This window comes from Mobula birostris, chromosome 4 (assembly GCF_030028105.1).
Source record: "Mobula birostris isolate sMobBir1 chromosome 4, sMobBir1.hap1, whole genome shotgun sequence".
NCBI lineage: Eukaryota > Metazoa > Chordata > Chondrichthyes > Myliobatiformes > Myliobatidae > Mobula > Mobula birostris.
The window spans coordinates 134,605,269-134,886,392 of NC_092373.1; the positions used below are offsets into that span (position 1 = coordinate 134,605,269).

At 42.2% G+C, this 281,124-nt stretch overlaps 2 protein-coding genes and 1 long non-coding RNA gene across 10 annotated transcripts in view; 1 reads left to right on the forward strand and 2 right to left on the reverse strand.

Moving 5' to 3' along the window:
• The window catches only part of tmem154 (transmembrane protein 154), a 40,099-nt gene extending 36,836 nt beyond the window's left edge, over positions 1-3,263 (reverse strand). Inside the window, exon 1 of one of the 3 annotated variants that reach the window (XR_011885762.1) lies at positions 1,908-2,059. Coding sequence is in view for 2 of the 3 variants with exons in the window: in XM_072256070.1 (XP_072112171.1) it covers positions 3,113-3,176 (64 nt within the window). In the remaining variant the exon portion in view is untranslated. Of the gene's footprint in view, positions 1-1,907; positions 2,060-3,112 lie in introns of those variants that run through there. The other 2 variants (XM_072256070.1, XM_072256069.1) reach the window with 2 other exon arrangements.
• Positions 3,264-62,086: 58,823 nt separating this feature from the next.
• LOC140196604 (uncharacterized) lies at positions 62,087-74,276 on the reverse strand. The gene is made up of 2 exons (XR_011885763.1): positions 73,679-74,276; positions 62,087-63,576 (listed from the first exon to the last, which is right to left on the reverse strand). It is a non-coding gene; the product is annotated as an uncharacterized lncRNA (long non-coding RNA).
• arfip1 (ADP-ribosylation factor interacting protein 1 (arfaptin 1)) lies at positions 73,861-205,583 on the forward strand. 6 transcript variants are annotated; one of them, XM_072256071.1, is made up of 10 exons: positions 73,861-73,996; positions 89,818-89,913; positions 111,310-111,378; positions 142,177-142,285; positions 157,166-157,261; positions 171,247-171,359; positions 177,465-177,686; positions 186,529-186,686; positions 197,013-197,187; positions 204,202-205,583. In XM_072256071.1, the coding sequence occupies exons 2-10, from the start codon at positions 89,827-89,829 to the stop codon at positions 204,355-204,357; spliced, it is 1,185 nt and encodes a 394-aa protein (XP_072112172.1). In that variant the 5' UTR covers positions 73,861-73,996; positions 89,818-89,826; the 3' UTR covers positions 204,358-205,583. The 6 variants fall into 6 exon arrangements, with proteins under 6 accessions (XP_072112172.1, XP_072112174.1, XP_072112175.1 ...); XM_072256073.1 differs by having other exon boundaries at positions 73,861-73,980; XM_072256074.1 differs by lacking the exon at positions 157,166-157,261 and having other exon boundaries at positions 73,862-73,996.
• The last annotated feature ends 75,541 nt before the right edge of the window (positions 205,584-281,124 follow it).

The window sequence follows — 281,124 nt, forward strand, 5'->3', positions numbered from 1 at the left end:
ATGTGTTTGGGTGGAAGGGACTTCTTTTGCAATTGTTGTTTTGTTGCGTGTCGCGGTATATATTGTTGCATTCTGTGTTGTCTGCCAGGCATTGTGGGAGTACAATATTGGTACTGGAATGTGTGGTGTCACTTGCGGGCTGCCCTTAGCACGCCCTTGGCTGTGTTTGTTGATAATGCTAATGGTGCATTTTGCTGTATTTATTTATTTAGAAACAGGGTGCGGAACAGGCACTTCTGGCCCAACAAAACAGGCCCTTCCGGCCCAATGAAACAGGCCCTTCCGGCCCAATGAAACAGGCCCTTCCAGCCCAATGAAATACGCCCTTCTGGTCCAACGAAATAGGCCCTTCCGGCCCAATGAGACAGGCCCTTCCGGCCCAATGAGACAGGCCCTTCCGGCCCAATGAAACAGGCCCTTCCGGCCCAACGAAACAGGCCCTTTTGGCCCAACAAAACAGGCCCTTCCGGCCCAATGAAATAGGCCCTTCCGGTCCAGCGAAATAGGCCCTTCCAGCCCAATGAAACAGGCCCTTCCGGCCCAATGAAACAGGCCCTTTCAGCTCAACGAGCTGCACCAGCCAGCAACACACCTGTTTAACACGAGCCTTATCTCGAGACAAATTACAACGACCAAGTAACCTACCCTCTATACATCTTTGAACTGTGAATAGAAACCGGAGCACCGCGATTCCACACCATCACAGGGAGAACGTACAAACTTCTGACCGGAACACCGGGTTTCCACACCATCACGGGGAGAACGTACAAACTCCTGACCGGAACACCAGTATTCCCACTCCATCACAGGGAGAACATACAAACTCCTGACCGGAACACCGGTATTCCCACTCCATCACGGGGAGAACGTACAAACTCCTGACCGGAACACCAGTATTCCCACTCCATCACAGGGAGAACATACAAACTCCTGACCGGAACACCAGTATTCCCACTCCGTCACAGGGAGATCGTATAAACGCCTTACCGGAACACTGGGATTCCCACTCCGTCACAGGGAGAACGTACAAACTCCTGACTGGAACACCAGTATTCCCACACCGTCACGGGGAGATCGTATAAACGCCTTACCGGAACACCGGGATTCCCACTCCGTCACAGGGAGAACGTACAAACTCCTGACCGGAATACCGGAATCCCACACCGTCACAGGGAGAACATACAAATTCCTTATCAGAACACTGGGATTCCCACACTGTCACAGGGAGAATGTACAAACTCCTTACTGGAACACCAGGATTCCCACATCATCACGGGGAAAATGTAGAAACTCCTTACTGGAACACCAGTAATCCCACTCCGTCACAGGGAGAACGTACAAATTCCTTATCGGAACACTGGGATCACACACCATCACAGGGAGAACGTACAAACTCCTGACCGGAACACTGGGATCACACACCATCACGGGGAGAACGTACAAACTCCTGACCGGAACACCGGGATTCCCACACCGTCACTGGGAGAACATACAAACTCCTGACCGGAACACCGGGATTCCCACACTGTCACGGGGAGAACATACAAACTCCTGACCGGAACACTGGGATTCCCACACTGTCACGGGGAGAATGTACAAACTCCTTACTGGAACACCGGGATTCCCACACCATCACGGGGAAAACATAGAAACTCCTTACACATGGGTCAATGCCAGATTTGAACTCTGAGCTTAATTGCATCAAGCTACCCGCTACCGTCCACCTCATGCGCTGTACGTGTGGTAAGTAAATCTGAATCCTGAACAGAGAGGTCAGCATGGATGTCATGGGCCAAGAGGCTTTTTTACTATGTTACATGCTTCGCGAAGAGAAGGGAACTTGTTTCTCTGAAGGCGACAGTTGGAATCAGTAATTCAAAGGAAGGAACAATAGAAATTCATCAAACCTAGTTTTGAGTTCTTGTTTTGTGAAGCTTTTCATTTCCACTTGCCGACATATCATTCGATATCAGTTCGAAGCACATTGTGTTCAGGTTGGAGGTGCCACTGCACCCTCCAGTGTGCAGCTTCCTTCCCGGGCAGGAGGGATGTCTGAGTGGCGATTCTGACATGCTGCCTGTTACTGCCCCGTGACCATGGGGCACCTGACAGGATTGGGACGTCTTTGCCATTCCATTGCCGGGAAACAGCAATTTGACGCCACACAGCAGCTGTTTTATCTCATTTTTTTTCTCTTTCACTCTTTACTGACCTTCTCTCTAAAATACTGGAATATAAAACAGACCTAACGAGTGTACGACTGAGGCGATGAGAAAGTTCCAACCTGAAACACAATGGGGCACTTTTTAAGCACTCTGAAATCCCTAACTGTCCTTTTAATCCCCAAGAGTTCAGTCTGCCTTTTTCGCAGACAAGTCAGAGCTAAGTTGAAAGAGGAGATTCTTCACGTGCTCATAGTTCATTGTGTGGGATCATTGCCAGCAGCAGCAGTTTTTGTATGACCTAATGAGACAGTCACCTAGTGCGCAGGATGTGTCTGACAAAGAACAGGAAAAACAGCGAACAGCACCTCAGGAATTCAGAAAAATTATGAGTGGGAGATACAGCAATAAACAAACAATTTTTAATTTTTTAAAAATGTAATTTTTGCATATGATTAACTAGATCTGGGGGAAGGACAAGACTTTCATGAAAGTGTTAAATTATACTGATAATCAGCTGGAATTGTAAACCAACATGATCAGTGCCACTGAACAAGAATGATTATGAGTGATAACAAAGTTTTAGTTTTTAAAAATTGATCTTACCCTTTACATATAACTGGTGAGGATGGATTTGAAAACTGGAAAAAATACATTAGTACCACAGTCTATGCAAACATATTTGGAAAAGAAAGGATTTTTTCAAATAATTGCAAGATAAATTCCAAACAATTAATTTGCTGAGAAAAAATAATAACAAACACTGTGACTAATACTTACCATTTAAAAACCTCAGAAGTAAACTTGTTTTAAGGTGCAGTTAAGCATGTTTCTATCAAATCACTCAGGCATCTGGGTGTGACGTTCAGCAAAGCAACACAGAGGCAAGGCAGGCGCTATAGTGATTTTTAACCAGGTTTAACACAACAGCATTTCACAGCGACACTTACCTTTGCCAGAAAATAACAGGACCACCATCACCACCAAACGCAACCTTGAGTTCTGCTGGTTCATGTTACTTTATAGTAAATGTGTGTTCAGTTTCATTGTGCTCTGATTTCCTCTCATACTCAAAAGAACGTTACCATTTCCTGTTTCCTGTGAGTGTTTCTGGCCTAAAGATTTCTTCAGGACCTGTTTTTGAATGATATTTTTAAGGAAGTGATGTAATATAACCTAAGTTATATTACATCACAACCAGGCTGATTAATTTTGAAAGTGATTACTTTCTCATTTTTTGGCATTAAAATATACTGTACAGCATTTTCTACTTGGAATAACCAGGATCCTCCAGCAACCATCCAAGGGTTACCTGCTCCAGTCTGTGAGTATAGGATGCAACCATTTAAAAAGTGCCTTATTTGATAAACAAATATAGATATATACAAAAATAAAGATGAATATCATATTCACTTAATAAATTCAGTCCATCTTGTCCTGTAAGAAGGCAAAACATATTGACGTTTTCCAGATTTGGATAAAATCTATATTTGACTTCCACCAGGAAGAGGAGATTATTAAAACCTAGCCTGGAGCAAAAAGATTTCCAATATCTATAGACTTCCTTGAGTTTAAAAAATCAGTCCGTTTTCAAGGTGTATGAGAAGCCAAAGTGAAATTTAGAGGTAAGAGATCAATAAAAATGAACTAAAGTGCCCATTTTATTTGACGTCCCTTTTAGGTCATAAACTCTTCCAGAATGAAATTATTGTTTGTGAAAATATATGCAATGTAGAAAGCAAAAATTTGTAGATGTAAGGAGCATCTACAGCTAAGAAACACAATTAAGGCTTCTCTGTCAATATGATTTGTATTGCAAAGAGTCTCATTCATAAATAATGAAATAAAAGAGGCAATTTTGAACTGGTCTGCTTCCTGTAGGTAGTCAGGTACAAGAACCTAGCTCTGAGAACCATCCTCTCAGCTTCGTGTGCCATCTTCACCTTTCAATGGGTGAAGAACCACTCCACAGCTATCATGCTGAGATGGGACGAAACATCTGGATGTGCATCACTAGGAGGGGTTGCCCTCTCTGGTGTGACCTCTTCATGAAGATATTGCTTACACGAACAACCTAGAAGGAAGAGAAGAGAAACAAGTTTAGGATGGAGCAATATTTTGCAGGTGTCTCTCTTCAATTTGCAAACTTCCTTGAACTAGATAACTTAGCCAATGTTGTCTGGTTTGATACAGGCCAATTAACATCACCCCATTCTCATACATTGCAACCAGTTCCTTTCTGTGGGCCAGCAGTCTGTGATCTAGAGACAGTGTTGTTTGTTTGAGAAGCTGATCTTTTAACTTCAGTCTGATTACTGCTTGCCATTTACAATAAGAACTGAAGACTGTTTATGGCAAGAAGCTGAACAAAGAATATTGGTTGGAGTATTGGTTACTCAAAACAACTCTTTGATCTCTAGGAGTTCCCTGCTGCTGTGTTAGAAAGCTGAGTATGCCAAAAAAACAGTGAATATCCATCATAATCTAAGATCTGCATCTTCACTTTAATTAGAGTTTGGAAAGGAAACCGACTATGAGACAGGTCATTTGGAATGGCAACCCAATCCCTGATGAGAATGTTTGGGCAACACATTTATCCTGTTGGAAAGGGTATCTGGGAGTTAAACTGCTCCCATGTTGTAATCACACCAGGATGCTTTCCGCCAGTAAGTGCACTAACTTAACTCAAGGCTCTCCTGTATGGTTGACGTACAGCATAAACAGTACACCTCTAAATTTTGATCCCGATCACAAGGCACTTGTCCCTATGTGGGCGATGCATTGCTGAGTAAATCTTCACAAGCTCTAAGCATTAGCAAATCATAAAGTTGTAGTTAATTGAAGTAGGTAAATCTACAATATTCATTTTCAGAAAAACGATATGATCCAGGTTGTGATTTCTAACTAGTAGGAAGTATGTTGGTTGTACAGTCTGTGCACTCACACTGGGTGCTGTGGGTGCAGAATTAGATCCAATGCAGTAAGCACTGCTGAACATTTGCACAGAAAGAGGAAGGGGAGCTGGGGGGGGGGGGCGGGTACTTTGGAGTTCTTACGTTTAACTGTCATTCATCCTTTGGGGCACTCCTCTGTTTTCATGGATGTTTGCAAAGAAAAAGCACTTCCGGATGTATATTGTATACATTTCTCTGACATTAAATTGAACCTTTGAATCTTTGAAATGCACAGTTGATATTACAAACTATGGCAAAACAGCAATCTGTCAAAAAATTTCTAAAGAACAAGAGGTCAAACTCAGTTATTCTCTTTCTCTGTCCCCTAGTTTGAATATTTATTTGTAGGCTTGGAGGAAGTTGAACATACACTTACCAAATTGTCACCTGCACTCAAGGGGTTAAATTGCAAAGAGAGCATGCAGGAGCAAGTTGTGCTCTCTGCAATTTAAAAAGTAAGATGAGTTGTGGGCATGCTATGTTGCCACTGGAAGTGAAGCCACACTTGCAGACAGTCAAGAACAATCCTCACTGAATTACTTTGTAATTTGACACAAACTATACTATGTTTTGATGTACATGTGTCACATAATGCTAATCTTTCTTTCTTTATGTTTCTTTAAGTAGACAATTGGGTCTGTTTTATTGGTTAACACCTGAACAAATGCAAGAAGAAAAAATATAGGGTCATAAAGCTCCTCTCTACGTGTATCTGTGCACTGGTATGGAAGTTGGGAACAGCCAATGGTTCTCTGCAGACTGTCATCTGAAGATCAGTAGAATCCAATGGCTCCCCTCTGCCCCACACCCCGCCTAGAGCATCATAACAGGGCTGGTGCAATTACGAGGGGTGATTGATAAGTTTGTGGTCTAAGGTAGAAGGAGTCAATTTTAGAAAACCTAGCACATTTATTTTTCAACATAGTCCCCTCCTACATTTACACACTTAGTCCAGCGGTCGTGGAGCATACGGATCTTGGACCTCCAGAAAGTGTCCACAGCAGGTGTGATTGATACGTTCGTGGCCAAAGGTAGAAGGAGATGAGTTATTAACTACAAACTTTCTGCATAATCACTCAGAGTTGAACTGCATGTGCGTGTAATGAGAGCTGTATAACTCATCAGGATGAGAGGGGATCTGATTGAAACATATAAGATTATTAAGGGATTGGACACGCTAGAGGCAGGAAGCATGTTCCCGATGTTGGGGAAGTCCAGAACCAGAGGCCACAGTTTAAGAATAAGGGGTAGACCATTTAGAACAGAGTTGAGGAAAAACTTTTTCACACAGAGGGTTGTGGATCTGTGGAATGCTCGGCCTCAGAAGGCAGTGGAGGCCAATTCTCTGGATTCTTTCAAGAAAGAGTTAGATAGAGATCTTAAAGATAGCGGAGTCAAGGGATATGAGGAGAAGGCAAGATCAGGGTACTGATTGCGGATGATCAGCCATGATCACAGTGAATGGCAGTGCTGGCTCGAAGGGCCGAATGGCCTACTCCTGCATCTATTGTCTATTGTCTATTGACTGCTGGACTAAGTGAATGAATGTTTTCTAAGTGAATGAATGAATGTTTTCTAAAATTGACTCCTTCTACCTTAGGCCACAAACTTATCAATCACCCTTTGTATACTTTCAAAAGTTCAGTGACAGCAAAGCTGATCTATGGTCTAGGTTCTTGAGCTAACCTGTGACTCATTTTTCTTTTCAATATCTTTGATCACAAAAATACTACCAATTTCAGATTCAAAATTAACAATTGAATGAACTCCAGAAAGGAAGCTTCAAACTTCTATGATGCTTTGCATGTAGTATTTTTGTCTAACTACACTTCCTAAAGACCTGACAATAATTTTAATCTCTCCCTATTAACCCTTGGCTCTCCAGTCAATGGAAGTAATTTCTCTCATCTATTTCAAGTCCCCTTAATATATTGCAAACTTCAAGCAAACTTTTACTTTCTAAACTGTAGAGAACCCAACTTGTTCCTGAGAGATCTCTTTGAAATTTAACCTCTTAGTGCAGGTAATAATTTAGTAAAAGTATGTTGAACTTTGGTAAAAATTGTAGCTCCGAGCTACAAATAAATATTCAAGCTAAGAGACAGAGGAGGAGAATAACCGGGTCTGACCTCTTGTTTTAGAGGGACATGAGTGACTTGGGTTCTGATTTAAGCTAAGAACTATCTTGGGTTTGGTGCTATTATTTAATCATGTGTATTGTTCAAGGGAGGTTTGCTGATGATGTGTGTGGCTAATTTATTCTGTAAAGCAAATGCTTGATATTTGCAACTGTGCTTCATTTGCTCCAGTGTAGTCAGCTCTGCCACAATGCCTACCAATAGTCTACTTGGAACCTCCTCGCTTTGAGGATCTCCTCAGCATCCACTAAATTCTTCCTTTTATCCTTTCCTCAGAGATGGCTCTGGGGAAGACTAGTAAATGCTACAAAAATTTATCTTGTTATTCAGCAAAGGGACTGGTTGAACAATATTTCCTGTGAAGGTCCACAAGATATATAGATTACACAGTTAACAGATGTGAATTTCCGTTTTTAATCTCGGTTTCAGGAGGAAGATAAACCAGTTTGTGGGTGCTAAGCACTGATGTAGAACAAAGAAGCTGAAGAAAATTCTTTTCTAAGTTATTATTTTGATAACGTACATTATTAATCGTTTGGGTTTAATGTAGCTCTTGAAACATGTGTGACACCTCCACGTTGTGTTTGAGAAGCGTCGGTCCTGAATATTTTACAAGGCTCTTCAAATGGTTACATTGGCTGCGTCTGAACAAACACCCACGCAAACTGTCGGCCAATCAGCACCACAGATCTGTGCATTCAAGTTTGCTGCTGCAGAGCCGAGAAAAGCTCAAAGGCAAGCAGCTATGAGCGTTGCCTTTCAGCTGTTTTTAATCTTAAAGAGACATGCTGCTTAATCAAAACAAAGTGATTTTTCACTTACTAACTTAAACGTGAGATTTCAACGTCAGATTGACTGTGAATGGTTGTAAATTTAACCTGAATCAGCTATGGCTGTTAGACTTTGACGAGTGGCGTCAGTGCTTTGTCCAGTCAGCTGGGCATTGCCGCACTATCCGTCCTTGTCGGCAGATACTTCCAAGTAAAGAGCCCTGATTGTAAGTCAAGAAGGCCTGGATCTGCACAGAACATCCTGCAGACATTGCGGACAGGGACTCCATGGGGTCAGATACGGTGGGCTGGCTCCCCAAGCAGACCATTCAAGCCACCTGGCAGAGCGCCTCATTGCCAGATCTCACCAGCCAGCACCAAGACCTTGCTTGGCTGTGGGTGAGAGGGGGCCTGCCTGTCAGAGCCTTCCTGAACTGTATCACCCCCAGTGGAAGCTGTCCTCGGGATAGCTGTGTTGGGGTGGAGCTGGGCACCCACCTCTCTGCAGGCTGTTGATTTGCAGATAGGTTGAGGAGTCAGATGCGATTTATGGTCAACCTCAGCAGCAGCATGACACAGGACCCACTGATCGACAGGCTGCTGCCAGAGTCTCCCACCAATACAGACATCAAATGCCACTGGCAGGTCATCAGCTCAGTGAAAGGTGCCCAAAACTTGTTGTTCTCCCCGCACTGTGGCGTGTCTATAAGGGAATGCTGCAGCCTAACATAGTCCAGGCCGTAGGAGTATCTGGCTGAGGGATGCGCTCAAACTCAGTGCTACCCATGTTAAGTCTCCGTGGGGAAGGACCACAGTCTGTGCTCTTTCCACTAGTGCACGTGCAGGGATAGAGTTGAGTGAGGAAGCCCCTTGAGCAATAAAAAGGGCCTGTCAGCCCAGGGGGCTACAGTAGTGGCATGGTGCTCTGTTTGTATTTCTTTACTGAATGTAACGACCATGAATATAAAGTTGTTTTGCATTGTTTATTCCTCTGTACATATTTTATAAACAATATTTAATTTTGAAATAAAATAATCAGGGGTTTGTAAGGTGTATCACCCCAGGGGGTCACATAGTGGCAAAGATGCTATGGTTTTTAAAATAAGCTAACACGACTGAATATAATAACCAAGAATGTGAAAGTTTTTCACTCTCTTCTTTTGTATATATTTTAGACAATAGATAATAGACAATAGGTGCAGGATTAGGCCATTCGGCCCTTTGAGCCAGCACCACCATTCACTGTGATCATGGCTGATCATCCACAATCAGTATCCAGTTCCTGCCTTATCCCCATAACCTTTGATTCCGGTATCTTTAAGAGCTCTATCCATCTCTTTCTTGAAAGCATCCAGAGATTTGGCCTCCACAGCCTTCTGAGGCAGAGCATTCCACATATCCACCACTCTCTGGGTGAAAAAGTTTTTCCTCAACTCCGTTCTAAATGGCCTACCCCTTATTCTTAAACTATGGCCTCTGGCTCTGGACTCACCCATCAGCGGGAACATGCTTCCTGCTTCTAGCGTGTCCAATCCCTTAATAATCTTATATATTTCAATAAGATCCCCTCTCAGCCTTCTAAATTCCAGAATATACAAGCCCAGTCGCTCCAATCTTTCGACAAATGACAGTCCCGCCATCCCAGGAATTAACCTTGTGAACCTACGCTGCACTCCCTCAATAGCAAGAATGTCCTTCCTCAAATTTGGAGACCAAAACTGTACACAATACTCCAGGTGTGGTCTCACCAGGGCCCTGTACAGCTGCAGAAGGACCTCTTTGCTCTTATACTCAATTCCCCTTGTTATGAAGGCCAGCATGCCATTAGCTTTCTTCACTGCCTGCTGTACTTGCATGCTTGCTTTCAGTGACTGATGTACAAGAACACCTAGATCTCGTTGTGCTTCCCCTTTTCCTAACTTGACTCCATTTAGATAACAATCTGCCTTCCTGTTCTTACCACCAAAGTGGATAACCTCACACTTATCCACATTAAACTGCATCTGCCATGCATCTGCCCACTCACCCAGCCTGTCCAAGTCACCCTGCATTCTCATAACATCCTCCTCACATTTCACACTGCCACCCAGCTTTGTTTCATTGGCAAATTTGCTAATGTTACTTTTAATTCCCTCATCTAAATCATTAATATATATTGTAAACAGCTGCGGTCCCAGCACTGAACCCTGCGGTACCCCACTGGTCACCGCCTGCCATTCCGAAAGGGATCCATTAATCGCTACTCTTTGTTTTCTGTCAGCCAGCCAATTTTCAATCCATATCAGTACTCTGCCCCCAATACCATGTGCCCTAAGTTTGCCCACTAATCTCCTATGTGGGACTTTATCAAAGGCTTTCTGAAAGTCCAGGTATGCTACATCCACTGGCTCTCCCTTGTCCATTTTCATAGTTACATCCTCAAAAAATTCCAGAAGATTAGTCAAGCACAATTTCCCGTTCGTAAATCCATGCTGACTCGGACTGATCCTGTTACTGCTATCCAGATGTGTCGTAATTCATTCTTTTATAATTGACTCCGGCATCTTTCCCGCCACCGACATCAGGCTAACCGGTCTATAATTCCCTGTTTTCTCTCTTCCTCCCTTCTTGAAGAGAGGGACAACATTAGCCACTCTCCAATCCACAGGAACTGATCCTGAATCTATAGAACATTGGAAAATGATTACCAATGTGTCCACGATTTCTAAAGCCAGCTCCTTAAGTACCCGGGGATGCAGACCATCAGGTCCCGGGGACTTATCAGCCTTCAGACCTAACAGCCTATCCAACACTATTTCCTGCCTAATGTAAATGTCCTTCAATTCATCCATTACCCTAGGTCCTTTGGCCACTGTTATATCTGGGAGATTGTTTGTGTCTTCCCTAGTGAAGACAGATCCAAAGTACCTTTTCAACTCCTCTGCCATTTCCTTGTTCCCCATAATAGATTCACCCATTTCTGTCTTCAAGGGCCCAATTTTGGTCTTAACTATTTTTTTCCTTTTCGCATACCTAAAGAAGCTTTTACTATCCTCCTTTATATTCTTGGCTAATTTACCTTCGCACCTCATTTTTTCTCTGCGTATTGCCTTTTTAGTTACCTTCTGTTGCTCTTTAAAAGTCTCCCAATCCTCCGGCTTCCCACTCGTCTTTGCTATGTTATACTTCTTCTCTTTTATTTTTACACTGTCCATTACTTCCCTTGTCAGCCACGGCCTCCCCTTACCCCCCTTAGGATCTTTCTTCCTCTTTAAAACGAACTGATCCTGCACCTTCCGCGTTATTCCCAGAAACACTTGCCATTGCTGTTCCACTGTCATCCCTGCTAGGGTATTGTTCCATTGCACTTTGGCCAGCCCCTCCCTCATAGCACCATAGTTCCCTTTGTTCAACTGTAATACTGACACTTCCGAGTTTCCCTTCTTCCTCTCAAATTGTAGATTAAAACTTATCATATTATGGTCACTACCTCCTAATGGCTCCTTTACCTCGAGGTCCCTGATCAAATCCGGTTCATTGCACAACACTAAATCTAGAATTGCATTCTCTCTGGTAGGCTCCAGTACAAGCTGTTCTAAGAATCCATCTCGGAGGAACTCCACAAACTCCCTTTCTTGGGGTCCAGCACCAACCTGATTCCTCCAGTCTACCTGCATGTTGAAGTCCCCCATAACAACTGTAGCATTACCTTTGCGACATGCCAATTTTAACTCTTGATTCAACTTACGCCCTACATCCAGACTACTGTTAGGGGGCCTGTAGATAACTCCCATTAGGGTCTTTCTACCCTTAGAGTTTCTCAGTTCTATCCATACTGACTCTACGTCTCCTGATTCTATGTTCCCCCCTCGCAAGGGACTGAATATCATTCCTCACCAACAGAGCCACCCCCACCCCCTCTGCCCATCAGTCTGTCCTTTCGATAGGACGCATACCCTTGAGTATTCATTTCCCAGGCCCCGTCCACTTGAAGCCATGTCTCTGTTATTCCCACAACATCACACTTCCCAATTTCCAACTGTGCCTCAAGCTCATCCACTTTATTTCTTATACTCCGTGCATTCATATATAATACTTTTAATTCATTACTCCCCTCACCTCCCATATCAATTCCTATTTCTCTTCGCCATACTGTACGACCCCTTCTTGAGCTTTCTGCTCTGTTGGTTCTGCTGTCATTCTTAATTTTTCTTATTCTCACTTTCCCTTTATCTCCATCCTTATGTTTCCAGTCCGTCCCTTCCCCCCCACTACTTAGTTTAAACACACCCGTGTTGCAGAGGCAAACTTGGCTGCCAGAATGCTGGTGCCCCGCTTATTAAGGTGCAACCCGTCCCTTTTGTACAATTCATCCTTAACTCGAAACATACCCCAGTGGTCCAAGAATGTAGATCCTTGCTTCCTGCACCAGTTCCTCAGCCACACATTCAGATCCATTATCTCCCTGTTCTTGACCACTCCAGCACGAGGAACTGGAAGAAAACCAGAGATAACCACGCTGGAAGTCCTGCTTTTCAGCCTTCTTCCGAGTCTCTGAAGTCACACTGTAGAATGTCTTTCCTCTTCTTCCCCACGTCATTGTGCCGACATGCACCACCACTTCCGAATGTTCACCTTCACTCTTGAGGATTCCCTGCAATCGGTCCGTGACATCCTTGATCCCGGCACCAGGGAGGCAACACACCATCTTTAAGTCTCGCCTGTTGCCACAGAAACCCCTTTCTGTACCTCTCACTATGGAGTCCCCTACTACCACGGCTCTGCCTGACGTCTGTCTCCTCGGCTTTGCCTCAGCGCCAATTGTTGACTCGCAGACCTGACCGCTTCTCAGACTGGCATCATCTTCTGTCCTGACAGCTTCCAAGAGGGAGAACCTGTTTACGAGAGGCACATCCCCTGGGGTCTCCAGTACTTCAAGCATCCTTTCCTTGCTCATCGTCGCCCCCCCCCCCCCCCGTATCCTGGGTGTAACGACCTCACTGTAGGTCCTGTCCAGAAAACTCTCGTTCTCCCGGATGAACCTAAATTCTTCCAGTTTCCTCTACAGTGCTGCAACACGGTCCTTCAGAAGCTGAAACTGGACACGTTTTCCACAGGTGTAGGAGCCAGAGGCACTATCAGTGTCCCTGACCTCCCACGTCATGCACGCAGCACACTGAATCAGCCCAGCGTTCATTTCCTCAACACTTCTCAACCTCTCCAACTGTGGCGTAGTCTCATCCCTTAGCCTCCTCGCCGAAGCCTCCTGAGGGGTCCTCACTTGGAGTGAAGCTCGTCCTCAGCCTCTGCTCGCCGAAGCCTCTCGAGCCAAAGCCTTCCTACTCTGTCTCCCTCCACTCCGTCGCCCGCTCCGTCAAACTGCTCTCTTTTAAATACTCCCGCTGACTCATGGACTGACTTGCACGCGTTTGTGCAGTCCTGTCCCAATCAACCACCAAGAAAAATGTATTTTGTATGATGAATAAAGTTTATTTTGAAATATATTTAAAAATCAGTGGTTTGTATGCAGAACATATTAACTTGATGGCACCTTAAATGTATAGACTAGATATCACAATGAATGTAAAGAAAGCCACGTACAGTTTTGCATATAGAGAATAGGGTTTAGTTTTGAAATAAAAGATAGAAGGGTGACAATGGGGCTGTTCAGACCGATGATATGTGGATGACGTCACCATCTTCTGCTGGAATCCACGGTTAGTCTGCAGATCGATTAGCAAGGCCTTGGGGGCCAGAAGCATCGCAGGCAGAATGAGACACATCTGTGGCAAGTGACCCTACCAATCATCTTTTCTCCTCCCCGTCAAGTCTGAGCATATTGGCAAGCTCGAACAAAACTGGGAACGTGAGAGTGGTGCTCCCTCTTCATGGCATCAGGTGTGTGATGCGCTTGGTATTGGTGTACGTGGCACGAGCGTGGCCCCAACTCCACTCCTGCACCGTGCCAGTCACCGCAGTGATCTTCCATTTCATCCGGGCATCCAAGATGGAGCGCGACGGGTGGGGTGTGATGCACAAGTCTCTGAAAAACAGGAAAGAAAGCTTTCCCGAAACCACCCTTATCCCGATGGCAACCTTTTGCTTGTGCCTGCATCAAGCTGTAGAACTGAAGTACTTGGTGAGATTCTACCTGTGCTCAGCATTCAGAAGGTTGGACCTAGCCTTGTTTGCACACAATCTCATATTCAGTTGGACTTTGATGTAATACCTGTCCTTTGTAGAAACGTTCAGCAGGTGAAGGATGGTCTAGTAGTTTAGCTGTTAGAATAATGTTATCACAGTACCAGAGACCTGGCATCAATTCCTCCACTATCCCCGTGACCGTGTGGGTTCATCCAGGTTCTCCGATTTCCTCCCACATCCAAAGGCGTCACGGCTAGCAGGTTAAGTTGTCACACAGGTGTGATTGGGCAGTATGGGCTCGTTGGACTGTTACTGTGTCGTGTCTGTATATAATAAAACTCCATGGACCATACAGGCATCAAAGTGTGACCAGAAAAGTCACAAAAGGTGGTCAGCGTGAGACATCCTGTAGGCCCAGCTGGAAGGGACCTGCTGGATATTGTAGGATGATTTCCTGAGCTAGGGGTTCCCAACCTTTTTAATGCCATGGTCTCCTACCATTACCCCAGAGGTGCACAGACCCTTGTCCTGAGCAGTTTGTTCAAACCATCTGCCAGGAAGTCTGATCGCCAGAGCTCAGCAACAAGCAGCAATACCTCAGCTGGGTGGCGATGAGAGGGGCCAACCTCGTCAGATGCCTCCTGTGTGGTCGGAGTCATAATTCCATTGCATGTGACCCTTGAGAAGGCTGTGATAAGAGTGAGACGGTCATCTGTTTGTTGGCTATGCTTTGGCCAAGAAAGTCTGGCAAAGGGTGTAAGGTTCCTGCAGGAACTCAATGCTGCTATGAATGTACACACTCAACAACATTATGGATGTATAGAGAGGATGAGACAATGAGTGCAAAGAGCAATGAGCTAATTAACTGTTTTGTATTCCTTGTATATACACTCAATGGTCACTTTACTAAGTACCTCTTAGACCTAACAAAGTGGCCACTGTATGCACGTTCATGGTCTTCTGCTGCTGTAGCCCATCCACCTCAGTGTTCGATGTGCCGTACATTCAGAGATGCTCTTCTGCACACCACTCTTGTAAGGCGTGGATATTTGAGTTACTGTCACCTTCCTGTCAGCTTGAACCAGTCTGGCCATTCTCCTCTGATCTCTCACAAGGTGTTTTTGCTTGCAGAACAGCTGCTCAATGAATGTGTTTTTTTGTTTTTAGCACTATTCTCTGTAAACTCTAGAGATCGGTACGTGTAAAAACCCCAAGAGATCAGCAGATTCTGAGATACTCAACCCACCCTGTCTGGCACCAACAGACATTCCACTGTCAAAGTCACTTAGATCACATTTCTTCCCCATTCTGATATTTTGTCTGAACAGCAAATGAATCTCTTGACCATGTCTGCCTGCTTTTATGCATTGAGTTGCTGCCACATGATTGGCTGTTGAGATATTGGGACTAACAAGCAGGTGTACAAGTGGATTTAATAAACTGCCTCCTCAGTGTATTTTTTATGAATAATGTTAGTTTTGGAATAAAATAATAATCTTACTTTGGGAGATAGAAGGAAACAAGGTTTAAAGATGCAATCTGTCTTCTCTGAGATGACCATTAATTAACAAAGGTCAGGAACCTAAATACATCGTTTCATCAATACAACAATGTACAAAAATCTCCCAACAAAGTTGGATCTTTCATCCTGTTCACAAATTACAAGAAGCTGGCAGTTACAAGAAGAACAGCCTGTTGCATTTTTGTGCTTAGAATGATCTGAAATCCCCCTCCTTCGCCAAACAGAAACCTTACACCTAACTATTTTCATTTCTTAACAGGTTTTCTTTGGAATTATTCCTCTCAGGAGCCGGTGGAGGTGTAGCGCCATCTGGTGGTAATACAATTGTAATGATCAATAAGAAAAAAGCTGCAGATATTGGAAATCCGCAATGTAAAGGCAAAATAATAGTGATACTCAGCAGGTGAGGCAGCATTCGTGGTCAGAGTAATTACGAGGATAAAGCATTTTGAGGTCAGTAGTCAAAGTGTGGAGGGTGCTTGCTTGGTAGCTTACAATTTTTTATGTCGTAAACTATTTATAATATGACTCACCAAGAAAGATATGCTTCATCAAAAAAGCTATTGTTGATGGCTTTACATAATACAGTCCCAGAAGGAGATTTGAGCATGTTGTATTGATTCTATGTGTGATTTTGCTTGAAACAATAAATTGCTTTTGAGAAAATGATGGATCCACCACTTGGCGTTGAGCCAGCAACCATTATTAAGGACCCCGTCACCCAGGGCATGTATGTCTCCATCAGGGAGGAGGTGCTGGAGCCTGAAGCACACACTCAATGATTCAGGAACAGCCTCTTCCCCTTGGCCATCCAACTTCTGAATGGACATTAAACCCATGAACACTACCTCACCACTTCTTTATTTTTATTTTTGCACTACTTATTTAAAATAACTATTGAACATAGAGACACGCTTACTGCAACTGCAGTTCTTCTCTATTATTATGTATTGCTTTGTACTATTGCAGGAAACACAACAAATTTTATGACACAAACACGAGGAATTCTGCAGATGCTGGAAATTCAAGCAACACACATCAAAGTTGCTGGTGAACGCAACAGGCCAGGCAGCATCTCTAGGAACAGCTACAGTCGACGTTTCGGAACAAGACCCTTCGTCTGAAGGGTCTCGGCCCGAAACGTCGACTGTACCTCTTCCTAGAAATTTTATGACATATGCCGATGATATTAAACCTGATTCTGATTCTGAAATTGCTGGAGGAAGAAAGGTGTATCTGGTGCTCCTGGTACGGCCTCTGGTATATCGATGAGACCCGACGTAGATTGGGAGACCGCCGCTGAACACCTACACTCCATCCACCAGCAGGATCTTCCAGTCGCCACCTATTTTAATTCCACATCCCTTTCCCATTCCAATATGTCCATCCATGGCCTCCTCTAAGGTCACGATGAGGCCATACACAGGGTGGAGGAACAACACCTTATATTCCATCAGGGTAGCCTCCAACCTAATGGCATAGAACATAGAAATTTACGGCACATTACTTGTGCCGACCATGTAACCTACTCGAGAGACTGCCTAGAATTTCCCTAGTGCATAGCCCCCTATTTCTCTAAGCTCTGTGTACCTATCTAAGAGGCTCTCAAAAGACCCTATTGTATCCGCTTCCACTGCCACTGCCAGCAGTGCATTCCACACACCCACCACTCTCTGTGTGAAAAACATACCCCTGACATCCCCTCAGTACCTACTCCCAAGCACCCTCATACTAGCCATTTCAGCTCTTGGGAAGAAGCCTCTGGCTATCCACACGATCAATGCCCCTCATCATCTTATATGCCTCTATCAGGTCACTTCTCGTCCTCCGTCGCTCCAAGGAGAAAAGGCCCAGTTCACTCAACCTATTCTCATAAGATACGCTCTCCAATCCAGGCAATAACCTTGTAAATCTCATCTGCACTCTCTCTGTAGTATCCACATCCTTCCTGTAGTGAGGTGACCAGAACTGGACACAGTACTCCAAGTGGGGTCTGACCAAGGTCTTATATAGCCATAACTACCTCACGGCTCTTGAACTCAATCCCATGGTTGATGAACGCCAACACACCATATGCTTCTTAACAACACTGTCAACCTGCGCAGCAGCTTTGAGTGTCCAATCTACACAGACCCCAAGATCCCTCTGATCCTCTACCCTGCCAAGAGTCTTAACATTTATATTATATTCTGTCTTCAAACTGGACCTACCAAAATGAACCACTTCACACTTATCTGGGTTGAACTCCATCTGCCACTTCTCAGTCCAGTTCTGCATCCTATCCATGTCCCGCTGTAACCTCTGACAACCCTCCAGACTATCCACAACACCCCCAACCTTTGTGTCATCAGCAAATTTACTAACCCACCCTTCTACTTCTTCACCCAGGTCATTTATAAAAGTCACAAAGAGGAGGGGTCCCAGAACAGATCCCTGCAGAACACCACTGGTCACCGGCCTCCATGCAGAATATGAACCATCTGCAACCACCCTTTGCCTTCTATGGGCAAGCTAGTTCTGGATCAACAAAGCAAGGTCCTATTGGATCCCATGCCTCCTTACTTTCTGAAGGAGCCTGGCATGGGGAACCTTATCAAATACCTTACTGAAATCCATATACACTACATCCACTGCTCTATCTTCATCAATGTGGTTTGTTACATCCTCAAGGGATTCAAACATGCTCGTAAGGCATGACTTTTGAAAAAGCCATGCTGACTATCCCAAATCAGATTACGTTTCTCCAAATGCTCATAATTCCTGCCTCTCAGGATGTTCTCCAACAACATGCCCACCACTGAAGTCAGACTCGCTGGTCTATAATTTCCTGGGTTATCTCTACTCCCTTTCTTGAACAAGGGAACAACATTTGCAACCTCCAATCCTCCGGTACTTCTCCCATCGCCAGTGATAATGCAAAGATCATTGCATGAGGCTAGCAATCTCCTCCCTCGCTTCCCTGGGGTATACCTCATCTAACTTAATGCTTTTCAAAATCTCCACTACATCCTCTTTCTTATTGTCTATATGCTCAAGTGTTTCAGTTCGCTGTAAGTCATCCCTACAATTGCCAAGGTCTTCTTCCCTTGTGAACACTGAAGCAAAGTATTTATTAAGTACCTCCGCTACCTCCTCCGACTCCATGTACGTGTTTTCACTATTGCACCTGATTGGTCCTATTCTCACATGGCTTTTGCTCTTCACATGCTTGTAGAGTGCCTTGGGGTTTTCCTTAATCCTGCTCGCTAAGGCCTTCTCATGGCCCCTTCTTGCTCTCCCCATTCTTAAGCGCCTTCCTAGCAACCTGGTAATTTTCTAGAATTCTAATAGTACCTAGTTTCTTGAACCTTTTGTAAGCTTTTCTTATTTTCTTAACTAGATTCTCTACATCCTTTGTACATCATGGTTCTTTTACCCTACCATCCTTTCCATGCCTTAATGGAACATAGCTATGCAGAACTCCATGCAAATGTTCCCTGAACATAGAACATAGAACATAGAAAGCCTACAGCACAATACAGGCCCCTTGGCCCACAAAGCTGTGAAAGGCAGCGTCCATTATTAAAGACCTCCAGCACCCAGGGCATGCAGCTTTCTCACTGTTACCATCAGGTAGAAGGTACAGAAGCCTGAAGGTACACACTCAGTGATTCAGGAACAGCTTCTTCCCCTCTGCCATCCGATTCCTAAATGGACATTGAAGCTTAGGATGCTACTTCACTTTCTTAATACACAGTATTTCTGTTGTTGCACATTTTTAAAATAATCTATTCAATATACGTAATTGATTTACTTGTTTATTTACTATGTTTTATTTTATTTATTATTATTATTTTTTTCTCTCTCTCTGCTAGATTATGTATTGCATTGAACTGCTGCTGCTAAGTTAACAAATTTCACGTCACATGCTGGTGATAATAAACCTGATTCTGATTCTGACCTTAGAAATTACCTAGGGTTACCCATAGCCCTCTATTTTTCTGAGCTCTATGTATCTGTCCAGGAGGCTCTTAAAAGACCCCATCGTATCCGCCTCCACCACCGTCGCTGGCAGCCCGTTCCACGCACTCACCACTCTCTGCGTAAAAAACTTACCCCTGACATCTCCTCTGTACCTACTTCCAAGCACCTTAAAACTGTGCCCTCTCGTGTTAGCCAATTCAGCCCTGGGAAAAAGCCTCTGACTATCCATACGATCAATGCCTCCCATCATCTTATACACCTTTATCAGGTCACCTCTCATCCTCCGTTGCTCCAAGGAGAAAAGGCCAAGTTCACTCAAACTATTCTCGTAAGGCATGCTCCCCAATCCAGGCAACATCCTTGTAAGTCTCTTCTTTGACTATCCACACAATCAATGCCTCTCATCTTTCTGCCATACATTTCCCTGAGAACACCTGTACCCAATTTATGCTCCTAAGTTCCTACCTAAGAGCATCATATTTCCCCCTACCCCAACTAAATGTTTTCCCAAATTGCCTGCTCCTATTCCCCTCCAGCGCTATGGTGAAGGAGATAGAGTTGTGGTCACTACCTCCAAAATTATCTCCCACCAAGAGATCTGACACCTGATCAGGTTCATTTCCCAGTACCAGATCAACTACAACCTCTCCTCTCGTTAGCTTATCTATATATTTTGTCAGGAAATCTTCCTGAACGAATGTAACAAACTCCACCTCGTCTAAACCCCTTACATGAAGGAGATGCCAATCAGTATGAGGAAAGTTAAAATCTCCCATCACAACAACCCTATTATTATTGCACTGTTCCAGAATCTGCCTTCTGATCTGCTCCTCGATATCCCTGTTACTATTGGCGGGGGGCGGGGGGATGTAAAAAACACCCAGTAGAGTTATTGCACCTTTCCTGTTTCTGACTTTCATCCACACTGACTCAGTAGACCATCCCTCCATGACCTCCTCCTTTCCTGCAGCCGTGACACTATCCCTAATTAGCAATGCCACGCCCCACCTCTTTTGCCTCCCTCTCTTCTTTCTGAAACACCTAAAGCCTGGCAAACTCAGCAGCCATTCCTCCCCTTAAGACATCCAAGTCTCTGTAATGGCCACAGCGTCACAGTTTCACATATTGATCCATGCTCTAAGTTCATCTGCCTTGTTTATGATCCTCCTTGCATTGAAATAGAAACATAGAAACATAGAAAATAGGTGCAGGAGTAGGCCATTCAGCCCTTCGAGCCTGCATCGCCATTTATTATGATCATGGCTGATCATGCAACTCAGAACACCGCCCCAGCCTTCCCTCCATACTCCCTGACCCCCGTAGCCACAAGGGCCATATCTAACTCCCTCTTAAATATAGCCAATGAACTGGCCTCAACTGTTTCCTGTGGCAGAGAATTCCACAGATTCACCACTCTCTGTGTGAAGAAGTTTTTCCTAATCTCGGTCCTAAAAGGCTTCCCCTCTATCCTCAAACTGTGACCCCTCGTTCTGGACTTCCCCAACATCGGGAACAATCTTCCCACATCTAGCCTGTCCAATCCCTTTAGGATCTTATACGTTTCAATCAGATCCCCCCTCAATCTTTTAAATTCCAATGAGTATAAGCCCAGTTCATCCAGTCTTTCTTCATATGAAAGTCCTGCCATCCCAGGAATCAATCTGGTGAACCTTCTCTGTACTCCCTCTATGGCAAGGATGTCTTTCCTCAGATTAGGGGACCAAAACTGCACACAATACTCCAGGTGTGGTCTCACCAAGGCCTTGTACAACTGCAGTAGTACCTCCCTGCTCCTGTACTCGAATCCTCTCGCTATAAATGCCAGCATACCATTCGCCTTTTTCACCGCCTGCTGTACCTGCATGCCCACTTTCAATGACTGGTGTATAATGACACCCAGGTCTCGTTGCACCTCCCCTTTTCCTAATCGGCCACCATTCAGATAATAATCTGTTTTCCTATTTTTGCCACCAAAGTGGATAACTTCACATTTATCCACATTAAATTGCATCTGCCATGAATTTGCCCACTCACCCAACCTATCCAAGTCACCCTGCATCCTCTTAGCATCCTCCTCACAGCTAACACTGCCACCCAGCTTCGTGTCATCCGCAAACTTGGAGATGCCGCATTTAATTCCCTCATCCAAGTCATTAATATATATTGTAAACAACTGGGGTCCCAGCACTGAGCCTTGCGGTACCCCACTAGTCACCGCCTGCCATTCTGAAAAGGTCCCGTTTATTCCCACTCTTTGCTTCCTGTCTGCTAACCAACTCTCCACCCACACCAATACCTTACCCCCAATACCGTGTGCTTTAAGTTTGCACACTAATCTCCTGTGTGGGAGCTTGTCAAAAGCCTTCTGAAAATCCAAATATACCACATCCACTGGTTCTCCCCTATCCACTCTACTAGTTACATCCTCAAAAAATTCTGTGAGATTCGTCAGACATGATTTTCCTTTCACAAATCCATGCTGACTTTGTCCGATCATTTCACCGCTTTCCAAATGTGCTGTTATCACATCCTTGATAACTGACTCCAGCAGTTTCCCCACCACCGACGTTAGGCTAACCGGTCTATAATTCCCCGGTTTCTCTCTCCCTCCTTTTTTAAAAAGTGGAGTTACATTAGCCACCCTCCAATCCTCAGCTACTAGTCCAGAATCTAATGAGTTTTGAAAAATTATCACTAATGCATCCACTATTTCTTGGGCTACTTCCTTAAGCACCCTGGGATGCAGACCATCTGGCCCTGGGGATTTATCTGCCTTCAATCCCTTCAATTTACCTAACACCACTTCCCTACTAACATGTATTTCGCTCAGTTCCTCCATCTCACTGGACCCTCTGTCCCCTACTATTTCTGGAAGATTATTTATGTCCTCCTTAGTGAAGACAGAACCAAAGTAATTATTCAATTGGTCTGCCATGTCCTTGCTCCCCATAATCAATTCACCTGTTTCTGTCTGCAGAGGACCTACATTTGTCTTTACCAGTCTTTTCCTTTTTACATATCTATAAAAGCTTTTACAGTCCGTTTTTATGTTGCCTGCCAGTTTTCTCTCATAATCTTTTTTCCCCTTCCTAATTAAGCCCTTTGTCCTCCTCTGCTGAACTCTGAATTTCTCCCAGTCCTCAGGTGAGCCACTTTCTCTGGCTAATTTGTATGCTTCTTCTTTGGAATTGATACTATCCCTAATTTCTCTTGTCAGCCACGGGTGCACTACCTTCCTTGATTTATTCTTTTGCCAAACTGGGATGAACATTTGTTGCAGTTCATCCATGCAACCTTTAAATGCTTGCCATTGCATATCCACCGTCAATCTTTTAAGTGTCATTTGCCAGTCTATCTTAGCTAATTCACGTCTCATACCTTCAAAGTTACCCTTCTTTAAGTTCAGAACCTTTGTTTCTGAATTAACTATGTCACTCTCCATCTTAATGAAGAATTCCACCATATTATGGTCACTCTTACCCAAGGGGCCTCTCACGACAAGATTGCTAATTAACCCTTCCTCATTGCTCAAAACCCAGTCCAGAATAGCCTGCTCTCTAGTCGGTTCCTCGACATGTTGGTTCAAAAAACCATCCCGCATACATTCCAAGAAATCCTCTTCCTCAGCACCTTTACCAATTTGGTTCATCCAATCTACATGTAGATTGAAGTCACCCATTATAACTGCTGTTCCTTTATTGCACACATTTCTAATTTCCTGTTTAATACCATCTCCGACCTCACTACTACTGTTAGGTGGCCTGTACACAACTCCCACCAGCGTCTTCTGCCCCTTAGTGTTACGCAGCTCTACCCATATCGATTCCACATCTTCCCGGCTTATGTCCTTCCTTTCTATTGTGTTAATCTCTTCTTTAACCAGCAACGCCACCCCACCTCCCCTTCCTTCATGTCTATCCCTCCTGAATATTGAATATCCCTGAACGTTGAGCTCCCATCCCTGGTCACCCTGGAGCCATGTCTCTGTGATCCCAACTATATCATAATCATTAATAACAATCTGCACTTTCAATTCATCCACCTTATTACGAATGCTCATTGCATTGACACACAAAGCCTTCAGGCGCTCTTTTACAACTCTCTTAGCCCTTATACAATTACGCTGAATAGACACATCTCAAACCATAGGCTGAGTGCATTTTGCTCTAACATCTGCCTATCCTTCCTCACAAGCTCCCTACAAGCTGTCTCTACTTGTCCTCCAACCTCACCATCCTCTACCTCTTCACTTCGGTTCCCACCCCCCTGCAAATCTAGTTTAAACCCTCACCAATAGCCTTAGCAAACCTCCCCGCCAGGATATTGGTCCCCCTTGGATTCAAGTGCAGCCGTCCTGTTTGTACAGGTCACTCCTGCCCCAGAAGAGGTCCCAATGATCCAAAATCTGAATCGCTGCGCCCCCGCTCCAGTCCTTCAGCCACACATTTATCCTCCACCTTATTCTATTCCTATACTCACTATCGCGTGGCAAAGGCAGCAATCCCGAGATTACTACCTTTGAGGGCCTGCTTCTCAACTTCCTTCCTAACTCCCCGTATTCTGTTTTCAGGACCTCCACCCTTTTTCTATCTATGTCGTTGGTACCAATATGTACCACGACTCCTGGCTGTCACCCTCCCATTTATACTTTATACTTTATACTTCATTCTTTATTGTCACCAAACAATTGATACTAGAACGTACAATCATCACAGTGATACTTGATTCTGCGCTTCCTGCTCCCTGGAGTACAAATCGATAGTAAATATTAAAAATTTAAATTATAAATCATAAATAGAAAATAGAAAAATGGAAGTAAGGTAGTGCAAAAAAACCAAGAGGCAGGTCCAGATATTTGAAGGGTACGGTCCAGATCCGGGTCAGGATCCGTTCAGCAGTCTTATCACAGTTGGAAAGAAGCTATTCCCAAATCTGGCCATACGAGTCTTCAAGCTCCTGAGTCTTCTCCTGGAGGAAAGAGGGACGAAAAGTGTGTTGGCTGGGTGGGACGTGTCCTTGATTATCCTGGCAGCACTGCTCCAACAGCGTGCGGTGTAAAGTGAGTCCAAGGACGGAAGATTGGTCTGTGTGATGTGCTGCGCCGTGTTCACGATCTTCTTCAGCTTCTTTCGGTCTTGGACAGGACAACATCCATACCAGGTTGTGATGCACCCTAGAAGAATGCTTTCTACGGTGCATCTATAAAAATTAGTGAGGGTTTTAGGGGACAGGCCAAAGCTCTTTAGCTTTCTCAGGAAGTAAAGGCGCTGGTGGGCCTTCTTGTCAGTGGACTCTGCTTGGTTGGACCAAGTCAGGTCATTTGTGATATTGACCCCGAGGAACTTAAAGCTTTTGACTTGTTCCACTTGCGCACCACCGATGTAAATTGGGTCATGCGGTCCACTACTCCTTCTGAAGTCAACAACCAATTCCTTTGTCTTGCTGACGTTGAGGGATAGGCTATTGTTTTCGCACCATGCCACCAGGTTCTTAATTTCCTCTCTGTACTCAAACTCATCATTACCCGAGATACGGCCTACAATTGTTGTGTCATCAGCAAACTTATGTATTGAGTTTGATGGAAACTTGGCTACACAATCATGGGTGTACAGTGAGTACAGCAGGGGGCTGAGTACACAGCCTTGTGGGGCACCGGTGCTCAGAGTGATTGTAGAGGAGAGCTTGTCCCCTATTTTTACAGCCTGGGTCCTATCTGTGAGAAAGTTGAAGATCCAGCTGCAGACTGAGTGCTAAGGCCCAGGTTCCGGAGCTTAGGAATCAGTTTATTTAGAATTATGGTATTAAAGGCAGAGCTGTAGTCAATGAAAAGGAGCCTTACATATGCATCTTTATTCTCCAGGTGTTCTAAGGAGGAATGTAGGGCCAGAGAGATGGCATCTGCTGTTACCATTGCCATTGCCATTGTGAATGCGCTCCCGGTTTCACCTATCGCCTCGGGTTTCTCCCTCCCCTCCCCTCACCTTTTAAATCTACCCCACATCTTTTTTTCCTCCAGCCTTGCTGGAGGGTCTCAGCCCAAAACATTGACTGTTTACTCTTTTCCATAGATGCTGCCTGGCCTGTTGGGTTCCTCCAGCATTTTGTGTGTGTTGCAAGAATTTGAAGGTATTGGCAATCATCTTGAATATTAAGATGAAAATGAAGATTTGGATGACACAATCATCAAAAACATTGTATGAAGGCAGACTATTATCTGCAGTAGGTGTCTGCACTGATTTTGTTCATTTACAGTCAATCATAGAATATGGCGGCATACACTGGATGAATTCCTCTGTCAATAACTATTAGGAACTAATACACAGTTTCATAGTACTCTAGTAGCAGTGGAAGTGTTCTAGTTCATTCTGTCTTTCATTTAAATGCAAAATGTGTTCCTCAGTTAAACGGTAGTTTGACATTTTTGTACTTTTTTAACTATTTCCATGAAACTTTGGCTAATTGAGGCAGCTGCTTAAATGGGCCAACATGTACTGGTTGGTCCCAAGGTGTCTCAATTAACCAAAATTGACTGTATCATCAAAATAACCAAGCAGTCTTCAGGTTTTGGAGCAAAATTCTTCTGACCATGCAACATAATTTGGAGATTTCCATATCTTCTCCCAAACCTAATTTGATTGCCTAGCCTTATAGAACAGAACTGAATGGTTTGCACCCACAAAACACTGGAAGAACTCAGCGGGCCAGGCAGCATCTATGGAAAAAAATACAGTCAACATCTCAACTGAGATGCTGCTTGGCCTGCTGAGTTCCTCCAGCATTTGTGTGTGTTGTTTCAATTTCCAGCATCTGTAGATTTTCTCCTGTTTGTGGCTTGCACCTAGTCCTTTTGATTTTCTTTTGTGCATTTGTGATTGATTTGAGAATTTTCAAGGGTTTTTTTTAGTTGTTTTCACTCTCAATATGTCCAAACTTTCTAACATATATTGTCATTAATGTTGCTCATGGAAAAAGTCCCAAATTTGTAAGAGTCAATTAACTATTCCTTCACTAAAACATTGTTAGAATCATCAACAACTCTAGCAGAACTTTATTTGTACAAAGTGACAGGAAGTATCTCTGAAAGAAGAGGACAGAAATCTTACACTGAGGAATAGTTTATATATAATCTCATTTAATTGGACTACAAAAGAGCCTGGTCATTTCAGGGTCCATTACTTGCAATCTTATCTTCTTGAGTCAAAAGGTTTTGTGGTCAAATCCAATTCCAAAAATCTAGACTAATGATTCAGTGCTGCACTGTTGAAGGTGTCATCTTCCTTAAAGTCTTCTTAATTAGAGTCATTAGCAAAGTTTACTGTACTCAAATATAAGTGTGTGCCTTTTTTAGGTAACAAGTGGACTAGGAAATTAAACTAATAGCAGAGACTTGATGAGAGCCCATGATCCTGCAAAAATGCATTCCACACTCAACAAAACGCAACTGTTAAATGAGTTCTGAAGAAATTTCTGAAAGTGAATCCTGAAGAAGGGTCTGCGGCCAAAATGTTGACTGTTTACTCTTTTCCATAAATGCTGCCTAACCTGTTGAGTTCCTCCAGCATTTTGTGCGTGTTGTTAAATGAGTTAAAGGAACTGGAAAACCTGCAGGAAACCCCATAATACACTGATATGAAAGTAGACAGTAGGTAGTACATCCGTCAGTTTTGCATCCCAGGAACTGTTAAGGAGAAATTGAAAGCTTAATTTGATAGACTGATAGAGGAGGAAATCGATGTCTATTATTCCACTCTGGAATTTTTCGCAACAAAGCCCACTCAAGCTCTCTCGGAAATCTTGGTGGTTGTGAGAAAAACTTAACTGCAGTTTAGAACTCCTCCTCACAAATTTCCCCATTCTCAACCAAACACTGCAAGAATATCATTGGGTCGGTTGAGAAAAATGTGCCTCCATATCTCTGCTGTTTTCTCAGTGGTATGGATTTGTAGTTAGACTTATCATCACCATCATCATCATCATCATCATCATAATAGTTATTGATCCCGAATGGGGAATTCTTTCATTACAGCAGCAACTTTTTAAAACACACTTAGACGTGTGCTTAACTAATAATAAATATAGAATAATAATAGTGTAAACATAGTAATAATATAAAAAGTGTACCAATGTACAATAACAATGAACAAAATAATAAAACAGAGACTATTGCACTATGATTTGTGTTCTCCTGTCAGACAGAGATGAACTGTTGTATTTGTTTATTGCGTATGTAACGCTCCTTGTGACAGCAGAACTGAATGAGTCTGTTTGAAAAGATCCTTCTCTGTTTATTCAGTAGGTCATGGAGAGGATGTGCCAGATTACCCATAATGGATAACAGTTTGTTTAGTGACCTCCTCTCCAGCACTAACTGAAAAGAGTCCAGGTTGTAGCCAAGGACAGATAAAGCCTTTCAGATGAGCTTATTTAGTCTTTTTGAATTACCAGCACCGATGCTGCCCCCCCCCCAACATAAAGCCGCAAAGAAGATTGCACTTGCTGCAACGGACTGGTAAAAGATCTATCAGCAGTGTTTAACTTTTTTCCCTATAGCTTCTAACAAGGTAACTATTTGTTTATCAGCAAATGCAATTCAGTGCAAGGGTGTCTGCAGATGACTTTCAATAGTTGACACTGTTTCTGTCATGGTCCGGTCCGTGAAATCCGTATTCTGGTTCATGGTCCGGTCCATCGACCCTTGCTCCAGGTTTTCCTGTCTACCCTGTTTCTGTTCTTGTTGAGTGAGACAGCTGATGCTCGTAGGGGCTGGCTGCACAAATACCTTCAGAGACCAGGGCATGGTGCTGGATTGTTCTTGTCCTTACTCTTTGTATCCCTTCCTCTGCATTCTGTTTCCTTGCCTGAAGCCCTGCCCTGCCCTGCCTTGTCTTGCCAGTAACTCTCGCCTCACCTGAAGTTCTATCTTGCCTTGCATTGCCTGAAGCCTAGCCTTGCCTTGTCTTGATGTCTTGTCCTGGAGCCACCCTGTACCTAGCTCCCTTCCTGTCTCTTGCCTCCGCCGGGTAAGTCAGGCCATCTTGCCAGTACCCTGCGGTCGGTTCTGTCCCTTCCTGTCCCTTGTCTCCATCAGGTAGGCCAGGCCATCTTGCCATCACCTGCAGTTGGTTCTATCCCTTCCTGTCTCTTGCCTCTGTTGGGTAGTGTACCGCGCCCTGCCCAGGAGGAGCCTCCAGCCTCCTGCCTCCTGCCAAGCCTCGCCTCTAACCTCTAGCCTCAAGCCTGAAGACTCCAGCCTCCTGCCTCCTGCCAAGCCTTGCCTCATCTCTAGCCTCTAGCCTCTAGCCTCAAGCCTCAAGTCTCCGGCCTCCTGCCTCCTGCCAAGCCTCACCTCAAGTCTCCAGCCTCCTGCCTCCTGCCAAGCCTCACCTCTAGTCTCTAGCCTCTAGCCTTAAGCCTGAAGACTCCAGCCTCGTCCTGCCTGCCAGCCAAGCCTCGTCCTTGCCTAGTTCTGGGCTCCGAGCCAGAGGCAAGACCCAGGTACTGGGTCCTTGTCCAGTCTCTGGCTTGGAGTCCAAGCCCAGGCTCCTAGGTCTCTTGTCCAGTCCTGTTCCAGGTTCCTGGTTTTCCTGTCCTTGTCCTTGCCATCGCCCTGTATACTAGTCCTGTCCTTAGTACTTCAGTGTCTGTGTCTTGCACTTGGGTCCGTTCCCAGCCACCTCCTTATGACAGTTTCATGTTGTAAAATTGACTACCAGATTTATGTTATCATTAGCAAAATACAATTTTAGCTTAACATAAACTTGAGGACTTCTATTTATCTAAGTATACCATGTTTTGTTTTAAGAATGTAATCATTTTATAAAATCATGTAATATTTTACTGTTGAATGCAAGAAACATATTTGTCATGGTCCAGTCCGTTGACTCCTCATTTCTTTTAATTCCCTTTTCCCCATGTTTTACTGGGCTCCTTGATTAAGGCACCTGATTCTCATCCAAACCAGCAACATAAAACCCCTGGCTTACATCTACTCGAGGCTGGACCGTCACCTGAGCCAGTGTGGCAATGTACATTCCAGGCCGCCAAGAATGGTGGATTCTAAGTTGCTCCGGTGCCTGGGGTTGCTTCGGGAATTCAGTCATTTTCGAGTTCAGCTGAGTTTTGCCGGCCATTTGCCGTACTCCGAGTCAAGATACGAATTCTGTCGTTTTTGTGGCCAGCTTAGAATTGCAGGCTGTTTGCCGCTACTCGGAGCCAGGATATGAATTGTCTGTCATTGTTTGGTTTTGTCGAATCAGAGTCCGAGTCCAGGCTCCATGACCAAGCTCCAGGTCCAGGCTCCTCCGGTTTGTTGTCCAATGACCATGTCCACGTAGGCATCTAATCCTCGCTCCCCGGCCTTCCTTGCTACTATTAATAAACACACTTCTGGTAATGCTACCTACGTCTCGGTGTCCTGCACTTGGGTTCGCTTCCAGTCGCTGATTGTAACAGAATGGTCCAGTCCAAACATGGACCCAGCGGATACATACACTGTCTTTCAAACTCTCGCTAACCAGAGTCCCCTACTGGAATCCCACCCAGAGAGCAACTTGTGGGTTTGAAGAGAGTGACTCAGAGCTCCCAGGTATCAAATGAGAAAATTGTGCAATTACAACGACAATTAGAAGAAGCTAATGTGTCGTTACGAACTGAATTATACTTCTGAGCTAGGATTATGGGGCTGTCGCCAATTGAGCAAGAAAAGCGTTCACTGACTTCCACAAAAGAGGGATCTGTGTCTGTCAGCCGTTGTGCCCTCCTGCCAAACCCCCCTCCACCCACCCGGGTCGTTGACAATCTGGGCAAGCCTGTTGAATTGCCTGGAGGCTCCCATTAAGGGAAGGGTACTGTCACGGTCCGGTCCGTTGACTCCTCATTTCTTTTAATTCCCTTTTCCCCATGTTTTACCGGGTTCCTTGATTAAGGCACCTGATTCTCATCTGAACCGGCAGCATAAAAACCCCAGCTTACATCTACTCGGGGCTGGACCGTCACCTGAGCCAGTGTGGCAATGTACGTTCCGGGCTGCTGAGAATGGTGGATTCTAAGTTGCTCCGGTGTCTGGAATTGCTTCGGGAATTCGGTCATTTTCGAGTCCAGCTGAGGATTGCAGGCCATTTGCCGCTACTCCAAGCCAAGATACGAATCATCTGTTGTTGTTTGGTTTTGTCGAGTCTGAGTCCAGGTTCTGTGTCCGTGACCAAGTCCAGGCTCCGTTACCAAGTCCAGGCTCCGTTACCAAGTCCAGGTTCCATGACCAAACTCCGGGTCCAGGCTCCTCCGGTTTGTTGTCCAACGATCACGTCCACGTAGGCATCTAATCCTCGCTCTCCAGCTTTCTTTGCAACTGTTAATAAACACACTTCTGTTAATGCTACCTACATGTCGGGGTCCTGCACTCGGGGCCGCTCCTTATGCCCGTATAACAATAATATCTTTATATTACTATTCCAGATTCTGCAGTTACTTTTGCGCTTTGACATTATCCCTGATATTAAAAGAAAGGGACCTGGGTGGTGGAGGGGTGTAGGTATAATTGCTGGAAAACTTGAAAATGCAAACTTCCTTGAAGGTGTGGCTGTAAGGGTGCTTCAGGTGTAAGCACGTTAATATACCCTGATATTGTGTGAGCTTAGTGGAGGGTAAAGGATGCAGAAATTAATTCTGAATCACATTGATTAAAACAGTAAAATTGACAATCGAGTACACTCGAGACTTTGACAATCGAGTACACTCGAGACTTTGTTGGTGTCAGATTTTCTGGAGTCTCACTCCATTTAAAAATTTACCCCTTCTTTCTTTCGTTCTTTCTTTCAAGGTGGATGACACGTATGTGGATTTTCACCAATTTGCCGATTCTTGCCCATACATCTATCTAAATCCTTCTACAAATTCATTGTGTTCTGTTCACAATTTACTAACCCATCTATATTTGTATCATCAGCAAATGTGGCTAAAGCATACTTAATCCAGGCTATTACCGTACTTTGTAAATAATTGAAGTCCCAGCACTGATCGCTATAGCACCAAACTCATTACTAATTACTGATCTGAAAATTACATTATATTCTACTAGTTAATCAATTCCCTATTGATACTTTTGTGTTAGCTTGAGGACAGTTCAGGATATTTCATCATCTTTCAACAGTTTTAAGGAAGAGCCTTCAACCTAAAACATTAACTCTTTCCACAGATGCTGACTGACATGCCGACTGTTTCCAATATTTTCAGTTTCTACTTTCAGTTTCCTGCACCTTTCCTTCAGTTTGTTGCGGAATTCTACTGGAGAATCGGCTTTTGGGTCCTGCACCCTTAAACTCATTGATTTCAGGAGGAAGAATCAAAGAGTCACAGATAAAACTTAAAAGAAGTAGTGAGTTTCTTTTTTAACAATTAAATTTCTATTTTTATAGAAGTTCTCAGTCAATTTTATCACTTATTTTTAAAAAGAATAATTTTACAAGTCACTGGACTCAAAGTGCTCCCCAGTTGTAATTGTGGTTACTTGGTTTTCCTGGTTCCCTAAGGTCGGACTATTATTGCTCCTTCCTGGATGAGGAAACTGTCTTGGATACACCGCATAAATTCTGCCCCATCCAGATCCTTTACACTCTGGGTGGCCCAGTCGACACCGGGAAAATTTAAATCTCCCACTCGCACTACTCTACTATTCTCAACATGCAATTTCTCAACAAATCCCTGTGGACTATCAGGGTGACCATCCCTTCTTATTCAAAATTCTGCCCATATGGTCTTGGTAGATAATATCTCAAGAATTTCTTCTCTGCACTGCTGTAATATTCTCCCTTATCAAAAAGTCCACACTCCCTTCCCTCTATCTCTTTCTCTGCCATGCCTAAAACATCAGTATAGTGGAGCATTGAGTTGCCAGTCCTGCCCTTTCTGCTGTGGCCATATTATCTCAGTCCCTACAGGCAATCCACACCCTCTATTTGTCCCCATTACCCGTTAAGCCATGTGCATTGATTTCAAGCAGTAGCTGTCGGCCCCTTTACTTTCCTGATCACTCAGCTTTCACTCCTTGCTTGCTGCATCTGCAGTACCTTTGTCTTCTAGCTGACTTTGCCCTCTTGACTCCCACCCCATCCCTTCTGCCAGTGTAGAAACCTGCCTGGTGGCAAAAGAAAATTTTCCCACTAGAATACTAACTCTCTGGTTCAATTGCAAACTCTTGCAGGTCACCTGTACCTCAGAAGAGATCCCATTGATCCAAGAATCCAACTTCAGCCACATGTTCATCTGGACTATCTTTCTATTCTTAGACTCGCTAGCATCTGGCATTGAAAATAACTTGGTCTGCACCCGGACCTCTGCCAATTATGCAAATAAACTTGTTCAAAAAATTTGAGTCCAGTTTGAATGGAATAAAATTTGTTGTTAATATTTTAGACCAATGGCATCTGCTGAAAGATAATTCCAGACAATTTAACTCATTGTGATATTTAGTCCTCTTCAACAAGGTATAAGTTTTCAAAACACAAAATAAAATCTACGGCATTGTCAGCTGGCTTCAGTTACTGGTAAAAAAATGTAATTTTGCAGAAAGAGCAAATGAGGAATACTAGAGATATATCCATAGTTCCAGAGAGGATATGATTCATTTCTCTGGAGGTATCGGTGGCAATTTAATTACTGATACAGGGCACAGTGTGCTAAAATTTGACATACAGAGAAAATATGGTGCTGGCTTCCACTGGCATCATTATCCCACTGTGAGGATTTGTAGCAGGACAGAAATGCTAATGCAAAATCTGATCAAAAAGGGACTCCTGTGGCCAGGGTGGGATATACTGAGTGAGCAGTAAGGCACTGGAGAGTGTGGTAAAATAGGCAGATCTGGGAATACAGACCCATAATTGCCTGAAAGTGATGTCACAGGTAGATAGGGTCATAAAGAGGACTTTTGGTACATTGGCCTCCATAAGTCAAAGTATTGAGTGCAGGACTTGGGATGTTACTTTGGACTTCTATAAGGCATTGGTGAGGCCTAATTTGGAGTACTGTGTGCAGTTCTGATCAACTACCTGCAGGAAAGATATCAATAAGAATGAAAGAGTGCAGAGAAAATTGACAAGGCTGGAACTTGAGGGCCTGAGTTATAGGGAAAGGTTGACTAGGTTAGGATTTTTTTCCTTGGAGCATTGGAGAGTGAGGTGAAATTTGATGGAAGTGTACAAAATTATGAGGGGTATAGATAGGGTAAACACAAGCAGGTTTTTTCCACTGAGTTTAGATGAGACTAGAACTAGAAGTCATGGGTTAAGGGTGAAAAGTGAAATATTTAGGAAGAAACCTGTGTCTGGAGCCTTGCCCTGACTGTGTATTGTTGAGTGGGAACCGTCTCTGTGTCCACACCTTCGCTAGGTAGGTCCGGCCATTTGCCGCTACCTAGTGTTGGGAACCGTCTCGTTGTGTTCAGCATTCTGTATATGATTCCTGGCTCTACGTCCTGTTCCCAAGGAGGGATCCCAGCTCTGTGTTCCACGTTCCTGTCTCCCAAGTCCAAGGCTCCATATTCCTGTGCTTGAGACCAAGGCTCTGTGTTCCTTTCCTCCCCAAGACCAAGGCTCTGTGTTCTGCATTCCTGTCATCCCAAGTCCAAGGCTCGGCTGTTCCTGAGTACCAAGTCAAGGCTTTATGTTCTCGTCCTGTCCATGTGTTCCCTTGTCTTGCCCAGGAGTCTCTCCTTTTGTCCTGTAGCCTAGCTTAGTCCTGTCTCCCAAGACCACGACATGTCTTTGCCTAGTTCCGGAGTCTGAGCCTGAATCAAGACCCAGTCCCTGCCTTGCAGTCCAAATCCAAGCCTCGAGGAACCCAAGCCATGCCCGGTCCTGTAGCCATGTCATGTCCTTGCCTAGTTCCAGGGTCCAAGCCCGAGTCAAGACCCAGGTTCTGGGTCCTTGTCCAGTCTCTGACTCAGAGTCCAAGCCCAGGCTGCTAGTTCCCAGTTCCTAGTCCTGGTCCCGCTTGCCTAGCCAATGTCCTAGCCCGAGTCTGTGTTCTTGTCCCAGCTCCTAGTCTGCATCCAGTCACATCCCTAACTCTAGTCTCTAGTCCTGTCCTGTTCCTAGTACCTCAGTGTCTGTGTCTTGCATCTGGGTCCACCATCAACGCCCACCTTATGACATAAGGTAGAAGGAAATGAGTTATTAACTTCAAACTTTCTGCATAATCACTCAGAGTTGACCTGCATGTGCATGTAATGAGAGCTGTATAACTCATCTCCTTCTACCTTAGACCACGAACTTATCAATCATCCCTGCTGTGGACACTTTTTGGAGGTCCAAGATCGGTATGCTCCAAGACCGCTGGACTAAGTGTGTAAATGTAGGAGGGGACTATGTTGAAAAATAAAAGTGGTAGGTTTTCTAAAATCGACTCCTTCTATCATAGGCCACGAACTTATCAATCGCCCCTCGTATAATGCTAACTACTGTGGCAGTTGATAAGAATTATTAGTTTCCCATTAAGTTTCATGTGAGATTATTGGTTTGTATTGGTCATGCCAAGAAGATGGTGATCAAGAGTATGTAAATCAATGTATTTGCAATTACAAAGATAATTATATTGAATTAACAATTGAGAAACTGGCTGGGAAACCAGATCTGAGGGAAGCTAATCCGATATGTGATTGACCGGAATTAATAGCCTCCAGAGGGATATTTCAGAGTCATTAAAGAAAGAAACAAAATGATCAGCTGAACAACAGGAATTCTGCAGATGCTGGAAATTCAAGCAACACACATCAAAGTTGCTGGTGAACGCAGCAGGCCAGGCAGCAGCTGTAGGAAGAGGTGCAGTCGACGTTTCAGGCCGAGACTGAAGTTAGTCCTGACGAAGGGTCTCGGCCTGAAACGTTGACTGCACCTCTTCCTACAGATGCTGCCTGGCCTGCTGCGTTCACCAGCAACTTTGATGATCAGCTGAATTTGCCTTTGTTTGAATTTACAAATATATGCAAATCTTTGTAGTTAACTGGGTGTATAATCGTACGAACATAAATGGTTTGTTTTTATTTAAAGGGCGAGAGAGCAGTGTAGTGTATAGGAACTGAGTGCACAATGTGGTAGGATTTGAAATGTTATGTCAGAGACAACTACCTAGTTGGGAGTCGTTGCGTTCAGTAGATGTTGTTAATAGCTCCAGCTCGGTTATTGGCCTTCGTTAGCAGCAGGGCTAAAGACACCACAATGAAAAGCAGATGTCCTCATATGTACTAAATAATTCAGAGCAGCCGATACCAGCTTCATTCTTCAGCAGCCATGACAACAGCAGTTGTAAATTAAGGAAAGGCAAAATATTTGGAATTTGTAATCTTGGATCAAACACTGAACAGAATATTCTCTTGATCTCCTGCATTTAAGGTCGTGGTCTCCTGCCAGCTCTGGAAACGAGCCATCACTTTCAGGAAGGAAAGCTGAAGGAATGAACAACATTTAGATGTATTTGTACACTTGAAGGTGCTGAGGTAACACAACTTTTATATGGTTGTTTACTTATTTTGTTTCTCAGTCTGGAGTTGCAAATGCACAACTTGCGCTGCCAATGCTTTTGGGCTTCTGAACTCACTGGGTCAACTCAGCACTTAACGTTGTAACCTCAGGGTTTTGTGTATGATCTGTGTGGGAATAGACCCCCAATGCACTCCGTTGTATTATATAGCTGCCTTGATGTGGATACTGTATTGCTATTTCATGAATGTCTTTAGTTTGGAGAAACCAATCATGGAAGTACATTTAAAATGAAAGATGAAGAATCATATTCTGACTGACTCAACATGACTTGACACCATAGAGAAAACTTTCCCCTGGTTAATTAGATGTAAAGCTGCAATTATGGATTCAGCTGGTCTGAATGGTCTGTTTCTTTTGAGAAAGTGACCATCTTGTTCACTTCTGTTGCTTTTTAATTCTGCAAGAAGCTGTCATTTATAGTCCCATGATGCAAGGCACTAACTTGAAATTTTCTTGCAGCAAGCTGATAATTGGGTATTTGTTCCAATTTTTAATTCTGGTCAAAAAGTATAAAGCATGATCAAATAGGAAGGAGATGACCTGATGGTTGACTGTGACTGCAGCAATACTGCAAAGATCTCTAACTTGCTGAAAGTAGATTCTCAGAAATGAACAGTGGGTATTCCCTGCAAGAAATGGACATTTGTCAACCTTGCTCACCCCAAATTGAATTGAAATGTCGTTATTATTTTTCAGCTTGGATTTGGTTCATTGTATCATGCAAAATCTGCAGAGATTCTGGTATATTGGCGATTAAAATGTTAGTGGAATAAAGAGCTGACATGACATTTAATGCAAAACTACATTAACTAAAGATAAGAAATCACAATCCCATTACACATTGATTGTGAACCTTGCCATCAAATTACAGCAAAAGCATGAGTTAAAGTGTAAATTAGTGGCAGCACAATGACTAACATTTTCTTCAAGTATATTGATGAAGTAACGATTTGTTAAGATGCAAGATTATTTGTGCTTCTGCTCATGAACCTCTTCAATTTTCAGAATCAGATTTACTGTCATTATCACTTACATGATGTGAAATTTGTTATTTTGTGGCAGCAGTACTGTGCAACTATTTCACACCATTGAACTGGAAGTCGTTCTGTTTCTGTCTGAATTTAAGTTGATTTGTGAATAGATGTTACCCTGATCATGAACAAGGATAAATATGGTGACATGGAAATTTTACTGTCGCAGCTGAACTGCAAGAACTCCATTAGAGAAACATGGTCAAAAATGAAACAAATAGTTGGTGCTTGTGCTTTACCGCCTGCTGTCATGACCACACGGAAAGTCATAACACAGACAATGATACCATGGCAGAAAGTCCTTCAAAATGAGCACACAATTTCTGAAAGAATAGTGTTCCAAAGGAATGCACATGGATGAAGGGAAAATAAGGCGCTATGTGGGGGAGGGGAAGGGTTAGATTGATCTTGCAGTAGGTTAAAGGGTCAGCACAACATTGCGATCTGAAGGGCCTGTACTGTGCTATAATGCTCCATGTTCCATGTTCTGTGGTCTGTGGTCTAATCTATACCGCGTAATCTACACTGGACCATTGCTACATCACCATCAAGAATGCCTACCGTGCTATTCCACCCCCTCACTTCAGAAAGTCTGATCACCTGGCTGTACTTCTACTCCCTGAGTATAGGCAGACTGAAGACTGCAGCACCACAGTGAGGACCAAGGAGGCTTGGACAAGGGAAGCACAGGAGCGCCTACAGGGCTGCTTTGAATTGGTAGACTGGACTGTAGTCAGGGATTCATCTTTGAACCTGGATGAGTATGCTGCCATTGTTACCAACTTCATTAACACCTGCATGGATGAGTGTGTGCCTATAAAGACTTACTGTACATTCCCAAACCAAAAGCCGTGGGTGAACCAGGAGGTACATCACCTGCTGAAGGCTAGATCTGTGGCATTCAAGTCTGGCAACCTAGGCCTGTACCAGAAAATCAGGTATGATTTGCGGAGGGCTATTTGAAGGTCAAAGAGACAATTTCGAACGAGGTTGGAGGCGGTATCGGATGCACGGCAACTCTGGCAGGGTCTGCGAGACATTAATTCCTACAAAGCGAAACCCAATAGTATGAATGGAAACGATGCTTCACTACCAGATGAACGCTTTGAAAATGAGAACACAACTACAGCTGTGAAGATCCCTGTTCACCTGATGACCCTGTGATCTCTGTCTCACCGGCCAATGTTAGACTGCCTTTAAAGAGAGTTAACCCTCACAAGGCGGGAGGTCCCGATGGAGTACCTGGTAAGGCTCTGAAAACCTGTGCCAACCAACTAGCGGGAGTATTCAAGGACATTTTCAACTTCACACTGCTAAGGGTGTAAGTTCCCACTTGCTTCAAAAGGCAACAATTATACCAGTGCCTAAGAGGAATAATGTGGGCTGCCTTTATGACTATTGCCCGGTAGCACTCACATCTACAGTGATGAAATGCTTTGAGATTTTGGTCAGGACTAGACTGAACTCCTGACTCAGCAAAAACCTGGACCCATTGCAATTTGCCTGTCGCCACAATAGGTCAATGGCAGACGCAATCTCAATGGCTCTTCACACGGCCTTAGACCATCTGGACAACACAAACACCTACGTCAGAATGCTGTTCATTAACTATAGCTCAGCATTTAATGCCATCATTCCCACAATCCTGACTGATGAACTACAGAACCTGGGCTTCTGTATCTCTCTCTGCAATTGGATCCCAGACTTCCTAACTGGAAGACCACAATCTGTGCAGACTGGTAATAACATCTCCTCCTCACTGGGGATCAATACTGGTGCACCTCAGGGGTGTGTGCTTAGCCCACTGCTCTACTCTCTATATACCCATAACTGTGTGGCTAGGCATAGCTCAAATACCATCTATAGATTTGCTGACGATACAACCATTATTGGTAGAATCTTAGGTGGTAACAAGAGGGCGTACAGGAGTGAGCTATGTCAACTAGTGGAGTGGTGCCGCAGCAACAACCTGGCACTCAACGTCAGTAAGACGAAGGAGCTGATTGTGGACTTCCAGAAGGGTAAGATGAAGGAACACGTACCTCACTTTTTTAAATATACAGTATTTCTGTTTTTGCATGTACTTTTAATCTATTCAATATACTTGTTTATTTATTGTTTTTTTTTCTCTCTCTGCTAGATTATGTATCGCATTGTACTGCTGCTGCTAAGTTAACAAATTTCACGTCACATGCTAGTGATAATAAACCTGATTCTGATTCCTCACAGAGGGATCAAAAGTGGAGAGAGTGAGTAGTTTCAAGCTCCTGGGTGTCAAGATCTCTGAGGACCTAACCTGATTCCAACTATCAATGTGGCTACAGAGGAGGCAAAACAAGGTCCATACTTTATCTGGAGTTTGAAGAGATTTGGTATGTCAACAAATACACTCAAAAACTTCTGAAGATGTACTGTGGACAGCATTCTGACAGGCTGCATCATTGTCTGGTATGGAGGGGCTACTGCACAGGACCGAAAGAAGCTGCAGAGAGTTATAAATTTAGTCAGCTCCATCTTGGGTACTAGTCTACAAAGTACCCAGGAAATCTTCAAGGAGCAATGTCTCAGAAAGGCAGCATCCATTAAGGGCCCCCAGCACCAGGGCATGCCCTTTTCTCACTGTTACCATCTGATAGGAGATACAGAAGCCTGAAGACACACACTTTACAATTCAGGAACAGCTTCTTCCCCTCTGCCATCCGATTCCTAAATGGACATTGATCCTGTGAACACTACCTCACTTTTTAAATATATATTATTTCTGTTATTGCATGATTTTTAATCTATCCGTTTATACATATACTGTTATTTATTTACTTTATTATTTTTGTTTTTTCTTCTAGATTATGTATTGAACTGCTGGTGCTAAGTTAACAAGTTTCATGACACATGCTGGTGACAATAAACCTCATTCTAATTTATGATAACCAGACAGAACTTTTTCCATAAGTGTCCACATCATTTTCTGTTTTTAATTTAGATTTCCATTATTGGAAACACCAATAAATTGTGGAGAAGCGACATTCTGGCAGGATCCTTACTGATCTGTCATCTATTTTACACCCACACAATCCCTACAGTCAGGAAGAGCAAACCAGTCGTTCTCATCAGATGCCAGCAGAGGGAATCTCTGCGTTTGGGACCACATCCAGGGAAATGAGGTGACAGAGTGAGATTTCATCCCACTGCTTTGACCTTTAGGTAATGTTTACTGATTTGTTAGCCATTTGTCAGCCTTGAAGTACAGGTTCCAGAAAAACACCCTGTATCACCAGTCACTACTGATAAGGAATATTAGCACTGCAGAACTTGGGGTTACCTAAGGAAGACTGTTCTGTTGTGGAGAGGAAACCACAGCTGGGCCCTCTCCTTTCATGCTAGTATGTAGACTGCCTACTGCTCAAATACAGCACTGCTACAATCTTTTTCCTGGGGTCAGAAGGCAGAGGCCCCACCTAATTTCCATGACATTCCTACATTGATACTCAGATCCCCTAGCAATAAATAATAACACTCAGTTAGCTTTCCTAATTTATTGTCCTATCTATAGAGATGTCTTTGCAAATCATGCTTTGGGACACTGAATTCCCTCTGCATCTTGCAGCTCTGCAATCTCTAGCCATTTAGAAAAGATACTTTAAATTTTCCTGTCAAAATGAACATTTTCACACTTGGCCACTCACTTAATCTATTCATATCCCTTTGTGGCATCTTTACTACTTTTTGTTGGTAACATTGAACCTGGGTGTCAACATATAACTCATTTGTAGAAACTGAGGCTATAGCACTGAAGCCTGTGGCATATTGCTTGTTATATTTTGGTTAGAAAAAGAACCATTTACTCTCAGTTTCCTGTTAGCTAGCTAATTTGTGTATTCATCCTGGTAGCTACCGCCTACCGCTTTTATTTTCCACATTAACCTTCAAGGCATCTTATCAAATACTTCATGGAAATCTAAGGAAAGTACATTTACCAATCCCCCTTCTCACAGCTGCTTTGAAGAACTCTAGTAAATTGGTCAGCCATGATTGCTCTTTCACTAAATAACATTGGTGTTCCATAAAAATTTTTAACTTACCTGCTATAACAACTTCAAATACTTTCTCAATGATATTTCCTCATTTTCTCCCCTTAAATATATAGCCCTCAGTCACAAACAAGAGAAAATCTGCCAATGCTGGAAATCAAAATAATACACACATGATGCTGGAAGAACTCAGAGGGCGTCTATGGAAAAGAGTAAACAGTTGACATTTCGGGCCGAGACGCTACATCAGGACCAGTGAAGGGTCTTGGCCCAAAACATCGATTATACTCTTTTCATTAGGTGCTGCCTGGCCGACCGAGTTCCTCCTGCATTTTGTGTGTGTACAACCCTCAGTGTTAACCTTGGGCTCTAGCAAAATTCATTACTAATTCATATAATCTGCCAAACTGACAAGCAAATTACTTGTGAGTTGATTTAAACAAATGCTTCATTGTTCAATAACCACAAAGAATGTTTGTCACTGCCGATATTAACTGCTGTGCTTACATTTTATACCACAAAGGTCTTTTACAGTTCACAAAAAGATGTGTAGGGTGAGCCAGGGCTTGGAGTACGAGCATACATGGCGTGTTTTAACTGCAGCTAGTTGCATGCTTTCATGCTTGTAAACATGTGGATCCAAAAAGGGCTGTTTTTCCCCCCAGATTAACAGGTTACTGGCAAATACAAAAACTCCAGTGGGAGAGTTGCGTAATCATAAAATAGATGTTGTAAGAACCAGTATATTGTATATTTCTTACTGCACTTTATTTTCTTGCCAAGGAGAAAAGTAACATTGGTGAGAAGTAAATAATTTTTTGCTTGAACATAGATCACAAAACAGAGGAAAAGGTCCTTGTGCCCATGACATTCTGCCGAACTAACTAAATTAATGAGGTTAAAAATTAATTAAACTAATCCCTTCTGCCTGCACGTGGTCCATATCCCCTTATTACAATATCTTTGTAAATAAATAATTGTGCACTCCTCTCTGATCTTTTGTCTCAGATGAGAGATGTGACAGAAGGCAAATTGTTAAGGATATGCATAAAACAGTTTTAGTAATTCTCACTTCAAGTGAACTTCATTCATAGAACTATCAGCTATAGAATTGTAAAGTGCAGAAAGAAGTAATTCAGTCCACCATCCTAATACCAGCCCTTTAAAAGAGCTGCCATTAAATTCCTTCCTGGTGGTAAATAAGATTAATGCAACAAATGGATCCACACTTTCACTGGACTAAGAGTATTCATTTTTGTTGGACTTTGTTTCTGAAACTAAATGGTAGGACAAGGGATCTTGGCTTTGATGGCTGCTGCAGTCAAAGAGCCTAGCAATAATTTTAGTCAAAGCTGGCATGACTAAAGTCTTGTGACTTGCGATCAAGGAGTTTTCTTTTGAGATGTAAGTGAGTGATTATGGTGAAGGAGAGATGAGTCAAGGTCAAACAGAAAAGCAAGTATAGGGAGTCCCAAGTGCTGAAGTGACGACCAGTTCTGACGAAGGGTTCCTGTCCGAAACGTTGACTGATCGTTTCCACGGATGCTGCCTGACCTGGACAAAAAGTGTGTTGGCTGGGTGGGTCATGTCCTTGATTATCCTGGCAGCACTGCTCCGACAAAATGCAGTGTAAAGTGAGTCCAAGGTTGGAAGATTGGTATGTGTGATGTGCTGGGCTGTGTTCACGATCTTCTGCAGCTTCTTCTGGTCTTGGACAGGACAACTTCCATATCGGGTTATGATGCACCCTAGAAGAATGCTTTCTACGGTGCATCTATAAAAATTAGTGAGGGTTTTAGGGGACAGGCCAAAGTTCTTTAGCTTTCTCAGGAAGTAAAGGCGCTGGTGGGCCTTCTTGGCAGTGGACTCTGCTTGGTTGGACCAAGTCAAGTCATTTGTGATATTGACCCTGAGGAACTTAAAGCTTTTGACCTGTTCCACTTGCACACCACCGACGTAAATGGGGTCGTGCGGTCCGCTACTCCTTCTGAAGTCGACAACCAATTCCTTCACCTTGCTGACGTTGAGGGATAGGTTATTGTCTTCGCACCATGCCCCCAGGTTCTTAATTTCCTCTCTGTACTCAAACTCATCATTACCCGGGTTACGGCCTACAATTGTTGTGTCATCAGCAAACTTACATATTGAGTTTGATGGAAACTTGGCCACACAATCATGGGTGTACAGTGCACAGCAGTGGTACAGTATAGTGAGTCCTGAGAGGCCTTGACAGGGTGAGTATGGAAATATACTTCCCTTAAGGGAGAAACTGGAACGAGAGGCCACAATATAAGTGGTTGCCCAGAGGGGAGGTGATTTTGTTTTTTACTGTTACAGGTTTCAGTCTTTGGAATTTCCTTAAGAAGTCTGAAAATTTTAAAGGCAAAGATAGAGAGATTCCTGATATGCAAGGGGGTGATAAATTATTCAGGAAAGACTGGGATACAGATTCCAAATATGAATCAGATTATCCATGATCTTTCTGAATGATGAAGCAAACAGAAGAGATGGAGTGCCTACGTGTATTCATAATCTGTAAATTTGTATTTTTGTGGGAAGGGTTAGTGTGAGCAGGTAAGAATGCACAGCTGATATTACCTTCAGATAAGCTGTGATCTTCCAGAGTGGCAAAATAGACTTGATGCGTCAAGTGGTTTAAATCAGCCACTAATTCCTCTGTTTGTATGTATGTTTGAGTGGTGATTTTGTATGCCATTCTGTGGCACAGGAGGCAAGAGTCAGAGTAGTCAGTTATGTTCAGGTGATAATGATGGTGTACCCGAACTTGGCTTGCAAAGCTGACGATGCAGCCTCTTCCTCTGATGGATAGTGATTTACAGGATATTCACTGTGAGAATCACACAAGATTCTGAAGGACTGAACATCAAGGTTTAAAGAAGGTGTGAAAGGATAGCCAGGTGGTCCTTCTCTTCATTTGATAAAGCTTCTTATTCCAAGCTAGGTTTTTTTTCCCTCATCATGAGACCACATCTTATGCTGCACTCTATGTTGGGATCATCATCTTTTAAAATGACTATATTTTCTCAATGTGGAAGAACATTGCCAGAAAACATTTTGTTGACAGCTGATTTAACAGTGGTGGTGTAATGCCGATAGCTTCTTGTTCCTCTTGCAATTTCTGTCGCTCAAGTTTTAACAAATCCTTATCTGTAAATTTTTCATCACGAGATTTCAATAACTGACCAACATAATTTTGAGCTGCTTTATCAAACACAGACACATTTTCAATTTAACAATGCCTTTTCAAAAATTTTGCAGTTTCATAAACACATAGGAGACATATCTACTCCGGTCTTAATATTCATTATATATCACCATTCTTAGGCAATGCCATTTCAAGAAGTTCTGATGTAGGCTATAGCTATCTTGATATTTCATCTCTTTTAAACTTCCCAAGTGGAAGTTTGTCATTGCCCTTTGATCATGCAACTGCATGGCTTATTACTGTGGTAGATACCAAACCATGAACACAGTGGTCCAATGAAATGGCATCAGAGGCAAAAATGCGACCCAGATGTTGTCAGTTTTATTCCTGATTTTAATTGGGACATTGCTATTGATAAGAAAGGCACTGTTATCCAGGTTATTCCGTGTACAATATCACACAGTGAAGAGCAAGAGAAATGACATGATATAATCTTGGAAGAGTAGGGCTGTTATTCAGGTTTCTTTGTTAGATTACCTCACCCATTAAAGTTTGGCTGCTGAATACCCCTGTTTTGTACTTGGATCCTCTGATTAATAAAGATCTCAACTTGGAGTTACCATTGGCATTGTCTGAAAAGAGAAGATGAGATCAATTTGGTTGCTTTGAAGCCTGGAACAGTTTTCTCATCCTTTAAGATGAATGTGTGAGGGCACCCCATTTAAACAGAGTCCCGCTCATCCATGATAAACGTGCTTAAGAGACTAGGTGCCTTCCTTGATGATTGGGAAAATATCAACATTTGAGGGGCCCCCCTTGTAAGACCACCAAATATTGAAAGACCCAGATACAGTGGATGTGGATAGGTTGTTTCCATTAGTGGGAGAGTCTAGCACCAGAGGGTTTAGCCTCAGAAATAGAGAACATCCCTTTAGAACAGATGAGGAGGAATTTCTTTAGCTACAGAGGGCAGTGGAGGCCAAGTCATTCAGCATATTAAAGAGTCACACTCAACCATGATAAATATTTGTTTAAGAGAGTAGGCACTTCCTTGATGATTGAGAAAATATCAACATTTGAGGGCTCATCTTGCAAGACCAACAGGTTCTTGATTAGTAACAGCATCAAAGATTATGGGGAGAAGGCTGGACATTCGGGTTGAGGGAAAATCATCAGCGACATTCGAATAGCAGAGCAGTCTTAATGGGCCAAATGGCCCAAATCTCTCCAATGTCTTATGTGAAAGTTTGCAAGTTTCTTCAGATGTTCAGCCAAGGCTGGGCTTGAATGTATTGTTATTTTTGGAAGATCCAACACCAGTCTTGTGCTATTTTAAAGTCTTGCCACAACATATCATATTTTCCTGGATCATCAAATTCACAGTACAGGTTGACCTTCACTAATCCGACTACCTGTAATCCGGTTCCTTCGATAATCCGGCACTGATTATGCTTAATGTGATCCTTCTGTAATTCAGCATTTTCACTGATCCGGCACTCCTCAGGTCCCAATGGTGCCGGATTAGTGAAGGTCGACCTGTATTGGGATTGAATCTGATCTTCTAACCACATTCTTAACGCTTTTCTTTTCAGTTTACTATATTGTAAGATCTGTTCCTTGTAACATGTAATGCACTTGCAGGAATAATACTTTGGGTGCCTACTTTTGTCTGTATTGGTAAAGAACTTGATGCTGCAAGCTTTAACATGCAGCTGTGGAACCAAACATCCACTCTTTTCACTGGAACACTACAGCACAGTACAAGCCCTTTGGCCCTCGATGTTCTGCCGACCCATATATTCCTTTATTAAAAAGAAGTACTAAACCCACACTACCCTGTACCCCTCTATTTTTCTTTCATCCATGTGCCTGTCCAAGAGGTTCTTAAATACCCCTAATGTTTTAGCCTCCACCACCATCCCTGGCAAGTCATTTCAGGCACCCACAACCCTCTGTGTAAAAAAACTTACCCCTGATGTCTCCCCCAAACTTCCCTCCCTTAACTTTGTACATATGCCCTCTGGTGTTTGCTATTTGTGCCCTGGGAAACAGGTACTGGCTATCCACCCTATCTATGCCTCTCATAATCTTGTAGACCTCTATCAAGTCCCCTCTCATCCTTCTACGCTCCAAAGAGAAAAGTCCCAGCTCTGCTAACCTTGCCTCATAAGACTTGTTTTCCAATCCAGGCAACAACCTGGTAAATCCCCTCTGCACCCTCTCCATAGCTTCCATATCCTTCCTATAATGTGGTGATCAGAACTGAACACAATACTCTAAGTGTGGTCTCACCAGAGATTTGTAGAGTTGCAACATGACCTCTCTACTCTTGAACTCAATGCCCCTATTAATGAAGCCTAGCATCCCATAGGCCTTCTTAACTATCCTATCAACCTGTGCAGTGACCTTGAGGGACGTATGGATTTGAACCCCAAGGTCCCTCTGTTCATCCACACTCTTAAGTAACCGACCATTAACCCTGTACTCAGCCTTCTGGTTTGTCCTTCCAAAATGCATCAGCTCACACTTACCCGGATTGAACTCCATCTGCCACTTTCCTGCCCAACTCTGCATCCTGTCTATATCCTCTTGTAACCATCGACAACCTACAGCTCCATCCACAACATCTCCAATCTTTGTGTCGTCCACAAACTTACTCACCCATCCTTCCGCCTCTTCATCCAGGTCATTTATAAAAATCACAAAGGGCAAGGGTACCAGGACAGATCCTTGTGGCACTCCACTAGTCACCGACCTCCAGGCAGAATACCTTCCTTCCACTACTACCCTCTGCTTTCTTCCTGTAAGCCATTTTTTTTATCCAAACAGTCAAGGTTCCACTGATCCCATGCCTCATGACTTTCTGGATGAGTTTCTCGTGGGGGACCTTGTCAAATGGCTTGCTAAAATCCATGTAGATCACATCTACCGCCCTACCCTCATCAATTTCTTTTGTCATCTCTTCAAAAAACTCAATTAGGCTCGTGAGGCACAACCTTCCCTTCACAAAGCCATGTTGACTATCCTTGAGTAGACTGTACTTCACCAAGTGCTCGTAGATCCTATCCTTAAGAATCCTTTCCAATAGTTTGCAGACCACCGATGTAAGACTCACCGGTCTATAGTTCCCAGGATTCTCCCTATTACCTTTTTTAATCAAGGGAACTACATTTGCCATTCTCCAAACCTCCGGCACCTCCCCTGCAGGCAAAGAGGATTCAAAGATCATAGCTACTGCTCCAACGATCTCTTCTCTCACTTCCCACAGCAACCTGGGGTATATCACATCCGGCCCTGCGGACTTATCAATCTTGATGTTTTTAAGAAGATCCAATACTTCTTCCTTAATCTCCACATTGTCCAGCACACAGGCCTGTTCTATTTCGACCTCACCCTGATCAAGGTTGTTTTCACTTGTGAATACTGAAGCAAAGTATTCATTTAGGAACTCCCCAACCTCCTCTGCCTCCAGGCACATGTTGCATTCTTTGTCCTTTAGCGGCCCCACCTTCATTCTTGTCATCCTTCTGTTCTTCACATATGCATAGAACGCCTTGGGGTTCTCCTTAATCCTACATGCCAAGACCTTCTCATACCTCCTTCAAACTCTCCTAAGTCCTTTCTTAAGCTCCTTCCTGGCTACCCTATATTTCTCATGAGCCCCTCCTGCTTCCTGCTTCTTATATCTAACATATGCTTCCTCCTTCCTCTTGAGGAGTTGCCTCACGTGTTTCGTCAGCCACAGTTCCCTTTTCCTACCATGTTTTCTTTGTCTCAGTGGGACAAACCTATCCTGAACCCAGCACAAGTGGTCCCTAAACTTCCTCCACATTACTTCTGTGCTTTCACCCTTGAACATCTGTTTCCAATTTACTCCCGCTAGTACCTGCCTCATCCCTTCATAGTTAGCCCTTCCCCAGTTAAGCACTTTCCCATTTTGTCTGTTTTTATCCTTTTCCATAGCTATGCTGAAGCTAAGGGAGTTGTGGTCACTCTCACCGAAATGCTCCCCCACCAAGCAGTCTGCCACCTGACCAGGTTCATTACCCAAAACTAGATCCAAGATGGCCTCTCCTCTCGGTGGCCGGTCCACATACTGTGTCAGGAATCCTTCTTGAACACACCTGACAAGTTCAGCCCCATCTATCCCCCTCACAGTCAGGAGGTGCCAGTCAATATGAGGGAAGTTGAAATCACCCATAACTACAACCCTGTATTTCCTGCACCATTCTAAAATCTGTCTGCTTATCTGCTCCTCAGTGTCTATTTGGGGGCCTATAGACTACTCCCAGCACAGTGATTGATCCCTTCCTATTTCTGACTTCCACCCACACTGACTCAGTGGACACTCCCTCTGCAGCGTCCTCCCTTTCTATAGCCGTGATACTATCCCTGACCAGTAATGCTACCTACCCCCTTTTCTACCTCCCATCCTATTCCTTTTAAAACACCTAACCCCGGTACCTGCATCAGCCAATCCTGCCCTTCCTCCAGCCAAGTTTCAGTAATGGCCACAACATCGTAGTTCCACGTACTGGTCCATGCTCTAAGTTCATCTCCTTTATTCCTAATACTCCTAGCATTGAAATAGACACATTTCAACTGCTCTAACTGGCTACATTTGTGTTTTATCCCCACTTGTCCTTCCTCACCAACTCAGAACACACAGCATCATGCCCTTGTCCATCTACCCTGATTTCTGCACTCACATTCTGATTCCCACCCCCCTGCCAAACTAGTTTAAACCCTCCCCAACAGCTCTAGTAAACCTGCCCGCCAGGATATTGGTCCCTTTCCAGTTCAGGTTCAGCCCGTCCTTTTTGTACAGGTCAGACCTTCCCCGGAAGAGATCCCAATGATCCAGAAATCTGAACCCCTGCCCCCTGCACCAACTCTTCAGCCACACATTCATCTGCCACTTCTGCTAAAAACACCCAGCTTCATATTAATCTTACATTTTGCAATGATTCATAGAGGAAGTGCAATCCTCTAAACCACCTTAAACTGTGATAAATTAAAAAACAAAAAACTTTCACAACCCAAAAAAAATGGCATAGGATGAAGTACAAAATGAATTGTTGGTGAAGGTTACCAACAACCAAGTAAAGCTTCATAAATAAGAGCCAATGGCATCATGGCAAATACTCACAGATTTATAATTGGAGGAGTACCTGTATTAAATTAAATGACCTTCAGATAAATCCATGGGTAAAGTACACACTTAGTGGCCACCTGGTTAGGTACACCTCTACACCTGCTCATTAATGCAGATATCTAATCAGCTAATCATACGCAACAACTCAATGCAAAAAAAAAAATTCAGGCATGGTCAAGAGGTTCAGACCAAAGATCAGAATGGAGAAGACATTTGACCTAAGTGGCTTTGACCATGGAATGATTGTTGGTGCTGAGCTGGCTGGTTTGAGTATTTTATTTTATTATTTAGTGATCTAGTGGAGAACAGGCCCTTCCAGATCTTTGAGCCATGCTGCTCCAACAACCCACTATTTCACCCGAGCCTAATCATGGGACTGCCATGGTCCGGATTGGGGTCCCTTTAAATTTACTTTGTTTATGTTACGATCCGGACCGTTGTCTCCCTGTTTCCCTTTGGTTCCCTGTTTTCCCATGTCCCTCGGCCTTGGTGATTGAAGGCAATTTACTCCCGGCTGAACCGGTAGTTTATAGTCTCCGGCTGTCAGCTGTTCGGTGCGGGAAGTCACCAAAGTCACTGCGTGCCAATGTCATCTGGCCAGAGCAAGCCTAGTCTCCGCCCTAAGCGAGTGTCGATAATTCGCCTTTTCTCACCAGAGCAACCCTGTCAAGTTACCTCACCAAAGCGAGCCTGCAAAGTTTCCTCACCGAGGAGGGTCCGTCAGTTAACCCGCCGGAGGGAATCAAGAACCGCTGTCTACTGTTCCCGGGCCGAGTTGAGAGCTCAGCACTACCTGGAGGATCCAAGTCAAGTCTGGCTCCAGCGGCATTCAGGTATTGAGTTGAGTCAAGTCAAGTCCCGTCCCTTGAAGCATCCACGTACCGAGTCAAGTCCCGCCCCTAGTGGCATCCACGTTCTGAGTCAAGTCCTGGCCCTGGCGGTCTGAATCCCTTCTCTGCCCCTCTCGCCTCTAGCCCTTGTCTGCAGCCCTGGCCTGCACTTTGGTCTAGTTCTATCGCCGGAGCTAGATGGGTACTGTCTGGTGTTCTTTTGTGTTGGTCTTGTCTTATCCTCACCTCTGTGGGGTAAGTCAGGCCGGATTGCCATTGCCCTGTGGGGGTTCATGTCTTGTCTTGTCTTGTCCTCGCCTCCATGGGGTAAGTCTGGCCATCTTGCCGTTGCCCCACGGGGGGTCATGTCTTGTCTTGTCTTGTCCTCGCCTCCATGGGGTAAGTCTGGCTGTCTTGCCGTTGCCCCACGGGGGGTCATGTCTTGTCTTGTCTTGTCCTCGCCTCCGTGGGGTAAGTCTGGCCGTCTTGCCGTTGCCCCACGGGGGGGTCATGAGTCCCAGCCCTATGTCCTGTACCCAAGGAGGGGTCCCGGCTCTCTGTTCTCTGTGTGAGTCCCGGCCCTATGTCCTGTACCCAAGGAGGGGTCCTGACTCTGTGTTCTATGTATGTGTTCACGGTTCCATGTACCTGCTCTCCCGAGACCGAGGCTTTGTTTTCCATGTTCCTCCTCTCCCTAGCCCATGTCATGTCCATGCCTGGTTCTGGGGTCCGAGCCCGAGGCAAGACCCAGGTACTGGGTCCTTGCCCAGTCTCTGGCTCGGAGTCCATACCCTAGCCTCTTCATGTCTCCTCTGGTTCTGGGATCCGATTCCAAGTCCTAGCCCAGACCCTTGTGCCAGCCTAGTCGTAGTCCTGAGTCCTTGTCCAGTTCGCTATTCCTGCTTCTGCTTTGCTCTCCTGGTATCAAACAATAAACTAAATTTAATTAACCTCACAAGACGTGTCTTGCATTTGGGTCCACCCTTGCTCCCAATGCCCCCACATTGTGACAGAGACAACTTACAATAACCAATTAACCTACTAACTGGTACGTCTTTGAACTGTGGGAGGAAACCGGAACATCCGGAGAAAACCCACACATTTCACGGGGAGAACGTACAGATTCCTTGGAGAAGAAAGGAATTGAACTACAAACTCTGACACCCTCTGCTGTAATAGTGTCACACTAACTACTAGGCAACCTTGGCATGCATCCCAGAATCTCAGAAACTGCTGATCTCCTGGGATTTTCACACACGACAGTCTCTAGTGTTTATAGAGAATGGTGTGAAAAACAAAAAACATCCAGTGAGCAGCAGTTCTAAAAGTGAAAACAACTTGTTAATGAGAAAGGTCAGAAGAAAATGGCCAGACTGGTTCGAGGTGAGAGTAACTCAAATAACCACATTATAACAGTGGTGTGTAGAAGAGCATCTCTAAATTCACAACACGTCGAATCTTGAAGTGGATGGGCTATAGCAGCCGAAGACCATGAACAAACATGGTACAGGAGGCACCTAACAAAGTGGCCACTGAGTGTACAGGACCTTTAAGTTTCTAGGAGAGACAAGAGATGCCAGATGTTGTAAACTAGAGCAACAAACAATCTGTTGAAGGAACTCAGCAGGTTGAGCCACATCTGCAGTGGGAAAGGAATTGTCCATGTTTCAGGTTGAAACTTGGCACCAGGCTATTGTTACTGTGATTATGCCACTGAAGAAACTGGAGAAGTTTTGGATATGGAAGTCTTTATTCACAACAAGCAAACATTCTCTCAAACACACTGTTGGTAAACTCCCACAAACTCAAATGTACATCACATTTTTATTTCCCTTTAGATCAAAGGGAACAGTAGATGATTCAATACAATTTCAGTTGTTACAATGACATTGTTTACTTCAATACTTTGGGTTGACAAATGCTTCCTTTGAGACATACTTACTGTGGAAGCATCTTGTAATTGTTAACACACCTCTGAAGGTTCAAACTGCTTTGTTGGGAGAAACTAATTTACACAGATATTACAAAAAATCTTCTGAGAACAGAGAGTCAGATGAAACCCATAGTTGCCTGGATTCATGCAGGCCAATTAACACAACCCCATTGTCTTAATGTTTGGCTGATGCAATGCAAACATCTTATGGTCACCATTTTTCAAACCACATTTCTTACAGAAAATAATGTTTATTTGCAAAGGTGTGCTTTTAAGTTCAATTTAATACTTGCAAATAACAATTTGCATTAAAAATGGAAGACTGATTCTTGTTTGAATTAACAACTGCTATATTCACTTTGCTCCAGCATACTTCCTAAGATATCCTCCTCTTGGCACCTGGACAGAAATCTGTTCCAGGAAAGCCAAACTTTAAGAAGGATCTAATTAAATAGGGTCGCAAAAATGCCCTTCACTTCGGATCCCTTCTCAAATTAATAACCTATCATGTCCTTATGAATTTATACCTACACCTGGGTTTCCCAACCTTGGGTTAATGATAGGGGGCCATGGCATTAAAAATAAAGGTTGGGAAGCACTGATCTATACAATCTGTTATCCCTAATTGGTTATCTGCAAGACTAGGTAGAGATGGCAATAAAATGTTCCAGAAATTTAATCGCATCATTTTCTTGGACATAGTTGTCTCCTCAATTTCAATGTCTCCTCCCCTGCTGGCCCGTTGCACTTCCATCACATCCTTACCTTTGCCCCCTCCATCTCTGATCTCTAACCTGGAACTAGGAGAGCTGGTTGTCAGTAGTTACTGTGTGGTCAGGGGGCTCCCGCAAGGTAACTTTTTTTCAGCTTCACAGGCAACGGTTCACATTCCACGCCATGACAGATTATCAGAATAATTTGACAAGTCTCTCAGACCCTTTGATTGATCTACAGGAGGGTTGGGTTGCCTTTATTTGAATCGCTGCAAGGACTTCGCCCCAGTGGCCTCCCCGCCCAGACTGTCCTTTTGATCGCTGGCCCAGACACTGAAAGGACTCAGCTCATTTGTGTTCACTCTTATTCAGGCTGGGACAGCACCTTCAACACTATGTGAAATTTTCTTCTCTTTCTCGGTCTACCTTGCCTTTCTTTCTTTATTAACTTTTTTATTGATTTAGAAAGGGCATATATACAAACAAGGGGAGAATTATCTCAAATATATATCAATAACAATACAAACAGAAAGTGAAATAGACATTATCAAAATCATACATAGTATTAAGCAAATATGTGATTTACAATAAAAAAGAAAGACAACTAATTCTCCTCTTATCAATTCATAGAGAGAGAAAAAACACAATTTTTAAAATGAGAAGAAAAAAAACCCCACTACACTATAAGAAAAAAGAAAAAAAGGGAAAAAGGGGAAACAACAGGAATTCTGCAGATGCTGGAAATTCAAGCAACACACATAAAAGTTGCTGGTGAACACAGCAGGCCAGGCAGCACCTCTTCCAAGAAAAAAAGGGGACTGGGCAGTCCATTCTGAGGATACGACTTTCTGATCAAATCTAAAACTTCAAAAAGAAATAATTGGGAGAGCAATAAATCAAATCAAATGAAAATATTGAATAAAAGGTTGCCAGATTTGCTCAAATTTAAAGGATGTATCAAATGTCCGACTTCTTATTTTCTCTAAACTTAAACAGGACATAATGGAGGAGAGCCAATAAAAGACCGTAGGTGGATTAGAATCCTTCTACTTCAGTAAAATGGCTCTCCTAGTCAATAAAGTTGAAAAGGCTATCATACGTTGAGCAGAAACAGGAATATTTCCTGCTTCCGATGGGATAATCCCAAAGATTGCCGTAAGTAAATTAGGTTGTAGGTCCAGATCCAAGACTTTTGATAGCATTTTTAAAATATCTCTCCAAAAATTATCTAGCTTTATACAAGACCAAAACATGTGGGTTAAAGAGTCCACCTCAATATTACATCTGTCACAAATCCGACTGATGTTGGAAAAAATACGTGCTAGTTTATCCTTTGACATATGGGCCTGATGCACTACCTTGAACTGTATCAAGGAATGACGGGCACAAATAGATGAGTTATTTACCAAATGAAAAAATTTATTCCATTGATTATCTGAAAATGGCACTTGAAATTCCAATTCCCAAGCATGTTTAATTTTATCGTTAGATGTCTTTCGTAAATTCAATAACTGTTTATAGATGATAGCTATCAACTCTTTTTGAAGTGGTTTAAACTGAAAGAGAGCATCTGTCATATTAGGTGGATAAGCAGAAGGGTAATTTGGCAGCAAATCACGTAAAAAATTCCTAATTTGTAAATATCTAAAAAAGTGTACATTAGATAAATCATTTTGATCCACTAACTGAGAAAAAGAGATTAAACAATCCCCTAAAAACAAATCTGAAGAAGTTGTTATTCCCTTGGTTTTCCAAATTAAAAAGGCCTTATCCAAAATTGATGGTTTAAAAAAATAATTGAGATAGATATTACAAGAAAGAACAAAATTGTTTAACTCAAAAAATCTATGAAACTGAAACCAAATTCCTAATGTATGTTTAATAATGGGATTAAAGTCTTGTCTACTAATCTTAGAAAACAACAAGGGAAGAGGAGCTCCCAGTAAAGAGGCCAAAGAGAACCCCTTCACTGAGTTTTCCTCCAATTCCAACCATGAAGGACATTCATATATGTCTAAATAATGAATCCAAAAAGTAATGTATTGAATATTAATTGTCCAATAATACATTCTAAAATTTGGCAAAGCCATACCACCATCTCTTTTTAATTTCTGCAATAAGGGTTTACTCAATCTAGGATTTTTATTATTCCAAATATAAAATAAGATTATAGAGTATATTCTGTCAAAAAACTTTTTAGGAACAAGGGAAAGAACTGCCTGAAATATATATCGTTATAAGAATTTCGATAGAGCTATCATTTTAATAGCATTAATTTGACCTATTCATGATAATATCATAGGTGGCCATTTAGAAAGCATTTGTTGGGTGTAATCAATTAATGGGAGAAAATTATATTTATAGAGGGTCCTTATAATTTTTAGTAATTTTAATACCAAGATAAGTAAAGTAATTTTTAGCAATACTAAAAGGTACTTGATGATTTTGATCCAAGTAATTATTAATGGGAAATAACATGTAAATTTAATTTATACCCAGAAAAACTACTGAAAATATAGATAACATAGAAGGAATAGATTTCCTAGGATCTGAAATATAAACTGACAGGTCATCTGCATACAACGAAACCTTGTGTACTTTCTCCCCTCCCTTAATACCCTGAACAGTATTAGAAGCTCTAAGAGCAATAGCAAGGGGGTTCTAAAGCCAAGTTAAATAATAAAGGCCTAAGAGGACACCCCTGCCTAGTACCCCTGTATAATCTCAAGTAAGGAGATTTTTGATTATTAGTTATAACCGCAGCCATAAGGGCGTGATAGATCAATTTGATCCAGGAAATAAATCCCGGACCGAAATTAAATCTTCCCAAAACCTCGAATAAGTAAGACCACTCCACTCTATCAAAGGTTTTCTCTGCATCAAGAGAAACAACACGTTCAGATTCTTTAGATGGAGAAGAGTGAATAATGTTTAATAATCTTCAAATGTTAAAATGCGAATATCTATTTTTAATAAATCCAGTTTGATCATTGGAAATAACACTAGGTAAAATACTCTCAAGTCTATTAGCCAAGATCTTAGAAAGAATTTTAAAATCCACATTCAGTAGAGAGATTGGTCTATAGGAAGTGCATTCAGATAAATCTTTTTCTTTTTTTAGGAATTAATGAGATTGATGCTTCATAAAAAGTTTTTGGGAGAATTCCAGAGGATTTGACATAAATGAGGTGTAAGTATTTTAGTGAAAGACTTATAAAATTCCACTGTATATCCATCCGGTCCCGGGGCCTTACCTGGTTGGGAAGAGGATAAAGCCCTTGCTATTTCCTCTTGTTTAATAGGTGCATCTAATGTATTCATATCTTGAATAGAAATTTTAGGTATATTCAGTTTTTGCAAAAATCTATTCATAAAGGTAATATCGTCTAAAAATTCAGATTTATAAAGATTAGAGTAGAAATCCATAAATACCTCATTAATTTCATAAGGATCTACCATTTCAGTTCTATCCAGGTCTTCGTATTTTCAGGATCTGTCTTCTAGCCATATTTGCTTTTAATTGACCAGTCACTAATTTGCCTGACCTGTTTCCATGTATATAAAATTGACTTTTAGATTTAAGAAGTTACTGCTCAATGGGAAAAGTCAAAAGCAAATCATGCTGTGTTTGGAGTTCTACCCTTTCCTTATAGAGATCTTCACTAGGCATTACTGAATAAACTTTATCTATTTCTTTAATCCTATTAGTAATCACTAAAAGTTCTGCCTCGGGTTTCCTTCTTAAACCTGCTGAGTATGAAATTACCTGTCCCCTAAGAAAAGATTTCATTGTATCCCAAATAACCAAATTTGACATTCCCTCAGTTGCATTTAATTTAAAAAATAGAAAAATTTGCTCTTTAATAAAATTTACAAAGGTTGAATCTTGTAGCAATGAAGCATTAAATCTCCACTGAGGTAACTTCAGAATATTATCAGAAAACTTCAAAGTTAGTTTCATAGGTGCATGATCCAACAACACAATCGCGTCATACACACATTCAGCATCAGAGGGCACCAATCGCGTGTCCAGCAAAAAATAATCAATTCTTGAATATTTATGGCATACATGTGGAACAAAAGGAAAAAAATCTTTTTCTTTAGGATGTCTAAATCTCCAAATATCCACCAAACCGTATTCTAATAAAAAAGAATTAATATAAGTCGCAGCTTTATTAGGCAGTGATGGATTGGTGGACGATCTGTCAATCGAGATTGAGCTACCTTGCCATCAAGGTTTGAAAATCTGATGTCTCTGCCATAACTCAAGATCCCTTTCCAACTACTTTCACAATATCTTTCTATCCTGATCTATAGACCTGATCATTTACCTTCCAGAACCAGTCTTCATTACAAAGTACTATTACCATTATATTTTAATGAGTTACTTGTGGCTTGTTGTCACACTCTCTATATCTTCTGCATTTGTATTTCCATTCCTTTTCATTCTCAGGCTGCTTTAATCAGGTGGTTGACAGCTATCATTTAATTTCCTGTAGTGAGATTGTTAGTGGGCTGACTCACTTGGTTTACCTTCGCCCTCTGGTTCTGTAGGATCAACAATGATGAACACTCATTTTGCATTTTCCAGACACAGGCATCTCATATCCAGAATAGAAACTCACAATTCCATCATCTTAACCTGGATTCCCCATGACCAGTGTGGAAAACGGGTCTCTCTCTCCAATATCATTTCTAAAGCAAAAAAATAAATAGACACAAGCTTAAAACACATATAAAACAAAAAAAAATCCATGCTCACACTTCCTTCTGAAGCTTCACAAATAAATTGAAAAAATTTGAAACAAACATTTAATATACAGTAGACACATATTTCAAAGAACAAAGGAAAGGAAAAGATAGGCGGCCCCCCACACATTTATACAATTTCTTAGAGACTTCTTGAGAAGACATCCTGCAAATTAATTTCACATTAAGGAATAGAATATTCCTCTTGGATTAATTCAAACACCTTTCCAATACAGATTTAACAAACATATGACAGAATGTGTACTCACTCACTCATGCATACCCTCCCTCTCAGTCTCTCAAGCGAACTCGTGTGGCCACACCTCACATAATATTTTTCAAACTCAAACCATCCATGTTTTAATTACTGTCTCTCAAAGGTCAAACAATCAGCAAAACATCTTAAAACACACAGTCACAACCACCTTCCAGAATCTTAGATCTTAAGGCTTTGAAACAAAGGACACTGGAAATTATTAGTCAAGGACAAGCAAACATTCGACCATCCCCACATCAACCTAAGTTCCAACATCTTCTGAGCTTTCTCAAATTCAAATCCCTGATTGATAGAATTCTGATTATACAACCTGTTTATTTTACAGTCTTGGGCAATCTACCCTACTTTAGAACAACTCATCCTTTTAGAACCCTCTTTCAGACCAGAGCCTTGCTTCCACTTCTGTCTCAAGCCATCATGTCCACTATGAATCTTATGTGTTTGCTGACCCTGACTTGTCTATGTAATTGGTCTTGTCCCTGAATCTATGACAACAGCTGACTTACTAAGTACATGTATCTCCAGGACAGTGCCTTAATTGTTCAGGCATATGCAGAAATCCACTGGAAAAGTGCACTCCCTCTACTTCAAGTACCTGAGGCTCACTTTTTTCTGCCCTCATTGTTCTTCCTTCCCTCCCCCCCACCCCACCTGATAACTGTAAGATAAGTAGCCTCCCCAGTTGTGGGCAAAGGTAAGTCAGTTATGGACACTGAAGGTTCTGTTTTCACAAATATTTCATACTGTTGGCCCCATTTAGAACTCTTGTGACCAGTACTGACAATAGGGGCTATCAATAGTTGTTTGTCTGACTTGGCTGTTGTATTTACTACTTCTATAATCTAGTCAGTGATCAATGTGGGTAGAGAAGATTCTGCTGTGGTTCCTGCCTGTTTTGGTTGGTGACTGTCACACTTCCTTTCCTTCTTGTGATACTGCCTCCAACCATGGTCTGTGAGACCACAGCCGTAACAAACCATTGTCTTTACCCTTCTATGTCCGTTCTGGCATCCTGTGCTAGGTACCCCAATTGCTGGTACAAAAAAGCAAGTCCTGTGTCCTTGCAGGTGCTATATCCACTTTCTGCTCTTTTGGTCTATTTCCCCGGCCCATAAAACTATTGTGGAGTAGTTGTGTCCCACCGTTATCCCTAAGCCTAAAGCTTTGAGATGGGCTGAGCTCAGCCCTTTCTTGAGTGTTTTCAGAAGACTGGATCATCATTCCCTAGATTGCCCAGCCCCGAGTAGTCCTCATAGACCCAGTATTTTCACTTTGCAAAGTCCATGGCTGGCTAATTGGCTATTTGAACAGCTAGCATTATCATTCACCAGTTACTCACTTCTCTTCCAAGTCACTACCTCATTTCTTCCTTAAAGTTCCGATACCTCTCCTCATGACTGGCATTCCCATTAATCGCCCATGTTCCACCTGTAGCCCTGGGATACTTCTCGGGCATTTAGCTTTAATCAACACATGTACACTGGTTAGTCCTGACGAAGAGTCTCGGCCTGAAACGTCGACTGCACCTCTTCCTAGAGATGCTGCCTGGCCTGCTGTGTTCACCAGCAACTTTGATGTGTGTTACATGTACACTGGTGCCAGAATGTTTGTGAACCCTGTAGAATTTTCTCTATTTCTGCATTACTACGATGTAAAATATGATCAGATCTTCATACAGGTCCTAAAACTACAGTTTGGAGATAAGAGGACCAAATTAAATAAATAACACAAAAACATTATACTTGGTCATTTACTTATGGAGAAAAATGATCCAATATTACATGTATTTGTTGGAAAAAGTATGAGAACCTTTGAGGTGATGCCTTCTACAAAAGCTATTTGGAGTCAGGTTTTCCAATCAATGAGATGAGATTGGAGATGCGGGTTGTAGAGATGCCCTGCCCTTAAAAAACACACACATAGTCAGGTTACTGACAGAGCTTGCTCTTCTCAAGAAAGATCTGTTTATGTGCACCATGCCTCCACCAAAACTACTTTCAGAGGACCTTAGAACAATAATTGTAGAGATTCACGAAGCTGGAAAAGGCTACAAAACCATTTCTTAAAGTCCTGAGTGTTCATCAGTCCACAACTTGTCTACAAATGGAGAAAACACAGTGCTGTTGCTACTCTCCCTAGGAGTGGGTGTCCTGCAGAGAACGTACCAAGAACACAATGTGCAGTACCAAAGCAGGTGAAAAAAAACCAAGGGTAGCAACAAAAGACCTGCAGAAATCTCTGGAATTTGCTAAAATCTCTGTTCACGAGCCCACTATAAGAAAAATACTGAACAAGAATAGTGTTTATGGAAGGACACCAGAGGAAACCACTGCTCTCCAAAAACAAAAATGCAGAAGACCACCTGGATGTTCTACAATGCTTTTGGCAGAAATGCACATTGCTGTGTTTGGAGGAAAAAGGGCACTGCACACCAACACCAAAACCTCATCCCAACTGTGAAGCATGATGGAAGGAGCATCATGGTTTGGGGCTGCTTTTCTGCCTCAGGGCATGGACAGTTTGCAATCATTGAGGAACAAGGGGGTCAGACCAGTTACTGAAAGCAAAGATTTACATACTTTTTCCAACAAATACATGTAATATTGGATCATTCTTCTCAATAAGTGGACAAATATCATTTTTTGTGTTATTTATTTAATTAGGTTCTCCTTACCTAGTTTTAGGAGTTACATGAAGATCTGATCACATTTTAGGTCATATTTATGCAGAAATAAAGAAAATTCAATAGGGTTCGCAAACTTTCTAGCAGCACTGAATGTCTCTGGTGGACTTCAATTATTTCTTCTAACTTACCCCAAAATTCCACATTGCCACACACAGCTCCAATTGAGGGCAATTCACATACAATGCTCTGCTTTTCCCCTGGGGTAAAGGGCTTGTGGATGGTGGTGACGAGAGTGGAGTGGCTGGCTGGAATCATTAGGGCTTTGAGCCTGTTGTTGCCTGGTCTTTATGGGTGGCATTGTAACAGGCAGCAGTGGATATAACTTCTGTTGTTTGTGGGCACTTTCCCTTATGTCAACCTCTCAGCCCAGCACATTCCAGTTTATCTCATCACTTTCCTCAGCTGTCATCTAGTGAGCACCCACCTGCTATTCCATTATTCAGTCTGCACATTTCCTTGACAAATTGATTCTTGTATTGTTGTAACAGTTCTGTTTCTCACCCGTGTGTCTCTCTCTGTTCTAACTGCTTTGATTGTACACTGTCTCACTGTTCTTTCTCTTCATCCCTTTTCTTCTGTAGGTCTGCTATTTATATACATGTGATTCCAAGCTCTTTGTCCTCTCTTGCTAATACACATGACGTAGAATAATTGCTGCTTTATTGCCCTTCCTCTTTGATTGCCTTTTTCACCACTGCCAGTGTTCCGGGCTCTAGGTTTTAATCCGCAGAGCATTGTCTATTCCCTGTTCAATCTCCTCAAGTTTATGGGGCATATACTCTGTGAGTTCTCTCCTCTTTATAATCGAGCCCACAATGTTTCTGTTTCCCTTTTATGTAGGAAGTTAAATATTTCTGCACTACCATCCGTCTTGGACTTTAATTCGAAGGTTTTTCCACACCCACAGTCAAACACACTTACAAACAATGCACTACTATATAGTTCCCCGAACACACCCTCTGGCAACCCGCACAGTAACTTCCACACCACTCAATAGCTAAGCTACACTTAAACAGTAGCCCAGCAAACAAGTATACACTCAGTCTGAAATCACGTTTTGCAACTGGTAGGTTGGTCTCAAGACTATCCAATGCTGTCTGGTAGCTGGGCCTTTGCACAAAACACACACACACACCACCACATTTTAACATCTACCTCTCCAGCTCTCTGATGTTCTTTGATACTTTGCGACTCCTTGCAGAGTATGGGGGAGCATGGGGTGTCACGATCCGAAATGCTCATCCCCCTCCCTTTAGACTGCCGAGGTTGCTGGTAGTTGGATTATCAATGTATCCAGGAAGAACCCCCAAATGTTGTGACTGAGACTAGGTCATTGGAGAAACTGGAGAGATTTCGGATATGAAAGTCTTTATTCATCACAACAAGCAGAGACACTCTTGGTAGAGTCCCACAAACTCAAAAGTACATCAGATTGTTATACTCTTAAGATCAAAGGAAACAGTAGGTGATTCAATACAATTTCAACTGTTACAATGACATGATTTACTTCAATAATCGGGTTGACAAATGGTTCCTTTGAGACATATTTACAATGGAAGCATCTTATAATTGATAAGATACCTCTGAATGTTCAAGCACCTTTGTTGAGAGAAACTAATTAACAGTTATTCTAAAAACTTCTGAGAACAGAGCCAGATGAAAACCATTGTTGCCTAGATTCATGCAGACCTTGTGTTTCTTCCACCCCTCCCCCACCCTTTAACTCTGACTCCTCATCTGTTTTCTCCAACCCTGCTGAAGGGTCTTGGCCCGAAACGTCAGCTGTACTCTTTTCCCATAGCTGTTGCCTGGCCTGCTGAGTTCCTCCAGCATTTTGTGTGTGTTACTTGGATTTCCAGCATCTGCAGATTTTCTCTTGTTTGTGACAGAGTAAGAGATGTTTGACCCCTGTAGTTTTGGCAGTTCACAGAACTTTAATATTCAAAATACTGATATAAGACAGGAAGACAGGCTCAACAGTCAACAAAATGGAGTCAAGAGTTGTTGGAGAAAAGCACTCTGAGCACTTAAGTTATGTGAAAAAACAAAATTGCTACATTGAAGTTCTATGAAATGACAGTGAGTAGGTGGGAGGGCGGAGGAAGTCTTTCAAAATTTATTTTCCCACCTTGAATGTGTCAATTTACAAAAGTGTAATTCAACTGAAAATACCTTTCCACTTGAGTATTATTAAAGTTAAAAGTGTAATTCCAATTCTAACTATTGAAAAGGTGTTTGTCTGCCTGGAAGTTATGATTTTTTAACATTAAAATTTGTTTCAGACAGCCTACACAGTTACCACTCATGAGAGGGAAAAGAGTTGAAGCCCTGTTTGTTCAGGCCAATGTGTAGGTGAGGTGAGGGAGGAAGGGAGTGCTGTTGGCTGGGAGTGTGAAACTTAGTCTTAGATAAAAGAAAAAGCTACAATTATGGCAGTTTATGGATAGTAGTGCTTTCTTTTGAAGCCTTCTGGACTTTGAAATTTTGGATAACTGCATGGACGCGTTCCTGGGAGATACCCAGCTCTGTGGCAATGTACCGCTGTGTTATTCGTGGATCTTTTAGGATCATGTCATGGATTTTGTCAATAGTCTCCTGTGTGGTGACTGTGACAGACCTTCCAGGACGGGGGTTGTCTTCCAGGCTCTGTCTGCCACGTTTGAATTCAGCAGCCCACTTCTTCACCATGCTGTAAGAAGGGGCACCCTTCCCAAGTGTTGCCACCATGTCCTTGTGGACCTCCTTGGGTGATAAGCCCTTGAGACCGAGGTAGCGGATCACCGCACGAAGGCTGATGTTGTCCATTTTCTCAGACAGTGCTTATTTGCAATTTTCAATTATCTGAAACAGAAATACCACAAAAGTTATTAACTTCAAACTTTCTGCATAATCACTCAGAGTTGAACTGCACGTGCATGTAACGAGAGCTGTATAACTCATCTCCTTCTACCTTAGACCACAAACTTATCAATCACCCCTCATAATGAGCACTTCCAGCTTTTTGATCTCACATTGCCTGTGCTTATTGTTTTCCTCTTTACCGCTGGTAATAAGTGATGCCTGCTTAACTCTTCTATTTGAAGACTAAGTTTTCTGATTGCATGTAACTTATTTCCCCCATGTTAATTTCCCTCTCAATAGTCCATGATCACTCTTCCATCCATTCCTCTCGATTTACACAGACTCATCACCCTCTCCATGAGCTCCCACTACCCATCATCCCACTGGTTCTACTTATCATATATCAATCTTTGTCTCCATCCATCCCCTCTTTTTCTCACCCCCAATGGCTCTGCCTTCCTATAATTTTCCTTGTTTCCACCTAATACCTACCAGCCTCTCTCATCCCTCCCTTTTACTTCTTTGCAACGGCTATGTTCCTTCTACAGGCATCAGATCTAGAGAGGGTTAGAGTACAGAGGGAAGGATCTACATGGATTGGAAAAAATGGAGGACTGAAGAAAGCATTGATAATTTTATGGACTGCCTTCTGATAATTTGGACACAAGATTTCTCAGTTGTTCTGAGAAGGTATTGGAAGTCCAACTGCATTTGGAAAGTCAAACCAGCATAGGATTTTTACTATGAATGGAAAGGCACTAGGGAGTGTAAGAGATCAGAGGAACTTAGGAGTACAAGTGCATACTTTGTTGAAGGTGGCATCACAGGTACACAGGGGGTAAAAAATTCATTTTGCACACTGGACTTTTATCAGTCTGGGCACTGAGTTAGGACATTATATTGCAGATGTACAAATTGTTGGTGAATCCATACTTGGAGTACTATGAGAGTTTTGGTCACTCTGTTATAGGAAAGATGTGGTTAAATTAGAAAGAGCAGAGAAACAAAATTACAAGGATTTTGCCAGGACTAGAGGGCCTGGGTTATAGGGAGAGTTTGGCCAGGCTAGGTCTTTGTTCTTTTGAATGTAGGAGAATGAGGGGTGTCCTTATAGAAATGTTTAAAGTTATAGGAGGCACAGATAAGATGGATGGTAACAGTCTTTTGCCTCGGGTAGGAAAGACCAAAACTAGCAGACATACACCCACTTTATGAGGTACCTCTTAAACTTAAAAAAATGGCCACTGAGTGTACGTTCATGGTCTTCTGCTGTAGGCCATTCATTTCGAGGTTTGACAGGGACGCTCTGAATGCGTGGTTAATTGAGTTACTGTTGCTGCCTTGTCAGCTTGAACCAATCTGGCCATTCTCCCCTCACCTCTCTCATTACAAGGCATTTTCATCCACAGAACTGCCACTCACTGGATATTTTTGGCAACATTCTCTGCAAACTCTAGACTGCTGAAAATCTCAGGAGACTAGCAGTTTCTGAGATACATAAACCATCCTTCCTTGCACTAACAATTATTCCATGGTTAAAATCACTTAGATCGTATTTCTTCTCAGAAATCTTAGGTACCACACTACAAAGATCAGGAACAGTCTGATGGTTGGTCTGAATAACAACTGAATCTCCTGACCATGTCTGCATGCTTTTAAGCATTTAATTGCTGCCACATACTGTAACTAGTTGATTAGATATATGCATTAACAAGCAAGTGTACAGGTATACCTAATAAAGTAGCCACTGAGTGTAGATTTAGGGTGAGGGGCAAGGCTTTAACAATGATCTAATGGGGGTAACCTTTTCACAGAGAGGGTGATGAGTATATGGAACAAGCTGTCAGAGGAAGTGGATGAGGCAGATATGGTAGTGTCATTTAAGAAGCTCTTGGATGATACATGGAAGGATGGGGCTTAGAGGGCCAAATGCAGGATTTGGGACTAGCTGGTTGGGCATCATGGTTGGTATGGACTCATTGGGCTGAAGGGCCTATATCTATGCCCTATGGCTCTGAGTCTATTAGATTTACATTCCAGTTTGAAAACAAGATTTTAGCAATATTGGGTGTTTGAGTTATCATCTTCCAATATTCTCTTTCTTTACCCCTCCCATTGGACAGAAGAAAAGCTTGACAATAGCTTGAAAAGACATACCATCAGACTGAAGTACAGCTTCTATCCCACTGTTATAAGAGTCTTGAATGGATCTCTTCTACAATGAAAATAAATTCTTGATCCTTCATAATACTTATGATTGGTTGTGGCTAAGTACACCTCCAACACATTATTTATGTTTGCTGTCGCTGGTTGAATCAAAGGTGGTGATGAATTGGCACTTAGGTGGGGGATTAAAAATCTGGTTGAATGGTGGCACAACAACCTCTCACTTCGTGTCAGCAAAACCGAAGTCCTGTATCAACTACAGGAGGAACCTTGAGTCAGTCGTATTAGGGGAATGGAGATAGAGAGGGTCAGTAGCTTTAAATTCCTTGGCATTAACATATCAGAGATCTGTCCTGGCACCGGTACATGTCATCAAAAAGAAGGTACAACTGCACCTCTACAACTTTGACAAACTTCTGTAGATGCACAGTGGAGAGTATTCTAACTTGTTGCATCATGGTTGGTATGGAAACACCAAAGCTCAGGAATGGAAAGACCCAGTCCATCACAGACAAAACCTTTCCCACCATTGAATACATTTACGTGGCCACTGCCACAATAAAGCAGCAACCATCACCAAAGAGCCCCATCATCTCGGCAATGCCCTTTTCTATTACCATTGGGCAGGAAGTACAGAAATCTTAGGTACCACACTACAAAGATCAGGAAGTTATTGCCCTACAACCATCAGGCTCCTGAAGCTTCAATCACTGCTACCCTGAACTGACTGCATGACCTACAGACTCACTTTCAATGGCTCTTTACAACTTATCTTCTCAGTATTATATTTTTCACACTTAGTCTTATTTTGCACATTGGTTGGTTGCCAGTGAAAATTCTGTTGTTCTTCTTTTTTTCATGTAAATGCCAAGAGACTGAATCTCAAGGGAGTACATATGTACTTTGAACTCAATCTACCTCTTCTATGGTCTTTGCACCTTATTTATACATTAGCACTATACTTTCTCTATAATTGTAATGCTATACTTTGAACCTTTTGTACTGTCTCGTTGAGCTGTTTGGAAGGATCTATATCAATGGAGTGCTAAATACACCTTTTCACTGTATCTCAGTATATATGGCACTAATAAACCAATTCTGCATGACAACAAAAACTTTGCTTCCTGAATACTTACGGATCGATGTAATGGATTTTGGGTTACTGATCATGAAAATCACCATGACATTTCCTTATCATGCACCATTTAAAAAAAAAATCACCTATATTTGATATTTCAATTTATAATTCAAATCAGAATAACTGATACCAAGATTAAGGAAGGCATTTTAGTAGGTCCACAAATCAAACAGGTCATCAATGACAAGCAATTTGAAGAACTTCTAGTGGGACTGGAAAAAATTGCATGGAAGGCATTTAAGAACGTTGCTGAAAATTTTCTGGACGGTTAGAGCACCAAACTACGTGCAGCTGGTTGAGAACAGGCTTCAAGCATCCAAAACCATGAAGTGCAACATGTAAATAAAGAATCTTTTTGTTCTTTCCCATTTATACTTTTTCCCTGCAAATCTTGCCATTGGCAGTGAAGAGCATGGTGAAAGGTTTCATCAGGATATTATGGTCGTAGAGATACGGTATCAGGGCAACTTGAATTCATCAGTGCTGGCTGATTATTGTTGAACACTTAAGCGAGAAGTCTCTGACATTGAATAGAAAGGAAAATCAACAAAACATTTTTAGCTTAGTTTTAAGCTTAGCTTAGTAAAGCATCAGCACCATTATGCAATTAATGGCATCATATTCAATAAAAGTTAATTTCTTGTTTCTCCAAATTCCTACATGATACAAGTAGTCTAAAATTATATTTGTGTTCAGCATCAAGCAGTGATAAACAAAAAAATATTCTGAAGAAGCAACACTTTCAAAAAATACTGTTGTCCAGTGATGGTTTCTTTATCTGACTTAAATCAGCAGTCAGGGAGAGAGAATGACATTATCTTTATGAATGGTAAGACTATGCCCTTTCCTCACCTGCACCAACAGCAAATTTAAATCAAGCCCGAAGTTTCATGTTTCATTGTATGATTCTGTAAATGATTAAACAGATTGTTTTATTATTGACAGACGGTTAATAGCATGCTGGTTATTTTGCCACTATTCTTGTAGTGCCAATTTATCCTCCATTTCTTTACTTGCTGTGTGATTTGTGCTTTGATCCTGATGCAGGTAATCTTTTTATTATGTTAATCGTGATAAGTGACTTTTTACTCAACTGCAGCAACCTTCTTAAGGACATTAGTAAATATTGATTGGCAGAGCTTATTGCAAAAAAAGGTAGACTGTCAAACCAGACTTTCTGTGTACTTTTTGTCTCCATTGATATTGATCATGGATAAAAATGTAACATATTTTTGGTAGGTGATGTACTTTGTTGATTGAAAGGTGTTTTTTTTTCCTGTGTAGAATCAATGATGCATTGATGACTGGGTGAGACTAGATAATGCGAGAACCTCTTTATGTAATTTTTTCTGCTGAAGTATGTCCATCTCTCAACCCCTCCCGAGGAGACAATGCTAAGCCTCATTTTGAAGCAACCGCAGTCCTGGATACCTGGATTATTTGCACTGCAGCCAGAAACTGCCTGTTTAGAATGGAAGATAGGGTGCCAGTTTAGTTAGCAGCTGTTCCTACAAGGACAGTTAAGTTTTAAGTTTCGTTAGAACTGCACTAATCTAAGTGGAAGATATTTTACCACAGTCTTGTAGATGATGGGAGAGCCACAGGGTAGCCAGTGCATTTGCCACAGGATACCCAGCTCCACTTGACTGTCAAAGGTTATTATCATGCTCTCTATCGTTGCAAATGGTCATTATTTGGTATGGTGGCATAGTGCACAGCACAATGCTTTACAACATCAGGGTCCTGGGTTCAATTCCTGCCGCCGTCTGTAAGGAATTTGTACATTCCTTCTATGACTGTCTGTGGGTTTCCCCTCAGAGTCCAAAGATGTACCAGTTGGTAGGTTAATAGGTTATTGTAAATTGTCCTGTGATTAGGCTAGAGTTGTATCAGGGGTTGCTGGGTAGTGTGGCTCAAAGGGCCGGAAATGCCTATTCCACGATGTATCTCAGTAAATACATGTGATGAAATGGTTACTTGCTACTTCCTTACCTGTGAAGCTGTAAACAGAACCCCCCCTGAGGCATCGCGGGAGAATACAGAACATCAGGAGCAGTGGGTTAGATGCTGTGGGTTGTGTGTCCAGAGATCTGAGCCTTTCCGGGGCCGACGCTCTGGGTGCAGAGCTTGGAATAAGCAATGCAATGGACTTTTAACATCGTAAATCAGCGAGATGTTTGTTATGTCTCCCCTCTCGCTGTGAAACGGGGATACCTCTTTTTCCCTTATTAAGAAGAGAGAGAACCTGTGGTATGTTGAATTACTGGGTGAATGAGTAGTCGTTGGGGTACTGCAAGTCTGTGTCTTTATTGATGCTTTGCTGCATGCTTGAGCGCTCAGTGGAGGGTGCAGATGCTTTTTTGCTGGTGGGGTGGGGGGTGGTCATTGCCTTGCTACTGCTTGTACATGGGAGGGGGGAGCTGGGGGTCTTTGGGGTTCTAACATTTAACTGTCATTCATTCTTTGGGGCACTCCTCTGCTTTCATGGATGTTTGTGAAGAAAAAGAATTTCAGGATGTATATTTACATTTTTCTGACATTAAATGTACCTATTGAAACATTCTGCAATTCTCACCAAACATCCCCATTCCTAACCTTATGACAGAAGATCCATTGATGAAGAAGCTGGAGGAATTCCTCAAGGCAATGACCTGGTACAGCCAGGTATTTGGCCTCAGGAAATCCAACAGTGATGTACTGGAGTTCAGAGAGTTTGATTTCCCCATGGGCACTTTGATGCCAGAGTTGGTCAAACTTCAAGGGCAGATCCCCTTCTTTGCTGTAATCTAGGTCTTTGTTGCAAGGTTGGATGAGTCATAGAAACCAGTGGTCCTGGCAAAATCAAAACTGGGTATTCTTTGTCCTAAGCTACAGTGGCATGCAAAAGTTTGGGCACCTCTGGTCAAAATTTCTGTTACTGTGAATAGTTAAGTGAGTCGAAGATGAACTGATCCCCAAAAGTCATAAAGTTAAAGATGAAACATTCTTTTCAACATTTTAAGCAAGATTAGTGTATTATTTTTGTTTTGTACAATTTTAGAGTGAAAAAAAGGGAAAGGAGCACCATGCAAAAGTTTGGGCACCCCAAGAGATTTGAGCTCTCAGATAACTTTTACCAAGGTCTCAGACCTTAATTAGCTTGTTAGGGCTATGGCTTGTTCACAGTCATTGTTAGGAAAGGCCAGGTGATGCAAATTTCAAAGCTTTATAAATACCCTGACTCCTCAAACTTTGTCCCAACAATCAGCAGCCATGGGCTCCTCTAAGCATCTGCCTAGCACTCTGAAAATCAAAATAAATGATGTCCACAAAGCAGGAAAAGGCTATAAGAAGATAGCAAAGTGTTTTCAGGTACCCGTTTCCTCAGTTTGTAATGTAATTAAGAAATGGCAGTTAACAGGAACGGTGGAGGTCAAGTTTAAGTCTGGAAGACCAAGAAAACTTTCCGAGAGAACTGCTCGTAAGATTGCTAGAAAGGCAATCAAAACCCCCATGTAACTGCAAAAGACCTTCAAGAAGATTTAGCAGACTCTGGAGTGGTGGTGCACTGTTCTACCGTGCAGCGACGCCTGCACAAATATGACCTTCATGGAAGAGTCATCAGAAGAAACCTTTCCTGCATCCTCACCAGAAAATTTAGCGCCAGAAGTTTGCAAAGAAACATCTAAGTAAGCCTGATGCATTTTGGAAACAAGTCCTGTGGACTGATGAAGTTAAAATAGAACTTTTTGGCCACAATGAGCAAAGTTATGTTTGGAGAAAAAAGGGTGCAGGATTTCATGAAAAGAACACCTCTCCAACTGTTAAGCACAGGGGTGGATCGATCATGCTTTGGACTTGTGTTGCAGCCAGTGGCACGGGGAACATTTCACTGGTAGAGGAAAGAATGAATTCAATTAAATACCAGCAAATTCTGGAAGCAAACATCACATCATCTATAAAAAAAGCTGAAGATGAAAAGAGGATGGCTTCTACAACAGGATATTGATCCTAAACACACCTCAAAATCCACAATGGACTACCTCAAGAGGCACAAGCTGAAGGTTTTGCCATGGTCTTCACAGTCCCCCTACCTAAACATCATTGAAAATCTGTGGATAGACCTCAAAAGAGCAGTGCATGCAAGACGGCCCAGGAATCTCACCGAACTAGAAGCCTTTTTCAAGGAAGAATGGGTAAAAATCCCCCAAACAAGAATTGAAAGACTCTTAGCTGGCTACAGGAAATGTTTACAAGCTGTGATACTTGCCAAAAGGGTTGTTACTAAGTACTGACCCATGCAGGGTGCCGAAACTTTTGCTTCGGGCCCTTTTCCTTTGTTACTGTGTTGTTTGGGACCCTTGAACTCTATGTGTGGGCTCCTAGACAAAGTGCCCAACGTTGCAATCAGGTTGCAGACATCCTGGGATTCAGAATGAACGCAAGGGGCTGGTGGTGTCACTAAAGTTTTGTCCGTAGAGGTACTGGTGGAATTTCTTTACTCCCCACGCTACACTAAGGGCCCCTCAGTCATTCTATGCATAACTATATTCTGCACTCATCAGTGATTTTGAAGCAAATGCAATCAGTCACTCAGATCTATCTTTCATATTGTGTGACAAAACAGCACCAATGCCATAAGGGGACACATCGCAAGGTAGACTGATGGGCAGGGATGGGCCATAATGGGTGAGCATTTCATCTGATGTTATTAGTATCTTTGTTTCCTTGAATGCTTTTTCTGACCCTTCCCACTTTGCCTGCAACAGTGCGTTCAATGGGTGCAGCAATGTTTGGAAAAAACTGGTGGTAGTAGTTTGGGTATCTGCAACACTGTTTTAATCTTCTCTTGTGACTTATGTAAGCTATGCTTGTCAATGACATGTCCACAATGTGAGATTTCATTCTTGAAAAACTCACATTTCTCTTTCTTTGCACACAGACCACACTCACTCAGCCTGGTAAGCACTTTACCAAGGTTCTGGAGATACTCTTCATCATTTTTGCCAGTCACGATGATGTCTCAAGGTAACATTGTGTTCCTGGGATATCTTGGAGCACTTGGTCCATTGCTCTTTGCCAAATTGCTGGAGCTGATGTGATGCCAAAAATGAGATAATTATACTGGAACAGTCCCTTGTGAGTGTTGATTGTGAGGAACTTCCTGCTTAACTCCTCAATCTCCATTCGCTGTCTAGTGATAAGTCAATCTTGAAAACCTTCTCCGCCTGCCAAAGACATAATAATGTCTACTTGTGGCAGGCAATTCTGTTCAGTATGCACTTTGAAGTCCCTGCATATACAAACAGCTCCAGTGTTCCCTTTCTTGATTCCTGGGACAATGGGTACAACCCAATCACTTCACTCAAACTTGGAGAGAATGCCAGAAACTTCCAAGCTCTGAAGTTCAGCATCTACTTTGGGACGTAGAGCATAAGGCACTGACTGCGCTTTATGGCATCTTGGTATTGGTGCTTCATCCAGGTCCAATTCTGGCATTCATACCTTTGAGTTTACCAATACGCTTCTCAAACACCTTCTCATTAGCATTAAGCAGCTGTGACGGTCTCTGGTTAGTGCTACTATTTGGCCTGCAGTTGCCTGTTGATGACACGTTCAGAGCTTTCATTGGTAATTCAGATTTGCATTCAGTCATCTCATGCATTTGTTTAGTTTTGTGCTTGAAACTTTCCACTGCGTGGCTTTTCTCTTTGGTTGTGCTTTTTATCTGACTTGCACACTCTATGTGGTCCTGCCTGTGACATTCTCTGCAAACTTTTAATTTGAACCAATGTTCATTTGCATCATGGGAAGATTTTCCACACTGATAACATTTTTGGCCTTTTGCACCATTCAGGGACATTTTGTGCGTTTCACATTCTAAACTCTTTTTCTCTAGTTCAGCCACATCCTTTGCTGCAGCCTCTAACAATATTGCAATGTTCAATGCCTGCTCCAAGGTTAGGTCTCTTCCTGACAGTAGCCTCTATTGAGTGGTCCGAATATGCACGCCACATACAAGCCTGGCCCTTAATGCACCAGAAAGTCCATCTCTAAAGTCACAGTATTGGTGAAGTTTGCACAGCCTTGCAATGTTTTCACAAATGCTTTCATTCTTTGACTGGTTATTCTGTAAAATCTAAAAATCTCAGCTATTACTAGCGGTTTTGGGCTCAAGTGATTTTGTAAAATTTCAGCAGTTTCATCAAAAGTCATGCTTGCTGGCTTTCCAGGAATGACTAAATTGCGTAAGGGGCTGCACGTTTAACACCGATTAAGAAGTGTAGAGACATCTTTTTTCTCATGCACATCATTAGTATTACAATACAGATCAATCCTCTCGATATATGATTCCCAGTCCTCATTAGTAGAGTGAAATTCGTCAACTTTCCCGACTAAGACCATGGTCACGTTATTCTCACTTTAGCTTTGCTAGCTGTCTCTCACTGTACTACACTGTCACTCACTCACGCATGCCTGACTGACTGCCCTCTCTGTACTGGTTCACCCTTTCCTCTCGCTGTCTCTGCCCCTTCCCGCGAGTTCTGTCATCTCGTAACTGTCGGTGCAGTTGGTGATACCCGCTCAGTTTACAACCTGTAAAGTTGTGTCTTTACAACTACATACACACGCACTCAGAGGCGAACATACCTTCGCTGTGCAGCCGCGACAAATCAATGCGCATGCGTAAATTATCGGTCAATAATTAGTGCTAAGGGTAGTAACTGCGCTAAAAGAAATATATCTGTATATTACAGAAGGTCTAAGGAATTGCTTGACAGAATGTGGAGATGTAGGGAGGGAAATTGGAGTGCTTACCACCACGCCGCTGAGACCAAAGGCAACAAGGCAAATGGTGGTCGGCCCACAGGTATGAACCCGGGCCTCGGATGCGCCGTTTGATCTCGGGCAGGGAAAACTGAGACCCGGATGTGGCGGTTACCGCCAGGTGGACCATGCGGATCTGGATGTGACGTCGTGGCTTGTGCCGGTCTGGGCGCAGACCCGGATGTTGTTGCCAGCCTTGCTTCCGGGAGCGACTTCAATGAGTGTGGGGGCTGCGTTGATGTCTTCGGTCTCGGTGACGGCGACGGGGACGAGTTCCTGAAGGCGCCGAAGAGGTGAGAGTGAAAGAAGGTGAGCGAGACTAAACGGGGTCATCGGTTAATCAAAGTACCTGCTACTGGTACGAGGATTGGCAGCCAGCATACCGACCGTGCCCCGCCCCTCGCCCCTGGCCCCGGTCTCGGGGTCCCGGCACCAGTGGTACCAAGGCTTCCCTGCTCTGTATCTCCCCAGCTTACTCGACTGCTCTGGGAGGAGCTGTCCTGGTGTCTGGCCGCTCCCGCCGCCTACATGTTGATGTGGCGGTCGGCCTCAGGCTCTGTTCACAACCACAGATCTCTTCCCAGCTTCATGTCCCAGAAGCTTGTATTGTAAATTATTTCAGAACTTATCACTTGTTGCGGCTCGTGTTCTTGCACCATTGGTATGGTGTGCCGGAGTTGCGAACTCCATGTTGCTTCCTCCTTTGCACTGAGGAAAGTAGCAAAGTCTTTAGCGGTTGTGATGAGAGCTGTCTAGTTTTATTTTTGGTGCTTTGTAGATCCAACTGAATGGATAAGCATGCTTTATTTTAACAACAAAATTCAAATAGACCCTTAAGAAACACAAACATTTTCAAAATTCTTCCTGGAAGTATAATTTTAAATAAAATGAAGATAGTGTTTATAAGACTTAATTAACCAGTGATGAAGGCACAGAAAGATAATAAATTATCCAGTGTATTTCTGAAGTGGAGTGCAGTATCCCACCTGATAAATTTGGCCTTTGCTTGTGGCCTTCATCCTCAGTTTTAAAGAGGGGACTGTGGGGATACTGAGCATAATAGTTTTTTTTTCAAAATGTATGATATTTTGGGTGAATAGGAAGGTAGGTATGTTGCTATCAAATATAATGCTGTTATTTGGAAATGATGGTGTGGTTGCAACATGGATATATTTGCACTGCAAGAGTGGCCCAACAACTTCCACTCTCTGATTTGTCCATAGCTCTGCAAAATTCTTTCTTTTCAAATATTTACACTGCTCACTTTTAGGTGTTACATTTGAATCTGCCTCTGTCACTATCCTTATCCCTGATTTCCAGTGTAAAAGGCTGGGAATTATTTTACAAAATGCTAATTACTCAGCATGGTATTAGTGAGGAAATTGGTAGGGAACTTATAAAAGGATAAAGAAGATGATCCTGGGATTATACACTCTGGAATTCAGAAGAATGAGATGGGATCTTATAAAAACATACAAAATTTTCAAAGGGGTAGATAAGGTAGAAGTAGGAAAGTTGTTTCCATTGGTAGGTGAGACTAGAACTAGGGGTCGTTGCCTCAAGATTCAGCGGAGAAGATTTAGGATAGAGATGAGGAGAAACTTTTTCCCAGAGAGTGGTGAATCTGTGGAATTCTTTGCCCAGGGAAGCAGTTGAGGCTTCTTCACTAAATTTATTTAAGATACAGTTAGATAGGTTTTTACATAGTAACGGAATTAAGGGTTATGGGGAAAAGGCAGGTAGATAGAGCTGAACTTACAGACAAATCAACCATGATCTTATTGAATGGCGGGGCTGGCTCGATGGGCCAGATGGCCTACTCCTGCTCCTATTTCTTATGTTCTTATGACCCAAAAGATAGAGAAGAAAAGTAGCAAAAAGAAAGACAAATAGCAGAGAGTCAATATAGGCAAATAAAATAGAGAAGGAAGGGAAGGGTGTGAGAACATTTTGCCTGAAAATATGGGCCTGAATCCAGAAGTATAGATACAGATGTCTCCAGAGGAAAAGGGCTACAAGTGTAAAAATGGGAGCTAAGTGGAAAATTTATTCATGGAGACAGTTGGTAAATTTTCCCTTCCATTCGTGCTGCCTGACGTGCTCAGTTCCTCCAGCTCTTTGTTGTTCTAGATTCCAGCATCTGCTGTCCCTTGTCTCCTACCTTAATACTTTACCAAGGTTTAAGATACTGCAGCAGTCTCAGCAAAGAAAGAAATAATAGAAATTCCGGCTGTTTTAAAAAAGACTGAGATAGTACTAGAAAAGCTAGCTGCACTGGAAGTAAATAAATTACTTGATCTAGATGTGATGCCTACTGGGTTGTTGTGGGTGGGGAAAGATCACGCAAGTAATCTTGCAAACATCTGTAGATTCAAAGATGGAGCCTATAGTCTGGAATGCTGGAAATTTGACATCCTTGTTCATTATAGGCTGTTAGGGTAAAGACCATGAAGACAGATGGTAGCACTGGAGATACTTGGCAGATCAGGTTATATCTATTGGAAGAGAAGCAGAGGTAACTAATTGAGTCGATGATCCTATTTCAGGAATGAGATAGAAAGCACTGAAGTTTGTGAAACTGTGGGGAAGGTTGGTGGGGGGAGAGATATGTCTCCGATAAGGAAAATCTAGGGTGAGCATGGGGTCAAGCTGTAAACTAAATCATAGTGAGGTAATGGCCGAAATTAGAATGGGGCATAAAGCAAAATATTTACAAAATGCAGAGCAGGAAGATGTACCTAGCACATCAGGTTAGGCACTTCCTCCAACAAAATGTGAAAAAGAAAAAAATAAACTGAGTCAATATCACAGGAGGGTGACTGATAGCAACAAGTTAGCTGAGATTGTAGAATTGAAACTAGAAGGCTGTAGTGGGAGTGCTGTCTGTCGGGCTTACTTTGGGTCTCATTGTAACAGTAGGGAGGCCACACCGATAAGTCAACATGGGACCGGGATGGAGTTTCCCCTGCAGATTTAACACGTGTTCTGCAAAACAGTCACCCCAACTGGGATTTGGAGAAGATCACATTGTGAACACCACAGTGAAAAGGAATTGCTGCTTCACTCTGAAGGGTTTTTGGGTCCTTGGTTTGTGAGAAGGGAAGTGGTAAAGGGACAAATGTGACATTGTCTGCAGTTGCAAGGGAAAGTAGTGCAAGAAGCAGGCTGGTTGCTGAAAATAGAGCAGATGAGAAAGTTGCAAAGTCCGATTTGGTGGTGGAATATCTGAAGGGGCTTAAAAATTGTGGTGAATGTGTTGAATATGGAGGCTGGTGGGTGGAAGATATGGACCAGGGAAAACCATTTTTTGCCCTGAAGAGCGGGGGGAAGAGCACAGACGCAGGAAATGGATGAGATATGGCAATGGGATTGCTAACAATGATGCAGGGGAAGTCAAAGTTGAAGAGAAAGGAAGACATTTCAGAGGCATCTGTGTAAAATGTCCTATCTTTGGAGCAAGTGTAATGGAGATCGAGGGACTGGGATAATGGAATAGAGTCTTTGCAGGAGGCAGGGTGGGATGCGGAATAAGCAAAGGAAATTGGTTAGTCTGTAACGGAGATTAGTAGCTAGCCTGTCCCCTGACATAGAGGCAGTTGGTTTCAGATGTCACACAAAACATCAGGCGTCGCTGGGTCCTATCTGATTACCAGTGTTCATCTTTGATCTGGAGTTAAAGGCAAGATGTTCAATGTGAGTACAAATTCAAGCTGGTGGAGGGAAAGTGGTTGGGCTTCTGCAGGAAGAAGCAGAGGGCCTAAGATTATCTTGATGGCGGTGTAAAAAAATTGCCAGTGATAAAGGTGAGTCTGCTTATACCAGATAATTGGGAATGAGCAGAATGCTGTAGGGAATCTGAGGTCTCAATTGTGGATACAAGTGGGAGCAGATTGAACCAGAGGAGAAAGGCGAGAGGGGAAGACAAGTAGGTTTGGTGGGGCAAGAGCAGGTTGAATGTGGCTGCTAGGGCAGTTCTGTTATGCGTTTAGAGTAGGTTCTGCAGGGCTGGGACATGAGGATTTTCATTTCCCAATTGCTTTAATCTGATTGGTAGAGGAAATCCTAGCAATAATAATCAGGGACAACATTAGCTTCAATAGAGAAGGTGAGCACTGATTTGTGAAAGCCCATTTGTTTAGATGGAGTTTGTGATGTGGTATTGAAGGACTTTGCAAAGGGATTTGGTAGTGCCTCATAATAGGTGTTGCCAATATTGTAAGGCATGGAATAACATGGTCTGCAGAAACACTGCTGAAGAATGAACAGTAGAGTAGTAGCTAATGGTTATTTTTTCACTGGAATGAAATATATAGTGGACTGCTTTTCATAGTCTGTTATTGGCTTAGAGGAGGGTTTACAAGGTATAATTTCCAAAATTGCCTTCCACACAAATAGGGGAACATAAGACTCAGTTCTCTGAAATAAATGAGTTTTTTTAAATTAAGGATGTAATGCTCAAACAGAGCCAAACAAAGGATTCATCTGTTTGGATCTTTGTGATGTACCTAGAAAGGTTAAGCCTCTTGGTATCTGGAAATACTGTACACTGGCATGGAAGGTAAGTAATGGAAAGAGCTGAGTTTGGTTTGGGATGTTAGGATGCACTTTCATGAGGGTCAGTTCTGGATCTTCAGCAATATGCATTCTTAATAACTAAAATGGAAAGATTGCCTATACTGTCACGCAACAGACATCAAAGTTGCTGGTGAACGCAGCAGGCCAGGCAGCATCTCTAGGAAGAGGTGCAGTCGACGTTTCAGGCCGAAACCCTTCGTCTAGCATCTGCAGTGTGTTACTTGAATTTCCAGCATCTGCAGAATTCCTGTTGTTTGCCTATACTGTATCCAAGTCTGCTGATCCTTCAGTCTGAAATGGGAGATGTGTCTGAATGGACATACCACCAGGTTGAAAGAGGAACAGATGGGGAGAAAAGCAGCAAAAGAATAGAAAAGCATAATAAATGTGTTTGCTGAAAAACTAATAAATATTATTCAGAGTTCAGAGTGAGTTGTTTGTCCTTTTGCACAAAATACAAAAAATAATGTGCAGAAGACTGCTGGTGGTGACGAAGGCAAATAGCACAGGCAGCCCTGTGTTCTGGTAGGAGGGTGAGGTGGGTTGTGTTCCTAGAAAATGGTCCATATTGCAGTTCTCTGTAATGCAAAGCTATGTTGTCAGTGCTTGTATCCAGCAATGAGAGTTGGAAAAAAATTGTTTACTTTTCCCACATAAAGTTTGTGAGTGAATTTTAATTGCTTAGTTTTGGTCAGTGATTTGTGATTTCTATAAGGGTGAATTTCCATTACGAGCAGCTATAAAGCGGCAGTCATTATGAAGGGTTTGAGTATAAGAGTAATATGGATAAGTTGCAATTACAAAAGGTTTAATGAGATCAGAACTGCGATACGATCTTCAGTTTTGTTCTCCCCACCTGAGGATATTGGAGGTAGCTCCAAGATCTTCTCAATCCATTGAAAGGATAGGTGAACTCTTCCCAGTCCAATGTCAACAGCATTAAGGCTGTAATTACACTCAGCACCATTGGGTAGGTCATGTGAAAAATGGAGCTGACACCAGAGTCCTGAAATAATATTTTATTCTGCGGTGTCATGGGAGGAGATTACCGGATCGACTGATTGGGGAAAATGCAACATCTCTGACACCTGGGAATTCTGGCCCAGAACTGCTCAAAGTGGAAAGGGGGAACCTTTCAAGTTCATATATTGGGAATACACAGATGCCTGATTCAAACAACAGAAGTGTAACACCTCACAAACAGTCCGGTTGCCCATTTTGTTGCATATCTAAGACTCCATATTTGGTTGAGCCAAGAAACACATAATTGAAACTACTTTATAAGTTAACACTTTATGAGGAAGGAATACAATTAGAAGGAAAAATGGTCAATTTTGGTGTAAAGGGTTCTAGTGGTCATAGTGTTGCTAATTAGTTGTGATTAGGGTTTTATCAGTTGGGTCAAGAACTGAATGGTTGAAGGGAAAGAGTTGTTTTTGAACCTGGTGGTGTAGGATTTACGGTTTTGTACTTCCTGTAGACCTTTATGCTGCTCCATTCTTGTGTTGACATGTCAATTATTGATAGTATTACGTAAGGGTTCATTTAAAGGCATATTTGGTCTGTATTGGTAGTGCTATAGATTTTAGGTTTTTGTTAATTGGCATTTGCCTCTCCTGAATATAATGCTGTGATAACTTCCTGCTACCTTTTGACGTGACAACATTTGACAATGATTGTGTTGAAAATCTGAAGCTAATACACTCAAGACTCCATCAGAGCTGTAATGCAAAATCAGCATTTGGAACAATTGCAGTTGAGTTCAAATCTGATGATGGAACTGTGAAAACCTTTGAAGAAAGTTTGTGTATTGAGTATATCCAGCATACTGTAAGATCACTTATCACATGTTCAGTCAGCCTGTTAAAGCTGTTGGACCTCATCCAAAACTTAAATGTTCTGAAAGGGCTGATTACTTCACTATACTCTCAAGGTGTCTAAAATGAGAGGTGTTCTCTATTTGTTAAAACAGATCATCTCTTGGATCTTGTAATTCAAGTTCATGGCATCCAGATGAATAGATTTACTATTGGCTGATTTTTTTTCTTTGATCAATTTGTTACTATGAAGAAGAGAAAAATCTGGCATTGGCACTTTTCTGAGCTGTTAAATTTGTGAATGGAAGCAAACATTTCGTGTGTATTTAATCTCATTCTTGGATTTTGCTGTAAAGTTGATCTTCACATCGTTTTATTGACATCACCCTCATTGAAAGACTTGTTTTGTCCATTAATGTCCCAACCGTTGGATATATCCTGGCAACTGTTGCTAGGATCTGGGCACACCTGAGCATTCATACAATACAAATCTGTTTTAACTGCCACGGTGCCCCTCCTCTTGCAATTTACTGCCTAAAACTTCCTTGAAGATGAGTTTTCATTTTGTTTGTTTCTAAAATGAGATGCTTCAGTAATCTGAGGGTGCAGTCAATCTGCAGAATAACAGATTGTGTGCTATAGTTAATGTTCTTGCATTGACTAAGCCAGCAGAACTGCAGCAATAATTAAGATACCAAAAATCTTTCCCTAGATCATAATCTAGAAGTTGTTTTCACCTATGTGATGTTATTTATGAGCATTTGCTACGTTTACTTGTTAAGTTTAAAAAATATATCTGAACGTACAAAGATAATCATTGTGTTAATGGTTATTTCAAACAAACCTTTGGGCTGGAGCAATAAGAAATCAGCTGGAAGAACATGGTGGGTTGACAGCATCTGTGGGAGGAAAGGAATTTGAACCAAACCATCAGTAATTCCATTCCTCCCACAGATGCTGCTTGACTCGCTGAGTTCTTCCAGCAGATTGTTTATTGTATCTGTTGTCACTTGTGGCTCCAAACGCTTGGGCTGTGAAGTAATGGGTTTCATCTTGCTATAATCATCTGATTTCTTGGACTTGAATTTTCAATTATCTTATTCTTTTCCTGCACTGACAACCTACAGTCACACCAGTATTTCCTAATCCAGGCTTTATTTACCTACAACACTGATCTTTGCTTCTTGTCTGTCCATCATCTTAGTTTGAATGCTGCTCCAGGCCCAAGCTAATTTCTTTTTACTTTTTTCAAATAAAAAAAAAATTCTGTGACTCTGTGGTGGAATCTGCTGTTATTACAGCCAATCTAATGTAGCGACTGGGAGAAAGCTGTAGAGGTCGTTCTGCTAAATCAGCATACTGTATGTTCTGAAGATGTCACCTTCCACATCATGGCTTTTAAAAGGTTCTCTAATCATGGATTTTAGTCCAATATATGGAAAGGGTCCTCATTTCGGTCATTTACATTTTAAAAAATTCTTACCTGACCACCCTTTTTATGATGCGGTCCCACTTCTGCCTTCTATTCCACCAGGTTTGACATTTAATTGAATTTTTAATATTTCTGCCATGATCTCATTTCCAAACATATTAATGCATCATGTTCTCAATATTTATTTTTAATTACTTGTGGTTCTAATACTGGCTTTCATTTCTCAATACACTTACCTGAGATACTGCTTGTCCCCAATAACTTCCTTCAGTGACACTGACCTATGCTGCAATAGTGAGGAAGGAATCTAATTGTATTTGTTTAGCCTAAACACAAGAGACAAACAGACAGGTTCTGACATAATGTTGCAAACATCTGACTCTGAATTTGAACTTTTGATAGTTTGTCCTTTTCCTGCAGCCACTCTTGTTTTGCCTGTTTAGTGCTATGCTAGTGGTTTAGAAACCATACACAAGTAATGTTAGCGGACAGATTTGCAATCTGAGCCACATTCAGTCCTTGGAGATAAGATCCCTTCCATCCTCTCCATCTCCCTGCCTATCTACTTATCCTTTACACCCTCCCCCAATTTCCCGTAGATTGTAAGCCCACTTTCACTGTGGTCACTCTACCTATGTCTACCAGTTGGAAGTGAGAAGCTCCATTCAAGTCCTTGTAATCTGTTGGGTAACAAGACCTTGAGGAGATAAATGAGAGGATATAGGAATGACTGATGGAATGCCAATGAGTGCAGTATAAAGAGAGGGAAGGAAAGAGTGAGGAAAATACTCTAGTTGAGGGCAGTGGTGCAGGTCTTCAAGATAATAGAGGTCAGAGAGAAATACAATGAGTAACAGATTGGGAGTGAAAATGAAAGGAGGTAGATGGCATAAAGAGGGAGGGAGTAGGAGACAAAAATGGGGGAAGAGGTCAATTATCTATCTCTGCTAGGCAGCACGATTCTCTGGAGGGGGGGGAGAACGTGGAGAGAGAAAAAGGTGTCCCTGCATTCCCTCAACTGCTGACTGTAAACTCTGGTTTTCTGACAGGTAACTGTAGCTGTGAATTGTTTCAACTTGTAACATTTCTGTGCAGATAGGTTTTGGAGTCTCATACATCCAAATGTTAATGTGTATCCTCAGCAGTTGTGTCTTTACCTGAATCATTAATTAGTACATTTGTGTCACATTAATTGGTGTTGCAATGTCCCATGTGACATATTTAAGCTTGGGCTTGAATATTGGATTTCAAGATAATAATTATTCTTTCCGGTGTCCTGACTCAGATTTGTCCATTAATTAGTATTGCTAAAGTAAATGATGCTTATGGGATCTGGTGTATATAAGTTACGCTTGTTTTTGGTTGTTCTTGCTCTTGGGGATTTGTCAAATATCAAGATGGATTGCTTTGGAAAATGACTTTTGAAAATTTATTCTAAACAATATATCAAATGAGTCTATAGCCAATTATCTTTCATTAGCTACGAGTCCTATCATTTGTCACTTGAATTCTCTTCCCTACTTCCACTGGAAACTTGTCTCTGGTACTCTGTTACAACAAATGGCAATGCAAGCATTCGGAACATTCTCTTGGCACTTGTTAAAAAGTTTGGCTTTGTATTAGATTTTAACTATTCTTTATTCACCTTCACTGTAACTCCTGCATCCTCCTGTTTGGTTGGTTTGGCTGTAGATGGTGTTTTTGATGGGGGGATCTGACTGTGTCAGTGACTGAGTATTGTGCGGAGGAAGTGTGCTTTCAGACTGCTTTTTGAGCTCTGCAGTTTTACTGGAGCCTTGTTCATTTCTACGTTCATTCTCGTAATTCTCCTGCTTTGGCCCTACTTCATCTATATCGCAAAGGACTTTTGGTTCCCATATTGTTCCTTCTACTAAATATCTGCTGTTTCCCTCAAGTGCTTTCTCCTCGGTCTCGGTCAAGCAGAGGACAGTAGCATTTCAGTTTTTGGATTTGGATGCTGGACAATCAAGCATTAGAGGTTTGATGTTGGTCCAGGAGAGATTTGATCTTGCCTAGTGATTTGGAGCAATTTGCAGGCATCAGCTTTGAGGTGCCCAAGGAGATGGTAATTGGGTAATTTAGATCATTTAAGAGGTGGCAATTTAGGTTGCAGTGACTTTGGGATACAATGTAGGTTGAACTCTCTTATTTTCTTGTGGACCAGGTCCACTTTTGCAGGAAGCTAGTTGAGGTATGCTAGTTGTGAGAATTTATACTGGGACTGTGTCTGTGCTGGACCTATTGGTTAGAACCATTCCAGCACATTATTATGTGGCAGATCGAGAATGGGAACTAATTTCTGAGAGCACACAGTTTGAAAAGGATTCTGCACACAGACCGCGGTTGGGGGAAGTTTAAGACACTTGCAAGATTATGAAGGCCACATATTGTGGTTAGTGTTGCTCTTGGCATTTGTCTTGGCATTGTTGCATGCTGAAGATGATACTTAGTGAGTCCCAAGTTTGACAGAATCTACACTGGAACTTGGGGAGGGTGGGTCACCTTTATGGTCACAGGGAGGAAGATTCCTGGTGAGGATGTGAATTTGTGTCTGAAGTCCCTCTGTCAAACAGAAATGCCATATGCTTCAGTGGTTTTGCTAAAGAGCTTTTCAAGATACTCATTTCACCAGCTGATAAAATTTCCTTTGTTCTTGGTATTTAGCAGGGTGGCCCCTGGATTTTTTAAAATTGTAGATGGTCTTGCTAGTGCTAACTGTGGTTAGCAAAGTGACACTGAACTGAGCCGCTCGAAGACTTTCACTGAGAAATGTGAAGGTCTTTACTCAAAACATTAATCTATAATTTTTGCATGTGTTGTTAAAATATAACAGAATCCAAATGTTGTGCATCCAACATTGCTTTCAGTGGCCTTTAAAGCGTTAGTGCAAGCTTAATTGTAAACCAGTTTTACTTCTGAAGAGTAATTCTTGTTTTAATTAACATTTGCTGTAATTCTACATAGTAATTTCATAATTATCTATTGTCCCAAATAGGCTGATACAAAATTCAAAAACAAAACATTGTTCCAGGTATTTGCCACTTCTTAGAATTTATCCTCTGTTTCAGCTGATGTTTAAAGATGTGGGCTTTGTCGTTCATGGCACTTTGCCACCTCCTTCTCTGTTGGTCCACTGCACTATACATTGCATCCTTATCTGTTTGTCTTTGTACAGGGTTGAAATGGTCAGACATTGGAGCCAGTATTGTGTGGGAAAGGGGCACCAGCTGGAGAACTGATTTCATCTCAGGATTGCGGGCAACATGTCATTATTATTCCATGACAGAAGATTGTCAGAATAATTGCAAGGCACTCTTTCATCTGTCTACAGGAGGGTATGGGGTGGTTTACATTGAAATGGCTGTATGGATCTTGCCCTAATAACGAGCCAACCTCACCTCTTAGTTTGCCCTTCTGCTTGGTGATCCCAGCTCTTCCCCCTCCCCCACCCCGCATCTTTGCCATCGCTCAGATCCCTTCCCATCTATTTTCCCAGAGGCTCACTGCTCTAATCTATATCACTAAATATCTAACTCCTAGAACCGTTCTTCATTCCTGTTGCACTTCAGTACCTGCATCATGCTTTGCTAAAATATGCTCCTTGTTACTGATTTCCTGTTCCCTTGCATTCATTGGTTTGTTTCCATCAGGTAGGAAGCAAGGCGTTGGGTTTCATCATTTAAATTCTCTGTAAGCTGATAGTTTATGGGTGTACTTTTTCTGCATATGGAGGTAAGAAAAATGTGAGCCACAGTATTTAACCTGAATCCAGTGTTTTCACGGGCTGCCTCTGAGTCTGCACACAGTCACAGGTCCCATTTGTCGTGAACGCCACCTGTGGCCTGATCCATCTGGGAGCAAACTGCCATTTCAGTCTTTATATAACTTCATCAGCTGGCTGTGGGAGGGTTACTCTCACGCTCTCATCAGTAGTGCGGTGCTGATGCTTTTCTCAGTCCCTCGTAATTCTCACACGTCTTTCACATCACCATGTAATATTTCTGAATTGTATTTAATAACTTCTTTCTCTTCACTAGCAATATTTGTTGTCTTTGTTCTTCTGCTGCTTTTGCCCTAAGATCTGCCCTCTCCTTCTCTTCCTGTTCCTACTTTCCCCTTTCTAGTGTGTCTTTAATGTCTGATAACTCTGCTTCTGACAGTTCTTGTTTGTGTTTGACGCCCTACTCCTGGGAACTTGTGACATTATCGATGTGCACTCTCCTGTCTCCAGTCCCTGCCTGGGACTGCTGTAGCTTTGTGGGCCTGTCTTTTGCTGACCCTGACTCACTCATGTAATCCCTCCTTTCCCCAAGTCTATGATAACCTGTTCAATGTTCACAGTAAATTTATTATCACAGTACATGTATGTCACCATATACATCCCAGTGATTCATGTTCTTGCAGGCATACACAGTAAGTCTAAGAAACAGTGGAATCACTGAAAGACCAAACCCAACAGGACAACACTACAAATACAAAAGAGAAAAGATAACAATAAATATTGGGAACATAAGATGAAGAGTCCTTTAGAGTGATGGAGATAGTGGAAGAGATGATATTGCCAATCCAGATTGACAGGGGTCTGCAATTGAGGAAATTGAGGATCATATTGCACAGTAAAGTCTTGATGCTAATTGATTAGCTTTGAGGGGAATTTAGTGTTAAATGCCGAGCTGTAGTTAATAAAGAGCATCCTGCTGTATGCAGCTTTGCTGCCCAGATGTTCCAGGGTTGAATGAAGAGCCAGTGAGATGGCATTTGTTGTGGACCTCTTGTGCCAGTAGGCAAACTGTAGTGGATCCAAGTCAGGACAGCACCATTATTGTTTATCTATAAGCAGAAATCTACCGGAAGGTGTACTCTCTCTATCTTAAGTACCTGAGGTTTACTTCTTTCTGCTTTTATTGTTGCTTGCATCAGGAATATAAATAGCCTCTTCAGCTGTAGGCACAAATAGGTCAGTTATTGATACTGATACCCCTGTGTTCACTGACACAAAGCATTGCTGACCCCTAATAAAGCTGTCATGTACATTCATGGACAACCAGTAATTGCAGTAGGGGCAAAGGTACTAGACAATAACCTACAGTTTCAGTAGCTATGGTTAACGACTGAACTGTAAGCAGGCAGCATTTTCGGATTTGCCTACTTACAAGGGGAGAACATACCAACTGGCATACCTGATTTGAATATTCAAATATTGGTGGCTCTGAGAGTTTCTGAGCAAACTTCAGACACTTTTTCATTATTATGTTGAGGGATGGGTGGCTCCCTAAATATACAAATATGCAGAATATTAAGTGACAAAGTAGACTTGTCCAGAGCAGTGCATAAGTGGCAGCAGATTTGTTTGTTAATATAAGAGATGGCTCCTGATTTGTCGCCAAGCTGACGAAATTAACACATTAAGTGGTAGCAGGGGTCATTCACTCATCTTGGTGGTCTTTAGCTTTGATGGGAATCTTTCTGTGAGGTCTCGTATCTCTGGAAAAATAGTGCAGTGTTAATGGCAAAGTTGTGTTTCAGGCATTTTGTCAGGAGGACGTCTTTGGTGTTGGCTTTTTTCACTTCCTTTTTGCCTTTCAGTCATTCTCAGAGAGAGTCTCTTTCCAACCTCAAATTGATTTGTGACCCTTTATATTGCAGCCCAGTGTTTCTGTCAAGGTGAAATGTGAAAAGTTTCATACTTTCCTGGGTTGGAGTTTGTGCTGATGACAACAGTGTTCCATGGTAGAGTAAACTGGTAGGCTGTGAAATGTTCACTTAACTCACAGGAAAGTTGTGCTGCAAAGATGGGTCATTCTTAATGACAAAACACAACTCTATAATGTTGGTGTTTCTCCTCTCATTTGCATTTTCAGATGCCGGTATATCCACCTATAACCTTGCTCTTTCACTCCCTCACACTGGTGATAACAGCATCAGTGCATCTTGAGTTTCTGGGTGATGTTAGAGGAGCAGTTTTTGTATTTCTTTCTGTTGTGGAGTTGTCCATTGGGTTCTGATGTTCCAGGTCCCCAGCTTCACACTGAAGAATAGAATAGGACAGTATAATTTAAAAAAAATATTTGGGATGGCTGCACACTAGCCACTGCAAAAGCTAGAGAGCACAGGTTTAGTTTTGGTGGGCCAAGGAAATTGAGTCCAGTCCCTTCTGCATGGGCGTAAACTTGTATGTGTGCACGAATAAAGCATGTGAGCTGATAATGTACGTCCTAATGGTTTTTTTAAACTTTCTTCCCAGTATCTACCAATATTATACACCTATTTAATGTTTCCAATATTAAATGGGCATACGATATTAGAAATTCAGTCTCAAGATCACTTGAACACTATGAACCATATAACACTACTATTTTTTTTGTAAACTTTTTATTTAGGCAGCTATGAGTTTTAAAGCCTGTGTAGCTGCAAATTAGACTACTGTTTTTAACTTGTCCACAAAGCTACCCCAGCAATACTAATTTTGCGAGGCACAACAATGGATAGTCTGTTGTGTTTTATAAATACAACTCTGTTCCTTTTTATACAGTGTGAAATATATAGATTCAAATTCATCAACAAGGCGAAAGCTTTTATGGTATTAGATTATAGTATAATTGCATTGGCAGTATTGAATAAAAATTATCAGGAACAGTTGTGAATAAGCCATTTTAATGCTAATAAAGGACATACTGGAATTAATGAAGCTTAAAAGTAGTCTACTTATATGGTTCAGTGATGAATTTTCTGTGTTGTATCGAATTTAAATTCTCTCAGAAATAAAACTAGCTAAAATTACAAGCAGTGCCATCTTGTGGTTATTTGTAATATTTCCTGTAAAGATTTCATCCTTTTATTTTTGAGAAGTTCAATTTTGGATTTGACAATTTTTTTGTTTTCCCTTTTTAATAGAAAAGGCAAAAAAATCTTAGAATTTAAATGCCTTTGCTTTTCTGATTTTTGTTTCTTTTACTTCCCTTTCCCTTCATCCACCTATGTCTGTGAATTTACTGGTACCGATCTAGAATGGGAGGGAATGTAAGTGAACCTCAGGAAATGAGGCTATAGAATTGAGATCTGGTATGCAGAAGGCAAGAATGTTTTTCATTGCAGATTTAAATTAAGGAAAGCTGTTTTCTTAATGAAACATAATTATGGTTCTTAATCAGTTAAGATGTATTGCATATGTTTCTAATAAATATTTCAGTATTATCACAAGAATATGATGTTTCCCTTCCTCATTCCCCCAAAAGAGCTGAAGGTGTTTTATGACACCCTATACTTTTGGGGCTTGCATATGGCTGACACTTCCTTTGGTCACTTATTAGTTTGGTTATCATTAGTTTTGCATAATATTTTCTTTGCTTTTGACAATACTGCGGAAATGTTATGCAAATTGTTTGGATCGTTTTAAAGCGGAAGTGTGGCTGTAGTTGCATACTCCCATCAGGTCATTCAGAATTGCCTGCCATTTGGTTTTAAGTGTTTTTGCATTCAGTTGGATAAGTTCTTGTTTCTCATTTTATGTTTAAGGCTGTTTCCAATGTCTTCCACATTTTTAAAGCAGCTACTTTCTGTTCAAGATTGCCTCATTTCACAATGCTATTTATTTCAGAATAGTGTTTGCAGAGCTCAGTAATTGGCTAATCCTTCTGGGAAGAGGAAGCCTGCACATGTAAATAGAGGAAATAATCCGAAAAGGAGAATTTTTTATTATTATTATTCTTGGGTAATGAGTTTGATCAGTAAATGTTGTTGAAGTAGGGAATTTGTGTCATTCAATACATTTAGGAAGGGTAGAATGAAACATTTTAAAACATCTTGCCATTATTTGTATTTACATTTCAGGGGATTTTTTTTTTAAATCGTAGTTACATGCACCTGGTTATGAAAAGCCACTATTTTATTCTGGAGTACTATGATATGATATGAAATTGGTATGTTTATTTTTGTTTTGTTAACATATTGGCCATAATCTGTTTAACATTTGATTGTACATAAATAGATGGTTTCAAAATAATCACTTGCAGGATAAATAATGCTAGTGTAACTGTAACCCAATTAAGTGTACAGTACTTCATTGTGTGTGTGTGTGTGGATGCCAAATATCTTACAATAAATGGAACTCAAATATGAATCTGAAATTAATCCTGTTGTAATGAAAACATGATACACATTCAATAGGTGATTTAGAAGTTGGGTGCTATTCCCACCAGTATTAGGCAAACTAGTATTGTTTCCTTTCCATATGGTTTGTTTGGAAGTAGACGATGCATTTGGCCAATGCTTCTTTTTGCTTTCAGGAAACCACCATGTCTGCTGCTGGTGATGCTCCAGGTCTGAATGTACATTCCCATCCAGCTGAAGTGCAGGCACAGGATTCTGAACTCAACTCTAAGGTTATTACAAAATTATATTTAGTAACATTTTCTAACCATGTTAAATATGTGCTTAGTTACACTTAATGTTTAAATTCAACTAGTTACACTTTGTATCAGGCAATAGTTTATTGCTCTCAAACAGTTTAAAACATTGAATCATTTTCTACAAATGTAAGGTGTCTAGAATTGGTCAGTGTTCTAAAGAGTTCATTTTTTTTTTGTCATCCAATTATTATTGTCTCCTGCCTGTGTACATACTGATGGTCTTTGGTACTTGCTTTGCAATCAAGTTGGATTCTGCCTCTGCCTGTGCCTCTGCTTGTCGTATCCAAGATGACTTTGTCAGTGAAAAGTTGATTTGAATCTTGTTGACTTGACATGCAAATTTCCATCCTTCTGTTAGTGATAAATAGTTCTAGAAACATAAAAAACCTACAGCACAATACAGCCCTTCGGCCTACAATGCTGTGCCAAACATGTACTTACTTTAGAAATTACCGAGGGTTACCCATATCCTTCTATTTTTCTAAGCTCCAAGTACCTATCTAGGAGTTTCTTAAAAGACCCTATTGTATCTGCGTCCACCACCATCGCCAGCAGCCCATTCCACGCACTCCCCACTCTCTGCGTAAAAATACTTACCCCAAAAACTCCCCTGTACCTACTTCTAAGCACCTTAAAACTGTGCCCTCTCCTGTTAGCCATTTCAGCCCTGGGGAAAAAACCTGTGACTATCCACATGGTCAATGCCTCTCATTATCTGGTCACCTCTCATCCTCCATCACTCCAAGGAGAAAAGGTTGGGTTCACTCAACCCATTCTCATAAGTCATGCTCCCTAGTCCAGGCAACATCCTTGTAAATCTCCTCTGCATCCCTTTCTATGGTTTCCACATCCTTCCTGTAGTGAGGCGACCAGAACTGAGCATAGTACTCTTAGTGGGGTCTGACCAGGATTCTATATAGCTGCAACATTACCTCTCTGCTCCTAAATTCAATCCCACGATTGATGAAGGCCAATGCACCGTATGCCTTTGTAACCACAGAGTCAACCTGTAGGGCAACTTTGAGTGTCCTATGGACTCAGACCCCAAGATCCCTCTGATCCTCCACACTGCCAAGAGTCTTACCATTAATACTATATTCTGCCATCATATTTGACCTACCAAAATGAACCACCTCACACTTATCTGGGTTGAACTCCATCTGCCACTTCTCAGCCCAGTTTTGCATCCTATCAATGTCCCGCTGTAACCTCTGACAGCCCTCCACACTATCCACAACACCCCCAACCTTTGTGTCATCAGCAAATTTACTAACCCATCCCCCACTTCCTCATTCAGGTCTTTTATAAAAATCACAAAGAGAAGGGGTTCCAGAGCAGATCCCTGAGGCACACACTGGTCACCAACCTCCATGCAGAATATGACCCGTCTACAGCTACTCTTTGTCTTGTGTGGGCAAACCAATTCTAAATCCACAAAGCAATGTTCCCTTGGATCCCATGCTTTCTTACTTTCTCATTAAGCCTTGCATGGGGTACCTTATCAAATGACTTGCTGAAATCCATATATACTACATCTATGGCTCTACCTTCATCAATGTGTTTAGTCACATCCTCAAAAAATTCAATCAGGCTCGTAAGGCACAACCTGCCCTTGACAAACTCATGCTGACTATTCCTAATCATATTATGCCTCTCAAAATGTTCATAAATCCTGCTTCTCAGGATCTTTTCCATCAACTTGCCAACCACTGAAGTAAGACTCACGAGTCTATAATTTCCTGGGCAATCTCTACTCTCCTTCTTGAATAAGGGAATAACATCAGCAACACTCCAATCCTCTGGAACATCTCCCATCCCCATTGATGATGCAAAGATCATCGCCAGAGGCTCAGCAATCTCCTCCTCGCCTCCCACAATAGCCTGGGGTAATTTCGTCAGGTCCCGGTGACTTATCCAACTTGATGCTTTCCAAAAGCTCCAGCACATTCTCTTTCTATATGCTCAAGCTTTTCAATCCACTGTAAATCAACCCTACAGTCGCCAAGATCCTTCTCCGTAGTGAATACTGAAGCAAAGTATTCATTAAGTATCTCTGCTATCTCCTCCAGTTCCATACACACTTTTCCACTGTCACACGTGATTGGTCCTATTCTCTCACTTCTTATCCTCTTGCTCTTTACATACTTGTAGAATGCCTTGGGGTTTTCCTTAATCCTGTCCGCCAAGGCCTTCTCATGGCCCCTTCTGGCTCTCCTAATTTCATTCTTAAGCGCCTTCCTGTTGGCCTTATAATCTTCTAGATCTTTATCACTACCTAGTTTTTTTGAACCTTTCGTAAGCTTTTCTTCTTGACTACATTTACAACAGCCTTTGTACACCATGGTTCCTGTCCCCTTCCATCCTTTCCCTGTCTCATTGGAATGTACCTATGCAGAACGCCACGCAAATATTCCCTGAACATTTGCCACATTTCTGCTTCCAAGTTCCTGTCTGATAGCTTCATATTTCTCCTTACTCCAATTAAATGCTTTCCTAACATGTCTGTTCCTGTCCCTCTCCAATGCTATGGTAAAGGAGATAGAATTGTGATCACTATCTCCAAAATGCTCTCCCACTGAGAGATCTGACACCTGACCAGGTTCATTTCTCAATACCAGATCAAGTACAGCCTCTCCTCTTGTAGGCTTATCTACATATTGTGTCAAGAAACCTTCCTGAACACACCGAACAGTTCCACCCCATCTAAACCCCTTACTCTAGGGAGATACCAGTCAAGATTTGGGAAATTAAAATTTCCCACCAGGACAACCCTATTATTATTACCTTTCCAGGATCTGTCTCCCTATCTGTTCCTCGATGTCCCTGTTACTATTGGGTGGTCCATTAATAAAAAAAAAACACCCAGTCGAGTTATTGACCTCTTCTTGTTCCTAACATCCACCCACAGAGACTCCGTAGACAATCCCTCCATGACTTAATCCTTTTCTGCAGCCGTGACACTATCTCTGATCAACAGTGCCACACCCCCACCTCTTTTGCTTCCCTCCCTGTCTTTTCTGAAACATCTAAAGTCTGGCACTCGAAGAAACCATTCTTGCCCCTGAACCATCGAAGTCTCTGTAATGGCCACAACATTGAGATTCTGTACCCCTGCTTTAAAGTTTATAATCTTCAAGAAGATTGTGCTTGATCCCACTGCGCCTGCAAATTGATCATTTGCTTTCACTGTGTTATTCGCCGGATTTGTTGCACTATATCTTTAATATTAGGTGAGATTTAAAAATTCCTAATACCTTAATTTGTTGAATTATAGCAGGCACTGAATACGCTTTTATTGGTTCCTACTACAAAATCAGCTACACACTTCCCAACTTGGTTAATAATTTCTGCTTTCTGGCTTTTGTATCTTTTGCCCAATGAGGAGGGGGGAGGAGGGAGAATAGCTAGCATGCGTGGGCCTTTGATTATGCTCGGTAAAAGTTGATAGGGATGTGCCAAACTTCTCTAACATCCAGAAGAAGCAGTGGTGTTGGTAAGTTTTTACTGGCCGTGGCATCTTTGTGACTGGCCCAGGACAGGCTATTGATGATACTCACCTCTAGGAACCTGAAGTTTTCATTTCATCACATCCTGTGCACCTGTTAAAGTTTTTCACTGCTCTGGAATTACTGTGAGACATGATTATATCATTTTATCTAAATGCTGCAGCTGGTTTTCACAGAACAAGCTACCAGTTAATCTTTCAATAAGTTTAGTTGTAGAAGGATAATTGTTGAGATGTGCAATAACTTATATGTCCTTGGGATTTTTTTTACATCTATGATGGTAGAACCTGAGTATAACATCTCTACAGTGCAGTTGTTCTTTAAAATGGAGGCTTCAGTGGTAATAGCTTGCACATCATTTGTGTGGGGTTTACATGCACATCTCTGAATTTAACAGATGAAAAGCACCTTAGCCAAGTGCAGCTTAAAGTTATGAGATCTGCAAAAAAAAAAGTAGCAGATTTTTTTCAACTGCAGTTCAGTTACAATTCCTTTAGATACAGGAAGGAAAAGAAAGAAAAGATGAAGCAGTTCTCATGGCCCAGTGTATTGCAACTTAATGAGTCAAGTTCCTACTGGGTGGGTTAAGTTAAGCAATGTATGTATTTTGAGTTTAACAATCAACTTTTTTTCTGAAGGGTGTGCATGTGAACACAGATCTATCATGTAGTCATATCAACTGTACTCAAACATCAGCTTCATCAAGGCGTCTTAACAATCGAGGCAATTTTGCTTCCGTCTCCCAAAAGCTAACATGGGATATATGCTGTTGATCCAGGTTCAGGTTTGACCTGCTACTGGTTCAACAATTTCATTTCGATTCATTGGTTCAAGGGAGTGTAAATAAATGTATTCTTTATTAATTTGTTTAATCTAAGTAAATTTATAATAGAACACAAGAGCAGGAGTAAATCATTTGACCTTTTGAAGCTGGTCTGCCATTCAGTACGTTCGTGTCTGATCTTCCATGTTACTGCCTTTTCTATCTAGAAATCTTTTTATCGCCTCTTTAAATATATTTGGTGAGTTGGCCTCCAATCTTCAGTGTGGTGAATTCCAAAGGTTAACCAGTATGTCAGTGAAGGACTTTCTTCTTCTTTTCATTTTTAAATGCTTTGCCCCTGATTCTGAGACCAGATGATCAAGTTTATTTCTAAGATTCACACTTTCTTATTTCTATCAATTACAAAATTTCTGTCCTGTTTTCCTTATTTAGTTTAAGGAAATTTGAACTCAATTATTCTGTAAGACACCTGTATCTTGATTAGTTTAGTGGAGTTGCTTCTTATTTTTCCTGAAGGTACATTCGGATGATAGTTCTGTGTTTGACCCCCTCTCCCCACCCCCCCGCCACCAGAGAGACAGGAGAAAGAAAACTATAGCTGCCTGTTACATTATTACTGCAGTGACTTCTGAAAATGGTCAACAAAATGATCTACCTCTTTGTACCTAGCAGTTCACTGACTTGTCACCATTTGGGAAACACCAATATCCTAGAGGGGATGGTGGATAAAGGAAGCATCTCAAATTCAAGGTCGAAGTAATGTACTATGTGACCATATTCTACCTTGAGATGCATTTTCTTGCAGACATTTACAGGGAAATAATGAAGTATAGAATTTATTTTAAAAAACTGTAAGTAACAAAGACTGACAAACAACTAATGTGCAAAAGAAGACAAATTGTGCTAATAATAAAATAAATAAAACTGAGAACATGAGCTGTAGCGTCCCTGAAAGTGAGTTTCTGTAGATGGTGTTTATAGTGTACTGTAGGTCATGGAGCCAGTTCAGCATTTCGGTGAGAGGTTTGTTCAGGAGCCTCACGTTTGTAGAGTAATCTAGTGGTGTGGGACCCAAGGCTCCTGAACCTCCTGCTCAATGGTAGATTTAGAATTTACTTAAATCCTACATCCATCCCACAACACGAGGGAGTAAGCATCTTCACATTATGACTCCATCGCAATGTACAGACATGTGAATTTAAAAGTCTAATGGCTTGTTGAAAGAAGCCTGTTGATCCTGGCTTTAATGCTGTGGTAGCATTTGCCAGACGGAAGCAGCTGGAACAGTTGATGGTTGGGGTGACTGGTGTCCCCGATGATCTTCCAGGCCCTTTTTCTGCACCTGCTGCTGTAAATGTCCTCAGTGGAAGGAAGTTCACATACACAGATGCGCTGGGCTGTCCATGCCACTCTCTGCAGCGCCCAGTGATCAAGGTTGGTGCAGTTCCCGTACCAGGTTGTGATACAGCCAGTTAGTATGCTCTCAGTGGTGCCCCTGTAGAAGGTCTTGAGGATTTGGGGGCCTATGCTGAACTACTTAAGTCAACTGAGGTGGAAGAGATGCAATTGTGCTTTTTTTTGCCTCAAAACTGGTGCATACGGTCCAAGTGAGATCATCGGTGATGTGTATACTGAGGAACTTGAAACTACTCATCCTCTCAACTGCAGTCCTATTGATGTTGGTCGGGGCGAGCCTGTCTCCGTTCCTCCTGTGTGTGGCATAAAGGGAGTGGAGAAAGAGACTCTGGACACAACCCTGGAGGGCCCCTGTGTTCAGGGGCAGAGGTGAGGAAGCCCATCCTTGCCACCTGTCGACAATCCAGTAGGAAGTCTCGGATCCAGCTGCACAAGGTGGGGTGCAGGCCGAGGTCTCTGAGTTTTCTGTCAAGTCTGGAAGGAATTATGGTGTTGAATGCTGAACTGTAGTCCAGGATCAGCATTCTTGTGTTAGCATCCCTCTTCTCCAGGTGAGTGAGGATGGTGTGTCGTGCTGTGGCTATGGCATCATCGGTAGACCAGCTTTGTCAGTAAGCAAATTGTAAGGGGTCCAGTGTGGGTGGTAGTATGCTGCAGATGTTGTCTTCAACCAGCCTCTCAAAGCATTAGCTTGTAACTGAGGTGAGTGCGACTGTGTGCCAATCATTCAGGCATGCTACCTTGGTTTTAAGTGCAGGGACAATAATGGATGATTTGAAACAGGAGGGCACTACACACTGGGAGAGGGAGAATATCCGTAAGTGCACCAACCAGCTGTTCAGCCTACACTTTGAGGACGCGCCCTGGGATGCCGTCCGGCCCCGCTGTTCAGCACACACTTTGGGGACGTGCCCTGGGATGCTGTCCGGCCCTGCTACCTTGTGGCTGTTGACACCTCGGAATGTTCTACGTACTTCAGCCTCGGAGATGACCAAGGTGCAGGTCTTGTCAGCAACTCTCCTCTGGGGTTCAGTCCTACAACCTCGAATTGAGCATAAGAAAACATTTGTCTCATCTAGGAGAGAGGCGGTAATGTTGGCTGTACTGCTGTGTTCCTCCTTGAAGTCTGCGATGTTGTGCAGTCTTTGCCATGTACAGCATGTGTCATTGTCACAGAGTTGTGACTGGATTTTGTCCTTGTGTTGCCATTTTGCCACGACAATGTTACAAGACTGCTTTGATAGCGTCACCCGAGAGGTGAAACGAGAGCACAGCCTGGATGATGAGTCCTTGATGATGGATGCTGCTTACTTGTGGTAGAGCTCCTCATATCTTGCATCTGAACATGGATAATCTAATTAGTTGCCAGCTATAGTTAACAATACTGGGACTTTGTTCACCAGGCAAGCTGCTGAAGGAGACATGGTTATGGAAGCAGAGAGCTGCTCTGCTTGCTCTGCCAGGCTGTATAGAATTAATCTGGCCCATGCATAGGGTTAAAATTAGTTTATACTCACAAATTTCTGCAGATGTACCATGGAGAGCATCTGAACTGGTTGCATCATAGTTTGGTATGAAGGGGCCACTGGACAGGATTGGAGAAGTTTCAAACTCGGCCAGCCCCATCATGAACACTGGCCTCTCTAGCATCGAGGACATCCTTAAAAAGTGATGCCTCAACAATGTGGCATCTGTCATTAAGGACCCCCATCACCCAGCACATGCCCTCTTTTCATCGTTACCATCAAGGAGGAGGTACAAGAGCCTGAAAACATACACAACATTTTAGGAACGGCTTCCCTTCCATCAGATTTTTGAATGGTCAATGAACCCATATACAGGTTTCCCCCGCCATTCGAAGGTAGGGCGTTCCTATGAAACAGTTCATAAGCCGAAATGTCGTGAAGCGAAGAAGCAATTACCATTTATATGGGAAAATTTCGTGAGTGTTCGCAGACCCAAAAATAACCTACCAAATCATGCCAAATAACACATAAAACCTAAAATAACAGTAATATATAGTAAAAGCAGGAATGATATGATAAATACACAACCTATATAAAATAGAAATACTTTTCCACAATCATTACTGAACTGTTCTCCGTAGCGAAAATCTCATGCAAGCGCCGTGGGCAGAAAATCTCACGCAAGCGTTGTTGGCAGAAACATGGTGCAAGTGCTCTTGGCAAAACACTCTCTCCAGTAACCTTTAAGCTATGAAGCTGCCAAATCATACCAAATAACACGTAAAAATACACAGCCGATATAAAGTAGAAATAATGTATGTACAGTGTAGTATCACTTACCGGAATCAGACAGCGCCGAGCACACTGATGATGGTGTATTAGGCTGAGTCGTCACAGGTTGGGTGGTGCAGTGGCCCCCACCCTCCAGGCCGCTGAGCGATACATTGTCGCGAAGCATGCAGGGGTCCAAGGGTAGCCAGGAGGCACACAGCACATCTTTAAGAAAAAAGACGAAATAAACATGCTAATTAATTACGTGCCGCCTGGCATGTAATTGTCGGCCCAGATCAGTGCCAATTGCATCGCCTTTGATCTGGGCCGACAATTACGTGTGGGGCGGCACCTAATTAATTAGCATGTTTATTTTGGCTTTTTTCTTAAAGATTTGCTGTGTGCCTCCCGGCTACTGCTGTATTCTCCGCGAATCGGTACAGTATCTGTCCGCGGCCTGGGTGTTGGGGTGGTGGGACACTGGGGTGTCATCTCGTCGTCTGTTTCCATTAGAGCAGGCAGCTGATCTTCTCCCATGACTGCCCGCCTCGATGTCGAAGGTTGAGGTTCGTCGTCTGCTGTGGCTGATGTGGAAGGCTTGCTTGACTTCTGAGCCTCGCGCATTTTTCTATTACACAGTTCTTTGTAAGGACTCAAAGAATTTTGCAAATATCCCCTAAACCTACGTACCCTTTCAAAATTAAAGTCGTACTTTATCATTACTCGTTCGGTTTCAATTGTTATCCTTCCTCTTCCAATTGCATCAGCTCTTCATCTATCAGTTCTTGGTGATGGGATGCCAAAACCTCTTCAACATCACCTTCATCAGCTTCCACAAGCCAAACTCACTTTGTCCTTACTTCGTTCACCACGATCGAAAGGCTTAATTATGTCTAGTTTTACGCTAAGTGTGACAACCTTACAAGCTCTTTCAGGCTTTTCCGATACCTTAGAACTCATCTTGCTAACGGCTGCTCACAGGCTCGTGTTAAAGCAATGCTGGTGAGAATGCCATTCCGAATCCAGGGAGAGCGGCTGCTTGGGGCGCACGCTGAATTTTTTTATCGTGCGCTGAATTTTTTTCGTAACAGTGAAAACACCTTCTGAAAGCGAAAACAGGGTACTAATGTAGGTCTTTCGTAAGAGTGAGGTTTCGTAAAGTGAACGTTGGAAAAGCGGGGGACACCTGTACATCATTTTTCCTTCTTTGCACTATTTTATTTACTTGTGTATTTCTTCTTGTAATTTATAATTGTGTATTGCAATGTACTGCTATCGCAAAACAATGAGTTTCACAGCAAATGTTGGAGATATTAAACCCGCTACTGGATTCTGATTCACATTGAAAGAAAAATAAACTCAAATCCTTAACATTAAGCAGTGAACAGGACCTTGTACTGTTACTGCATTACAGTTAAAAACAGATTTCATTCAACACAGCTTAACATATTCTGAATGTTTTTGTGGTATACTGAAGCAAAATACTTTGCTGAATACCGAGCCTGCAGGAGCTCAGCAAGTTGGGGGGGCGGGGGGAAGCGCAGGAATCACAGACTACTCCTTCTGTGTTTGCATTTTAACTGCCTTTGTGCACTTTTATACAACAGCATTGAGTTTTATATCAAAACAATTGCAAATTACAGGTGGTTATGTAAAGACACTAAAGCTTTTGCAACCCATTTCAGTCACTTTGTTTTATCTCCTTTTATCTTTCCAAAGTTCTACAGAGACCTGTGGTGGTGTACCCATTAACTGATTAATTTGGTTTAGTGGATTAGCTTTTGTCAGCTTTGTGCTCTGCCTTTCATAAGAATTTGAAGTGCAATTTTGTTAAAATTTGTCAGAATTTTGCTGTGATGATATAACTGGTATAGTTTTCATAGTGCAAATTGTACTTACTATGAATTTGCCAATCCACCAGGGAGCTTTCTACAAACATGCTGCTATTGAATTTGTTAAATGGTATAGAAGTTTTATATTTAACATGCTTATTTATGTTGAATGTTTTTGAATGATTGCTTCTGAATTTTCACTGTGTTCATTGCAAAGCCCAAGTGTAACTGCCTAGCCCTGGTTCAGCAAACATCTATCACAGATACGTTGGTGTAGGTGAGGTCAAGTACATTTATTTCTTGTACTGATGTACTCATGACCTCTTTGCACACAGTCTGGCACCTGTGTTTTTCAGGACTCGGCCCTCTCAGTTAGTGACCTTTGGGAATACAAATAACAAGTTCCTTTTGTGATCCTTCGTCTGTAATGAGTTCTAAGACTAAACAAAGTAATGGTAAAATGCATTTCTGTTTTGCAACAGTTACTGATTATGAACTCTATTCCTCATCTGCTACACGTTGGAATTTTGTAGGACTGCATCAATGATGGTGAGGACAGGAATGGCCACAGTTTAGTGAAGATTAGCCCAGCACATTCACTGAGACTACTTTGTGCATACTACTTCTTGAAATGCACAAGGAGTCAATAACTTCGAATTAAAAATTAACGATAATGGAATCTTCTGTGAAATTCAGGTTTTTCCTCTTCCCTCCATTCATCTCTGCATTGAGCTCTTAAAGCAATTACTGCATTTGTGGACTGTAAATTACTAAAACAGTTACAGAGAAATAGGCATTAACAATTTAGCACTGGCTCTACCAAGGTCTTTCTTAAGGATCTTACCAAGGCAGCTCTGAGATTTAGTGTCAGTTATAATCTGGAACTTGTATATAAAATAAAAGAAATTTACCATAAGTAATGATAACTAACATGCTACCAGATCTGCTGCTCCACGCACTTTCTTCATGGGGGAAAATCTATTACCTTTATTCAATGAGCAATTTTGGTTGACTTTTAAATGTCTTCTGAAATGGTCCAGCAAACCATGTAATTGTAGCACAACTGCTGAGTTCAAATCAGACTGATCACTTGATATTAACCAGTATACCGATTCTAATGCTGCAAAGTCAATCCAGTCTAGTCAATCTCCCTATAAATATCTCTGGTATGGTGGATAAATTAGGAGCTGTCCCATAGACTAGTTAAGAACCAGACAGACATATTATAACACTCTCAAAATTGTACTTTATAGACAATGAGCTGGACTTCTCTATTGTCTCTGGACACCACTTATCCCATGAGTTGATCACCTTAAGGAATGGCACACTCCTGAAGGTCGAAACCTTTGGACCAGATGGCCTGATCCCAAGGTCTTCTGTTAAGACCTTGTCTTATTTATGAAAAATAATGTTTGTCAAATTTGCCAGAATATTTTGAAACTTGCCAGAAAGGGTAGGTAAAAAGATAACTAGTATGTGTTTTTTTTTATTTCCAGAAGGCATTCGATAAGTGCCAAATTTTAAAAAAAGCTGTAAAAATGCTGAGACTGATCTGAAGTTTGGGAGGGAAGTTGGGGGTAATACATATCAAAATGGATAAGGATTGTCTGTGTAATGTAAACCAAAAAAGAGGATTTATGGATCATTTTTGGCTCCGTAATCAGAAGGATTGTAACTGGCCTCATTGATGTATGTCAAATTCTTGAGGGGGGTAGATAGAACATCGACTGTTTATTCCTCTTCTTTCCTCTGGCTGACCTGCTGAATTCCTCCAGCATTTTGTGTCTGTTGCTCTAGGCAGGAGGAGGATGTCTTGAACAGGTTCACAATGAGGGACAAGCTATTTATGACTGAAAGGAGAAACTTCTTCTTTCATCTCTATCCCAGGTATCCATGGAGACTTAGTCTTATGCTTTCTAAACTGGCATTTTAGATTTTGGGACATTAAAGGATATGGGAATTAGGCAGGAATGAGGTAAATGAACTTGTTGAATAGTATGTGGCTTCAAGGGGCTAAATAGTATTCTCCAGCTCATCTTGTGTTCCCAAAGAAGATTGGGAAAGGGCAATAAATGCTACCCTTGACAGTGGCATCTAGATCTCATAAACAGAAACATTTTTTTTTAAAAAGGCACTTTTTTATTTGCTATTACTTTGTAATAGTTGTAGTTCTAAATATACCCAGTAGAAGGCAGGAAGGCTCTGTAGTAAAGTTAATATTTCTGCATTGGAAAACAAAAACAATAGCATTTTGTGTTCTTGTGGCACCTTTGGCAGCAGATTTCTCAAGGTACTTTGGAAGGCTGTCCCTTATCATTTTAGCACTGATAAGAGAATGGGAAATAGAAACAGAAATTGTTATTTATTTTGATTTAATAATAGTTCAGAGTAGGCCCCTCCGGCCTTTCAAACCGCACCTCCCCAGCAACCCCACAGCCCTGATTAACCCTACCCTAATCACGGGACAATTCACAATGACCCGTGTACATCTTTGGACTGTGGGAGGAAATTGAGCACCTGAGGAAAACCCACACATTTCCACGGGGGGGGGGGGGGCGGGTACGGAGACTCCTTGCAGAATGGAGCCGGAATTGAACTCCAAACTCTGCAAAGCTCTGAGCTGTAATATCATCACGCTAAAAGCTAAGCTATAGCCTGTTTGACTCCTTGTGCTTGCTGCACCATTCCATTGCTAAAATTTTACCTTAACCCTATTTTCGTGTACGAACCTCTCATCTGCTAGCTGTCTCTGATTTGAATATACAAGGTGACTGAACTTCCATAGCCGCCTTGGATAGAGAATCCCAAGAATGAAATTTCTTTTAGTCTGTCCGGATAACCAGTTTCCTATTTTCAGACTTTGATCCCTAATCCTAAATCCTGTATCTACCTTGCCGTGCTAAACTGTGAATACTGTACACCTCTGATAATGCACCATCCCAATGGTTTGACATCTAGCTCAATGGTTACCATTTCCTGAGGTTTTAGACTTAGTGAGGCATAGATTCCCAGGCTCACTTTAAACTTGGATCCCATTTCCCACACTGTCTCTAAACTCAGAGACCCGACACCACATTCCTTTCAAACACACTGGGCTTTACTTCCCACAATCACTTTGAACTCACTGGGTTTTGATTCCCAGGATCTCTCAGAACTCAGCAGGTTCATTGAACAAACGTATTGTCCACCAGCTCACATTTTTTTTTAAAATGTCAATTAAAAGTTGTTTGGGGATTTTGTGAGTAACATCCAGAAGTCTGAAAAACCAATCATTCTAGTATTACCACAATTTCAAGGGTGCCAGATTATCAGAGTTTAACAGAATTGTGACCGCCTGCAATCCCAGGTTTTATTGTGTAGTACACACTATACTATTCACTATTGATCAGCAGTTTTATAATGTTTCTAGTTACATCATTCCTTTGGTAGGGAGATTCTACTCTGAAGGAGAGAAAGAATGAGAGGCCAGTATTCCAAATACTTCTCACCAAGTTACGTGTGCCTTTGGTTGTATTAGAGCACAATGGCATTTTGTGTTACATAGATTTTTGCACTGTGGGATACACCGAAGCGAATTGTGTCCGGTGCCTTTTAATGCCCTTCGAGTCAGATGAATCAAAGTACTGAGCATTTCACTTGTAGCTATTTTAACAGCTTTCAAAAAGACTTAATCACACTTGCCTAGTGAAGTATTTTTCAAAGTGAAATGGATTTTTAAACGAGGACATTGTGGATCTCCACAATTATATGTTTTGTCCCATGGTGTAGCATTACCTGAAGTATGGTAATATCCAATGGATATTATGTGGCTAACAAAAGCATTCATTGCCACTACTGTAATTTTCAGTAGTTACATTCAATTCCGCCAGTGTTCAGAGGATTTATTTTGTGGACATTTTCTTGTTTTAAAAAAGATACCCATGAGGATCTCCACACTTAAAACATTTCCTTGTCTTTGAGTGTGGATCATTGTAAATTAGTTTACTATTCAGACAATACTGGATTTGATTCTATACTGCTGTGATAGCAAACTTCTACCTCCAAGCAAAATTGGAGTGAATCACCTCAACTCAATTCATACTGGAACAACCTAATTTGGATCTCCTTCAGAGGTGGCAAGAGGATATGTTAAACATTTATAGAAGCAAGTCAACGTTTGTCTCTTATTTGTGTAATAAGATTACAGGAGTTTTATCTTTGGAGAATTATTGAAGGATTAGAATACTTGAGACCATTTGGCCCATCAAGTCTGCACCATCTTTTTTTAGGAGGAATTGATTTTGCTCCAATTCCCTACCCAATCTGTAATCTTGCAAATTATTTATTTTTAGACTCTTCACGGATTTCACTTTTGAACAATTTGCCTCCATTATTGTCTGTACAAACCGTAACCATTCATTCTGTTTATTCATTGAAACTTGTTTTACCTGTCAATGTTTAGGTTCATTTACTAATCACCCTTTTCACACCCTGTCTAAAATCTTTGTGTGGAATTGAAGAAGGTAGTCCAGCAGAAGATGAACTAGGTTTTTATTGATCTCCTTTCTCTGTGCTACTCTACCTTACTGTTTTGAAGAATATTTCCTGTTTCTGTCAACTTTGCCAGTAAACATCATCCAGAAGCAATCAATTAAAGAAGGAATTTGATTTATATGAAGTATTTCATCTCAGAACATCTAAAAAGACAACTTAAAAATTACTTCAATGGGTTCTAGTCAGTTTTGTAGATGGTTTGATCACTTAATATTATCCTTAACCTCAGTAATTGTCTTCTTCATGCCACAACAAACACATTTTCTCTCCATTTCTTTACCTCCTGATGCGCACAAGTGGTTTGTTGACATTTTTGGTTTTTTTTCCAAATGCTCCTCTTCATTTTGGCATTCCTCTGCTGATTTAGACAGTTACCCCTATTTCCTCCTTTTGCATAGTTTAGGATATTATGCACTTTGTGACTGTCAGCACAGTAGATTACAAATTGTAAGAGTTAAGCTCAAACCATTCTTCCCAGAGGTGCCTTGGGTACTGTATCTAGTTATGGATATTGTTCCTGGAAAATGACTGAAGAAAGCAATTGAAGATGCATCTGTCTTGATTATGAACAAAAAATGGAGTCTTGATAAAATCCATTTGTGTCATGAACCTGCAGAACTGTACAGAATTGCATGGAGAAAGGAAATACAGAAAACTTGATAAATTGCAAGGGTGGCATAAAATGTCATCAGTTTAAACTGCACAAAGACAATTTTGAATTGATTTTTGCATTGATGTGTGATGAACTCAGTTGCTTTTCTGTAATTATGTAATGTCTGTGACATCCATTTTCATACTTAACAATTTAACTTGTTTCAAGATGAATTCTCTTAACATAATGTTTAATGCTCACTCAGTGGCCACTTTACTAGGTACACCTACCCATTAATGAAAAATCCAACCAGCCAATCATTTGGTAGTAGCTCAATGAAAAAGCATGCAGGCATGATCAACAGGTTCAGTTGTTAAACAGCAGGAGGCCATGGATCCATTCTGCTTTGTGTCATCTTGCCAGGTGGTGCAATGGTGTGGTGCTACTATCATCTCTCCATGGACCAGAATCTTTAAAGAATGTTTCCAGCACCTTGTTGAATCCATGCTGTGAAGAATTCAAGTGTTCGGAGGGTAAAGGGGGACAGGGGGTGCATCCTACCCAATGTTAGGAAGGTGTACCTGATAAAGTGTTCACTAAGTGTAAATCTTCATGTATCTCTTCCCATTTAACTTCCACTGGTATAACAATGTGTTGTCTTCTGTCTGTAAGTCACTTATCTGTTCTTTCTCCATTGTAACTTTCAGGCACAAACTACAGATATTCTTTTACCACTTCCTGGGTTGTTAGTTTTAGTTAGGATTAATTCAATGTTTGTTTTTCTCATGTGCCCTCCCTATCTCTTGTTGAAATATTTCAGTAAACTTTTGTCCAGTGATTGGCTTGCCCCTTTTTTTGTGTGTGCGTAAATGCTGGTGTATTGCTCTGATACACAGTCAGACTTGCAGAAGTTATGAAATAAGCCAAAATCCATTTTGAATGTTGTGAAAGTGTTTACACAGTAAAAAGCATGAAAATATTGTTTATGTAATTCCTAATAGGACCTTGTCTATTGTTGTCTCCTTCCTTACAGAACTGGCTAATATTCACACAGGGCTTTCACCATTTCAGGTTTTTCTCACTATGGCAACCACTCAGCAACACTGTACTCGGTCTACAGAGAAAAGGTGATAGTGTGCACAATCACTCAAAGGGAGTTGCAAGTTCTAGTTAGTATGATGAAGGGGATTGAAGTTGGGTAGAATATGTGGTTGTCCATGAGGTATTGTGAGAGTCTGTTATGGGATAGCTGGAGCAGTCTTCTCCAGAAGTGAGAATCCTCACTCAGTGGAGCGATTTTAAAACAATCTTTAGATCCCTATCTGTGTTAAGGCCATTGTTTACGTTTACATCATGTAAATCTTCACAGCAAATTTTATTTTTATGGAAGTCCTTAAATCAGGTGGCACTCATCTGGAAATACAGTGATTGTAGAAAGCCATTAACGATGTCCAGCTCTGATTATTTTAATATGGGATGAGAGAGATTTTTACCTGTGCGCTCTCATATCTTCACCCATATCGGAAAGGACAATAATGTTCAGAGGATGAGATCCTTCACAGTGTTCTGAAGAGCTGGTGAAGGATCTCGCCCTCTGAACAATCATGATCATTGAGTTGCAGTAAACACTGCCTCAGTAAAGAAATTCTGTTTCCCTGAAGCATGGCATTCAACAGGTGGAATTTTTTTCTGATTGTCCATAACATTGAAGATATAGAAAACATCTGTATTTTTGGGCAGCCACTAATGGGCACACGTGAAGTCAGTGGTTGCCTGTACTTATGGGAAGACAGCAATGCTGGCAGATCCCACTGTCTGAGATGCTAAATGCTTCCTGAAGTCAAAATAATTACTGTGTGAATACATTTTCTGGGCAGGTCTTTCCTTCAGTGGTGAGTAGCAAATCAGAATATACAATTGAGTTACACTGTGATTGTTCAAAGATTCTGAGGAGTGGAAGCTGCAAGTCAAAATGGCTTTGATCTCCATGGAGAGGGAAGTTTAGCTTTGGGAGTGTGGGTGAATCTTTTTTTCACTGATTGCCATGTAGCTAGATGAAGGCATCCTTGGAAAACCAGATCCCTGTGAATACATTTCTGATCATGGAATGTGGTGCCTCTTCACTTGGTAATGTCCTAACCTCCTCTAACAAGGTCCCTGGCACATCCAAAGTCACTAGTTGGCGAGGTTACCAGTGTGGCTCCTACTGAATGGGTGTCTCCATATCAGTTGAGACAGACAGTGGATTTAAGAAGCTGTTTCAGTGGATTACAATTACAGCTGAAGGTGTCTGGTCAAACCGACAAAGTCCTTTATAAATTGCAAATGAAGCAAAAAAATTAACTCAATGTTCTACTAATTCTACAAAAATGTTTCATAGCAACTGTAGTGCAGAGCTTTCTATTCCAGTTTAGATTGGTGCAGATAAAAATGTGTGTTAAGCCAGTAATGACCTCATTTGGTGAGTGCTGAAGGTTGAAGAGCATGCAAGTGCAAAATCCAATTTGGATCTAGTGAAATTTTATCGGGAAGTTATTGTCCACAGGATGTACTTTAGGTAAAATTGAAATTGAACTTTGTATTGCCCAAACAATGGGTGTAATATACTAGCTTCTTATATAAATGGCCCCCGAAGTAAGTACTAATTCAGAGGAGTAAAAGGTTCATTATCTTGCACAGTAGGATATCAACTCAGTAATATATATTGTAATTTATTTGCACCAATTCCACTTTCTACCTTTTGGATCCAAATGGACTATGAACTGGTTCACAATTCTTGTATAAATCTGCCTTGTTAAAGAGGATTACTGCAGTTTTTTAAAAAAAAACACACTCTATGTTTAAAGTTCTCAGCAGTTTGGGTAGTAGCTATGGGGGGGGAAACAAAATTAATGCTTTGCTTACCCTTCCTTTGAAAGGTCACCTCTTTCTTCAAAGGTTTCAAAGGTACATTTAATGTCAGAAATGTACACAATATACAGCCTGAAATGCTTTTTCTTCACAACCATCCACAAAAACAGGAGTGCCCCCAAAGAATGGATGACAGTTAAATATTAAACCCCAAAGTCCCCCCCCCCAGCTCCCCTCCCTCCTGCGCATAAGCGGCAGCAAGCAACAATCCCCCTCCCATCAGTAAGAAAAAACCATCGGCACCCACTACCGAGCACTCAAGCATGAGCAAGGCAACAGCAAAGGCACAAACTTGCAGTACCCCAAAGACTACATTGTTCACCCGGCATTTGACATACCACAGGCTTTCTCTCACTAATAAGGGAGAAAGAGGTGTCTCTATTTCACAGCGAGAGGGGAGACATAACAAACTACTCTCTGGTTTACAATGTTAATAGTCCGTTGTGTTGCTTTTTCCGAGCTCTGTACCCAAAGATCTCGGTTCTTGGGCACACAGCCAGAGATCTTCCGTCTCCAACGACACACTGATCTCCTGCTGAGGCACCAACCTCCGATTTTCACACTTCCTCTCCAGAGCCACGAGATCCCGGGCCCCGAAGGCGAGCAGAGCTCTTAGACTGAGCCCTTGGCATGCCGAACAATGGCCAGTTGTGAAACCCCAAGAGCGGGTCCCATTCCTGCAAAGAACCGTAGTCAGCATGTAACTCCAGGTCAGGGTGTTCAAAGGAACTCTGAAGGGGAAAAATAAAGATATAAAGATGGAAATAGAGCTGTTTCTGAAGATGCAAGCAAAGGAATTGCCGTTGGGTGCCATTAATCCTCCTAAGCTTCTTATGCAAGTATTTCAATCTTTTCGCACTCACTAATCTGCCTTTTCTTTGCACTTAATAGTACATGCAAAAAAAATGCATATGCATACAATATCAGTTTGTGCTTGGATTGTTACCATCATGAAATAAAATTTTAAAAATGTTTTGTACAAATACTATTAATTAAAAATTGAGAAATAGAGGCAAATGAAAGGGGTGGAGTGTTTTAAGCAAGAAATTTCAGGGCTTAAGATCATAGAATAGAAGTGTTTAAAATTTAGTGTGCTCCAGAGAGAAGTGTAGGATGCACAATAGAGACACGTGTGCAAATGCTGGAATCTAGTGCAACACCTAAAGTGCCGGAGGAACGCAAAGGGACATGCAACATCAAAAGAGGAAATTTGGGGAATTGATGTCTGTGGTCAAAATTCCTCATTTCCAGATTAAGGGTCTTGGCCTGAAATGTTGACTATCCATTTTCCTTCATGAATGCTCCCTGACCAGTTGAGTTCCTTCAGTTCTTTATGTGTGCTTTGAATGCAGAGATGAAATTAATACCCTTCATATCCTGGGCATTACCAAGATTATGAAATTATCTTATCTCTCTATCATTTAGTTGTTGGAATGTCTGGGCCCCCATTTCATTGATGGGATCTTAGCCACCTCCCCAGTTAATTACTGGGTTTGTGGGAAATAACAAGTGACTTGGGGCAGTAAAAGTAAAAAAAAAGTGATGAATATAAATAGCCTATACACTTTTGTTTTAAATTATTATTTTCTTTACTACATGTAATTCTGTGGTATTACAGGTCTATCTTCTGCTTTATATTTTAGTTCCAACCAGCTATCTAGATTTTTTTGATTTTGATTTAAACTCCTGTACTTCTGTTTATTGAAGTTAAAAGCACCTGCACATGATAGATCTGGGTCAATGAGGTAACTGACTTAAAATGCAGTGCAATGGAGAAAGGGCACGTTTCTAAATTTAAAATGTCTTGATCAAAAGAAAGGATTGATTAGACTGGCTTTACTTGATTTTGTTCAAAAATTTTCAGAATAAATTGAAAAGAAAGGTATACTATTTAGTTAGGACCATGATGTTGTCTTGAGCAGCATTTAAACACATCTCAAACCCTTGTTACTTATTCAAGTAAACCTAGTTTCCAAGCAATAATGGTTTAGGCTATAGTTTTTCATTATCCTTGATTTGTAAAGATCTCTTCAGCTATGTACAGCATGACAATTAAAATACATTTACTTTTCATAAAACCTGTTAAAGTGTTCAAGTTAATGGTTGAAGGTACATTTGTGAATAGTTACACTGAAGGGAATGCTGACCTAACTCAAACTTATAAAGGCATTCTCATGACCTCCTTTCCCCTTAGCTCATGCATAGTATATTTTTGTTTTATCAATTTCAGGATATAAATTATGCTGAAATGGAGATATATGTTGTTCATGCTAACAATAGTAAATCTAAACACAAAGCTGATTTCTCTTCTCTACTTATTTCCATAGTGCCAACATTTTGCAGTCCAATTTCTAACGTGTAAATTCACAACTGTATTTGTACGACAGTCAAGGCAAATAAGTGTTCGAAATTTCTGAGACCATATGCTAAAAATGCAAGTTGAACCACAGAAGATTGTATTAGGAGAAATTGAAAAGCAAGCAAGAAAGAGTTTAAAGAATCTTAAGGCAGAGCTATAAAGAGGTGAATGGAGAAGTAAGATGAAGTTTAAGGGTGGGAAAGGACTGACATAATGTGACAGGAAAGGAGACAGTTTCTTTTTTCTCCACCTACTTCAGATTTACATTTGAAGTTGGTTTTTGAAAGCAAACAGAAAGCCATTGAGAGAAAAAAACATGGTGGGGGATGAGTGTAGGCAGAGATGTAGGAGAAGAAGCAAGGTTAAAAGAAAGTATTTTAAAAATGAAGATGTAGGTGAAGAAGCAAGGTTAAAAGAAAGTATTTTAAAAATGAAGGTGGTGTGCATTTAAACTTGTGTGCATAACCATTTTGCATGTTGTAGGTATTAATGTGCTTATTGTTTTCTTTTGGTACATGGCGACTGCTGGCAAGGCCATCAAAGCAACAATCTCTGCTGATTGCCTTTTCCTTGATATCTGATCATTAACAGAAGAAAATAGGAGTAACAGGAGGAAACTGATTTCCCCCAAGTCTGCCCTGCTGTTCAGTATGAGTATGATTGATCAGTCCAAGGCTTTGCTTCTACAGTGCCTGTTTACCATAGCTTTCCATTCCATGACATTTCAAAAATGCACCACCCTCTTTTTTTAAATGCCCCCAATGATTGTCCTTCCACAACCTCATGTAATAGAAAATTCCAGAGATTGACCATCCCTGTGCACCTTGGTTTTAAGTAACCAGCCTTAATCTCGTAACTGTGTTCTCGTGTTCGAGATCCTTCCACTAGTGGAAACATCTTGACATCTGTCCTATCGGTCCCCTCAAAATTTTGCATTTCAGTAAGATCATCCTACTTCAGCAGAAAGTGATATATTTAATTGTTGGATACTGTTGATTAAAATAACAGCTGTTGAAACCAATTCCCATCACATTTGAGTTTTAAGTTCTGGATTTTACATGTTATGCTTTGATAGTACTGCACAAAGGTATTTATGTTGAAAATTGTATTTGCCAGGTCACCCTTTAAGAGCACAAAGAATTTAATGCCAGCTTGTCTGAAGGTTTTTTAAAAACTGATTTGTTTGTTCTTTTTTTAAAGGAACCTGTAATGGCAGAAACACCTGCTGGAGATTTTGCAGCTGAAATTCCAGTCACGAGTAATGGAGAAGTAAGTGGTTCACGAGCAGCGTTTTAAATGCAGTGATATTTTTCTAGTATGTTCCCTATCATTAGATGCATTCTTACTCAGTGATAGTTGTAGGCACATTGTTTGCCAGCTGTAAGTTGTGATGTAAATTCTTCTACTTCTAGCTAAATAATAGTGCAGACTTCCTCTCTGGGTTAACAATGTTAGTCCATAAACTGGAGGAGAGTGAATTAGTGTTTTTTTCTGTATCTCATTGAAGGACAGTTGGTAAAGTTGTGACTAGTAACTTGTATGGTACTTTCTAATTTTCTCACTGTATTCTTTTACTCCCATGTATTTTGCCCTATATATTGATGACCTGGATGAGAATGTGTGACATGATTAGTTAGTGTGGGGACGACGCCACATTTGGTGGCATAATGGACAGTAAATAAAGTTATCTGTGATTCCAAAAAGGATCTAGATCATTTGGGAAAGTATGCAAAGAAATGATTGATGGAAGGTGAGGGATTTTGTGAAGTTAATCCAGGACAGAGCATGCATTATGGTATTGGGGCGCCACGGTAGCATAGCGGTTCACATGACACTATTACAACTCGGGGTGCTGGAGTTTGGAGTTCAATTCTGACGTTATCTGTACGCAGTCTGTATGTCCTGTCTGTGGAATGTGTGAGTTTTCTCCAGGTGCTCTGGTTTCTTCCCACAGTCCAAAGACAGACTGATTAGTAGGTTAATTGGTGGTTGTAAATTGTCCCGAGATTTAGGTTGGGTTTAAATCGGGTGTTGCTGGGTGGTGCAGCTCAGTGGGCTGGAAGGGCCTTTTCTACTCTGTCTCTAACTAAATAAAATACATTATTGAGACCCAGCTGTACGTAGTTCACTGAAGGTGGTGATGCAAGTAAACAGGGTGGTGAAGATGGTCTGTGGTATCCTGACACAAAGTACAAAAGTTGAGATGCCATGGTATAGCAGTACAAGATGTTGGTGAGATTGCATTTAGAGTATTGTGTGTAGTTCTGGTTACCACACTCTGGGAAGGACGTGATTATGTGTGAGAGCATGCTAAAAAGATTCTCCATGTGGTATAAGGAGAGGCTGGATACCCTGGGACAGTTTTCCTTGGAGTGTAGGAAGCCAAAAGGTGACCTTGGAGGGATATCTCACCTAACCCCATTTTCCTGCTGCCTTAACAGGGATAGAGTTGTTCTTGTCCTTGCCTCCCATCCCATGAGCTTTCATACCCAGTACATCATTCTTGCCCAGCAATTCTGCCATCTTCAACAGGACCCTACCACCAAACACTACTTTACCTTCCCCCCCCCCCACCCTCCGCTTTCTGCAGGGTTTGCTCTCTCTGTGATTCCCTTGTCCATTTGTTCCTCCCCACTGATCTCCCTCCTAGCACTTATCCCTGCAAGCAGAATAAGTGTTATATCTGTTCATTCACCACCTCGCTCATTCAGGGCCCTAAACAGCCTTTCCAGGTGATGCAATGCTCTACCCGCAAGTCTGTCAGGGTTATCCTCTGTAGCCAACGGTTCCATTGTGACCTCCTGTACATTGGTAAGACCCGACCTAGATTGGAGACAGCTTTGTCGAGCACCTTCACTCTGTCCACAAAAGGGAGGATTTCTCGGAGTTACAGAAATTTTAATTCTGCTACTCCCCATTCACATTCTGACATGTCTGTCAATGGCCACCTCTACTGCCACGATGAGGCCACACTCAGGTTGGAGGAACAACACTTCATATTCCTTTTGAGTAGCCTCTAGCCTGACAGCATGAGCATTGATTTCTGCATTTTTCTTTTAGTAATTTCTCCTTTTCTCCCTCCTCTCCTTTTCCATTCACCATTCTGTCTCCCCGCTCCTCCTCACCTGCCTATTACCCCCTCCCTTTTCTCCCACAGTTCACTCTCATCTCCTGTTAGGTTCTTCCTTCAGCCCTTTAACTTTTCCACCTATCACCTTCCATGCTGCTATTTTCATCCTCCCTCCCTCACACAACGACCTTCCTTCTCACCTGGCTTCACTTACCAGCTTGTATTCCTTTCCCTCCCCCTACCTTATTCTGGCTGCTTCCCTCTTGCTTTCCAGTCTCGGCCAGAAACATTGACTCTTTATTCCTCTGCATAGATGCTGCATGTCCTGCTGAGTTCCTCCAGCAGTTCGTGTGTGTCAACTCTGGATTTCCAGAATCTTCAGAATTATGGTAATGAGGAAGGCGTGGAAATGATATTGAGTAGTTGATAGTTGGAGGATAGGATAGTTGAGTAGAAAATAAGAGTTAATGAATAAAGTCTTCTTGGACTTCCAGCCAGCTACAGGTTATCAATTATAACTGTTTCGATGACAAACTCTGCCATTTTCTTCAGGGATGATGCCTGAGCAAGTCTAGTCTGGAGTGATTTATACCCTTGTATTTCATCCCCCCGATTGGTTAGTTCTCATCCAATCAGTTTTCCACCGTCCCAGCTAGACTACAATCGAATTCCAGTTCTTCGAGCAGGACCTTCATCTTTGTTAAAATTCTTTTCCTCTAGTTTTATTTCAGTGGCTTCCTTTTCCAGGCGGTCCCAAAAGCCATTGGCACGGCACAGTAGTTTTGCGCCATGGAAGTCAATCCCATATGGCCATTGCCAATGCAGTGTTCCACTGCTGATTTCTCTGGGAAAATGGCAGAGTTTGTCATTGAAATGTTGGTTGTAATTGATACTTGTACCCGGCTGGAAGCCCGAGAAGAGCTTATTCGTCATATATGCCAGGAAAACTCTGGCTCCTTTTCAAAAAAGTTTGTTAAGTTAATTCAAGAAAGTTATAGTTAAAGTTTCATGGATACTTTATTAACTTGACTTGTAATACCAATGTGGATCTGTGGAAATTTTTATGGTCCTAGCTTTGATGGTTGACTCAATCAGCACACTTATAAACAAAGTTTACCCATTTTCAGTTTTTGCCACTAAGAAACTGCGTTGTGGTTTGGAATGTTAAAGAATATTGAAGACTAGAATCAATGGGGAGGTTATCTTTTCTCATTTTTTTTTGCATGTCTCAGTCATGTGATACAGTAATACATTGAATTTTTACTTTTGAACTTGGTGCAAATTCAAGTTATTGTCATTCAGTTGTACGCATGCACACTGCCAAACGAAACTACATTCTTCCAGACCAAGGTGCAATACACCGTGCATATAACTTAGACACATAATGCATTAAGTAATATTATCACAAATAAATGAACAAATAATAAGGTGCATATACAATACAAGTTAAGCACCAAACAGTATAATTCTACCAGCGGATCATACGTGATGAGACCTGGTGATGGCAGGGAGTTCAGCAGTCTTACAGCCTGAGGGAAGAAGCTGCTTCCCATCCTGAGAGTTCTTGTCCTAAAGCTACAGTACCTCTTGCCTGATGGTAGGGGGTCAGAGAGATTGTTGGACGGATGTGAGGAATCATTGACAATGCTGAGGCCTCAGCATGCACAGTGTTTCTGATAAATATCTCGGAAGGGTGGAAGAGAGACCCTGTTGATCCCCTCAGCAGTCCTCGCAATCCTTTGCAGGGACTTGCGGTCAGATTTCTTGCAATTCCCGTACTAAATGGTGATGCAACTAGCCAGGATACTCTGGATCGTGCTTCTGTACAAATTGGTTAAAATGGGGTTAGAGAGAGGGAACTCGCTCATCTCAGTCTCCTCAGGAAGGGGAGACGTTGCTGTGCTTTCTTGACAAAGAGGTGGTGTTGAGGGACCAGGTGAGATCCTCAAGGTAGGTGCTTTATTTAATATAAAGCAACAAGGAGCAGAACTAGGTTGTGTCCTTAACTTTGATAATGCCACACTAGAAACAGAGCTGTGCAGCTACATATTGGTTTATGAGAAGCGTCATTGTAATTCTGCAAGAAATGTAAGATTGCAAATCGGGAAGATATAAAATGAAGTTACTAAAATGGTGCCTAATTGACATAATTATATGCAAAAAGCAAATTGAAAAAATGATTTGCACCAAACTGTTCACTGTCATTCTGATTCCCTCTCTCCACACTCCTCATCACCCTTTCTCCCTTCAGTATTAGCCTTGCAGTAGCTGCATCTTAGATCTAAGTTTCAATTAATCTTTTGGGAGCTAATAAGCATAATGCACTTGGTGTAATTTATTTTCATTATCGTTTTCAAGAAAATGAAGCGCTTGATGAGTATGGGAATTTGAGCTAAATATTTAATGAAAAATGTGACCTATAGAGTTAAGATAGTTGGTGATGACTCAGCAGATTTAAGGCACCATCTTGGAATAGCCATGATATGTGGCGAAATCATGATTAGTCATGTGAAATAATGATTAGTCATAGACTAATAGATGGAGGAGGAGACATTTCTATGACTGTAATTTATCAAAGAAGTTTGACTAATGGTTTAAATTGCCTATAATTCACTCCAGATGTAATTTTTTTTGTTGTGAAGATTGACTGTTAATTGCACTCTTCACTATTCTGATGAAAATCTGTACTAAGTAATGTGAAGGACTTAACAGTAAAGGTAAATAAGGGTGTAAATAAGATTTCAAATTAATAATGTGGTAGCAAGTTATTGATTTACACATTACTGATTGTTAATGCTTATTCAATTAGTTGCAATGTATGTACTCCACCAAATGCTGGAAGGAAATTGGAGGAGTAATCCAGCAAGTGAATAACAGGAAAAGTAAAGCAATCCTGGAATAAATAAATTTTTCTTAGGCTTCCAGCCAGGTAAAGATATCGATTGTAACCAATATTTGTACCCGGCTGGAAGCCTGAGAAAAGTTTATTCATCATACATCAGGAAAGCACTAGATCCTTTTTCAATCATGGCATATTTCGAGAATATTTTCTACCTCCTCCCCCCTCACCCCAAAGTATATGGCAGGAAGGTGAAATGAAAGGAGAAAAGGGTTTAGAATTCTTGTAGTTTATACAGGGCTCTATTCTCAGTCAGGATTTAGAAGTAAAACAAAAACAAATCAGCAAAACTAAAAGTAAGTAAAACCGTGTCCATAGATAAGCAGCTGGTGAATTTTGCAAAATGAAACATGTATCAAAGTCGGATGAAAGACTAGTTGACCATGTAGGTCATTGTAAAGGTTCTAGAATCAATCTCACAGAATGATTGAGTCTATCAGCACTTATCGTGATTTTTTAAAGTAAAAATAATGAGCTGAGTAAATGTCAATGCTTGAATATTCACAATGCCAGAAAGTGCCACATCAGCTAATGAGAGGATCTGATGGGGGGAATAATCTGTAAGGATAGCAAATTAACTCAATAGAAAGCAGAGTGGAGAGGGTAAATGATCATTCAGATTCAGGAAGCAGACCATTATTTGTAAATTAATATTCTTGATTTAGCAGTGCAATTCCACATCATAATTTGCATGCAAGAGCAAACGGATTTAAAGTAAGACCGAGGAAAAATAATATCTGAAAATGTTGGGAGTTATGGACCAAGCATTTAAAGACAATGGATAATTGTGAAATGATGCAAGGCATAACAGGTAAACAGATAATCAAAAGCAAATTTGAAGCTTAGCAAAAGAATTTAAGAAGTTAATTAAGTGCTGGGATTTGCATCTAAGAGGCCTTTTATCTTTAATTATAGGAAAACCTGGAAGTAACCTGAAATGAATGCATTGGTCAGAATTGTGAGAAATTATATATAGGGCTATGGTTACTGCTAGGTTTAAAAAAAAGAGGTTTTTTACTCAGTTTATCACATGGTCACATCACTGCCTGGTAAGGAAACAACAATGCACTTGAATGGAGAAGCCTCCAAAATGTAGGGGATACAGCACAGTCCCATCATAGGTAAAGCCCTCCCCACCATTGAGCACATGCACAAGGAGCACTGTCAAAGGAAAGTGCATTCATCATCAAGGAACCACCCCCTGTCCCCCAACCATCCAGGTGATGTTCTCTTCTTGCTGCTGCCAATCAGGAAGGAGATGCAAGGGCTGTAGTTCCCACACCAGGTTCAGATACAGTTATTATCTCTGAACTATCGGGCTTCTGAACCAAAGTGGATATAACTTCACTCACCCCCATCACTGAATTGAATACACACCCTTTTGAAGATAGGCTAAATGACCTGTTTCTATCATGCGTGTTCATTGAAATGTTTACAGTCCAACATATGTGGCTTTCGTATTATGTAGAGCAATTTTTTTTTCCAAAGGAAAACCTTCAAAATGGTACTGGCAGCATCCTGAAAACCACGTTTTGACAATAAGTGAAAACTGGAATGAAGCAAAAGTAATATCCACTTTGGTGAATATGCTATGTAATCTTTTGGAGGGAACCAGAGCATGAAGCCCTCATGGCATGCCAGCAAATTCTAGAAAAGTTCTGGTTGGACAGCAGAGACCATGAAAGGAATAAAGCAACACACAAAACCCTGGAGAAACTGACCAGGCCAGGCAGCATCAATGGAAATGAATATACAGTTGACAGTTCAGGCTAGGATGCTTCTTTAGGAATAAGAAAAACTTGGTTTGCATTAACAGACCCATATTTAGTCTATACTTCAAAATTCATCAATTATAATGTAAGGAGTTTTTCTTTATATGTCACTGCGTAGTCTAATTAAAATAGCTTCTTTGTTATGTTATAATTGAAAGGGCTTCTTTGTTATGTTAACTGCTGAGAAAGTCCTTCCCGCTAGCAGTTTGTTTGAATCACGTTACTGATAAGAAGATGTTATGAACCAATTGCGATAGTTGTTATGTTTTTGGTGTATCTGTAAGATATTGTATGCGCGGGGTTTTGGAGCAGAAGGTGGGAGAGAGAGACAGGATGGACCAGGTGCTGTGAGTCCACTAACGGGGTCGGACCCCGAGCGGGGCGTTCGGCAAGGAGAGGAGACGGAGACGGACTGGGGTGGAGCGTCTGGTCGACCACTGTTGTTGGTCCCAGGCGGCCAGTCGAGGTGGTCCGAGGGGTCGCAGGGTGAAGAAGAAGGGTCCTGCGCTCCAACTGTTTGTGCATGAAGAGGTTGAACTTTGATAAGTGTGGCGCCTTTTATTTTCCTTTTATATTTTATCTCTATTAATTATGTAGTTCCAGTAATATCTATAAACTGTAAATCATTTAATCGTGTCTGGTGTATTGTCTGTTATTTGGGCGGGGTGGGGTACATCACACAGCATTCACACAAACTGATTACCCAGTTTGACAGGGCTGAGGGCTGTCTCCCTAGACGACAGCGAGCCGAGCGACCCTGAGGCTGGCCAGGGGGGCTATAATAGGATGGATGTGATTATAACTAAGAATTTACAGGCTACTGCCTAAACCTGATGCTTTTAAAAATGTTTAAAATTTAGTTTTTGAAAGTCTTTGATGAATCATGCAAGCCTGAGTTTATTGCCCACCTTTGAATGCACTAAAAACATTGAATGAATCATGATTGACATTCAGAGTGGAGTGGCAGGATTCCCTTTGAAGCATAAAACTGAACTAAGGCATTTTGTTTTCCGCTGTTTTATTTGCTTCATTTCCACTTGTTAATGGCACAACTCTAGATTTATTGAATGGTTTCACAATTTACTGAGCAGTTGAACTTGATCTTTCAGTCTGTGTGTCAGCCATCTGAGCTATAACTGCAGTGGTCTTTCATCCCACCAGCTAAAAATTAACTAAACCTTGCCAATAGATTCAAAACAGGTTGATTACACAAAAGAACCCTTGGATGTTATTAAATGTAAAAGATACATCTGAAAAAAAGAAATTGCTGCTGACCAAGTTAAATTCTCATTTACCTGTTGCAAATCCCTATTTAAGAACTTCCTATGCGAAGCTTGCTGAAACTTTGATGTTAAGTACCAGGGTAGTGCCGGGCTTTCTCAAGTTTCTCCGCCTAACCTGATTTATTAGACAGGTCCAATCAACAAAACTGCTGAGAAAACATTGGTAGCATACCCATTGGTTAATGCAGCTTTCAAAACACTGTTTCTGAAACTTAGAAGCTTTCTGAATCCATCAAAAAAATAGTCAATACAACACATTGGAATAAATGTTTATGAAGTCTAACAAGCATTCAATAAAATGCAAATAAACTTAACAATCAAGAAGAACTTTGCACTCAGTTTTTATAGTCCTGCTCCACTAAAATAGTGGAACACATTCAGTCCTAATTATTTGATTGGATTATTGACCACGTCATGGGCAATTGCACATTATGTTCCACTGCTGAGCTGGTAGTTATGAGGATGTTGTGAGCACCTGCCAGGAAGACCAGTACTTCAGTGTTCCTGCTTGTCCAGCCAGGTATCCCAGACCTTCAGCATTTCTGAGCAAGATAAATTCAATTAAACTTTTCATAGCTTCAAGATGACAAAATATTTGTTTTGGTATCTTTGTCATTCAGGAAAATATAGCAGCCAATTTTAGAGACAGCAATGTCCTGCAGTAAGGTATGACCAGATTATCTGTTTGGGATATCATCCAATAAAAATTGGCCTGTGGATTCCCCAGCTTTTTTTAATAGTATAATGGGATATAGAATTACAGACAGTTTAAGATTCATTGAAGAAACAGCGCCCATAACAGTTTTAACACTTAGCTCAAACAGAATATGGCACCTCCAACACCATAATACTCCTCAGTACTGTATTTAAATGATAGCTGAGAATTGGGCTTGATTTCAATTCACATCCATTTGACACAGCAAGAATGTCTATACTGAGTTAAGACATGGGTGCAAATAATTAAATTGAAAAGCTGCTGAAATGTTGGGCTGCTTGGAACTTCAACTACAAAACTATTGTTTTACAACATTGAATCTCAGTGGATTTAATTTGGCTTCTTTTGACAGTGCTCATCAGAAAAGACTCTTTTGTGTCACAGTGAAAGCAAAATTTATTAAATTATTAAACACAAAATAATTTATTGCATAATTACTCACCCCTTCAAGTCAGCATTTAGTAGATGCTCCTTTGACAGCAATTACAGCCTTGAGTGGGTGTGGATTGGTCTCTATCAGCTTTGCATGTAGCACTGCAATTTTTCCCTGTTCTTCTTTACAGAACTGCTCAAGCTCTGTCAAATTGCATGGGGGTCATGAGTGAACAGCCCATTTCAAGTCCAGCTACAAATTCTAAATTTGATTAAGGTCTGGACTCTGACTCGGCCACTCTGGGACATTAACTTTGTTGTTTTTAAGCCATTCCTCTGTACCTTGGGCTTTATGCTTGACTCATTGTCTTGCTGGAAAGCAGATCTTCTCCCGAGTGGTGGTTCTCTTGCAGACTGCATCAATTTTTCCTCCAGGCTTTCCCTGTATTTTGCTGCATTCATTTTACCCTCTACTTTCACAAGCCTTCCAGGGCCTGCTGCAGTAAAGCATCCCCACAACATGATGGTAGCTACCACCGTGCTTCACGGTAGGGATGGTGTGTTTTTGGTGTGTGATGTTTGGCTTATGCCAAACATAACCTTTAGTCTGATGGCCAAAAAGCTGAATTTTGGTTTCATTAGACCACAGAACCTTCTTTCAGCTGATTTCAGAGTCTCCCACATACCTTCTGGAAAACTCTAGCCAAGATTACATGTGAGTTTTTTGTTTCAATAATGGCTTTCTCTTTGCCACTTTCCCATAAAGCTGCGACTGGTGAAGCACTCAGGCAACAGTTGTTGGATGCGCAGTATCTCCTATCTCAGCTACTAAAGCTTGTAACTCCTTCAAAGTTGTCGTAGGTCTCTTGGTGGCTTTCCTCACGTTCTCTTTGCACGGTCACTCAGTTTTTGCAGATTTGCTTGGAGTGTTCTTTTGTCTTCATGGTGTTTTTGACAGGAAACTGACTCACCAGTGGTTGGACCATCCAAATACAGGTGTATTTTTACTACAGTCAATTGAACCACCATGACTACGCACAGGTTTATATATAGCTAGGACACCTTGACTAATTATGTGACTTCTAAAACCAGTTGGCTATGCTAGTGATGATTTGGTGTGTCATATTAAAGGGGGTGAATACGTAGCAATCAATTATTTTGTGTTTTATATCTGTAATTGGGATCACTTTGTAGAGATCTGTTTTTAATTTTGACATGAAAGAGGCTTTTTCTGTTGATCATTGTCAAAAAAAAGCCAAATTAAATCCATGGTGATTCAATGCTGTAGAACAATAAAGCATGAAAACTTCCGGGGGGGGGGGGGGGGGGTGAATATTTTTTGTAGGTGCTGTAGCTTGAGGAGATATTGTGATTAATTTCTGCAAATGCCCACTTCACTGAGGTGCTGTATTTGAGTAAATTGATCACTGGCACAACCTTGCCATTTCTTTATCTCTGCTGGGATCCTTGAAAGGTCTTCGCTCCCACAAGCTATAGTACTTTTGGCCTTTAATTATTTTGTTCTTGGACACAGGTCCCTGGGTAGGAAAAAAAAGCATTTGACACTGAGTTGTAAGGCATTTACAGAAGAAAGCCAGCCTGACTTGATTTCATCTGGTGGGAAATGTTGCATTTTGTTACTCTAAATCTAGCAGTCATGGCAAAAGGTAAACAGGAATGCATTTAAAGTACTTGTGCAGAGGTTTGTTGGTTTTTAAACTAAGGCATCTGAACTTGGGTTATTGATGCACAATTTTTCTTCTGCTTTAAATCTTCTGAAATGTTATAATTTTTTAAAAAACTTCCCACAATAATTTGTTTTGACTTTACTCTTGTTTTCATAGTTGTGCAATTTTCAGTTACTCCAAGGCAGGATGGAGATAAGAGAGACATCAAGGCAGTATTCTTGACCCAATGCAGCATCAAGTAAAATTTAAGCCAAAAGGAATATGAAGTTTTTCACTGGCTGGGGTTAACTCTAGCAATGATTTGTTCATACGTTGGGAACTAATGATCACAGCCCCAGAAGTTCACTATCTGAGTTCTTAAAACCACTGTCTGTGGCCCAACCATCTGCAGCCGTGACTTCAAACAATGCCACCATTCAGAATAGGGAATGTTCAGATTGACCAGAGTTCAATTCCATTCACAGCCCTTTAAAGTAATAATCGCAGTCTACATGTATTTAAAACAGACTAACCAGGATTGGAATAAGTTCCAGGCTTGCCTACCTCTACCAAAAATGTCCATTTCTTTCTTTTGAGAGACATTGGCCTTAGTTGTTCAATTTTATCTTTTGAATTTAGGGGGGGAAATGATTTTGTTGCATCCTTGGGGTGCGGTTTCAGATTTAGCCTGGTGCCTTGAGCAGAAAAATGTAGGGTGATTCCAGCATCAGCTTTTAAACAGGTTGATGGATAGGAAAGGTTTAGAGGGATATCGATCAAATGTGGGCACATTGGACTAGTTTAGGTCAGAATGGAAGGTTTGGGCCAAAAGGCCTAGTTCTCTGCTCTATGATTAGTTCTGTCATACTGTACCCCATTTCTGATTAACCCAGGCCCCACTACGCGATGAGATGACTGTAAAAGATCCCATCACAGTGTTCTGAGGAAAAGCAAAATTTTGTGTCCTGCCTAATACTTTTCCTTCAGTAAACATTGCTAAAACCAATTAGTTATTATTTACAGCATTACTATTATTGCAGTCCTGTTCCAGGCAAACTGGCAGCTGCACTTCTTCCATTTTTAATAGTTTCTGCAGTTTGGGGAAAAAAATGTTGGCTTTAAAACCGTGCAGAACGTCTTATAGAAGAGTACTTTTTGTAGGGGTGCCGAGGTTATAGTCTTAGAGAGGGGGTTTGACTGTGGTGTGGAGACCTTGTAATCCTGATGTTAATGGGTTCAAGTGTTTTCTGCTTTGTATATAAACAGGATGGTTTACCCCCTACCTCTTTTAATGCAAGAGGAAACAATTTAGTTCAGATCCTACGTGCCTTTGTGTTCAATACAATATTCTACAAAAGAAGTCTAATAACCTTGTGCTCAGATGCACTTGGCTGTACCTTTTTATTACAGTTTTTTGATTTAGAGGGTATGTGTTTTTTTCTCTCTTGGTGGTTTGACTGGGGGAAAAAGTGACCTCCACAATAAAATGTTTTAATTTAAACTTATTTTTCTGCATGTTACAAGGATAAATGGCCTATTATCATGTATTATAACGTTTCATTTTCTATTTTCTCCTTGTGTTGATAATCTTTAAGAAATTATGCTGTAGTACAAGGAAAAAATTTGTTTGTGAATACTGTAATCTAATCTGGAGATTCAGTGAAGGTCAATGAACTATTTAAACTTGGTCTTTACAGTTTGACTAAGCACCCTCAGTTAATGTTGCTCAAACCTCCTTCAAAATCATTGTCTAGCAGTGCTGCCTGTTCTTTATTCATGAGATGCCACACAAGTGAAATTGTAAGGATTGTGCAAAGGAGGACAAAAGGTTTTGAGCAGACATTGCTGCAGGAGGATTTAACTGTTCTGAGACTAAAGCCTGATTTATACTTCTGCGTCAACGCGTCGCCGTAAGTACTGCGTCGCCGCAAAGCTGACGCGGAACCCTACGCGAGAGCCTGCGTTGCTGCGACGCGCACCTCTCCTAATATGTAACCGCATGTCGCGGCAACGCAGAAGGCAACAGCTGTGATTGGTCCACTTGGTAGCATCGTATTTCATTCTCCGCTGCAGTAGCTTCCCATTGGACGACTGAAGGGCGGGGAAGGAACTCTGGCTGTAATGCTTTCCATAAAGCTTTACAGACCTCCGAAATTATGGAGGACACATTTCGCTTTTACGAAAAAAGACGCTCACTTCTTGTTTACCCCCAGAGAGACTACCATGACTATGAAGCCTTGCGCGGGCAGGTGAGTGTGCATGCGTGACGTGCGTGAATTGAAGAGCGACGCAGACACACCAACGCACAAGTATAAATGCTCACAATGAGCGTTGGCCACTTGCGTAGGTTACGGCGTCCAGATAACGCAGAAGTATAAATCAGGCTGAAGGCTATGTCCACGCCAGATAATTTTGAAAACGAAGCTTTTTCTCTTCGTTTTGACCCTCTGTCCACATTGAAATGGCGTTTTTATCACCCGAAAACGGAGCTTTTCTAAAACACTCTCCAGAGTGTGTAAATTTGAAAACGATTGTTGCGCGTTGTAGTATGGACGGGGTAAACGGAGATATTTAAAAACGCTGTTATGACAACACCACAACAACGATGCTTTTTCTGCTTCTGCTTGGTACTGCGCAAGTGCTGCCAGATGGCTGTTATAACGCACAGTCAGTGTGAACGGTGTGAGAGTTAAATTGTAAAGTGAGCTTTTTTGACTAGATCCCCTAAATTGATTTGATTGAGTCTGTCTTTAAAAATATTAGGTCTGGCGGCAGAAGACTCCACTCTCTTGTTGATCTTGGGTAGAGGACGGCTTCATGCGTGTGTTGTTTACTTTATTGTCTACGTTAATAGCTTGTTTGGAGTTAAACACCTCCACGTTCTCCACTGCTTTGCTGACTTTGTAGTCGTTTGTAACTCGCAGAAACAGTTCGACTTCATTGTCTGTCTAAACGAAGAAGTCCGGTCTGATTTTTCCAGCGGAGATTTTCTTTGTATTCCTCGAAGATATTGTTGAAAACTTTCTTTCACTGTTGTTGGTACTCTAGTTTTTGACCAATGGAAATAGCACAATGCCGCCGCGGAAACGTAAATATTATACCGTTTCCTCTTCACTAGTTTTATGTAGACGTGTCTGCGCATGCCCGGTAGGAGTAGATTCGCCCAAATATCCGTGTTAATGTGGACAGGGATATTTTGAAAAATGCCTAGTGTGGACACCTGTCGTTTTTACTCGAAACCGGCGTTTTCAAAATTATCTGGTCCGGATAAATCTGTAACCCCCGAAGCTTTTCCTCTTCGTTTTGACCCTCCATCCACACTGAAACGGCGTTTCCTTCCCCCGAAAACTGAGCTTTCCTAAAACACTCTCCAGAGTGTTTAAATCTGAAAACACCGGTTGGCCGTTGTAGTGTGTACGGGGTAACTGGCTAATTTTTAAAACACTGTCATGATGTACCAGAACAGATGGTGACGGCAGCACGGCATTTCATTGTTTTCTTGAATGCAACCTCCAACACCACAACAACAATATCTGACAATACAGTAGACGTGTAACAGCCTAATGTAATATTGTATGGAAATACAAGAAAACACTGATGCAGACGTGTTTTATACATTTAACAAGGCGCTTTATTTGTCATGGTCCCTTCTGGCAATCCCCCACTTTACTATTTACCTCAGGAATTGGGCCTCAATCTCCGCGTTTAATTTCCAGTCATTCCCAGGTTCCACTAACTACACATACCTGCTTTCCATCAGCAAATGCAGGGTAAAGACCCTGTGATCACAACAAGGTGCTGCCAGTTCGTTGGTCGACTCTGGTGTGAGTAACCTTGTTTCATGGTTCGTAGGGTATGGAGAGAAGGCAGGTATAGGGTTCTGAGTTGGATGATCAGCCATCGTAATGAATGGCGATGCAGGCTCGAAGGGCCGAAAGGCCTACTCCTGCACCTATTTTCTATGTTTCTATGTTTCTAAGTCTAGCATCGCTCCTGGATTCTCTCCAAACCCAAGACTTCGGGTAAAGACTCTCCTGGAAACCGATTCCGCACTCGATATGGCGATAACGCCTCCCAACTCTGCCCCGCGCCCATGTTCTACACTTGGATTCGTTCACCGTCATGCTCGTGTAACATCATTAATGTATTGCTTGTGCAAACATTCAATGGATGCAATTGTCACTTTTGCCCAGTAACTCGTTTTATTGCACATGTTAAATACAGCAAAATAATACATGGCAAAAGTAAAGGCAAACAAATGAGGTAACAGCAAATTTCACCTTTGCCCAGTAACAAGCCTTATTGCAATTAGTTATAGCTGTCATCCCTTTCATCGGTGAAGAGACTACGACTGTAGGAAATGTTTCTGGACAAACGCGCACCAAGTACACAGTTTCCTCTTGGCTTGTTTTCTGTGTGTCCTGCGCATGCCCAGTAGGAGGAGGTTCGCCCAAATATCCGTTCTAATGTGGACGGAGGTATTTTGAAAAACGCCTGGTGTGGACACCTATCGTTTTTATGCGAAACTGGCGTTTTCAAAATTATCCAGTCTAGTGTGGGCGTAGCCTAAGTTACCAGACAGTTTCTGGCCTAGTCAATAAGATTCATTAAGACTTTATAAAATATGTTGAAGGTTCAGAATATTATAAATTAATTTTAAAATTCAAGTTTGATGACCAATCACATGTATGGAGTTTTAATAAACACCCACAAAATATTTGGTATGGTGTTGTAAATACAAATCAGAATGTGTTATTTTTTATTTAGCAATTACAGCATGGCATAGGTAATTCCAGCCCTTTGAGCCACGTCGCTCCAGCAAACCCCAACAAACCTGATTAGCCCTAACCTCATCACGGGACAATTTACAAAGACCAATTAACCTACCCAGTATGTCTTTGTACTCTGAGGAAAGCCCACACATCCCACGGGGAGGACGTACAGACTCCTTACAAAACTTTGGCATAATTGAACTCTGAACTCTGGAAATTTCCAAGCTGTAATAGTGTAGCACTTACTACTAGCTACCGTTCCTCAATTTATGCATATTCCCACTTGTTTTCCCTGTTGCTTTTCACGTGCCTCCTTAGAGTTGCTGTGTCTATCTGAGGCTATGTCCACACTACGCCAGATAATTTTGAAAACGCTGGTTTCGAGTAAAAACGATAAGGCGTCCACACCATGCGTTTTTCAAAATATTTCTGTCCATATTAGAACGGATATTTGGGCGAATCTCCTCCCACTGGGCATGCGCAGGACACACAGAAAACAAGCGAAGAGGAAACGGTACACTTGGTGCGAGTTTGTCCAGCTACAGAGTAGAAAATTTTAAAAGGAATTGCTCTTGGCTGTTGCGCAGGAGGACTTAAAACTGGAAAAAAAAACAAATACTGGAGCGTATGGAGGCAACCGACAGGGAGTTCATAGACAGTATGACCCAGCTGATGACGAACATTGAAAAACTGACTAACTCTGTTGCATTAATAAAGCACCTTGTTAAATGTATAAAACATGTCTGCATCAGTGTTATCTTGTATTTCCATACAATGTTACATTAGACTGTTACACATCTATTGTCAGAGAAGTACTTGCATAAATAGGTAAACCACCTTCATGCAAGCCAGGACAGAAAACAGGGCAAAGTGAGTATACTTATTTATTCAGTAAGCTATGGGTCAAAGTATTTGGTGAGTACATTTCTAACTCTTCTGGCTTCAGTCTTGTTGCCATCTGTTCTGAAATTGTTAGGTTCTGCGAAGCGCAGAATCAAATATCGCTGTGATGATTGTAGGCTCTAGTATCAATTGTTTGGCGACAATAAAGTAGTGATAATGATAATAATAAGAAGAAAACAATGAAATGCTGCGCTGCTGCCATCTGTTCTGGAACCTCATGACAGCGGTTTTAAAAGGCGCCGCCGTACACACTGCAACGGATCTTAGGCGTTTTCAGATTTATTCACTCTGGAGACTGTTTCTGAAAATCTCCATTTTCGGGGGATGAAAACGCTGCTTTAGTATGGACGGAGGGTCAAAACGAAGAGAAAAAGCTTCGTTTTCAAAATTATCCGGCGTTGTGTGGGCGTAGCCTGAGAGACGATTGAATATTGCAGTCAAGTAATATCTTTTTCACAACTGTGTAAGGTGGGAGTAGCCTGCTCCATTGTTCAATTTGATCATGGCTGATCTTTGCTGGACTTAACTCTTCTGTGCCATTTTAAGGTGGAGGCATATAAATTACTGAATCTTTAAATTATTTATCTGACTCTACCTTAAATGTATCTAATGATCTGGCCTCCATCATTCGCAGGCCAGAGAATTTCAAAGATGCACTGCTTTCTAAAATGGGATGCTTCTAGAACACTGGGCAGTAAATTACAGCTCAGGCCTTTTGGCCATGATGTTGTGCCAAATTTAAACCCACTCCAAGATCAATTTAACCCTTCACTCCTACAGAGGCATCCTACTTATCAAGACCGACTATGTAGATTTAAAGCAGTGGTTGATAGGTTATTGATTAGTCAGAGTTAAAGGTTATGGGGAGAAGGCAGGAGAATAAGGTTGAGTGGGATTTTAAATTAGCCATGCAGGAATGGTGGAGAAAACTCAATGGGCTGAATGGCCTAATTCTACTTCTGTGATCTTGTGATCTTACAAGAAATTTCGATGCATCTTACTTTTAAATGACCAGCCCCTTATTTTGTAGCTATGTCCCCTTGTTTACAAATCTCCCTGTGGTGAAATCTTCTGAACGTCTAATGTGCTATCCTCCTTGGATTCTTATTTGACTAAATGTTGCCCCCCTCCTTCTAGGTTCTGAGGAACACAGGCTCATCGTTTCTTAATAGGACAATGCTATCATCCCAGGAATCTCCTTTGGACTGTCTGCAATGCCACGAATACTTATTTCTGTATAATATTTCAGGTGTGGCCTCAACAACACCCCAACAACTGTAATTTCCTATTAACTTCCAACATCTCTGCAATAAAGTCAACATGCTGCTTGCTGTCTTAACTACTTTTGGAACTTGCCTGATAAGCTTTTCTGATTCATACACTGGAACACCTAGATCTCTCTGAACTTCATTCTTTTGAGATCTCTTGCCATTTAAGTAATTTGATTCCTCTTGAAGTACAGCATCTCACTGCTCCTCAGTTAAACTCTATTTATAAATGCTGATTCATGTCGCTTCCTCTCGGAAGGGCCACTGGTTCATGTCACTTCCCCTCGGAGGGTCCCAATGCTCTCGGAGATGTTATTGAAATTCTGAGATTTATGGATTGGACTATAGTTCACTTTAACCTCTTTTAGATCTATATTTCTTTCGTGTTCTCACCCATTCTTGTTGCCGATTGGTGGGCTGGGAATTTGGGTGATCTGTTAGTTTTCATGCAATGCAAGAGAAGTGGGGGTGTGCACGTTTTTGGTTATTTTTCTTTTTGTGCAGGGGGGGATCGATGTGTTTCTTTCAACTACTGTGGTTTTCTGTCTGTTATGGCTATCTGGAGAAGACAGTTGTATTCTGCATACATACTTTGATAATAAAATGAACCTTTGAACTCTTATTTATCAGATTTTTGCCCAATATCTATCTAAACCCCATTGCTGAATCACAATACCCTCATCACAGCATGTTCAACCACATATTTTCGTATTATTAGCAAACATACATATAGCTTGCATTTAATTCCATCACAGTAGTAATTTTATGTATTACACTGTACTGCTGCAAAAACAAAACTTTAAAGCATTAAAGTTTTATTTTTTAAACCTGAGTTCTGATATGGATCTCTGTTGTGGACTGAGAGTGAGAAGGGGGCAGGGAGAGGGGAATCATGGTTGGGAAAAGGGGAAGGGAGAGGGGAGGGAGTGGGAAGTGCCAGAGAAACATTCTGTAATGATCAATAAACCAATTGTTTGGAATCAAGTGACCTTGCACCACCACCTGTCCCTGGCACTCCCCTGCCATCTGTCCCACACCCCTCTTGTGGCACTCAACCCTCACCATTCCTAACTGTAGAAGGGTTGGATGGGAAAGAGTTCATCAAATGTGTTCAGAAAGGTTTCCTTAATCAGTCCATACAAGTCCCAACTATAGAGAGTGTGACATTAGATATCTGATTGGGGAATGAGACAGGGCAGGTGACAGAAGTTTGTCAGGAAACACTATGTGTCAAGTGATCATAATTTATTATTTTCAAGGTAATTATGGAAAAGGATAGGTCTGGCTCTTGTTTTGAGATTCTAAGTTGGAGAAAGGCCAATTTTGATGGTATCAGAACGAACCCGGCAAGTGTGGATTGAGCTATGTTGTTTTCTAGCAAAAGTATACTTGGTAAGTGGAAGACTTTCAAAAGTGAACTTTTTGAGAGTGTAGAGTTTGTATGCTCCTGTAAGAATAAACGGCAAGGGTAACAGGTGCCGGGAACCTTGGTTTTCGAGAGATATTGAGGTCCTGGTTTTTAAAAAAAAATCAAACAGGTGCATAGCAGGTATAGGCAGGCAAGAAGAAATGAAATATTAGGGAACACTTGAAGGAAATCAGGACAGCTATAAGAAGGGATGTGGTTGGTCTAGGTGACAAGGTGAAGGAGAATCTTAAAGACTTCTATGGATATATTAAGAGCGAAAGGATAGTAAGGTACAAAATTGGTCCTGTGGAAGATGAGTGGTAATCTATGCATGGAGCTGAAAAAGATGGGGGAAATCTTAAATAGAATTTTTGCATCTGCACTTACTCATGAGATGGACACAGTTTGTGGATATTGGGCAATGAAGCAGGGAGGTTATGGACCCTGTACAGATTGGAGGAGGAGGTGTTTGCTGTCTTGAGGTAAATTTGGGTGGATAATTCCCTGGTGCCTGACGAGGTGTTCCTCAGACCCTGTGGGACACCAGTGCAGAAATTGCAGGGGCCCTAGCAGAGATTTTTATTCATAGATGGTGTGCCAGAGGATTGGAGAATAGTTAATGTTGTTCAGTAAAGGCTGTAAGAATAAGCCAGGAAATTATAGGCTGGCACACCTGATATCAGTCATGGGTAGGTCGTTGAAGGTACTCTGAGGAACTGGATATATAAATATTTCAATAGACGGACTGATTAGGGATAGTCAGCATGGCGTTGTGTGTGGTAAGTTGTGCCTGATCAATATTCTAGAGTTTTTTGAGTAACCTACCAGGAAAGTTGTTGAAGGCAAGGCAGTGGATGTTGTCTACATGGACTTTAGGGGTTAGGCCTTTGACAAGGGCTTGCATGGGAGGTGTGTCAAGTGGGTTCGGTCACTTGGCATTCAAGATGAGGCAGTAAATTGGATTAGACATTTGCTTCACTGAAGAAGCCGTTGTGTTGTTGTAGATGTTTGCCTCTCTAACTGGAGGCCTGTGACTAGTAGTGTGCCTCACACACAACGACGCTGGGTTTGTTGTTTGTCATCTGTATCAATGACCTGGATGATAACGCAGTAAGCTGGATCAGCAAATTTGCAGATGGCACCCAAGGTTCTTTCCTTTCTTGGTTTCATGGCTATCTGGAGAAGAATTTTGGAGTTGTATACTTTGATATTAAAAGAACCTTTGAAAATTGGGGATGTAGTTGGACAGTGAGGAAGACCATCAAAGCTTGCAGTGGGATATGGACCAGTTAGAAAAATGACAGATGGAATTTAATGCAGGCAATTATGAGATGTTGCACTAAGGTAGGTCTTACAAGGTGAGCAGTAGGGCACTGGGGAGTGTGGCAGACCAAAAGGATCTGTGAATATAGATCCATAATTCCTTGAAAGTGGTGTCACAGGTGGATAGGATCATAAAGAAAGCTTTTGGCTCATTGACCTTCAAAAATCATTGTATTGAGTGCAGGAGTTGTGATGTTATGTTGAAGTTGTATAAGATGTTGGTGAAGCCTAATCTGGAGGATTGTGTGTAGTTTTGGTCACCTACATCACAAAAGGTGTAAGTAAGATTGAAAGAGTGCAGAGATAATTTATAAGGATCTTGAGGACCTGAATTATAGGGAAAGGTTGAACAGGCTACAATTTTATTCCCTAGAAAGAAGACTGAGAGGAGATTTGGTAGAGATATACATAATCATGGGGTATAGATACGGTAAGTGCAAGCAGGCTTTTCCCACTGAGGTTGGGTGAGACTCAACTAGGTTATAGTTAAGGGTGAAAGGTGAAACGTGTAAGGGGAACATGAGGGGGAGTTTCTTCACTCTGCATGGTGAGTGTTTGGAATGAGCTACCGTACAAGTGGTGGATGCGGGGTCAATTTCAATGTAGAAGAGTAATTTGGATAGATACATAGATTAGTTTAGAAGGTTATGGAGGGCTATGGTCCGGGTGCAGGTCGATGGGACTAGGCAGATTAATGGCTCGGCACTGACTAGATGGGCCTGTTTCTGTGCTGTTGCGTGCTATTGATCTGAGCGTTTATATCTCCTGTCTGATGGCAGCAATGAGAAGAGGGCATGTCCTGAGTGATGGGGATCCTTAATGATGATGCATCACCTTTTACAGGGGAGGCTAGTGCCCATGAGCTGGCTGAGTTTGCAACTTTCTGCAGCTCTTTCTGATCCTGTGCAGTGGGCCCTCCATACCAGACAGTAATGCAACCAGTTAGAATGTTCTCCACTGTGCAGCTGTAGAAATTTGTGAAAGTTTTTGTTACGTACCAAATCTCCTCACACTCCTGACAGAGCTGCTGTCGTGCCATCTTTATAATTGCATCAATATGATCTTTAGAGATGTTGACACCCATCACTGAAACTGCTCACCCTTTCCACTGTTTATCCCTTGATGAGGACTGGTGTGTGTTTCCATGACTTCCCCTTCTTGAAGTCCACAATCAGTTCATTGGTCTTACTGATGTTGAGTGCAAGGTTGTTGTGACAGCACTCAACCAGCTGATCTGCCTCACTCCTCTATGCCTCCTTGTCACCATCTGACATTCTTCCAACAGTAGTTGTGTAATTGGAAAATTTATAGATGGCATTTGAGCTGTGCCTAGCCATAGTGTCAGGAGTGTAGAGAGCATAGAGCAGTGGGCTAAGCACCCATTCTTGAGGTGCACCTGTGTTGACTGTCTTCGAAGAGGAATTGTTATTTCTGATCCGCACTGACCGGTCTCCCAATGAGGAAGTCAAGAATCCAGGAAGGTACAGGAGCCCTGGTTTTGAAGCTTGTTGATGAGTACTGAGGGTAAGATGGTGTCGGAATGCCGAGCTGTAGTCAATAGACAGCAGCCTGACATAGATATTGCTATTGTACAGGTGGTGCAATGCCAAGTGACAAGCTGGTGAGATTGCATCTGCTGTTGACTTCTTGTGATGGGCAAATTGCAGAGGGCTTGGTCCTTAGCTCAGAGTTGATTCTGGCCATGACCAACCTCTCTCAAAGCACTTCATCACAATAGATGTGAGAGCCACTAGGCAATAGGTGTTGAGGCATTTCACCCTGCTCTTGGGCACTGGTACTATTGTCACCCCTTTGAGCAGGTGAGAACTTCCAGCTGCAGCAGTGAGAAATTGAAGATGTCCTTGAACACTCTGACCAGTTGGTTGACACTGGTTTTCAGTGCCCTACCAGATACATCAATGGGGTCTGATCCATTGTAAAGGTTCATCCTCTTGAAAGATGTTCTGATATCAGCCTCTGAGACAGAGATCACAGGGCCACCAGGAGCTGCAGGGATGTGCATAAGTGTAGTTTTATTCTCCCTTTCAAAGTGTTCATAAAAGGCATTGAGCTCATCTGGGAATGAAGCATCATAGCCGTTCATGGGGTTAGGTTTACTTGTACATTAGCTCTGGCAGGGCTTGCAGGCTTTTACTTCCTACAAGTAAACAAGTAAATCTGATTCAGTCTTTAACTTCAGTCGAATTTGTTGTTTTTGCTCTTAAAAAGCCTTCTGCAGGTCATACTGGACTTCTTGCATAGCTCTGTATCATCATCATCATCATCATCATCAGTTGCCATGCCCAGTTTGAGCTTTGACTGCCATGGCCTACACACTCCTGTTTCGGGTCAAGTGGATCAATTCATTGGTATTCGTTTCCAGTTTTCTGGCTGCTGTCTCCATCATCATTTGTCTTTGCCTTCCTCTTGCTTTCTTCCCTTCAATCTTTCCCATAATTACCGTGCATTCTAACTCCTCTTTTCTAATCACATGTCCATTGAAGTTACGTTGCCTTTTCATGATCTCATACATTATTTCTCTTTTTGTGCTTGCTCTGTTCATGACATCCTCCTTAGATATTCGTTTTGTCCATGATATTCTTTGCATCTTCCTCAAAAACCACATCTCTGCTGCTTCAATTCATTTCCTCGTTGCTAAATATTGTCCAACATTCTGAGCCATATAACATAACTGGATAAACGTAACACTTCTGTACTCTGAGGCGGGTTTTCATGCCTAGTTTAGTGTTGGTCAGTATACTCTTCATTCTCGTAAAGGTGTCTTTTGCCATCCCTATTCCTCTTTTGATGTCCATGTCACACCTGCCTTCTGATGTCACCCAGCTTCCTAAGTAGCAAAAGTTCTGTACTTGTTTTATGTCTTCTCCATTTATTCTCAGCCTGCAGATAGGAATCTCCTTTTTGGATATCACCATACATTTTGTCTTTGTGCGATTGATAGACCCATTTTTGCACTTTCTTCAACAACTATATCAATTAAGTTTTGTAGTTCTTCCTCCGTACTTGCAATTAGCACAGTGTCATCCGCATATCTGAAATTATTGATGTTTTCACCACCAACTTTGATTCCCAAGACGTCTCTTATTTTTTGTAATATTGTCTCACTGTACACATTAAACAAATCAGGGGAGAAAACACACCCTTGTCTAACGCCTCTCTTGATTTTTGTAAACTGACTCATTTCTCCATCTATTCTTACAGCGGCAGTTTGATCCCAGTACAGTTTTTTGATTAGGCAGAGGTCTTTCAAATCTAGATCTAGAGTTTCCTGTAATACTTCAAATAACTTATTGTGCTTCATTTTACTGATTTTAATCAATGACATCTATGAGACTGGAATAATACCAGAAGAGATGAAAAAATCTGTATTTATCACTCTTCCTATGTAACCTGGAGCAATAGAATGTGAATTACATAAGACCATAAGTTTAATAAGTCATATCACCAAGATACTTCTAAGAATTTAGCGCAGGAGTTGAGTGGGCGAAGCAGTCCCGACCCTCCAAGCAGACCATTGCCTTTGTTAGAGCTGGGAAGCAGCTAGTACCCTCCAAAAGAACATCTGCAGGCATCCTGACCTCTGCAAGGGACTGGCAGCTGTTGGTGGACCTCGAACGGCAGCTGAAGTTCCCTAACCATATCGCAGCCACCACCCTGCGACCAGACATTGTCCTTGTGTCTGAGTCTACTAAGCAAGGGGTGCTGCTGGAGCTGACAGTCCCATGGGAAGGTCGTTTGGAAGAGGCCTTTGAAAGGAAGCTCTCCAAATACGCAGGACTGGTCAGCAACTGTTAGCAGGCTGGATGGAGAGCAAGGTGTCTCCCAGTGGAGGTTGGTTGTAGGGGATTCGCAGCCCGTTCCTTAGCTAGAGCCATCCGCAGTACCACCAATGCGGCAGAGAGGGCCTCAAGATGGCTGTGGCTCAAAAGAGGGGAGCCATGGAGTCATAAGTAGCCATCTGGACACAAGCTTGGGTCTGATTAGCCCTGGCTGGGTCACCTGGAGGAGGGTGTATGATGTTGAAAGACCCAAAGCACCCGATGATTCCAGGAACATCACTGAAGATGTGTCCGGAGGCATCAGTAGATGTATGTACTCAGATGACAAGAGCTAAAAGTAAGATGCAGGCTGAAATAGGTAAGGAACAGTGTGGTTTTGTGAAAGACAAAGGTACAAGAAACGTGATATTGATGTTAAGGATACTATCAGAATGAGCTATTCAAGTGCAAAAAGATTTCTTTGTTTGTTTTATCGACTACACAAAAGCATTTGATAGAGCTCTGTATCACCAGTCTTGAACGATATGAGTCTGACCCTTGGCAGACTGAATCTCTTTATTCTTCCATGGCTTTTGATTTCAGTATGTTCTCGAAGGTGCACACTCGAACTGCATCTTACATACTTAACTTGCGTACTTGATGTAACAGCCTGTTATGATGGCACCTTTAAAATGCCTTTTTAGTAAGTGGAAATATACTACATTTACTCTCCCTGTCACATGTTCAAAGATTTGAGTAAATTTGTCAATCATGATTCATCTTCCATAAAATTATGTTGATTAGGTTTGATTAAATTTAGCTTCCTTAAACGACTAGTCATTTCTGATTGATTTGTGTCATCTTGCAAACAACTGGTTTATAGTTTTCTGCCTTCTGTTCTCCTCCCTTCTTGAACAAGGGAGTCACATTGGCTGTTTTCCAATCTGTTGATATATTTCCAGGAATTTCAATCAATGAGTCCTCTATTTCTGCCGCCACTTCCTTTAAAAGCTTTGATTGCAAGTCATTAGGTTCTAGCTATTTGTCTGTTTCACCCAGTCAATTTCTTTGATATATTGTCCCTTGTGATTGGGATTTTTACAATTTATGCCACGTTATTTAAAAGTGGACCCTTGGTTATCTTCATGATATTTGCAGTGTCCTCCATGAGGCCAACAAAATTGTTTTAAGGTATTTTTTCCCTTTTTACTGTTGATTTACCAGCTTTTTCTGGAGGTCCCATGCCTTCTTTAGTCAACTACTTATTTACGTATCCACAGAAATTCTTTGTCTGTTTTGATATTGCACACAAGTTTTCTCCCAAAAATGTTTTTTGTCCTCTTTCTTTGAGCATTTTAGTCCAAGTGAAGCAAGTACCAACAGTTATCTGATAAATGTTCCGTGCAGGTCAGATAGTCCAGCACAGTATTATTGTGGTAAATTGTGCAGTACTGAATCTAAGTTTAAAAATGTTTTACTGCATACCAGACTTTAGATAAAGGTCAAGGGCTACAATTGTGCAAGTCGATTTCATAACTAAATTAACTATTTTTAGTTTACAACGACATTAGCTATATGCATTTTATAATACATTAGTACTTTTTAAAAACCTCCCTTGCCAGAATATTTGGTAGAATATTTCTCATTTATGTTGCACACAAAAGTTGTTTAATGTTGAAAGAATTGTGTTTTGAGATGTGTGTTGATAATGGCCTGCTGAAGCTCTTTAACAACGTCAAAATAAATAAGCACAATCTTGTGTTCAAAAAACATTATTTCAAGACTCAGTCATGCTAATACCAGAGATTTGTGTCACTTTAAAGAACGCTTATGTGTGTGTATTATCATGAGTGTTTGGTGTTCAACTGATTTATGACTGATTAAATTTATATATTGTAACTGCTGTGAAATTATAGCCTGCTATGAAGCACGTTTGTAAGACAAATGAAACTTAACTTTTTTAAGTCTTAAAGCAGTTTAGATCCATAGTAATCAAGCAACTACCATGTATGATTGAAATTTTATCCCTGCTCATTGAAAACAATGACTTTTTAGCAAGAATATAGGCTTCTTGCTTAGACATGTGTTTGTGAATGCTGATGTTGCCCCTGTAAGAGCAAAATTTAGCTAAAGTATTTCCTTTGGTATTCTACTGTGCTTGATTTGAATTTCCAAACCAGCCTTTATTTCATTGAAAAGCTGGTCTGTATGGAATTTAAACAATTGGTGGTAATTAAACGAGTTGTTAGCTGCCATTAGCTTTAGTCTTTTTCTTCCAGTGCAATGGCAAATATCTGTCTTTGATCACCTCACACCACTCAGTTTCAACAATGATAGCTAAATACGTGGGAGTGTTACTGAAAAATATCTCCCCACAATTGTTTGGCACTTGGAATATTCAGTTTTGATCTCGACGACAACTTCCTACAATGTTTAAAAAACACGAAAATAATGTTAGAATAAATGATGTCATTGAAACATCAGACATGGCTAACCATTGCCTTTTCTGAATTATTACTTTCTATCTTGGGAAATCTCTTATCACCATTCCTCCCCCCCCCAAAAAAACTTTCCTTTGACCTACTGACCTTGAGAATTATCTTCCCATCTCCATTCAATCTGAGTGTGTTGTCTCCTCTCAAATTTTTGTTTAATACTATTTAAATTTAGTTTATGGCCCAACAATAGTTTTGCAAACTCTCTACCATAGCCACAAATTGTATTGTGAGAATTTGTAAGTGGAGCATTTGTAATTTGAGTAATATGGCTAGGCAAGATTAAGTTGAAATTTTTGATTTAAGTTGTGACCATTTATTATATGGAGATTCTGATGAGAGCAGTGCACCAAATTTTATTGTGCCTCATTTTTCTTTCCATTAAATTCATTAATAAGGCTTCAGTGTACATTTGGTATTGTTTTCCATCGTATTTCCATGCATTCTCTGTTGATCCAGATGATAGCAAGTTCGGTATTAATATAGTTATTCAATTATAGGCATTAAAAATAAGGGAGGGAATTTTTAATTCAATATTATATGCATAGGTTCAGCCAAAGTGCATTTTAAATTGGAGTTGAGTCAGGTTACTGATCGCTACATTTGTTTGCCACTGTGGATTGAGCTTCAATAAATGAAACTAAACACAAATAATAACCAATTTGTATGCAGGAAAGAATTGAGCATTTCAGCACAATGTTATGTAAATTTCATATGGCCACAAATTAGTGCAGGTCAGGAGAAATAACGATTGCAGGATACAATAATTCTTCATTTACTTGATTTTTTTTATTAACCATTTCACATGTACTGATCATGGAGGTGACAGAGAGGCAAGTTAAAATGCAGCACAGCATGCAGTTATTAGCATAAGTACAAGGGGTTGGATTCCAAAAGTAACACTCCAGTTCTATAGACAGGAGAGATTAGTTTAGTTAGCCATTTAATTGGTTCAGCACAGCATTGTCCTGGTCCTGTGCTGTGCTGAACTGTGCTATGTAAACAGCTGTTTGGTTAGGCCACAGGAGGTGTGCCTGGTGCAGGTTTTGTGTCCTAAGGAATAAGATGTACTTGACCAAAGATTCAATTTGATTTCTGGGATGAGGGATATTGAGAAGAATGAGCTGATACTTGAAGAATAAGAAGTCATGCCACTCAAGTATTAAGAATTTGAGAGAGCTTGACAAGAGAAGATATTTTCTATTGAGCTGATTCTCCAGAAATAGATCATTTTCGTAAGAGGTTGCCGGTGAGAGTTGTGACTCTGCAATTCTGTGTTCCATAAAATTGTGCATACAGTTGGAAATCTAAAGGTAACACTCACAACATGCTGGAGGAACTCAGCAGGTCGGGCAGCATCCGTGGAAAAGATCGGTTGACGTTTCGGGCCGGAACATCGACCAATCTTTTCCACGGATGCTGCCCGACCTGCTGAGTTCCTCCAGCGTGTTGTGAGTGTTGCCTTGACCCCAGCATCTGCAGATTATTTTGTGTTTAGGAAATCTAAAGGTATTTGGGCAACTAATCGCAAAGCCAATGTTATCATGCTTGGTCACACTGATATTTATGAAGTGTGATATTTTTCACTTGTCTGAAATATGGCTCTTGACTGTATCAGCAAAATGAAGACACTATGGAAGGTACCTGAGTGAGGAACAGTTCTGTACAGTGTCTCCGGATATGTAATTGTATTTCTTTGTTTGGAGAATCATTTCAAATCTCTTACTTTTGGCCTGCTTGCAGTCCCGAATTTGAGTTTTTCATATACACAAATATGTGCAGGTGCAATGAAAAATGTATTTGCAGCCGCAGCATAGGTACCATAACCAGCATTCAGAAGAAAAACATGAATTTAATTAATTACACCAAATTTTTACAAGCAAGAACACAATTAGAACAAAAAAAGTTCAGTGATTGAAGTTTTTATACTGTTGCTAAATTGAAGTGATAAGGGTTTTGCTGATGCTATATGAGAACCCGTTTAAGAAGCTCTGTTTTTCCAACACCAACTGTGATGAAGGCTTAACATTTTTTTGTACCATGGAGTTGATTGATTCAGATTTGAATATATTTACAGTACCGTTAAGCAGCTGGAATTTGATGAAGTGGCTCCCTCACATAAGTAGCATTTAATGTCCCCTTTGGTCCTGAGTTCTAATCTCAAAGGTTCACTTTCCTTTTTTTTAAAAAAAAGGTACCTGCTTAGAACTAACTGATTTTGTTTAATCAGTCCTAAGGAAGAGTTTCACCGCACGATTCCTCTTTGGATGCTGCCTGGCCTGCTGAGTTCTTTCAGTTAGTTTTTAATTTAATCATTGGAAAGCGATACCATTAGAGAAAAAGAACTATATGCTTTTGAAAGATCCTGTAGCATTTATCAAAGGGGAGTCGGAGAGAGTTTTCCAGTGTCTTCACCAATATTTAGCCTTGAACACTAACAGCCTTTCTATGTACAGGCTATCCCCAAGTTAAGAACACCTGACTTATCGACATCCCTAGATGCCAATGAGTTCCCATAAACTTAGTACCTTAAGAAGTTTTGTGTACTGGTATACATTTGTTCCTACGAATGGCTGAACTAGCTTGCTCTGTGTTTCTTCACTTTTGATAAAAGTTCTTTGTTATCAACCTTAGAGTCATAGGGTCATGTCTCCAAAGCACAGAAACTGGCCCTTCAACCCATCAAGTCCACATTGAACTATTATCCTGCCTAGTCCCATTGACCTGCACCTGAACCATAGCCATCCATACCCTTCCTGTCCATGTACTTATCCAAATTAAAATTAAATTTTGAAATTGAACTCGTCCACCACTTCCACTGGCAGCTTGTTCCACACTCTAACCATCTGAGTGAAAGAAGTTTGTTCCTTGCTGTTAATACCTATTATGCGCTTAACCATTGCTTCAATATCTCTCTCAAACCAAGGTTCCCTAAACCTGTTAGCCACCCCTTTTATTCTGACAGGAACATGCAAATTCTGTACTCTGAAAATTTCACTTTTGAAGGACGAGTTCAGTTCAAAGTGGCAGAGGTTGTAAGTCTGGTGCACATCCTAAGTATTGCACAGCTTCGTGGGCACACCTTTGCAGCAATACCTGTGTATACACCATATCTTCACATGTATGTGCATGCTTCCATCCTCCGCCAAACCTGATGCCTGCCAGACCCGATGCCTGCCAGACCCAGAATCCTGCTGTCATGACAGGGGCAGTGCGGCTATTTGGCGTGTATTCTAGGTACTTTGGTACCTCAAGAATTGGAGTCAAACTAATAAAAGTGCTGCTGTCGTGTATTCTTTTCGGCATTTTATCCCTGAAAACTGAATCTGATTTTTCAGGTCTTAAACCAGGATGGTCTTCATTCAGATATTAATGGTAAATGAGCAACTTTGGCATTTTTTTTGTTATTTTGATGTTTTCACTGAACTGAATGGAGAGCCATAACTGCTTGAAAACTGATTCTGCTCCATTTTAATTGTATCACCTCTGCAGTTTAACTGGTCCATGCCTCCTCTTTATTAAATGGACAACTACACCAATAAATGATGCCTATTTGAGTAATCCAAAAAATAAAAATTCCTCTTAGAAACTACAAAGCCTTGAAAAATGTGGTATAGTAAGGAAATGTACAAGACGGCCTCCAAAATATAACAAACCAGAGAACTTGCATTTATATACTGAGTTGAATTTTCAGCTTTACTATTGTTCTGGTGTTACTGTTCTTTAGATATGTGTACAGCAAGGTGTTCTAAACAGTGACCAATAATCCTGTTTGGAGACCATTGGCTATTGGACAGGTAATAGGGCATAATTGCTGTTCTTTCAAATAGTGCTTCAGAAACTTCTGCATCCAGTTATGCATAAGGTGACATCTTTGACAATGAAACAGGCCCATCAGATCTGTACTAAGTATCAGGTGTGCTCGGGTAGGTGGAGTAGCAGCTCAACTGGCGAGCTTTTGACGAAGGTCTGAGGGCACTGCTGCTAAGGTAGGGTTTAACTTTGCTGCAGTATCTCAAAGCAACATACCATTTGTGTGCATCTTTACCTAAACCATTGTCCTGTGCAACTAATGGCAGCAGTAATAGGAAAATTTTCTATTGAGAGATCTGTTTCCTCTGTTATAATAGATTGAACAAATACAAATAAACTGGATAAAGATTTGTTAACTCTGGTTTCTGTGATGTCATAATTGTTCTTGACATTGCAATAATGAGCTCACAAATTGACACTGTCAAAAGGAATATGCTTTTAAAAAATTTATTAACAGTATAAATGATTAAACGTGCTGTCATCTGAGAACAGTATTCGGATTATCCTTTGTTTTCTCATATGTTTCAGGATGTGAAGCAAATGATGACTGGTGGCCCTACCCTAAAAGAAACCAGAATTGTTTCCAGTAGCTATGGTAATCCTTCTGAAGGAATCATTGAAGCTGAAGCATATAGAGGTAATGGTAGTTCTGTACCTGGTAATATTTGGTTTATTTTTTGTTATAAGAGCATGTGTGTATCAAAGACTTGTTTCACATTTATGTTCAAACAATATTTTCTATTTAATGAATAATCCCACTTTCTGCAATTTTGGTGAGGTTAGTATCACGAATGTTGTCTTAGAAGGTGAAAAGTGATAAATAGGACTGCACTTACCATTCTCAGGACCTCAGAAAACGACAACTTAATCTCTCTTAATCTCGCTAAGATGTTTATATATGCTTCTGTGGGCTTCCATTTGTATAAATCAGGAAGCATTTAAAGGTGAAAAGTGCAACATGCAGATCTGTTGCCATTACTGAATATTTATATAAATATTTTTTTCTTTGAGCTTGGATCAAAAGGTACATTTAATGTCAGAGAAATGTATACAATATACATCCTCCAATGCTTTTTCTTCTCATCCATCCACAAAATCAGAGGAGTGCCCCCAAAGAATGAATGACAGTTAAATGTTAGAATCCTAAAGTACCCCTCCCAGCTCATCCCTCCCGCGCGTAAACGTCAGCAAGCAATAATCCCCCCTCCCCCCCACCAGCAAAAAAAAGCACATCGGCACCCATCACCAAGCACTCAAGCGTACAGCAAAGACATAGACTTGCAGTACCTCAAAGACTACTCGTTCACCTGGCGTTCAATATACCACAGGCTCTATCTCTCTCTCTCTCCCTAATCAGCAAGAGAGAGGTGTCTCTTCCATTTCACAGTGAGACGGGAGACATAACAAACAACTCGCTGGTTTACGATGTTAAAAGTCCATGGCGTCACTTTTTCTGAGCTCTGTGCCCAAAGATCTCAGGTTTCTGGGCACACAGCCATAGATCTTCTGACTCCCACCACACACTGATCCCCTTCCAGTTTGCCGACCTTTGATTTTCCACCCCCCCCCCTCACCCCCAACATCTCCAGAGCCACGAAATCTCAGACCTCCGAAGGTGAGCGAAGCTCTTAGGCTGCATCCTTGGCCTGTCAAATAACGGCCAGTCATGAAACCCATAGAGAGGGTCCCATTCTTGCAAAGAACTGAAGTCAGCGTGTAATTTCAGGTCAAGGTCTTCAAAAGAACCCTGAAAGTGAAAAGTAGAGATATTTAAGATAGAAATAGAGCTGTTTCCAAAGATGCAAACAAAGAAGCCGCTGTTAAGATAATAGTAAAAGACCATTTCTGAAAGTGCAATGAAATTATACTTTCCCAGTTTTTGCCTTTGGGCCTGATGTTGATTTTTCTTGAAATATTTCATTCTTTTTTTGAAAGTTCCATGAATTTTTTGAGCACTACCTTCCTGCTCATTACTGGCTTGGTTTAAGAAAAATGACCTTGCTCCTTGATCTTTCTCTGTGGTTTCATATGACTGTCTATTCCAATGGTAAAACAGTTTCTTTCTTATCAAAACACTTTTGTTTGAGCACCTAAATTAAGCTCTGCTTGACATTTTTTGTTCTTAGAATTTCAATCAGAATTTCTCCCTTCTCAAATTTCACATCTCACATCCCATGTAACTATGAGGTTTCAATTATATGGAAATGAGAGAATCTTTAGAAAATCTTTTCAAGACCCTTTCAAATGCCTTTACAGATTTCCTAGAAGGTTTTATCTAGAATTGACCATAATGTTGTGGCTGGGACTTAATCTATGATTTACAAATACAGGTTTCCCCTGTTATTCGAAGGTAGAGTGTTCCTATGAAACCGTTCGTAAGCCGAAATGGCGTAAAGCGAAGAAGCAATTACCATTAATTTATATGGGGAAAAGTTTTTGAGCGTTCCCAGACCCTAAAAACAACCTACCAAATCATACCAAATAGCACATAAAACCTAAAATAACGCTAGCATATAGTAAAAGCAGAAATATGATAAATACACAGCCTATATAAAGTAGAAATACTGTATGTACAGTGTAGTTTCACTTAACAGAATCATGAAGTTTGAGCCAAAATCGATTTGTCGAAAAAATCGGCATGTACACACATGTGCACGTCATGCATGCACACATACACGCATTTGCACGTCCTGCATGTGCACAACCTGCCCGCGCAAGGCTTCATGGTCATGGTAGTCTTTCTCGGGGTAAACGCATGTTTAAAGCAAGTGTCCTTTATCGTAAAAGCGAAAATCCTCTTTCAGTTAACGAAAACAGATACTAATGTAGGTCTTATGTAAAAGTGAAATGTCGTAAAGAGAACGTTCGGAAAGCGGGGGACACCTGTATCAAGGATTATTGTTATTCTCCTCTTTCATGTACAGTATCTATTTATAACACCATGGGTTTATTATTTTTTGCATCCTTTTCAATTTACAAATATCTTGGAAAGTATAGATACATATTCCTACTCTTTTCCTGGCCTCCTTGAAAATTGGGTTAGTACCTCTTGTGTCTAAAGAAAATGCTTCACTTCACATTTCTCCAAATCAAATTGCATCTGCTCTGTGTCTGCATCTTTTCTCAAGCCTGCTTGTGTTGCCCAGAAATATTAGTCTTGCTCATTATTTATTACACTTGTTTTATGCCTTGTCAATTGCAGGCTTTGTCATTGTACACTAACCTGGGTTGAAACAAACAATGTAAAAGATGCATAACCTATTTGTGGGCACCTCTCCCATGTGAATTGTATGGGTTGGCAGAAGTGTATCTGTTCCTTGTATTTCTTTGAGACTTGACTATGCATGACTTGTGTAGAATCTTAAATTTGTATTTGAATGTTTGGTGAAAAAGCTGAAAGCACTCAGCAAGATCAGGGAACATTCAGTGAGAGGAAATCAAGTTAATGGAGCACATGTTGCCATTGTAATTGAGCACCTGTCAACCTCCAATACGTTCTTAACTAAAACAAAAAAAAGCAGACTTAGCTTCGATGACCCTCTCAGCATGAACTGTGAAAACTGGAGGGAGGATTCTCCCAGACCTTGCTCTGCACATTGAAATATGCTCTGATCCGTGTCAGGCTTTAAGAGTTGGCCAAAGCAAGTCATGCCCTTAGAATGAGTAGAACAATTATTACTTATCAATGTAATCATGTATCCAGAAATAAACAAACAACTTGGAGTGTTTCTGAGATACAGAGCAACATACAAAGGTTTTAATAACTTAAAATACATTAACTTAAAGATTTAAAACATCTTAAACTGAAAAACATTTCAAGATATTCTTAAAAACTCTAAAGCATTGTCAGTCCGGCTTCACAAAGGTAAACTGCTGATAGTAACTTCAGGATTTCTGTTCTTATCTTAAAATTGATGTCAATTAGGTATAATGACACAAAGGTTGTCAGTTACGTTATTGTAATCCCAGAAAATCCAGTCACTTTTATACCTTTCATTAGAAAATCTTAAATTTGTTTTCTCAAAGTGCATTATGCTATCTATCATTCAAGTCCACATACTGTACCTATAAAAAGTATTCACCCCCCCTCCCCCAGAAGTTTTCATGTTTTATTGTCTTACAATATTGAATCACAGTGGATTTAATTTGGCTTTCTTAACACTGGTCAATAGAAAAAGATTCTTTCATGTCAAAGTGAAAACAATCTCTACAAAGTGATCTAAATTAATTACAAACATAAAACACAAAATTACTCAGTTCATAATTATTCACCCACTTCAAGTCAGTATTTAGTAGATGCACCTTTGGCAGCAATTACAGCCTTGAGTCTGTGTTGATAGGTCTTTATCAGCTTTGCACATCTGGACACTGCAATTTTTCCCCATTCTTCTTTGCAAAACTGCCTGAGCTCTGTCAGCTTGCATGGGGATCGTGAGAGAACAGCCCATTTCAAGTCCAGCCACAAATTCTCTATTGTATTCAGTTCTGGACTCTGGCTTGTCCAGGACATTAACTGTGTTATTTTTAAGCTATTCCTGTGTAGCTTTGGCTTTGTGCTTGAGGTCATTGTTTTGCTAGAAAACAAGTCTCAGTTCTCTTGCAGACTGCGTCAGGTTTTCCTCCGGGATTCCCTGTATTTTGCTGCATTCATTTTAACCTCTCTGGTGCATGATGCAGCCACCACCATGTTTCATGGTAGGGACTGTGTGCTTTTGATGATGTGCATTGTTTGGCTTAGGCCAAATATAGCGTTTAGTTTGGCCATAAAGCTGAATTTTGGTTTCATCAGAACATGGAATCTTCCAGCTGAATTCAGAGTCTCCCACATGCCATCTGGCAAATTCTAGCCAAGACTTCATGTGAGTTTTTCTCAACAGTAGCTTTCTCTTTGCCATTCTCCCATAAGCCTGCAACTTGTGAAGCACCCGGGCAACAGCTGTATGCGCACTCTCTCCCATCTTAGCCACTGAAGCCTGTAACTCCTCCAGAGTTGTCATAGGTCTCCTGGTGGCATCCCTCACTAGTTCTCTCTTGCACGGTCACTCAGTTTTTGAGGATGGCCTGCTCTAGGCAGATGTGCAGCTGTGCCATATTCTTTCCATTTCTTGATGATTGACAACTGTACTCCAAGGGATATTCTGTGACTTGGAAATGTCCTTGTATCCATCTCCCGACTTGTGCTTTTGAATAACCTTTTCACAGAGTTGCTTGGAGTGTTATTTTGTCTTCATGGTGTAGTTTATGCCAGGATACTGACTCACCAGCAGTTGGACCTTTTAAATACAGGTGTATTTTTTTACTATGATCAATTGAAGCACCTTGACTGCACATAAGTCTCCAAAAACAGATTGCCATTTAACTAATTATGTGACTTCTGAAACCAGTTGGCTGCACCAGTGATGATTTGGTGTGTCATACTAAAAGTGGGAGTGTAAAGACTTGAGCAATCAATTATTTTGTGTATTACATTTGAAATTAATTTAGATCACTTTGTAGAGGTCTGTGTTCATTTCGACATGAAGGAGTATTTTTCTATTGAATAGTGTCAAAAAAAAGTCAAATCCACTGTGATTCAGTGTTGTAAAACAATAAAACAAGAAAACTTTTAAGGGAGGTGTATACTTTTTCTCGGCACTATATTTGTACAATGCTCAATTTGATGTTATTTTCAACAAGAGTTTAATTAAAGGATTGTACTTCAAATTTGTTCATGAAGTCTAAATTCGTTGGAAATCTGCAAAGATAGTTTAGCCCATTTGTATTGCCTCTTTTTTTTTGGACTGAAAATAATTCAAGATATCTCTGCAATGAGCGCCATAAATTCCTTGATAAAATCAACTTTATGGATCTAAATTTTGAAAATCTATGTTATAAATCAGCATTTTGTAGAAGACTAATATGAATTTGAGATTTAGCTGGTGAAAGCCAGTGAATAATTCTAATTTACACTGCTTACTTTTTAAGTTTTTTTAAAAAAGCACATCTTTAAAGTAGTTCAACAGCTTTTATTTTAGTCGGTTTATCTCACGTTCTCCAAAGACCCTCTTATGGGTGAATGAGAAGAAGCTATTCCAGATGCTAGGATTGGGATTTCTGTGGAGTGCAATATGTTTCCATTCAATTGCCACTTTTCTTTCCCTCTTTGATGATACAAATGATATTGGAAAACAGCTGCCTTGTATGTTACTTTGATGTTCAGTAATTATAATTTTAATTCCTGTAATTTACTTTCAAAGAACATACTGAATCATTATGAAAGATGATATAAAATGTTAGAAAAGCAATGTTTTATACAGTTGCTATTATTTGCAAGTACTCTGTATTCATTAACTGATGCAATTGGTTCTTATTTTATAAACAAGTTGATGGCTGTTTGCTAACACTAATGCCTTTTTATATTGTGCAGTTGTCAACAGATGAACAAATGCTAATTTTGCAATGGTAAATATTGTGCTCCCTATCTTAGCAACAAGTCATGAAACATATAAAAAAATCTCGTGTATTGTAGCTAAATGGAAATTAGACACATCCTATAGGTGATTAAATTTAAAAAGTAACTCACAGTATTGTCTGTCTTGGCACTTGTAGCTAACCTAAGCTGATGGAGCCAAGCTTTTAGATGGATTTTTGCCTTCCAGCTTCACAAGTGCATTCAAATTGAAATTTGCATAATTCAGGGTTTTTACCTTGCTTTGTACCATTTTTAAAAAGAATCCATTTTTAAAAAGACCACCGAATGCCCAATGCACAGAGAAAGGGAGAAAAAACAAATCCTGCAAGTAATAAAAATAAGCAAATAACATTCAGAACTGGAGTTTTACGAAAGGCACGAAGCCAGACATCACTGCAGCTAGAGCAAATAACAGCCACAGTTCATCGCGAAGCTGAGTAAAGTTTGTGAGACCACAGGTGGGAAGCCAGGCCTCACTGCAGTTCAGCACAGAGCTGAGTTAATGTTGTGGAACAGCGAGCAAAACTGGCCCTTGCCTCGCTTCTGGTCCCAATACCCGACTTTTTCAATCTCGCCAGGCACTTAAATTGTTCAGACATCAGGCTATTCTTTGCTGTTGGACTGCTGTGGGGCCTGGATCTCACCACCACGATTCAGCCCATACCTGACCCGGCACTTAATCGACCAGACATTGGGTCTCCCCACACTCTTGGGGACGATACGGCTCTGCCTGAGCCTCCACTTGCCATGACCATGTCTTGCCTGTGCCTCTGTAACCGCTCGTCTCTACTTGGCACAACCACACCTCACCTGTACCTGTGCCTCTTGCCTCCACCACCACTTGCCTTGACCACCCTTTGCTTGCCTCGCCATTGTTACCATTGATCGTTATTAATAAAGCATATAGTAGTTTTGTTTTTTGCTGCCAGTAAGTAGTCGCTGTCTTAAATGGTGTGAGCTGCATGAATGTGCAGCTGAGAAATTTGCATCAACTGCATGATGCTGACTAGGAGGAGTGCTTCCAGCACCTCGTTGAATCCTTGCCATGAACAATTCAGGCTGCTCTGGGGGCAAAGGAGGGCCCTACCCAGTGCTGGAAAGGCGTATCTAATAAAGTGGCTACTGAGTGTATACATTGCAATACACGTGGGCACAGGGATAGCATCAATTAGTCATATGTGCAGTTATGGGAATGACTTGCTCAGATTTAAAGAAACAGCTGCAAATAAAGTAAATTGGAATTGTTCATTCACTGCTGAAGAAAATCAGTGCACAGCAATACAGTAGGTTTAAGGTTTGAAATTTTGGATCATGTTACCTTGCTCCATTGTAATTGTTGCAGTTCTAGTTTCAAAGCTGTTGAAAGCTGGCATTAGTTGATTGGTGTTTGGGGACGGTAAGACCATTCAGTGTGAACAGCCAACAGTATGATCTCGGGCTGGAATCTCTCTGGTTCAGTGACACTGAGCTGCAGTGTGGGTTGGAGGTTTACAGATTTACACCATATAGCAGATGATAGTTTATTTTGAAATCTTTTATACCAGATAATTGTACTTGGGTGCTGGGATTTGGTTAAAAAATATCCTGAAGTGTGATTGACTTGTGCTGAATTACCTCATATAATAAAATGTGATTTTGCACTTCATGTTTTGAAATTGGCATAGCCAGCTAGGCTGTGATTATCATGGAATTCACCTTTAAATGCTGCTTTGTTGCTTATATCTGTGTTTCTTGTATTTGTGATTTTAGCTACCTGTTATGGTTTGTACAGCACCTTGGTCAACATGGGTTGTTTTTAAATGTACTTTATAAATAAATTTGACTTGACTTGACTTTAAATCTATTTTCATTAAACTTTATAAAGGCCGAGAACCTATACTATGCACACTGACGTTTAAAATGAAAAATTGTTATCAGGCTGACATAGTGACTCTGGTATTCATATTACAAAATCCAAGCTTTAGTGAACTGATGGCAAGCTTTCTGGCAGTTTCCTATACTTTCTTTGTCAGAGCACTCATGATTGATTTGTGGTAAACATCCGGAGTCCTGTAGGTGAATTCCATGGCTGCTTGATTGATTTACCTGACCTTTGCTGACATCTTCAGTGTATGTGCCTTATGCGTGCACGTGTGGTTTGAGACATTTAAGATAACAATGTATGAGTCTGAAATGTATAAAGGAACAAACATTACTTTGAACTGCACAGTTTAAGGTAAGGTTTGTAGTGCAGGAGTTATTCAGCATTTCATTTCTGCGTCTTTGAACTAAGGTACCAATTTTATGTTGAGGCAAGGCTAACACCATCCAAAAATATTCTAAGATGGTGCTGAGCTGCAGCCTTCATGGAGTCGCAGCTCAGATTTTGTAGGTTTTTTCCCCGTTTTTTTAAGGTTCATAAGAATGGTTTGGGGACTGAGTGAACTTAGGGGCCAGATTATGCTTTAAGGATAGGGATTTGGGGGAATTACAGGTCAGGCCAGAGTCAGTCTCTGCTCTGTGTGAGAAGACCAGCGAGAAGGGCGTGTTATATCTGTGGCCGGATGTCGGACCAGCAGAGAGTGGATGAGGCCCCTGCCAGGGTCAGCGAGTTGTTGTTGGGTTCCAGAGTTGGAGTTCCATGTGGGCAGGAGGAATAAGTTCCAATGACCTCCTGGGCTTGCAAATCAGTGAGATTAGTGTTCAATTATCATCAATCTGGGATTGATGCCGAGAATCAAGGGCTGAGGGTAGAGTCAGAAGTCTGGAATTTGAGGCCTGTTGGCTGGTGTCAAATCTGTAAGTCCACTGGGGAGATCGAAACCTGGTGTCTGCAGGTCCGAGTCTGTATTGGGGATAAAGTACTGTGTTTGTGCTTGGGTGGGAGAGAGGAATAGGGTTTATTTTTGCTGTGGTTTTGTTGCTTGTTATGTTTTTTGTTGTGATCTGTTGTTCTGCTGAGCACTGTGAGTATGCTGTTGTGTTGGGTGTGTTGGTTGTTAACGATGCATTTCTCTGTTTTGATGTACATGTGACAAATAAACTTGAATCTTAAAAGTAGCATAGACACTTACTAATGATGGACGAGAACGTAAACCTTTTTCCTGGTTTTCACCTCATAACATTATTGAACATGGCATAGGAATGAGCCTTTTAGCTCCTTCAGCTTGTTATATTATTGAGTATGATTATACCTGATCTGTCACATAACTCCAGATTATTCCCTTTATCATATTTTGCTCTTTTTCATGATTAACAAAAGCTGTTAGTCCTATATTTATAATTAACAATTGACTTGCATCAATTTCCCTTGCCCTGTGCAGTCAGTGTAAACCCATTCTGATTCTTCGCTCTCCTACAAGGGGGTGACAGATGCCTGGAACTACCAAGCCCTTCCTGGTTTATCAGGAGTTCCCTAACTCAGCGTTCCCCAACCACCGGGCCGCAAAGCATGCACTACCGGGCCACGAGGAAACGATATGATTTGGCGATAGGAGTCAGCTGCACCTTTCCTCATTCCCTGTCACGCCCACTGTTGAGCTTGAATGCACGCGAGGTCATTACCCGTGCGTCATCCATGTCAGCGCGGGAAGGAGATCAACTCCTCGAGCTTGCAAATGACGGCGGGCTGAAAAGCATATTTAACATAACATCTCTGCCAGCATTCTGGATCAAAGTCAAGGCTAAATATCCTGAGATAGCCACGAAAGCACTGAAAACGTTGCTTCCATTTCCAACATATCTCTGCAATGAATGCAATGAAAACTAAACTGCGGAATAGACTGGACATAAGGAACCCCCTTCGAGTATCGCTGTCTCCGATCACCCCTCGATGGCACCGTCTTGTTGTAGGAAAACAAGCCCAGGGCTCCCACTGATTCAGCGATATTGGTGTGTTGCAATGATTTTATATGCTCATACGGGGAAAATATGTGCTGTGTGTTTAATATCCAAATGTTACTTAAAATGTTATGATGCTATTGACTTATGTAATCATATAACAACTACAGCACGGAAACAGGCGATCTCTGCTCTTCTAGTCCGTGCGGAACGCTACTCTCACCTAGTCCCACCGACCGGCACTCAGCCCATAACCCTCCATTCCTTTCCTGTCTATATACCTATCCAATTTTTCTTTAAATGATAATACCGAACCTGCCTCTACCACTTCTACTGGAAGTTCATTCAACACTTACTTCAAGGTCCCCTGATAATTGACTTATTGCTATATTCATGTGAGGAAAATATGCGCTGTGTGTTTAATATTAAAGTCATTAGATAAACCCTTTTAGAAACGAAATTGAGTGTGTTAGCCACTTATCACCTATATTGTGTTCGTGATTAACACCCCCCCCGAACAGAATCGCCAAAAACGATTTGTAGAAAAAAATCCGCACGTATACGCATGCACACTGGTGCCTGCGCAAGGCTTCATGGTCATTGTAGTCTTTCTCAGGGTAAACCCAACGTATTTGACTGCTACTCTTGTTCGTTGGCAACCCTACCACCCCCCCCCCCGCCCCCGGTCGGCTGGTCCGTAAGAATATTGTCAATATGAAACTGGTCCACAGTGCAAAAAAGGTTGGGGACCCCTGCCCTAACTGATGCTCCAACTCTGTCACTGAAGCAGAGAGAAGTGAACCTGAGAAACCTACTGCGGGTGTGTTATTCTGAATGGCCATGCTCTAATATAGTTTAATAAAAGTACACAACCCACTTTCATAATTTATACTATTTAGATTTTACTTACATGCTGGTCAGAATGATAAATATTTACTGCCTCCAGCTTCACAGATCACAAATGTATTGGACACTAAAATCTGCACACCCTTTGACCTGTGCTCTACTGTACTTCATTTAAAATGACACTTAATAGCATTGCAGTAGCAACAGCACTGAAACTTTATACATTCTCTGAAAGATTTTCAGGAAATAATGCTTCCATATTTAGATCACTTCTTATGAAATGGTTACATTATAATTCTGCATATATATATATATATGTGTGTGTGTGTGTGTGAAACTCCCATACAAATTTAATGTTCATCAGGAAACAATAATTCATGTTGAACCAGCATAAACTTAGATTTAAGTTATTGACAAAATATTTAAACTATACCAAACAAAACAAAGGGCCCATCCATATATCAGTTTATAGGATGCATGCAAACGTTGGAGCTCAGGCTGAGTAATCAATCCAGTTTGCTTCACTTCGTTAACTCACCATATCGAAATGGTTCTGTGCCGAAGAACCAGTCTGAGTAAAAATAAATGTCCACGCCACATGTGAGGAAGACATTGAACCATCTCCTCTTGCCCTTTCTCCAAATGTCGTGTGCTGGCTGACTAACTGGAAGTTATTTGCATATTCTCCATGAGAATATTCTGATATTGGTACATGTCCTTCCAAATGGGGTTCTGTGAGCACTTAACCATGTTCTTCCACTTTGTTGTCCGTTTCTTCTTTCTTGAAATTTCTTTGATCCCATGCTGTTGCTAGAGAAATGGCTACCCTTTGTTTTCTAGGGCATCTTATTGGTCAAAATATTAAAATCCTAATGGCTAATTCAACAGGCCTAATTTATTAATCAACTGAACTTTTATTGTAAAGAACAAAATGAAATAATGGATTGAAATTGTATGTTGTCAAGTGTATAATAATGTGTGCAAGGAACACTTTTTCTATAGATTTGCATTTTGAGGAGATCTACAGAAAATAAAATGCCCAACTGCATAATTGTATTAATAAAATAAAGGAGGGAGGGAACGTCAACTCAGACCATGAGAGGCCTGCGTCGGGCATTTTCATGCCTTAAGGCATAATAAAATAAAACTTGGTCTTAAACCAGGGTATTACATATAACTCTGAGATTTTTGACAATGATTGTTGCTTTCCACACATGCATATGGGTCCCACGCACAGAACAGAGTCCCATCAGAATCAAAGTTTTGTCAGATTTTCAATTTTATTGGAGTTTGAACAATAAGTACAGTGTTTTGAAAACAAAAGTTATTCCTGTGTTTACTAAATTAACAAGTTGTTTTAATGCTTTTTATGATGGCAAAAAAAACCGAAGTGGTAAGGTGATAGAGGTCAAGCAATTGAGAGCAAAGATCCTTTGGGTGAAATTGAAGCACAGGAACAAAAGCATGTTGTAAACAAAGCCATGAAGCCAGTCACTGACTAAATTCATCACGGAGAGCTCATGCCAGGCCCTCAGAAAAGTGTATGGTCCCTGTCTGTCCAACGCTTCAGTTAGAAGCACTGGGGTTCTCAGAAACTCCTGTAATCTCTCTAGTAAACTTAAATGGGAAGAGTTGAGAATGAAGCTGATCTGTGAGAGGATCTGTAACCCTGAAGTTTTCAACTGACAGAATCCCAGTTCAGTCCCTTGAGTCTATTCTGCTCTTCATTTCAAATTGGAGATCAAATCAGATCCCTATTGCAATGTACTGTTAAAATGTGTTAGTGATCAGAACAATAATTGCCTGTTAAGATTTGCTGTCTTCGTACAATTAATGAAAGCAGGCAAGCATTGTGTGATATCCACTCCAAGTTCATCAAAAATCTGTGCATTTAGCAATGTTGATGCTTTGCAGGTCTGAGATAGTCACATCCTGTTAATCATGTTGGGAAGTATAATTACAATGATTTTGTAGAAACGGTGATCAATTTATGCACATCCAACACAAGTGGAATGTTGTTTAAATAATTTGATTTTGTTGGCATTGATTTAGTAAAGTTTTCTGGTCTTCGTGAGGAAACCATATTTTGTTATTTAGTATTGTTGTGGAAACCCTACACCAGAGGAGCTAGCTCAGACTTCAGGGTTGCACTTACAAGACTGTGCAAAAGTTGTAGGTACATATTGCCTAGGGTGCTTAAAGACATTTGCACAGTACTGTATATTGGTTAAAATATAGGAAGATGATTGGGAAGCAGAAATAAGAGTACTTTGTAGTAGCTCAGTAGTATTAGGTGTTATTTGGTAACTGGAAGTATATAATATATAGTACTGTGCAAAAGTCTTGGGCACCCTAGCTATGTATACAGTGGCTTGAAAAAGTTTTCAACCCCCCCCACAACTATTTTCACATATTACTGTCTCATTTTCTAAATTTAAAATGTATTGACTTTTTGTGCTAATCTACAAAACATTGTGCATGTCAAATCAAAAGAAAAATTCTAAAACCTGTCACCAATTTACTGAAAATTAAAAACCAAACTTGAGGCTGAAAGACTTGTCATCCCCTTTGTAGTTACTACGTTAATTTTCCTCGGGTGTAAAATACTGTACTACCTTACCAACTCATCCAGTTTGTTAAACGTTTAGCATTACTGTCATCTCAATTCATTCTGTATTTGTATCAACATTTTGTGTAGCAACTTCTCCCAGCAATACTTAATGGTATTACTGACATCCTGTAGATCACTTCCCTATCCCCAGCTCTACCCCAATTTCTGCCAAACTAGTGGTTGCTATCTGGGCAAATATGCATATGTCTTAAATTGTTTTCACACAAGCACTAACCAGATCTGATATCAATTGGATTTGAGAAACAGTGCATTTTAGACAAAATTCTGGTCTTGTACTTTTAAAGGCATTATCCTGCGAAAAGTCCGGTGCCAAATTTGCCACGTTTCCTTTTTCTTTAAAATAGTCATTAGATTCTTCCATTTTCACCCCTTACCCCAGCCCCTTTCCAAAAAGTAAAAAAAGGTAATTCAATTCCCAGGGAAACAAGAACAGAAAATGCTGGAAATGCAGGGAAACAGGGTGTGATGTATCTAAAGAGTTGCTGAACCCCTTTGTTGAAGTTTCTGGACACGGTCAAATTAAGACTAAAAGCTCAAAATAAAGGTAAGGTACACAAGTGTGGCACAGTAATTTGAGATGAGAAATCCTATCATGCTATGATGACAGGAAATGCTAATGTGGGGGAGGAAGTCTTGGTGTGGCATAACTTGTTCCTCTTGTTAGCAGTGAGAGATGCAGGTTATGAACATTTCAAAAGCATTGCCTCAAACTAAATGAAACATTGACAGATGTGATACCTGCTCAGTTTAGAGATCAATCATCCAACCAAATTACTGAAAAGTCGGCATTCCTTTGCAGTCACTGATGATAGTTGGGGATGGCAGTGGTGAAAATGCAGGCCTAAAAATAAGAGTAAGAAATTGATAGAAATCATTACTTAAAGGATTCTTATTTAACCACAAAAATAATTTAAAATCCAACATTACAAGGCAGGTTTCAATGGTTTTGATACTGAAGTTTTATTTCTTTGTGTTGTGCTTAAACCATTGAATATATTGACTACTGATGGTTCTGCATATTTTAAGATTCTGTTTCTTTTACTGGTAGGGAATTGGATATGTTTGACTCAAGTTCCAACATTTCTACAATAACAGCAACTGTTGGCACCAGAATTGTAACGATCATATTTCTCAACCACTTTTTCAGGTGTAGTCACTAATTACATATTAGAAAATTACTGAAGGTACATTGTATGGGAACTTGTGGTTTCTGGCTCACTCTTGTATGATTCTTATGGATACACTTAAACTAGAATTGAAAATAATTACTTGTCAGATAAAACAGAACACTGGACTGAGCATTTCTTAAGAAATGTATTGTTTTTATAAACTTCATTTGGCAAACGTATGTCATAATGAAGCTTTGTATGCAAAGGAATCCATATACTAATCGTAGAAACAATTGGTGACCTCATGAAATGCCATTGGTGGTCAAAATTGAAGCTTGTATGTTCAGACTAAGGATTGTTTGGATGTATTGTGATTTGCATATTTACTGTATTTTCTAAGTATTGACATGTATTCAATATTCTAAACTAATAGAATTTTGCTTTTTGGATTTTTAATATCTATATAATGGATTTCTTTCTCTAACCCTACCACACTCTCATAAACCCAGAAGACAACTTGAAAGATATTAAGGTTCCAATGGTGTTTATTGTTTTGATTCAATGTAGTTCACATACAAATGGTAAATTTTTATTGGTTTGAAAATGTTCCATTCTGCAAATCCTTTTAATATTCCTCACTGTAATTTTTACTGTTTTCAGGTGCTTCTTTCTTTCCAAAGAGTCCAATATTGTTTCCTAGCAATGCAGCTGCCAGCAGATTGGCTGAACAAGCACAGGATATTTCTGGTCCCGCAGGTATTCAGGTCTTTCTGGAGAAACTACTTCTTTTCTCAGCTGGCAATGCACTAACTCATTCTAATATAATTTTTATGAACTAATGGATTATTCTCTTCCTGGTACTTACAGATATCTCTCTTGTATTGGAGGTCAAATAATGCTACGTTTCGGTGGCTTTTTCTTGTTCTATTCTTCATTCAGGCTTCCATCTTGCTATGCATGAACTCTAATGATTGTCAATAGTTGATTTGCTTTTGCTTAAATTCTTAATGCTAATCACATTTTTCCCTCCGGGGAGCATTTAGGCTGAAACCATAAATTGAAAGTGACTAAGATTTTGGCCTCAGTGAAAGCAGTGGTGTAGTCCAGTTTGACCATGATGGGCATATTGTTAATGTTCCATTGTGCTATTTGAATCCAACTGCTAAACCCTTTTAATGTGAATATAAATGAATTATAAGTGATTTTCATCCATTGAGCAAATAGTTGCAAAATTTCCAGATTCAATCCCAAATTGAGCATTGGTAGGCTATATTTAGTTTCATCAAATAGGCGTGTGGTTGAAAAATACACTAGGAGTCCAATTTCATAGTCACTTGTCATCTCGTCCTGTTAGAAATTACTGTATGTATCCATTTCTGTATATGATGATGGCAGAGGTAGCTTTATTGTCAATCTTCCTGATGATTAAACTCTGCCAGCAATTGCTGTCTTAAATAATAGACAACCAATTAGTAGGCATCTTGCTTATATTTGTTGGATCATATCTGCATTTTTTAATAATCATTTTTTAGTGTGTAAATGCAAAGTTCAAATGCAAGTTGAAACTAAAAATTTGAACCCCCCCATTTAGGGCTGTTTTGAACAGAATATTGTATGTAATTATTTCTGTGAATTCAATGGTTCTCTTCTACTGTTAGGATCATTGATGTTAAATGCATCTTTAATTCTCATCTGCCTTTCAGAAGTTTTTTCAAGTTCTGGGGTTTACCTTTTGCAGACTTGCAGTGGATGACTTTTTACTCCTAACCAACTTTGCATTTTAAATGCTTTCCTCAATTTGTTCTGATAAGTCTTTGTATTTATGATATTGCAGAAAAACTGTTGGAATGCTGCCATTGAATGTATACATAGTTTACAAAAGTATTGTTATTTTTAAAAATGTTTTTAGAAACATAGAAAACTTACAGCACAATACAGGCCCTTCGCCCCACAATGCTGTGCCGAACATGTACGTACTTTAGAAATTACCTCAGGTTACCCATAACCCTCTATTTTTCTAAGCTCCATATACCTATCCAAGAGTCTCTTAGAAGACCCTATTGTATCCACCTCCATACCACACTGAGATGCAGTTGGTGAGTATGCTCTCAATGGTACAGCAGTAAAAGTCCGTTAGTATCCTGGGATAGAGGTGAGCTTTCTTGATGCTCTGCAGGAAATACCCTCTGATCCCCCACACTGCCAACAGTCTTATCTTTAATACTATAATCTGCCATCATATTTGACCCACCAAAATGAACCACCTCATACTTATCTGGGTTGAACTCCATTTGCCACTTCTCAGCCCAGTTTTGCATCCTATCGGTGTCCCACTGTAACCTCTGACAGCCCTCCACACTATCCACAACACCCCCAACCTTTTTATTTCCCTTTTTGGTTTGAATTGCTTTATTTTGAATCTTTGCATTCTCTGTTTTCAGAGCATGGTTTGTCAGCTGCCCTACAAACTTTTGTATGACCAGGAACATATGGTAGTCTACCAAAACATTCTGCCTAGTAGTGAGCAACACTCAAAATGCTGGAGGAACTGAGCAGGCCTGACAGAGTAAACATTTGATGTTTCGGGCCAAGACCCTTCAGGACTGATGAAGGGTCTTGGCTTGAAACATTGACTGTTTACTCTTTCCTGCAGATGCTGCCTGACCTGATTTCCTCCAGCACTTTGTATGTATTGCTCTGGATTTCCAGCATCTGCAGATTTTTAAGTGTTTGTAATACTGCCTAGTAGTACATTCTTCTAATCTCTTGCCTTCATGTACAAAGTATAAGTGGTGTATCATGTGGTACTCTTGCTGAGAGGTGGTGGACTACATATTTGTAGTCTGATCAGTGGTTCATTTTAAACTTGTATCAGTAGTACCAAAACTGTTTTAGTCGTAACTTGTATATAGCCATATCCTTTATGATAGAATACACTCAGTGGCCACTTTATTAGATACAGAGTGGAACCCGGTGTGGTCTTTGCTGTTGGAGCCCATCCACTTCAGGGTCTGACATGTTGTGCATTCAGAAATACTCTTGCTCACTCCTGCTGTAACGTGTGGCTATTTGAGTTATTGTTTCCTTCTGGCCATTCTCCTTTGCCCTCTCTCATTAATGAAGTGAGAACTGCTGCTCATTGGATCATTTTTGTTTTTATCCACACTATTTTCAGTGAACTCTAGCAACTGTTGTGCGTGAAAGTACCAGGAGGTCATCAGTTTCTCAGATACTCAAATCACCACACCTGGCACCAACAACCATTCCACGGTCAAAGTCACTTGGATCATATTTCTTCCCCATTCTGATTTTGAATATGCCTGCATGCTTTTGTGCATTGAGTTGCATGATTGGCTGATTAGATGTTTGCATTAACATGCAGGTGTACAGGTATACCTAATAAAATAGCCACCAAGCGTATGTTGCTAAAGTGAACTTCATTTCCTCCCTGAAAGAAATATTGAGGTAATTCAATTTCGGGTGTCATTTTTCCAATTGTGCCGAATCACTAATGTGTAGTGTGAGTACAAAGATTAAAGAAATATAATGCACTGTAAAAGGCAATTTAATTCAAAATGGTCTGTACTGGTATGTATACTCCTCTCCATGCTTTTTATGTGTCTCACCTTGAATCTTCAGGATACCAGTCTATTCCCTTCCCTTTCCTTTAATGTATTCTCAGCTTTTCACTTTTCCACTGGGGGGCCAAATTATCAATCTGAAACACTAGACAAGGCAGCATTTTTGTTTTCTTTGCAACCCAGTTGGAATTTTCAGTGCTTGCCATCAAGGTTTTGTTTTCTGTCTGTTCTATATCTTTTTCTCTTCTACATTTAAATCCATTTTGGTCTTCCCTCTGTTCATTTTCTTTTTATGGGCCTTCACCTCTCTCTGCATCCCCTGTGCTTCTGACTAATCAATAAGGTAACCTTGAACTGACGCACACCAAGACTTCACAGAGTTCACCACTGTTTTAAAAGTACTTAAGCTAGCTACCAATATCTGTGCTGAGAAGTTCCACGCCTTGAATGCAGTGAATAAATTTCTAGTTTATGAAGCTAGTAATCTGCAGGAAGGATGAGGGCGAGAGATGACTCTGATAGGCTAATCAGATAAACTGTTAACAAAGTTATCAGGTCAGTGAGTGAATGGAAGCAGTTAAAGACAAAAGAGTGTAGGAGTTGCAAAATGCAGAGCAGGAGGACAAGCCAAGCAAATCAAGTAAGACATCTTCTCTGCTCCTCAGGAGGAAAAGAAAACAAATGGAAAAATATAACACAAGTTAAGCTAATCTTACAGATGTATGACTGATACAGAACAAGAAATCAAGTTACCTGAAGGTGTGGAATTCTATATTGAATCCTGAAAGCAAAGAGGTACTCCCAGAGGAAAAGTGAGGTGCAGTTCCTCAAGCTCCCATTGAGCTTCACTGTAACAGACCAATATAGTGCCTTGAAAAAGTATTCATCCCCCACAAATATTTTCACATTTTACTGTCTCATTTTCTAACTTTCAAATATATTGAAATAGGATTTCTTGTGCTAATCTACAAAATGTTGTGCATCGTGTCAAGTCTAAACAAAAATTCCAAAACCTGTCAAAAGTTTACTAAAAATTAAAAACCAAAATTGTGGGGTTGAAGAAGTATTCATCCTCTTTGTAATTACTACACTAGCTTTCCTCAGGTGCAGTATACTATATTACCTTACCAACTCACCTGATTTGTAAGTGTAGAAAATTTGGAGTGTCACCTTTTTTCAATGAATTCATAAGAATATATACCCTCTCACCCCCACCCGATAAGGTCCAGCAGTATTATAGATTTTTAACAGGCCAGACCAAAATGAAGACAAAAGAGCATTGAAGACAAGTCAGGGAAATAGTAATAGAGAAGCACTAATCTGGGGAAGGGTAAAGACCATCTCAAGGGCACTGAACATACTTCAGAGCTCAGTGCAGTCCATTGTGAAAACATGGGGAAAAATATGAAACCACGGCAGCACTGCCTCGACCAAGCTGCCCTTCTCAACAGTTGCCGGAGAAGAATGGCACGTATAAGAGAGGCTCCTATGATGCCAGCAGTCATGCTGAGCGAGCTGCAGAAGTCAGTGGCTGCAAATGGAGACGAAGTTCATGGCTCCACAATCTCCAAAGCCTTGCACAAAAAGGGTATTTATGAAGACTAGCAAGGAAGAAGCCCTAGCTTAAGAAAAGGCATATCCTTGCATGTAAAGACTCTGCAAAGCGTCGTTTAAAAGATACTGTAAAAAAATATGGAAGAAGATCTTGTAGTCACATGTGACCAAGGTGGAACATTTTTGGCCTCAACACTAAGTGGTACGTGTGGCATGAATCTAATACTGCACATCAGCATCATCCCTATTGTAAAGTATGGTGGAGGTGAGATCACGCAATGAGGATGCTTTTCAGCTGCAGGGACTGGAAATCTTGTCAGGATTGACGTGAAGATGAATGCTGCGAAATATAAGAAATCCTGGATAAAAGCATGCTAGCTTAAACTAGGAAGGAAGTTTGTCTTTTAACAGGACAACCACCCAAAGCTCAGTGCCAGATCAACCATGGAGTAGTTTCAAATGAATAAAATTGATGTCCTTGAGTGGCCCAGTTAGTCCTGACCTTAACCTAATTGAACATCTCTGGTAAGACCTCAAGTTGGCTGTCCACCTACACTCCCCAACTAACCTGGCACAGCTTAAGCAATTTTGCAAGGAGGAATGGGCAAATCTTGCTCCATCACATTGAACAAAGCTAATGGAGATTTGTACAAAAAGACCACTGGCTATAATAGATGTGGGAGGTGGTTCTGAGTACTGAGCAAAATGGGGTGAATACTTTTGAACTGCTGACATTACAGTTTTTAGATTTTTCTTTAGTTTTTCAAGCTTTGCAATTTTCTCCATTTTTGTTTTGGACTCTATTGTGGGGTGGTGGGAGCATGTGATTCACAAGTAAAAATTCAGTTCAATTGATTAAAATTCCTTGTTGTAATACTCATTTATGTGGACAAAGTATCAACAAGATGGCACCGCATACGGCAGCCATGTTGTGAGCTCTGTTCCAAATCTACGGTATACGACTAACTTCTACGATTTCTTAGCATTTTCTGTTCAAGTAGCTGATAGTCACATCAGATACGATAGACTGACCCTTCTGAACTTTGGAAAGATGACATTTACCCACAGTGTGTCACCTTTCCTACACCTGCTTGTGCAGGGATCCCCTGCTTGCGCGATCCATGGGAAACTCATCTCTTACACCTTGGAAGAAGCGTCAGAGGCGAGGGAGAAGGGCTGGCTTCCTGGTGAGGCTGAGACGGCATGCCAATCAACCGCCGCTCCTTAGCATACTCCTGGCTAACGTTCAGTCCCTGGATAACAAGCTCTGTGAACTGAGAGCCAGAATCTCCTATCAGTGGGAAACAAAGGAATGCAACGTTTTGTGCTTCGTGGAGTCTTGGCTGATGGAGAAGATACTGGATCATGCCATCGAGCCCTTTGGGTTCTCCTTGTTCTGGGCAGACAGGTCAAGAAACCTCACTGGGAAGAGTAAAGGAGGAAGGGTATGCTTCATGGTCAACAATGCTTGGTTTGACCCCCAGAATGTGCATCCACTCAAATCCTTTTGTTCCCCAGACCTGGAATACCTGGTGCTGCTGTGCAGCCCCTACTGGCTGCCTAGGGAGTTCACGGCTGTTATCATCACAGCGGTGTACATTCCGGCACAGGCTGATACTGACCTGGCTCTCAAGGAACTGTATGAAACCATCAGCATGTTGGAGACTGCACACCCAGAGGCTGCCTTCATCATCGCCGGTGACTTTAATCGAGCATCGCTGACAAAAGTCTCTCTGAAGTTTTATCAGCACATTCAGATGTGCACTCATGGAGATAACACACTTGACCACTGCTACACTCCCTTCTGCAACGGTTACAAAGCTCTCCCTCGCCCAGCTTTTGGAAAATCAGATCACTCTTCAATCCTGCTTCTCCCGATGTACAGGCAGAAGCTGAAACAAGAGGTGGCCATAGTTAAAACCGTCCACTGTTGGTCAGACCAATTGGCCTCCATGCTACAGGACTGCTTCGATGACATCGACTGGAATGTTTTCCATGATGAGGATGTCTCCAAGTTCACTGATGGAGTAACATGCTTCATCTGGAAGTGTATCGATGATACTGTCCCCCAGAAGTCGGTCAGGGTCTTCCTGAACCAGAAACCCTGGATCAATAGTTCTGTGCGAGCAGCACATACAGCGCAACATCGGGCTTACATCGCTGAAGATCAACTAGAGCTCAAGAAAAGCAGTTATGATCTGCGCAAAGCTATCAAGGCTGCGAAACAACAATACAGGGACAAGACTGAGTCAAGATGCACAATGAACAGCACACGTCTTGTGGCGAGGGCTGCACACCATCGCAAACTTCAAAGCCAAACGTTGTGGTGCCGCCAACATCGTGGCCTCTCTCCCAGATGAGCTCAATTGCTTTTACACTGGGTTCAACAACGCTAACTCTGAGCCTCCGAGGAAAGCCACTACAACCTGCAACCTGGTCACCTCTGAGGCTGTGGTACACAGATGTTTCCAATGAGTGAACAGTCGCAAAGCTGCAGGACCGGGCAGCATCCCAGGGCAAGTACTCAGGGTGTGCGCAGCACAACTGGCTGGTGTGTTTACAGACATTTTTAATCTCTCCCTCTCCCAGTGTAGAGTGCCCTCCTGCTTCAAATTATCCACCATTGTCCCTGTACCAAAAAAGACCCACGTAACATGCCTAAACGACTGGCGTCCCGTCGCACTCACTGCAATAATAAGCAAATGCTTTGAGAGGCTGGTCAAGGATTACATCTGCAGCTTGCAACCACCCTCACTGGACCACCGACAATTCGCCTACTGACACAACCAATCGACAGATGACACAATAGCCACTGCTCTACATATCGTCCTTACACATCTGGAGAAGAAGGATGCTTATGTGAGAATGCTGTTCTTGGACTACCGTTCAACATTCAAAACCATAGTTCCAACCAGGCATGACAAGAAGCTCAACCTTGACCCTGCCTTGTGCAGCTAGATCCTGGACTTACTGTCAGATCACCAGCAGGTTGTAAGAGTGGGCTTCCTCACCTCCAACCCTCTGATTCTCAATACAGGAGTTCTTCAGGGCTGTGTACTGAGTCCCCTCCTTTACTCCCTGTACACCCATGACTGTATCGCCATCCACAGTGCCAATCTGCTAATTAAATTTGCCGACAACACTACATTGATTGGCCTTATCTCAAACAATATCGAGGTGGCCAACAGGGGAGAAACCATCTCTCTGACACAGTAGTGTCAAGAAAACAACCTCTCCCTCAGTGTCGCAAAAACAAAGGTGCTGTTTGTGAACTACAGGAGGAATGGAGATGGGCTAACCCCTATTGACATCAATGGATCTGGAGTTGAGAGGATAAACAGCTTTAAGTTCCTCAGCATCCACATCACTGAGGACCTACCGTGGTCTGTACACACCAGCTGTGTGGTGAAAAAGGCACAACAGCGCCTCTTTTACCTCAGACAGTTGAAGAAGTTTGGTGTGGGCCCCCAAATCCTAAGAACTTTTTACAGGGGCACAACTGAGAGCATCCTGACTGGCTGTATCACTGTCTGGTATGGGAACTGTTGTCATCATCATCATCATCAGGTGCCATGCCCAGTTTGAGCTTTGACTGCCATGGCCCACACGCTGCTGTTTCGGGTCAAGTGGATCAATTCATTGGTATTCATTTCCAGTTCTCTGGCTGCTGTCTCCATCATCATTTGTCTTTGTCTTCCTCTTGCTTTCTTCCCTTCAATCTTTCCCATGATTACCGTACATTCTAACTCCTCTTTCCTAATCACATGTGCAGTGAAGTTACGTTGCCTTTTCATGATCTCATACATTATTTCTCTTTTTGTGTTTGCTCTGTTTATGACATCCTCGTCAGATATTCGCTTCGTCCATGATATTCTTTCCATCCTCCTCAAAAACCACATGTCTGCTGCTTCAATTCATTTCCTCATGTTACTAGATATTGTCCAACATACTGAGCCATATAACATAACTGGATAAACATTGCATTTCAGTACTCTGAGGTGGGTTGTCATGCCTAGTTTAGTATTGGTCAATGTACTCTTCATGTCTTTTGCCATCCCTATTCTTCTTTTGATGTCTGATGTCACCCAGCTTCCTAAGTAGCAAAAGTTCTGTACTTGTTTTATGTCTTCCCTGTTTATTCTCAGCCTGCAGATAGGATAGATAGAACAGAACAAACTGCCGCTGTAAGAATAGGTGGAGAAGTGAAACAGTTTATAAAAATCAAGAAAGGCGTTAGACAAGGGTGTGTTTTCTCTCCTGATTTATTTAATGGTAACTGTACCTCCCTTAATCACAGGACTGTGCAGAGAGTGGTGCGGACAGCCCAACGCATCTGTAGTTGTGAACTTCCCACTATTCAGGGCATTTACAAGGGCAGGATCATTGGGGACCCAAGTCATCCCAACCACAATCTATTCCAGCTGCTACCATCCGGGAAGCGGTACCGCAGCATAAAAGCCAGAACCAACAGGCTCTGGGGCAGCTTCTTCCACCAGGCCATTAGACTGGTAAACTCACGTTGATTTGAGTGTACTCTATATTACATTGACTGTTCTATTTATTATAAATTATTATAAATTGCGATGATTGCACATGGCACATTTAGACGGAGACGTAATGTAAAAATTTTTACTGGTATGTGAAGGATGTAAAAAATATAGTCAATTCAAAGGGTTGGGGCTGAATACTTTTACAAGTTACTGTAGGTCAGCATGGAAGTTGGGATAGGGAATTAAAGTACAGGCAGTAAAGTAGAAGTTCAAGGTCACCTCTGCAGATTGATCACAGATTTTCTGCAAAGCGGTCATTTAATCTGTGTTTAGTTTCTGATAGGAGACCACATTGTCAACACTGAATGCAGTACACTTACATTAGAAGATCTTCGGTGTTCATGGCGTCTCTACATTGGAGAAATCACAGATTTTCAGTCAGAAAAGGCATTCCAGTGGTTTATTAGTAATGGTTCATTAATTTGATCTAATCTTCCCAACTGAATGTGATTTTTGAGCTGAGTTGCTGTATGGGATGAAGGGATAACCAGAGATAGAAACGTTGCATGCTGCTGTGGAATTCTCCATCATTCAGAGGACAGGTTATGAAAGAATAGGGGCTTTCCCTTTTGCTACTTGGATGGCAATTTTGCTGTCATTAAATGAAATGGCAAAATCAGAGAATGGGCAGGGAGAAAATGTGAATTATCTAGAGAAAACCTGATTTTTAAAAAAAACAGTTGGTCTGTTTTATCTTCCCTGGGGGGTGGGGGGGGGAGAGAATGGTTGTCAGATGTGCTTAAGCATTCATGAAGCAGATTTGAGACGCGGAGTTTACATAGATTGTGTCATAGTTTATTTCATTTGTATAAAGAGTTGAATGAGCATGAAGGTCAATGTGCTTACCCATGGTGAAAATTGTTTGCAATTTCATTATTTTAAAGCAGAGGCTGGAGGACTTGATTTTTTGATTTCTCAAGTCATTCCCTGCTTAAACAACTTTCTGCTTAGTACCTTACACTAAAACCACATGGCAGCCTACAATTGGAGCATTCCTGTGATGTAGGTGTCACTGAATATGCTTTATGGAGTTTATTGCCTTTCTAAACATCTGTTGTCAGTGGCCACATTAATCTAGAAATGTACTGCACAGAAGGTCCACTTGGCAGTTGTGTCCATACCACCCACAAAAATGCTACTTGGATTAAGTCCATGTCCGACATCCTAGTCCATGCTCTATCAGAGACTTAACAATTTAAATGGTCCTTCTGGCCTCCATCACCCATTTCAAGTGGTGACTCACAGATGCCTGTTACTCTGTATGTGGGAAAATGATTAATTTCTCCTTTGATTCCTTTACTCTCTATTTGGCAAACACAATGGAAAGAGAAGTAGATCCTCCCCTATGGGTGGTGTGGATACAAACTGCCAAGTGGACCTTCTGTGCAGTACATTTCTAGATTAATGTGGCCCTCAATATTTAATAAATTCTATTAAATAATCTCCAAAGAAAACAAGCCAAACTGACCCATACCAGTACTTATCAGCCCTGATAAGATCCTTTTGAACATCCTATGCACCCACAAGTGCTATCATATTCTTCCTGTAATGTCACCAAAAATATATACATTATTCTTTCTGTGATCTAGCTAGTCCTTTATGCAGGTGGAGGGGCACTTACAGGACTGCTTTGAATCAGTGGACTGGACAATATTCAGAGATTCATCTTCAAATCTGAATGAATATGTCAGAGATGTCACCAACTTCATCGGGACCTGAGTGGATGAGCGTGTGCCTTCAAGAACATACCGGACGTACCCAAACCAAAACCTGTGGATGAACCAGGATATTTGCAGTAGGCTGAGGGCTAGATCTGTGGCCTTCAAGACCAGTGATCGAGGACCATACAAGAAGTCAAGTTACAACCTACGGAAGGTAATTGGAATCGGATGCACGTCACTCTGGCAGGGTTAGGGTTACAGGCCATTACTTCCTGCAAGGTGAAACCGAACATCATGAATGACTGTGATACTTCACTCCTAGATGAGCTCAGTGCCTTTTATGCACTCTTTAAGTGAATAAAACTATACCTGTGTGGATCCCTGGAGTATATGGTGACCCTATGATCTCTGTCCTGGAGGCTGATGTCACAACATCTTTTAAGAGGGTGAACGTTCACTAGGCGTCGGGCCCTGATGATGTACCTGGTAAGACATTGAAAACCTGTGCCAACCATATGGCGGGAATCTTCAAGGACATCTTCAAACTCTTACTCCTGCAGTCAGAGGTTCCCACCTGCTTTAAAAGAGCAACAATCATACCAGTGCCCAAGAAGAGCAGAGTGAACTGCTTCGACGACTGTTGCCCAGCTGCACTAACATCTACTGTGATGAAATGCTTTGACATCAACTCCTTCCTAAGCGAGGACCTGGACCCACTGCAATTTGCCTATTGCCACAATAGGTTCAGAGTGGATGCAATCTTACTGGCTGTCCACTCGGCCTTGTATAACCTGGACAATAGCAATACTTATGACCGGCTTCTGTTTATTGATTACAGCTCAGCATTCAACACAATCATACACTCAGTACTAATCAAGAAGTTCCAATACCTGGGCTCCTGTACCTCCTTCTGCAGATGGATCCTTGACTTCCTCACCAGGAGACCACAGTCAGTACGAATCAGAAATAACATCTCCTCGCTGGCAATCAACACCGGCGCACCTCAAGGATGAATGCTTAGCCCATTGCTGTATTTCCTCTGTGCCCATGACTGTGTGGTTGGGCACAGCTCAAACGCCATCTATAAATTTGCCATTGACACAACTATTGTTGGTGAAATTTAGGTGATAAGGTGATGTACAGCAGTGAGATTGATCAGCTGGTTGAGTAGTGTCACAGCAACTCATTAAGACCAAGGAATTGGTTGTGAACTTCAGAAATGGGAAGCTAAGGGAACACACACTAGTTCTCATCAAGGGATTAGCAGTGGAATGGGGGAGCAGTTTCAAGTTCCTGAGATTCAATGTCTCTGAAGATCTAACCTGGAACTAACATATTGATGCAATCTCAAAGAATGACAGCAGCTATGTTTCATTAGGAGTTTGAGGGGATTTGATATGTAACCAGATACTCTAGCAAATTTCTACGATGTACCATGAAGAACATTAAAACAGGTTACAATGCCCTCTAGTATGGAGAGGCCACTGTGCAGGATCAAAAAAGCTGCAGAAAGATATAAACTCAGCCAGCTCCATCATGGGCACTGTCTTCCCTAGCAGCGAGGACCTCTTCAAAAATGTGCAATCTGTCATTATAGACTCACATCACCCAGGACATGCTCTCTTCCCATTGCTACCATCAAGGAAGGGTGATATAGTATGAAGACACACACACTCGCTGTTTTAGTAACAGCTTCTTTTCCTCTATCGGATTTCTAAATGGACAATGAACCTATGTATACTACCTCATATTTCCCCCCTCCCCCATCCCCTCTCCCCCCATAATTTTTAATATATAATTTTATATTTCACTGCCACAAATTAACAATTTTCATGACATATGCCAGTGATATTAAATTTGAGTCTGATTCTTATGCAATTTCAGCAGAACATTCCTGCTCGTAAAATGATGTGCTTCATGAAATAAGACATTTCAGCCTGTATCCTGTCTGCCAGCTTATCCTCTGTACATGCCTGCACACTGAGTTTTTGGGAGCTTTGGACATGCACTATTCCTTAGCAACATGATTGACCATCCCAAAGTGTAGTCCCCATATGTGTACAGATTAAATTTTCTGTCCACCTCATCATTCTTACTGATATATCCCCACATTTGCAATTCCAATTCCAAACTGACTGCCACTATTTCTCACAAACAGACCAATCTCTTTCCAAATTGTGCTGGGGTATCTCTAGGGCGCTGGGAGACATCTGATATTTCACTTCATTTGTCAGGATGTAGTCTTCAAGCTACTAATCTACTGCTTCATCCTGAGCCTATCCTCAAATGCTGTCCAGAGGTGGATACTTCTATAAGCATGTGTTGCCTTTTTGGATAAAAATTCATTGCTTTTAACTTCACTAGTCTAGAAAATGAGTGCACTTTCTTAGTCTCACCATTTGCTCAGCTATAACAGCCACTCCAGTCCAGAATGGAATTATAAGCCAGTGTTGTGGTCTGCAGAGTGCATTGTTCCATTGCTTAGCCCATTAAACTTCATAATTTGAAGTAACTGGCACTATATTTATGCCACAGTATGATGCATTTTCCTAATGTATCTGAATATTAATTTCCTGAAAACAGGTACAGTTGGGACTGCCATTATGTCCTAAGGTGTGCCCTGCTATTGTTTGCAACTAGATACCGTAGTTTAAAAATAGGCATGTCTCAAGCCTTTCGTCCTGTGAGTATAAATGCAGGATCATTGGATCTAGAGTTCTTCTGGAGTAAAGTTAAAAGAAGGTCTCAAGATTAACTCTGGCATAATAAAGTTATTAAATATTCAGTTCTTCATGCCGCCTTAAGGTGTAAAATGATGCACAGTATTGTGATGCACCGTTGGGTTTGTCCCAGGCAAAGTTCCCACCCTTGAAACTGGGGCTAACTTTGAAGATAAAACATAGTTTTTGATTTCAGCAGCAGTTTCCAGTATCACATGCAATTCATTGTGAATCTGAGACAAACACTTGAATTAATGAGTTGTATAAATCCATATATGCCAGCCGGTGGTGTAGTGGCCTTCAAATCCAGCCGGCCCCTTGCATACTTTCCATCTGTGCTGGGTTGAGCATTGAACTAACAACTCGACCTTGTAAACAAAAAACAAATGCTGAAGAAACGGCAACGTTGCCGCCTGATGCACCACAAAGTGCGGAGAAGAACAACAATAAGTCCATTTATGTTTCTAAATTAAAATCTTCAACTGATTACAACACAGTGCCTGCATTGTTATCATGTACATGTGTTTCTGACTGTTTTTACTTTGTCTTTTGTTTATATATGGTCTGGGTTCCCTTGTTTAATCATAGTTGAACATGTTCTTTCAAGTAAATTCTGTCAACCTTTAATGTTATTTGTTGTTTACATTTTAACTGCATTTATTTGAAATACAACAGGTGGTCTGAAAAACAGACAGAGTGGTCCAGTTGTCATTTCAGATGAAATATCCAAAAATATTGCTCTAGAAAAGCTTGAACAGATGAAAAAATGGAGCATAAGCACCTACAAGGTATGAGCCATTGAGATGTTTCCCTATCTTATCGTCTGTATTACATTGTGCAATTATTGTTTAATTAAAGTTGGAAAATGGCTCCAGGGTTTTAACAATACGAGGTGTTGGCTGTGTGGTTTATATGACTAGTTTGAAATGTTTTACTGTTTAGACATGCCAGACCTTGTAGTCACCCTGGTGCCTTTAGTAATGACAATATCAAAAAATTCAAAGGCAATTTAGGGAAGAACACCAAATAATTTTTGCTCCAGTAATAGTGTTTGTATTCAGTTAAGGAATTAAACATTTTTTCACATTTTGGGATCTTTTAATTTCTTCCCCCAACCCACAACTTCCCTCTCCCTCCATTTGTTACGTTTTCTGGTTTATGATCAATGACCTACTCCAGATTGTTCTCTTTTTTTTAACCAAAAAATACTTGATCTGTCACTAAAACCCCAGATAGCAAAGCTTGATTATTTCTGATGCATCTAGAGAGCCATTTCTATCTCCGGTCTTACATTTATAAACCTGATGTGGATAAAGCTCTCTGATACGTGATCCATCCATCTCCTTCTCTTTGCACATAATTTAATATTAGTTCACATAGCCAAAAAGAGTAAGTTGATGGTCTGTAATAAAGGAAAAGTACGATTGATTAAATGGTCAAATGGATGCTGGTGCAAGGCAAAAGTGATTGGTCATAGGACAAATCATCATCATCAGGTGCCATGCCCAGTTTGAGCTTTGACTGCCATGGCCCACACACTCCTGTTTTGGGTCAAGTGGATCAATTCACTGGTATTCATTTCCAGTTCTCTGGCTGCTCTCTCCATCATCATTTGTCTTTGCCTTCCTCTTGCTTTCTTCCCTTCAATCTTCCCCATAGTTACCATGCATTCTAACTCCTCTTTCCTAATCACATGTCCAATGAAGTCACGTTGTCTTTTCATGATCTCATACATTATATCTCTTTTTGTGCTTGCTCTGTTCATGACATCCTCGTAAGATATTCGTTTTGTCCATGATATTCTTTGCATCCTCCTCAAAAATCACATCTCTGCTGCTTCAATTCGTTTCCTCATGTTACTAGATATTGTCCAACATTCTGAGCCATATAACATAACTGGATAAATGTAACATTTCAGTGCTCTGAGGTGGGTTGTCTTGCCTAGTTTAGTGTTGGTCAGTATACTGTTCATTCTCATAAAGGTGTCTTTTGCCATCCCTATTCTTCTTTTGATGTCCATGTCGCACCTGCCGTCTGATGTCACCCAGCTTCCTCAGTAGCAAAAGTTCTGTACTTGTTTTATGTCTTCCCAGTTTATTCTCAGCCTGCAGATAGGATTCTCCTTCTTTTTGGCTATCACCATACATTTTGTCTTTTTGCAATTCATAGGTAGACCCATTTTTACACTTTCTTCAACAACTATATCAATTATGATGAAGAAAGGAAAGGCAGCAGGTCCTGATGAATTAGTAATAGAACAAATTATCGCCCTGAAGATTATAGAATTGAAAAACTTACTGATTTAATCAATCCACACACGCAAACTGCTGGTGGAATGCAGCAGGCCAGGCAGCATCTATAGGAAGAGGTACAGTCGACGTTTCAGGCTGAGACCCTTCGTCAGGACAAACTGAAAGAAGAGATAGTCAGAGATTTGAAAGTGGGAGGTTCCACCAGCATTTTGTGTGTTGCTTGAATCTCCAGCATCTGGAGATTTTCTCATGTTTGCTTGAGTGAATCAATGGCATTTATGAGACAAAATCAGTATTTATCACTCTTCCTAAGAAACCTGAAGCAATAGAAAGTGAATTACATAGAACCATAAGTTTAATGAGTCATATCACTAAGATACGTCTAAGAATTTTGATGACAGGAGTTAAAAATAAGATACAAGCTGAAATAGGTAAAGAACAAAGTAATTTTGTGAAAGACAAAGGTACAAGAAACACGATATTGATGTTAAGGATACTATCAGAATGAGCTATTCAAGTACAAAAAGATTTGTTTGGTTTATCGACTACACAAAAGCATTTGATAAAGTGAAGCACAATAAATTATTTGAAATATCACAGGGAACTCTAGATCTAGATTCGAAAGACCTCTCCCTAAATCAGAAATCTGTACTGAGAACAAACTGCTGCTGTAAGAATAGATGGAGAAGTGAGTCAGTTTACGAAAATCAAGAGAGGCGTTCGACAAGGGTGTGTTTTCTCCTGATTTGTTTAATGTGTACAGTGAAACAATATTACAAAAAATAAGAGACATCTTGGGTATCAACATTGGCGGTGAAAACATCAATAATTTTAGATATGCAGATGACACTGTTAATTGCATAGGACAAATAAAGAAGCAAAATATACATCTAGCCTAGAGGAATTGTAAGTGGGGACTAGAGAGCTGTTGTTTTTTTTAAAATTTTATTTAGAAATACAGCGTTGAACAGTCCCTTCTAACCCAATGAGTTATTCTGCCCAGCAATCCACCTATTTAACCCTAGCCTAATCACAGGACAATCTACATTGACCGATTAACCTACCAACCAGCATGTCCTTAGATGGTGAGAGGAACCCAGAGTGCCTGCAAGAAGCCCACACGCTTACGGGAAGAACATAAAACTTTCATACAGAGGATGCTGGAATTGAACCCTTGAACTCCCGACACCCCGAGCTGTAAAATTGTCGTGCTTACTGCTACACTACCGTGGCACAATAGTTAGCATTTCCTGTACAAAAATTGGGCAATTGTAATGGTTGTTTAAGCTCCAATCAATTTTCCTTCTTGTTAAAAGCTTAATCTATATTAGGAATATTGGAAATAGAAGTACTAATAGATTATTCTGTCTCTCAAGGCTACCCTGCCATCCAGAAAGATATTTTTAAACTACCTTTTGGCACCAACCCCAATCTCTTGATTCTCTTGCTATCTATCCAAAAAAAACTATCAATCTCTGTTGTAAATATATTCAGTGCTTGAACCTCTGCAGCAGTCCTGGGTAATTATAGATGAAAATTTCTTCTCATCTCTGTAAAAACAGCAGGGTTGTCATAGTGGATGGCTTTAATTTCTCCATAATTGACTGGGACTTCCAGTGTAAGTGGCTTAGATGGGGCTGAACTTGTTGGGTGCATCCAAAAGGATTTAGTGGAATAGTATGTAAATAGTCCAGCCAGGGAGGGGCCATAATACATCCTATACAGGGAAATGAGCCTGACCAAGTGATTGCAGGAAGAGATCACAGTTCCTTGTATTTTAGGTATAGATAAGAATAAGGTTGAACCTTAGAAGAGGAGGGTGTAGTGAGATCTGCTACATTGGGAAAAGGCAACCTTATTTAGGTTGGAAACACAAAATAATCTGCAGATGTGAGTGTTATTTAGGTTGGAGCTGTGATGAGAAAACTGGGAGCAGATGTTCATGGGTAGATCAACCTCTGGTATGTAACATTTGTTTAAACACAAGCTGATCAGAGTTCAGAACTGGCATATCTTAGTGAAGAAGAAAGACAAGGTTCCAGGTCTAGGGAGGTAGACGGGGGCATGGGAGGGCAAGGGGAGAGGGTGGGGAGCATGGGAGGGATGGGATGGGGAGAGAGAAAGAGAGTGCTGAGGAGTACTGGGGGTGGGAGCAAAGGAGATGGGGAGGCGGGGAGAGGAAGAGACAGTGTATGGAGAGAGAGCGAGTGACAGGGAGGATGGAGGGTGTGAGGGGGCGTTGTGGAGGATGGGGGTGTGAGAGACAGGACATCGGGGAGGGCGAGGAGAGAGAATGCCTGGGAGGGTGGGGTGGGGGGGAGAGATTTACAAGAATGGGGAAGGAGAGAGTGTCATGGAGGGTGGAGGTGGGATGGGTGGGACAGAGAGAATTGGGGAGGCTGGGGCAGGGAGGGAGAAAGAAAAAGTGGCAAGGAGGATGGGGTGGGGGTAAACACCGAAAGGTTGCACCATAGTTACAGTGTAATGCTGAAGTAATAAAACAGTTTTTAGAAGCTCCTCTTTTGAATGATAACTAAAGAATTTATTGGTAGAATAACCTTTCTGATGTTGTTTTGAAGAGAAAATGAATGAGGCAGTTATTTCTAGTGTGCTGTGCAGTATTTGTACCTTAATTGACAATACTTAAGAAACATTATCACTTTGCTGTTTGAGGTTAATATGTATAGATTGATTGTTTTTCTGAAATTTCTTCAGTCAGTTGTTCTTCAAAAGGATTACTTTTTGCTCTAAAGGTCTTTTGAACAATATTATTTACAGCTTCACAATATAATTTTTTTACTTCTCTTGGTTCTTCTGCAGTGTGTAAAATTCAAGCTTTGAATTACTAATTGCTATTTCTAATTTGACTTTCCTTCCATTGGTAATATTTTGATTTGTGGACATTGACTCTTTGAACAGTTTGGTTTCGTGTTAGGGTTAGAATTATGCTTCATTGTGATACCTCTAGAGTTTTAAAAAAATGTCTATACTTCTCACAAATATGAACAAGATAATTCCACCCAGTCTGTTGGAACTTAGATTATGGCATCTTTATGCAGCTTAGATGTCAGATGTTCAAAATGAATAGACTAAATAGCAATTATGTTTAGAGAAAATTCCTGACAACAGCATTTTGGTGTTCATTAATGTTCAGGTGTTTTCCTTCAAAATGAACCATTAAGGGGAGAAGATTTACCTGTTCAGAAATTTCATATATATCCACTATTATGTAGTGATGCTACTTGAATGAGTAAGATTTGACAGTCTACAAAGATAAAGATCTTAATATTCAATTACCATATTATCCCAACGTGAGCTATAATTAAAATCTCTAAAATTTGTTCACACCTGTCTGCTGACTTAAATAGTGTCTTTATTTAGTGGCAGATTGTTCGAAGGAATTAGAATTCAACATTTGCACAAATCATATCAACCAACAAGTTATTGATTGCAAAATTTTTCGAACTATCTCCACGGAACAATCTGAACGCTGCACAATAGAAACTGAGCAGCAAATTTCTGAGTAACATTATTCTACACTTTTGAAGCATTCAAAATGTCAGTATAGCAAAACTGAAGCGGGAGACTGGATTGAAAACGTGAGCCATTACCTTGTCTGTGTTTGAGTCCCTTAGACCTGTCATATCAGTGACAGATTGTGGAAATAAACAGGGTAGGGTCCTTGCCATTGCTGCTTTGTCACCAAGGAGATTGCTTAAAATTGTATGTAGTATGCAGTGCCTGCCTTTCAGACATTAGCAAGAACACTATGATTCTGATTGATCAAATGAAATCCAGCATAGAAAAATGGAAAGATGGAAATGTTGATATTTCCTCTGACTTGGACCAGAGATCTCAGTATCAAAATAGGGAGTCAGCCATTCAGGACATGGTTGAGAAATGTCTTCGCGCAAGTGCTAGTGAATATTTGGAGCTCAGTACTCGAGGGCTGTAGCAGTTGCTGATTATATTCAGGATAGACATCATAAATTCTTTGAACGTTAGGGCAATAAGGGCTATGAAATTGGTGCAGGACAGTGGAGCTGAGGTGAAAGATCATATTCAACAGCAGAACAGTCATGGGATGAATATCCTATTTCTAATTATATTTCTTAATTTTTGTTCTACACAAAACATGAGTAATTTTTATTGCCATTCTTTTTTAAAATAGTTGATTCTTGTTTATTCCTTTTCACCTTATCGGTTTCTTCTGCCTCGTCCTGGCACTTCTATAACCAATATGGACTTACCCCCTCGCCTGTTCCTCTCTCCCCCCCGCCACCCCCCGCGTGCCCATTGGCACATCTGTTTCCATGTTGTATCTGGGACTCAGTGATTCGGGAGTGAATTTTCAGCTAATTGTAAACCTTTGGAAAACCACATGCTAAGCAAATTGGCTGTGGACTTCGCAGCCTCTGTAAGGGTTGTGCCTTTATTAGTGTTTATGAATTGAGTAATAAACTAAGTTAAATTTATATGTTGGTAATCAGATTCTGAACCATAAACTACATTGAATAAATTCCTTTTTATTAATATTACTTATTATTAGTTTTTTTTTCCCCCTCATTTACCAGATTTTACCAAACCACTTCTATTTTCAGAAGTTCTTGTATTCTGGTGAAATCTTCAATATTTTCACAGTGCACAAGACAAGTCCTATCTGAAAGGTTGGGACGTGGCTCAAAGACTGTGGATTTGGAACTTGAGTCACAGATCGAAATACTCAGAGACACGAAGAAACGGTATGAAAATCTCCTGCGACTAGCTCGGCAGATGTCAGCACAATTTTACCAAGTGGTGCAGACACAGCGACAACTTGGAGATGCTTTTGGAGAACTTAGTGTGAAATCACCTGAACTTCATGTAAGTCCTTAATTCTTAAATACTTCTACTGACTTAACCATTTAAAAATAATCTGTTGTGAGACATCAGTTAACCATTTTAATTGTGATTCCTGTTAGGGTACCATAGAATAGTTGTTTTCAGATTTAAGAAACACGAGAAATAGCAGCAGGGGTGGGTCATGCAGCAACTCAAACAAGCTCCTCCATTCGTTGGGCAACTCCACTTTCCAGTCTGATACCATTACATTGACTTCCATCTATTTCAATAATCTGCACTACTTAGCACGGTATATATTCAACAACTCTGCCTTCCTGGTGTAGAATATTCAAAAGGCTAATAACACCCTGAAGAAACTCTTCCTGAAGATGGCCCTTTATTGTTTAACTACACATCTGTGCTTCAGATTTACCCAGGTGTTGAAATGTCTTCTCGTCATTCAGTCCTTCAAGGAGGGCCTTGTTGTGTCAGAAGGGCCTGTTATCATGCTATGTCTCTAAATATAAAATAAATGAACAGAGAAGTTTTACCAGATATATAAAGTTTTGTTTTTAAGTCAACCGGCTAAAGAGACTGACATGGGACCTGCAGAGTCTCAAGGCCATCCGAATGTTACAACTTTTTTTTAAGCAATCATAGGCTATGGATTCCCCTATGTTGCTGGGAAGTACGCTTTGAGAGCATCCTTTAGTTTTCTTCCTCTGTCCACATGATAATCTTGCTGTGACAAGGCTCAAAATAATGCATCTGTTTTGTGGGTCTAGTTCCAGGCAGGCAATCATTGTGATCTGCTTATTGGAGTGATGGGCCCATCATTGCAACCAGAATGTTAGTGTTTTAGGCCTGGAAGAGGATGCTGATATTCATTTAAGCAACACACACAAAATGCTGGAGAAACTCAGCAGGCCAGGCAGCATCTATGGAAAAAAGTAGTCGACATTTTGGGCCGAAACCCTTCTGCAGGATTGGAGAAAAAAGGGCTGAGGAGTAGATTTAAAAGGTGGGGGATGGGAGGAGAGAAACACAAGGTGATAGGTGAAGCCTGCAGGGAGAGGGATGAATTAAAGAGCTGGGGTTGATTGGTGAAAGAGACAGAAGGCCATGGAAGAAAGAAAAAGGGGGGAGAAGCACCAGAGGGAGGTGATGGGCAGGCAAGGAGATAAGGTGAGAGAGGGAAAAGGGGATTGGGAATGGTGAAGGGGGGGCATTACTGGAAGTTTGAGAAATTGATGTTCATGCCATCAGGTTGGAGGCTACCCAAACGTAATATAAGGTGTTGTTCCTCCAACCTAAAGGCTGATTTATACTTGTGCGTCAAATGTACGCCGTAGGTATGGCATATCCGCATACCCTTCACTGTACTCTACACCGAACCCTACGTCGTAGCCTAACGCGCACCTCTCCCAAAATGTAGCTACACGTCGCGGCGACGCAGACTGAAACAACTGTGATTGGTCTGCTTGGTAGCATTGCATTTCCTCCTATGCTGCAATAGCTTACCATTGGACGACTGAAGGGCAGGGAAGGAACTCTGGCTGCAATACTTTCCGTAAAGCTTTACAGACCTCCGAAATTATGGAGAACCTTCTGCTTGATGCCAGTTTGTAGCTAGCTGCTACAGCCTGTTGACTTCCACCTGAAGCTAAAACTCGAATGGTGATTGCCAGTCTCTGAGTATACTGTGCGTACACTGATGCGAAATAAATGGTTGGAGACGATGAACCAAATCGTCAAATCTACCTGCCGACATCCGAAAATACTTGAAATGCATTTCCTCGTCCATGTCTCTCAGTGGCCGGACAAGCACAGAAAATTCACCCTCCTTCAGTATTCAGTCACCATTGTTTGAAGTTTGCGTTTCTCAACACAGTGGCATAGAAACCCCACCGCCAACTAGTGTTTTGGCGGTGAATTGCAGAGCGACGCAGACACACCACGGTACAAGTATAAATGCTCACAACGGCGTAGCCTGCTTGCATAGGCTACGGCATAAGCTAGCATGCGCAAGTATAAATTAGCCTTAAGTGTGGCCTTATCATAAAGGCCATAGATGGTAGTGAGTGAGGAGGTGTAGCACTTGGTTTGCTTGCAAGGATAAGTAGAGGGTGAATGGAGAAGGGAGTTGTGTAGGGAACAATCCCTGCGGAAAGCAGAAAGTGGGGTGGGGATGTGTTGGGCAGTGGGATCCTGTTGGAGGTGGCGGAAGTTTTGGAGAATTGTGTGCTGGATGCAGAGGCAGGTGGGGTGGTAGGTGAGGACAAGAGGAACCCTATCCCTGATAGGGTGGCGGGAGGATGGGGTAACAGCAGACGTGCATGAAATGGAAGAGATGTGGTTGAGGGCAACGTTGATGGTCGAGGAAGGGAAACTCTTTCCTTTGAAAAAGGAGGACATCTCCTTCATTCTGAAATGAAAAGCCTCATCCTGAGAGTAGATGTGGCAGAGAAGGAGAAATTGAGAGAAGAGTATGGCGATTTTACAAGTAGCAGGGTGGGATGCAGTATAGTCGAGGTAGCTGTGAGAGTCCATGTATTGGTAATGGACATCGGTGGATAAGCTGTCTCTGGAGATGGAGACAGCGAGATTGAGAAAAGGAAGGGAGGTGTCAGAAATTGACCTGGTGAATTTGAAGATTATCCTCCCTCACTACCATTTAGGTTCTTAAAACGGTCCTTCCAGGTGAGGTGACACTTCACCTGTGAGTCTGTTGGGGTCATTTACTGTATTTGGTACTCCTTGTGTAGCCTCCTGTATGTCGGTGATACCCGATCTAGATTGGGAGACCGATTCGCCGAGCATCTACGCTCTATTCACCAGAACAAGCGGGATCTCCCAGTGGCCACGCATTTTAATTCCGCTTCCCATTCCCATTCCAATATGTCCATCCATGGTCTCCTCCACTGTTGTGATGAGGCTACGCTTAGGTTGTATTCCGTTTGGGTAGCCTCCAACCTGATGGCATGAACATCGACTTCTCAAATTTCCATCGCCTCCCTCTGGCGCTCCTCCCCCTTTTCTCCTTCCTCCATGGCCTTGTGTCTCTTTCACTAATCAACTTCCCGGCTCTTTACTTCATCCCTCTCCCTCCAGGTTTCACCTATCACCTGGTGTTTCTCTCTTCCCACCCCCACTGTTTAAATTTACTCCTCAGCTTTTTTTCTCCAGTCCTGCCATAGGATTTTGCATAAAATGTCGACTGTCCTTTTTTTCTATAGATGCTGCCTGGCCTGCTGGGTTCCTCCAGCATTTTGTGTGTGTTGCTTGGATTTCCAGCATTTGCAGATTTTCTCTCTGGCTTTGCAGGATCATTGGTGGTAATTGTCCAGTTCTTTCACTACTTTATGTACATACTATAGTTCCTGATTTAAGCATGTAAGAGGGTAGGATCACAACTGCTAAGTCAATGGTAAATTTTCTTGGGCTTGAGGTGTGGATTTTTTAAATGTTTATTCCTCCCTTGAAATCAAAAGCAGTGCCTACAGTTTTGGTTCCAATGCCATCTTTATTTCCTCAATAAGGGCATTATATTTGTGGTCTCCTGATAGGTTGTGAATTTTTCAGATTCTGGAGACTTTTGGAAGATCTCATATAATTAATTGTCCATCTTGCAGCTACTTGCTCTCAGACTCCTGGAAATGGACTGTCAGGTGTCGCGGACTTGTCAGCCTTCAGTCTCATTAGTTTGCCTAGTACTCTTTCTCAAGAAATGTCTTTGCTGCTTTTTGCCTCCTTATTTCCTGTTGTTTTAGTGTATTCTGTTATGAAGTTGGAGAAAAAACATTTGTAGTTTCTGTTTCTTTGTTTCCAATTATTTATTCTATAGTCTTATCCTCAGGGAACAAATTTTTATTTTAGCTACTCTATCCCTTTTTATTTATTTTTACACACCCCATGACTTTACCCATTTGATTTGTCCAACATTTGTAATTCATTCTTTGCTATTTTAGTACCTTTTGTACAAGCCCACATTGCTCCTTTGTACTCAACAATATGGCTACTGTTAGAGGGAGGGGTAGTGCACACACTATTCCCTCCAGGGACTACTTCCCTGCTATATCTTATCTTCACTCGTATTGATCTTGTATATTGTCATTCAAGCCAACTTTATTTCTTTATTCTAATCCATTCTGATCCCTTTTTGACAGAACTACCCAAACTACTACTTTCCAGCTAACCATCTAAATTGTTGAGTACCGTAGAACATTCAGTTCCCAGTCTTGGTCACCTTGTAACCATATCTCTGCACTGGCTATCAGATCATTCTTACTACTTTCTACCTGTGGCACTAAGTCATCTGTTTTGTTTTGAGTGCAGATAACAAGCCTTCAATTGTATTGCTTTATGTTTTTTTTCCTACTCTGAATGCATGTCCAGTTTCTGTCTGTTTGTTCCATGTTCCTTCATATTCATACTGGTTATCATAGCCCACATCACCACCCTGTACAATTGTCTCACCTTGTTTCCCTTCATTTCTTTTCTTAAGACTCCTTCCCCGCCTTTTTATTGTGAAGTCCTATAAATGGCCTTAGTTATTTAATTTGCAAGACTGGTTCCAGCTCATTTTAAGTGACGTCTATTCCAACTCCTTAAGTACTGATGCCAGTGTTCCAAGAATTGAAACTCATTCACCCTTTCTTTCAGCTCATATTCAGCTCTCCGATGTTATTGAATTTATGGCATGTACCTCAGTTTGATCATGACCTTTTTGATTCTGTTTTTAAATTTGGAGTCCAGCTTCACATACTGCTTCACCAGAACCTCTTTCTTTGTCCTTTCTATTTCATTGGTGTCCACGTGGAACAAGACAGTTACATCTCTCCTGTTCCATTCATAGTTCCTCTCCAGCCCCTACAAAGTCCTTAACCCTGACATGAGGCAGATTGAGTTTGTGGGGCTCATGCTTAAAGCTGCAGAGAACAGGATCTGTCCCCACTAACTATACTGATCCCTATTGTTGCTGCATTACTTTGTCCATTACCCTTTGATCTTGGAACATGTACCTTTTGTAGTGGGGTTATCTTTCTCTCCCTAGCCCGATCTTCCCCACCCCTTTACCTTACATTATACAGGTTGCACGAACCTTGTGTCTGTTGCACAGGTGCTACACTTACAAAGAAAAGGAACAACTAGTTTTGGATCACCTTTTCAAGGGCTTCCCCCATAAGAAAAGACATACCCACACATTAAAATGTAAATTAACCATTTCTTCACACCCTTGCTCCTGGCTCTCAGGTTTCAACTCTTCCAGCTCTTCCATCGGTTCCACACATGCTGAAATTCTCCTCCGTACGTAACTGCCTTATGGGTGAGGTTTACACGTTAGATCGCTAGACTAATTTGTCATGCCTGAACTGGAGCAAGATTGATTTCTAGTTTTGGATTAGGAAAATGTGTCTTGATGGAAATTACATAGGAATAGAACATTGAAATTTGCCCCAGGTTTATTTTCCCTCTGATGGGAGGTTCCACCAGCCCTGATAAGACCATCAGACATAGGAGCAAAATTAGGCCATTTGACCCATTGAGTCTGCTCCACCATTTCATCATGGCCGATCTATTTCTCTCTCAACCCCATTCTCCTGCCTTCTCCCTGTAACCTGTCATGCCCTGACTAATCAATATCCTATTGACCTCTGCCTTAAATGCACCAATGTCCAGCTGCTTGTGGTAACAAATTCTATGGATTCATGACCCCCGGCTGAAGAAAGTCCTCTATTTCCATTCTGAATGGACATCCCTCTATTCTCAGGCTATGCCATCTGGTCCTAGCCTCCCCCACCACAGGAAGTGTCCTCTCCATATTGGCTCTATTTAGGCCTTTCAACATTGGATTAGTTTCAATGAGATCCCTCTTCATTCTTCTAAATTCCAGTGAGTGGAGGCCCAGAGTCATCAATCACTTCTCATACGATAAGCCTTTCATTCCAAGAGTCATTCTCATGAACCACCTCTGTATGCTGTCCAATGTCAGCACATCCTTTCTTAAATAAGGGCCCAAAATTGCTCGCAATACTCCAAGTGAGGCCTCATCAGTGCCTTATAAAGCCTCAGCATTACATCTTTGCTTTTATTTTCTGGTCCTATCGAAATGAATGTTAATATTGCATTTGTCTTCCTCACCACCAAATCAATCCTTCACGAGGACTCCCAAGTCTTTTTTTCCACTTTGGATTTTTGGATTTCCTCTACGTTTAGAAAATAGTCTCTGCTTTTATTCCTCCCATCAAAGTGCATTACCATACACTTCCTGACCCTGTATTCCATCTGCCACCTCTATGCCTATTCTCCTAATCTGCCTAGTCCTTCTGTAGCCTTCCTGCTTTCTCAACACTCTGCTCCTCTACCTCTTTGTATCATCCACAATCTTGGCCACAAAGCCATCAATTCCATCATCAAATCATTGACATACAACGTAAAAAGAAGCAGTCCCAACAACAACCCCTGCTGAACACCACTAGTCACTGAGAGCCAACCAGAAAAGGTTCCCTTTATTCCCACTCTTTGCTTCCTGCCAGTCAGCTAATCTTCTATCCATGCTCGTATCTTTCCTGTAATAGTACAGGCTCTTACCTTGTTAAGCAGCCTCGTGTGTGTCAAAGGCCTTTTGAAAATCCAAGTACATAACATCCACTGATTCTCCTTTGTCTATCCTGCTTGTTATTTCCTCAAAAATTTGTCAGACAAGATTTTCCCTTAAGGACCATGAGTCTAACTTTGGTCTATTTTTATCATGTGCCTCCAAGTACCCCAAAACCACATCCTTAACAATCGATTCCAACTCCTTTCCAATCACTGAGGTCAGGCTAACTGCCCTACAATTTCCTTTCTTCTGACTCCCTCCCTCCCTTGAAGAGTGGAGTGACATTTGATTCTGATTAGATTCCTAATTCAGCCTCTGATTCCAGTGCTGTTCTTGACCAATCTGGCAAGTTCTGCCTTTTATTAAATTGAAAATAGAAGTTGGTTTCCGTGGTGGTTCAGTTACCGGCTCTTTATTTTGAATTCCCTTCTAAAATCCCTTGAGGCAGTTCAGTTTCATGGTATGTAATCAAAGAGTAGACGGCCTTCTGCACTCGCTTCCATGGTTTCAATCTTCCTTGGTGCTTTAATCAGTGAGAAATGGAGTCAATTATGGGCTCGTGGCTTCTTGGCCTGGAGGCCACATATTTTGTTCGAAGCCTCACAGAATCCTCTCGGAGACAGAAAAGCACCAGATCGCTCAATTGGTTCAAAAACACACCATCAAAATGTAGATCAATGTAGATTTGGCTGAAACCACCTTGTACTAAGCAATCTGTGTTGAGAGCGTTCTTAATTTTCTCTCCTTGTTTTGTGTTAGCTTTCTATACCGTACTTTTTCCCTAAATACTCTGCACCTCAATATACAACACCATCTTTCTCTATCTAGGAAATTTGCCACTTTTTTTTACACTGCTACATGGCGCCTTTTGTTAAACCATTCCCATGAACCTGTGCAGTTTTTTCACTACTTGTGTTAAATTTTTTGGGTCTCTGATTGAGATGGTTTCAGGCAAAGTGACAATTGAGTCTTTTGAGTGAAAAGTCATATTGAACCAACAACTTTCTCTTCAGGCTTTCCCGGATAGATCTGTCATTCAGCCAAACCTTGAACTTAATACACAAGTTGGATTTTGACCAAGTTGTGCTCAAATGCACAAACTGATGCCTTTTGTTGTATACTTTCTCATTCATCAGAAGCGTTGATAAGCTTATACATGCCCTCACCTCAAGAACTGAACTTAAGCTAGGTTTTTCTGCTCCTCTTACATTACTGACTTTAATCCGACAACTTTCTGTAATTGTTCAGCTCCCACCCAGCCCTCATCAGGCCTTTGCTCTGTGACATTCATCTCTGTTCCCTTAATTTCCTCTCACATAACCCCCACCTAATTGCGTGCTACTCAGGTATCTCTCTCAGTCTATTGTTCCCTGATATCAGAAGCTGCTCCCTATCCACAGGCACATTTTGTTCCTTCCTAGCTGCATTTTCAAAACTGCCGTCTTTAATTCCCTTTATTGAAGCCTATCATTGACCTGGCCATCACCTTTAATTATTGCACCATTTCTGACCTTGCCAACATGCCCAGACATGTGTTAATATCAGCCATCGCACTCTGTTTACAAGACCTGAAATTTAGTTTTCATCCCTTTCATGGCACTAGGAATCCCCTAATCAAAGTCCCTGACTATACTTAAGGCCTTTTAATTTTCTCTGCATTCTGTTTTCTTGCATCTTTTGGTAGATAGATCTGTGAGATCAATCCTATTTTTCTTTAGCATGGCCTTTTAATGCTTCACTTCTTTCCTGTCCCAAACTGCTACCAATGTGCTTCACCACGTCGTTGGTTCTTTAAATTTGCTCCTGCTGACTCTCAGCAACAAAAGTAAATATATATTTTCTTTCATGAATTTCAGAAGTCGTTTACTGGCAGTAATGTACTTTTTTAAACAGAGACTAGTATTGATATGCATGGTGAGTAACTACCACATACTGTACATCTTCGGCATGTAGTACCAGCTCCTAGCTACTCATTCTGCCTTTGCACTTTGGACCCTCCTGTGCTGCCTAGTTACTTGACAGATATCAAAACAAATCCCATCCAGATAACTAACAAAAATTAAGCCTTTTTGTTTTTTCTTTTGTACTCTGCTCTACAAGGACATTAACTGCAGACATCTTCATCAATTAAGTGATCACTGTCATCCATATTTGCTCTCCTTTGAGTTCAGCCTCAATGTGAGCACTGGATGTGCAAAACGTGGAAAGATGGGATGTGGAATGATAACTGGTGTGCCATCTCCAGGCATTGCATTGAACCTTTCCAATCTCTTTGTGTTTCAGGAAGAGTTCGGATATAATGCTGAAACTCAGAAATTGCTATGTAAAAATGGGGAGACACTTCTTGGAGCAATTAACTTTTTCATTGCCAGTGTGAATACGTTGGTGAACAAAACAATTGAAGACACATTAATTGCAGTAAAACAGTATGAAAATGCCAGGTACACAATTTCCAGCATTCATCTAACACCCTAAGGATCATGCTTTTCTTAGTAGGAATGTCATTCTGTTCATTTAATTTTTATGAAAATTGTTAAAGTTCAATGAAGTATCATTGCTTATGACCGTAACAGATAACTGAGCAGAAATTAGTTTTTTTAAAACGTGTATTCTTATCCTACTTAATCAGTAAAACTTTCCTGTTAAGCACATTTATAGTTAACCAAAGTGGGCATTAATTTAACTAATTGCAAAACGTGGAAAGATGGGATGTGGAATGATAACTGGTGCGCCATCTTCATAATTTAACTAATTTAACTTACTGACAACATATGTGGAAATGAATGATAGTGGATAATGATGGGTCTCTTGGGTACCCTGGCATGTGACCGGGTAAGACTGGGCTCTTTTAATGTAGGAGGAAATGAGCTTCAATTCCATATGAACATGGTACACGTGAAAGACTCAGAACAAAATTGCATAAATGCAATACCAATGTAATGAACACTAAATCATGCTTAACTCAGGATGATTTGTACCATGTGATTGCATTTCCCAGTCAACATTTTTCCGATTTGGTTCTTGAATACTGAGATATGAATATATTCTTCTTCCTGATCTAACAGAACTGGGGGTGTATCCAGGCTCTCTGAGTGCTACATTCATTAATCTCAAGAGTTGGTACTTGAAGTTCATTTTATGTGGTTATGAGCTGTGAAGTAGTTGCTCCAAGCTTGTTAGTGTCCATTGCTGAAGATATTTTTCATTGAAGTACACAAGTTCAGCATGATTGAGCTTACCGAAGCATTTCAAACAATGAAGGAGCTCCTTGATGCAACCTTGAGATAGACTTCATATATATTGTAATCAGAAACACGCACTTCAGTCTTCTATGGAAAGGGTGATGTGGGTCAGTGTTTAATACAAAGTATTGCTCATGTTGACTGAGTTCTTGTTTGTCAGTTTCTTTAAGTAAAAATATTTAATGTGCGGGCTTTGAATTGGACATGTCTCAGTAAAGAGCCCTGAATGTTGTAGATAGTTATGCCATGGGAAAGTTAAATATACTTTGGGATACACAAGGCTGTAGATGCTGGAATCTAGAGTAAAGTACAAGGTGCATGAGGAGCTTAGCTGGTCAGGAAGCATCTATGAAAGGAAGTGGGCAACCAACATTTTGAATCTGTTTACTTATCTTTAACAATTTAACATTTTTAATCTTCAAATTTCTAGGCATTTCAGTGTTTTTTTGTTTTTATCCTTTCCTCAGTCATTTTCTCCCCTGTTCTGAAGGAGCTGACTACTTTGGGTGTGGTACAGATGATTCTCTGGTCCCTAATGTCTACCTATAAATAGGTCAATGTGCGAGCTTTGAAGGCACACTTTGACATATATCCTCTGAAAGGTAGATCCTAAGCCTGTCTTTTTTTTTTCCAGCTTCCCGTATGTCCTTCCCTTCTTTGCTCCTCATACCTTGCCATCACCAAGTCATTTTCTGTTGTTCCTTTGCCAGACATTTTCCCTGGACATCATAACCTTTTAATTACTTCTGCATTTCTTTTCTTCTACTTTTTTTAAGCTTCAGTTCCCCCGTTGTTGTTCTCCAACAACACTGTTGTGGCACCTGTTACTGTATTGTTAAGAGCAATCTTTCCTTCTATGAGCCATCATGCCTAGCGTAACTTTTGGATAACTACCATTCATCACCCTAATGCCTTCACCATCGTTTTGGGAGATTTTCAACAAGGCCAGTCTGAAAAGATCACTAAGCAATTACCATCAACAATCACTTGCAATACCAGAGGAAGCAACACACTGGACCATTGTGACACCACCATCAAGAATGCCTACCGTGCTATTCCACGCCCTCACTTCGGGAAGTCTGATCACCTGGCTGTACTTCTACTCCCTGAGTATAGGCAGAGACTGAAGACTGCAGCAACAGTAGTGAGCACCAAGAAGGTTTGGACAAGGGAAGCACAGGAGCGCCTACAGGACTGCTTTGAATCAGTGGACTGGACTGTATTCAGGGGTTCATCTTTGAACCTGGATGAGTATGCTGCCATTGTTACCAACTTCATTAACACCTGCATGGATGAGTGTGTGCCTATAAAGACTTACTGTACATTCCCAAACCAAAAGCCGTGGGTGAACCAGGAGGTACATCACCTGCTGAAGGCTAGATCTGTGGCATTCAAGTCTGGCAACCTAGGCCTGTACCAGAAAATCAGGTATGATTTGCGGAGGGCTATTTGAAGGTCAAAGAGACAATTTCGAACGAGGTTGGAGGCGATATCGGATGCACGGCAACTCTGGCAGGGTCTGCGAGACATTTATTCCTACAAAGCGAAACCCAATAGTATGAATGGCAGTGATGCTTCACTACCAGATGAACTCAATGCCTTCTATGCACACTTTGAAAGGGAGAACCCAACTACAGCTGTGAAGATCCCTGCTGCACCTGATGACCCTGTGATCTCTGTCTCAGAGGCCGATGTTAGGCTGTCTTTAAAGAGAGTTGACCCTCGCAAGGCAGAAGGTCCCGATAGAGTACCTGGTAAGGCTCTGAAAACCTGTGACAACCAACTAGCAGGAGTACTCAAAGACATTTTCAACCTCCTAATGCTACGGACAGGAGTTCCCACTTGCTTCAAAAAGGCAACAATCATACCAGTGCCTAAGAAGAATAATGTGGACTGCCTTAATGACTTTTGCCCGGTAGCACTCACATCAACAGTGATGAAATACTTTGAGAGGTTGGTTATGTCTAGACTGAACTGCCTCAGCAAGGACCTGGACCCATTGCAATTTGCCTATCATCACAATAAGTCAATGGCAGACGCAATCTCAATGGCTTTCCACACAGCCTTGGACCACCTGGACAACACAAACACCTACATCAGAATGCTGGTCATTGACTATAGCTCAGCATTTAATACCATCAATCCCACAATCCTGATTGAGAAGTTGCAGAACCTGGGCCTCTGTACCTCCCTCTGCAATTGGATCCTCAACTTCCTAACCGGAAGACCACAATCTGTGTGGATTGGTGATAACATATCCTTTCGCTGACGATCAACACTGGTGCACCTCAGGGATGTGTGCTTAGCCCACTGCTCTACTCTCTGTATACACATGACTGTGTGGCTAGGCATAGCTCAAACACCATCTACAAATTTGCTGACGATACAACCATTGTTAGTAGAATCTCAGGTGGTGACGAGAGGGCGTACGGGAGTGAGATATGCCAACTAGTGAAATGGTGTCGCAGCAACAACCTGGCACTCAACGTCAGTAAGACGAAAGAGCTGATTGTGGACTTCAGGAAGGGTAAGACGAAGGAACACATACCAATCCTCATAGAGGGATCAGAGGTGGAGAGGGTGAGCAGCTTCAAGTTCCTTGGTGTCAGGATCTGTGAGGATCTAACCTGGTCCCAACATATTGATTTAGTCATAAAGAAGGCAAGACAGCTGCTATACTTTATTAGGAGTTTGAAGCGATTTGGCATGTCAACAAATATACTCAAAAACTTCTATAGTTGTACCGTGGAGAACATTCTGACAGGCTGCATCACTGTCTGGTATGGAGGGGCTACTGCACAAGACCGAAGGAAGCTGCAGAGGGTTGTAAATCTAGTCAGTTCCATCTTGGGTACTAGCCTACAAAGTACCCAGGACATCTTTAGGGAGCAGTGTCTCAAAAGGCAGCGTCCATTATTAAAGACCTCCAGCAACCAGGACATGCCCTTTTCTCACTGTTACCATCAGGCAGGAGATACAGAAGCCTGAAGGCACACACTCAGCGATTCAGGAACAGCTTCTCCTCTGCCATCCCATTCCTGAATGGACATTGAAGCTTTGAACACTACCTCACTTTTTTTTCATATATGGTATTTCTGATTTTGCGCATTTAAAAAAATCTATTCAATATATGTAATTGATTTACTTGTTTATTTATTGTTTTATTTTATTTGTTGTTATAATTTCTCTGCTAGGTTATGTATTGCATTGAACTGCTGCTGCTAAGTTAACAAATTTCACGTCACATGCCAGTGATAATAAACCTGGTTCTGATTCTGAATATCTGTTTCAAGAGCAGAGTATGTTGGCTCTCTTCTTTCCCCAATCCCTCTAATTTCTCCTCAGCACTCTGTAAATGTTCACAATGGTAGTGAGGGCTTTACCCATGATGGACTGGACATGTCCACCGTTTTTTGTAGCATTTTCTGTTCAAGGGCATTGATATTTCCATACCAGACTGTGATGCAACCAGTCACATGCTGGTGATAATAAACCTGATTCTGATTCTATACACTACTGTGCAAAAATCTTAGGCATCCTAATTTTTTAATATAAATTTTGTTTTAGATGTTTATTTTTTGCCCTCTATATTAGTGTGCAGGGAAAATTTTAGATTTCCAAACATTCATTTTCCAAAATGTTAAATATTAGAGAAATATTTGTATTTCTTTTAAGGAAGTAACATATTAGTAATAGCCCACTTTTCAAATAAAAACTTAATTACTTTGTAGGTATATAGCCCAGTGCATGGTTAAACAGGAAAACAAACAGATGCTAATGATCAATGACATAATGAATTGACTGAACTAAACTGATTCACTGAAACAGAAACGGGTGTAGAAGGGATCAAACTGGGTGAAGGACAACCAAACTAAAAAGTAAGGGTGTAACAGTTTAACCTTCAAATCAATTCTTACACCATGGGAAGACCATAGCAACAAGACACAAAGTGGTTATCCTGCATCAGCAAGGTCTACTCCCAGCAGAAATTTTGTGGTAAATGGAGTCTCAAGATGTATTGTCCAAGCTCTTCTGAAGAAGCACAGAGAAGCAGGCAACGTTGAGGACCAGGAAATCAGTAGTCGGCCATGGAAAATAGACACAACAGACAAGAGATACATCAAACTGAAGTCTCTTCTAACTCGGAGAAGTCCATCACTCTTATCAGCTCTGAACTCACAGAAACAGCTGGTACCCAAGTACATCCCTCTACAGTCCAGAGAGTCTATCAGAAGTGGTCTTCATGGAAGAGTTGCTGCCAAAAAGCCATTCCTCTGAAGTGGAAAGAAAACCAAGAGACTCGCCTATGTACAGAAACACAAAGACTGGGGTGATGATTAATGGCAGCAAGTGCTCTGAATTTTGACAAGTCAAAGTTTGAAGCTATTGGGTCAAACAGGTGGCAATTTATCCATAGAAGAGCTTGAGCACTACGTGGATAAGTATCTGCAGCCAACAGTGAAGCACAGTGGAGGTTCCCTTCAGGTTTGGGGTTGCATTTCTGCAAATGGAATTGGTGATCTGTTCACAATTAATGCTGAGAAGTACAGCATATGAGGATTTCATTAATTCTGACCAGATGATTAATGCTCATATATTACGCAATACCATCAGAAAGGCATCTGATCAATCTCAACTTCATTCCGCAGCAGGACAAGACCTCAAACACACGGCCAAGGTCATAAAGAACTATCTTCAACAAAAATAAGAATGAGTTGTGCAACAGTTGGTATGGCCTTTGCAGAACACTGATGTCAACATCATTGAGACGGTCTGGGATTACCTGGAGAGACAAAATAATCTGCAGATGCTGTGATCAAAGCAACACTTTCAGTACGCTGGATGAACTCAGCAGGTTGGGCAGCATCAGTTAGAAACGATGAGTTGACGTTTCGGGCCGGAACCCTTCGTCAGGACTGCAGAATGGAAGATGGGGAAGGATTTGAAGAATGCTTGTAGCCTTAGTTGAAAGACCAGTAATTTGAAAGACAAAAGGGTCGGGGAGGGGAAGCATTGACGTCATAGCCCTGAAAACAATGGGTAGTAGAAGAAGGAGGTGGAACCATGAGGGAGCTGGGCGAGGGGGTAGAGTGAAATAGGGATAGAGGAAGGGAGGGGGAGGGAATTACCGGAAGTTGGAGAATTCTGTGTTCATACCAAGGGGCTGGAGACTACCTAGACGGTATATGAGGTGTTGCTCCTCCAACCTGAGTTTAGCCTCATCATGGCAGTAGAGGAGGCCATGTATGGACATATCTGAATGGGAGTGGGAAGCAAAGTTAAGTGGGTGGCTACCAGGAGATCCTGTCAGTTGTGGCGCACGGAGTGGAGGTGCTCAATGAAGCGGTCCCCCGATGTAGAGGAGGCCGCAGCGGGAGCACCGGATGCAATAGATGACCCCAACAGACTCACAAGTGAAGTGTTGTCTCACCTGGAAGGACTGTTTAGGGCCCTGAATGGTTGCAAGAGATGAGGTGTAGGGACAGGTGTAGCACTTACGCTTACAGGGATAAGTGCCGGGTGGGAGATCAGTGGGGATGGACGTGCGGATAAGGGAGTTGCGGAGGGACCGATCCCTGCGGAAAGCGGAGAGGGGTGGAGAGGGAAGCAAGTGAGACGGCCAAAGTCTGCAGAAGAAGTGTGGCAAGTTCTCCAAGATGCTTGGAACAACCTACCAGCCAATTATCTTATGAAACTGCATGACAGTTTACCGAAGCGAATAGATGCAAAAGTAAACTTATCAACGTATGTATAAATTATACAAACTTGAGATTCGTCTGCTTACAGGCAGCCACGAAACAAGAAACCCAAAACAACCCAATTTTAAAAAAACAACAGCCAATGCGCAGAGGAAGAAAAAACACAAATCATGCAAAAATTAAAAGCCAGCAATAGCAATCAGAACAAAAGTGAATCCATAGCCCTGGAGCCCTGAACAGCCAGAGCAGGCCCATAGTCTCAGCTCATCACACAGTGGAGCAATTCGTCACGAAGCTTGCAGACACAAAGCCTGAAGCAGCCATAGCAGGATATAGCATCAGTCTCAGTGTCGTGGCTTGTGGAGAGCAGAGTAAACATTGCAGTGAACAGCCTGACCCTCGCCTCTGGTCCCCAGCATCCAGCCTTTTCAATCCATTCAGCCCAATGTTTAAACTGTCTGCCGTATTCAGACCCAGGCCCTGCCGAAGCAATACACTCTGGGCCTGTACCGATCTTTCCAGATCAGGGTGGTGCTGAGATTGATCCAACCTCGCTCTCGATTTAGGTGGACAGGCTCTGAAACTCCTCTGCTCCAGTTTTACTCTGCTTTGCTCACTCTAACTCTGTCTCCAATTCTCACTTCGTCTCAAACATGCCTCGACCCTCAGATTAGCCTTGCCTTTGCTCACCTCTTCATTGTTTACCACAATTTTCCACAGAGAGTGTTATTAGTAGTGTATTTAGTTGTCATTCCTGCTTTCAAAACTGCCAGTAAACTGTCACCCATCTTCAGTAGCGCCACCTTAAACCGGAGTCTCTATTGTAACTTTAAAGGCAAAGGACAATCACACCAAATTTTGATTTGATTTGGTGCTTTGCTGTTTATTTCTTTTGATACTTAGAAACTTTTTATTATATTACTTTTAAAAACATCTTTACAGGTTTTTTTTTACATGTACCTAGGACTTTTGCACAGTACTGAATTTACCATCACCCTTTTTGAACTCTTACATTTCTTCAGATTTTTTGCGAGAAAGTTTCATGTTCCTACCTTCTTTCTATACTTGTATCTTTTCATAACCAAGTCACTTTTCTGTTCTTCCTTTATCAAATATTGCCCATCTTTTCTTTGAAAGGAATTGCTGGAGCAGAGATTCTTGCCACCTCTCATCAAGGGTGACGTACTGTAAGACTGGGAAGTTAGCTAATGTATGCTTATTTAACAAGGGCTGCAAGGACAAGGCAGGGAGCTCCAGGCCAGTGAGCATTGCAACTGTGCTGGACAAGTTCCTGGAGTGGTATCTGAGACTCGGGATATCTCTGCTTTTGGAAAGACAAGGACTGGTTAGGGATAGTCTGAATGGTTCATGAATTGAGTAATTTGGAGAGGTAACTGACAGGATTAACATGGGCAGAGCAGTTGATGTTGTCTATGTGGGCTTCAGCAAGGCCTTTGACTAGGTCCTGCGTGTTAGACATGTTGGACTGGAAGGGGATATCTTCAGGGATAGGGGGTGATCTAGCCAATTAGATACAAAATTGGCTGTTGGGAGTTGGAAGTGGTAGTGAAAGGTTGTTTGTTGTATTGGAGCATATAAACGGTGGTGTGCCAGATGGATGGGTGTTTGTCAGCTGTTTGGATAAACGTGTAGGTGGCATACCAATTTGGGTGCGCATGTAGGAGGCATGACTGTAAGTTTGAGGTTGACACCGGAATTGGTGTTGTGAACAATGAAGAAGATTGTCTAAGGTTGCAATGGGATCTTGACTGGGAAAGTGGGAAAAGGAATGACAAAGAGAACTTACCACAGGCAGGTCCATTTAGAACATTTAAAAGACACTTGGACATGTTCATGGATAGGAAAGTTTTATAGTGATACGGACCAATTACAGGCAAATGAGACTTGCTAGGGAACACCCTTTGTTTGGATGAGTTGCAGACTCTGTGTCTATTCACTGTCAAGATCATTACTATCCACCACCTGTCTGGCTTTGGCAGAAACAAAACCTAGTCAATACATGCAACTGCATTTTCCATTACAGCACTGATATAGTCAATAGTATCAGTATGGCTTAGGTCTTTCACTATCTTTTCACCATGTTCTCACAACTTCATTAAAATTCTCAATGTTACCCAATGCTGGACATTAAAGCAAACATTGTTGCATTAAATCTTTCAATGGTCTCACCATCATCTTCCCCCATCCCCAACCCTCAAATCTCAATAATTACTTGAGTGTTACAGTCCAGCCACTAACACACCTTCCCCTTCTTAGCCAAAGAGTTTAGTTATTTGATCCAGGCTTCTTTTCTAGTTATCTCAGTCTTCCTCACCTTGCTCATCACCTTTTTCCCTCAGTTCATCCACTGCCATCTATAGTGACAGCCAGCCAGCCTCTAAGTTTTAGACCACCCTACCCTCTCTAAATCGCACCATCATCCTGGCTTGGCCATATATTTTCATTCCTTTATGGTTCCTCTTGCTTAGAGCTGGTAAGTTTTTAATGGGCTGAATGGCCCATTAAACTCTGGAATTTCACACCTATCATTGCCTTACCTTCAACAAAGGGACTGCAGTGGCTCACCACAAATGTTCCGAAGCCACTTCGACATTGACAGTAAATTCTGGTAATCACACGTCACCAAAAACAAAACAAAAATTAAGAATCTCTTCTATAATACTTTTGAATATTTTAATAATTCCTCTGTTAAGCTGTCATTATGTTTAAGTCTCTCTAAAATGCCTTGGAATTATTCAAAGATTTTATCCCTACAATTTGAAAAAAGAGAACACTGGCCAGAGGTCAGGAGTATTGTATTATCTTCTCCTTCTTTCTCCCGACCTCTCAAATTCACTCCAACAAGGTGGTGCTTCTCTAAGTGCCAGATGCAGTTTGCCATTGCAGCATAAGATTTGAGTTATTCCTTCCCAGTAGAGATCATTACTGACTGTATGTACTGTATTTGCTAAACCATTCGGAGATCCTCATTTTCAACAGCAGCCCACAAGAAAACAACGTTGCTCCTCACCACTTTCTGTATTTCTGGACAATAGACAATAGATGCAGAAGTAGGCCATTCAGCCCTTTGAGCCAGCACCACCATTCACTGTGATCATGGCTGATCATCCACAATCAGTACCCTTTTCCTGCCTTCTCCCCATATCCCTTCAGTCTGCTATCTTTAAGAGATCTATCTAACTCTTTTTTGAAAGAATCCAGAGAATTGGCCTCTACTGCCTTCTGAGGCAGAGCATTCCACAGAACCACAACCCTCTGTGTGAAAAAGTTTTTCCTCAACTCCGTTCTAAATTGTCTACCCCTTATTGTGGCAAATGTGGCATGTATGTTAAAATGCGCAGCAAAGTCCAGGGTTTTGGGTGAGTTTGCAAAGTTGCTTGGACCAAATATCTTTTTTCATATCATTGTAAAAACAATCAGAGCTTGTGGCTTTTGGAAATTAAGTACAACTTGTCCTCTCTTTGTAGAAGCTAAATTATAATTGAATTATAATTCAATGTTCCCCAAGCAATGCCTGTATGATATAACCACAAGTAATGAGTCAGCACAGTACAGTCAAAATTGATTAAGCCTTCTTCAAGACTGAAGCCATTCATGATGTTGCCTTTGTTGCATTTTACCTCTGATGTAATTATCAATGAAATGTTGTGGTGATTACCTCATGCAATGATTATTAACCACAATCAAAGAATGAGTTCTGTTGCTGCTTCCTCTGAGCGAGGGTGTTTTACATGCACTGTTTTTATCTTTGTTAAGTATACCAGGGACTGAATGTAATGCACTTTGTCCATGTTTTGCATCATAGGATAGAGTACGATGCATATCGAACTGATTTGGAGGAATTGAACCTTGGTCCTCGCGATGCAGTTACGATTCCAAAGATTGAACACTCCCAGCAACAATTCCAGATTCACAAAGAGAAGTTTGACAAGCTCAGAACGAGTGTGTCCATCAAACTGAAATTTCTGGATGAAAACAAGGTATTTTTTTTGGAATGTTTGTCAATGTCTTATTGAAATCTTCCATTTCAGGAAGAGCTTTGCCTAGTTCCCTGAGGTAAGGCTGTGCTCTATCATTTTCACTGTGAAATAATCTGTTAATTCATTACATATTATTTTATTCCATCGTTTAGCCTCACTGCTGCAATCTTGGCAGTCAACTACTAAGCATTAGAAATGGCACTCTTCTAGCCACAGGGAAGTCTTGCTACTTGATGAATGAATTCTGTAACAACGATGCAGAAATGGGAGAGCATTCACAGAGGTCTAAGGGGTGTGGACCACCCGGGGAAAATGAACTTACAAGTGGTACATTCTAAGTGGAAGGGTCAATGAAACCCCTCCAAGACTATAGACACACGTGTTTCACAGAAATTGCCAGGCAAGTGTAACCCTACGTGAGTGCAGATTCCCAATGTGTATATTTTGGAGGAAGCCACAATTCAAGCAAATCCCTGTGGCTATTTTCTCTGCTCCTGTGGATCAAACGAAAAACAGATAAAGTCTTGCCTCCTTGAGAATGAAGTTCAAGAGACCTCACACATGCAGCGGCGTGCAGTAAACTGAATTGGCAGAGATCAGCTGATACCAAAGATGACATTGCGGCATGGAAGCTGATTTTAGGAGTCACCTGGAAGATTAAAATCTTGAAATGTCATGAATCTGATGTCCTATAAAACTCTCCTTTTTTTATATATTTACTAAAGGCTTCTAATTAGCAAGTTGTCACTTTACCCTTATTCCAGTTTTTATCAAGAAAAATAATGGTTCTGTTTCCATGACCGTTGCTATGTGTGAATGTTTTTGGCCAGCTCTACAATTGTGGGAATAGGTGAACTCTGCACTACTCAGGAACCTAAAGATTGTAGTAAGCAAGGAGGCCATTCAGCCCATTAAAAACTTACCAGCTTTATGGCCTCCTTGTGCGCTACAATCTTTAGGATCCTGAGTAGTGCGGAGTTCACCAATCCCCACAATTGTAGAGTAATCGAGCCGGTTACTCTCCTCTCACCATTGTTCCCTTTTTCCTTTAAGGCACTAAATTACTTTCTTTTTAAAAACTATAATTGAATCTGCCTCTGTTAACACATTATTCCCTCCCAAACTCTTTCAAGGGCAGCACATTTTTAACCCGAACCACTTACTATATATTTAAAAAATTGTCTCATTTCACTTTTGGTTCTTTTGCTAATCATCTACATTCTGTCCTTTCTGGTTTTTGATTCTGCCAATGGAAGCAGTTTCTCTTTAACTATCCATTCCATTCATATCCTCACTTTAAATATATGTATTGGTTCCTGTTCCACCCTCCTCTTTTATAGGGAAAACAATCTCAGCTATGTCAGTCCACCCACATACCTAAGCTCCCTTAACTCTGAAATCATGCATTATCTTTGCAGCTCTCCTGAAGTGCAGTGTTCAGAATTGAGCACAAGACCAAGTTTGTGGCTGATCCAGTATTTTACAAAGGTTCATCATGACTGCCTTGCTGTTGTTCCATTTACATCTATTTATTAAGCCAATGTTCTGTATACTTTTTAATTGCTTTTTTTCAATCCGACAGTCAAATTTCCAATAGTTAATTCACACATAACATCAGATCTCTATTGCTATACCTGTGTTGGAATTGTGCCTTTCTAGTTTCTATTGCTTATCCTTAAAATCCCAGGAGTTAACATGGATGGTATCGCATTTATTGCTGCTGAGGCATTTATCATTCCCCTTTGGATTACATCTAAAGCTATGAGTTTAAAACGGGCATTGTGTGGTGCCATTTCCACACGCATTCAGATGTAACTTGCCTTGTTCCATTGAAGGAGAATCTGATTATAATGGGGGATGCAAATGTTCAAGCCATTTTCTTAAAAAAGAACCTGTTCAAGTTATGGAAAATTAGAATTAGTATGAAACAGAACAATTGTTATCAAAACTTAAACCAATGGCAACTCAGTCACTTTAACCATAAGAAAATCCCCAGTCAACATAGCAAATGCCAGTTATTAAGAATTAAAATAAATAATGCTGGGAGCAGTCAGTAAGTTTGGCACAGTGTCTTGCCTGACCTGTTTGCAGCATTTTTTTGTTTTTACTTCAGATTTCCAGCATCTGCAATTTTTGATTTTCATTAAGAATTAACTTGATCTTTTAAGAGACAGAGCTTTGATTTAAATGCCACTTTTCATAACCCATAATGTTCCATAATAGAATTAGTCCACGTTACTATGTGGGAAACACAGCTGCCAATTTGCGCATGATGGAGCTTGTTTGTTATAATTTCTTTCAATATTTCTTCTATTCAATTTTCCACATATTGATCTGAAAAAAAAGAAATGGCTATGAAATGAAATGAGTTCAGCAATTGTAGAGCAGTTAAGTTAACATTTGTCAGCAAAATAATGGAACTTTTGCCAAAGATTTATTAGAAAAACATTAAGAAGGTGAGCCCATAATGGAGCATTGATTTAAAGCAGAAAGGTTAGGATCATTCACCTTGCATAACCTGCAACATGTATTTTGATAGGAAGAGCAAGGTTTTATATGCATGGCTGATAGACCAAGTGGAAAGGAAAGAGCAAAAGGGATCCAAGTCCCTGATACACATATCATTAATAGTACCATTAATAGCAAACCTTGCCTTTCAATTTATTTCTGAATAATTACAGGAGAATATAATTAAAAAGAGAGCTTGTACTAACTTGTACCAAGCCCTTGTTTGTTGTACATTTTTCTCATCTCTTTTTGCAGAGATGTAGAATCACTGGTGTAAGTACAAAAGTGATTCAAAAGAATGATAGCAAAGCTGAGAGTGCACTTGTATCAGGGAAAGCTGCATTGTATGGAGCTCTTCTAGAGAAGGCAGTGAATTGATATCATAGATCATAAAAGTTTTATTGGAGCAGCAGAGAGAAATTATCTTGGAATAATCCAAAAGAAAAGTTCATAAATGTGAAAAAGTGACTCATAAAATTGATTTTAAAAATTTAGGAGAATTTTTTTCTGGAGAATATGTAGTTGATATAACAAGGAATAATTGAGGAGAATAGGATATTTAGATATTTAAAGAAGGGGAACTGAGTAGAAAGATGTGCTGTATGTCAAATGAAGAGGGCTGGCATGATGCCTGTGATAAAGATAGAGGCCAAGATTCAAGATTGTTTAATGTCAGTTTCAGTATAAAAGTGTAAAGGAGACCAAAATAATTGTTACTTCAGATCCGATGCAGCACAAAAAAAAGCACACTAAGACAAAGAACACAATAATAAAAACTCACAATAAATATAAATACGTAAGGCAGCTTACATACACAGATTGATTGCATGTCCATAAAGTAACACTAGCCACAGTAGTGTCTGTACATAAAGTGACTGACAGAGAATGATAAAGAAGTGGTGCTGGGATGTGCGGAGTGTTGATCAGTCTTGCTGCTTGGGGAAAGTAACTGTTTTTGAGTGCGGTGGCCCTGGCTGTGGATGCTACATAGCCTTCTCCCTGATGGGAGTGGGACAAACAATCCATGAGGAGGGTGTGTGATATTACTGGCCCTTTACCAGCACCTTTCTCTATAACTGTCATTGATGGCTTGTAGGCTGGTGCTGGTGATGCACTGGGGTATTTTGTCTCCCTGTTGTAGAGCTTTCCTGTCCACCGGAATGCAGTTTCCGTACCAAGCAGTGCCACAGGTTGTTAGGATGCTGTCTTCGGCCTCCTCGGAAGGAGGAGGCATTGGCGAGCTTTCCTGATTTTGTAGAATGTGTTCTGGTTGTGTGAGATGTGCACTCTCAGGAGTTCAAACCATGACACCAACGTAAAGAGGGCATGAATGGTGCGAGTTCTTCTGAAGTCAATAACCATCTCTTTGGCCTTGATAGTAAGGAAGAGGTTATTTGCCTGGTACCAGGCCTTGAGCTCTACCAACCTCCTGTCTGTTGGCCATCTCACTGTTGATAGTGATGAGCCCCACCACTGTCGTGATTGGCGAACTTGACAATGTGATGACTTGGGTGTTTGCCATGTAATCATGTGTGAGCAGGGTACAGCAATAGGCTCATCACACAGCCCTGAGCTTGACAACTAGCCTTTTTTGTAAACTGACTCGGTATAACTTAATATAACTTTAAATGGCTGCAGTCAGGGCATAGGGATGCTCAGTTTTCAGAGTGCTGGCATGGCGGAAGAGTCCAGAGGTAGTTTACGAGAATGATTTTGGGAATGAAAGGATTAATGTATGAGGAGCATTTGCTAGCTCTGTGCCTATACTTGCTGGAGTTTCGAAGAATGAGGGAGGATCTCATTGAAACCTATCGAATAGGGGAGTATGTAGAGAGAGTGGACATGGAGAGAATGTTCCCAATAGTGGGGGTGTCTCGGACCAAAGGGCACAGCCTCAGAAGGATGTCCCTTGAGAACAGTAATGAGGAGGAATTTCTTTAGCCAGAGAGTGAGTCAGTCTGTGGAATTTATTGCCACATTCGGCTGTGGAGGTCAAGACATTGGGTATATTTAAAGCAGACATTGATAAGTTCTTGATTGGTAAGTATGTCAAAGTGTGAGGGCAAGAGAATGGGATTGAGAGGAAAATGAATAAGCCATAATGGAATGGCGGGGCGGTCTCAATGGGCCAAATGCTCTAATTCTGCTCCTATGTCTTATGGGCAAACAAACCAGAAAATTCTAAAAGGAAGGGTAACCTAATTCTTGAGCTAACTTTGCTGGGCTACCTACTAAAGAGTTAGTAGTGTTGGGAACTTTTAAAACTGTGTTTCCTGAACTGAAATCCATTATAGTTCATCTAAAGTATAAGGAATCATTGACAGGATCAAAGTTTGTCAGGAGAAATGGAATTAATACTTTTAAGCTTTAAACAGTAGGGACCCAATATAGTAACAAGTTATTGTAGTAATGTTGTTCACTTGGTAAGTTATTTTTTTTATCATTATCCTTGGAAGAGTTGGGTCTGCATTTTAATGCATTGGCATTCTTCTTATTATCTGATAATGTTAGTTATAGGCAGTGCTGAATTCTGTTGATGTCTTAAAAGCAATTGATAGCAGAACTTAATTGCAGAATGTCAGTCTGTACCAGTTTATCCATGATTGTTATCAGCAACCAATTTGGTTTGTTGCAATCTGGCAAAAACAATGAGGTGAGCTGTCAGATTGGTCCACCATCTCAAACACATTGGACAAGTCTGAAACCTGACCTGACTTCTTCTGATTTTGTCATGTCAGTTTTACAGTAGCACCAAGTCATTTTGTTACATAGCAAGTAGCGGACATAGGGATCTTATTCTCTTATTTCATTCTTTCTAAAGTAGCACAACTCAATGAGTCTTGTACCTGGGAACTTGAATGCAAAGATCTTCACTATGAAGAGTCTATCCATCCAGATTGATCAGCGTAGTAGTTTCCTTGAAGTTACTCCAAATTTGTGCTAAGTAATGTGCCTTTGATTATCAAACAGATTTTTATTCAGTGGAACTGAGTGATTAATATCTTCCAGTATTATGGTCATTTGCCAATTCTACTGTTTACACTCCTTAACGCAAACAACAGGAATTCTGCAGATGCTGGAAATTCAAGCAACACACATCAAAGTTGCTGGTGAACGCAACAGGCCAGGCAGTATCTCTAGGAAGAGGTACAGTCGACGTTTCAGGCCGAGACCCTTTGTCCTGAAACATCTCGGCCTGAAACGTGGACTGTACTTCTTCCTAGAGATACTGCCTGGCCTGCTGCGTTCACCAGCAACTTTGATGTGTGTTGTTTACACTCCTTGTTCTTTTTATTAAAAAGTAAAATTTTAACCATGAAGTGTTAATGATGATTGATTGTAAAAGCTAATTTATTTATTAAACACAAATGTAAATACTCCAGCTTTTAAGTTGAGTGTTGGAAGTGTGACAGTAAAATTAGATGCCACACTCAAATATTTGATGGAACCGTGCAATTAATACATGCAAGCACTGCCAAAATCTACTCAATAATCTGAATTTTAAAACAATACATCAATGAGGCATTGATCGTGTGGATAGTCAGAGGCTTTTTCGCAGGGCTGAAATGGCTAGCACAAGAGGGCACAGTTTTAAGGTGCTTGGATGTATGTACAGAGGAGATGTCAGGGGTAAGTTTTTTACGCAGAGTGGTGAGTGCGTGGAATGGGCTGCTGGCGGCGGTGGTGGAGGCGGAAACGATAGGGTCTTATAAGAAACTCCTGGATCGGTACATAGAGCTGAGAAAAATAGAGGGCTATGGGTAACCCTAGGTAATTTCTAAATTAAGTACATGTTCTGCTCAGCTTTGTGGGCCGAAGAGCCTGTATTGTGCTGTAGGTTTTCTGTGTTTCTATGTCACTGAGCTTGTAACCTGTAAGTCAGAAGGTCATGAATGGAGGCAGTATCTAGGCTGATGCTTTTCTTTTGTGATCTTTGCACATCCAACATTGAAATCTTGATTTTTTTTTTTGGATATTACTAGATAGTTACAAGACCTCATTGTGAACACATTGGCTGCTGACTGTTGACATTACAACAGTGACTAGACTTCAAAAATAAAGCTCTTCAGATGCAATAAGGGCACAAAACATAGTAGTTAAGATGCATCGTCCTCCTTTCCAACTTAGTTTTCTCAATAGGCAATTAATGTTCTTCCAAATGAATAAACAAATATAAGCTTAATAAGAGCACCTAATGCTAATAGCAATAGACAAAATCATAAGTATTGGTGTTTGCCTTCTGACAGCAATAGAAGTATTTTAAATTTTGAAATATGTTTAGTATTCTCCGCACATTATAAATGTATTCTATCACTCACTTGGCAGGGTCTGAAAATTGCCGTAGTTTTTGTGAGCAGGAATTAGGTGGGGCAAAATACAAGTACACAATATTATGTTTTTACTGTCAGTAAAGGGGTAGAAGTAGATGTTTTCTTACATCAGAATCCTGCATTTTGCTCTTTTGAATGAATGTTATTTGAAAGGTAATCTTCTTTCTCTTCACAGATTAAAGTCATGCACAACCAGCTCCTTCTGTTTCACAACTCTGTGTCAGCCTACTTTGCTGGCAACCAGCATCAACTTGAACAGGTGCTCAAACAATTCCACATCAAGTTGAAGGCTCCTGGTTCAGATGGACCTTCCTGGCTAGAGGAACAGTAATGTCTCAAAACTCAGAAATAATTGATACGGTTATGAAATGTTTGAATTCTTTTTCATTTAATGCGGAGTGAGGCAGTCAGTACCCCAGATTGTGGTCAATGATTTAGCTGTTTCTCACTTTTTGCTATACATTAATCTGAAATATTAGATTGAATATGATAATTTTATGCAACTAAATAAACTTTATAAAACCAAGACCTAAGAAAAAATATTCCTTTTTGTTACAGGGGTTAGAGGGGAATAGTTAGTCTACACCTACATTCAGATTTATACTGAACAGTAACTGTAGATCTGTTTGGTGCTTTTAGGGTCACTACAATGTAATTGTTTGAGAATAAGATTCAGAGGCATTTTATATACATCCTTTCACAAAAAAGGCACCTGAGTTCACAAAGCAAGTGAACTGTTAAGCAAAATATAATGTCTTTGCAGAGCAATGAGATAAATGGTATTAGAAAGAAGCACCTGTGCTGAATGAAATAGCTGGTTTAGCACTCGAAATTGTAACCAGTACCATACTTCCAATAGACTTTATTCAGTAACTGTTTTAAATGCGAATCCTTGTAACGGAGTCAGGGAGAGAGAAATGTAACTTGTATTACAAATGCATCAAATGGTGACATATTAGTATTTGGAAATGTTTGTGAAAATTATATCTTGTTCCCATTAACTTTATTTTCAATTGACGTCATTGTTATTTTCAGAAGGGTGTAACTCTAATTAAGCCACGACTGGCCTTATGTCTACTATTGTGTGCCTTGAACAACGTATTTTCTGTTCTGTCACATTCCTGAAGTTTGTGAAATATTTTTCTGTTCCCTATATCTTACCACTTCCAAGGGAACTGGGGGAATGGGCAGGAGGGAAGAGAGAGAAAAATAATTGCATTATTAATCCCTTGTGATTCCACTAGCTACATTTGATTTTTGTCTTAATTTGCTCCTGCTCATGTGTTAATTCAGTTTCTTTCATACTATGTAAACGCTCTTTGACATTGATGCTCCTACATGTAATATTTGGATTGTCATTCTGTAAAGCTTTGTGGTAATGCCATCTACATTCTGTATGCTTAATATTTAACATTAAATTAACCTCCTATTTTAATGTAAAACAATTGCTTTGTTTAATACTTTTTGTCAATCACTGTTTTGCTGTTAAAGTTGATATCCAGATTGTGCCTCATTATTATAAATATTCTATGTACAAATTAAAAGGTTCTTGCTGCAAGCCAGGTTTCTGAATGCTATACTTTAAAAATACTAAAACAGGACCATAGTGCTAAATGGAATTGAATGTGCATCTTTTTCATTTTGCTGCATATTCTTAAGTCTTTCCAAAATGTCCTTGCAATAAAGGGCTCTAACTTCATGGAGATCATGTATCTTGAATAGTATTTAAACATATTATTGTGGGTATTCTGTAGAAAATCTCTTATCCATGAAGAAGCATTTATTGACCAGTGGTATTTCCATAACAGAGTTGCTTTTAACAATTTATACAAGAAAAACATAATATTGGAACTGTATTCTAACCTGCACCATTCACTGTTTTAATTTGAAAGTATTCATCACGATCTATTTGTAAAATGGTTTATTATTGTCTCATGTACAAAGGCACAGTGGAAAACATCCTGCATACAATCTATACAGATTAATTACAACAGTGCATGGAGATCATAGAAGGTAAAGTAATAACAAAGTGCAGAGTAAAGTGTTGCAGTACAGGGAAAGTGCAATACAGGTTCATAGTAAGGTATTCGGTCACTAGAAGTAAACTGAGAGGCCAAGAGTCCACTTGTTTCATACTAAGGACGCATTATAGACATTACAGTCGTGTGTATAAGAGTGGGATAGAAACTCTTCTTGAGTCTGGTGGCATGTCCTTTCAGGCTTTTGTATCCTCAGCTCAATGGGACGGGGAGAAGAGAGAATGTTTGGGGTGGGTGGGATGTTTGATTATACCGGTGGTTTACTGAGATAAAGATGATCTTCAAATATTCCACCACCTGATCTATGCAGTTTCCAAGGATGTGACTGGGAGCACCATCTGGGTCATTTGCTTTCTGTGGGTTCACTCTCCAGAAGACTGATCCTGCATCCTCAATGGTGGCTATGGGTTCAGGGTTGATGTGTAACGGAGGCTGTCGGTGTGGGTGCTATTCGCAACATACAGTGAATGTGTTAAGGCTCATTGGACAGGGATGTACTGCTGTTCCCGATGCTGTCTAACTTTATTTTGTAACCCGTCATACCATGTAGGCCCTGCCACAAATGACGGCTGTTCTGGTACGTATTCTGTTTTGGACTGGTATTGTCTATTGACATCCCTGATTACGGAGGTTATATCTGGATTTCTTGTAAAGGTCAGGTTCACCTGATTTGAATGCTGCAATCCGAGACTTCAGTTGGGAGGCACATCTCCTGGTTCATGTATCTTGCCCTCTGGTACACAGGCCTCTCACCCTTGCTGATAAAGTCCGTGGCAGTGCAGACGTAGTCAGCTAGGTGGAGTAGTAAAAGCTTGTTTTTTTACCAGTAGCATCAAATACAATGTCATCTTACTGGCTCGCTGCTTATTGAAGAAAAGGAAAACCATGCTTTTGTTTTTATACGCAAACAACAGGAATTCTGCATATGCTGGAATTTCAAGCAACACACATCAAAGTTGCTGGTGAACGCAGCAGGCCAGGCAGCATCTCTAGGAACAGGTGCAGTCGACGTTTCAGGCCGAGACCCTTTGTCAGGACTAACTGAAGGAAGAGTGAGTAAGGGATTTGAAAGTTGGAGGGGGAGGGGGAGATCCAAAATGATAGGAGAAGACAAGAGGGGGAGGGATGGAGCCAAGAGCTGGACAGGTGATAGGCAAAAGGGATAAGAGAGGATCATGAGACAGGAGGCCCGGGGAGAAAGATGGTGGGGGGGGGACCCAGAGGATGGGCAAGAGGTATATTCAGAGGGAGAAGAAGGAGAGTGAGAGAAAGAATGTGTGCATAAAAATGAGTAACAGATGGGGTACGAGGGGGAGGTGGGGCCTTAGTGGAAGTTAGAGAAGTCGATGTTCATGCCATCAGGTTGGAGGCTACCCAGACGGAATATAAGGCGTTATTTCATCCTCTGTCAGATTCACGCCTGCAATCACCGTTTTTTTGACTTTGTCATGTTAGGCAAATATCGCAAGATCCTACATCTACGGACTCCAGAGCCTGCTGGCCATGAAACTAGCAGGCATGAACTTCAGATTGCGGCTCCTGCCATTGACCTCGCCGGCTCCAATACCTCAGGACATATTCAAAACCCGGACTCCAGCAACGACCATGGACACCTTCAAGGCGATTGCGCACCCACCAACTGCAACGCCAGCCTTGAACTCCAGGCCGGGTCTTTATGTGCTGCTGTTGTGACTCCCGTCTCCCCTTCCCCCACCACCACTCTGCAACTCCATCTCCCTCAGATCCCACCGTCAACTCCTGGGCCCTCAGAGGCTCCATCTTCCTCTCACCCCAACCATCCCCTCTCCACTGACACCCCCAGCCTCCCCCCCCCCCCCCCCGATCAGAACTCTCATCTGTGCCGGGTCTTTACCATCCCCTCCGACCTTCAAATGTCTGAGGCAGAACGCTTTGTCCTCATTAAGGGCCTCACCTTTGTCCCCCTTTGCCCACACCTCAGCGAGTTCCGTGTTCGCCATGACGCGGAACTTTTCTTCCGCCGTCTCCGTCTCCGTGCCTACTTCTTCGGCAAGGACTCTTCCACCCCCACCGATGACCCCTTCTCCCGTCTTCAACCCTCCTCTTCTTCATGGACACCCCGCTCTGGTCTTCTGCCTGCTCTGGATCTCTTTATCGCTAATTGCTGACGGGACATCAACCGTCTCGACCTCACCGCACCTTGTCCCCATTCCAACTTCACTCCTTCGGAACGCTCTGCTCTCCACTCCCTCCGCACTAATCCTAACCTTATTATTAAACCCGCCGATAAGGGGGGTGCTTTTGTAGTCTGGCGTACTGACCTCTACCTTGCCGAGGCACAGCGACAACTCGCGAATACCTCCTCTTATTTACCCCTCGATCGTGACCCCACTAAGGAGCATCAGGCCATTGTCTCCCACACCATCACCGACTTTATCCACTCAGGGAATCTCCCATCCACTGCTACCAACCTTATAGTTCCCACACCCCGCACTTCCCGTTTCTACCTCCTACCCAAGATCCACAAACCTGCCTGTCCTGGCTGACCTATTGTCTCAGCTTGCTCCTGCCCCACCGAACTCGTTTCTGCATACCTCGACACGGTTTTATCCCCCCTTGTTCAATACCTTCCTACCTATGTTCGTGACACTTCTCACGCTCTTAAACTTTTCGATGATTTTAAGTTCCCTGGCCCCCACCGCTTTATTTTCACCATGGATGTCCAGTCCTTGTATACTTCCATCCCCCATCAGGAAGGTCTCAAAGCTCTCCGCTTCTTTTTGGATTCCAGGCCTAATCAGTTCCCCTCCACCACCACTCTGCTCCGTCTAGCGGAATTAGTCCTTACTCTTAATAATTTCTCCTTTGGCTCCTCCCACTTCCTCCAAACTAAAGGTGTAGCTATGGGCACCCGTATGGGTCCTAGCTATGCCTGCCTTTTTGTTGGGTTTGTGGAACAATCTATGTTCCGTGCCTATTCTGGTATCTGTCCCCCACTTTTCCTTCGCTACATCGACGACTGCATTGGCGCTGCTTCCTGCATGCATGCAGAACTCGTTGACTTTATTAACTTTGCCTCCAACTTTCACCCTGCCCTCAAGTTCACCTGGTCCATTTCTGACACCTCCCTCCCCTTTCTGGATCTTTCTGTCTCTGTCTCTGGAGACAGCTTATCCACTGATGTCTACTATAAGCCTACTGACTCTCACAGCTATCTGGACTATTCCTCTTCTCACCCTGTCTCTTGCAAAAACGCCATCCCCTTCTCACAATTCCTCCGTCTCCACCGCATCTGCTCTCAGGATGAGGCTTTTCATTCTAGGACGAGGGAGATGTCTTCCTTTTTTAAAGAAAGGGGCTTCCCTTCCTCCACTATCAACTCTGCTCTTAAACGCATCTCCCCCATTTCACGTACATCTGCTCTCACTCCATCCTCCCGCCACCCCACCAGGAATAGGGTTCCCCTGGTCCTCACCTACCACCCCACCAGCCTCCGGGTCCAACATATTATTCTCCATAAATTCCGCCACCTCCAACGGGATCCCACCACTAAGCACATCTTTCCCTCCCCCCCCCTCTCTGCATTCCGCAGGGATCGCTCCCTACACAACTCCCTTGTCCATTCGTCCCCCCCATCCCTTCCCACTGATCTCCCTCCTGGCACTTATCCGTGTAAGCGGAACAAGTGCTACACATGCCCTTACACTTCCTCCCTTACCACCATTCAGGGCCCCAAACAGTCCTTCCAGGTGAGGCAACACTTCACCTGTGAGTCGACTGGGGTGATATACTGCGTCCGGTGCTCCCGATGTGGCCTTTTATATATTGGCGAGACCCGATGCAGACTGGGAGACCGCTTTGCTGAACATCTACGCTCTGTCCGCCAAAGAAAGCAGGATCTCCCAGTGGCCACACATTTTAATTCCACATCCCATTCCCATTCTGACATGTCTATCCACGGCCTCCTCTACTGTAAAGATGAAGCCACACTCAGGTTGGAGGAACAACACCTTATATTCCATCTGAGTAGCTTCCAACCTGATGGCATGAACATCAACTTCTCTAACTTCAGCTAAGGCCCCACCTCCCCCTCATACCCCATCTGTTACTTATTTTTATGCACACATTCTTTCTCTCACTCTCCTTTTTCTCCCTCTGTCCCTCTGAATATACCTCTTGCCCATCCTCTGGGTCGCCTCCCCCCCCGCTTTGTCTTTCTTCCCGGACCTCCCGTCCCATGATCCTCTCGTATCTCCTTTTGCCTATCACCTGTCCAGCTCTTGGCTCTATCTCTCCCCCTCCTGTCTTCTCCTATCATTTTGGATCTCCTCCTCTCCCTCCAACTTTCAAATCCCTTACTCACTCTTCCCTCAGTTAGTCCTGACGAAGGGTCTCGGCCTGAAACGTCGACTGCACCTCTTCCTACAGATGCTGCCTGGCCTGCTGCGTTCACCAGCAACTTTGATGTGTGTTGCTTTTGTTTTTATACCCTGTTCTCTCTCTCTAACCTCAAACTGAACCATTTTCCATCTTTAATCCAGGCCACATTAAAGTTTGAAACTGTAAATCAGATCATTTGCACTTTCTCTCTTTCAAGGTGAAATATCGTGGTCTGCCCACAACTGGGTGTTTAGAAGAATTATTCAGTCAGACTATTTCTACATCACTCTGCTGATGATGTGGTTTCAGAATATCAGTTCACACTGTTTAACAGGTACAGCTTTGAAGCACACACACAAAGCCTAACACCAGCTGAGGCTGAATTAAAAATACAATTCTCAGCACTGTACACAGAGAGGAGTTCGATGTTTCAAACTGATGACATTTCAGCCTATGTGACTGTTCTGCTTTCTTCCCTAGAGTTCTAATGTAGAGTCGTAGAACATTACAGCACAGAACCACTCTGTCCTGACCAGACCTTCTGTTTAATCCCATATCCCTCCAAATTCCTCTCACCTATGTACCTAACTTTACTTAAATGTTACAATTGAACCGGCCTCCACCTCTTTCTCTGGCAACTCGTTCCACACTCTCACCACCCTCTGAATGAAGAAACATCCTCTTGGATTTCCCCTTAAGTATTTTACCTTTCACCCCAAACCTTTCGTCTCAACCAGTCTGGGGAGAAAACATTACATGCATTCACCCCATCCATATCCATCATAAATCTGTATCCCTCTATAATATCCTAACCTATTCAACCATGCCCTGTAACTCAGGGCCTTGACTCCAGCAACATCTTTGTAAATTTTCTCTGCACTCTTTCAAGTTTATTGATACCTTCCTTGCCTGTCAGGTGACATCTGCAGGGTTTTTGATTTATGCTGTGGGAAGTTGTAATAGAATAGGTTTGCATAAAGTTACCGGAGAATATCTTGTTTTTCTTACTTATGAACTTCCCTGGTCTCCTCGGCTGCATAAGTCAAGGGAAGACATTCTCCGGCCCCACCAAACTCATGAGGTTGAGGCACCCCAAACCCCTGTTTGTGTCCCACACCGGAGAAACCTCCCCTTAATGCGACCATCCTAATTGGATGGCAGATATTTCTCCTAATCTCTTATCTTCAACAAAACCCAAACAGGCTGAAAACAGAACAGACTGCTCTTACAGGACTTCTAAATGAAATGCATACAGCATAACAGTAAAAATAGAATTTGATAAAATATTGAGATGATAAACACGTCATCAACCAGATCCATGCTGTTAGGTTTTTTTTCTGGTAAGCTTAGAGAGAGAACACTAAGGGATAAAATCTGCCAGTGATGGACAGGCTTGACTGAAATATTTTATAGAAATGATCCAAGCTAAAATTATGAACGGATCTACACTACTAGAAGACTTGAATATGTTAAAGATAATTGGAAGTGTTACATTTTGGTGATGCCATTCTAACCCATTACTGCTGTCTATTTATCAGCATAGGATGAATGATGGAATCTTGCAGAGTATCCCCATGCCCAGTTGTACAACGATGCTCCGGTATTATGAGTCATTTTGTCAAAAGTTCCACATCCAACTTTTTCTTTCCCATCTGTGGCATCATCATCTCCATTTCTGTGGATAAGCATTCATTCACTGTAATTTCACTGACACCACAACACTTCCTCACAATTTTGCTTCTTGTGAGCAGTCCTTTTTATTCCTCCAGTATCTCTGCCTCTGTCACATCTGCTCTGAAAAGCCAGCTTCTGTTATCTGTGTTTCCAATATATCTATACTACTTGTCATCCAAGGATTCCACCATGATTGACGGGGCCCTTGACTATGTCTGCTGTAATTCTCATCCTGCTACCCTTGTCCCTTCCCTTTGCTCTCAGAAGCAGCAAACTGTTTCCTCATCTCCTCACAGTCTACTAGTCTCCGCAGTCACTAGATAACCTTACACCACTTTTAAAAGGACTAATCTGTTCAGAGCATTCCTCTGTATCCACAATACCTACGTCCCTTCCCATACAATCACAGGAGCTGCAGCACCTGCCACGTGCTACCTCTGCATCCCATTCCCCAAAAATGCACTTCACAGTCAAAGCTGTGATGGAAGTGTAATTTAGTAAAACCCATCCATGCTCACTGTGGGGCTAAATAGAGACTAAGTAAATGCACTGTTCCATTCCTGTCTTGTCCTCATGCACAAAATCCATTGTCTGTCACTTAATTCTCCATCTCATTTTACCATCGGTCTCCGCTACTGGATCAGTGAAGCTCAAGGAGCATCGTCATCTAAATGGCACATTACAATCTTCCTGATTCAACATTCTGTAGTAATTTTAGACGATGAGCTTTTCCAGCATTTTAGATTAGATTAGATTAGATTAGATTCAACTTTATTGTCAATGTGCGGAGTACAGATACAAAGCCAATGAAATGCATTTAACATCTGACCAGAAATGCAAAGAATAGTGTTATTTACAAAATAACTGCGAATAAAAAAAGTGCTACAGCACACAAATATAAAAGTACTGAGACAGTACAATACGGATGCAATACTGCTTAGCGCTGTGATGAGAGGTTCAGCAGTGTCACAGCCTCAGGGAAGAAGCTCTTCCTGTGCCTGCTGGTGCGGGAGCGGAGGCTCCTGTAGCGCCTACCGGATGGGAAGAGAGTAAAAAATCCATGGTTAGGGTGAGATGCATCCCTGATAATGCTTTTCGCCCTGCCCAGGCAGCGTTTATGGTAGATGTTCTCAATGGTGGGCAACTGAGTGCCGATAATCCGCTTGGCAGTTTTCACCACATGCTGGAGTGCTTTGCGGTCCAATAGGGGACAATTGTCATATCACACTGAGATGCAGTTGGTGAGTATGCTCTCAATGCTACAGTGGTAAAAGTCCGTTGGTATCCTGGGACAGAGGTGAGCTTCCTTGATGCTCTGCAGGAAATAAGGGCACTGTTGCGCCTTTTTGATCAGGATGAAGGAGTTCAGGGACCAGGTGAGATCCTTAGAAATGTGGACACCAAGGAACTTGAAGCTTGATACACACTCCACTACAGTTCCGTTGATGTAGATGGGGACGTGAGTGTGACTCCTGGCATGCCTGAAGTCCACAATGATCTCCTTGGTCTTCTGGGTGTTAAGGGCCAGGTTGTTGTCGGCACTCCATGCGGCCAGGTGCTGGACCTCGTCCCTATAGGCCATCTCATCATTCCCTCTGATCAGACCAACCACCGTGGTGTCATCTGCGAACTTGATTATGGAGTTAGAACCATGTACAGGAACGCAGTCATAGGTGAAAAGGGAGTACAGAAGAGGGCTCAGCACACAGCCTTGAGGCACGTCGGTGTTCAGGGTGAGAGTGGAGGAGGAGAGGTTGTCTAACTTAACTGATGGGGTCTGTTAGTCAGGAAGTCCAAGGTCCAATTGCAGAGGGATACGCTGATACCAAGCTGGCGAAGTTTGGTGATCAGCTTGGAGGGGATCACAGTATTGAATGCCAAACTAAAGTCAATGAACAGTATTCTGACGTAAGAGTTGAGGCTGTCCAGGTGGATCAGGGCAGAGTGAAGTGCTGTGGAGATGGCATCCTCTGTTGACCTGTTGGTGCAGTAGGTAAATTGATGGGGGTCCAGGGCAGAGGGCAGACAGGATTTCAGATGTGATAGAACCAGTCTCTCAAAGCACTTTGCAATGATGGGGGTGAGTGCAACTGGGCGGAAGTCATTCAGGCCCGTGGCAGTGGAATGCTTCAGCACTGACACGATGGTGGCGACCTTGAAGCCTGGGCTAGGGACAGATTAAAAATGTCCGTGAAGACCCCGGCCAACTGCCCTGCACAGACTCTGAGCACATGGCCAGGTATTTCATCTGGACCAGCTGCCTTCCGTACATTCACCCTGCTCAGGGTGGGACAAACATCGGAGGTGGAAAGTGAGAGAGGCAGTTCACCAGGTGGGAGATCTGCTTTGAGGGTGACCTCCTTGTTCTCTTGGTCAAAGCGAGCGTAGCAGTATTTGAGCTCATCAGGGAGGGAAGCAGAGCTGGAAGGGGGCACAGTACTAGGTGGTTTGAAGTCTGTAATGACCTGTATGCCATGCCACATGTGCCGGGGGTCCGAGGAGTTGAAATGCTCCTCGATTCTCTGTTTGTTTATGTGTTTAGCCTGAGAGATTCCCCTCCTCAGGTTGGCCCCGGCTGAGCTGTAAGCCTCCCGGTCTCCAGACCTGAAGGCTGAATCTCTGGCTTTGAGCAGGAGGCGAACTTTTCTGTTCATCCATGGTTTCTGATTGGGTATACAAAGTATTTTCTTTTTGTGCATATTTTTAAATAATGCTGCTTCAGTTTGCACCTCTCTGAACTGATCTTTCATTTCCTTACCTGTCCCATTGCCTCTGCCTTCATCAATCATTTATTTGCTTGTTCCTGCCTACCCTCTATCCTGTCACAGCCAGAACCATTTTATTCTCTCATGTCCTTTCCCCTATTTCTTTCTGACCTTTACTGATGAAGGGTCATTAACCTGAAATGTTAGGTCTGTTTCTGTCCCTGTGGAGACATGCTCTCTTCTCACTGTTACCATTAGGTAGGAGGTACAGAAGCCTGAAGGCACACACTCAGTGATTCAGGAACAGCTTCTTCCCCTTTGCCATCCGATTATTAAATGAACATTGAACCCATGAGCACTGCCTCACTACATTTTATATAATTTCTGTTTTTGCATTACTTATTTTAATATAACTACTTATATACTTTAATTCAGTTCTTTATATCATGTATTGCATTGTACTGCAAAGTTAACATTTCACGACATATGCCGGTGATATTAAACCTGATTCTGACTCGAGTGTTTTAGACAGTTATTCCTTTCCATATCTGTGGCAGCCACCATAGTTATTATAATTGATCTGTTAATATATCAAGGACATTCCCAATAGCTGATAAAAATCCCTTTGCTGGCTGGGAACAACTGGATTTGGAAGGAGAATGCTGAATCACTGACTGCTCCCCCTTCTACAACTTCGTCTTCCAGAGTTTTGAATATTGAGAAGTTCTTCATGTGATACAGCAGCATATGCAGAGAGAGGCGGTGTGAATGCCACATGGGAATCTGCTAATTAAGGACAAGAAAGAGAAATTGTATTTGCAGTTAGGAAGTGAGAATATCTACTAAATATGTAGGACAAATTAGTTATAACTAGAGAAAGAGCTGGTTCAGAATTGATAGGGATCGCAAAGTGAATGAAGTGTGTACCTTTGTGATTATCCAAGGAAGTCGGGAAAGAGACAGCAAGAAATCTGGCCACAATTGTACGGACTTTGGATGCAAATTGTGTTGGAGAACAGAAATGTGATCAATACCACACCTCTGTTAATGTGTGCAGAACTAGCCAGGTAAGATTATGAAATAGTGTTGATTTAGATGAAAGAAATTTGTTGCCCATCCCTAATTGCCCTTAAGGTTGTGGTGAGCTGCTGCCTTAAATTATTGCAACCCATTTTATGTTTGAACATAACAGTATTGATAGAGATCGCTGAACTTCCACCAAAGGGAAGATTGTGTGGCTCGTTATCTACTTCAGAATCAATAACACACATTTCCTCCCCTGAAGTGTTCAGTGAACCAGATTAGTTTCTATGGTCATTATTCTTGAGATTTTTTTCTAAATTCTAAGTCATTATTAAATGCCTCAACTACCAGGATGGGATTTGAACTGTTTAACCCACTGTACTATTATTCATATAATATTACTGGTACTGTACCAGTGTACCATAATAACTATGCTAATGAAAAATTACTGTTTTCATAGGGAAGGGTGGTGTATGGATTGGAAAGTGCTGGGTCACTGATTTCTATTTAGATAGGCAATAGAGACTGTAGTGCTGAAATTTATCAGTAAGTTAGAGATCTGAGTAAACTGGAAGGACTACAAAACAAAGGCATTCACAAAGAAAGCCTCACAAACAGGCTGGAAGATACAACTGAAGTACAGAGTGATGTGTTTGAAAGAAACTAAGGGAACCTAGTGTTTTAAAAATTAATGGAGATTGCAAGTACATAATTGGGTAGGTGGATAAAACCATGAAAATACCAGCAACATTTTGAATTTTATAAATAAGATTTTAGGGTAGGTTTCCATGAGATATCCATTAATTCATTATGTGCTGTTTTGGGTGGCTGTAACAGTGCATTAAAGTAATGAATTCACCAGGAAGTACTCTGAGATACCAAGGATAACTATGGAAAGCAGAGAAGGTAATTGAAGATGTGATGTTTTAAAATCTGTTGAGTTTAGGTACGATGAATAAGGAAATAAAACTTTCTGGTCATCAGTTTGGAAGTGTTATTAGGGAAGTGAATAGCTGCAACAAGGAAGGTTTTGCTGTAGAACGTTGATGGTGTATATTTTGCAAGAGCAGACATTTGAAGCCATGAAGAGTATAAGAATAACAGGAGAAGAGTGGGATTTGGAATTAACTTGGAATGCTCTACCTGCATTTGATACTTCTGCTACTCTTTGGTTTGTGTGCTACAACTAAGAAATGTGATACAGAAGAATTGTCAATTTGAACTACTGTCTTGGAAAGAATATCTTGGAATTTCAGAAAGTTTCTGACAGAGTGGACCATTACTCCGAAAGGGGTTTATATGATGAAATTTGTTACTGTCCAAAGTCATTGTCGTCGTGGCTATCCCTCGAGGTCGAGGATGATGGTCTTTGTTCTGTTGATCTACTTATGGGCTCTCAAGTGGCTTATGAGTCCAATCTCAGCTTTGAAAGTTCTTCCGCATTCAGGACAGGTAGTTCCAGATGGCACATCGGGCTTTGGTTGTTGCTGCCTCTCTTTCTATTTTCTTCTTTTCTTCTAATTCTGCACATCTGTTGCCTTCGAAAGTTGCTGTTCCTTCTCGGATGATGGTTTGCCAGAGTTTCCTGTCTTTGGCATTGGTTTCCCAATTGTTGATGTCGATGTTACATTTCTTCATGTTGGCTTTTAAGTCGTCTTTGAATCTCTTCTGTTGTCTGCCTCTTTTACATTTGCCTTCTTTAAGCTGGGAATAGAAGATTTGTTTTGGCAGACGTTCGTCTTTCATCCGAACAACATGACTGCTCCATCTTAGTTGGTTCTTGATGACGTAGGCTTCAATGCTTGTTGTTTTTGCTTCATTTAGCACACTGCCATTGGTTCTTCTATCTTCCCAGCTGATATGTAAGATGTTTCAAAGACAGCGTTGATGGAACTTTTCAAGTGTCTTCAGATATCGTCGGTATGTTGTCCAGGTTTCTGATGCATACAGGAGCATTGAGATTACCACTGCTTTGTACACTAACATTTTGGTGTCTGTTCGGATGTCACGATCATGAAAGACTCTTGTTCGGAGACGTACAAAAGCTGTTCCAACGCATTTAAGATGATGTTAGATCCTGTCATTAAGGTCAAGATACGGAAAGTGGTCCACGTTTTCCAGGGTTGTTTCGCCAAGTTGAATTGATGGTTCTATCCGATTTGTCTCTATTGGTGATGGTTGTTAGATGGTTTGAGTCTTCTTGGAATTGATGGTAAGTCCAAGTTTCGTGTAGGCACGGTTGAAGGCAGTCAGAATCTGTTGTAACACACATCAAAGTTGCTGGTGAACGCAGCAGGCCAGGCAGCATCTCTAGGAAGAGATGTTGTAGGTGGTTTTCTGAAAGAGCTGCAACACTGTTGTCATCTGCGTATTGGAACTCGATGAGGGAACTCATGGATGTCTGCGTTTTGGACATGAGACGGGTAAGATCGAAAAGTCTGCCATCAGTTCTGTAGACAATTTTGATTCCTGGGGGTAGGTCGTCCTTGGTGATGTGGATGACTGTCACAATGAAGATGGTGAACAAAGTTGGGGCAATCACGCATCCCTGTTTTACTCCTGATCTAACTTCAAAAGGCTCACCGTTACTGTTGCTGACCATGACTGTGGCAAGCATGCCATCGTGGAGGAGTCTCAGGATTCGAATGTACTTTTCAGGGCATCCATAGGTGGATAGGACGTCCCATAGGAGTTCCCTTGATACCGAGTCAAAGGCTTTGGTGAGGTCGATGAATGCCATGTACAAAGGTCGAAGTTGTTCACGACATTTTTCTTGTAGTTGTCGCATTGTGAAGATCATGTTAATTGCTCCACGTGATGGTCTAAAACCGGCTTGTGTCTCCGGAAACACGAAGAAATCTGCAGATGCTGGAAATTCAAGCAACACACATCAAAGTTGCTGGTGAACGCAGCAGGCCAGGCAGCATCTGTAGGAAGAGGTACAGTCGACGTTTCGGGCCGAGACCCTTCGTCAGGACTGGCAAAGGGTCTCGGCCCAAAACATCGATTGTGTCTCTGGAAGGATCTTCTCGGCTAAAGGCTTGAGCCCAGTTGTTCATGATGCGGATGAGGATCCTTCCTGCTGTTGCTAACAGGGAAACTCCACGATAGTTTCCTCATTCGGATCGATCGCCTTTCCTTTTGTCAATGGTAATGATTGCTGAATCTCTAAAGTCTGCTGGTACGTCTTCATTTATCCAGAACTTGATGAGAAGTTGATGCAGTTGATAATGAAGTGGGTTACCTCCAATTTTGTAGACCTCAGCTGGTTTTCCATCGAGTCCAGCGGCCTTGTTTTTTTAGGGTTTTGATGGCTTCCTTGACTTCTTCAAGTGTTGGTATTTTGCCTGTGTGTGTATTTGTTTAATGTGTTTTTGACGTTGCACTCCAAGAAGCACAGGATACTTCACAAATCAACCAACTGATTCCAGTGGCGTGGAAACCATGACAATTGGAGCTGATGGATTTGTTGCAGCCTTCATCCGCCTTCACACCCGTTGAGTTCGAAGTAACTCCGTCCACCTGTTCCACCATTGAGGTCTTGGTTGGATTGTTCTTTGTCAGGGACCTCACCCTCGACCTTACTGCCATGGGTGACCCTACCAGGAGCATAGCTCCAGACGGCATCGCTCTCCAGATCACAGGACCACACAAGCCTCTCCACCGCGACAAGGTGACAATCCATGGAGAAGCTGTCCAAAACGAAAGAGGATTGTTTAAGGTTAAATAAGGGAACTATGGGGTGCATACAAAAAAGGTGTTAATTAGGGAAATATGAAAATCATCTAGAGTTTCTGGAGAATTGGAATGGAGATGCAGATAATATAAAACTGGTGAAGTTAATGTTGAGCCTTAATAAGTGTAAAATGTCCAAGCATGCAACATAGCAGAAATCCCACGGGGCACATGTAGACCACAGGGTGGTTTTCTGGCCTAGTACATGCTGGGTTGACAGTCCCATGTTGACGCATTAGGGTTGGTTACTTGTCTGACCAGTCAGGAAGGAAATGAAATAATAGTGCATAGCAATTGACCGCCTTCACTGGCTTTGTGGTGTTCCTGTGCACTAGTTTTTTTTTAATTGGACCATTCAAGCACAAAATATGATCAGTGAGAGACTCGGGTTATTTTCAAAAGACCACAGGATGCTGACAGGAAGGGATACTGTAGGGATGATGGAGGGAGGAGGGCAGAAGAAGAGCTGAGGGAGAGGGGCTGGGGGCAACACGGGACCTGGAGGAGGAAAAGGTAGGGGTGCAGCAGAACAGTCAGGTCAGTGAGGTAGGTCGAGGGGGCAAGCTTGGGAGGGGAGAATTTGGTCACTGAGAAGACAGCCATTTTAAGAGTATCAGAAAGGGGTAATTACAGAACTATAATCCTTGAGTGGAGCCCTGTGAGTCAACACTAAACTTCTTTAATAAACTGACAAGAAATATTTTGGTGGTAAGAATAGGGGCCATGGTTTTGAAAGGTCTGAAGATATCAATAATTGTCAGTGTAGCAGGCATGGTAGATTTGATTATTGTCTTAGAAATACGTAGCTTGTATTTTGCTCTATTTACCCCTGAGGTACTTCCAGTGACATAAATTCTCAACACACACATTCGTTGTCAGTGTACCCCTCCTCTGGACGTGACGGACTTGGGTGCTGCCTTCGTGAAAGCAGGAACGATTGAGCACAAAATATTAATCCATAAATGACGATGAAGCTACTCCATTTGGGTGTGCCAAACGAAATAGGATGTCACAGAAAACCCATGATTTATTTTAGAAGGGTGCAATCAGGAGCTTCTGACTTCAATAACACCTGTTGTACTTCTTCAAAAATTCCCCCGAGGTCTCAGTGTCTCGGTAACAGTGGAGCAGCCTTTGCATATTTGTCCCTGTTGTTCCGTGTCTGAGCTGCCCTTACCTGCCCAACGTGATCGGCTGGATGTGCAGTTAACACATCATCGTATCGCAAATGATTGCTAATTTTTCTATCTACTTTTCAAAGAGCACATTGGAAAAACCTATTATCTACAACCCAGTTAAATTAGACAAACTGTGTAGATAGAAAGTGTTTTAACTTTATAACCCCGGACTAATATGACCAGATCAAATTCTGAGACAAACAAATGACCATGAAGATACAGAAGATTATTGTTTGCATTTTGTCTCTGAAGTGTACAATAGAACTTGAGAGAAGACATGGAACCTCCCCCGCCCCCGGAAAACAGCTGTTTTCTCCAGGGATTAGTGAGGCTTTTACTGCCGGGGTTAACACAGTCGGGAGACAATCTAAGGCCTCACGTTGCATTGTTCGTACACAGGCTGCATTAAACCTGGCTGGTGCTGATGTAACCTCTGCAGTGAACAGTTTAGCACTTGTGGGTAAGTCCCTGCATATCTGCTCGCCGGACACGGTCTCTTTAGAACAAACAATGGAGCTAAGCTATGCCAACTGCCAACGAGAAAGAAAAACAGACCAATGTACACTTAGTACTTTTAACATTATCATTACGTAGTTTAAAATCAGCCATACCTGCCTTTGAAACTGATTTCCAGCCATTTCCGCCCCCCCATGGAAACATGACATTTTATTACTGGCTGGATGTATCAATTTCATGGCTTTGTCGAACTTTGTTCCACACATGTGCCCTGGCTGGTAGGGAATGGGGAGGGGAGATTGAAGTGGTTTAAGCTTGCTTTAATTTTTCTGTTTTATATAGCTACAAGTAATGGTAGGTGTACTGGAAATAACAGTAAAGTGGGTCTTTCACTTTGTGGAAAGTGATGGTGTGAAACCTTTGGGTATTGAAGTGTCATCTAATGTCACTGAGTAGAATTGTTTGTTACTGGAGGTGATGAAGAAGGAAGAGGCAGGTTATGTGCTGACAATCATTCTGTATGTCAAACTCCAAATCCCCACGAATGATGCCTTCATTCCCTCTGGATCTAACTTCCATAATTCCTGCTTCCTGCCTACAATAATTCCAACTCACACTAACAGTGGGGCAGCTTCCATTAGGTCCTTCTCGTCTTTACCCTCCATTTCTCAAGGTCTTGTGGTTAATGCAGCCATCCTAAATCAAGCCTCTATGTTAATCCCTGACGCCACTTTATTCCTCTGCACTGCTCTATTCACAACAGCACAGCCTTCAGCTCCGGTAATCCTTCTTCAGAAACCTGATCCCAAGCCTCTCTTCCTGACAGACTTGCTTCTTCACTTTGTCCTTTCAACTTCAATACTAAAACACACTGAGAGTCCTGCTGGAACGTCTCGGCCTGAAACATTGACTGTTTTACTCCAGGCACTGCCTGACCTGCTGAGTTCCTCCAGCATTTTGTGTGTGTTACTAAATCATTCTGTAACTCTCTTACACTCTCTTCTAGACATCTCTACTAACCTGTAACTACATGTGTCTTCTCTCAACAATAAGTACTCCATTTTGAGTACTGTTGGGGGTGGGGGGAGACGAGCAACCTGGGGGAAGCCTGTGGCACTGAGTCTGGCCCTGTGCCTCAGAAGGGTGGAGAAGAGGACTGAAGAGTATGGTAGCAGTAATAGGGGACTCTATAGTCAGGGGGACAGACAGGTGTTTCTGTGGGCACACCTGGTAGTTTGCCTCCCAGGTGCCAGGGTCCGTGATGTTTCTGGACGCGTCCACAATATCCTGAAAAGGGAGGGTGAGCAGCCAGAAGTCATGGTTCATATTGGTACCAACAACATAGAAAGAAAAAGGGAGGAGGTCCTGAAAAAAGAATGCAGAGAGTTCGGAAGGAAGCTGAGAGGCAGGACCTCAAGGGTAGTAATCTGGGGATTGCTGCCTGTGCCACACATCAGTGAGGATAGAAATAGAATGAGGTAGCAGATAAATGCGTGGCTGAAGAATTGGAGCAGCGGGCAGGCATTCAGATCTCTGGATAATTGGGACCTCTTCTGGGACAGATGGGACCTGTATAAAAGGGACGGGTTGCACCTGAATCTGAGGGGGACCAATATCCTTGCAGGCAGATTTACTAGAGCTGTTGGAAGTGGTTTAAACTAATATAGCAGGGGGATGGGAACCAGGATGATAGAGCTGAGGATGAGCCAGCAGGTTTACAAGGAGATGATGGGTGGAACATGAATGCAAGAAAGGACAAGCTAATGACTGAGTACAAATGCAGACTAGGCAAAGAGTTAAATTGTACCACAGAGGCAAAATTCAAGAGCAAAGAATGCAGGATGATGCTGTATTTCAATGCGTGTAGCATTCGGAATAAGGTGGATGAACTCATGGCACAATTACAGATTGGCTTCACTGTGTCGTGGCTGGAAGAAGATCATAGTTAGGAGCTTAACATCAAAGAATATACATTGTATCGAAAGGACAGGCAGGAAGGCATAGATGGTGGTGTGGCTCTGTTGGTAAGAGATGGAATTACATCTTTAGAAAGGAGTGACAGGGGGTCAGAGAATGTTGAATCTTTGTGGGTGGAGTTAAGAAATTGCAAGGGTAACAAAACCATTACGGTAATCATATATAGGCCTCCAAATAGTGGCCAGGATCTGGGGTTGAGATTGCAAAGGGAGCTGGAAAAGGCATGTAATAAGGGTAAAGGAGGAGGAGAAGATGGTGGTGCGCGTGGCCTCTCCGGTGAATGATATCTGTTATCTGTCAAGTAGGGGACCGTGCACAATTCTGATTTGATGGAGACAGACGTGAGATTACGGAGGAACATCTAGAAAACTTCTGAAACACCTGCTTCGCTGCTGCTGCTACTGTGTGGTAACCGGAATCTCCGGAGCAGAAGGCCCTGAATCTTCGGCTTTGCATGTTTCAGCGGCCGGGCCAAGGTCGAAGGTGCTCAGCAGAGGATGGCGCTTGGGAGGCTGTATCAGAGAGGCTGGTCGGAGGCTCGAAGTTTTCGGACGGGTGGACTCAGTGTCAGCTGCTTCCAAAGCATCGGCAAGTTGACGGTGCCTGGAGGTTTATGGCAGGGAGTTTCTCCCTTTTGCCGCCGCTATCGGGGACTCGGGAGTCGATCGACTCGGGGGCTTTGAGACTTTTTTACTGTGCCCATGGTTTGTTCTTCATCAAATTATGGTATTGCTTTGCACTGCTGTAACTATATGTTATAATTATGTGGTTCTGTCAGTGTTAGTCTTTGGTTTGTCCTGTTTTCTGTGATATCACTCCGGAGAAACATTGTATCATTTCTTAATGCATGTATGCATTTCTAAATGACAATAAAAGAGGACTGAATGTTCTCATAATCTAAATCTAAATCTAGAGTCACAATTGTAATGGGAGACTTCAATATGCAAGGGGATTGGGAAAATCAGGTTGGTGTTGGATCATAAGAGAGGGGATTTGTTAAATCCCATGAGATGGCTTTTGAGAGCAGCTTGTGCTTGAGCCTACTTGGGGAAAGGCTATCTTAGATTGGGTGTTGTGTAATAACCCAGATTTTATTTGAGAGCTAAACGTAAAGGAACCCTTTGAAAGCTGTGATCATAATATGATTGAATTCATACTGCAATTTGAGAGGGAGAAGCATAAGTCACACGTATCAGAATCACAATGGAATAAAGGGAATTACAGAGGCATGAGAGAGGAGCTTGCCCAGGTGGATTGGAGGATGATACTGGTGGGGATGATGGCAGAGTAGAGATGGCTGACGTTTCTGGGGATAGATCACAAGGTGCAGGATGGATATGTCCCACAGAGGAAGAAGTTCTCAAATGGCAGGAGTAGACAACCGTGGCTGACGAAGGATTAAGGGCTGCATAAAAGCCAAGAAAAGGGCATACTGTATAAGGAAGCAAAAGTGAGTGGGAAGTTGGATGATTGAGAAGCTTTTAACATCCAACAAAGGGCAACTAAAAAAGCTATAAGAAGGGAAAAGATGAAATATGAGGGCAGACTAGTTAATAATATAAAGCAAGATACCAAAAGTTTTTTCAGTTATATAAAGAGTAAAAGGGAGGTGAGAGTTGATATTGGACCACTGGAAAATGATGCTGGTGAGGTAGTAATGGGGGACAAAAAAATAGTAGATGAATTTAATGAATATTTTGCATCTGCCTTCACTGTGGAAGACACTAGTAGTGTGCCACAGGTCAATGAGCATCAGGGAGCAGGAGTGAATGCCTTTGCTATTACAAAGGAAAAAGTGTCAGGCAAACTCAAACCCTTCGCGGCCCTGGCTTTTAAGCAGTTCTGTTCCCGCCCTCTCCGGGCGGAAATGACGTCAGAGGTGCATTACAAAAGTCTGTTCCCGCACGCGGGCTTTCTCCCCTTGCTGGTGAAAAAGAAGGCCCAGCGCCATTTTGGGACTGGCCTCTCTGCCGACGGGTGCGCCATTTTGTGAGCCGGTTTGCCTGCAGAGAGAGTGGGTCACCACACTGGCATGGATAGAGGAATGGCTGACAGGCAGGAGGCAGTGAGTGGGAATAAAAGGGGCTTTTTCTGGTTGGCTGCTGGTTCCTAGTGGTGTTCCTCAGGGGTTAGTATTGGGACTGCTGATTTTCACATTGTTTGTCAATGATTTAGATAATGGAACTGATGGCTTTGTGGCAAAGTTTGCAGATGATACAAAGTTAGGTGAAGGCGTAGGTAGTGCTGAGGAAGCAATGCGTTTGCAGCAGGACTTAGACAAATTGGAAGAATGGGCAAAAAGGTGGCAGATGGAATGCTGTGTTGAGAAATGTATGATAATGCATTTCGGTAAAAGGAACAATAGTGCGGACTATTATCTAACTGGGGAGAAGTTTCAAACATCAGAAATGCAGAGGGGCTTAGGAGCCTTCATGCTAGACGCCCAGAAGGTTAATTTACAGGCTGAATCTGTGGTAAAGAAAGCAAATGCAATGTTGGCATTTATTTCAAGGGGAATAGAATATAAAAGCAGGGAGATAATGCTGAGCCTTTATAAGACACTAGCCAGGCTGTCCTGGGAGTATTGTCAACAGTTTTGGGCCCCATATGTGTTGTCATTGGAGAGTCCAGGGGAATTCACGAGGATGATTCCGGGAATGAAGGGGTTAACATATGAGAAGCATTTGGCAGCTTTGGGCCAGTACTCACTGGAATTTAGAAGAAAGTGTGGGGATCTCATTGAAACCTACTGAATGTTGAAAGGACTCGATAGGGTGGATGTGGAGAGGTTGTTTCCTATGGTGGGGGTATCCAGAACTGGAGGGCACAGCCTCAAAACTGAGAGATGACCCTTTGGAACAGAAGTCAGGAGGATTTTTTTTAGCCAGAGAGTAGTAAATCTGTGGAATGCTCTGCCACAGACTGCGGTGGAGGCCGAGTCCGTGTGTATATTTAAGGTGGAAGTTGATCATTTCCTGATTGGTCGGGGCATCAAGGGATATGGCAAGAAGGTAGGTGTTTGGGGTTGAGTGGGATCCGGGATCAGCCATGATGGAATGGTGGAGCAGACTCGATGCGCTGAATGGCCTAATCCTGCTCCTATGTCTTATGGTCTTGGTCTTCTCTCTTAGGGCAAATAGAACATTATATTAAAGCCACAGGATTACTAAGTTGTTGCTCTAAGATCATTGCTTTTTCCTTTCAGGCCATTTTTACAAATCGGACTGAAATAAAATGCATGCTTGAACAAAAGTAGCCCCTTGCATGAGATATCGAGTGCCTGCCCCAGCACTAATCATCCTTTCCAGGTGTGAGTGGTAAAATATGTACACATTTCTTAAAAAAAACCTTCAATGATACAGCATTTTTTTTACAAAATGGAGGAGAAAGAAATTGCAACAAGTAATGTAGCATTTTCGATACTGTTACTGCCAATGGCAAACCAGGCATTTTATCAATTTGATTTGAAACAAATATACTGACCGTTTTAGAAATTGTCTGATCATGCAACTGTTCAGATGGAGCTGTTGTTGTTTGTATTGAACCTAATGACTATATACACCAACACTGCTTACCTTATTCTGATTAAAACTGCTTTTTTTTTCTTGATTAGTTCCATAAATAAGACTATTACCATCCCAGAGTCTTGTGACTTTCAAGTTCTGATTACTTTGAACACTTTGTACAATATCGTCTCTCTTAATGGTTTTGCCACTACCCCATAAAACACCTTGTTCCCATAATCTGGAAACAATACTTTTTCAGTAATTTAGCCTTGTAGAAATGCATAAGGTTAATATTCTTAGTACCTTGTTTACATTAATCATACAGGATTGCTACCCGTGCCACGTGCTAGTGAGGCCGGAACCAGGAAGAGTACACAGTTTAGGACGTGGCTAAGGATTTGGTGTAGGAGGGGGGGGATATGAGATTTTTGGATCATTGTGCTCCCGTCCAGGGATGGTGGGACCCTGTACGGATGGGATGACTTGCAACTGAACTGGAAGATACTAATACCTTAGTGGGAAGGTTTGTTAATGTTGCACACTGGGGCTTAAACCAGAGTTGCAGGGAGATGGGAACCAGAGTGCCAGAACAGTGAGTGGAGAGGTTATGGGGGCAAGTGTTGGCAAGACCTCAAAGGATCTAGTGTTTTCCCGGCGTATATGGCGAAAAAACTCTCTTGGGCTTCCAACCAGGTATAGGTATTGATTATAACCAACTTTTTGATGAGAGACTCTGCTATCTTCATCAGGGATGATTCCTGGGCATGTCTAGTCCAGTGGTATTTATACCCCCATCGTCAGTCCCTCCTGATTGGTTATTCCTCGTCCAATCAGGTTTTCACTGTCCCACCTCATTTACAATGCAATTCCAGTTCCTACTTAGAGCAAGACCTTCATCTTTGTTAAAATTCTTTTCCTCTGGTTTTATTTCAATGGCTTCCTTCACCAGGCGATCTCAAAAACCATTGGCACGGCACCATAGTTCTGTCCTGTCAAAGTCAATCCTGTGGCCACTGTGAATGCAATGATCTGCTACTGCTGATTTAAACGAAAACACCTCCTGTACTTCTTGATACGGGTTTCCACCGTGCACCCTGTTATACGCTGCTCAGCATTCACAGGAAATCCTGTAAGCACCAGCTGACCTGAGTCCCAGGTCATCTTATGTGGGTCAAAGATGAGTAAGTAAGGATGTGGTCTACAAATTACAATGGGAGGTAGAAAATGCATGGCAAAAGGGCAAGCTTACAATAGTTATGGGGGACTTCAGTGTGCAGGTAGATTGGGAAAATCTCCCACCTGGTGCTGGATTCTGGGAGGGGGATTTTCTAGAATGCCTGTGAGATGGCTTTGTAGAGCAGCTCGTGGTTGAGCCCATTAGAGGATCAGCTATTCTGGATTGCAGGGTAGATAATGAACTGAAATTGATCAGAGAGCTTAATGTAAAAGAACCCTGAGGGGCAGGTGATCATAATATGATCAAATTCACCCTGAGATTTGAGAAAGAGAAGCTGAAGTCAGATGTATCAGTATTACAGTGGAGTAAAGGGAATTACAGATGTATGAGAGAGCAGATGGCCAGAATTGATCGGAAAGGAACTCTGGCAGGGATGATGGCACAGCAGCAATGGCTGGAATTTCTGGAAGAAATCCGGAAGGAACAGGATCAATACGTCCCAAAGAGGAAGAAGTATTCAAAAAGCAAGATGACACAACTGTGACTCACAAAAGAAGTCAAAACTAATATAGAAACCAAAGAGAGGGCATATAATAAAGTCTCTCTGACTGTGGTGTCTGAAAAGAGGATGCTGTCCAAGTTGCATGCCATCTTGGACAATGTTTCCCATCCACTACATAATGGACTGGTTGGGCACAGGAGTACATTCAGCCAGAGACTCATTCCACCGAGATGCAACACAGAGCGTCACAGGAAGTCATTCCTGCCTGTGGCCATCAAACTTTACAACTCCTCCCTTGGAGGATCAGACACCCTGAGCCGATAGCCTGGTCCTGGACTTATTTCATAATTTACTGGCATAATTTACATATTACTATTTAACTGTTTATGGTTCTATTACTATTTATTATTTATGGTGCAACTGTAACGAGAACCAATTTCCCCCGGGATCAATAAAGTATGACTATTACTACCAAAATTAAAGGCAAGTTAGAGGGTTGGGAAGCTTTTAAAAACCAACAGAAGGTAACTAAAAAAATCATTAAGAAGGTAAAGATGGAATATGAAACTAAGCTAGCCAATAATATTAAAGAGGATACCAAAAGGTTCTTCAGATACGTAAAGTGTGAAAGAGAGGTGAGGGTGGATATTGGACTGTTGGAAAACGATGCTGGAGAGGTAGTAATGGGGGACAATGAAATAGTGGACAAACTGAATAAGTATTTTGCATCAGTCTTCACTGTGGAAGACACTAACAGTATGGTGGAAGTTCCAAGTGTCAGGAGTCGTGAAGTGTGTTAAGTTAGCATAAGAGAAGGTCCTTAGGAAACTGAAAGATCTGAAGGTAGATAAGTCACCTGGACCAGATGGTGTCCACCACAGAGTTCTGAAAGAGGTGCTTGAAGAGATTGTGGAGGCGTTAGTAATGATCTCTGAAGAATCACTAGATTCTGGAATGACTCCAAAAGACTGGAAAATTGCAAATGCCACTCCACTGCAAGAAGGGAGGGGGGCAGAAGAAAGGAAAATATAGGCCAATTAGTCTGACCTTAGTGGTTGGGAAGGTGTTGGAGTCAATTATAAAGGATGATGCCTCAGCGTACTTGAAGACACATGATAAAATAGATCATAGTCAGCATGGTTTCCTCAAGTGAAAACCTTGCCTGACAAATTGGTTGGAATTCTTTGAGGAAATAACAAGCAGGATAGACAAAGGAGAATCGGTTGATGATGTGTATTTGGATTTTCAGAGGGCCTTTGACAAGGTGCCACACATGAGGCTGGTTAACAAGCTACGCGCCTGTGGTATTAGAGGAAAGATTCTAGCATGGATAAAGTAGTTGCTGATTGGAAGGAAGCAAAGTGGGAATAAAGGGAGCCTTTTCTGGTTGGCTGATGGTGACTAGTGGTTCTCCATGGGGGTCTGTGTTGGGACCACTTCATTTTACGTGTCAATGACCTGGATGATGGTATTGATGGCCTTGTTGCAAAGTTTGCAGACAATATGAAGATAAGTTGGGGGCAGATAGTTTTGAGGAAGTAGAGAAGCTACAGAAGGACTTAGACAGATTAGGAAAATGTGCAAAGAATTGGCAGATAGAATGCAGTGTCGAGAAGTGTAAGGTCATGTGCATTAGTAGAAGAAATGAAAGGGTTGACTATTTTCTAAATGGAGAGAAAATACAAAAAAAACTGAAGCACAAATGGACTTGGGAGTCCTTGTGCAGGATTCTCTAAAAGTAAATTTGAAGGTTGAGTCTGTGATGAGGAAGCCAAGTGTGATGTTAACATTCATTTCAAGAGGCCTAGAATATAAAAGCAAGGTTGGAACGTTGAGACTTCATAAAGCACTGTTGAGGCCTCACTTGGAGTACTGTGAGCAGGTTTGGGCCCCTTATCTTAGAAAGGATGTGTTGAAACTGGAGAGGGTTCAAAGGAGGTTCATGAAAATGATTCCAGCTTTGAATGGTTTGTCGTGTGAAAGGTGTTTGATGGCCTTGGGTCAGAAGAATGGCGGGGGGGGGGGGTGACCTCATTGAAACCTATCGAATGGTGAAAGGCCCTGATAGGGTGGATGTGGAGAGGATATTTCTGAAGATAGGAGAGTCTAACACCAGAGGACACAGCCTCAGAATAGATGAGTGTCCTTTTAGAACGGCGATGAGGAGGAATTTCTTTAGCCAGAGAGTGGTGAATCTGTGGAGTTCATTGCCACAGGCAGCTGTGGAGGCCAAGTCTCTATGTATATTTAAGGCAGATGTTGATAGATTCTTGATTGGTCAGGGTATGAAGGGATGCGGGGAGAAGGTAGGACCTTCGGGCTGAGAGGAAAATTGGATCAGCCATGATGAAATGGTGGAGCAGACTCAATGGGAAATGGCCTAATTCTCCTCCTATATCTTATATTAGTAGCAATTATGCCAAATTTACTTTGGAATAATGTATCTTCCTTCAAATCACAGCTGGCATTCTGAGATCAACTGTTTGCATTTTATGTAAAATGAGAGACCAGAATTTCCTTTAAATATCCTTGGGTCGACCAGTCAGGAAAATGAAGATCTGTGCAAACAATGATCTACAGCCAGAAACATTGCGGCAGAAAATGTGACCGGTTCTTTATTCAGACTGGACGCCGGAGTGGTTGCAATAAAGCTCCTGATGTGTGAACACTGGGATCTGGAGCACTGTGACAGTCACGATATGCAGAGGGCCATTCTATCAGAATCAGGTTTACTATCACTGGCATGTGTCGTGAAATTCGTTAACTTTACGGCAACAGTACAATGAAATACGTGATAACGGAATACAGAGAAAAAACTGTTTCATTAAGTACATATATGTCTGTTAAATAGTTGAAGTAATTAGTGCAAAATAAATAGTGGTGAGGTAGTGTTCATGGGTTCAAGATCCATTTAGAAATTAGATGGCAGAGGGGAAGAAGACTTTATCCTTGCCAGTAAGGTGGGCAAATCTCTCCTTGCAGAGTATTGATTTGATCCCATGATGTCAATTGGGCCTCATTGTTGGTGTTAACTCTTCCACTGATACACCTTTTGGATTGTCGTCACTGCAACTTGCAGCCCATAATTTCCCTTTAAGAAATGGACTTTTGAATCGCTGTGTAAAGGCACTTGCGATCTTACCCGATGAACCTGAAGGACTTGACAGACTTAACTCCCAGGAATGCAGTTACAGCACCTGAAAGTAATGAGGTGGCTGGCATCACTCCAGGAATCGTGGTCACTAAGGGTAACTTCAGACCAGATTGGAGCCATAGGGAACATGGCCACCACTCGCTAGCATCCTCCTGGCCAATGTACAGTTGCTGGAGAGCAAGTAGTTGACCTAAGGGCAAGATTGATGCATTGGAGGGAAATGAGAGATTGCTGCTTGCTCTGTTTCACTGAAACATGGCTCACAGCCCACACCCAGGACTCTGCACTCCAGCCCAAGGGGCTCTCAATCCACCAGATGAACTGGATGACGGCATCAGGAAAATACAGAGGTGTTGGGGTCCGCTTCATGATAAACTCATCAGGGTGCTTGAACATAGTGGTCTTGTCTCATGCTTGTCTTCCCAACCTGGCCCAACAAATGATTAAGTGCCGACCATTCTACTTACTAAGAGAGTTCTCCCCCATGATCCTGACTGCAGTTGACATACCACCAAAGACAGATGAAAAGCTAGCACCTGATGTATGAGTGCCATGATTAACAAACAAGAAATGGTCCACTCTGCTGCTTTTCTAATCCTCGCTGGGACTTTAACCAGGCTAGCTTGAAGGAATTTCTGGCTAACTACCTGCTGCACCAGATGATGCAACACCTTCAGCCACTGCTACACGACCATCAAGAATGCATTGCCTTCTTTGACTGCATTTCTGGAAAACAGATCATCTGGCTGTCTTTCTCCTAACTGCATACAGACAGAGGCTAATGAGCAGGACACCAGATGTAAGAACAAAGAGGTAGCCATGGGAGGTAGAGGAGCAGCTATGGGATTGCTTTGGGTTGGTGGACTGTGCCATGTTCTGGGACTCATCAGAATACCAAAATGAACCTGCCATGGTCATCGCTGACTTTATAAAGGCACCTGTAGATGATTCTGTCCGCACAAAATCATTCATTCAGTCTTCCCCAACCAGAAACCTTGGATGAACTAAAAGGTTCACAATCTGCTTCGGGATGGATTGGTGGTGCTCAGGACTGGTGATTAGGGAAAGTACAAGAGGTCCAAGTATAACCTCCAGAAGAATATCTCACATGCAAAGTGGCAATTCCAGACTAAACTTGAGTCACAAAGAGTTACTCCAAAACAGTGGCATAGCTTTAATGCAATTAGCTCCTACGAAGTGAAACCAAGCAACCTATGTGACAACAAGGCTTTGCTTCAAGATGAGCTCAGTGCTTTATCTGAGAGAACAAGGAGGTGCCCTCACAAACTCCCGTAGCCCCGATGATTTCAGTCTCTGAGGCCAATCTGAGAGCATCCTGCAGGAGAGCTCGTCTATGGCAAGCATCTAGCCTAGACAGTGTGCCTGACCGACTATTGAAGACTTGTGCTAATCAAGTGGCTGGAGGCTTGACTGATGTACTTAGCCTGTCGCGTCAGCAGTCTGAGGTACCCACCTGCTTCAAGCAGGCTTCAATTTTACTGGTGCCCAATGACTACTGGCCAGTATCACTTACACAATACTGTGATGAAGTGCTTTGAGAGACTGGTCCTGAAGCGTATCGACTCCTGCCTGAGGAGTGACTTGGACCCACTCCAATTTGCCTACTGTTACAACAGGTCAACAGCAACTGATCACTGGTTTGGAATAGTGTATCTCACCACCAGCACAGGCGCACCACAGGGCTGTGCACTCAGTTCCCTGCTCTATTCACTTGATTGTGAGGCTAAGCACAGCTCCAGTGCTGTCTTTAAGTTTGCTGATGACACCACTGTTGCTGGGTGAATCAGAGGTGGTGATGACTCAGCAGATGATCAGCCTGTAGGAGGGAGATTGAAAATCTGGCTAAATGGTGTCACAACAACGATGTCTCAATCAGTGTCAGCACAACCAAAGAGCTGATTATCAAATACAGAAGGGAGAAACTGTAGGTCCATCATCCTCATTAGGAGAGTAGAAGTGAAGAAGGTTGGTGCCTTAAAATCCCTGGTGTTGTCGTATTGGAGGCTTTGTCTTGGCACCAGCACAAAGATGGCATGACAGCACCTCCACTTTTTGAGAAAGTTGCGTGGATTTGATATAAAGAACTGACAAATATCTACAGATGCACAGTAGAGAGCAGTCTAACTGATTGCATCATGGCCTGGTATGGGAACACCAATTGGTGAGAATGGAAAAGCTACAGACAGTGACAGATATAGCCCAATCTAGGACATCACAGACAAATCACTCCCCACCATTGATTATATTTATATGAAGCACTGCCCTAAGAAAGCAGCATCCATCAACAAAGAAAGACCCCCATGTGCTCTTCTCACTTCTGCCATTAGCCAGGAGGTACAGACACCATCAGGTTTAGGAAGAGTTATTAACCTACAAACATCAGGCTCCTGATCAATAACTTCATTCACCACTACTCAGAACTGATTCTACAACCTACAAACTCACTTTCAAGGACTCTTTACAACTCGTGTCTCAATTTTTTTTATTTACACAGTTTGTCTTTTGCACGTTGGTTGTTTGTCTATCTAGAGATTTCTTATAACATTCTACTGGATTTTTCTTGAAGTGCCTGCAGGAAAATGAATTTCAAAGTGGTATACGGCAACCAACATATACGTACTTTGAACTTCGACCGTCCGCCAGTGGTTTTTAAAAAGACTCAATTACCTGCAAGTGAGTTGCTGGTTAATTTCAGATGAGTAGTGTAGTATCTTATGCTTTCAGAGTACTTTGACCTTTTCTAAAGCCTACAAGTCCTCAGGGTTGATGAGCTCAGCCTGACTTCCAAACTTACGCAGTAACTCCAAGGCAAGTGATCATCAGTGGTCTTTCCTTTTTGAGTGACGGGGAGATTGAGGGGAGGGCATGGACTGCTTGGGCCAAAGAGCCTGAATCCACATTGTATTGCTCAAGGACTCTTCAGGGTGAGGACCTGCCTGCTGGTAGAGGGAGCATTACAGCACTCAGCTTGAGCGATCTCCATCAAGGCAACAATGCTGCTACATCCACCTCAATAAGGAGAATGCCAGAGGCTTCAGTGATTCACTAAGGAATCCCGTCACACGAGTATGAACAGTCACGGCAGCACAGACGTAAAAGGACTGTTTTCCTCAAGGTTATTACTGTCAACCTTTGTGGGTCGGGTTTCTTCCAGGCTTGAACAGAAGGTGTCTGCAATGTAGCACACGTTGAGTAAGGGAGGTTACATAGCTAGATCGATGACTCCCGGTTTGAGATGGCGCTACTGAAGATGTGCAACAGCTTTCTGTTGATCAGAATCAAGAAATACGACTAAAAACATTACTAATGACACCTTTTCTGAAGTAAATTGTGGTAAGCTATCACCAAACAGTGAAAAAGGTGAAGCATAGGTGAAGCTAATTCGAAGCACGCGCTGTGTTGGTGTATCGCAAAGCCGAAGCGCAACGTGCTCAAGATGCAGTCGCAGACGGAGCTGGTCTCGCTGGCGCTGTTGGAGTGAATGATTAGCAGAGGAGTCAATGCGGAGGACTTTTGATGTCCCTCCACCTAACCCGGTGCGAGGTTGGATTGCCCCAAGTGCCAAGACAATTTGATGAGGTCGAGAATGGCTTTGGGTGTGTCACTGCACCAGGGCTGGGTCCTAGAGTGAGGCAATACCCAGAGCTTAAACGCCAGCCCAGGTAGACCGGAAGGCCTGAGTGCAGAGGCAAGGTTCGGTCTGATTTCCCTCGCTCTCCTGTGATCCTCATTCCTCTCTCCGGCAACTGTCATCTCTGCGAGTTTTGCGGCATTTTTGCCCTGTTATGATGATGAACTGAGATCGAGGCCTGAGGCTAATATTCTGGGTGCTCTGGGGAGCGAATCTAAGGACTCAATCTGGTTCGGAATGCTGTCATTTGCATCGATTGTTTGCATGGTGTGTGTGTTTTTTCCCCTTTCCTTGCACAGTGGTTATGGTCTTTTTAAAATTGGGTTCTTTCAGGTTTCTTGCTTTGTGGCTGCTTGTAAGTTGACGAATCTCGAGGTGTATAAGTTGTACATTCTTTGGTAATGAATGTCCTTTGACGCTTTGATGCTGTGTTAACTATAAGGGATGGGAAAAGCCATTCATCTCAAACAGTCATTACTGAGTCATGTTCCATCTGAACCCCCTCCTATCACACCATCTAAATCTACTAGGTAATTCTCTAAGCTTTTCTCTCCTACTATTCACTTCCAGGATTCCCAATGACATCAAGTTCCACATTCCAACCATTCTTTGGATGAAGAAGTTTCTCTTCAATTCATCATTTAGATTTCTTTGTGACTGCCCTTTAATTTTTGCCTCTAGTGACGCTCCACTTCCACACTAGTGGAAAGAAATGAAGAGTGAAGATTTTTAACTCTAAGAGAGCTGAAGACATCTCATTCTGCCTTGAAAGAAAGAGAGCAAGGGTCTGGGTGAGGACGAGGCTTTGCAGTGACAGGAGATGTTTCCATGGTGACAGGATGCTGCTGGTGACGTTCCTGCTGGTTTAAAGGTGCCGCATATCAACACAGATGTACTGCAACTAGGAGACTGGATGTTCAGCTGGGGGTGACAATGCACAGAGGATCCTTCTGACGGAAGGAGCTGGAAGGGCCTCAGCAGTGGGACATTTCTCCTGAGGTCATCAGGGAGCAGCGTCCTCCGGAACAACACAAGTGGTTCTGTGATTCACATTGTGAACTCTGCCACATCCACCAGCAGCTGTCGGGTGGTTTAACCAGAGGTACTCTGTCGTGCCGTTTATTTTCGAGGGCAGCACTGGGTAACTCTCCCCTCACTCGCTGATTCCTGACTCCCTGTGCTGCCTACCAGAAGTCAAAACGGTCATTTACCTACTGATAAGTGATAAGGCCGAGGAAGCTGACGGTTTCCCTACTGAAATACCTGGTTTTGGTGGGAGAAACGTCAGGTACCAACGTCCAACACAACATTTGGAAGAGGAGATACTAGACACTAGACACTAGAATACTACAGCACAGTACAGGCCCTTCGGCCCTCGATGTTGTGCCGACCCATATATTCCTTTAAAAAACGTACGAAACCCACACTACCCCATAACCCTCTACTTTTCTTTCATCCATGTGCCTGTCCAAGAGGTTCTTAAATACCCTAAATGTTTTAGCCTCCACCACCATCCCTGGCAAGTCATTTCAGGCACCCACAACCCTCTGTGTAAAAAAACTTACCCCTGATGTCTCCCCTAAACTTCCCTCCCTTAACTTTGTACATAATGCCCTCTGGTGTTTGCTATTTGTGCCCTGGGAAACAGGTACTGGCTATCCACCCTATATATGCCTTTCATAATCTTGTAGACCTCTATCAAGTCCCCTCTCATCCTTCTACGCTCCAAAGAGAAAAGTCTCAGCTCTGCTAACCTTGCCTCCTAAGACTTGTTTTCCAATCCAGGCAACATCCTGGTAAATCCCCTCTGCACCCTCTCCATAGCTTCCATATCCTTCCTATAATGAGGTGACCAGAACTGAACACAATACTCCAAGTGTGGTCTCACCAGAGATTTGTAGAGTTGCAACATGACCTCTCTACTCTTGAACTCAATCCCCTATTAATGAAGCCTAGCATCCCATAGGCCTTCTTAACTATCCTATCAACCTGTGCAGTGACCTTGAGGGACGTATGGATTTGAACCCCAAGGTCCCTCTGTTCATCCACACTCTTAAGTAACTGACCATTAACCCTGTACTCAGCCTTCTGGTTTGTCCTTCCAAAATGCATCAGCTCACACTTACCCGGATTGAACTCCATCTGCCACTTTCCTGCCCAACTCTGCATCCTGTCTATGTCCTCTTGTAACCTTCGACAACCTACATCTCCATCCACAACTCCTCCAATCTTCGTGTCGTCCGCAAACTTACTCACCCATCCCTCCGCCTCTTCATCCAGGTCATTTATAAAAATCACAAAGAGCCGGAGGTGGTGCAGGAGCAGTCAGGAGGTGCCAGTCAGTATGAGGGAAGTTGAAATCACCCATAACTACGACCCTGTATTTCCTGCACCATTCTAAAATCTGCCTGCTTATCTGCTGCTCGGTGTCCTGAGGGCTATTTGGGTGCCTGTAGACTACTCCCAGGACAGATCCTTGCAGCACTCCACTAGTCACTGACTTCCAGGCAGAATACTTTCCTTCCACTACTACCCTCTGCTTTCCTCGTTTAAGCCAATTTTTTATCCAAACAGCCAAGGTTCCACTGATCCCATGCCTCATGACTTTCTAGATAAGTCTGTCATGGGGGACCTTGTCAAATGCCTTGCTAAAATCCATGTAGACCACATCTATGGCCCTACCCTCATCAATTTTTTTGTTACCTCTTCATAAACTCAATTAGGCTCGTGAGGCACGACCTTCCCTTCACAAAGCCATGTTGACTATCCTTGAGTAGACTGTACTTCTCCAAGTGCTCGTAGATCCTATCCTTAAGAATCCTTTCCAATAGTTTGCAGACCACCAATGTAAGACTCACTGGTCTATAGTTTCCAGGATTCTCCCTATTACCTTTTTTAAACAAGGGAACTACATTTGTCATTCTCCAAACCTCCGGCACCTCCTCTGCGGGCAAAGAGGATTCAAAGATCATAGCTACTGCTCCAGCAATCTCTTCTCTCACTTCCCACAGCAACCTGGAGTATATCACATCCGGCCCTGGGGACTTATCAATCCTGATGTTTTTAAGAAGCTCCAACACTTCCACATTGTCCTGCACACAGCCCTGTTCTATTTCGACCTCACCCTGATCGAGGTCCTTTTCACTTGTGAATACTGAAGCAAAGTATTCATTTAGGAACTCCCCAACCTCATCCGCCTCCAGGCACATGTTGCATTCTTTGTCCTTTAGCGGCCCCACCTTCATTCTTGTCATCCTTCTGTTCTTCACATATGCATAGAACGCCTTGGGGTTCTCCTTAATCCTACATGCCAAGACCTTCTCATACCTCCTTCAAATTCTCCTGAGTCATTTCTTAAGCTCCTTCCTGGCTACCCTATATTTCTCATGAGCCCCTCCTGCTTCCTGCTTCTTATATCTAACATATGCTTCCTCCTTCCTCTTGAGGAGTTGCGTCATGTGTTTCGTCAGCCACGGTTCCCTTTTCCTACCATTTTTTCCTTGTCTCAGTGGGACAAACCTATCCTGAACCCAGCACAAGTGGTCCTTAAACTTCCTCCACATTACTTCTGTGCTTTCACCCTTGAACATCTGTTTCCAATTTACTCTCACTAGTTCCTGCCTCATCCCTTCATAGTTAGCCCTTCTCCAGTTAAGGACTTTCCCATTTTGTCTGTTTTTATCCTTTTCCATAGCTATGCTGAAGCTAAGGAAGTTGTGGTCACTCTCACCAAAATGCTCCCCCACCAAGAGGTCTGCCACCTGGCCAGGTTCATTACCCAGAACTAGATCCAGTATGGCCTCTCCTCTCGTTGGCCGGTCCACATACTGTGTCGGGAATCCTTCTTGAACACACCTGACAAATTCAGCCCCATCTATCCCCCTCACAGTCAGGAGGTGCCAGTCAATATGAGGGAAGTTGAAATCACCCATAACTACAACCCTTATTTCCTGCACCATTCTAAAATCTGCCTGCTTATCTGCTCCTCGGTGTCCCGAGGGCTATCTGGGGGCCTATAGGCTACTCCCAGCACAGTGATTGATCCCTTCCTATTTATGACTTCCACCCACACTGACTCAGTGGGCACTCCCTCTACAGCGTCCTCCCTTTCTATAGCCGTGATACTATCCCTGACCAGTAATGCTACTCTCCCTACCCCCTTTTCTACCTCCCATCCTATTCCTTTTAAAACCTAAACCCCGGTACCTGCATCAGCCAATCCTGCCCTTCCTCCAGCCAAGTTTCAGTAATGGCCACAACATCGTAGTTCCACATACTGATCCATGCTCTAAGTTCATCTCCTTTATTCCTAATACTCCTTGCATTGAAATAGACACATTTCAACCCCTCTAACTGGCTACATTTGTGTTTTATCCCCGCTTGTCCTTCCTCACCAACTCAGAACACATAGCATCATGCCCTTGTCCATCTACCCTGATCTCTGCACTCACATTCTGATGCCCACCCCCCTGCCAAACTAGTTTAAACCCTCCCCAACAGCTCTAGTAAACCTGCCCGCCAGGATATTGGTCCCTTTCCAGTTCAGGTTCAGCCCGTCCTTTTTGTACAGGTCAGACCTTCCCCAGAAGAGATCCCAATGATCCAGAAATCTGAACCCCTGCCCCCTGCACCAATTCTTCAGCCACACATTCATCTGCCATAACTTCCCATTCCTGCCCTCTCTGTCTTGTGGCACAGGTAGCAATCCCGAGATTACCACCCTTGAGATCCTGCTTTTTAACTTCTTTCCTAACTCCCTATATTCCTTCTTCAGGACCTCATCCCAACTCCTATCCACGTCATTGGTCCCCACATGGACCACAACATCTGGCTGCTCACCCTCCCTCTTGAGAATACTGAGAACTCGATCCGAGATATCGCAGACCATCCGGGATTCTCGATCTCTTCCACAGAACCTCTTATCTGTCCCCCTAACTAAGGAGGAGAAGGGAGGGAGGGAGGACAAACCAGCTGACACCACAGATGTCATATTCATGACCACCTTCATGAAAGGATATAAACTTTATTGGGGTATCTATAGAGGGGTTTCCTTGTAATCAGCTATTGGCATAATTATCGCCTGAGTCCTCCTTAACAATTTCCTCCCTCAGATCAGCTACTCCTCAAATCACAGTGTAGGGCATGTCCGTCTACTGGCAGAGTGGGCTTGGACACTATAGGTTAACTCCCAGAGAAATGTAGGGAACAGCCTCAAGTACTTTACCTTGCCCGTCTTGACATCATAAATACCTTTTGAATGCCTCTCCCCCTCTCCTCTCCCCCTCTCCTCTCCCCCCTCTCCCCTCCCCCTCTCCTCTCCCCCTCTCCCCTCCCCCTCTCCTCTCCCCCTCTCCCCTCCCCCCTCCCCTCCCCCTCTCCTCTCCCCCCTCTCCCCTCCCCCTCTCCCCTCCACCTCTCCCCTCCACCTCTCCCCTCCACCTCTCCCCTCCCCCTCTCCCCTCCACCTCTCCCCTCCCCCTCCTCTTCCTTATCCTCTCCCCTTACCTCTCTTCCCCTTTCCCTGTCTCCCCTCTCCCCTCCCCCTCCTCTTCCTTATCCTCTCCCCTTACCTCTCTTCCCCTTTCCCTGTCTCCCCTCTCCCCTCCCCCTCCTTATCCTCTCCCCTTACCTCTCTTCCCCTTTCCCTGTCTCCCCTCTCCCCTCCCCCTCTCCCCTCCACCTCCTCTTCCTTATCCTCTCCCCTTACCTCTCTTCCCCTTTCCCTGTCTCCCCTCTCCCCTCCCCCTCTCCCCTCCACCTCCTCTTCCTTATCCTCTCCCCTTACCTCTCTTCCCCTTTCCCTGTCTCCCCTCCCCCTCCCCCGGACAGCTTGGTCTCTTTGAACAGCGACGAGTTTCAAACTCTCAGTATTTGCAAACTGCTCTGCTTTCCACTGTTCTTGTCTGTGTTTCAGCACCTTTGATATGTTTCATTGGCTGTTAAACACCTGAAGAGGGCAAAGAGCCTCCAACATAGAACATAGAACATAGAATAGTACAACACAGTAAAGGCCCTTCGGCCCACAATGTGGTACCGACCCTCAAACCCTGCCTCCCATATAACCCCCCACCTTAAATTCCTCCATATACCTGTCTAGTAGTCTCTTAAACTTCACTAGTGTATCTGCCTCCACCACTGACTCAGACAGTGCATTCCACGCACCAACCACTCTCTGAGTAAAAAATCTTCCTCTAATACCCCCCTTGAACTTCCCACCCCTTACCTTAAAGCCATGTTCCCTTGTATTGAGCAGTGGTGCCCTGGGGAAGGGGCGCTGGCTATCCACTCTATCTATTCCTCTTATTATCTTGTATACCTCTATCATGTCTCCTCTCATCCTCCTTCTCTCCAAAGAGTAAAGCCCTAGCTCCCTTAATCTCTGATTATAATGCATATTCTCGAAACCAGGCAGCATCCTGGAAAATCTCCTCTGTACCCTTTCCAATGCTTCCACATCCTTCCTATAGTGAGGCGACCAGAACTGGACACAGTACTCCAAGTGTGGCCTAACCAGAGTTTTATAGAGCTGCATCATTACCTCGCCAGTCTTAAACTCTATCCCTCGACTTATGAAAGCTAACACTCCATAAGCTTTCTTAACTACCCTATCTACCTGTGAGACGACTTTCAGGGATCTGTGGACATGTACCCCGAGATCCCTCTGCTCCTCCACACTACCAAGTATCCTGCCATTTACTTTGTACTCTGCCTTGGAGTTTGTCCTTCCAAAGTGTACCGCCTCACACTTCTCCGGGTTGAACTCCATCTGCCACTTCTCAGCCCACTTCTGCAACTTATCAATGTCTCTCTGCAATCTTCAACAATCCTCTGCACTATCTACAACACCACCAACCTTTGTGTCATCTGCAAACTTGCCAACCCAGCCTTCTACCCCCACATCCTGGTCATTAATAAAAATCACGAAAAGTAGAGGTCCCAGAACCGATCCTTGTGGGACACCACTAGTCACAATCCTCCAATCTGAATGTACTTCCTCCACCACAACCCGCTGCCTTCTGAAGGCAAGCCAATTCTGAATCCACCTGGCCAAACTTCCCTGGATCCCATGCCTTCTGACCTTCTGAATAAGCCTACCGTGTGGAACCTTGTCAAACCTTGTCCAAGGTTGCAAGTTCCACACACTGCAGCACCTGCTACTTTTGCTTCCCCTCTTACTACCAATTTTATCTCCTGCACCCCTCCTCTTTCAAGGACTCTCAATCTCATGTTCTCAATACTTATTGTTTATTTATTTATTATTATTATTATTTCTGATTTTGTATTTGCACAGTTGGTTGTCTTTTGCACACCGGTTGAACGCCCAAGTTGGGTGATCTTTCATTGATTCTGTTGTGGTTATTATTCTATAGATTTATTGAGTATGCCCACAAGAAAACGAATCTCAGGATTGTATATGGTGACATATTTGATCATTTACTTTTAACTTTTCTTTCTTTTTTTTGGTGTGTGCATGCATGCGTGCACGTCTGTGCGTGTGCATGCGTGTGCATCTGTGCGTCTGCGTGTGCGTGCGTGCATCCGTGATGATGTGTTTTTCATGGCTTTTACAAGGTGTGACGTGTCACTCCTCACACAGACAGTTTCACAGTATTTTCCCTTTATTTTACGAGGTCGAGTTGCGATCTCGACACTCAACCCGGCACAGATGGAAAGCGTACTCGGGAGCGGCCCCGACTGGTTTCGAACCCGGGAACCTCTGCTCCCGAGTCTGGCGCCGATGTCGTTGCGCCACCAGCCGGCCCTACTTTTAACTTTTCAGTGGAGTTTGGCCAGTATCACTGGGGAATTAAAATGGAACCAAGACCAAAGGTTGGAAGTCAGTTTTGCTGTTTTAATTGGTGTCCTGGTTAAAATTCAACAGCAAAATACAGACTAGATTTCCTGCATGAGGAATGTGACTAAAGCACGGAGCAGGACAGGTTCAAGGACATGAAGCTGAAAATCATGGTTTACGGCAGAGCTGCCCTGGGGTTGAGAAGTGCTCAAATGTGTTGTGTGTGAAAAATCCCACCATGTGTAGAATAGGCCTCACACACAAAGGCATTTCCATCACTTCCTCTGAGCCAGTACAAACAAGAATGGAAATGAGATAGGTTCTGAAATGTGGGAGGGTGGGGCTGTGGAGAGTAGAGGCATAAGGAGAGGGCTGAGGGACAGGGAAGGGAAATTCAAGATGGAGTGGAAATACTTGGAGCCAAGAACCACCAGGGTTTGGGGTGAGTGCTGGAGCTGGAGATAGGCAGAGGAATGATCAGGGCAGTGACAGAAGGAACAATGGTGGTCAGGCAGGCAGGCAAAAGGATCAAGGATGGGAGTTGATTGGCGAGGTGCCCTGGGTTTGGGCTACAGGCTGGGGAAGTGATTAGTGGATTTGATAATATTAACAACCAGGGGTGAGAGGGTAGTGGGAGAGAAGAGGGCAAGAGAAAACTCAACTATTCAAAGGCAAAATGACCTAGAAGACATTAGCATAACAAAACAGGTGACAGGTAAGGTTGCTGCTCTTCTCACCAAGGGTGAAGCAAATCTTTACCTGCATTTCAGCCCAGCTTTGATGGGCAGTCCTCCTCTCACCACCTCAGATGTACATAAACACGCGCTGACCACCTTTTGACATTATTGTTCATGCCTAGAAGTCTCCATGTCATTATTGAGAAAAGCCTGAAAGAAGTTCTGTAAGTGAGGTATCCAAGTATCAAATATTCCCTAGCATTTAGGGATCAGGATTCAATTGCACAGCACACAAAACTGTTACACATTGTGATATTTTCTGTATTTTCCAATGCCGTGCCTGACCTGGGAGCACTTAGTATCTGCTCTGTGCTTGAAATAAAAGGGTTTGATTCTCCAGCCCTTGATTAAAAATGGAAAGAAGACATTTTGGCTGTCCTTATAACTTGTAATGGTATAGTCTGTACCCATATATACCTGAAACCTTGAGAATTTCTGTAGGAAGTAATGGAAGCTAAAAAATATCTGAACATAACTGAAGAGATATTAAATTCTCTTCATTCATTCAAAGCATCGTATTGACCAGCCAGTGAGTGGTACAATCAGAGATGCAAAGAACACTCAATTGATTAGATGGAGAAGAACCCATTGTAAATACATTCTTTCCCTGACCAAGATAATAGCCAGCTTAGCAAGAAACATGAGTCACACTTAGGAACCCAGTAAGATAAAAGGCTCATTGTTTTACCTCATTCTCTGGTCTGGTCACTTCCACAATACAGATCTATATTTGCTTCCTGCTGAACATCTGAGCAGAAGAAAAGAGAGAACTAGACCTCCCTGTCCTGATGCCTTGAAGCTTCAGCTTCTGAGTATTTGTCCATGTACTTTGGGGAGATTGCTGGCAAGCTGCCAACAATTTTTGAAAGGTCAAAACAAACTGCTTTCAACACCCTATTCTTTTGATGTTTGGTATAGATCCAGATCTCACTAAACCTATACCCAGTCTGTATCATCTTCCTTATTCTGCTGACACAAAGAAGAAGGTTTTCAGACTATGAAAAGCAGGCCACCCATGACTGCTACCAACCCGCTCATAAAATCCATCCAGTTCCATTTCCTCATACTCTTTGGCTCATTTGTTGCACTTGAAGTTCATGTGGCAGGTACAGCGAAGTATTGCAGTTTGCTGGAGAGATGACTGCGACCGTCTGTTTTCAGTGGTCCTGCTTTGTTCTTTAAACTGAGATGGTAAGGAGGTCCTGTACATTAATCTAGCAGGAATGGAGGAGTGGCTGCACTGGGGAAAATCAGGAGACAGTGAGTAGAGGGGAGGTTGGTACTGGCGACCTGTCTGCAGCTCACAAAGCTACTGGATGTTTCACGAGGTATACTTCTTCTGACTACAATCGTTGAAATCTCCAGTCTGTAATTCCTCTTTAAGAAACATGCTTTTGAACCATTTAAACAACTTAGCAAATTGCACATCTTCTTTTGCACATTGGTTGCTTGTCAAACTTTGTGTGTTATTTTTCATTGATTCTATTGTATTTCCTTGTTCTTCTGTGAACGCCTGCAAGAAAACAAATCTCAGAGGAGTACTTGATGCATTTGTGTACTTTGATGATAAAGCTACTTCGATGTTTTTGAGAAGTTGGATGTGAAAATGTGCCCTCACCACTGCTGTTGGTGGATTCCTCCATGATAGGGATTGTGGGGAGGAAAGGAGGGAGGGTGTTACAGTTGCTTCCTCCGTGATAGGGATTGTGGGGAGGAAAGGAGAGAGGGAGGTGCAGTTGCTTCCTCTATGATGGGGATTGTGTTTACTGTACACTGACTTAAAGGGCAGGCTCCAAGTTATTGCCAACGTTCACTGAAATATCAAAGAGAATGGGCTTTACATTTAGCATCGGCAAAACAGAGATCCTCTCCTAATGCGCTGCCGCTGCACAACACCATGGTGTGATTTTATACACGGTCTCACAAGACCCTGGACCATCTCCCATTCCCTCAGTCACCATAGGATCTATGCACCAACAAATCTTTGTGCTGAGTAAAACATCTAAATCTTCAAGATGTTGATTAAAGAAAGCAGTTGATTAGACAATCAAGATTTGAATACTCAGACTCCACAGAAAGCAGCTGATCGGGCAATTGAGGTCAGGTGACCAAACAGTTTGAACAGCTCAAACGGATAAATAGAGGGGCACCTCAAGCGGAGCGGCCTGTGGAAAGCGGCCAGTGAGTGAGTGGGCCAGTGAAGGAGTGGAGCTTTGAGCCCTTGACACAAGAGGCTTCGACGAGAAGAGACGGAGGACGAGCTTGCTCCCAGTTAGTCTTCACAATGTCTCCTGAGATGGTGATGTGCCTCTCATGTGAGATGTGGCAGTCTTAGGGGAACTCCCCTGTCCCACAGAGTCACATCTGCCAGAAGTGCCTGCGGCTGAGCGATCTGGAAGACCGTGTAAGGAATCTGGAGCAGCAGCTGGATGGCCTTTGACTTGTAAGGGAGAATGAGGCAGTCATAGATGAGAGCTACAGGGAGGTAGTCACACCTAGGCTGTCGGAAGCAGGTCTTTGGGTGACAGTCAGAGGGGGGAAAGCGAAGGTGAGCAGACAGGTAGTGCAGAGCATCCCTGTAGCCATTCCCCTGAATAATAAGTTTACCGTCCTGGATACTGTTGGCGGGGACAACCGACCAGGTGTGAGCCACGGTGGCAGGGCCTCCGGCACTGAGTCTGACCCTGTGGTGCAGAAGGGTGAGATGGAGAAGAGGAGAGCTGTCATCATTGGGGACTCTATAGTCAGGGGAGCAGACAGGAGATCTTGTGGACGTGAGAAGGACACCTGCATGGTTTGTTGCCTCCCGGGTGCCGGGGTCGGGGATGTCTCTGACCAGGTGCATGACATCCTGGTACGAGAGAGAAAGCAACCAGAAGTCGTAATACATGTTAGTACCAACGACATAGGCAGGAAGAGGGATGAGGTCCTGAAGTGTGAGTTTCAGGAACTAGGCAGAAGGCTGAAGAACAGGACCTCAAGGGTGGCGTTCTCAGGATTGCTGCCAGTGCTACGTGACAGTGATGGTAAGAATTGGAGGAGATGGCAGTTCAATGCATGGCTGTGGAGTTAGTGCAGGGAGCAGGGTTTTAGATTTTTGGATCATTGGGATCTCTTCTGGGGAAGGTGGGACCTGTACAGATTGGATGGGTTGCACCTGAACTCGAGGGGGAGCAATATCCTTGCAGGTAGGTTTGCTAGCATGGTTCGGGTGGGTTTAAACTAATATGCGAGGGGGATGGGACCCAGAGTGATAGAGCAGTGGAAGAAGTGCATGGAGTAAAGCCAGATCTAACATATAGAGAGGCTTTGAGGAAAGAGAAGCAGAATAAACGGTGTAAAGACAGTATGGTAGAAGGGCTGAAATGTGTGTACCTCAATGCAAGAAGCATCAGGAACAAAGGTGATGAACTGAGAGCTTGGATACATACATGGAATTATGATGTAGTGGCCATTACAGAGACTTGGCTGGCACCAGGCCAGGAATGGATTCTCAATATTCCTGGATTTCAGTGCTTTAAAAGGGATAGAGAGGGGGGGAAGGGGAGGAGGGGTGGCATTACTGGTCAGGGATACTATTACAGCTACAGAAAGGGTGGGTAATGTAGCAGGATCCTCTTTTGAGTCAGTATGGGTGGAAGTCAGGAATAGGAAGGGAGCAGTTATTCTATTGGGAGTATTCTATAGGCCCCCTGGTAGCAGCAGAGATACCGAGGAGCAGATTGGGAGGCAGATATTGGAAAGGTGCAAAAATAACAGGGTTGTTATCATGGGTGACTTTAACTTCCCTAATATTGATTGGCACCTGATTAGTTCCAATGGTTTAGATGGGGCAGAGTTTGTTAAGTGTGTCCAGGACGGATTCCTGTCACAGTATGTTGACAGGCCGACTAGGGGGAATGCCATACTAGATCTAGTACTAGGTAATGAACCGGGTCAGGTCACAGATCTCTCAGTAGGTGAGCATCTGGGGGACAGTAACCACCACTGCCTGGCCTTTAGCATTATCATGGAAAAGGACAGAATCAGAGAGGAAAGGAAACTTTTTAATTGGGGAAGGGCAAATCATGAGGCTATAAGGCTAGAACTTGCGGGTGTGAATTAGGATGATGTTTTTGCAGGGAAATGTACTATGGACATGTGGTCGATGTTTAGGGATCTCTTACATGATGTTAGGGATCAATTTATCCCAGTGAGGAAGATAAAGAATGGTAGGGTGAAGGAACCATGGGTGACAAGTGAGGTGGAAAATCTAGTCAGGTGGAAGGAGGCAGCATACATGAGATTTAGGAAGCAAGGAACAGATGGGTCTATTGAGGAATATAGGGAAGCAAGAAAGGAGCTTAAGAAGGGGCTGAAGAGAGCGAGAAGGGGGCATGAGAAGGCCTTGGCAAGTAGGGTAAAGGAAAACCCCAAGGCATTCTTCAATTATGTGAAGAACAAAAGGATGACAGGAGTGAAGGTAGGACCGATTAGAGATAAAGGTGTGAAGATGTGCCTGGAGGCTGTGGAAGTGAGCGAGGTCCTCAATGAATACTTCTCTTCGGTATTCACCAATGAGAAAGAACTTGATGATGGTGAGGACAATATGAGTGAGGTTGATGTTCTGGAGCATATTGATATTAAGGGAGAGGAGGTGTTGGAGTTGTTAAAATATATTTGGACAGATAAGTCCCCGGGGCCTGACGGAATATTCCCCAGGCTGCTCCACGAGGCGAGGGAAGAGATTGCTGAGCCTCTGGCTAGGATCTTCATGTCCTCGTTGTCCACGGGAATGGTACCAGAGGATTGGAGGGAGGCGACTGTTGTCCCCTTGCTCAAAAAAAGTAGTAGGGATAGTCCGGGTAATTATAGACCAGTGAGCCTTATGGTTGTGGTGGGAAAGCTGTTGGAAAAGATTCTTAGAGATAGGATCTACAGGCATTTAGAGAATTATGGTCTGATCAGAGACAGTCAGGATGGCTTTGTGAAGGGCAGATCGTGTCTAACAAGCCTGATAGAGTTCTTTGAGGAGGTGACCCAGGCATATAGATGAGGGTAGTGTACTGGATGTGATCTATATGGATTTTAGTAAGGCATTTGACAAGTTTCCACGTGGTAGGCTTATTCAAAAAGTCAGAAGGCATGGGATCCTGGGAAGTTTGGCCAGGATTCAGAATTGGCTTGCCTGCAGAAAGCAGAGGGTCATGGTGGAGGGAGTACATTCGGATTGGAGGGTTGTGACTAGTGGTGTCCCACAAGGATCTGTTCTGGGACCTCTACTTTTCATGATTTTTATTAATGACCTGGATGTTGGGGTAGAAGGGTGGGTTGGCAAGTTTGCAGACGACACAAAGGTTGGTGGTGTTGTAGATAGTGTTGAGGATTGTTGAAGATTGCAGAGAGACATTGATAGGATGCAGAAGTGGGCTGAGAAATGGCAGATGGAGTTCAACCTGGAGAAGTGTGAGGTGGTACACTTTGGAAGGACAAACTCCAAGGCAGAGTACAAAGTAAATGGCAGGATACTTGGTAGTGTGGAGGAGCAGAGGGATCTGGAGGTACATGTCCACAGATCCCTGAAAGTTGCTTCACAGGTAGATAGGGTAGTTAAGAAAGCTTATGGGGTATTAGCTTTCATAAGTCGAGGGATAGAGTTTAAGAGTTGCGATGTAATGATGCAGCTCTATAAAACTCTGGTTAGGCCACACTTGGAGTGCTGTGTCCAGTTCTGGTTACCTCACTATAGGAAGGATGTGGCAGCATTGGAAAGGGTACAAAGGAGATTTACCAGGATGCTGCCTGGTTTAGAGAGTTTGCATTATGATCAGAGATTAAGGGAGCTCGGGCTTTACTCTTTGGAGAGAAGGAGGATGAGAGGAGACATGATATAGGTGTACAAGATATTAAGAGGAATAGATAGAGTGGATAGCCAGTGCCTCTTCCCCAGGGCATCACTGCTCAATACAAGAGGACATGGCTTTAAGGTAAGGGGTGGGAAGTTCAAGGGGGTATTAGAGGAAGGTTTTTTTACTTAGAGAGTGGTTGGTGCGTGGAATGCACTGTCTGAGTCAGTGGTGGAGGCAGATACACTAGTGAAGTTTAAGAGACTACTAGACAGGTATATGGAGGAATTTAAGGTGGGGGGTTCTACGGGAGGCAGCGTTTGAGGGTCGGCACAATATTGTGGGCTGAAGGGCCTGTAATGTGCTGTACTATTCTATGTTCTATGTTCAAACATTTATAAGTTCTGCCGTTAGTCTACTGGCCAGTAATGATCCCCTGGCCTTCAGTATTGTCTTGAGACATGGGCTAACTACAGAAGACTGTTAACACTGATGCATTTTCCATAAAATCCTTCCGATCCATTAGGTGCAACAGTAAATCAGTATCAGTCATCCCTCCCAGAGCAGCTCCACCGCAGCTGTACACACTCAGCTCCAGTGGGGAGGCCAGGTATGGCACTTATACACTTGACACTGACTCCCAAAGTGGGCACTTGTTTCTGAGCGAGGTCATGCCAAGAGATCTGCAGGCGGGCAGAGGAAATGATTCAAGGACGATCCCAAAATTACAAATGAAAATCTGTAACATCTTCTTCAACTTGTGGGAATCCATGTTCCATTACAGTACCGAATGAAGCATCATTTTGGATGGTGTTGAAAACTCCAAGTCCAATCTTTAGCACAGCGCCGGAGCCTGGTGTAAACTGTCAAAGAAGTGTACCGCCTCCCATTGCACCCAAATGCTCCATCTGTGGATTTCACTTTGGCATCATCTGCCGCCTCAGAAGGTACTGAACTGTACCCTCTGAGCAGTTTATTATTCATTTCAAAGAGCGTCTATGCAAGAAGGTGAGTTGTGCAATATTTCTGATTGAAGCTACTTCTGTTCCTCTCTCCAGAGACTATCTGATGAGATTTTCAGTGTGTTCTCAAAGTTCAAATTTCATATATTATCAAAGAACATACCTGTCACCAAATAAAACCCTGAGATTTATTTTCTTGTGGCCAGTCACAACAAATACAAGAAACATGATAGACCCAATGAAAGATAGCATCCAACTGGGTGGGCAACAAGCAATCTGCAAAAAAAAAAGGAATAATAAGTAAGTGATAAATATCGAGTTCATAGGTTGTGGTAACAATTCAGTGATGGAGTGAGTGAAGTTATCCCTCTGTTCTGGAGCCTGATGGCTGAGGGATAATAATTATCTCTGAATCTGTTTGTGCAGGTCCTGAGGCTCCTGTACCTTCTTTCTAATGGCAGCAGTGAGAAAAGAGCATGGCCTGGTTGTGGGGGTCCTTGATGATAGATGCTACTTTCCTGCAACAGTGTTCCATGGAGATGTGCTCAGAGGTGGGGAGCACGTTACCCGTGATGGACTGGACCATATCCACTTCTTTTTGTAAGATTTTCCATACAAGGGTATTGGTGTTTCCATAGCAGGCCATGCTGCAACCAGTCAATATACTCTCCAACACACATCTCCATGTCTGATTCCCCGATGAGGACTGGTTGATGGACCTCCAGTTTCCTTGTCTTGAAGTCAATATTCGTCTCCTTGGTCTTGCTGCCGTTGAGTGAGAGTGTTGTTGTTGTGGCACTACTCAGCCAGATTTTCAATCACCCTATATGCTCATTCCTCACCACCTTTGATTTGGTTGATGGCAGTGGTGTCATCTGCAAAGTTAAATATGGCATTGGAGCTGTGCTTGGCCTCACAGTCGTAAGTATGAAGTGAGTAGAGCAGGGGAGTAAGCACACAGCCTTGTGGAGCACCTGTGCTGAGGGAGATCGTGAAAGAAATAGTGTTGTCAATCTGAAATGAGTGGGGTCTGTAAGTGAGGAAATCGAGGATCGAGTTGCACAAGGAGGTATTGAGGCCTAGGACTTGAAGCTTATTGGTGGTTCTGAGGGGTGATGGCACTGAATGCCAAGCTATAGTCAAAGGAGAGTATTCTCATGCACAGTATGCATCTTCCCTGTCCAGATGTTCCAATGTCCACTGCAGCCTTTCTCAACCGTCTGGCCCTGCAGGAATCCTTGAAATAATTTTCAGGTCTCGGGGAACCCCCGCATAAGAATTATTGTATCTACAGCTCACGGTGTGTTGGTGTGATCGGTAAGAAGTAGATATTATAATCCAAAAATAATTGTCAATGCTCTTTCAAGTAAAGAATGGATTTTTAGGCAACCTTTCTTGGAAAAAGAAAGATAGTTAAGCTTAGCTTTCTTGAAATGTGCAATACAGCGCTCACCAATTATCAATGGCCTCCCCTATCTCATGTCTAAAACTGAGAATGGACTCAACCGAATAAACACGGTCCTACTGCAGACTGATATACTGTGCTGGGAGACCTTAACGAGACTGCTAATGGGGCTGCTTGGTCACTGCCCACCACTGCGAGTGTTGGCTTCGTGCATTATGTGAAGTTCAAAAATCAACACCACCAGCCCCTGGGTCCAACATATTATTCTCTGTAACTTCCGCCACCTCCAACAGGATCCCACCACTAAGCACATCTTCCCCCCGCCCCCCGCTTTCAGCAGGGATCGCTCCCTACGCGACTCCCTTGTCCATTCCTCCCCGCCCCCCCCATCCCTCCCCACTGATCTCCCTCCTGGCACTTATCCGTGTAAGCGGAACAAGTGCTACACATGCCCTTACACTTCCTCCCTTACCACCACTCAGGGCCCCAGACAGTCCTTCCAGGTGAGGCAACACTTCACCTGTAAGTCGGCTGGGGTGATATACTGCGTCCGGTGCTCTCGATGTGGCCTTCTATGTATTGGCGAGACCCGACGCAGACTGGGAGATCGTTTTGCTGTACACCTACACTCTGTCCGCCAGAGAAAGCAGGATCTCCCAGTGGCCACACATTTTAATACCACGTCCCATTCCCATTCTGATATGTCTATCCACGGCCTCCTCTACTGTAAAGATGAAGCCACACTCAGGTTGGAGGAACAACACCTTGTATTCCGTCTGGGTAGCCTCCAACCTGATGGCATGAACATTGACTTCTCAAACTTCCGCTAATGCCCCACCTCCCCCTCGTACCCCATCCGTTATTTATTTATATACACACATTCTTTCTCTCTCTCTCCTTTTTCTCCCTCTGTCACTCTGAATATACCTCTTGCCCATCCTCTGGGTTCCCCCCCCTCCCTCCTTGTCTTTCTCCCCGGGCCTCCTGTCCCATGATCCTCTCGTATCCCCTTTGCCAATCACCTGTCCAGCTCTTGGCTCCATCCCTCACCCTCCTGTCTTCTCCTATCATTTTGGATCTCCTCCTCCCCCTCCAACTTTCAAATCCCTTACTCACTCTTCCTTCAGTTAGTCCTGACGAAGGGTCTCAGCCTGAAACGTCGACTGTACCTCTTCCTAGAGATGCTGCCTGGCCTGCTGCGTTCACCAGCAACTTTGATGTGTGTTGCTTGAATTTCCAGCATCTGCAGAATTCCTCGTGTTTGCGTTTTTTTTATCATTATCTTTCACTGAAGCCTTAGTGACCTCTCGCGGGACCCTGGCTGAGCAACTCTGGTCCAATGAAATGGATGTGCTCCTCCGTTACTGCTTTGGGCTCCTTATCCTGTTTCCTCAAAGGAGAGGTTCTGAACAGAGCACAGAATCATTAGGAAAGTGCCCTGACTTGACCTTTCCACCAGCAACTTTATTGGGTGTTGCTTGAAATTCCAGCATCTGCAGACTTCCTCATGTTGACCTTATATTCCTTTCATTAAGTGCTGATGACTGAGAATGGCTTTCTGAGGAATTTCTCCTGTGATATCCTAGAGCTCAAGTTCCGACACCTGCTGCCTTTCTCTTTTGTATCAGATCAGATTTCAGCTTTCAGAATATTTCCTGTTTCGCTAACTTCACTTCCCACATTATTCCCAACTATCTCACTTCCCAAAACTCCCCAGCCATACCAACCACAATCCCTAAAACATCCCACTTTCCAACTGTTGACTTCCCTGCTCAGAATCATAAGCGAGTGGCCTGGCTGGAACATCACTGGGTACAAGTGAAGATTTTATTGCCAAAGGTCTGGAATCAGAGCATGATCAGGTCAAGGAAGTGAACTGGTATCTCGTGATTTTGACCCATGACTTTGATTTGTCGGTGAAAGCAGGGCTGCTCAAGAAACATTATTCATAGCCCACTTTTAATGGAAGCAAGTGAAAAACATCTCTAATTCATAACTAATAAACAACTGGAATAACAAGTGAAAAATAAAATCACAAGAAAATAAAGAAATAAATCTATGGACTATGTTATGATGTGACTAAATTTCAAGTGAGTGGTATGGCAGCAACAACACACTCAACGGCAGTAAGATGAAAGAGCTGATTGTGGATTTCAGAAAGGGTAAGATGAGGGAACACAATCTTCATAGAGGGATCAGAAGTGGAGAGAGTGAGCAGTTTCAAGTTCCTGGGTGACAAGATCTCTGAACGTCTAACCTGGTCACAACATATTGATGCAGCTATAAAGAAGGCAAGACAGTGGTTATATTTCATTAGGAGTTTGAAGAAATTTGGTTTGTCACCTAGAACACTCGAAAACTTCTATAGATGCACCATGGAGAGCATTATGACTGGCTGCATCTTGGGTACTAGCCTCCGTAGTATCCAAGATATCTTCAAGGAGCAGTGCCTCAGAAAGGTGGCGTCCATTATTAAGGACGCCCACCACGCAGAACATGCCCTCTTCTCATTGTTACCGTGAGCTAGGAGGTACAGAAGCCTGAAGGTAAACACTCAGAGATTCAGGAACAGCTTCTTCCCCACTTGCCATCTGATTCCTAAATGACCATTGAACCCGTGAATAGTACCTCACTTTTTAAAATATATATTAATACTGTTTTGCACTATTTTTAATCTATTTTATATATATATATATACTGTAATTGATCTACTTATATATTTTTCCTATGTTATCATGTATTGCATTGTACTGCTGGTGCTAAGGTACAAATTTCACAACACATGCTGGTGATAATAAACCTGATTCTGACTTCACAATTGGAGATAATATGATTAAACATTTAAAATGTACTAAGTACAGGCAAGTGCTACTTTCTTTCCTACTTATACCTTGAAAGATTCAGCCAGCAACTTCTATACTCTTTTAGAAGTATTTGTTTTAATTGTTTGCCTCCATTTTAATTTAACCCCTGACAACCCTACTCTATTGTAAAGTCTTATCTAAATCCATGACGCTTCTAAACCTATCAACAAACAGTGAAGGGCCATCGATTGGCCCTTCAATACTTCTGCAGTAAACCCAACATTCCTCTGTGTTTTCCTCTATATGTATTTTACCGTACAAAGTTCAAAGTAAATTTTATTATCAGAGTACATATATGTCACCATGTAGAACCCTGAGATTCATTTTCCTGTGGGCATACTCAGCAAACCTAGGGAATAGCAACTATAACAGAATCAATGAAAGATCAACCAGGGTGTGGAAGACAACAAACTGTGCAAATACAAATATAAATAAATAGCAATAAGTAACGAGAATATGAGATAACAAGATAAAGAGACCTTAAAGTGAGATCATTGGTTGTGAGAACATCTCAATGGATGGGCATCTGAAAGTATGTTGAAGATGAAAAAAAATTAATTAATATAATAGAAGGGTAGGAATATTTTAGATTAGATTGGTGAAGAGAATCCCATCTTGTAAGAGTGAATATTTTGAGGTGCTTGTCAATAGAAAAGACGAATGAATATCAGCTGATGCTCTCTTTACATCCGTTAAATTTCACTGAAAATAATGGCCTCAGTTTTACACTGTGTCCACCTATCCTTGTTACCTTCACATGTTAATGGTCATGCACTCCGAGTCTGGCATTTCTCTATTTGTCTTGATATCTTGTTGTTTAACATGTATTAGCTTGCCTTGCTTATTTTTCCCAATGCACTTCCTCTTTGGAATGAATTCAGTTTGTTGCTTTTGTCTGTAATATCCCAGACTGTCCAGATAAGTAGTTTACATTATTGCAATTTGTCTGGACATTTCCTTGTTCAGAATCAGATTTAGTATGATCGGCATATGTCATGAGGTTTGTTAATTTTATGGCAGCAATACAATAAAATACATGATAAGTAAATATAGAGAAAAAAACTGAGTTACATTAAGTGTGTGTGTGCGTGTGTGTGTATAATTAAGTTAAAATATGTAGGACAAAATAACATAAATAAAAAGTAGTGAGGTAGTGTCCAAGGGTTCAATGTCCATTTAGGAATCGGATGGCAGAGGGGAAGAAGCTGCTCCTGAATCACTGAGTGTGTACCTTCAGGCTTCTGTACCTCCATCCTGATGGTAACAGTGAGAAGAGCAACAGTGGTGGGCTATTGGCTTAACTACCAATGATCAGTTGGCTATTTTTCACATGTATGGTCTGAAAGTGAGTATCTCCAGCTTATTTATTCAATGCATCACCGTTTCTCAGCCCTATCCTGTGCAGCACATACCATCAGGTACCTTTGGATAATGGACAGGTTTAGGAATCATTGTTTGATTACTCCCAATTCTAACCCTGGATATAATCTTCACACTGATGCCTTTTCACGGATCAAAGTGACCCAGTGCATACGAAGTACTGTGTTTTGGATGTCAGAGGCAGAGTGGGCTTTGGAAGGCTGCATACATCTTCAGGGATATAGACAGACTAAAGGCTGATTCATACTTGTGCGTCAAATGTACGCCGTAGGGTGACATGCACCTCCCCAAAAATGTAACTCACGCGTCGTGGTGACACAGACCGCAACAACTGTGATTGGTCCGCTTTGTAGCATCGCATTTCTGGTTGCTTTTCTCTGCCACGTCTGTACACTGATGTGAAATAAATGGTTGGAGATGATGAACCAAATCTTCAAACCTACCTGCCGACATCCGAAAATATTTGAAACGCATTTCCTCGTCCATATCTCTCACAAAGAAACTCAACACAGTGGCACAGAGACCCCACCGCCAACTAGCGTTTTGGCGGTGAATTGCAGAGCGACGCAGACACAACCATGCATGCTCGCTACGGCGTAGGGCTACACAAAAGTATAAATCAGGCCCATGGCATAGCCCGTACACACAAGTATAAATCAGCCTTTAGAAAAAAACATGGCAGATGGACTGTAGCAGAGGAAAGTATGAGATCATCTTTTAGAAAGGCAGAAGGGATTTTAAATGAGGAAAGATATATTAGTGAAACTTCACTGAAAATTAATACACAGATTCAGCAGGGCATTATGAAAGTGACCAATGTATTGATCTTTATTTGCAAAGGAATTTAGTACAGAGTAGAGATATCTTACCCAAATGAATTCAAGCACGGGGGAGACTGAATTTGAAATACTTTCTACAGGCTTAGTCTCCCCATGTAAGGAGGGACATGCTAACAATAAAGTGAGTGCATAGAAGATTCATCAGCTTTATCCCTGGGATCCCACCACTAAGCACATCTTTCCCTCCCCCACTCTCTCTGCTTTCCGCAGGGATCGCTCCCTACGCGACTCCCTTGTCCATTCGTCCCCCCCATCCCTCCCCACTGATCTCCCTCCTGGCACTTATCCTTGTAAGCGGAACAAGTGCTACACATGCCCTTACACTTCCTCCCTTACCACCATTCAGGGCCCCAGACAGTCCTTCCAGGTGAGGAGACACTTCACCTGTGACTCGGCTGGGGTGATATACTGTGTCCGGTGCTCCCGATGTGGCCTTCTATATATTGGCGAGACCCGACGCAGACTGGGAGACCGCTTTGCTGAACACCTACGCTCTGTCCGTCAGAGAAAGCAGGATCTCCCAGTGGCCACACATTTTAATTCCACATCCCATTCCCATTCTGACATGTGTATCCACGGCCTCCTCTACTGTAAAGATGAAGCCACACTCAGGTTGGAGGAACAACACCTTATATTCCGTCTGGGTAGCCTCCAACCTGATGGCATGGACATCGACTTCTCTGGCTTCCGCTAATGCCCCACTTCCCCCTCGTACCCCATCCATTATTTATTTTTATACACACATTCTTTCTCTCTCTCTCCTTTTTCTCCCTCTGTCCCTCTGCCTATACCCCTTGCCCATCCTCTGGGTTCCCCCCCCTTTGTCTTTCTCCCTGGACCTCCTGTCCCATGATCCTCTCATATCCCCTTTGTCAATCACCTGTCCAGCTCTTGGCTCCATCCCTCCCCCTCCTGTCTTCTCCTATCATTTTGGATCTCCCCCTCCCCCTCTCACTTTCAAATCTCTTACTAGCTCTTCCTTCAGTTAGTCCTGACGAAGGGCCTCAGCCTGAAACGTCAACTGTACCTCTTCCTAGAGATGCTGCCTGGCCTGCTGCGTTCACCAGCAACTTTGATGTGTGTTACTTGAAATTCCAGCATTTGCAGATTTCCTGTTGTTTGCGTTTTTAAAATTATCCCTGGGATCTTGGGTTTGTTGAATGAAGATTAAAGATATTATTTTAAGTTTAAAAGCATCAATCAACAAATAATGGGATTGAAGTGCCAGACTGAGATGAGAAGAAATGTCTCTACCCTGAGGATGCTGAGTTTTTTGAATTATTTTTAAATCCAAGACAGCTATGGAGTTTCATTTGTAGGGTATATTTAAGGCAGATTTGATAAATTTAAAGGAGTCAAGGATATGGGGGTTAGTGCTGGAAAATAGTGCTCAGGTAAATGATTGGTCATAATTTTATTGGAAGACACAGCAGAATGGCCTACTCTTGTTTAAAATACATTTTCAGGACCCAAGAATTCCTGGCAAGGCCCTTGTGAATGTGGTAATGAGCCATCTTCTTGAACCACTGCAAAACTACTGATCAAAGTAGTTCCACTGTGTTCTTGGGGAGGCTGATCAGGATTTAGTCCCAACGATGACATGTTTCCTAGTCAGCCTGTATTGTGTAGGGGAACTTGCATTTGTTGGTGCTGCCAAGCACCAGCAACCTTTATCCCTTGGTGGGAGAGGAGGCTGATATGTAAGGTGCTATTGGAAGAGTGTTTGGTAGAGAGTGCACACTGCAGTCACTATCCACAGTGGTAGAGGGCTGAGAGATAGACAGCATGCTAATTAAATGGGCTGGGCGGTATCAATCTTCCTGAAAGTTGTTGGCACAGAATTCATCCAGGTCAGTGGAGGATAGCCCGCCATGTTCTTGAGAGTTTTCCACAGCATAAATCCCGTTGTCAACATATGCATCAAGAAGTGCAAGTTACCAAAAAAGACATTTGTGTGATCTATTTACTTCTTTTTCACATAAATTCTTTGAGGGCAAAAGGACGAATTTCCCTAACCTGAACATTTGTCACCTGTGCCACAACAGTTCGACTAGATCATAATCAGGTTCAACATCACTGGCACATGTTGTGAAACTTGTTGTTTTGCGGCAGTAATACATAATTTAAAAACTGTAAATTACAATAAAATACATCAAATGAGTAGGGCAAAAAGAAAGTGAAAAAAGAAAAAAAAATAGTTACGTATTGTACACGGGTCAAGTTCATTGTCACTCAACAGCACTCGTGTGTACTTCCAAACAAAACAACATTCCTCTGGATCAAGGTGCACAACACAGTACAGATAACTCACACACATAACACAAGCACAATACAAATTAAAATGTAAACAGTATAATTCTACTGGCGCTTCATAAGTGATGAGACCTGGGTGGTGACAAGGAGCTCGGTAGTCTTACAGCCTGGGGGAAGAAGCTTTTCCCATCCTAACAGTTCTTGTCCTAATGCTCTGGTACCTCCTGCTTGATGGTAGGGGGTCAAGGAGATTATTAGATGCATGGGAGGAATCATTGACAATGCTAAGGGCCCTGTGTACACAGTGCTCCTGATAAATATCTCTGATGAGTGGAAGAGGGACCCTGATGATCTTCTCAGCAGTCCTCATAATCCATTGTAGGGATGTGCGGTCGGATGCCTTGCACTTCCTGTACCAGACAATGATGCAGCTGGTCAGGACACTCGATGGTGCTCCTGTAAAAATTGGTTAATATTGTGGGGGAGCCTCTTGCGCCTCAGGAAATGGAGAAGCTGCAGTGCTTCCTTGACCAAAGAGATGGCTTTGAGAGACCAGGTGAGATCATCCATTACGTGTACTCCCAGAAAGCTGGTGTTCCTAACTCCTCCACGGAGGAGTCAGGTACGTGCAGTGAGGAGTGGTCAGCCTGCACCCTCCCAAGGTCCACAGTCATCTCTTTGGCCTTGTCCACGTTGAGACTCAAGTTGTGCTCGCACCATTTAATCAGCCGCTCTACTTTCTCAACATTCACCATCTTGTCATTGCTGTTGTTGTCCATTCAGAAATCTGATGGGGATGGCGAAGAAGCTGTTCCTGAAACATTGAGTGTGTGTCTTCAGGCTCCTACACCTCCTCCTTGATGGTAGCAATGAGAAGAGGAATGTCCTAGGTGATGGGGGTCCTTAATGATGAATGCTGTCTTTGTAAGTTGTGCAGTTCTTCAGTACTACAGCTGGGATATTGTTAGGTCCCATAGCCTTTGCGGTATCCAGTATCCTCAGCTGTTTCTTGACATGATGGTAAGAGAACTGAACTGGCTGGAGACTGGCTTCTGTGATAGTGGGGATCCCAGTAAGAAGGAGGAATGGATTATCTTTTGGACACTTCCAGCTAAACAAGGTTACCGTATCTATAGTTTATCTGTTGCACCCACATGTGGGGCTTTGCAATCACTGGAGATGGGAGGTCGAGGAGCCTCTTCATTTCATCAGCCTGACTGGTCATGACTGGATGTGGTAGAAATGGCTTCCTTGTGTGCTTTCTTTTCACTGTTTTGTACATTGCTGCTATTAAGTGAGTGCAGAGACTGTAGTGTAATTGGCTTAGCTGAAATTATTTTCTTTGGAATAATGGATACTGAATGATTCGAGGAGTACAGAATGATGGAAGGCCATACTTCCCTAAGCAGAGTATCAATTACTTGGTGACGTACAAAGGTTGATTGCTAAGTTTGTGGCCTAAGGTAGAAGGAGATGAGTTATTAACTTCAAACTTTCTGCATAATCACTCAAAGAGTTGAACTGCATGTGCATGTAATGAGAGCTGTATAACTCATCACCTGCTACCTTAGGCCACGAACTTATGAATCACCCCTGCTGTGGACACTTTCTGGAGGTCCAAGATCCTTATGCTCCAAGACACTGGACTAAGTGTGTACATGTAGGAGGAGACTATGTTGAAAAATAAATGTGCTAGGTTTTCTAAAATTGACTCCGTCTACCTTAGGCCACAAACTTATCAATCAGCCCTTGTAGATTTCGGTTAAAGGAACTATATGACTTGAGGAAGCTTTGTTCACCCAAAGTGAAGTGAAGAACGGGAACCCATTGCTTGAAAAACGTGAGAGGCAGAAGCAGTCATTACATTTGGAAAATACCAGGATCTGTACTTCAAGAACCATTATCTGCAGAGAGCTGAGGCGCAGGAAATTGTCAAAGGAGTTCATTTTTTGCCTTTGTTCATGGCATAAATGGCATCATTGTTGTAATTTTCCCGATTCCATGTTGCAGCTATACAAAACCTGGGTTAGATGGAAGGTAGTGGAATTTTGCCCTCATGGAATTTAGAGATCACTACCAAAAAGAAATAAAGATTAAAAAAATCACTGTCATGGAATTTATGTGAAAACAAAATAATTAAGCACACAATTTTTTCCCCACGTGGCCTTGTGTTCTGGAAAATCGCAATGCAGACAGTTTTCTAGAAATGAGGGCTCCCTGTGCACAGGGAGGATGTGTTGGCAACAACGAGAGTGCAGAAGGATGAAGCCGAGAATGGAGGACAAGTGAGAAGGAGAGACTGGATGGGCTGTGTTTTAGGAATGGAGGAGGCTGAGGAGGACCTTACAGAGGTTTACAAAACAATGCACGTTAGACAGGGTGGTCTGAAATGGCCCTTTCTCTGCTACAAAACTTGATAATTTTATGATTTAAACTCCAGACCTTTGATCTGATCCACTGGTTGCACTGACGTTCAGTGCAAAGTTGGCCTGCGCTGCAGTTCCTAATCACTTCTGCATCTATTTCTTATCTTTACAGTATAATTTTCATAACCAGGGACTCAGTAAAAGATAGTGGAGGATAGATAAATGTAAAATGATCAACAAAGGTACCCTATTTATGTAAAACAGTATTTCTCATAATGGCCATCTCTACACACGGAAAGCCTCTGAAAGTTTCTAAGTGCCCAAACGTTTTCCAAACACACAAATGATGCAGCAAGTTCGGTTGGGCACCTGATCAGTAATTTAGTTAACGCTGTCGGCTGAAGAACTGTAACTTGTGCCATACTATGTTCTGGGTTCTAACATAGAGAGAAGTTGGTCACATGCTGCAGTTCATAAACAAGTACAAACTAATTTTTGTAGAACAGGTAGATCAGTGAGAAGAGTTTAAAAGCGAGAAGGTTATTTATTTAGCGGTTTGATCGGGGCACGACTGCGCAAGTGCGTGGACGTCAGCCAGTGAGAATTGCAAGATGAGTTTAAAAGTGAGAAGAGTTTAAAAGGAGACGGTTATTTCTTCAGCGGTTTGATCGGGGCACGACTGCGCAAGCGCGTGGACATCAGCCAATGAGAAGAGCGAGAAGAGTTTTAAAGTGAGAAGAATTGAAAAGGAGATGGTTATTTCTTCAGCGGTTTGATCGGGGCACGACTGCACAAGCACGTGGACGTCAGCCAGTTAAAACAGTGAGAAGAGTTTTAAAAGGAGACAGCTTTACAGAGCGGATGTCTGTAGAGAGGGCAACAGAGTAGAGGGAGACAGAGGAAGAAGGCTTTGGCTCAACGGGTCTTCGGTGATAATGGATCGAGGTCGGGTACGTTGCCTGTGTAGAATACAGACAGGAAGAATGTGTGTGAGGCTGGTGTTCTGTGCTCGGTGTCAGATGTGGGAAGTCCTGGAGACTCCCAGCCTCCCAGATGGCCACATCTGCACCAAGTGTGTCGAGCTGCAGCTCCTTAGGGACCATTTCAGGGAACTGGAGATGCAGCTTGATGACCTTCGTCTGGTCAGGGAAAGTGAGGAGGTGATAGAGAGGAGCTCTAGGCAAGTAGTCACACCGGGGCCTCGAGAGACAGATAAGTGGGTAACAGTCAGGAGATGGAAGGGCTAGAGAGAACCTTAACAATAAGTATTCCTGTTTGAGTACTGTTGGGGGGACGGCCTACCTGGAGGAAGCAACAGTGGCCACGTCTCTGGCACAGAGTCTGGCCCTGTGGCTCAGAAGGGTAGGGGAAGGAAGAGGATGGCAGCAGTGATAGGGGACTCCATAGTTAGGGGGTCAGACAGGCGATTCTGCGGACGCAGAAAAGAAACATGGATGGTAGTTTGCCTCCTAGGTGCCAGGGTCCTGGATGTTTCTGATCGCGTCCACAATATCCTGAAGTAGGAAGGTGAACAGCCAGAGGCCGAGGGACATATTGGTATCAATGACGTAGGTAGGCAAAGGGAGGAGGTCCTGAAAACAGACTATAGGGAGTTAGGAAGGAAGCAGGACCTCAAAGGTAGTAATCTCAGGATTACTGCCTGTGCCATGTGACAGTGAGTATAGGAATAGAGTGAGATGGAGGATAAATGCATGGTTGAGGGATTGGAGAAGGGGCAGGGATTCAGATTTCTGGATCATTGGGACCGCTTTTGGGGCAGGTGTGACCTGTACAAAAAGGACAGGTTGCACTTGAATCCCAGGGGGACCGATGTCCTGGCGGGGAGGTTTGCTAAGGCTATTGGGGAGAGTTTAAATTAGAATTGCTGGGAGGCGGGAACCGAACTGAAGAGACGGAGGAAGAGGCGGTTGGCTCACAAATCGAGAAAGCTTGGAGACAGTGCAAGAGGGAGGATAAGCAGGTAACAGAGAAGGGACGTGCTCAGACCGATGGTTTGAGATGTGTCTATTTTAATGCAAGAAGTATTATGAACAAAGCAGATGAGCTTAGAGTGTGGATCAGTACTTGGAGCTGTGATGTTGTGGTCATTACAGAGACTTGGATGGCTCAGGGGCAAATATGGTTACTTTGAGTGCCAGACTTTAGAAAGGACAGGGAAGGAGGCAAAAGAGGTGGGGGCATGACACTGTTGATCAGAGATAGTGTCATAGCTGCAGAAAAGGAAGAAGTCACGGAGGGAGTCTCTGTGGAAGTTAGGAACAGGAAGGGGTCGATAACTTGACTGGGTGTTTTTTATAGACCACCCAGTAGTAACAGGGACATCGAGGAGCAGATAGGGAGACAGATTCTGGAAAGGTGTAATAACAACAGGGTTGTTGTGGTGGGAGATTTTAATTTCACAAATATTGATTGATATCTCCCTAGAGCGAGGGGTTTAGATGGGGTGGAGTTTGTTAGGTGTGTTCAGGAAGGTTTCTTGACACAATATGTAGATAAGCCTACAAGAGGAGAAGTTGTACTTGATCTGGTATTGGGAAATGAACCTGGTCAGGTGTCAGGTCTCTCAGTGGGACAGCATTTTGGAGATAGTGATCACAATTCTATCTCCTTTACCATAGCATAGGAGAGGGATAGGAACAGACAAGTTAGGAAAGCATTTAATTGGAGTAAGGCGAAATACGAATCTATCAGACAGGAACTTGGAAGTATAAATTGGAAACAGATGTTCTCAGGGAAACGTATGGGAGAAATGTGGCAAATGTTCAGGGAATATTTGCGTGGAGTTCTGCATAGGTACATTCCAATAAGACAGGAAAAGGATGATAAGGTACAGGAACCACGGTGTACAAAGGCTGTTGTAAATCTAGTCAAGAAAAAAAAAGAAAAGCTTACGAAAGGTTCAAAAAAATAGGCAGTGATAGAGATCTAGAAGATTATAAGGCTAGCAGGAAGGAGCTTGAGAATGAAATTTGGAGAGCCAGAAGGGACCATGAGAAGGCCTTGATGGACAGGATTAAGGAAAACCCCAAGATATTCTACAAGTATGTGAAGAGCAAGAGGATAAGCCGTGAGAGAATAGGACCAATCAAGTGTGACAGTGGAAAAGTGTGTATGGAACTGGAGGAGATAGCAGAGGTAATTAATGAATGCTTTGTTTCAGTATTCACTATGGAAAGAGATCTACGGAAAGCATCAAGTTGGATAAGTCACCGGGACTGGACGAGACATACCCCAGGCTACTGTGGGAGGCAAGAGAGGAGATTGCTGAGCCTCTGGCAATGATCTTTCCATCATCAATGGGGACAGGAGAGGTTCCAGAGGATTGGAGGGATGCAGATGTTGTTCCCTTATTCAAGAGAGGGAGTAGAGATAGCCCAGGAAATTATAGACCAATGAGTCTTACTTCAGTGATTGGTAAGTTGATGGAGAAGATCCTGAGAGATCTTGAGAATGTGGAGCAGTAGATGTAGTGTATATGGATTTCAGCAAAGCATTTGATAAGGTACCCCATGCAAGGCTTATTGAGAAAGTAAGGAGGCATAGGATCCAAGGAGACCTTGCTTTGTGGATCCAGAACTGGCTTGCCCACAAAAGGCAAAGAGTGGTTGTAGACGGGTTCATGTTCTGCATGGAGGTCTGCGACTGGTGGTGTGCCTCAGGGATCTGTTCTGGGACCTCTACTTTTTGTGATTTATATAAATGACCTGGATGAGGAAGTGGAGTGTATGGATTAGTAAATTTGCTGATGACACAAAGGTTGGGGGTGTTGTGGATAGTGTGGAGGGCTGTCAGAGGTTACAGTGGGTCATTGATAGGATGCAAAACTAGGCTGAGAAGTGGCAGATGGAGTTCAACCCGGATAAGTGTGAAGTGGTTCACTTTGGTAGGTCAAATATAATGGCAAAATATAGTATTAATGGTAAGACTCTTGGCAGTGTGGAGGATCAGAGGGATCTTGGGGTCCGAGTCCATAGGACACTGAAAGCTGCTGCGCAGGTTGACTCTGTGGTTAAGAAGGCATACGGTGCATTGGCCTTCATCAATTGGGGAATTAAGTTTAGGAGCCGAGAGGTAATGTTGCAGCTATATAGGACTCTTGTCAGACCTCACTTGGAGTACTGTGCTCAGTTCTGAGAATAGGTTGAGTGAACTCGGCCTTTTCTCCTTGGAGCGACGGAGGATGAGAAGTGACCTGATAGAGGTGTATAAGATGATAAGAGGCATTGATCGTGTGGATAGTCAGAGGCTTTTCCCCAGGGCTGAAATGGTTAGCATGAGAGGGCACAGTTTTAAGGTGCTTGGAAGTAGGTACAGAGGAGATGTTAGGGGTAAGTTTTTTATGCAGAGAGTGGTGAGTGTGTTGAATGGGCTGCTGGCGATGGTGGTGGAGGTGGATACGATAGGGTCGTTTAAGTGACTCCTGGATAGGTACATGGTGCTTCAAAAAATGGAGGGCTATGGGTAATCCTCGGTAATTTCTCAGGTAAGGACATGTTCGGCACAGCTTTGTGGGCCAAAGAACCTGTATTGTGCTGTAAGTTTTCTATGTTTCTATTTTTACATATACTACATTCCTCCTTTAATAATGAAAAAAAGGATTAAAAACAAACACCCAAAGCAATGCTAGAGCTTTTTCATGCTCTACTTTCACACGGTGTTTCGCAAATCTGGTTCTAACTGGTCGGGGTCTGTCCAGGAAGAGGGGCCATTTGATTTCCAGTGATCACGATGTCGACTCTTTGAGAAGCTCTCGCACTGAGCTGCCTGAATACTGCTGTCTATTATCTAATGATGAGTACTTGAGGGACGACACCTCTGGCAAAATGCCGTGAACGAACAAACAATGCCAAGGAATGGGTATTTTCCAAGGAGGACTGAAAATCTGCACGCATTTCTACCATTTTACCTTTGCTCCACATTATTCCTTGTCAATAGGTATTTACTTTCTCTCTGTTCAGGCAACCACTTAAATTTTGAGATGTAAATGTGAACATATTTCATCATGGTCCTTTCTCCACTTATTTTATGGTCTTATGGACCCCTTTACATTCTATGCCTGCATCAGGACAGGTAGTCTCTATTACCTCATTGGTGCTTCCTTTGGACTGATGTAATGGACAAACTAAATAGCTTGTGATCACTCTGCTCATCCGTATATTTCAGAATCAGAATCAGGTTTAATATCACTGGCATGACGTGAAATTTGTTATTATGTGGCAGCAGTACATTGCAATGCATAATAATATAATACTGTATAATAAGATAAAGTTAAAATAAATAGTGAAGAGATGAGAAAAAATAGTAAGGTAGTGTTTAAGGGTTTAATGTCCATTCAGAAATTTGATAGCGTAGGGGAAGAAGCTGTTCCTAGATTGTTGAGTGTGTACCTTCAGGCTCCTGTACTGCCTTCCCGATGGTAGCAATGAGACGAGAGCATGTACTGGGTGTTGCCACCTTCTTGAAGATGTCCAGATGCTGGGGAGGCTAGTGCCCATGATGGAGCTGACTGAGTTCCCAATTTTCTGCAGCTTATTACAATCCTGTGCAGTGGTATCCTCCTTCCGTCCAAACATCACAGCAAGTACCTAATTTTCAGTTTGTGCAGTCTCTCAATGATCATCACATTCAGCTATCAGCTCTAGGTTATGTTGGTCTTTCAATGAATAAGACACTTAGATCTGTCTAGGAACTGAGAGCTCTCAGGGGCAGACCATAGTATCAGCTCCTTCTGTCAAAGTATATTAACACAAGTTCAGCTGTGATGGCCTCCTTAACTTGAACAATTGTTCAGGAGTATCCAAGCAGCATCATTCCTTTCTTTCCTGGTTCGCTGTCTACGAGCTTCAGCTATCCCACTGAATGGGGCAGGAAGTGTTTGAATCCCAACAGGCTTTGGAATCACGCTGTATCTTAATCGTCTCCTTCACTGTCTGACTTTGGCTGAATCTAGCTTCACCATATCTCTGGTAATTAGCGACCCAGGAAAGGGATTTTCCTCTCAGGTTGGACAGCAACACTTCATATTCTGTCACTCTCAGGTTGGAGAGTAACAGTTCATATTCCATCATTCAGGTTGGAGAGCAACACTTCATATTCTGTCACTCTCAGGTTGGAGAGTAACACTTCGTATTCCATCTTGGTAGCTGCCAACCACATAGCATGAACATCGATTCTTCTTCCATTCCCCCCTCTGGCTCCCCTCTATCTTTTCTCTTCTCATCTCATCTGCCTATCATCTCCACCTCGTGCCCCTCCTCCTTCCCTTTTTCCTATGGTCATTCTACTCTCCTATCAGATCCCTTCTTCTTCAAGCCCTTTACCTTTTCCACCAATCACCTCAGAGCTTCACACTTCATACCCTCTCCCCCACCAACTGGCCTCACCCTCCCCCGCCCTCCCCACAACCACCTTCTTCTCCATGGATTGTCACCTTGTCGCGGTGGAGAAGCTTGTGTGGTCCTGTGATCCCGAGAGCGATGCCGTCTGGAGCTATGCTCCTGGTAGGGTCACCCATGGCGGTAAGGTCAAGGGTGAGGTCCTTGACGAGGAACAATCCAACCAAGACCTCAACGGTGGAACAGGTGGACGAAGTTACTTTGAACTCAACGGGTGTGAAGGCAGATGAAGGCTGCCACAAATCCATCAGCTCCAATCGTCATGGTTTCCACGCCATTGGAATCAGTTGGTTGATTTGTGAAGTATCGTGCGCTTCTTGGAGTGCAACATCAAAAACACATTAAACAAATACACGCACAGGCGTCTTCACTCTGTGGGCCACTTCTTCAGAATGAAGACCATCATCCTCGACCTCGAGGGATAGCCACAACAACGACAACCTTCTTATTCTGGATTCTTCCCTCTTCCTTTCCAGACTCGATGAAAGGTCTCTGCCTGAAAGGTCAACTGTGAATAGGTAGTTAGCACCAAGTACCTGTGTTGCTACATATTGGTACCAGTTGACATAGGAAGGAAAAGCAATGAGATCCTGAAAAGAGAATTTAGAGAGCTAGCTGGAAAGCTGAGAAACAGGACCTCCCGGGTAGTAATTTCTGGATTGCTGCCTGTGCCACACACCAAAGGGTAGAAACAGGATTAACGTGAAAGGACCCTGATGGCAGTTATATACAGGCCTCCCAACAGTAGCTGGGATGTGGACCACAGATTACAATGGGAATTAGAAAAGGCAAATTAAAAGAGCAATGCTATGATAGTCATGGGAGATTTCAACATGCAGGTCGATTGGGAAAATCAGGTTGGAAATGGATCTCAAGAGAGTGAGTTTGTTGAATGCCTGCAAGATGGCTTTTTAGAGCAGTCTGTTGTTGAGCCTACTAGGGGATCAGCTATACTGGATTGGGTGTTATGTAATGAACCGGAAGCAATTAAGGAGCTTAAGATAAAAGAACCCTTAGAAGGCAGTGATCACAATATGATTAGGTTCAACTTTAAATTTGATAGGGTGAAAGTAAAGTCAGACGTAGCAGTATTTCAGTGGAGTAAGGGAAATTACAGTGGTATGAGTGAGGAGTTGGCCAAAGTAAATTGGAAGGAGCTGCTGGCAGAGTTGTCAGCAGAGCAGCAATGGTGTGCGTTTCTGGGGAAAATGAGGAAGGTATAGGGTAGATGTATTCCAAAAACAAAAAAGTACTCAAATTGCAAAATAGTACAACCGTGGCTGACAAGGGAAGTCAAAACTAATGTAAAAACAAAAGGGAGGGCATACAACAAAGGAAAAATTAGTGGTAGACAGAGGATTGGGAAGCTTTTAAAACCTTACAGAGAGCAACTAAAAGAATCAATAGGAGGAAAAGATGAAATATGAAAGCAGCTAGCAAACAATATCAAAATGGACAGTAAAAGCTTTTATAAGTATGTAAAAATAAAAGAGAGATGAGAGTGGATATAGGACTGCTAGAAAATGTGGCCAGATAAATAACAACAGGAGCCAAGGACATGGCAGATGAACTAAGTAAGTATTTTGCACCAGTCTTCACTATGGAAGACACTAGCAGTGTGCCAATGTTGAGTGTGAGGGACGAGAAGTGGGTGCAGTTACTATTACAAGGGAGAAGGTGCTTAAAAAGCTGAAAGACCCAAGGGTACCCAAGTCACCCGGGCCAGATGAACTGCACCCTCGGGTTCTGAAAGAGGTAGCAGTAGAGATTGTAGAGGCATAAGTAATGATGGTGCCAGAAGACTACAATACTGCAAATGTCATCCCACTGTTTAAGAAAGGAGGAAGGCAGCAGAAAGGAAATTATAGATCAGTTAGCCTGATCTCTGTGGTTGGGAAGACGTTGGAGTCCATTATTAAGGATGAGGTTATGGAGTACTTGGTGACACAGTACAAGATAGGACAAAGTCAGCAGGGTTTCCTTAAGGGAAATTCTTGCCCGACGAACCTGTTGGAATTCTCTGAGAAGATTACACGTAGCATAGATAAAGGCAATGCAGTGGATGTTGTATATTTGAATTTTCAGAAGGCCCTTGACAAAGTGCCATACATAAGGCTGCTTATCAAGTTAAGAGCCCACGGTATTACAGGAAAGTTACTAACCTGGTTAGATCATTGGTTGATTGGTAGGAGGCAATGAGTGAGAATAAAAGGATCCTTTTCTGGTTGGCTGCCAGTGACTAGTGGTGTTCCTCAGGGGTTGGTGTTGGGACCACTTTTATTTCTATTATATGTCAATGATTTGCTAAGTTTGCAGATGATACAAAGATTGGTGGAGGGGCAGGTAGTGTTGAGGAAACAGGTAGGCTGCAGAAGGAGTTAGACAGATTAGGAGAATGGGAAAGAGAGTGTCAAATGAAATACAATGTTGGAAAATGTACGGTCATGCACTTTCGTAGTAGTAATAAATGTGCAGACTATTTTCTAAACAGAGAGAAAATCCAAAAATCTGAGATGCAGAGGAACTTGGGAGTCCTTGTGCAGATCAACCTAAAGGTTAACTTGCAGGTTAAGTCGGTGGTGAGGAAGGCAAATGCCATGTTAGCATTCATTTCAAGAGGGATGTGATGCTAAGGCTTTATAAGGCACTGGTGAAGCCTCACTTTGAGTATTGTGTACAGTTTTGGGCTCCTCAGATGTGCTGGCATTGGAGAGGGTCTTGAGGAGGTTCACAAGGATGATTCCAAAAATGAAAGGGTTATCATATGAGGAACGTTTGATAGTTCTGGGTCTGTACTCACTGGAATTTAGAAGGATGGGGGGGATCTTGTCGAAACCTTATGAATGTTGAAAGGCCTAGACAGAGTAGATGTCTACATTTGGTGTCCACATTTCCGAGGATCTCACCTGGTCCCTGAACTCCTCCATCCTGATCAAAAAGGCACAACAGTGCCTTTATTTCCTGCCGAGCATCAAGAAAGCTCACCTCTGTCCCAGGATACTGACGGACTTTTACCACTGTACCATTGAGAGCATACTCACCAACTGCATCTCAGTGTGGTATGGCAATTGTCCCGTATCGGACCACAAAGCACTCCAACAGGTGGTGAAAACTGCCGAGCGGATTATCGGCACCCAATTGCCCACCATTGAGAACATCTACCATAAACGCTGCCTGGGCAGGGCGAAAAGCATTATCAAGAATGCAACTCACCCTAACCATGGACTTTTTACTCTCCTCCCATCCAGTAGGTGCTACAGGAGCCTCCGCTCCCGCACCAGCAGGCACAGGAAGAGCTTCTTCCCTGAGGCTGTGACCCTGCTGAACCTCACATCACAGCGCTATGCAGTATTGCATCCATATTGTACTGTCTCAGTACTTTTATATTTGTGTGCTGTAGCACTTAGTTTTTATTTGCAGTCTTTTTTGTAAATAACACTATTCTTCACATTTCTGGTTAGATGCTAACTGCATTTCATTGGCTTTGTATCTGTACTCAGCACAATGACAATAAAGCTGAATCTAATCTAATCTAGTGTGGAAAGGACGTTTCCCATGGTGGGGGAGTCTAGGACAAGAGGGCACTGCCTCAGGATAGCGGAGCATCCATTTAAAACAGAGATGTGGGGAAATTTCTTTAGCCAGAGGGTGGTGAATTTGTAGGATTTATTACCATAGGCAGCTGTGGATGCCAGGTCATTGTGTGTACTTAAGGCAGAGCTTGATAGGCTCTTGATTGGACATGGCATCAAAGGTCACGGGGAGAAGGCCGGAGAGTGGAACTGAGGATGGGAAAAAGGATCAGCCACGATTGAATGACGGAGCAGATTCAATGGGCTAAATGGCCTAATTCTGCTCCTATATCTTCTGGTCTTATGTTTTATTCCTTTCCACAGATGCTGCCTGACCTGCTGAGTTCCTCCAGCATTTTGTATATATTACTCTGGAAATTTTCCCATCTTGAACTTCAACTGTCGACCTTTCAAATTCATTTGGCTCTGCCTGCATTTCTTCATCTGGGCTCCCAACTTCCAGTCATGGTCTATCACACTCCTCCACTGTCTCTCCCTTTCCAAAGGGCAAACTTCAAAGTGCGCCACCTATTCTTTCCTGAAATTCCTCTCGTGCCTTAAATTAGTCATGATACACTACTTCCAACAGTACGTTATCTTGGGTTATTGACAGTTATAAACAAAGGTCATAGATCACAATCCAATTTCCGTCAGTAAACAATGAATACTGTGTACTGCTAACCTAATCAGATGGAAAAACAACAATGACAAGTGGCACCCAGGATAAAATGCTAATATCCCAAAGGGCAGGAATTCAACAGGAAATGAGCGAATGCAAATAATTTAAGACATGTACAAAGTACTTTCTTCTGAATGATCTATGTATTAAAATGGCATAATGGATCAAATCTAAGCAATTCTGTTCAAATCATTCGCCGAATCTGATCCTGCACAGCTTATCCAGTCCACTCCAGTGAATTATGGCCTGCCGTCACAGAAATGGGATTCCAATCCCCACTCCACACTTCCTTTCTGTTCTGTGAGGTGTTTTTTCTCTCAGTTACATCTGGTACCACCAGAACTCCATTTTCCTCTTAGTGTGTTTGGTGTTCCACTTTGCTGCACTTCCCTCCGATATTTCCAACCTGCTTTTGGACAGCTCTTCAGCTTTGCCGGTCTGTATGCACTTTCCTTGTGTTGCTCTGTCTCACTTAGCGACTGTTCCATCAAGCAGACTCCTGGGTCCTGTAAATAATCCCCTCTCTGATGAACGAATCCTCTGAATCTGGGGTAAGAGGTTAACAGTCTTAGCTTCAGAAAGTAGAAAACACTTCTCCCTGCTCCTGAGGAATTGTTTTATTTCAGGGGGAGTCACAGTTTGCTTGAAATGGGTCTGATTTGTCTGGGACCTCAATTAAAAACTTTACGGTTTGGTACCACTCTCCCATCTAGTGACTATTGAGGTACATCGATATTTCTATCTGTGCTGTATTTTTCACCATTGCCAATTCAATATCGAATCTAAACTTTCCTTTCCCATTCTTTAGCCAGGATACGTGCCTAGCAATTCAGTGGTTTGGGTGGTTTTGTTTGCTCCACGGTGCGTTATCTCCATTGAATCATACAGTCACTGCCTCTTGGTACACTTCTATGAAATCAGGATCAGCACCGGTTTATATCACCGGCAAACGTCGTGAAATTTGTCAACTTTGCAGCAGCTGTTCAATGAATTACATGATAAAACAGATAAAAAACTGTATTACAGTAGGTATACATGCGTGTTAAATAATCATAATAAAACAGGAATAAAGAAAAAGTAGTGAGGTAGTGCTCAAGGGTTCAATGTCTATTGAGAAATCTGGATGGCAGAGGGGAAGAAGCTGTTCCTGAATCACTGAGTGTGTGCCTTCAGGCTTCTGTACCTCCTTCCTGACAGTGACATTGAGAAGAGGGCATGTCCTGGGTGGTGGCCAGCATTCCATTCAGCATTTGACATTCAGATTTAGGCACAAAATTTAAAATTTGCAGCTCATCAACCAGTACTTCTGATATGATGTCTGAATACCCCTATGGAGAGCAGCCAGTAATTTAAAATAACAATAACAGTATTTAGATTCACAGAGTCATAGACCTACACAGTACAGAAACAGGCCATTCAGCCCAATTCATCCATGCTGACCAAGTTGGCGAATTAGAGCTAGGCCTATTGGCTTGCATTTGACCCATTTCCCTCTAAACCAGGGGTTCCCAACCTTTTTTATGCCATGAGCCTTACCATTAACTGAGGGGTCTATGGACCCCAGTTTGGGAACCCCTGCTCTAAACCTTTCTCATCCATATAACTATCCAAATGCCTTTTAAATGTCATAGTTGTACGACTTCCTCTGGCAGCTTATTCCATATACCCACCACACTCTGTGTGGAAAAATACTTGCCCCTCAGGCCCCCTTTAAATCTTTCCTCTCTCACTTAAAACCTATACCCTCTAATTTTGGACTGCCCATCCTGGGAAAAAGACTTTGGCTATTCACCTTATCTGTGCACCATTCCATAATCTACCTACATCTCTGTTCCTCTGACTCCCGGTGGCTAATGGGAGACTTACTGAATCATCCCATCACATTTCTTATTTTGGAGCCCCACCCAGATTGCCTCTGTGGATTGGTCCTCCAGTGTGTCCTCTCTGAGTACTGCTATGGCATTCTCTTTATCAGTAACACAACCCCTACTCCTCTTTTGCCCCCCCCTCTATAGCATCTAAAGCAATGAAATCCATTTGTTTAGATGCGATGGAGAGGGGGGCAAAAGAGGTGGAGAGGTTACACTATTGGACTAAACTTGAATCAATGATGGTTGCTTGACAGTTGTGGCAGGGCTTCAATACTCTCACCAGTGAAATCAAGTGACATAGGTGACAAAAGGGCTTCACTTCCAGATGAGCTCAATGCCTTCTATGCTCACTTTGACTGTCAAAACATAGAGGAACCACCACAAGCTCCCACAGTTTGTGAAAATCATGTGATTTCAGTCTCTAAGGACGATGTCCGAGCAGCCTTCAGGAGGATGAACCCATGAAAAGTATTCGGCCCAGACAGGCTACCAGGCCAGGTACTAAAAACCTGTGCTGATCAACTGGCTGGAGTGTTCACTGAGATCTTTAACCTCTCATTTCGGCAGTGTGAGGTACTCACCAGCTTCAAGTAGGCTTCAATTATACCGGTCCCTAGGAGGAACACAATAACTTGCTTCAATGACTATCATCCAGTAGCACAGTGATAGAGTGTTTTGAGGTTGGTGATGAAACACATCAGCTCCTGTCTGAGAAGCAAGTTGGATCCACTCCAATTTGCCTACCGGTGCAACAGGTTCACAGCAGGTGCCATCTCAGTGACTCTTCACTCAACCCTGGGGCATCTGGACAACAAAGCTGCTACATCAGGATGTTCTTTATCAACTCCAGCTCAGCATTCAATGTCATCACCTCCTCAAAACTAAACAAATTCAAAGTACATTTACTATAAAAGTATGTCTGCAGTATACAACCCAGAGATTTGTCTTCCCACATTCAGCCACGGAACAAAGAAAAACCATGGAACCCCTTCAAAGAAAAATATCAGTCCCCTCCTATGCACAAAAAAATCACATAAATGGCGACAAAAAAAAACATGAAAACACAGATTACAAAACACAAAATCGAAAGAGTCCAGGTATATTCAGTTCAGCTCAGTGTTCGTTATCTGCAGGCCGCCCTGATTCAAAAATCTCCCAAAATAGCAACAACAAAAAAGGAGCGACCAGAAACCAGAAACACATCATAACATGAACTACAGAGACCAGTCCACAAACCATGTTGATTAAACCTTGCCCAAGATCTGAACCAACTGAACGCAGGGACCTTCCTTTGGGTGCAGCAAGCAAGAAGGAGAGACTGTCACATGCAGACACCTTCCTCCATTGTGAGAGGCTGGGAGATGGTGCTGAACACTCTTTTGCCTTAAATGATTTCAATCTTCTTCGGTGCTTCAACTGGCAAGAACTGGAGTCAATCATGGGCTGTTGGCCCACCTCCAGGCTTCATGTCCTTGAAACTGCACGTTTCACTCGAAGCCTCACGGAACACCCTCAGAGGCAGGAAAGCACCAGATCGCTCAGTTGGCCTGAAAGCACACTACCAAAATGTAGATCACAGGCTCCAACAGTAGTAGAAATACATTTGAAATAAACAAAGGATGTGAAGGAAGTGAAAGAATTAGTCTTGTGAACCGTTTGGAGGATGTCACCCTTGGTCGCATAGCTTGCTGGTGCCATCTTCTAGCTTCAAGACTTTGGCCTCAATACCTTCTTGTACAACTGGATCCTTGATTTCCCCTCTTGCAGATTGCAGTCAGTTCAGATGAGCAATAACACTTCCTCCACGATCTCCATCAGCACAGGTGCACCTCAAGGCTGTGTGCTTAGCTCCCTGCTCTACTTTGCTTTACACTTAACACACAACTCCAATGCCATGTTCAATTTTGCTGACAACTCTATTGTCATAAGCTGAATCAGCACATAGGAGGGAGACTGAAAACTTGGCTGAGTGGTACCATAACAACAAGCTGTTACTCAATGTTACATCCTTAGGAGTTTGTGAAGATTCGGCAAAGAAAGCATGGCAGTACCTTTACTTCCCTAGGAGCTTATGAAGATTCGGCATGACAACTAAAACTTTGACAAACTTCTAAAGATGTGTAGTGGAGAGTATGCTGACTGTCTGCACACAGCCTAGTTTGGAAACACAGGTGTCCTCAAATGGAAAATCCTACAAAAGGTAGTGGATTTGGCCATGTCCCTCACGGGTAAAGACCTTCCCACACTGAGCACATCTACATGAAACATTGTCGTAGGAAAGTAGCATCCATCATCAAAGACCCCCACTACCCAGATCATGCTCCCTTCTTGCTGCTACCATCAGGAAGAAAGTACAGGAGCCTCAGGACTCACACCGTCGGGTTCAGGATCAGTTATTACCCCCCTCCCAAACATCAGACTCTTGAACTAAAGGGGATAACTCCACTCAACTTCACTTGCCCCATCACTGAACTGTTCCCACAACCTATGGACTCACTTTCAAGGACTGTTCACTTAATATTCACAATGTTTATTGTTTATTTATTTATTATTATTTCTTTCTTTATGTATTTGCACAGTTTGTTGTCTTTTGCACATTGCTCGAACGTCCAGTTGGTGCGGTCTTTCATTGATTCTGTTATGGCTGTTATTCTATTTTGGATTTATTGAGAATGCCCGCAAGAAAATGAGTCTCAGGTTTTTATATGGTGACACATATGCACTTTGATAATACATTTGCTTTGAAATCCAGGAACACTCAGCAGACAGTCTTGTCCCTCACACATTCAGGTCTCTGTAATGGCAATACCATTGTAATTCCTTGTACTGATCCAGGCTCACCTTACCAATAAAAATCCTAGCGATGGAATAAACAATGCTATTCAGCCCATCAGTCCCACCATGTTTATTAGCCTGACCCTCACTCTCCTTCCTACTTGTCATATTATCTTATTTCTCCTCATCCCTACCTCCTATTTCCTGCTGCTGAGCGCCCATGCACCCTCCACTACATGAATCAATATTAATCGAACCTTCTGCGCCACTCCACTCTATAATTGCAATACAGTATACATGACCTGTCCTTGCCAGGTTAAAAATAATGTACATGAAAATACCTCACTATTATATACTATAAAAATAAAATACTATCTATAATGGTAGGCAGATGATACAACAGTTGTGGTGTTTCTTGCAACACATCAGTTTGCAATATCCACATCACTGTTAGATGAAATAGTCAAAAGTAAAATGCAGCTTTCTATCACTCAATGCAACATTTAAAAAATATCAAATTCTGAAACTGTACCAATCCTTAAAATTATGTTTACAAAACAAGCAAAGCTCTGGGTCCTAATCCGACTGATTCCTTTTCCAAAACGTTGTGTTGATATACAGACTTGTGAATTTTATCTGAATGTAAATACAGGTGGTTTTGAGGGAGTGCATAGGCAGGGAAAAGAGGGACAAGTAGGAATGAAGAGAAGGGAACGTCTGAGATGAGGTGGAAGAGCAGCAACATCTGGAGCAACAGCTGCTGTCTAAAATCAGAATAGGAATCAGGTTCACTTATACGTTGCAAAATTTGTTGTTTTGTGGCAGCAGTAAAATGCACAAACGAAAAAATTACTGTTAGAAAAAATAAATAAATATAGCACAAAAAAGGAATAAAGAGATGGTGCTTGTGGGCTCATGGACCATTCAGAAATCCGATTGGAGGAGGGAAAGAAGCTCTTCCTGGGTCTTCAGGCTCCTGAAACTGAAATTGTTCAATCTGTATGTTTGTCATGCATTAAATACAAAGGATTTAAAATTCATTCTCACTACCACTGCTCTAAACTGTAAGAAATTACCTGAGTTTCAGCAGGATTTTTATTTGCATTAGCACGTCTCCCCAGCATCAACCTCCCCTACATGATGCCAACTGCCATACAATGTGTCATGTGGCTGATTGCTTTGAAAAGAGACAGATCTTAGTGACTCAGAGAGTTATTCAGGTTTTGCCAGCACTGAAACTTGGCTACTTAAAGGGGCAACGTTCAGACTGTGCCTTTTCTTCTCACTGAGATCACTGACCTCCAAAAACTCAAATACAGCCTTGCACGTGTGACTGGACTGTTGTGTATGTGGGATTTGCCAACACTAGCAGCTTCCCCAAGGGCAGAGAGTGGTTATGTTACTGAGCTCATTACATAGAGGCCATCTGATGATGTGAGTTGGAATCCCACTGGATAATTCATTTGGGCAGGGCCACAATTCCAAGTCCCTGGCAACTTATGTTTAATCCTCAACTCCAGCGCTGACCTTGTGAGCTTTCCCTCGCAGCTGCTGCCCCTCTCACCTCTGAAAGGTGCGCTGGCTGCTCTCATGGCCATCGTAGAGGTGATGGGAGAATCAAGGCAAATTGATCGGCATTTGAGGAGAACGTGCTACAAGGAAATGGGTTGGGGAATAGGAATCATGGATGGCCTCGAGAGCTGGCACAGACTCATTCGGACAAATGGTTGTTGCTATGTTGTGATGAAATAGGTGCAGGCATTCCTCAACTGTGCTCATATTTATTTAATAAATGTCTGTGCCTGGAACTCCCATTTCTATCACTGGAGATTTACCGTGCAACCTCACCACCTACGCCTCCACAACTCAGAAACCAGCACAGGCACCAGCACTGCACAAAGAATCTGGCCCCTTCAGGCTCTTCTCTCCAACACCTTGTCCAGGTCACTACAACCGCCTTGGGAGCACTTGCCATCCACATTAGAACACCCCACCCATAGCTTCATCCCCTCACTGAGTCACCCGTTCATTCCTTACGGATGGCGGAATGTTACTTGCAATGTCGTACCCATGTCCTGCTGGGGGTTGGCTGCTAGGCTACAGTACCTAGTGACAACTGCAAGAATCTACTACACAGTATTAAGTGTCAGCTTCTGTGCTGTACTGCACAGTGAACCAACTCTTCAGTTCTGTGAACCTCACAAATGAAGTGCCTGCACTTTTTCCAGCTTTAAAACACCATCACAGTTACTAACAACATTGCAATTGGAAAGTACTAATGCAATTTTTAGTCTAAGGTATTCAAAAGAATTCAACAAGACTGGATCTAATGTAACAGCAGGGAAAATCATTAGTGTTCAGGACAGGCTTAACCTCAATCAGCAGTAAGTGGGCAGCAGTATATTGTAACAGAAAAGAGGATAAAATATATAAAAGGGTGGGTGTACGAGCTGTTAATAGAGATGGAGGTAGTGGAATAAGAGAGAGGCTGCTAGAAATATAGAAATGGGTTTAGAATGCATGTAGGTAAATACAGAACTTGTAATGAGGAAGCTGTTTAGTATCCCGATGGAGTTATGGTGTAGCAGCAATCATGGAGACATGTCTCAATAATGTACAGAATTGGGCAATTCAGATTACAGATTGTAAAGGACTGAGAGAACATAAGGAAAGAGAATGAGGAAGTTGGGTGGCCGAACTTCAAAGTGAAAGAAAGACCATGTGCTTGAGAGATCCAATCTATAATTCAGTAGGTTATTATTCAGAAAGAAGAAACAAGTTATTACCCTTCTGGTGCATTCCATGAGCGACAAAGTGAGTGAGTGAGAGAGATGAAGAAGCAAATCTTCAGTGAAGTTGGGATTCATATACAGAGGCTCAGTACAAAAGCCAAGAAAGTTATGTTGAGCATGTATAAAACATGGGTCACAGCATAACTGAATAATGTACCCAAACCAGATCACAGGTATTGCATGAAAATCCAAGACAGCCTGCAGAGAAGGTTTACTCAGATGGTTCCAGGGATGAGGGATCTCAACCAGAAGGTTGGATTGGAGAATTATAGTTAATCTCTTTGCACCAAGGAAGGTTGACAGATTTCATTGATGTGGTCAAAATCATGACTGGTTTAGATGAAGTAAATAGAGAGAAGTCATTCTCATTGGATAGTTCAAGAACCAAAAGCCACAAATGGGAGAATGCCAGCAAAAGCATTTTTTTAAAACCCAGAGTAGTTCTGATTTATAGCTCACTGCCTAAATGAGTGGTAGAAACATAACTGATCAGGCCTTTCACGAGTAAATTGGATCTGCACTTCATGAAGATATATGACAAAAGCATGGGGAATGAGACTAATGGATCTGGTCTATGGAGGTAGCATGGATAGAAGGGCTGAATGACTTACCTCTGAGCTGGTACAGTTCTATGAAACTATAAGCTTCAAGGAACATCTCATCTTTTGTTTTAATATTTTACTTCGGTATTCAACATCACGTTCACCCAGTTCCGATCATAAAGATAAACCTACATTTCTTTAACGCAAGATCTGATAAGGATTCTATGATTACCCATTCAGAACTCCTCAATAAGATCTTTTATTCCGGCCAAGGATCTCTGATCTAAAACATTATGTCTGTTTCTTGTTCCACATTCCTTGTCTAATCTGTTGGTTGTTTCCAACATTCCCTGTCCTTATTTCAGATTTCCAACATCTGCAATTTTTTTGATTTTCTATGCCTTCTGTTTTTCTGTTGTTCCACTAACACCCACATTTGCTTCACATCATCATCCTTTCTATTAACCAACTGTGTCTGTCTCTCAACCTGTCCCTTTCTTTCTTTCTTTCTTCACAGTTTTCCTGCCTCCTACTTAGTAGTGAGTTATTTAAGTCAGGACATTGACAATACTCATTCCTGGTTTGTGAAATATTATTTGATCCCATTTGCAGAAGACATGGAGATAAAAGAGATTCTGCAGATGTTGGAAATCTGGAACAACAGACACCCCAAATACTGGAAGAACTCAGCAGGTCAGGCAGCATCTATGGAGGGAAATGAACAGTAGACGTTTTGGGCCAAGACTGGAAGAGGGCAGAAGCCAGAATAAAACAATGGGAGGAGGGGATGGAACACGAGCTGCTGCTTGTAAAGGGAATTATATGAGAAGCTGGGAGGTGATAGTGGAATAAAGGGAAAGAAGTGGAAAACCAAAGGGGGAATGGCAA

Excerpts from the sequence above, each read along its gene's own strand:
- arfip1 (XM_072256071.1), top strand. The coding sequence starts at position 89,827 with ATGTCTGCTGCTGGTGATGCTCCAGGTCTGAATGTACATTCCCATCCA. Across the intron at positions 177,687-186,528 it reads TGAAATCACCTGAACTTCAT|GAAGAGTTCGGATATAATGC; the intron begins GTAAGTCCTTAA and ends TTTGTGTTTCAG. Across the intron at positions 197,188-204,201 it reads AATTTCTGGATGAAAACAAG|ATTAAAGTCATGCACAACCA; the intron begins GTATTTTTTTTG and ends TTCTCTTCACAG.